General features: G+C 36.5%; 28 protein-coding genes, 2 long non-coding RNA genes, 1 other non-coding gene and 1 pseudogene across 51 annotated transcripts; 14 read left to right on the top strand and 18 right to left on the bottom strand.

The window, feature by feature from the left end:
- The first annotated feature begins 16,948 nt into the window (after positions 1–16,948).
- LOC113723255 (ACT domain-containing protein ACR8-like) lies at positions 16,949–20,584 on the top strand. Its single transcript, XM_027246427.2, has 7 exons — positions 16,949–17,367; positions 18,056–18,101; positions 18,220–18,334; positions 18,477–18,544; positions 18,681–19,247; positions 19,352–19,456; positions 19,588–20,584. Exons 1-7 carry the CDS (start codon positions 17,306–17,308, stop codon positions 19,948–19,950), a joined length of 1,326 nt encoding a protein of 441 aa, XP_027102228.1. The 5' UTR covers positions 16,949–17,305; the 3' UTR covers positions 19,951–20,584.
- Positions 20,585–34,475: 13,891 nt separating this feature from the next.
- Positions 34,476–38,558, top strand: LOC113723256 (AT-hook motif nuclear-localized protein 1). Of its 3 annotated transcripts, XM_027246428.2 has the most exons (6): positions 34,476–34,806; positions 34,968–35,437; positions 36,482–36,549; positions 36,929–37,060; positions 37,747–37,908; positions 38,056–38,558. In XM_027246428.2, exons 2-6 carry the CDS (start codon positions 35,038–35,040, stop codon positions 38,278–38,280), a joined length of 987 nt encoding a protein of 328 aa, XP_027102229.1. In that variant the 5' UTR covers positions 34,476–34,806; positions 34,968–35,037; the 3' UTR covers positions 38,281–38,558. The 3 variants fall into 3 exon arrangements, with proteins under 3 accessions (XP_027102229.1, XP_027102230.1, XP_071917845.1); XM_027246429.2 differs by having other exon boundaries at positions 34,476–35,431; XM_072061744.1 differs by having other exon boundaries at positions 34,476–35,437.
- Positions 38,559–42,066: 3,508 nt separating this feature from the next.
- On the bottom strand, positions 42,067–45,280 carry LOC113723253 (ATP-dependent Clp protease proteolytic subunit-related protein 2, chloroplastic). Of its 2 annotated transcripts, XM_027246425.2 has the most exons (9): positions 45,123–45,280; positions 44,951–44,994; positions 44,779–44,851; positions 43,709–43,829; positions 43,321–43,458; positions 43,096–43,212; positions 42,724–42,792; positions 42,538–42,633; positions 42,067–42,373 (listed from the first exon to the last, which is right to left on the bottom strand). In XM_027246425.2, the coding sequence occupies exons 1-9, from the start codon at positions 45,197–45,199 to the stop codon at positions 42,239–42,241; spliced, it is 870 nt and encodes a 289-aa protein (XP_027102226.1). In that variant the 5' UTR covers positions 45,200–45,280; the 3' UTR covers positions 42,067–42,238. The 2 variants fall into 2 exon arrangements, with proteins under 2 accessions (XP_027102226.1, XP_071917726.1); XM_072061625.1 differs by lacking the exons at positions 44,779–44,851; positions 44,951–44,994 and having other exon boundaries at positions 45,123–45,268.
- A 680-nt stretch (positions 45,281–45,960) lies between these two features.
- On the bottom strand, positions 45,961–47,974 carry LOC140012947 (general transcription and DNA repair factor IIH subunit TFB5-like). The gene is made up of 3 exons (XM_072061626.1): positions 47,839–47,974; positions 46,517–46,569; positions 45,961–46,363 (listed from the first exon to the last, which is right to left on the bottom strand). The coding sequence occupies exons 2-3, from the start codon at positions 46,549–46,551 to the stop codon at positions 46,186–46,188; spliced, it is 213 nt and encodes a 70-aa protein (XP_071917727.1). The 5' UTR covers positions 46,552–46,569; positions 47,839–47,974; the 3' UTR covers positions 45,961–46,185.
- A 1,488-nt stretch (positions 47,975–49,462) lies between these two features.
- LOC113702754 (protein cornichon homolog 4-like) lies at positions 49,463–52,968 on the bottom strand. The gene is made up of 4 exons (XM_027223884.2): positions 52,561–52,968; positions 51,696–51,877; positions 49,854–49,976; positions 49,463–49,748 (listed from the first exon to the last, which is right to left on the bottom strand). Exons 1-4 carry the CDS (start codon positions 52,630–52,632, stop codon positions 49,706–49,708), a joined length of 420 nt encoding a protein of 139 aa, XP_027079685.2. The 5' UTR covers positions 52,633–52,968; the 3' UTR covers positions 49,463–49,705.
- A 2,792-nt stretch (positions 52,969–55,760) lies between these two features.
- Positions 55,761–57,794, bottom strand: LOC140013035 (uncharacterized). Its single transcript, XR_011820099.1, has 2 exons — positions 56,648–57,794; positions 55,761–56,119 (listed from the first exon to the last, which is right to left on the bottom strand). It is a non-coding gene; the product is annotated as an uncharacterized lncRNA (long non-coding RNA).
- A 152-nt stretch (positions 57,795–57,946) lies between these two features.
- Positions 57,947–60,702, bottom strand: LOC140013034 (uncharacterized protein At4g22758-like). The gene is made up of 3 exons (XM_072061987.1): positions 60,103–60,702; positions 59,181–59,394; positions 57,947–58,674 (listed from the first exon to the last, which is right to left on the bottom strand). The coding sequence occupies exons 1-3, from the start codon at positions 60,469–60,471 to the stop codon at positions 58,430–58,432; spliced, it is 828 nt and encodes a 275-aa protein (XP_071918088.1). The 5' UTR covers positions 60,472–60,702; the 3' UTR covers positions 57,947–58,429.
- Positions 60,703–72,888: 12,186 nt separating this feature from the next.
- On the top strand, positions 72,889–77,310 carry LOC140004139 (methylsterol monooxygenase 1-1-like). Of its 2 annotated transcripts, none has more exons than XM_072061962.1 (5): positions 72,889–73,399; positions 73,727–74,049; positions 76,171–76,318; positions 76,418–76,450; positions 76,875–77,310. In XM_072061962.1, exons 1-5 carry the CDS (start codon positions 73,070–73,072, stop codon positions 76,953–76,955), a joined length of 915 nt encoding a protein of 304 aa, XP_071918063.1. In that variant the 5' UTR covers positions 72,889–73,069; the 3' UTR covers positions 76,956–77,310. The 2 variants fall into 2 exon arrangements, with proteins under 2 accessions (XP_071918063.1, XP_071918064.1); XM_072061963.1 differs by having other exon boundaries at positions 72,927–73,399; positions 76,844–77,122.
- Positions 77,311–77,736: 426 nt separating this feature from the next.
- TRNAK-CUU (transfer RNA lysine (anticodon CUU)) lies at positions 77,737–77,809 on the top strand. The gene has a single exon. It is a non-coding gene; the product is annotated as a tRNA-Lys (tRNA).
- An 8,145-nt stretch (positions 77,810–85,954) lies between these two features.
- On the top strand, positions 85,955–91,729 carry LOC140004136 (uncharacterized). 2 transcript variants are annotated; one of them, XM_072061742.1, is made up of 2 exons: positions 85,955–88,982; positions 90,445–91,729. In XM_072061742.1, the coding sequence occupies exons 1-2, from the start codon at positions 86,555–86,557 to the stop codon at positions 90,486–90,488; spliced, it is 2,472 nt and encodes an 823-aa protein (XP_071917843.1). In that variant the 5' UTR covers positions 85,955–86,554; the 3' UTR covers positions 90,489–91,729. The 2 variants fall into 2 exon arrangements, with proteins under 2 accessions (XP_071917843.1, XP_071917842.1); XM_072061741.1 differs by lacking the exon at positions 90,445–91,729 and having other exon boundaries at positions 85,957–89,309.
- A 9,651-nt stretch (positions 91,730–101,380) lies between these two features.
- LOC113702932 (deoxyribodipyrimidine photo-lyase-like) lies at positions 101,381–105,031 on the top strand. Of its 2 annotated transcripts, XM_027224114.2 has the most exons (9): positions 101,383–101,851; positions 102,688–103,028; positions 103,115–103,355; positions 103,675–103,832; positions 103,945–103,981; positions 104,115–104,173; positions 104,296–104,377; positions 104,457–104,528; positions 104,698–105,031. In XM_027224114.2, exons 1-9 carry the CDS (start codon positions 101,528–101,530, stop codon positions 104,836–104,838), a joined length of 1,455 nt encoding a protein of 484 aa, XP_027079915.2. In that variant the 5' UTR covers positions 101,383–101,527; the 3' UTR covers positions 104,839–105,031. The 2 variants fall into 2 exon arrangements, with proteins under 2 accessions (XP_027079917.1, XP_027079915.2); XM_027224116.2 differs by lacking the exon at positions 104,296–104,377 and having other exon boundaries at positions 101,381–101,851; positions 104,698–104,855.
- Positions 105,032–107,324: 2,293 nt separating this feature from the next.
- Positions 107,325–120,047, bottom strand: LOC113704983 (SNARE-interacting protein KEULE). Of its 2 annotated transcripts, XM_072061477.1 has the most exons (21): positions 119,837–120,047; positions 117,552–117,610; positions 117,088–117,169; positions 115,812–115,890; positions 115,311–115,361; positions 115,068–115,164; positions 114,932–114,964; positions 114,453–114,578; positions 114,180–114,371; positions 113,994–114,077; positions 113,821–113,916; positions 113,668–113,744; positions 112,426–112,522; positions 110,734–110,859; positions 110,559–110,654; positions 109,844–109,963; positions 109,677–109,754; positions 109,218–109,414; positions 108,789–108,879; positions 108,558–108,647; positions 107,325–107,792 (listed from the first exon to the last, which is right to left on the bottom strand). In XM_072061477.1, the coding sequence occupies exons 1-21, from the start codon at positions 119,907–119,909 to the stop codon at positions 107,718–107,720; spliced, it is 2,019 nt and encodes a 672-aa protein (XP_071917578.1). In that variant the 5' UTR covers positions 119,910–120,047; the 3' UTR covers positions 107,325–107,717. The 2 variants fall into 2 exon arrangements, with proteins under 2 accessions (XP_071917578.1, XP_071917579.1); XM_072061478.1 differs by lacking the exon at positions 117,552–117,610 and having other exon boundaries at positions 119,837–119,975.
- Positions 120,048–123,584: 3,537 nt separating this feature from the next.
- On the bottom strand, positions 123,585–125,430 carry LOC113704283 (IRK-interacting protein-like). Its single transcript, XM_072062069.1, has 2 exons — positions 125,237–125,430; positions 123,585–125,132 (listed from the first exon to the last, which is right to left on the bottom strand). The coding sequence occupies exons 1-2, from the start codon at positions 125,321–125,323 to the stop codon at positions 123,717–123,719; spliced, it is 1,503 nt and encodes a 500-aa protein (XP_071918170.1). The 5' UTR covers positions 125,324–125,430; the 3' UTR covers positions 123,585–123,716.
- A 6,326-nt stretch (positions 125,431–131,756) lies between these two features.
- Positions 131,757–135,960, top strand: LOC113704059 (uncharacterized). Its single transcript, XM_027225697.2, has 7 exons — positions 131,757–132,002; positions 133,417–133,860; positions 133,949–134,118; positions 134,198–134,278; positions 134,370–134,445; positions 134,566–134,655; positions 135,504–135,960. The coding sequence occupies exons 2-7, from the start codon at positions 133,428–133,430 to the stop codon at positions 135,740–135,742; spliced, it is 1,089 nt and encodes a 362-aa protein (XP_027081498.1). The 5' UTR covers positions 131,757–132,002; positions 133,417–133,427; the 3' UTR covers positions 135,743–135,960.
- A 1,190-nt stretch (positions 135,961–137,150) lies between these two features.
- On the top strand, positions 137,151–140,992 carry LOC113703036 (uncharacterized). Of its 6 annotated transcripts, none has more exons than XR_011820049.1 (7): positions 137,151–137,617; positions 138,843–138,902; positions 139,020–139,102; positions 139,684–139,748; positions 139,834–139,897; positions 140,036–140,205; positions 140,481–140,693. XR_011820049.1 is itself a non-coding variant. In XM_027224249.2 (7 exons), the coding sequence occupies exons 1-7, from the start codon at positions 137,302–137,304 to the stop codon at positions 140,569–140,571; spliced, it is 720 nt and encodes a 239-aa protein (XP_027080050.1). In that variant the 5' UTR covers positions 137,151–137,301; the 3' UTR covers positions 140,572–140,992. The 6 variants fall into 6 exon arrangements, 5 of the variants coding, with proteins under 5 accessions (XP_027080050.1, XP_027080048.1, XP_071917897.1 ...); XM_027224249.2 differs by having other exon boundaries at positions 139,834–139,867; positions 140,036–140,106; positions 140,481–140,992; XM_027224247.2 differs by having other exon boundaries at positions 140,036–140,106; positions 140,481–140,992.
- Positions 140,993–141,731: 739 nt separating this feature from the next.
- Positions 141,732–142,964, bottom strand: LOC113704328 (uncharacterized). The gene is made up of 2 exons (XM_027226153.2): positions 142,694–142,964; positions 141,732–142,580 (listed from the first exon to the last, which is right to left on the bottom strand). The coding sequence occupies exons 1-2, from the start codon at positions 142,751–142,753 to the stop codon at positions 141,990–141,992; spliced, it is 651 nt and encodes a 216-aa protein (XP_027081954.1). The 5' UTR covers positions 142,754–142,964; the 3' UTR covers positions 141,732–141,989.
- A 5,559-nt stretch (positions 142,965–148,523) lies between these two features.
- On the top strand, positions 148,524–151,966 carry LOC113703644 (putative transferase At4g12130, mitochondrial). The gene is made up of 5 exons (XM_027225079.2): positions 148,524–149,143; positions 150,263–150,516; positions 150,745–150,843; positions 151,102–151,260; positions 151,342–151,966. The coding sequence occupies exons 1-5, from the start codon at positions 148,641–148,643 to the stop codon at positions 151,581–151,583; spliced, it is 1,257 nt and encodes a 418-aa protein (XP_027080880.1). The 5' UTR covers positions 148,524–148,640; the 3' UTR covers positions 151,584–151,966.
- Positions 151,967–151,991: 25 nt separating this feature from the next.
- LOC113703643 (cold-responsive protein kinase 1-like) lies at positions 151,992–156,539 on the bottom strand. Of its 3 annotated transcripts, none has more exons than XM_027225075.2 (4): positions 155,784–156,539; positions 155,057–155,317; positions 153,998–154,867; positions 151,992–152,956 (listed from the first exon to the last, which is right to left on the bottom strand). In XM_027225075.2, exons 1-4 carry the CDS (start codon positions 156,211–156,213, stop codon positions 152,478–152,480), a joined length of 2,040 nt encoding a protein of 679 aa, XP_027080876.1. In that variant the 5' UTR covers positions 156,214–156,539; the 3' UTR covers positions 151,992–152,477. The 3 variants fall into 3 exon arrangements, with proteins under 3 accessions (XP_027080876.1, XP_027080879.1, XP_027080877.1); XM_027225078.2 differs by having other exon boundaries at positions 152,338–152,956; positions 155,057–155,309; positions 155,784–155,920; XM_027225076.2 differs by lacking the exon at positions 151,992–152,956 and having other exon boundaries at positions 153,993–154,867; positions 155,784–156,483.
- Positions 156,540–165,135: 8,596 nt separating this feature from the next.
- On the bottom strand, positions 165,136–176,643 carry LOC113704225 (uncharacterized). Of its 2 annotated transcripts, XM_072061749.1 has the most exons (9): positions 176,521–176,643; positions 175,816–176,286; positions 174,531–174,656; positions 168,864–168,962; positions 168,369–168,511; positions 167,533–167,641; positions 166,875–166,982; positions 165,706–165,846; positions 165,136–165,588 (listed from the first exon to the last, which is right to left on the bottom strand). In XM_072061749.1, the coding sequence occupies exons 2-9, from the start codon at positions 175,885–175,887 to the stop codon at positions 165,232–165,234; spliced, it is 1,155 nt and encodes a 384-aa protein (XP_071917850.1). In that variant the 5' UTR covers positions 175,888–176,286; positions 176,521–176,643; the 3' UTR covers positions 165,136–165,231. The 2 variants fall into 2 exon arrangements, with proteins under 2 accessions (XP_071917850.1, XP_027081784.1); XM_027225983.2 differs by lacking the exon at positions 176,521–176,643 and having other exon boundaries at positions 175,816–176,435.
- LOC140012983 (uncharacterized) lies at positions 169,756–171,198 on the top strand. Its single transcript, XM_072061809.1, has 2 exons — positions 169,756–170,749; positions 171,079–171,198. The coding sequence occupies exons 1-2, from the start codon at positions 169,756–169,758 to the stop codon at positions 171,111–171,113; spliced, it is 1,029 nt and encodes a 342-aa protein (XP_071917910.1). The 3' UTR covers positions 171,114–171,198.
- Positions 176,644–176,950: 307 nt separating the features above from the next.
- Positions 176,951–180,244, top strand: LOC140012972 (uncharacterized). The gene is made up of 2 exons (XM_072061747.1): positions 176,951–177,456; positions 177,612–180,244. Exon 2 carries the CDS (start codon positions 177,797–177,799, stop codon positions 178,958–178,960), a length of 1,164 nt encoding a protein of 387 aa, XP_071917848.1. The 5' UTR covers positions 176,951–177,456; positions 177,612–177,796; the 3' UTR covers positions 178,961–180,244.
- A 2,145-nt stretch (positions 180,245–182,389) lies between these two features.
- LOC113703679 (UDP-glucuronate 4-epimerase 3) lies at positions 182,390–184,393 on the bottom strand. The gene has a single exon (XM_027225124.2). The coding sequence runs from the start codon at positions 184,098–184,100 to the stop codon at positions 182,736–182,738; it is 1,365 nt and encodes a 454-aa protein (XP_027080925.1). The 5' UTR covers positions 184,101–184,393; the 3' UTR covers positions 182,390–182,735.
- A 3,621-nt stretch (positions 184,394–188,014) lies between these two features.
- LOC140012885 (amine oxidase [copper-containing] gamma 2-like) lies at positions 188,015–192,944 on the top strand (annotated as a pseudogene).
- A 95-nt stretch (positions 192,945–193,039) lies between these two features.
- LOC113704980 (uncharacterized) lies at positions 193,040–194,306 on the bottom strand. The gene is made up of 2 exons (XM_027226844.1): positions 193,782–194,306; positions 193,040–193,699 (listed from the first exon to the last, which is right to left on the bottom strand). The coding sequence occupies exons 1-2, from the start codon at positions 194,304–194,306 to the stop codon at positions 193,040–193,042; spliced, it is 1,185 nt and encodes a 394-aa protein (XP_027082645.1).
- A 5-nt stretch (positions 194,307–194,311) lies between these two features.
- Positions 194,312–198,307, bottom strand: LOC140012838 (uncharacterized). Its single transcript, XM_072061167.1, has 8 exons — positions 197,613–198,307; positions 197,303–197,430; positions 196,564–197,199; positions 196,194–196,447; positions 195,883–196,056; positions 195,367–195,682; positions 194,987–195,252; positions 194,312–194,899 (listed from the first exon to the last, which is right to left on the bottom strand). The coding sequence occupies exons 1-8, from the start codon at positions 198,305–198,307 to the stop codon at positions 194,312–194,314; spliced, it is 3,057 nt and encodes a 1,018-aa protein (XP_071917268.1).
- Positions 198,308–204,091: 5,784 nt separating this feature from the next.
- LOC113704119 (amine oxidase [copper-containing] gamma 2) lies at positions 204,092–209,029 on the top strand. The gene is made up of 5 exons (XM_027225788.2): positions 204,092–204,854; positions 205,830–206,500; positions 207,126–207,239; positions 207,573–208,120; positions 208,629–209,029. The coding sequence occupies exons 1-5, from the start codon at positions 204,218–204,220 to the stop codon at positions 208,837–208,839; spliced, it is 2,181 nt and encodes a 726-aa protein (XP_027081589.1). The 5' UTR covers positions 204,092–204,217; the 3' UTR covers positions 208,840–209,029.
- A 130-nt stretch (positions 209,030–209,159) lies between these two features.
- On the bottom strand, positions 209,160–211,210 carry LOC113704121 (labd-13Z-ene-9,15,16-triol synthase, chloroplastic). Its single transcript, XM_027225789.2, has 2 exons — positions 210,094–211,210; positions 209,160–209,917 (listed from the first exon to the last, which is right to left on the bottom strand). The coding sequence occupies exons 1-2, from the start codon at positions 211,063–211,065 to the stop codon at positions 209,291–209,293; spliced, it is 1,599 nt and encodes a 532-aa protein (XP_027081590.2). The 5' UTR covers positions 211,066–211,210; the 3' UTR covers positions 209,160–209,290.
- A 990-nt stretch (positions 211,211–212,200) lies between these two features.
- Positions 212,201–214,156, bottom strand: LOC140004533 (flavonoid 3'-monooxygenase CYP75B137-like). Its single transcript, XM_072061714.1, has 2 exons — positions 213,194–214,156; positions 212,201–212,968 (listed from the first exon to the last, which is right to left on the bottom strand). The coding sequence occupies exons 1-2, from the start codon at positions 214,154–214,156 to the stop codon at positions 212,348–212,350; spliced, it is 1,584 nt and encodes a 527-aa protein (XP_071917815.1). The 3' UTR covers positions 212,201–212,347.
- Positions 212,669–214,799, top strand: LOC140012966 (uncharacterized). Its single transcript, XR_011820002.1, has 2 exons — positions 212,669–212,803; positions 212,896–214,799. It is a non-coding gene; the product is annotated as an uncharacterized lncRNA (long non-coding RNA).
- Positions 214,800–215,348: 549 nt separating this feature from the next.
- On the bottom strand, positions 215,349–219,124 carry LOC113703705 (flavonoid 3'-monooxygenase CYP75B137). Its single transcript, XM_027225157.2, has 2 exons — positions 217,951–219,124; positions 215,349–216,070 (listed from the first exon to the last, which is right to left on the bottom strand). The coding sequence occupies exons 1-2, from the start codon at positions 218,893–218,895 to the stop codon at positions 215,450–215,452; spliced, it is 1,566 nt and encodes a 521-aa protein (XP_027080958.1). The 5' UTR covers positions 218,896–219,124; the 3' UTR covers positions 215,349–215,449.
- A 2,171-nt stretch (positions 219,125–221,295) lies between these two features.
- LOC113702789 (uncharacterized) lies at positions 221,296–225,230 on the bottom strand. 6 transcript variants are annotated; one of them, XM_072061712.1, is made up of 4 exons: positions 225,048–225,227; positions 222,714–224,597; positions 221,895–222,239; positions 221,296–221,807 (listed from the first exon to the last, which is right to left on the bottom strand). In XM_072061712.1, exons 2-4 carry the CDS (start codon positions 224,377–224,379, stop codon positions 221,782–221,784), a joined length of 2,037 nt encoding a protein of 678 aa, XP_071917813.1. In that variant the 5' UTR covers positions 224,380–224,597; positions 225,048–225,227; the 3' UTR covers positions 221,296–221,781. The 6 variants fall into 6 exon arrangements, 5 of the variants coding, with proteins under 5 accessions (XP_071917813.1, XP_071917814.1, XP_071917811.1 ...); XM_072061713.1 differs by having other exon boundaries at positions 221,296–221,781; XM_072061710.1 differs by adding an exon at positions 224,708–224,790 and having other exon boundaries at positions 221,296–222,239; positions 225,048–225,226.
- Positions 225,231–225,934: 704 nt separating this feature from the next.
- On the bottom strand, positions 225,935–229,833 carry LOC140012965 (uncharacterized). The gene is made up of 2 exons (XM_072061715.1): positions 229,603–229,833; positions 225,935–226,896 (listed from the first exon to the last, which is right to left on the bottom strand). Exon 2 carries the CDS (start codon positions 226,871–226,873, stop codon positions 226,325–226,327), a length of 549 nt encoding a protein of 182 aa, XP_071917816.1. The 5' UTR covers positions 226,874–226,896; positions 229,603–229,833; the 3' UTR covers positions 225,935–226,324.
- Positions 229,834–230,610: the final 777 nt, after the last annotated feature.

Raw genomic sequence — 230,610 nt, 5'->3', positions numbered from 1 at the left:
TACATTAAATTACCATGTCTACTTCTATAATATGTAGAAGTTCATGAATAGGAAAAATTCAATAGAGTGGTTCTAAAAAAAATTTTCCTTTAAAAAAGAATCTTAATTTTGTTGCACATATGAAAGATAAAAAATTTAGTCTCTTATATTAGAGTAAATCTTATATATACTGTCAGTATATGCACTATCATAGTTGGATGGATGACACATGAGCAAAATTTTAATTTCAAATTCAAATTTTACACATGTATTATATATCTAGCGGTGATTGTGTATACACAGACAGTGTATATAAGATTAATCATATATACTATCATGTGAGTTATGGTTTAATATCATGTCATTTTTTTCCCGTTATCTGTGAATTATTTTAACTTTATTGCAAGTTTATCACATTTATCACCTGTTTTAACTCTTTCGTTACTACTACGAAGAAGAACATATAACCCATTTCCAAAATCTATTTTACTACTGTAAAAGAAAGAAAACACATATCCCCAAAACTCAACTTAGTTGGTAAGGATTAATTAGTTTAGTTTGTTAATTTGTAGTTGAAATTCGCAATTTTTTATGAGAAATCAGGATGAATTTTCTAATTTTGTGTCTCTAAACAAACTCCTGCGACTAGAAAGTTTATTTGAAGCTTCATATGTCAAAGGACCAAGGTGGCAAATCTGTGAAACTTCAAGAAGTAAATTATCTCATTTTAAACCTACGATCAAAACAAAATTTCTGAATGTTCTTTTGGGGCTAGTGAAACATACCTGGGCTAATTTTTTGTGCGATAAAAATGCTGCACTGAAGAAACAGCACAATACCGGGCTAGTGAAACAGAGATGGACTCTTAGACCAACAGTGTTCGAATTAGGATCTTTGGAGTTTTTGTTTTTACAAAGCCCGATAGATCATTGAGTGATTTGACACAGAGTTCTACGTGTCATAATGCAGCGGCCTTTGCTTAGGGCTATCCTATAATAAGTCAAAAAAGGAACCACACAATTGGGCCTATTTTCCATGTGACAGCCCGAGCCTTTTTACCAATTTACTGGGCAAATTAGTTTCGATCTACCATGACAACGATAATTTTCATCCTTTTTTATTATGACCTCCTAGGAATTGAACAAGATGGCTTTATAAGGTTAGAAATTTCAATTACTTTTACCAATTGCAGAACTACCAACGTAATAGTTTACGAGTCCAGTGGTCACTACCGGGGAGCTTTTTCATCTAAGTTTGACAAATTCTTTGAAATCAAAACAGAAAACGAAAAAAGAAAAAATGATCATGCAACTTCTAGTCCTCAACATGTTTCTGTAAAAATCAGTTTCTTCAAAATTATTTTACTTCATGTTCATTGAAAACACACCTAATTTAATGAAACTAACATCACGTAGAAAGCACGGATAAAGATAGTGCTATGTATAATCTTAACAAGCACTACTACATTTGCAAAATGCAGAACGTAAGCTTCAGTCACCTTCTGAGCCCGTTTGGATTGCTACTTTCTGGAAATTTTGTAGAAACATATATTATAGTGATTTAATGTATGTGATGTGAAAATATGATTAGAAAATATACTTACGAAAAGCGTAAAAATTTTTGAGGAAAAAATGGCAATCCAAACAAATATGATCATGACTCGAGAAGAAAAAAAAAGGGGGATCAATTGTAGTAAAATTAAATTTTGAACCACCATTATCCACAACAATAACAACTCAAGGGATAAAGAAAGGGGTCTGGAATGGATCTGTTCAATGTAACAATAAGGTGATAGTTTTAGTCGGGGTGAAGTGACATCTGAAAATAACTATCAACTTTGGCAGTTGGCAAAGAAAACTGCACAGTTACTTAGTTCATATTCCTATTGTCACATCCCATTTTGGAGAGCCAGGCTTTGAATTCCATTTTTTTAACTAAGTTTATGAATTATAGCAGTGATCAAAGAGTCAAAATACGCAAATTCATTTCATTCACCTAATTCTGTTGCATCACCTTTGAGGCTTTAAAGGCCCTGAAATGATATATGGTGGCGCGTAGTGCTACATCAGAGACGCAAGTTCAGCTCCGGAGAGCTTTTCTTTTGATTTTTATTCTTTATTTTCTGAGATCATATCTCTCTTTTTTTTTTTGGGGGTCCTCCAATCCAGGTGGGTGCCGCTGCCAATTAATTGTAAATCAGGCCCCAATCACCGGCGTTATTATTATGCTTGCTGTGCCCTTGTACTCGGGAAATTTTGTGGGCAAATCTCACTCCTCTGTAAGATCATGTGTTAACTCAAGACTTTGCAATTGGGGTCTGAACTTAGTTGTACACCACTAAAGTTGATGAGAATTTCGTACCCCACTTAGATTTAAACATCTAATCTCATAGATTTTTCCGTACGAGTAATTACAAGGAGAAAGGTTTTCAAGATCCTCCCTCACCAAAGGGCCTTGTTGGAACTCGTTTTAGGGAGAAATAGAGGGAAAAGCTTTTTTTTTTTCCCCTTTTAAATTTTATTTTGGGTTCCTCCTTCAGAAATGCCCAAAAAATAAAATGAATTCGCATAAGAATTAGAAAGTAAAGGACTTAATAGATTTATATATCAATTGAACTCTTGACTGCTTTAGTTTACAAATACAACTGAGAAACCTCTAATTGACTAAAATTTACTTATTAGCGTGAAATCCAAGGAGATCATTTTCTTTCTCAAACTTCACTTTCTTTTCTTGATCAATGAAAAAAGCTAAACATCAAAAAAGGACCTATAGTTTTTTCCTATCTTTTTCTAGTTCACCGTCACTCCAAATGTTTACCGGGGGAGGGAGAAAGAGGATGGCTAGAGAGTCGAATTAATTAGTTAGGGATCTTTGGAACATTCGTGATTCGGCTAATGTTCCTATCAGCTAATTGAGCTAGGTCTTAGGAGTTCTTTTTTTTTTTTTGCCCCACATCACCATAGATTTTAGTAAGAGGAACGACCAGTGAAAACCGAATGTTGATGCTTCGGATCGATAGCATCAATCTAAGATGTTGTGTTTGGATTGTATTTTTCGTCATTTTTCATGGAAAAATTACTGTAGCGATTTGATATATGTGATAGAAAAATGTGATCACGGAAAACGATAATATTTTCCGACGGAAACAAGCAATCCAAACAAGGTTAACTAATTGAGCTAACTCTTGCAAAGGTTTAGCAGACAAAATGTCCTGAATCAAGAGTCATTCTGGGCACTGTCATGTGGAAGCAGACGCATGTGCATAACTGGTAACACCATACATCCCCTTCCCATCCCTTTGAAAACAATTGGATTTCAAGGACAGAGACTGTCGGTAAAGAAGTGTTTGGTGATGTACTGCAATTTCACTGCTTGATTGTTTTGCAGTCAAGCATAAATAAATTTGTTGTATTTGTTGGACATCATTTACTGCAGTTACCGTTTCCGTGTAAACAAATGAGTACGAAAGAAAGCATTTGGGGTAAGGCAAACTGGTCACGAAATAGCAGTAAAAGGAGATTGTTTGTAAATTTAAGATATAGTATTTTGTTTGAGGCAGGGGTGGGGCGATTCAATAGTCTTGACTCACTTGCCCATAGTATATGTCCGGTAACTAATTCTCCTTGTACACTATTGGCATTAACTGCAGGTATGTTTGCAGTTGTACCTTAAACTTTGCCCCCTATACTTTAAGGGCAGTCATGCTTTGTGACCCCCAACTTGAAAGTTGAAATACATACACTTTGGCCCCCAAGATAGCATTATTGTTAGTACTTTTTTTTTTGGGTTGACAAATCGTACGAATATTTGTATACCGAAATTTAGCCAAGCAGTCAACTGTGATTTCCTTAAAGTTCAAAGGGCAAAGTGTATATTTTCAGTATTTATGGCGATAAAGTATCTAAAGAACTAGGAGTTTGGTAACGTAAATACCTAATTTTTTTCTTTTGGTCGTAACAGTTTAGAAGTTAATTTAAATATATGTAATGGTCATAAGATTAACATATAATTTATAATGCTCAAAAACCAAATTAATATGGTTTATTCATTACTATTTTTAATGAAAATCCCGCATATACAGTTCTTGAAAAAAATAAGTTTCATATAGGTTTACAATAAATCTAAAACTCTCTAATTTTTTTTGTTTATAATGTATGTTTTCAAGATGGAATTAGCAGCGTCTATTGTTAATTTTCTATGACAATGCATCGTGGATAACCTTATGTTTAAGTATCTTTTTAAAATTATGAGCATTAATCTTAAGGTTTTTGGTCTCAAAGAAGAGAAAGGAAATGAGGCATGTAAAAAAAATTATAAATTTGATTTCAAAAAACCATTTTGTAAAGATTTCTAATACAAAGCGTGATGGTAAACGAGATAGAAAATTGATGATTATATTAACTTGGTCATATCAAAACGGCATGTATATGTTTTATTATACTTAAATAGTTGCTCCATAGCAAGAAAAACAATTTTTTTCTGTTAGAATAACATATAATTTATACCAATAAGAAAGAAAGCATTCAAACCATTAGCAACACCTAAATTTCCATTTTCAACAATAATAGAACGGAAATAATGTGATTGTAATCAAAATTTGGATGGAATTAGCTTTTCTAATGTTTGACTCATTTTCATGGAGGCATAAGGTGTCTAATTTCAAGGTTTAGAGTGGCAAAGTGTGACTATCCCCAAAGTTCAGGGGGCAAAGTGTAATTAATTCTATTAGATATTTGTCATAACATCAATGTAGTTTCATGAATTACTTTAACAAATTGCGAAGAGGATGAGGGAACCAATCAATTTCTTGAGTATTCAATCTTTTATAAAGCCAATTGACTAGGCTTTCTAAAAGCAGGCTTAGGTCGGCTCGTGTTGAATCAGACTAAATTTTGTTCTAGCTAATTGGTTGATACGGGACTGAAAGTTGTATCGGATGAGCCAGTTTTCCATCTTTATCATCTTCTTTTGGTTGTGGAATACCCTACCTTTTTTGTAGTCAATCATTAGAGTTTCTTTTTTTTTTCTTTTTTGGGGAAGAGGGGTGGAATATCCTACATACATCTCATGTCTTCTTCTAATTTGAAAGAAAATTAGTCAGTAAATAGATCCTGTTGTTCACAGACACAACTGAACGAGTAATGACCTTTCAAGAAAAAAAGTTTAAGTAATGCTATGTCATTACATCTTTTGCGGATATCATTCACTCGGTAGTACTGCATTGCATATTTTACTGGAAGAATTACCATCGCAAGGACCACTTTAGACACAATTATCGCGAATATTGACTTTCCATCCTTGGCTTGGAGAATGAAAAATCATGAAAATAATCAACCCTAGGACTTAGGAGAGACAAATTGTAAACGTTAAGAGGAGACATTTAATCATTTTTGTCTCCTTAACGAGGGTGTCCAATTAGCCTCGGCAATGCGAGTTGATCCGTAGAAAGCAGAAAAAAACCATCAAGAAATTGCACGCTTCACTAGAACGTACCTGGTAAAGCTAATTTCTTGCTTGCATTTTTATAAGTAGCATGCAAGAAAAGAAGAGTTTTTAGCTCTCTGTTTAGTCAGTAACTCTCTAATCAAACCACAATTAGCATGCAAGAAGAGTTGCTCGACAAAAAATGAGTTCAGGAAATCATGTGATAAAAAGGGCCCCAAAATAAAAAGCTCAAAATAAAGAAAAATAAAGAAAATGAATCACGAGCAAGCTGGAAGTTCAGTCTAATGGATTGGCAAGATGAAGTGTTGCCAGAGGCTATAGTGTAATTACTACATTTGCACGAGTTTCGCATGCATGCATTAGGACTTAGGGGAGAAGTCGATTAAATGAGGCATCAGTTGCCACATTGCTGTCAAGCCTAGTCCGTGAGTACTTGCTACTGTGCACCTCAATCTCCGAGCTTGCATTAATGGATTTATTGATGTGAAACTTCCCCCACCTAGCACATTGCTCATTTCTTCTTTTTCTTTTTTCTTTTTTTAACAAACTAAATGGAGGACTAGTTTTTTTTTTTTGCCGAAATCACGTGTGGTCTCCTGAAATTACTAGACTATTTCACACATGTCTCACACCAACCTGTCCAAACTGTGTGGATTGTTTCACGGAGAATTCGATCCTTGACGGTAGTACTTACCTAACTAGGCTACTACCACCAGATCAAAGCTCCGGGGGCATATGGAGGACTAGTAATTGATTTGCCAACAAACTGGCCAATTATTTTCCTAATTTACTTCTTTTTTTTTTAATCAAGAAAAACGAGGAAAAGAATTGCAATAAGATTAGTAGATAGAATGTGGAATTAGGAGGTAGTAAGAGATACCGATACACATGTACAAACATCTGTTTATTTACGTGGGATTGAACCACTATTCCAATGTAAAGTTACAAAAAAAAAATTTTAAAAAAAACAGCAATCCAAACGGGCATAGTTCACAATTTACATATAGTAGTGGTATCTTTTTAATAAGAAAGGAGATCCACATGCAAAAACATAAATGGAAACGCGCCATTTTGTGGAATTAATGTAGACGAGCATCACATGCAATTTTCACCAAAGCTTAAAGACAGACTGCGGAGGCGCTGGATTTTTATTGCCGCAAATGCAATTGGGTATGCCTATTGATTCCATAATGAATTATGGCAGAGCGAGCCTGAGTTCATGGCCTTCCTGTCCAGGTCATGTGAATTAATTCGTCCTGTCTGGGGAACAAAGGTTACTGGCTTCACTTGTTGCCTGTGACATAAAATCCTGTTCCTGATAAACCAAGCTGACCCCCGATTTTGACAATTGCATCCCAAAATAGTCTCTGTTGATTTCCTTTCTTTCTTTCTTTTTTTTTGTTTTTTCAACATGTCAACAGAATTATAAGCTCTGACAGAGAAAACCAACCAATGGTAGAGTGCTGCAGTTGTCTCTGCTTTTTCTTCAGTTACTTGAGAATTCTTCTTCAGTTCACCAGAAATTAATTACCTCTGTCCTTTACCAGCTCAAGGAACGAGTCGCAAGTAAACGAGTGAAGCACAGGCAAACACGGCTTATATGATTATTATAGGCGCAATTCCTCGAGTTGGTCTCTCATTCAATCGTACTCAACATTTCACTTTCTTGCTTTTGTTTCCAAATTTTAGGTGGTGCATTGAAATCAGGCGATTTCATGTAATCATACAATAAAAACGATTACTAGAATCACAAGCCATGTAACCTTTCGCCAGGTATAAAACTAAGATCAAATGCACATTATTGTTATTGCTCCATTTATTTATTTATTTTTTTGGGCAAATCTAGATTCTTGTACAAATCAGCCGCAAAAATGAAGATTATTTTTTTCATCCAAAATTGAATTGACTCTGAGCAAGCATATGTCATGCAACAAACATGGGTCTTGCAAGGGACCCAACCCGATTCGAACAGGATTAATCGTACACCATAAAACGGATGTGAATACTGGTGAATTATACCTAAAAAAAAAAATCGGTTGGTTTTTTTTTTTCAAAAAAACATTTATAGTCAATTTACAGGAGGTGGATTTAAAGTCTTGGAAAGGTTGCAGCACGCTGAAATGGCTGGGCAAATAATCGCTGCGTTTCCTGCTTTCCTCCACCCACTGCTTTCAACACTCCAGCTGTCAACCCAGCTACCTTTCAGTAATTGTCTTTAACGTTTGGAACTGTTCTGTGGAAATAGCAGTGGAATGTAGGCATCAGTTTTGATAAGGCTGCTTAAGTTTTTGACTAACTAAAGTTCACAGAATTGATGTGCTATCGCAGTGATTGTTACTCATATACATTACTACACTATTGTACAGAATTTGTTTGACAGCCAAACAAAAATAATATTGCTCCTCACCTGCACAATATGTTTCTAGTAGTTAGTATTCAATCTCAAAGAGTAGCATTTTCACGAGAAATAGCAGTTTCCAATGGTAATTTTTACGTTATCAAATTTTACTTTTTTTCCAATAACTTCTCCTCCAGTTCGTTTGTATCACAAAGAGTAGTATCATTTTCACGAGAAATAGCTATTTTACTTAGATGGCTCATTGAATGACAACGATAGGCATTACCAAAACGAGAAAGAAAAAATTCATTGGGCTTCTTTTTACAAATTTGATCTAAATGTAAAAGTTAAAGCGTAATAGAAATGATTAAAATTGAGAAACCCCCCCCCCCTTTTTCTTTTTTTACAGAAAATAGATCAATATTACGATCTAATAATGTTAAATTAGAATACCGGTTCATATTTTGTTTAAGTCAAGTCTGACCTTTTCGTTTTTCATTTTCCCAAAACAAGAAGGTTGGGTCTGATTTGGAGAATAAATAATACTCCCTAAAAGAATGGACGAAGTCAAGTCTATTGCTGCCGTGTTCTGCGTTAAAGGACTCGGTGCATGGAGAATGAATTAAACTTGCAAGACAAGCCAAGGCAGATACGGTCTCAATCAGATTATTGGTCAGCCCCCCTCCGGATATAATGGATTTGATTAAGAAATAATTCCAAGTAAAGATGCTTTCTTTTTTTGAAAACTAACAAAGAAACTCATTTTTATTGGGTTTCCTTTTTTTCATTTTTACTGTTTGTATGAAAGGAAAAACAGAAAAAAAAACAAAGGAGGAGTTCCCTCTCACATACTTCCATTTTTCTTTCATGTTGGAGATTACTTAGTTGGATCAAATCGCTTAATTTTTTCCTTTTTCACTTTTAGACTTGCTACATTAAAAATATTGTGATCTTTATACGCATGCAATGATATTCCTTTCTTTCCCAGCAAAAAGAGGTCACCAAAAAAATTTATTTTTTTCATACACCAAACAAGTATACAATATCAACACTTGATGCATGATAGCTAATCTGTATATCAAATTAAAATTAAAATTTCACATATGTGTTATACATTCAATTATGACTGTGTTAGTGCATATACTCTTGTTTGGATTGTTATTTTCTGAATTTTTTATATATATAAAAAATTATACCGTAGCGATCTAATATATATAATGTAAAAAGGTGATAGAAAAATGTATTTACAAAAAATATAAAAAAAAAACTTTTTGGTAGAAAACTGCAATCCAAGCACCATTGAACTCACATTCAATTTTCAAAGCTCATAGTTTGAACTTTGAAGGGTATAAAATTACTCAAACATTTACAGGGTCATTTTATTTCGATCAAGCAGCGTCCGCACAAGATGAATTGCTACAGATTGAAAGGTACAAAATTACTAAAACATCGAGCTACCCTTTTTTTTTTTAAACCAATCAGGCAGTTTCCACTCTACAAAATCGACTGCCTCATACACAAATGCCTAAATGCTAATTGACTGTCATTAAGACAAGAATCTTTCTAAGAACAAAGAATATTCCCTCAGTATTCAATTAACGTGTGACAGCCAACAATCCAGCCTAATGACTCCACGGGATTCTACTTTGACCTTCTATTCTATAAATTTTCCAGTGTTTTGATTAACGCTCGTTTGACTAACCTACTCGTTCAAATTGGTTAATCTACGTTCAATATCAAATTAACAAAAGATTGTATCAAAATCTCAATGCCTCGAAATTTTAGATTATAGGATCCTAGTTTTCCCTATCCAATCATGATTCATGCAATACATAATTAGCATAATTAAATTCGAATCAAGTGCGAATTGGAAGAGATCTGTTTCCTAAACATCATGTTTCAATCAGAATACAAGAAAACATGCTGCCAGTATCTTGCGGAGAGTTAAAAGGTGCTGCCTTATAAAATATAGAAAAATGCTCCAGCCACCATCAAAGTCAATTTCTTTTGGTACTAGATTAGAAATTACCTTTATTCTGCAAATTGCAATCTCCAAATAGAAACGCTCGGGTGTTACTTTAACAGCGGAAAATTGGAATGCCAAAAAAAAATAAATAAATTACAGTAACCTTTATCTTTTTTCTTGCATGCCTTGTAAAAGTTATGTAACTTCATTGAATACTCCTATAGTCCTTCCTTTTGGACTCTTGGGTCGTGCATTTTAGATCCTGTTTCGATTGCAATTTTTTGAAATTTTTGTAAAAAAAAAAAAGTATTCTCATAATTTAATATATATGAATTAAAAAGATAATTAAAAAATATGTTCGCGAAAAATATAGAAATTCTTTTACGATATCTACTATCTATACAATAATGTGAAAGTTTGTAGGAATTTACTGTCCTTCCTTAACCTCGATCTAGGACTTTATGCCTTTCAATTTGAACATTAAACCCAAGGAGAACGAATACTCCAACGCTAGATCACTAGCATGTGGTGTGCCATGTTCAAGTGATGCTTTCATGATGAATCTCAAATGGGCAGTAAATATTCAAAGCTATAGTAATTAAGATATCAAGATTATAAATTTTATTCACCCCACTAATACGAAAAGTGTTTTATTCACTCCATTTGTGCGTGTTACTTTTTTTTAATCTAGTAGCAACAATCTACGCTACTCTTTTCAATTGGACTTCTACGTTTATTTATTCACCTCATGCTCTACGTTTCCTGGTTACCATTTTTGGGCGTGACAAGGTACCACCAACCTTAAAAAGCTTTCGAATTTTAGCGCCTGAATTTGAACGGTCAAAAAGCCAGAAAATGGCGGGTTTTCCAATTAAAGCTAAAAATATCCCCAGGGAAGAAAAAGTGACAGCTGACAAATGACCAATACCCAAGATAGAGCTGTCATCTACGTGTCGAGTTCCCTTCCACTTTTGTAAGATCCTTCCCCGCCCAATCCTCCTCGTACATTGCCTCTTGGCGTCTGCAAAAGCCGCCCGCCCCGACCCGGTCTTTCTTTTGATCTTTTTCCCCGCCATCTGGAATCAGTCGCCTTATTACCTACGTAGTATCCACGTCAACTACTCGTGGGACCCTCACTCGACATTGTGGATGTTGATAACTTCGCCCCCACCGTCGGATCTGGCGGGAGCATCATCCCATATTCACCTCACTTTCCCGCCAATTAATACTACAACGTAGCAACCGCCATAACTGCCGTCTTAACGGCCGTTACCAACGGTACTTACCTTACCGCACGTCTTGAAGTAACACTTGATTTGTCTGACACGTGGCTGAAACCTGAATAGATCACGGGAAAGATCGTGCGGCGCAGCATTGATGATTAAAGTATTAGATCTTTGTCGGGGAAAAATTAGTCGACCGACGGTTTTAATAGTGCCACGTCTGGGGAACTACGCAGAGGCAACGGCCAGTAAAGGAACGTGTTTTCTGCTGGTTGTGCACGTGATTGTCAGGACAGAAGGATCACTTAATTGGGACCCATGTTTGGGCCGTTGCTCGTGCCTTCATTTCACCACGTCCGCTGTTACAACTTACTACAGCTTAGTACTTAAAAAAATAAAAAAGGAGTTCTCAAATGGAGTAGTATTAAAAAAAATTTTGAAAGAGTTCTATAGCACTTTTGGCTACCCTACTCATAAATATAAATATTAATTTATGGTTGAATGTATAAAAAGATATATAAATTTTTAAATAATTTTAAGAGTTTAAATTATGAAATGATGCAGCAAGAATTTGTTGGATTATAATGATGAGCGTGGTATTCAATGAAAAAAAAAAGAATACTAGTATAATATCCAAAAGAAATGATAGAATTTCTTTATGTTTTGATTAAAATTTTTAACATGCATCACCACTCATATTGCATAATTATACTACTATTTAAAATGTACAAGGGAGACAAACCTCGTGTACTTATAAGACCACCATGAATCCATAAAGCCATTTTGTGATATTGACATGGATGATAAAGAAAGGGTTAAAATGGCATTGATATTTTTCCTCTTTTTGTATTTTGTGTTTGGGTTTTACGTTTGAAAAGAAATTGTGTTTGGGTTTTTATGTCACGTGGAGTGTTTAGTGGCATGTACTTTAGATGAAACCAACATTATGAAGCTTCGCGTTGGTAAAGTTAGAGGAAAAACCTTATAATGATCGCTCTACTTAAACTTGATCACCTTGATGCAACAATCTTGTTTTGCTCTAGTTTTGTCAAGTGAATTGAAACAATTTTCGTGCGGGGAGGAGAAAGTGCATTTTGTCCCATACAATTCTTAAGTTTGGTTCAACTGCAAATATATGTCCATTTGCATCTTGTGCACATTTTGAACAAAAGGGTCCAGCAAGAAAAAAAAAAATTTTTTTTGAAAAATGGAAATGTAGGCAAAGAAATCAAGTATTAACCTGGCATGCATGTACGATACAATTGAAGTTAATATCATCAGTCTTTTGTTAACTACTCTGCAAGATTACTATACCCTCCGTCACACTTTGATAGGGTAAGAATATTTTACTAATTAGTCATGCTCCATTAGCGTAATGGTATTTTAGGAAGATGGTAAGTTATATTTATTCTTCTAACAAAAAATTAACTAACTTTTTTTAAAATGTGTAAAAAATCAAATCTATCAGAGTGAGTGCATCGGAGTGTGTATTACCGTACATCTTTTGTAGAGTTAACTCGATTATTCAATAATAATTACATTTTTCCTTCAGAATTTCCATCCAAAGACATCATTAATTAGTAACTAACGACCTCTAGCTGGTAAAGTAGCTGATTAATCATAGCTGAGCAAGCAAGCGACTTTTTTTTTTTTTTTTTTTTGATATGACAAACATGGGCAAGAGAAGGAAGAAAGCAAGTTCGTTATGTTATAAGCAGCAGGAATGATCAAAGGGGGACGGAGGATCACAAGAAAACCGGCCAGTACTGTGACAGGAGAAAAGCCGAGTGGAACTGAACACTGAGGCGGTGTTGTCACGTGTGGACGTCATAATATTGGTCGGCACTCGGCAGATCCCAACTTAACGTACAATCCATCTTAATTGATAATTCCTCCTCATCCATCACTGCCCCAATTTCTTCTGTTATATATACGCACAAAGAACTTTACTGATTTTATCTTGGAATTTACACAATGCTGATGAATATTCCCATTAAATTAAGAATCCAAATCCATAAACATATGAATTAAAGGTAATCAATTTGATTCTCAAGCTACCATGCAAGAAGAAAAAAACAAGAAGCACAAAAGAATTTTTCTGGAAGCTGCTTTTTCTTATAAAAATACACAACAGTAAGTGATTGGAGTTTTTAATTGCAAACGCTTAGAATATCTGGAGCTTAACAATGTACTTAGGGTTTATTACAAGCTTACATGTTACTAGAATTCATTTTTCATTTACCCTTTATCCATTATAACTACAAATACATTATACTCGTATAAATATTTTAGATTGTTATTTTCTAAAGAGAAATTTTAATATTTTTAAATATTTTTTATCACACATATATCAAATTATTACAATACATTTTTCTATAAAAACTTCAGAAAATAGCAATTCAAAAGAAAACAATACAGCCTAGACGGGTTTTTGTGTTATGTGACTTTATTACAATCATTAATGTTTTTGCCACCGGGATGAGTGATAAGATAGAAGAGCTAGCAGACTTAAATTAAAGTACTAAAAAAAATTAATGTATTATAAGACTTTCTTGCCATTATTAATGTCCTTATCTTTGAAATGTAAGTGGATGTAAGTTTAAAAAGTGCCTAAATTAATTGATACTTCTATTTTTGCCTTATACTTCATGCCTAAAGTTTGCACACAAACGAGAAAGAGTACTACTATAAGAGGATTATTATGGTTACAAAAGATAAAAGATTACTACTAATCTATATAAATTTGAGAAGGGATTTTTAGCAACAAACCTTCACAATCCTTCCCACTCTCAACTCTATTTTTATAGCATTTTACATTTAATTTATTTCGTAAAAAACATCATGGGCACATTACATCCCCACGTTTTCCTCAAACAAGAAGTTAACTCCAACTAAACACTCCCACGTTCCCTCAAACAGGAAGTTAATTCCAATTAACTCTCCTCACACATCTTCCCACTACAATTAAACCTCTTCCAATCCAATTCCATGATAAGATTGAGAAGTTTAACCTAATAGCTGATGATTATTAATCAAAAGAAACTAATAATGTTTCGGTTCCCTTTTCTATTTTTGTTCTGTCCTTCCTCTATCAAGTTAACATGATTCTGTTTGTCTTCCCAAACAAACCTCAGAAAAATATCATACCTACTACAAAGTCTAATCTGGATGTAATTGCGAACACCTTTTTCTATCTATCCTAATTGACACAATATTCGGACAAATAACTTTAGTATTTTCCTTTGCAGGGCGTAGCTTGCTTATTAGTATTACTGTGCCACTACTGATTCCCATAAAGGTAATTCAATTTATTTTCACTTTATTTTATTTAATTTTATAGTTTATCAATAAATATAGCACATTGTACAGGACCGTCACTTTATACTATTCGAGCAAGCAAATTGTATGTCAATTACTACTTGGATTTTGCTCAATACCTACACAGTTGGTAAGTTTTACAAATACCAAAATATTAAATTATTAATAATATTTCATATTCTTGCGAATATATATTTGAAAAATTTGCAGGTTTGAGAATGATAAATGTGCACAGAAATTAGTGACGTGGTTGCGGTCATGCAGTTTTATAATGTCCCAAGCATTATTGATATCAAATGCTAAGAGAATATGGATATCCGAATATGCAGTTATACCTACGGTACAATTCCTCTCAATTAATTAAGTAATGAACAAGTATCTACATGTAGTTTCGAATTAATAATTGTAATCTATACATTCTTTGGATTGTTTTAGATTAAATATTTTCGGATACTTGCTTACATTCAAAGTATCAACATAGACAATATGTTCCATGAGTTATGCAAAAATTGTGGACAACCATGTCAATCTCATTTTGCAAAAATGGTGTGTATCCATTGTAATGACGTAGTCGACACTATTGTCAGGTAATTATTTTCATATATTTTGAATTTTAATATAATTTTTTACATCATACATCACAATTTCTTCTTAACAGATACAATGTTAACATAGAAGTTAGAGATTTCAGTGGTAACCTATACCTCACTCTTCAAGACAGGCATGCACGATTCATGTATTGTTGTGATGCTTTTTATCTTAGAGATTTAAAAACAAAGGTATACATTATTTATATGTATATATTTTTATACAATATTATTTAAAACTGTCTAAAACAAAAGATAATTTTGAATTATGTATGCTTTTAATTGTCAGGAAAATGGAGGTGCATTGTTCGACCAACACATTAATTCATGCAAAAATCGTGCATTCTCATTTATAGTTGGAACTCCACAAAAATCAACAGAATTAATTAAACCCCTAATACTGGCGTTCGTACTCAGAGTTGATTGGTGTGAAGAATGTTCACGCCTTTGTAGAAGATTATCAAATCGAAGGCAAAATGTTTGTAAATATTTCATTTATTTATCAAATTAAATATTCAATTATATTTAATTGGACCCTTATGTCGCTCAATTTATGAAATAGATTTCTATTTTTTTTCAGGATCCAATCTTCATCAAAGTGATAGTTTATAAATAATGGAGATGTTTTTATCATATATTGAATTATTGTTACAAAGTTTCATTTTTTTAAATATACTTTCATGTGCCCGTGATTATAACATTTTACTATTTTTAAATTCCTCTATAGATTGTAATTTTTTTCAAAAATGTAATTTACTGTGCGTAGCACGGGTATTTATACTAGTTACTACTAATAAAAGAGGGTAGGGGGTTTGATGAGGGGGTGGTGGTAACTGGTAATGGATTCCCCAAATTCATTCCTCCCACTAGGCCACGTGCAACAAACCCTAGACGTCGATGTAGAATGAATATGTACTGTCCCTTCATTACTTCCAACCTCCATTTCCTCTATGCTTATGCCCTTCCACCCAACCCGCCAACTCCAATTGTAATCTCTATTGAGTCGAACGCACGCAAAGCACAATTGATAGAATAGCCAACGTGGCATCCTCGCTGGACCTCAAAACAACCCCCGGAGCTTGGGATCAAAGGACGCCTGTCACTTTATTATTCTTCGCTTAAGCAAAAAAAAAAAAAAAAAAAAAAAGAAGAACCAGGTAGCTCTCGCATCAAGATTCAAGACTTAATATGCCCATCCCATCTATTGTGTTCCTCATTTCCTTCTTTAAGTTCTAACTGTATTTGAAATTTAGCAATTGCATCTAAAATTCCACTAATTTGAAATTTGAAACGTGAAAACATAAATTTGAAATCTAAATATATTAAATTTAATATATTTGAATACATATCACATTAAATTATAAATAAATAATTTATCACTTATTTTTCAGAACAAATTTTGATTAAAAAAATTAATACAACTTAATTAATTCAAACTTCTTTTTTGTTATCAAACATGTCTGAATATATTAAAATTTAAATGACAAATTAAATCGTGGAGTTTATATGTATGAGTGTGGTGTCCATGTTTTGGCACTAGTCGTTCTAAATTTTTTTTTTCTCTTATAGTTATGGCAGAAGGTAAATTCAAATAAATAGGTGTCTACTATCATGTATACGAAAACGTCACGTTCATGTTACGTCATTTTGCGTATGAGAATTCAAATTAAATGTTACATCATAGGGAATTCTAACATTACGGTCATGTTACACTACTTTGTATATGAAATTTCAGGTTAAAGATTTTATATCCCATTTAAAACATAGGAGATTTTTGTATGAATATTTGGGTTCGAAGTATACCAATGATTTTACATACCAACAAATATCATAAATGGCTCTTTGAAAGGGAAGAAAATAAAAGAGAAAAAGTGAAAAATCAAATGTAGGTCAAGTCGGGCAGGCACTTGGGGCAGCACGAGTCACGCATGTGACGCTACCACCCTTTGCGTAGAGGCGTGGTCTCAAAATTCATCAATAAAATATGATAAATCAACCAAAAATAAAAAGAAAACAATTATTAGTAAATAAACTAAAGAATATATAAATAGGCGAGTCAGTGAGACAGGGTAAAGCACATAACCACAAAGCGTGCTTTGCGCTGCTAGAGAGAGAGAGAGAGAGAGAGAGAGAGAGAGAGAGAGAGTAGATTTTGTAGAGAGACAACACCAGAGCTTACATTACAGAGCTACACATGGTAGTATTCTCTTACCAAAGAAAGTAAGGCTCGTTTTGGTGTGTGTTTTCACCCAAGAAGAAGAAGAAGAACAGCTATCTATTGTTTGTTGTTAATGGCGATTGGGACTATGTGAAACGAAGAATATATTAAGTTCTGAGTTTCTTTGTGAAGTTCGTCAATTAGAGCCGTGTGTTTTTTTGTTGGGTTTTTATAGCTGAAGAAGAATCAAGAAACAGGAGAAATCTTTGAAGGGTTACTGAGAAAGAAATTATGGAGTGGCCTTCTTATTTAGATGAATATCAAAAGCTTGTGATTCGTATGAATACTCCTAGGTATGCTACTAACTTTGCTCTCCTCTGTTTCTTCTTCACTTGTTTGTTGGTTTTTGGGTCTACTTTTCCGGATTTTGCTTCGATTCTTCATCCGAGTTTTGCTTGAATAGTCCATTTTTGAGTAAAACAATGAAGCCTTATTCATCAATTTCTTGAAGATTTTGGTGAATTTTTCGTCGGTTCATTCCTCTGTTTTCTGGGTTTCCCTGCTACTGCGGAAAGAATTTTTTGGAGAAGAAAAAACAAAAAACGGAAACTTCTGCAAATATTTTCCTTTCCATTTTTCCGAATATTCACTCCAAACTTCTTGTGATTTCTAACCTCAAAAATATTCAGATCTTCCTATGGAAGTTTCCTTAATCCAGCTCTTGTACAACATATTCACAAAATCAAATCATACATCTCCACGAATTTTTAGAACTTCCTTATTGTTGACTAATTTCATCACTATAGTTTCTTTTTCTTTTTCTTTTTTTAATTTGGCACTTGTGCTCACATTCCTTACCTTTTAAGTCACTCCATTCCCACGCTTGACTCCTCTTCGAGGACGTGGAAAAACTGGCTGGAAAAATCCCTATTTGAAATGTTCAAGAATTCGAAAGTTTGAAATTTCAATTTAAAGTCTCTTACGTCTTCACCAATTCTGACTTGTTTTCCCCACCAATTCTGTTTTTTTTTTTTCCCACAGGGCCATGATTGACAATGCCGGCTGTTCTAATGCAACACGCGTTACGGTAAAGTCGGCTTATACTCTTCTGGGCTTCTAATGATTTGACTCAAGTTTTCCTTAATATTCATCTAAATATTAGTAATTTTGATTGATTTGTTTCTCCTTTTTTGCTTTCTTCCTAGATTGACAGCGCTCGAAGACACGGCATTCTTCTGGAAGCAGTACAAGTTTTGACCGATCTGAATCTTTCAATTAAGAAAGCCTACATTTCTTCCGATGGTCAGTGGTTCATGGACGGTAAGCACTTTTTTTGTCTTTTTTTTTTTAAAGGTTTCTGTTAAAACGCGCCGGCCTTTTAGCTTACGTTACCGTTCTTTGGGGACGGTAGTTTCGTTATTAGCCCTTTTGCTGATTGTGGCGTTTCGTTTCTGTTTTGCAGTTTTTCATGTGACTGATTTAAACGGCAACAAATTAACCGACGAAAGCGTCATCAATTACATTGAACAGGTACATAAAATTAGCTATTCTCATCTTCAATTCATCCTAATTGCATTTATTACCATTTAGTTGCTTTTTTTTTGTTTCTTTGGTAATATTCGTAAGCCAATTCGTGGGATTTACTGATTTGGTATGTTTGGTATAGTCACTCGGGACAATTCATTATACGAGTTCAAGATCCATTGAGGGCTTAACTGCACTGGAATTAACCGGAACTGACCGAGTTGGGCTATTATCTGAGGTTTTCGCGGTGCTAGCTGATTTGCAGTGCAATGTGGTGGAATCTAAGGTGTGGACGCATAATGGACGAATTGCGTCACTAATTCACGTTAAAGACTGTGATTCGGGGTCCCAAATTGAGGATTGTCGGAAAATCAATCGGATAGAAGCCCGGTTAAGGAATGTTTTGAAGGGTGATAATGATATCAAGAGTGCCAAAACATCGATTTCCATGTCTGTTACTCATACAGAGAGGAGGCTTCATCAAATGATGTTTGCTGATCGTGATTACGAGAGGAAGCCGATAATTAGCAAAAGCAATGATTCTCTGGTGGTTTTAGTTCAGAATTGTTTGGAGAGGGGATACTCTGTTGTAAATGTTCAGTGCAAGGATCGGATGAAGCTTCTGTTCGACGTTGTTTGCACCTTGACAGACATGCAATATGTTGTGTTTCATGCCACCATTAACACTGCTGCAGACAGGGCGTGCATGGTATATATATATATATATATTCTTCACTAAGCTTTTGAGACTCTCTCCAAGCTGTTTGTTAGTATTAGTTTTGCTTAATCTTGATAAAAAATGGATGGTTGTAGGAATTCTTTATTAAGCACACTGATGGAACCCCCATTAGTTCAGAAGCTGAAAAGCAACGAGTGATTCTCTGTTTACAAGCGTCAATTGAAAGAAGGGCGTCTCAGGTATTTGTCCTCCTTTTTTTTTTGGGTGTGAAAGGAATAAAAAACTGGAGTGAGTAGGTATTATTTTGGTCTCTTTCTTTGGAAGAAGAAGTCCTAACAGTTACTATGTGCCAATTTTTCTTTGATGACAGGGTGTAAGGTTAGAGCTGTGTACAAGCGACAGGGCAGGCCTATTGGCCGATGTAACACGAACCTTCCGAGAAAACGGTCTTAACGTGACAAGAGCTGAGATCTCCACAACAGGGGACACTGCCCTGAACGTATTCTACGTAACAGATGCAGCTGGGAATGCTGCCGATTCCAAGATTATCGAGGGGGTTCGACAAAAAATCGGATTGAATGACTTGAAAGTGAAGGAACTGCCGCTGATCTATCATCAGAAGGCCGAGGAAAAGGATGAGCCCACCGTTGGTGTAGGTGGGGCCATGTTATCACTGGGGAGCTTAGTTATGAGGAATCTATACAATTTGGGGTTGATCAGATCATATTCTTGAAAACTTGAGAAAGGACGAGAGCCTTCTACGAAAGGCAACAATTTGGCAGGGGGATGTCCCCAGTCCCCCTGTTGGCATATATACTTATATACTTTGCTTGGGAAATCAAGAATTGCCCAGAGGATAATAGCCCCCAAGGGGGATATTATGGGGGCTTGTGTACATATGGAAAAAGAAGGAAATGGGTACTCTACTTATTTGGTAATTGGATATCAGTAGGTGTTATAGTTGGTGGTGGTTTGGTTGGTTGAACAGGTAGACAGCCGCATATACGCATATGGTTGGATGGATGATGAAACAGTGGGGGCCATCTCCTCCACTGTTTCAATTTGTTCATACTTCATAGTCCATAGCTTGGATTTGAAGATGGGGTTAGAATTTGAATTTTAAATAGGGGTGATGGATGGGAAAAAACAGCGGAAGACAAAAGTAAAAGTTGTTGGTGGGTGGGTTGATTGCCGGCGGTAAAGGGTTGATAGAGAAGAAAGATTAGGTGGTGTCACTGCTGGTAGAGATAGAGAGAGAGAGAGATTTGATTAGAGCTCACATTTGTACATAACCGCTACTTATCTTCTTTGTTTAAAGAAAAACTACTACTGTAGTAGAAGTATTAATTATCAGCTCTAATTGTTGACTTCGTTTTTTCTACACATCTGTTTCTTTTCGTAGCGCGACCAATTCAGTTGGTTTCGAGGGAAACATCTTTGTTTTTGTCATTAATTTGTGTGAAGAAAATCTGGTCCAGGTCCAACGCCGCAGATTCTTAATCCCAAACGCCGCAGATTCAATGCATCAAAAGTTTGTCAAATGGTCCATCGCACGATGTGCTTTCTGATGATGATTTTGATTGGGATTAATTTCACTTTATATCCTTTTACCATACCTAAATTTTACTTTAGTCCTTAAACTTCACAGCTTTTGTCTCTAAATTATAAAATTTGTCAAACTCAAATAACATCATTGAGGAAGTGAGACAGATTTTATGTCTAAATGGGGTTGCTTTAGGTACTAATTTGGAATAGATGTTATAATTTAGGAACTAAAATGGATAAATTCTATATTTTACAGACTTAAGGATATACTAACAGTGTAGTAAATTTTTTACATTAACAGTTATATATCTATGTTACATATTTAAATTTTAAATTCAAATTCATATTATATGGTAATGATTTAAACTTGTTAATATATAAAAAAAAAAAAGTGTACATTGACAATAATGTATAAAAAAAACTGAAAGAATGGAAGAAACTTGCCCCACATTGTGACAATTACAGTCGCAGACTTCCATGATACTAGGCTGTTGAAAGTGGTGAAAATGAAAGAAAGCTATCATGGAGGTGATATTCAAATATTTCTGCCGTATAATTGTCATTGGGAGCTGCACTTTTGAATCTGAGTGTAGTATCCATTGTAGATTTTGAGCGTAGTTCTTTGATTTTATGCATGGTTAGTTTTTGACCCCTAAATTCCCACTGCAAACTTATTCGTATGGTTGGGTCTTGTAGGTGCATTGCGTTGCAAAAGGGGAACATACTACTTTGTTTTCCCATTTTCAAAGGTTAGGCGTGGGCGGCTGTCGTTTGAAGTTTCCAGAAAAATAGTACTAGTAGTGTACTCTTTCTGCCTTCCAAGTTGATTACGCGCTTTGTTTTAGTTTAGACTTCTTCTTTTGGATAAAAAATTATCATGGAGTTAAGGTCTATTTTCATCAAAATGGTTTTTTTATTTGATTTCCACTAAATGCTAGTATATAAAAGGTGAAAGTACATGTATCATCTCATATATATGGCGTAATAGAAAATGTAATACTACTAAAAGTAAAATAAAGTCTTCAAAGCCACTAACTAACATGTTAATTGAAACAATTTGCGGTAATAGTTTCAATTTCAAAATTGATATATAAATACCCGCTTGCAAGTGCAAGTCAAATCGAAAGAGTAGTGATGTTTCTTAGATTTTTGTTGACACAATAAATTAGGTGAGACCGAAAGATAAATCAAACTATCCAATATTTCAATTAAATTCAGATTTGCAAGATCTGACTCGAGTTTAGATCGTAGACTAATTAAATTTGAATAGCATTTTATGTTCGATAATATTTAAATATAATTAAAAAAACTTGTCCAAATTTGATTCGATAAATAAATAAATTAAATTTAAACAAAATTTTAAATTCATTAAAATAATCAAATAAATTTGAACACTAAAGTGTTCGATTTGTTTATACCCCTAAAATTGGGGTATCACCATTTCTCTCCACCACCTCTTAGCCTTTTTGTCCTCTCACATTTTACATCTTTCTATATATTATTTTTGACGGAATGAAATTACGAAGCACAAATCCACGTACACCTTGAGATTAGAAGAATGCCACCACACTAACAAAATCGTACAGTGTGTTATTGGACTAACACCTAAGGACACACAAACTACTAGAAAATTTTCAACCGGAGAGTAAAAAAATTTGGGATAATTTCCTTAAATCGGTTGATGAAATCATGATCCAACTTGTCTAAAGCGGCAATCAACTAGCTCAATAAGTAAGCTCCCATTGGACCGGGTTGGACTCCTAGCCCCCAGGAACGGGTATTCTTGTCTTGGAAATCAGAAAATGATTCTCAAAGGCTGATTTGAGCTCGTGATTTGTCTTCTTGTATCTATTGATTAGTTGACCAGCTCTAATCACCTCAGAATTTTCCAAATGCAAAACTGATTCACAAAACGATTAAAAAAGATTTGGTATGAAATGAATGAAGGGTTGGTGGTCAAAGGGAGGCATAAGACTGAAGACAGACTGCCAGTTGTCTTTGTTTCCTTTGTTTGAAAAGTAAATAAGAAATTTGTTGACAAAACCACACGCCAGAGAAACGCCATGACTCCCGACAGTCAGTTGTCCATTCCATGAAAGGAGCATTAGTTTATTGATCTTTCAGTTTCTACATGCATCCTCCTGCTAATTGGATTTAATTTCTGCCTCATTTAAGCTGAAACTTAGGCTGTTAGTACATAAATAAATCCCTGTAATTTGACCGACACAAATTAATGGTCTTCTTTTCTTTTCTTTTCTTAGCCGTGTTAGGCCTGCGAAAGCTAAACCAGGGGCCGCAATTAATATCTTTCTTTTCTACCATTTTTTTTAAAAAAATTTCTGCAGTCTTTGTCCTGCAAATATAAATCATGTCTCGCTTACCGAATGACAAGGTTCATGAAAACCGAAAAAAAAACCCAAGCACGCCGTGCTGGTGATTTTCAATTCGAACACAAAAAAAAAAAAAAACTGAAGGATTAATCATAAATCACCATACAGTGGCTAATCTTGATCAAAAGAATTGTATAATTAAATTATTCATTCGTTTTATATTGAAAATAGGGGTAGGAATAGATTCCATTATGCCTAGACGTGCATGAAGCATGCAAGAGAAGAAGAAGATCAACGAAAAAAGACATGCATTTGATTTGGCTACCGCCTACTACATGATACATGAGCCGCGTCCGCGTGGGGAAGGAGTATTCCATTGACTAGCAACTCCTGCAGGGAAAGTCGTGCTGCTGCATGCGGCTGAGTTGGCATGGCTCTGCTTTTCAAAGCCCTTTGCAGCAGATAGTTTGAGATTGATGATGTCCAATGCAAAAGTACTGGTGATCATATGTTAGAACTAGAAGGGCTTTAGAGGGACTGCCGGTTTGCTCATCCATTTACCCAACAGTAAAAAAAATTTACTTTGCCTATTGATTTAGAGTTCATTATATATATATATATATATATATATATATATATATAAATGGTTAGAGTAGTTAACGATACTTACCAAGTTTTTTTGTTTGAATGTTAACTTGTTAATATCCTTCCAAATTAAACATGATACTACTGTATATTTTAATATTAGCTTTCGCACAATTGAACCATAAGTACTTTGTTAACTAAAGAGAGATGACACTGAAGAATGGCAGAGCGAATAAATGCCATAAAAGATTCGAGGCACAATAAGCGATCCTTAAAAATTGGAGGAATAATTTGAGAACCCAATAAAAGTTCCACAGTTTGTACTCGTGGAAAGGAAAGGAACGTATTAGGAACAAAATGAGAACCCAATATTCCATTTGATTTGTTTCATCATAAAATTCAATTGCCGCCCAACATATGAGATGATTAATGAGTGCCCTACTTGTCAACCCCCTCTTTAGGGTCATTTTAATGGAGGACCGTCATTGGCATGCATCACCAAGCTACTAGCTAGAAGCCTTTTATGGTGACATAACTATTGTTCAAACAATGTCGAAATCAATCAAATTACTTATTTGTAACTTAGCTTCTTCTTTGCCACTACTCTTCTTCGTGGAAATTGCACAAGTCAACTATATATAATGAAATTTGTAGTGTATACAATTCGGCCCTTTTTATACATATATGATATATATATATATATATATATATATCACTACCAAACCCCACCAACTGCTTTGGATATCATATACATACTATCTAATATTGCAAATGGCTTTAAATTATGTTCTTCTTCTAGAGATCTAGACCCCATTCTCCTTATTCCCTACTTGGCTACCGTTTAAAAATTTCCTTTCCAGTGTTGTTCTCAACTTGCTTTAAACAAAATGTATTTTCAGAATTGCAATTATTTTACACTTAAATCATAATCAAAGAGATACATGTATACATATATATGTGTGTGTGTGTGTTTCAAACTAGGGGCTTACTGGAGGTTCCTGACTCGGGCTTCTTCAAAGCAAAGAAAGCGTATATTACCACATTGCATACGCAACGGGGATCAAGGGCAGGCACCAGCAGGAGAAAAATAAATAGAAGAAAACAAGAGCATTCTCGGAGATTAATTGGATATAATTTGATAGTTTGTCATTATTCTTGTGTCGTTTCGTAAATCCTGTCATTTTTTGAGAATCACATGAGACCATATACTGGTTAAACCACTTGATTTCAATATCTACTTTACTTGCTTAATTATGATTTTTAACCAAAAAGAGTCCAAGCTGAATTAATCTGCCTCTACTCCTTAGGTCCTTATCATCATATCTTGCAAGTGGAATCTTGAAAATGCTAGTTTCTGTCAACTTCTACTTACTTGTCTCGTCCCAATTAGTTTTATACCTGTGGACTTATTACGAGCCTTGCATACTTTTCAAGAATCTTGCAATGGTTTACATTATCCTCAACAGCTACTCCATCAATTAAAAAACAGCAGGCAAAAGGTCGTTAAATAATATGAACGTGGTATCCTTCAAAACCTTTGTCCCCTGCGTTGTTGCTATCTGCTAATTAAAAATGCGTTTTCTTCAAAATGGTCTTAGCCTTTCAAACTATGCCCCATATGCAACTGATCAAGGCTCCTACGATCTGAAAGAGCTGGAGCTCTGACCTTAGGTCACATTATTTTAGCTTAACTTCTCGCCACAAACTCAATCAGCAAGCCACACATATGTCACGAAAAATGCCGTACTCATAGTTTATGGTAGTAGTTTATACCCAGTATTAGAATTTGACCATAATACATAAGTTCAGAATTTATATCGATGATGGTCAAAGCAATAATTGCTTGAGTTCGGCTAAAATAATTAGTGGTTGAAAGTTAAAGTACTACTACCGGGCAAATTATTTGCTGCCTCTGATTAGATGAATCAAACCCAACTAATATCAAAGGTTTGGATTGCAATTTTCTAAAGTTTTTTTTTTTTTTTATATAAAATGTACTGTAATGATTTGATATATGTGAAATAAAAAGGTGATTGAAAAATATATTTACGAAAAACGTAGAAATTTTTTAGTAGAAAATCCTTTTCCAAACAAGGCTAAAGGCTAGGATGGGGGTTTTCAATATGCACCTTCAACATGAATTATGTGATGTTGCAAACGAGAGAAGTACCAAATAGGCAAAAGAAGAAGTAGATATGCCTGAATTGGCGGTTTGATTCTTATTCTTATATGTGCTTCCATCATCTATATCACAGCTAATTTCATCCTTAATTCCCATAGAAAAAAAATGACTAAAGAATCAAGTTCTCTTTCCTCGATTGATTTACTGGCATGGCTGGAACCGTTCTTTTGAGCCCAAACACGTACATAGTAATCGACAAAGACATTCTGTTCTTGAACCTTATTCCTTTTCGCATTTATGTAGAAGATACTTCTTCTCATATCAGTGCTAGGCTTTCGGTGTTGACATGCCTCCTTTATTCATATGAGAAAGACGCTATTCCTTCTGAAATTAGTAGTTAATCAAGAACTTTAAGGCATACCAGAAAAGGGAAGACAAAGTTCAATTGTAAGATTCGCTTCATAACCTCCAGCTCACAAAGTTCATTCGAATGATCCGCCTGTGTAGTACCTACCGTGTTTCAGTTTGTATTGTACCCGATAGCGCTGCATCTCAGCATTTCATCTGTACGAATTAATATTGGCCATGTACATATATATATATATATCTACCAATTGCGTAATGTCAACTATAATTAGCATCTGTCTTTCTATCTTTTTTTTTTTCTTTCTTTTTTTTAACCTTCTTCGTCCACTTTCAGTCACCAACGTGCGATCCCATGTCCTTTACCATCAACTCGATCAGCTTGGGGTCGTGTTTTGGTAAAGCTTAAAGAAAAATTTCACATGCATTTGGCAAGAAACAAAACCATCGACACAAGAGGACAGATGATCTAAGACAATACATGAAAATCAACCCCTCTACTAATTAAAGCCAAAAGGAATAATTAAAAAACAAAAAAAAAGGCGAGATTTATAGTGCTAATCACCTGTATTTGGAGCACAACGATAAAAACCAACTTATTCCTCTTTTAGTACTTTGCTTGAAAAGTAGATTAATTAACCGACAAAGTGTATGCACATTGATGCGGCTTGTTTGCTTAGTGGAGGTCTCAGAATTATCTTTATGCTCCTTGCCAACTTTGTCTACTAATACAGCTTGCTTCAAAGTCGCTAGATTTGCTAATCCCATCTTAGAGAACACGTTATTATTATAGAATGAATTAAGATTAAGGTTGATTCTTTCCACTTTAGCCTTTAACCAAGATCTGCATGCACTATGAATTAAACACACAAATGACGAATAAGCGTTAAAGTCTAGGTTTGGCTTTAGTAAGCTTCACTACTGTTTTATACAAAATATCACCTAAATGGTTAAGAATATTCTAACCAGTTTCCCATCAATGATATTCTTATGATGCCCGTACATGCAATGAACTAGAAAGGTGATTCCATTAGGGTTCTAATTATTATTATTTTTTTTTTTTTATCTTTCTCTGTTCTCTTCTTTACTAATTGCAATTGTGATCCCATTTCAATTCTTAAACTTAAACATTAGAAGTTGATTGTTAATTATTGACATAGGGTTAAAGACACCTTGGAAGATCAATATTTCTCAGTACAATCATCTCAACAGTTCAAAACTTTTACAATATTGTATTTCAAGTTTGGCTTATGCCCCCGTTGGGTTTGGTCGGACGGGCACTTTGACCAGTTGTTGATTGGACCAGGAAGGTCAGATTCGAGGTTAACAACATTTGATTCAAAAAAGTGATCTAGCTTAACTCGTTTTTGCCGGCGCAGCACCTTCAATGTGCTGAAGCCTGAATGCTGACTCCCATTTGCGCCTGCATAAATCGTAATCCCCTTAATTAATTGCATACACTTCCTGATAGAATTTTTATTACAATTAATGGTCCAATTAGCTGCTTCGGCCGGCTGGGGGTTGGCTCTATTGGCTATGTACTGAAAAATGTTAAGAAAGAAAGATATAAATTATACTGGCACATGAGGTGATAAGGTCCAATTACAACAATGGTAGTGGCTGCTTACGCATCATGGAACCAAGAAATGAAAAAAAAAATACACTAATTAAGGTAGAACAAAAGGAGAATCCCTTCTTTGAGCTTTAATGCTGAGGATTTACATTTAATTTAAGTCACCAAGTGATTTTAATTGGCCATTGAAACTCCCAAGCAAGCTTGGAGGCGTACGCAACTAAACATTGTCGTTGCAGCTACAACAGGGAACAAAAATGGCGGCTGTCTGGCTTAGAAAAATAGGTCACTTTCTTTTTCTTTCCTTTCTTTTGTGATGTACTTTTTTTTTTTTTTTTTTTTATATTGTGACCATTTAGATCTACTCCTATTCTAATCTATATTAGGGGTGACCCAATAGGATTACGGAGAATCGATGAGGACTGAACAACTATCGGACCATACGGGTGCAAGAGATACACATATCAATCTAAAAGAAGCCAAATTAAGTGGCAACTTTTGATGAGAGTTAAAGTTTGAACTCTTGACCTCCCATCTCACAAAGACATGTGGTGGCCAACTACTCTAAAGATAGTTGATTTCTTTTGTGACGTACTCAGTCAAGAGGATTTTTGTGTTACCTTTTTATGGTCATGCCATAGCTTTCAACTCAAGTATTGAAGGCACTTTATTTCAAGAAATTTTTTTTTATACATTGTCAGTATATATACATATATATATATAGTGATAATATTTGATATATGTTACATGAATTTTATCGATCAAATATACGAGTCAGAAGATATATAATAGAGAGTAGTAAGCGATTTAGTGGACAAAATTGGTAGATGCACGTTATAGTTTTTCTTCAAATGGAGGAAAATAATATATTAATTTGCGTACAAAATCGAACTTCGTTTGCTTGGTTCATTAAGCAAAATGTGTCAATCTTTTTGAATCTCTACGGAATTTCTTTTCTAATTTTGTTAATAAAATCATGTTAGACAATTTTCAACAGTCTTATTTATGTTAGTCGTTTGTTCTATTTTTTTTTTAAAAAAGAACAGAGTGTAATTTTTCGCAGATCAAGACAATTAAGTGGAAATCGGGTAATTAAGTTTGGTTCACCCCGCAATTGTTATAGTGCTCGATTATGTCGATACGCAGCCAAGTGTTTGACTCGGTAACAAACAGAAGGACGCATCAATCTTTGCTGTCGTTATTATTTGTCGATCTTCTTCGTCGTTTAATCTAATTGATCATTTTTATCGGTTGTAATAACGTTTTGCTAATGGAATCTTTGTGCTTAAGTTTGTCATTTAGCAATCGCGTACAAACGCATTAATGGCCGACGGAGCTCCCCAGTAAAGGGAATCTTGATTTCGAAATATTCCAGATAAAGGCCAGAGTAAACTGAAATTTGTATTGCATCCGTAATTTTACCATTTACTGTGTACAGCAGAAATCAGAAGTGTTCCTGATCTGATACTACCAAAATGTCAATTTAATGGTTGGCGACATAAACAAATGTCAAATTTAAACTTGAACCAATAAGATTGCAGCACGCGATCTATTCAGATTTGAAATTCGTTAGAGCTTCCTAGTCCAATTTTTATTATTTTCGATAAATCTGTTAGATCTGGTGATTTTTCAAATCTTTATTGCATCTGTGAAATGTTGGATGTACTTTCTATCATTAATGCATATTTTATATGATATAATAAAATTATATCGTTTTTTGGTTGTATTCTGATTTTGCAATAATAATATTTCCATTTCCCGATGGTTAGCATTCGCACAGATCCAACTTCTAAACCACATAAAACCAGTATCCAAACTAGGCCTTCCCAATTGCCATAGATTTGGGCTTCTTAGATGATGACAAGATCCACAGATGAAGGAGTTCCAAAGTCTAATGCAGGTCAGGTCTAAAGACGAGAATTCAACTCCTTCCATTTGCCAAGCGCGGGCTCCGTGGTCCATGTCGAGGTTTGCTTTAGCAGCAATTAATGAGCATGAATTCGGTCTTGGGCCAATAAAATCTTATCTACTAAGATTTCAATTAACTATATATGTTTTTTGGTACCAACAAATTCCTACTGTATCGCTTCAATAAGGGCCTCGAGAATATGTGCCAGGCCACTTTTTTTTTTTTTTTTTTTTTTTGAGGATGATACACTTAAAAGCCAAAAATTGAAATGGTTATACCTTCTGTATTGCGCCAGTTCAATTGTCAGGCGAATTATGAAGTATCAAACCAGTAGCCCGTTTGAATTGTTATTTTTTGAAGTTTTTATATAAAAAAAAAAAATGTGCTGTAGCGATTTGATGTATCAAAAATAAAAAGATAATTAAAAAATATATTTAAAAAAATCATAAAAATTTTTAGAGAAAAAATTGACGATCCAAACAATACCAATACAGTGGCATATATATATCCAATAAGATATGGGTGAGGAAGGTTTTAAGACTCTGGTAAAAGAGTACGAGTTTGACGGTCCACAAGATTTGCAAAAGGTAGCAGCTTGACTGTGTGTTGGACTTGCATCAGATTGGTTAAGGTTTGCCTCAGCTCAGAAGTACTTATGTAATGCCTTTGTATTAGAATACAATTAATTACATGGTACCCTCAGAACTGGAAGGGAAGACTCACACTTCAGGCAACTCTGCTGCACCATGTGGCAACCCGCAACATCACACGCAAAGTTCAAATCTGTTTCCCGCCAAAGCTCCATCTATAGCACAATTCATTGGGGAATTTCAGAAAATAGCACAATTCATTGGGGAATTTATCATATATATATATTGACTCAGTTCACTTTTTAGGGATTGTATTTCAGAAAATAGCACAATTCAGTGGGGAATTTATCATATATATATATTGACTCAGTTCACTTTTTATGGATTGTATTTCAGAAAATAGCACAATTCATTGGGGAATTTATCATATATATATATTGACTCAGTTCACTTTTTAATCCAGCCGCAACCTTGTTTGGATTGTAGTTTTCTGCAGAAAAATTTTTACGTTTCGATGAATATATTTTTAAATCATTTTTTGAACTCGCATACATTAAATCGCTATAATACATTTTTTTATAAATAAATAACTCTTAAAAATAGCAATCTGAGCAGTGCATTTTTCTATTAAAAAAAAAAACTCTTAAAAATAGCAATCCGAACGAGCTGGATTTAAAAAACTTTGAGATCAGAACATCATTAATATTAAGATAGTAAGTTTAGGTTGAGATATTTGATTTAAGAATAGGAGTTACATGTAGTGTATTACTTTTTGGAGTTGAGCTTACCTTTTTCACTATCAAAATAAAATTAACTCAACATAGTTGACTGAGTTAAGCATTAGTCTTACACAAGCTATTAGATTAGGCAATTTAATTAATCATTTCGGCACCCACAAGGAAAAAAAAAAAATTGAACTGAAAAAAGTAACTCAACCTTTCAAATGAAGCATTGAAGTGGGCAAGTGGCAGTCTAGTGTGAAAATGATGATTTGAATTGAAAATTAAAGCTCTAATAGAAGAATTTATTTATTTCTATTGCTGCCCACTTGGAGTTGGAGGGATGATGCTGAAAACATATATGAACAGGTTAATTGCATAAACTTCAATAATGCATTAAATAAGACATGGCTTATATTAAAATAACATATACCCAGCAGAAGTATCGTAGAATGGAAAGAGAGAGGTGGCCATATAAAATTGGATTTCCGGACACAATCATCGCCTAATTGATATTATTATGTTGACATATTATTATTTTAAACAAAGCAGATTGTTCTTATCTAAAAACCTACTTTGCTTTTATTTATATTACTGGGATTTTTGTTTTTTCTCCAAACTAATTGCAATTTTTAAGTTTACACGTAAATATATAAATGTATAGTTAATAAAATTAGCTTTATATATTTGGTCTTGCATCTTGTTGCGGTCCCATGCACTGGTCAAATGCTGGTGGTCCAACTGATGCCTAATAAATATTTTAACCTGTCTTCTAATAAGACTGAGTAAAATAAAATTATTGTTCTTCATTATTACCAAAAAACAAAAATAAAATTGTTGTTCATATATAGGTATGTCAAAAGACATGAGAGACCTAACAAAACTAACAGATTACATAAACAATTTATGATGACCCAGTCGATGATATTCATGCATGAACATTGAGCACAAGAAATTTGAAAGAAATGGACAAGCTCTTTTTGTGTGTTTTGACTCAGTGAAATGAGTGATTGGCTGCAGACTTCAATGGCAAAAAAAAGTTCCATTGTTGCTAAAAAGGAGATGTTTTACTTATTTGATTTTTTTTTTTAAGATATATATTAGTATGAATTTTTACTTCTCTAACATTGCATTTTACTTCCTTATTAATTTTCAAATTATTTTTTTTCCAATAGATTAAGAGGAAAAAGCCAAAAACCCAAGCACCCTAAACTCTAGCGCTCTTGGAAACAAATTCATTGTAGTCAACCGACAACTTTCCAGCTTATCTTTTTGTGCTTCTGTATTTGATCTTTGCTGGAAAATTACCCAACTCTGCCCAATCTCACTAGTTACCCAATCTCACTAATTTTTATAATAGCATTCCGGCTTCTTTTTTTTTTAAAAAAAAAAAAAATTGTAGAGTCTAATAAATAAACACCATATGATAAAAATGATGGTGAGAGTGCCATTATATATATATAAAAAAAAAATAGAGTGCGATTAACATTTGCCCATTTGTTTTTTTTTTTCTTGAATTAAAGAATTCTGAAAACTTTTTTTTTTTTTTTAAAAAAAATAGGAATGACTAATTTTGACACAACGTTAATAACACACTGGTAATAATATGTTACTGCTTAACAACGCAAGTATTGATTTTCAACACGACATGATTAGAAGACATAATAAAATAGGTTCTAAGCTATCTTTAATTGACCGTATCAATAATGTAAACAGCACATATCAAGACCCTCGAATATTTAATAAGTTCGGATAACATATATATGTAGTAGTGTAGGCTTGCTTTATATTTTCAAACTTATTCTCAAAAGTAGGTCTGCCTTCAATATAAAATGTTTCATTATTTTGTGCATACTTAAAAATGCTTTTTAATTTTTATTCGATTAATATGTGTCAGGAAAACATCATTAGTCTTAACAAACAAGTGTGACTAAAGTGAAAAAAACGCAAAAGGGTCCTAAACAGAAGTACATACTCATACAAAAAACTGTGAGTTATGAAAGGGGAAGTACATACTATAGAATGGCCCGTGAGGCACCTAGAAAAAAGAAAAAAAAAAAACAGTTATTTTCTTGAGGAGGATCTATAGTGGACTTTTTTTTATTTAGGTGCTAAAAACACGGTTATTATTCGAGTGGTACTTTACTGTTTATTTGCTTTTTCCTATGAGTGAAAAATGATGCCTTGTACTCTTTTTTTTTTCTTGGATAGGAACCCAAAGGGGTGCCTTGTATTGTTAGATTAGATACCAATGGGGTGCAGGGTAAGAAATCTGTCTTGAGCCTCACTTTAGAGTTCTAATAATAACTGAAATAGTAATCCTCCAAAGCAAAGTAGTAGTAAATGGTACAAAATGCAAGATTGATCTTTCAAAAATTTTTTTTTTTCTTCTTCTCTCTTTTTTGCTAGATCCTTCAGCTACCAAACGGATAAAAAGCACTTCATTCAAGTTACTGACGCTAGCCTGTACAGGAGGAGCATTAGACATCTCTAAATTTGGTTAATTTTGCACTCAATTGTTGGGCATTCTGCTATTTTGTCCTCTAATTTTTTTTTTCTTGGACAAAATTACACATCATCATTTCTTGTTCATTTTGTTTTTGCCTACGGTTATCTTTTCTCAGAACCCATCTTTGCTTGCTTGGTCTTATCACTTATGTAGTAGTATAATGTAAACCATCCATCTACCTTTGATGTTTTCTCCAGCCAAAGAAGAGGAGACACGAGTAAAACTCAATGGTGACTGCAATTTGACTACAATTTTCAACACAAGAAAGAAAACAGAGAACCATAATTATTACTGCGGTTTATTGGTGACCAATTTGTCTACATTTTTCTTTTCTTTTGGGGATTTTGCTGACCAACTATGTGCCTGCAATGAAAAGCGAAAACACACACATTATTATTTTTATTATTATTTCTGGGATGTCTGTTAGAGCTTGTGGAGAATGAAAAAGAGCAAAGGAAAGTGGGGCAAGACAAATGAAGCAGTAAAAACTCCCGCCCGAGTCAGTGAAATGGGGTGAGATCTATTTCATTTTTTTGACACAATATAATATGGTAGTGGTACTACTAAACGGTCTAAAGGCTCAAATTCTTGAGCAAAGAAGAAAAAGGGAGAAGGAAAAAAAGGACCAGAAGTGGAAAAAGGGGAGATGACATTTTCCTCATATTTTCCTTTCCTCTTCTCATCATTATTCCTTCCTTTGTCTGTACTTGATGGATGCTTCAATCAGCCCTTTTAATAAATGAGAAAAATATTATTATATATTACTAAACAAATGTATTGTGGTATATGTGCATGTATCAGTGAGCATGTTCTCAAATATTTTTTTCCCTTTTTTTTTAAAAAAAGAGAGTGATGGTTGTCTTCATGCCTTGGCAACCTAATTTCACTTTTCCCAACTACAATTATTTTTTAATTTTTCTTTTTCTACCGGACTCCAACCATTTTCTTAACTAAAATACATAATTTCTCTGCTTTCACTAATTACTAATAATTAATGACCTACCAAATTTTAAATTCCGTTTTCTTTTTCTTTATTCTAAATTTTCTTTAATCTGAATTTGGACAAAACTGAGGAGAGTTAGCAACACAAATTAGCATTTTAACTCTCCCATTTTCCATTTTCCCATCGCTCGCCATGCCCAAAAATTCTGCCTTTCAATTCTTAACATCTCCGTTTTATCCCGGAAAATTCAAATTAATTTTTCCCAAAATTTTTCATCCTCCCCGTTAAATCTCGCTGCCTTTTTTTCTTTTTATTCTTTACCCGGTCAGCCTTTTTCTCATCAAAAAAATTTGAACTGAAAAAATGAACAGTCTGAGCAGCTTGCTTCTAGTTTGATCCAGGTTTACATTTTTGAGCTTTATTAAGAATTTCTGTAGCTGCTTGAACCATAAAGTCAAGTCCTTTTTAATTTTCGTTTTCTGGGTTTGGTTTTGTGCTCTTGCCCATTTTCTCTTGATTTTCTGGGTTTATGTCTTGGAATTTTATGGTGTTTTGTTCTCAGGGAAATGATGGGTTTTTGAAAAGAAGTTGACAGCGATTTTTTTTTAGTGTGGGGGAGTTTCTTTTTAAGTATGGAAGGGAGGGAAGGAATGAGTAGCACTGGAGTTACAGTGGTGGGATCAGATGCTCCATCAGACTACCATGTGGCTCCTAGGACCACTGAAAATCCATCTCAAGTGAGTGGATCAACACCAGCTATAGGACCCCAAGTGGGTGTCACTCCGCCGCCGGCGACGGCGCCGGCCGGAATGGTGGCTGCCACCACCACAGCGAAGAAGAAGAGGGGCAGGCCTCGAAAATACGGCCCAGATGGGTCAGTAACTAGTATGGCACTCTCCCCTAAGCCAATTTCGTCGTCGGTACCGCCTCCGGTGATTGACTTCTCGTCGGAGAAACGTGGGAAAGTCCGACCAGCTGGGTCATCTGGCAAGCACCACCAGCCTAGGGTGGAGATGGAAGGCCTAGGTAATGGTAAAGTACTAAAGTTCACCTTTCCTGGCTTAATTCTGTAGCTGAGTTTTTGTTAAAGCTCGTATCTTGCATGCATGTTAACGGGTTTTGGTAGTGGGATTAATGTATATTTTGTTTGGATACGAGAGCATAGTTTGTGAAGGGGTTTTAGGAGATGATGTTAGGTTGTAGTTGTGGGACCTGTGAATAGATGCCCCAACTAAGATCTTGATGTTAATACGTGGTTTCTGAAAGTCAGGTTTGTTTTTTCGGTTGGTGTGGAAGAATGAGGGAATTAGACTTAAATGTTTGTTTGGTGCTTCTCACTTTTCCGGGGGAAGAGGGATGTGATCGTGGAAGCTGTTTTCTTGTGTACTTTGTATTGTCTGGTAAATACTTTTCCAGTAAATGGTAAAGCTGTATTCGATTATGGACCTTCTTGATCTAATGCATAAAATGACAGGAGTGGTTGCTTACTAATTTTAGGGCATACTAACTTGTTATGGATTGTTGCTTTTTGCAAATTGCTAAAGCGCCTGGAAGTTCATCAGCATGACACATTGCATTTATTCTGATTCTGTTAGAAAGCTGGTCTTTTTGAAGTTATGGCATTCAGTCTGCTGTCCATGTGCTACGCTCTTAGCCAAACTTAAACTTTTTATGTTTTTTGGCTCTAGCGGTTTTGATTGCCACTGCCCTATTTGTTTGTTGAAGCACTATCCCTAGTATCTACCAAGTTAGTATCTCAGCTGCTTTGTGCCAGTAGATTTTGGATGAGGATATTTGGTCCTTTGCAAAACACATATAGTACAGAGCATCTTTTTGAGAATGCATCTTTTGCGTACTGCTTAACATCATCGTTTTAACTTGCTGTTCTAGCTGAAGGAAAACTAACGGCATTGCTTTCATTTTTTTAAAAATTTTTTTGTACGTTTTTATGCATTGCTTCCCTTTGTGAATGTTGTTTTTCAGTTCAAGCTCTTAGCAAATTGAAAAAATTCAATGCAGAATGTGAAGATATTTTTTGGCGCATAATTAGAACCTTTTTTTTCCTGTTGTCTGCAGGTGAATGGGTTTCATGCTCGGTTGGAGCTAATTTTACACCCCATATTATTACTGTTAATGCGGGAGAGGTATGATAGTCTAATCAATTAGTTGTCAGTTTTTGCAAAATTTTGCTTTCTGCTCTTAATGAGACTTAAAATTTTTTTTAATTCCTTTTTGAGTGAAACTTTAATATCTTGAGCTAGAGATGTAACCTATTACTGGAAAATAAGAGTCAAAGTACAACATCAAGTTTAAATAGATGTCTCTACTGTTTGAAAATTTCTAACTACTGGAGGTCTGTGAAAAGTTTTCTACTTAATAATTAGTGCTGGTTTGGACATTTTAGGGGACATAATTGGCTTTCTAAGGAAGAACTCTGTAGTTTCAAATTTTCATCTTGAAATTTTCATGAAAATGAAGCTATTGGTTGAAGTTCACGATACTGATTATTGTTTGGTTTTCCAGGATGTCACCATGAAGGTAATATCATTCTCTCAGCAGGGGCCTAGAGCCATATGTATTCTGTCTGCTAATGGTGTAATTTCAAGTGTCACTCTTCGTCAGCCTGATTCTTCTGGTGGTACATTGACATATGAGGTGCTGTGACTTGTCAATTATTTTCTTTATATGGTTAACAGTGTGGATATATTAACCACTACTTTGTCGCCTCCTTTTAGTCATTAAGGCGATTTACGAAATTTGTCTGAATTTGGGTTCTCTATGTCTAGTGCTTTGATTAACTGTTAACTTATATGTGTAGTATCTGTAATCGGGATATACTCTTTGAACTTTTGGCCACTATGGACTTTGCTATCTTCTTCGCTAATCTAGTTTGCCAGGATGGATGCTTCTCTGAAGCTGAAGTTGAACTGTGTACAGAGCTTTGAAAATGGATTTTTTTGCATGTTTGGAAGAGTTATAATATTTTAGATGGATTGTTGGGAATCCTACTACAGTCCCTTAATTCACAACTGAATTATTATGTTTCTTGAGATTCTTATTGGTCTCTTATTCCACTTGAGTGAAAAATACCGTCAGATTCTACGTTCTGGCAAGTTTTGTGCAAAATATAGGGTGGACTTTTTTCTCACCCTATATTTCTTTCTGGAAAAGGATCTATCGCTCTGTTGAGTTGCAGTTGAACCAGCATGACCATGTTGAATTGTTTGGATTGCGTATGTAAAAGCTTCAGATGTTACTTGTTGAGTGCCAATTGGTCGATTAAATTTTTGTTGCTTTAGCGTTGACACATTTGTTATGGTTAACCATTTTTGTTCTGGCAGGGTCGTTTTGAGATACTCTCGTTAACTGGATCATTCATGCCATCTGAGACTGGAGGGATAAGGAACAGATCTGGTGGTATGAGCGTCTCTTTAGCAAGCCCTGACGGACGTGTTGTTGGTGGCGGAGTTGCTGGTCTACTAGTTGCTGCTAGTCCTGTCCAGGTACTAACTTTATGTTTCTGCCTTACCTATTCCTCTTCTGCTTCATTTAAGGAGGAGCTTTTTGGATTCTTCTAATGATTAGAATCGTCTTCCAAATTGACGTCCGACCATAGGTTCTGATGATTTCACTTTTTTGGCATGAACCAGATCGTTGTAGGCAGCTTCCTGGCTGGAAACCAACACGAGCCGAAGACCAAGAAGCAAAAGGCTGACCACATAACAGTGAACCCATCTGTTGCTTATCCTATCTCGAGTGCAGAAGTCGAGGACCCATATCGCACTTCCTCTTCCTTCCGTGGAGAAAATTGGTCATCGATGCCGCCTGATTCAAGGAATAAGCCAGCTGACATCAACGTAACTCTGCATGGTTAATAAAATTTCGGCCCCCCCGTCTACGCAGAAGTTCGTGACTGACCAACCGCATTGGTATTTGTCCAGAATTATGAATCTCACCCCTCCTGTTGTTTGTTTGTAATCCTAGTACCGGCATGTTGATTTCCAGTGAGGTTTGTTGGAGTAAATTTAACTAGTTTAGTGCATTAAGCCGGACCGGCTTCTTCGCCTGTTTCCTGTTGTAGAATGTTTTTTAGATGTAAAATTATTGACTTCTGAAGTTCAATTCTTATCTGAGCATATGCGTTGTGATTTCAGTCCCTGTTGACATTCTTGCCTTTTGCGGTCCATGACTTTACACGCTGCCTGTCTGGATTCAATTACTCTCTTCTATGTAGTAGAAAAATATTTCAGAATTTGGCCGATATATCAATCTTTTCAAAGCTGTAATTTCCTCGAAGGTTCCAATTCCTTTTTTGGTGTTGAGGAAGAGACGTTAAGTCAAGAGTAAAGAGTAAATGCGCAAAATGTTACTAATGTTGACAACTGATTGCCCGAATTGGAGATTATCGTCAAATCCACACTTTTTTTTTTTTTTTTTGTTTTTTAACTTCATCTGTTTACGCTAGCTACCGTAAAGCCGGAAATTGCACATAGACGTGGAAAATGATTTATTAAGTACTGGTACGGTACATAAATTTCTTGGTTTCACACTTTTTCGGTCTTTGTATTTTTCTGTGAAAGTTCTTGCAAAAGTTTTATGCTTTCTTTCTCCATCACACCAAGAATCATAAATCAACGTCAACCTGAAAGTTCCCTTGGTGTCGTCCTGCTGTCGAGGCTCCTCCCGGGGAAAAAAAAATTAAAACGTACACAGAAAGCCTTTTCAAAGTAACCTGAAGCCCTTGTCCTCAACCAAAAAGGAAAAAGGGGAAGAGAGAGAGGGAGAGAAGATAAAGGACCAAGAAGAATCCAATAAACTTGATATTGAGGAAATTGATCAATTGGTAACAGACCATATCTGGCGCTGTATTTGGGTTAAAAAATTATCTGACGTAAAGGAGAATGAAGAGAAGACAAAGGTAACTAACATTTATTAATCTAACTAATTATAGAGCATTGTGCTCCCATAGCAATCGAACCTTAAATCAGACAATGATAAATAACTTCACTACCAAATGCGCAGTTTTCAGTTTTCCACAATTTATTTAGTATGAATATTTGTTTGGCCTGTGGTTAAATTTATTTTGAGGTACAATATATTATGCCGAAATTTTTTTTTCAGAATACGCAAATTGTATTTTGATTTGACCACACTATCTATGTAGTAATATTTCTCCTTATCCCTAGATTTTGAGCATATCCGCCGCCACCTCTTTTAACATGGGAAGGATGTCGGATCAGACTGAAGCCAACCCAAAAAAGAAAAAAAAAAAAGGAAAGAGAAAAGAAAGTTGATGGAGCCAAACATGAAATTTCAGTTCATTGGAAATTAGGCATAGAATTGTTGACAATTTTAATCTGGGAAAGAAGGATGAATGTGTTTATTTCGCTGGTTCTTCCTTGAACAGGAGGGTTTCTTGTTCTTTCTTGGAAGATACTCAAACGCAAACTGCGCCCAGTAAATGCACCATTCAATAAAAAAGAAAAAAAAAAGCAAGTCAATGGCAATACAATAATATGTTTAGATTAGTTACAAAGCAGCATTCTGTCATGAATATTGTAAAATTGCACAAATTAATGTTGTCCAAGGCAGCACTCAGTTTTTGAAGATAGAGACCAACGAGAGTTCTATCAATGGCTAATTTATAGTACATGCGGATGAGAAAACTTCCACGGCAACACCTCAACTCACCCTGTTTAAAGTTCAAAACCGAACTGATCAGTTGTGTTATTGCATTTCTTATTAGAACAATAGAAGAGAAATAACATATTTTACCATTTCAGGGAATTTCGTGGTACACGCAGAAAAGCTTTAAGCAGCTTATGTGGACTAACTCATTTCTCATGATGCAATTTTGCTTGGATCAACCTCCCAGCGTTAATTTTCTGAGAAGAAACCCTTGCAGTATTTTGCTAACAAAAGATCACTATAAAAAGATGGAGCCAACGTCTTCCCAACACAGATAGCACCACCTTTTCTTTTTTCTTTTTTTTTTTTTGTATATTGCAATTTACAGGGCATGAAATTTGGGTTGGAGCTCATTTTTCTGCTCATAATCTTGGTTGGGGCGGCAACTCATCTGGTGCTACTAAGTTGCTCATTGTCATCATATGGCGGCCTCGTTGAGCGTTCCACCAGCCGAGCTTTTGTGTTTATTTTGTCTAATACCATTATAAGCTCCATTCTTGTCAAAAGTTATAGGCCATCTGCAGAATACTACACCGAATTCTTGCCTTGTGGAGACTTTTATGACCAAGCAGAAGAAAAACAAAGTGAAGAGATGATCCGTGATGATATCGAAAGCAGCTCTGCTAGCAGCAGCGATGGTGATGATGATGAAGAAGAAAAAGAAGAAGATGATGATGACGATGATAGCGACAGTAATGATGAAATTGGTTGGGGTAATGATGATGAAGAATATGATGAAACTTTAGAGACTAGAATTGAGGCTTTCATAGCCAAAGTCATCAGTGGTTGGAAAGAAGAGCTATTAGCAGACAAGCTCGACTGCATACAAGTGGACTAGATTTTAAGAGATCCCTTGTTCAAGTTTCAGAAGCTCTGGTGGACTATGATAGTTGGGTTTTATGATTCCTTTTTTCTTGTTTTTCCCTCAGTTTGAAGATTACATGCCTCTCCTTTTTATGGGGCTGTCATCTTCATTGTGCAAGTACAGTTTGTACAGTCAAAGCTTGGTGTAGGTGCATGCATTCGTGCATGTGCTTGTGCGTGTTTTTTTTTTTTTTTGTTAAAAATAAAAACTAGCTAAATATATTACCAGTAAATCAATCATACCTTATGTACTTGCGAGAAAGTATGATTTGGTCATTTATTTCGTGTTTGAAGCAAGTTTGGATTGAAATGTTTTGAAATAAAATAATTTACTTTACAAATTTCAATCACCCTTTTATCTTTCCAATCGTCTTTTTATTTCACATACATCACATCACAAAAAGTATTACAGTAATTATATCAAATAAATCATCCAAATAAACTCCTATCCAAACAAAGCCAAAAAGTATTACAGTAATTATATCAAATAAATCATCCAAATAAACTCCTATCCAAACAAAGCCAGTGTAAGTTCTCAATGGTTTCTGTAAGTGCTCATTTAAACTTGAAAAAGTCCACTCATATTATTCAGTTGACCACAACTTTGTGGCGATAATGATTTGTTAAATGAAACAAAGGTTATCCTCAACACCAGTGATGATATATTTCTCTGCTTTGCCATTTACTGGAAAAGCTCATCTCCAGATTAAATATCCCTTTCTCCCAAGAATGTGCTTATGATCATGTGGTCAACCGCATTCGGCAAAGCCAATATATCATAATCTATGTGAAGGGCCGATGTTAAGCAACTCCTATCTACGGTAGAAACTTAAGGTCATGATTTTGCAAGCAGATTCCACTTCTAAAATAAGAAACTGCAGGGTCTGCTCCACAAACACCAACATACTTATTGCGCGTAGACATGGCAGCATATTCTGCTATATCTGCTACTCAAGCAAGAGAAGAGCCCTGCTAGAATAATGGCAGCCTATAGTTGTCCCACCATGCCCTAGCAGCAACCCCACTACATTATCTAAAAATGAAAATTTAATATTCCCCATGATATCTTCTGCTTAGAGTGAGATCTAGCAAAAGAAAACTTCAAGAGATTCAGGAAAAATATGAAAATAATTCAGTATGTAAGCCAGTAGATGACGAAAGGCAAGCATCAATTACACAGTCGCCAATTCATTCGATTCATCACCTCAAAACTCAGGAATATCTTCTCTGGTATAAATAGTCAACAACCTTTTCATTTGTCTGTGACAAGCAATGAATAAGCTAACCAAGACCTGTAGACTCCTTCTTTGGAGCATCAGCCTTAATACGTGGAGGCCTTACTATGCGATCAATAAGACCATATTCAAGGGCTTCTTGAGCATTGAACCGCTTCATTCGACTTAAATCCTTGTGAATCTGCACAACAACATTCAGCTATTACGCTGATAAGCCAGACAAAATAAAATACGCAAATTGACAAGAAGGAAGATGAGACAGAGAAGTTTGCCACTTCCACGTTCTTTAAAACTTTAAAAAACAATTTTATCAGTCAATCTGAGAGCGGATATGGCAAGCCATACCTTTTCAACTGGTTGGCCAGTTTTCTGTGCCAACTCCTTGAAGAGGTAATCCCTAATTCTGATAAGTTCGTCTGCTTCATTACGAATGTCATCAGCCTGCCCAACAAAAAAGGGTAATCATCATTACGTTTAAAAGAAACTATTGGAGTCAAACTCATAGAATAATAAAGAGGGCTATAATTGCACCTGGCCCCGAGCAGCCCCAGCAGGAGATTGTAATGCAATTCTTGAAAGTGGCATTGCAAATCGATTGCCCTTTAGATCATAAGATGTCAAAAGGCTCAATGGTCAGAGAGAACCGAAAGTCGGTCATGTTATTAAAAGAGATCACTTGTAGTGAAACAACAGCATAAGAAAGCAAAATGCAAATAATTCTACCCTATACATACACTCTTACAGAACACTATCAAACATAAACCAACTGAAAGTCCTTTTAAGTAGATAAAATTGTGATCTATAACTACTAATAGATCTGTGATAGTTTAGTTAACTGATCAAAATGACGTATATCAGACAGCAATAAGCCTGATATTTGACTTTTTCAGAAGAAATCATTACCTTTTCACCTGCAGCAAGAAGAAAGCCAGCCAGATTATAGGCATAGCCCACACAGTGGGTGGCAACAGGGCTTTTCAAGCTCTGCATCGTGTCATATATAGCCATGCTTGGAGTAAGCTGCAAAAGGAGGAAATTTCAGAAAAAATGAGAGCTACACCAGAAGCAAGAAGATGTGAAAACAAAACCAAAAATTAATTTGTACAGAAGTTTAAATAACCAACTCACATCCCCACCAGGGCCATTGATATACATGTACAGCTTCTTGGAGTCTTCAATGCTGTCAAGGTACAGCATGGTTGCCAGTATCTGATTGCTGAATTCTTCATCTATATTTTGCCCAATAAATATAACACGTTCACGATACTGCATCAGAAAACTTGGTGAACTACTTTTTTATGCAAGAAAAGGAACAAGCAAAGATCACACAGAAAAATTAGGCAAGAATTTTGTAAGGATGAGAATCCACCCATTAACTTAGGCTCAAAAAAGGAACAGTTGAAACACAAATGATCTAGGTCAATTGTTTGGTTGTATATTCCAATATGTATGAACTCCAGACAACTAGAATTGCATGAGTTACATCTAAGTTGTAGAAAGCAGCCAATTGACTTACAAGAGCATTCCACAAATCTACCCACTGCCAAGTCCCTTCAGTCACATTTCTGTAAGGCACTCTTGGTGTCCCTATCGGCATCATTGTAATACGTGCACGAGTTGCCTTAGTGTCACATGATCTGGAAATGAAGAAATGAATAGATTCAATACATTCTACTAAAAATGTTTTATGTGGCATGATGCAGTATAGCAGATGTGGACCTTGTACACAGACAATGGTGACATAAAATTGAAACATTCTTGTGCTTATACACACAGTTTTGTATCTTCATAGGCATATATGCCGATATTAACCAGAAACTTATGCTTTGCCACCAGGAACGACACATCAGAAATTTTCAAATCTTCTAAAGAAATGCTTGTAGGCAAATCAAAAGCATGCACTAAAATATACACATTGCATAGCAAGAAAAGCAACTAAGGAAACCAGCCTGGCACAATAATCTCGCATCTACTAATATAAAATTTGCACAAGGAGTAAAAAGCTGGAAGCAAGGGGAGAAGTAGTTTGGGAGCTGCCCTGCCACAACCTCAATCTCTCCGCCGACCTGATGCTTGTAATTTCATCAAATGTAAGACAAGAATTCAGGATGAACATTCAAACTCTTTCATCAAACTTAATATTACACCAATTGGCCCAATAGCCAAAAAAAAAAAAAAGAGTTGTAAGAACTCTGAACTTTCGCCTTAACCCTTCCTAGCCCAACAAAATTCAACGTGGCCCACAAAAGAAGGGGACTTGGTAGCAAGGGTGGTGCATTTCCTGTATTTTTACCTGATAATTCAGTGAATCATCAGAATATAAATACGTCAATGCAATATCACCCAGCTAAAAGGTTGCAAAATCAAGTAGACAAATTAGCCTGCCAAATAAGTGACTCACTCCTTTAAAAATTTTCCAGAAAATTTTCACAAATTCTAGCTCACCGAACAAAATTCACCAACTAATATTACCCAATTAACTTGAAAGACCTAATTAATCCATAAATATGATCAATGAACATTTGAAGCCAAAAAAGAGAAAAGAAAAGAAAACTGAAAACCCATAAAATGGAGCCCAAAGACTACCTGGATTCGATGCTTTGGTAAACTCTATTATAGAATTCGACATTCAGGTTGTTTTTTGAAATCCCATAAGAATCTGTAAAAAATAATAATAATAATAATAATAAAGCTGAAGTTCACCAAACCTCCAAAACCCATAAAAGATAAAGCAATTAACTTAATGAATTTCACATACTTGGGCATTGAACCCTTAAACCCACATAGACTTTGCTTGCACAACTGCAAAACACACAGAAAAGGATTCCAGAGTTATGAAGGGAAAAAGATGCTTTTTTTTCATTTTTTTCTTAATTCTGTATCGAGAAAGCATATAGAAAATAAATTTCTAAGTGGAAGAGAAAGGGTACCTGAGAGAAGGCTGAGGGGTTCTAGTGCTGGAGCGGAGACATGAAGAAGTGGCGGGATGGAGAGAGACTACTGCCATCGTTGCTGGATAGAGTGACCGAGGAAGAGGCAAGAGAAAGGCTGTTTATGACATCTGATGGAAACGCGCGAGGGCAAAAGTGCGTTTTCCAGTTACGAACTTGAAGTCGCGCTACTTGGTACGAGTTTATTTAGCCTAGTTGCCCTGTAGTAATGAAGTTCGGTCCGAACCAGGGAAGCCCGTGCAAGCTTTGGATCTAGAGGCTTGGAAGAGTAGAAAACTGCACTAATTATTTTAGCAATGTACGCTACCAATGATCATAAAAATTTAGTGTTGACAGTGCTCCCTTTTTTTTTTTTTTTTTTTTTGTGAAGTCTAAGGCTAAACATTTTACAACTCCAGAATTAATATAATTTTCATTCTTGGATTAGAATCAGCTTGGATAGAGTGAGTTCATTTGGATCATTTTGTCTAACAAGCAACAATTTACATGAACTGCTAGTAATTCCTTTGATGCCGAAATATTAAGTCTTTGCATGCCAAAAATTAATCGAGTATTGGACAAGCTTTCCCAGTGGGAAAATGATCAATGTAGTAAAGAAATGGATTGTGATTGAAGACTGGCACTCTGTGAAAATATCAGTCACCTTCAAAGAAATCTGTCTCGTAAATCCAGTAGTTAACAAACAAGTAGCATTGGCAATGCAACAAAAACAGTTAATAAAGGAAAGCTAAATTTACTCGAACCCTGAAAAAACTGAAGATAAAAAAAAAAAATCCAGAGTTTAACTGATAAGCTCTTCAAGTTCTCACTTTCAATCTCTAAGAATGCAACCGCAACCAAATTTATATAGTAGTCATAACAAAATTGTATGCCATGCATGCTTAGCATTAGGTTGACTAACAGCCGAAAGAACTAGTAACATCAAGTGAAGCTCAGAAATCTCATTTTCTTCTTCCTTCAACCCATCAAGAATAAAGCAACTGCCTGCTTTGATATACCAAAAGACTGTTGCAGAGGCATCATTAAACTTCACTTGAAAGCATTAAGAAGGCTTCTCATAAGTATTCTGCTCCCTGAATTCTGCAATGGCTGATCTTATCATTCCAGCAACATCAGATCGTACAAAGAGATGAGTGTTATCTAAAACATGTATAATAAACTTCTGTGATTGAGGTAGTGCTGCATTCATGTTGATGATGAATTGAGCCATGGGTACGTCACTGCATGGACAGAAGATACGGTGTTGGTTAAAAGAAAGCTAGAACAAGATGCAGAAACATGACGTGCAATGCGTCACAGTTAGTCAATGAAAGCAAAAAATTAACAAACAGAAAATAACATTCCCTTAACAAATGGAGAAAAAGGTGATTTACCATGAAATCATCAGTCCCTTGATGGCATTCACCATGTTGTCCAGATTTATAATCTGGAGTCAAAATAAAGGTGTGTAAGAGGATAATAACCATCCACAGAATATAAATGACGCATGGAATGTTACAACTTAAATCTAGGATAGAGGAACATCTAGTTAACAAGCAAGTAGCAGACGATATAGAAAGCGATCTATTCAAACAATCTTCCTCAATTATAATTTACAAGGGCACAGTTTCGTTAACTCATCAATAGATTCTGCTAGCAATAAGAGTGACACAATAGTTTTCCAAGATCTCTTCCAGAAAATGCAATGCAAACAAAGTTGTTTCTCATGTTACTCCAATGAGTTGTCCACTATTACCCCAGCATTTTATCAAAAAATTATGTAGATGTCATTGCCTGAGTACTGTAGTTGAGTTGTAACCAGGAAAATGCCATACATATTGCTTTGGTTTAACAACTTAGGATTATTATCATGAAAAACAGAGATACTTGTGTAACCTGATGCACATATAGTTGAACTCTGTGCACCAGAAAATATGAGAGTTAGCAACCCCCATGTCGTCTTTGGTGATACCACCATGATTCTGATACGTGAGAATTCATATCAGTTTGGTAGTGGTATCATCAAATGATGAAGCAAGACAACAAGCATGAATGATAGTTTATAACACATAAATAACAATCAAATTATATGAAACTGAGCTATCAGATATCGACTTGATCTTGCAAAAGCAGTTTACAGGAAATGGTTGATCAGATACATGTGCGGGACTTAAGGTGCCAGATAACACCAATTATGGAGGTTAAACAACTGAGATTTTCAAACATGCACCAAATACAGGAATTTAATTCATAAAACCAATACTTTCTTTGACAAAAAACAGCTACAGGCTTAAACATAGTAGGATACCATAATTTCACAACCACAGGGTAGAGAACAAAAAGAAACTACTCAAATTAGTAATTTGAAAGCTTATCTCCTAATTGGTTGTATACGACAACTCTCCAACATATCATTCATCCGAGCCAAAATTCAAGGGTTCTTACAATTCCCATTTAATAAACCGAATTTGCCTCAACAACCAAGGTTCTTGGTATCGATAGAAAAATTCATCGCACAGGTTTGAGCCCTTAGCCCATTAGAAAAAGCTACACGTGGACTTCTAAGTCTTCACCAAACTAACCAACCACGAAGAACTACATATATCTGATTACCACGAACCTAGGATCAGCTGAAGTAAGCTCTATTCAAGCAACTCGTGCATTTTGGTTAAATAATTACTCAAATGAAGCAGATAATCAAGAAATCAGAACAAACCTCGTCGAGTCAGAGAGAGAGAGAGAGGGGAGGTACTGAAAAGACTGTGACCGAGAAACAGAGCAGATTGCGGTTGGATGCCAAAGCTGACGGAGAAGGGTTTTTAGCCGTGCTAAACATTTTGCACAATTATTGGAAAATTGCAGGGTGAGTCCCCTAAGTTTTGGAGTTTGAACGAGTCTCATTTTTGCTTCTTTGCCTTCTTGTGTTTCATCTTTAACATTTTATTCTTTTATACTAAATTTCAATTTACTCCCTTAGGTTTTAACATTACATTGAGGAAAAGAGTTAGTACAGCTTTTGTGAGTTCGATGAATAAATTTATCCACTCTAATGTTCCAAAAAAAAAAATGAGATCCGACGGAAAGAGTAATTCTCAGTTGTTGAAATGGTTTTAAATTATGAGATACACACCACTTAATGATCTTCCAAATTTAAGTTGTCCATTTAATTTATAAAGAATAAATTTCCTTAGTGGAATGGACAAAACAAAAATCAGAAAACTACTCAAGATTTTGCACCCATGGTACAAAATTATAATGAGGTTTTGTATTACTTTAGTCCAATATTTTCTGGCCGTCGTACCATCCAACGATTAGCATTTTGCATCAAGACAATTTAATTAGGACTAACTTTACTTTACACTTCCAAATTTGTATCATTTTATTAGTACTTTAAATTCAATTATAAACTCCTTGCACCCTAAGCTCTTCATTTTAGACACTTTATACTTTAAACTCTCAAGTTTGTCCTATTCAAATCCAATCAATGACAAAATTAGCAAAATTAACGGTATAAAAAACCTATAAATTAATGACAGTGCGCTGAAAATGAGCAAAAGAAGTCAAGGTATTGCAGTTAGAACAGAATGACACATTATCATTAATTTACACTGTCTTTTTTGTCGTTAATTTGTGTTGATGATATTAGTGATTGGAACTACATAAATCAATAACAATGTGCTTAAAGTGGTAAAAAAAAAAAAGCTAATGGATCGAAAATAGGACAAAATAATATATTATCATTAATTTACACTATTCTTTATCTCATTAATTTAGCTTGGAACTATACAAATCAATAACAATGTGCTTAAAGTGGTAAAAAAAAAAAAGCTAATGGATCGAAAATAGGACAAAATAATATATTATCATTAATTTACACTATCCTTTATCTCATTAATTTAGCTAACATTGTCATTGATTGACTTAACTTAGATAAACTTAAAAATTTAGGGTGCCAAATGTCTAAAATTGAGAGTATAATTTGCAAAGTATTTAAAATCAAAATTTAGAATGCAAAATGAAAATGTGGAACAAGTTTGAAGGTGCAAAGTGGAGTTAGTCTATTCATTTATGGTATTTACTATACATCCCACAAGTGTAGAAATTCTAGCCCAAAAAAAATGATAATACCAGAATTAAAATCGCCACTGCTTAACTTCCTGCTTTGTCTAGAGCACTCATTTTTCGGGTAATCTGCTAGATAATATCTACATGAGCATTGAGCATTAAGAGTGAATACATGACGAGGAGGAAATGCAAGTTAAGAAAACAACAGCAACAACGCAAGCTGATCATGCAAAAATCTGTTCAAAGTACCGGGCAAAACCTTCAGCAACAGTACATGGTTCCAGAGCGGCATTAGAGGCGGATAATATTGCAAGAAATCAAGGGGCAAGTGATGAAGACTTGTGCAGTCAAAACATATCCGAAACTAAAAATCTTGCAATGTTACAATGAATCTAGGATTCACTATCACAATCTGACCCAAAGCTCAGGGACCTACTTCTGAACCCTGATCTTTCTGATTAGTGTTTACAAGAAAAAATCATACTCAAGTGCCCAGAATCTTCCAATCACTGAAAGTCTTAGGCGAAGTGGTCATCATCTTCCAATGCACTGTATATCAACCTACAAAAAGCATGAAAATGTTGTTAAAAACCATATCATCACAGCCTTAACCTTCATGTAGGCAACGTAGATGCTTGATGTTAAGCTGATTGGTCCATGACTTACCAGAATAGGGACATGAACAGGAAAAGCATGAGGTAGCCAAGTTTGAAAAGCCGTTTTTTCTTTTCTCGATTGAGCATATTAAAAACCTCAGTTACATCTATGAGGTGTTCTCGTCGATTATACCTGATGCAAACAAAACATGACTCAGGAGAGTAAGTATAATCTACCATTATATAGCAGGCACATAGTGCGTTTATATAACACCAAATCCATTAAATTGCTAAATTTCTAATCGATTTAGGGATTTGAAATCCTCACAAGCCCCTCTAGGTTGTTTGGATTACTTGGGAGGTATTTGGGTCTGTAATCCACCAATTTTTCAGCTGCTTTTAAATGTAATTACATAATTGGTGGATTACAAACCCAAATACCTCCAAAGTAATCCAAAAAACCTAGGAATTTGAGAGGATTTCAAATTATTCGTCATATCCCTTGTCAAATCCCTCAGTCCAAATGTAGTAAGGATTTCTAATCCTTAACTTTTCAAAACATAAATTTGTATCTAACTTTATAAATGAGGAAGCAGCGCAATCAAATATTTAGGAACAAAATCACTAGGCAGAACCAGCAAACCATAACAAGCTTCATAGGAATAAATCTAAAAGCAAATCTTGATTAACTCACAGTTCATAAATTTAGAAGCACAGGAACATAAATTGATACTGTCAATGAGCAGTCTAAGTGTCCAAATGCAAGTCAAATTAGACAGCTCAGAAGAAACATAAAAATTACAGGAAAAAAATGTTTCAAAGGAAGCTGGACAAGAGACATTGACAAAAGCACATGAAGTGATAGCTTCCAAAATAAGTTCGAATTGTGTGCAGTTGTGACAAATTGTTAAGTTACAAGACACTAAATGTACTTGAATAGCTTTATTTCAATTCTTTGTCTACAAGCTAAGCATAAGACTCTAAACAACTATGCACAAAGTTTTTACCCACCCCGCAATTGTTACAAAATCTGCTTTCTGAGAAAACATGTCATGCAATGCTACAGGAGGTTCCCCAAAACCTAAATGTCAAATTTCATGGGGTATTCATTAGAAATATTGGTAAAACTAAAGGTAAAATTATCTTGAATGGATTAACAAACAGACTAGTGGAATAAGCAATCACTACATACAAAAACTTTTCACTAAACACTTTATTGTCTTTGTCTTATGATGTGTCAATAAAGTACATTTCCCAGACAGCAAATACATAAGGTTCGTTTAAAGGAAAAGGAAATGTACATGGCACAAAATGGGATGGCAACTTTATAGTCATCTTTAGAACTATGATTGATATATAACCTTGAAGACCTAATTTATTTAATATCAAGTCTTTTTGTAATTCCCAACAATGATGTAATTTTCAAGAACAATTTTTGTCCATAAAGCTATAATGGCTAATATTTGTAGTAATCAATAATCAGAAACTTTTTTGGTGAAAGAACTTTATGACAATTATTTTTATAAGTGAATCTCCTTTGTATCTCCTAAGGATCATTGCTGTTATAGGCCATATATTTTTGGAGTGTTATCGACCTAAAAGATTCTATTGGTTCGGAAGATAAGCACAATATTTCACATTGGTACTATTTGAAAACATTTACAACTTCTCTATCTCCAAAAAACACAATAGTATGGATCTTATATACACAAACAAAGAAGTGAGAGAAGTAACAAAGTGTATCACAACCACATAGAAAACTAGTAAGCACACAAGAGAAATGTGAATAACGAAATTATAACAAGACTCAGTACTTCAGATAAGCGATAAATTTTATTTCTTCCGGTTATAAGTAAAAACTAAGATCAATTTGCTATAATTTAAAGTAGAAAACAAGTTTGTAAAGACTTACAATGTGAAATTGTAGTACAAATATGGAATACTGAGCAGTGCCATGATCCAATGCCCCGTCAAAAGGAAGAGCAAGGATAGAACACCTTGTGTAATGAACTCAGGTAAAATCACTTTGTTTATCCTAGAAGCTGAATCATAGGGGTTGATATAATCAAACTCTAGATCCGCCAAGCACATGAGCTGCAAAAAAATAAATAGGTCGTCATACTTTGGAATTGTGTTATTGAACAAGCAAATGACTTCTAGTTCTATCTCCATCCTTACTTAACAATATTCCATTTTACATAATTTTCAAGTAAGATACATTAAACATAAAATTCTCAAGCAATGTTGCATTCGCGAAGGTTTATGAATTTACTCCCCGTAGAAAAGATACAAACACAGAAATTTTAACTAGAAATACTGGACTTGTGCATTCTGAATTGAGGGTAGATTTAAGCAAGTCTATGCAACTTTCAATTGGTAGAATACAGATGTCTACACAGAGTACCATAAAGAAGGAAAGTTGAAGTCACTATGGCAAGGTATTCTGATTTTCACCACTGCAAATGAATTTAGGATGCTTTAGAAACATCTCTAATAACCAAAAAAAAAAAAAAAAAAATTCTAACAAATCAATTGGAAATAAATTCCTGATCAAACTGGAAGATAAAAGAATGCAAATAAGTATAACCTCAAATAATTTGGGACAAAAACAACAACTAAAACTGCAAAGAAAATCGTACACTAATTCATAAACCAGCAGAATCTACACAACTCCATCTCCATTAATACAATAATTTAAAAAAAAGGGGTGAGAATTCAAAACATTAGTAGTACATGTAAAGAATATTAGCATAGTTGAAGGGCTAAAGCTGGTTGACCTGGAAAACGACCATGACGATCACTCCTATAATTATGAAGAAGAATAGTAGCCACGCCCACACATCTCCCATGGTAGATTTCTAAATTGCAAAGTGCTCTTCTGTTCTTGTATTTATTGAACTAGAATTTATGCAATAGAAAAAAGAAAAGCACAAGGTAACAGGTACAGAGGAGCAGGTGGAGATGCGAAGTGGGCTACACTTAGATGTTGGCTCTGTACCAGAATAGTTTGGCTTTGCCGAGGTTGAAAGTTAAGGATCGGAAAAGAAGAGGTGGGACGGTGGGAGTTCTGCCGTCTAGACGACGCAGTTTCAAGCCGCAGCGGAGCGGTCTTTTAACTTTTTGAGTTGACCCAACATTATTGTAAGTGGAGTGCTACTTAGAAGTCTTAAACTGGGACTGGGACTGGGACTCCTTCCCAATCGGGAGAATGAATTGTATGGAAATTATAATTGTAGCGTTCTTTTTCCATTTTATTTGAGATTGTTAATTTGTTATAATGTTTAGGTATACTTAAATTACATCAATCAAATTCAACTAACTCACAATATGAATCCACACACTTTATTATTTTCTCTTGTATTTATACACTCTTGTGATTTAGCTTGTCGGAAAAATTAATAGTAAATAAACTCCATCTTAAGTGGTTCCCAATTAGTTCAAGTAAATTATAAAGGTCATCTCATCTAGGATTACATTATCCCAAGATTATGAGATAGGTTCAATTCAAATGTTTTGAAAACCGGATGCCTCCGATCCGATTCAGTTAAAAAATCAAATAATTAATTGAACCGGTCAAGAACGGGTTGAATAAAAGGGTGACTATTTTTGTGTTTTAGAAACCAATCAGATAAAGAATAAAATCATATCAGTAACCCTGTCACACTTCCATCCCTTCAACAAAATAATGTTACTATGCTATCTTACTAATAGTTCTATTTTCTTCAAATACATAGGGCATGTTCTTGATTAATTATTTTAACTAATTATAAATTTTGATTTTGGATAATCAGTTTTTGTGATGTTCTACGTTGCTTTTGTAGTCTGATTATAGATTTTTTTAATGACCAAAAAAATTAAAATCTATAATTATCCTAAGAGTAGCTTTTGCTAATTCTGATTATTCTCTATAATCAAATTTTATAAAATTTAAAACAACTGAGGACAAAGCCATAATTACTTGCAAATGATTGCCTTTTTTTCTCTAAGTGCTCCTAATAAAAGGTACAGAATGAGTGGATAAGCGTTACAAATGGTAGCTATGAAATTTGGACCCTAATTAATCCTTTATAATCCAAGAAAATGGTAGTTATGATACTTGAACCCCAATGAAACACCACATGATATAGGAGTCATGACTCGTGAACAATCCATATCGCTCACGAAAGGAAACTTGACTTCTCACTCGTATGGGAATTTTAGTGTGGTAGAAAAGGAAGTAAAAGACCCGATTTAGAAGGATGAAAATGAAGCTACATTTTATAAAAAGTTTACAAAATAATTTTAAGTGAGAATTTTATGAAGCTACAGTTTTAGAAGGTGAGAAACTTGCAAGAAGCCTATTACAATTTTTCTAAATACCCATCTTATCTTTATAGAGCTGCTGAACAAATTTTTATTACCCTATCCCTTAGTTTTTGATACGTAAGAATGGTCTGAAAAAGAGGTGCTTTTTAAATTTGTCCGTTTCATTCCACTATTTGGTATAAATCATTTAAGTGGGTAAACCCTTTCTCTCTAAAATGCTCATTCCAAAAAAATTTTTTGGAATCCTATTAGGCTATTCTTCAAAATTAAAAAAATATATATAGAGAAAACTCTTTCGACCTCCATTCTAGAATGTCAAAATAGTAAAATGTCAAGTTTATCTTTATATTGCCATATCTTAATCTATTTGTAAGCTAATTAATGTTTGAATGTAATTTTTCATAACAAAGAATTTTTCTTGTATTTAAAATATCTTTGTCTAGTAAACCTTGGATTTTTGAACAATTGTGTAAGAATTTTTTTATTAAAAATAAATTATAATTGTTATTTTACATTGCTAGTTATATTTGGTAGTAGATGCAAAACTTTAACATAAAAAATCTAAACGTTAGAATGAATCAAAGATTACAATTGAAGAATGAATATCATTATAGAATAAATAACACAAAAAGTATTAAAATATGTTATGTCCTATAAACTAATTCAGGGTAAATGAGTCAAATTTGCATTTATTGTATTTCATTTTGACATAGAAGGACATCAAAATATTGGTTATACGAATATTAAAAACTGAATGGACATTCCATTATGGCTTGTGCACTGGATTCTGGAGTGATAAAAATTTTTCCATACTATTCTCAAATCTCGATGGAAATCTATTCTAGACATTTTCGCATACCACATGAGGGTTATATGTCTAAAATCATTCAAGACTCAACTTTTAGGTTTACTTCTCTTCTTCTGAGTAATTAGTGATAATGCTCTTCAGTTTTCCAATGCATTGAAGTTCGAACCAATTACTATCGAGTGCGTGCCTCTTGTCATTCCCAAAAAGCTTGGGGTATCTAAACAGACCATGCTAGCTCTTATATTATCCCGACTGACACTCTACTGATATCATCTGTCTCTTTACTTTTTCTTGGCAATTGATTGAAAGTGAAAAGTGATGGAGGTTAAAACGTATAAAAACTCTGTTATCATTAGGATTAAGAGGGTGGATGAGCACGAAGTTTACTTCAGGATCAAGCGGGATCGTCCACTTCGTGATGTGATGCTTGAGTATTGCAATTATCTGAAACTGGACTACGATGCCATAAGGTTCACTTTCAATGGGATTAAGGTAAAATGCTCCGCCACAGCGGATGATCTTGGCCTCAAGGATAATGACACAATCGATGCCTGGTCTGATCAAACTGGTGGTGGTCCGGCTGTCTAGCATTTTCAATCTTTTAGCGATCTTATTACTTAATTTGTGGCTACAAAGATTGAGTCTTTGTGGAAGATAGAATTAAGCACTGAAATTTGTGTACTTGAATCCATTAAATGGTAGATGTTAAGGGTGTTTTTTATGTCACTAATTGATTTCCCCACATTGTTTATATCACACTCTCCGGAATATGCATAGAAGAATGGATAGGAATGCTTGGTTATGTTGTATATGCTTCATGTTTCATATGAGGTTAATAAAAGATATGTAGCTAGACAGCAACTATTTACATCTAGCAAATTTTATTCGCTTGATAGAGATTGAAATTTTCAAGTTCTTCGTTCTTGTTTTGTAGACAATTTAACGCTGGGAAATACTAAGAACTATAGTAAGAAATCCATGAGCTTTGTCAATGGAAATGGAGTCCCTCCCTTAGCCTGGTTCTTGTTTTGTAGACAATTTAACGCTGGGAAATACTAAGAACTATAGTAAGAAATCCATGAGCTTTGTCAATGGAAATGGAGTCCCTCCCTTAGCCTGGTTCGAACAAGAGGAACTGATGCTGATCACAGCATGGCTAGGTCTTTGACAGAGAAAGAAATTTCGCGATCCCAAATTCTTCAGCTTCTCCTCTGGTTTCAATCCTGCAATTCACAGGAATTGCGTTCACTAATTGTGATCCTTTTTGAAAGAAAAGGGGAAAAGAAACGCTAAAGAAACAGAAATGAATCTAATATGGTTGAATTGGTTGATGGCTAAAACGAAAACAACATCGATCATGAGCTTAAGTCGACTTTCTACATACTAGCTATGCTTCTGTCTGCCAAAAAGCATTAATTTCGTAAAATTGGCATAGTTCAAAATGTTCTTTGATACCCACAATCCAAACAGAGACGACTTGGTAATGGATAAGCATTTTTCCCCCCTGTTTTAACTTTTCACTTCCAAACAAACCCCTACAGAGAGCACCACACACTGTCTCTCTCTCTCTATTTTTTTTTCTCACAACATTTCTTGGTTTTTAGGACGTCTAATTAATGTTTAAAATATTCACACACCATAATCTGAACCATACTCTAAATAATGCAGCAAAAACAAGGCATTCATGCAAATAAACAAAAATAATGCATGGCAGTGACATAATTTCAAGCTAGCCCAATTATAAACCTCACCTTCCAGACAAAACTGCGAGTAATGAAGCTCATAAATCCGATGATCACTACTTGTCAACAAGGGCCGCCTCTTCTCTCTCGTATATATATCCACAACCGCCTTTATCAAATCCCCAACGCTGTCTTCCTGCGACATCACCACCTGCACTGGCCCCAAACTACTCTGCAGGTTCACATTCATTAACAACTTGGTCGGCTTCCTCCCATTACTCAACCATGCAGCTGACGCCAGCTTTCCAGTAGCATCCGGAATACCACCTGGGGTTTTGGATTTTGCACGTGGGTTCGGGAATTCCAGCAGTGCTCTTCCCTTGCCGCCTTCCGCAGCAGAGTTGCTATTCACCACCTTGGGATTCCGATGTTTTGGTGGAGATAGAAAAGCCATTTTGGTTGAAAAGAAGAAATTTATGAAATAAAACATCGTGCTGGTGAGGCGCTGGATGAATGGACTGGATGTATACATGTATCACAAGGCAGACAGATTGATTCTATTTGAGTGACAAGTCTTGGTGTGTAAAACTAAATGGTGCTTTAGTACATGGGATGGGAGGTGTTAGGCTGTTGAGGTTCAAGAAGGTTATAGCGATCCATGGAGCATACGGCAAAGTGAAATCATTTGGCTTGATGTTTATGACTTCTGTGTTTGTATATGAAGGGAGATTGGCTGAGAAGCTTCTTGGAAAGTGGTATTCTTGTTTTTTTCCCGTTTTGTTATTAACTATCGTTGCATCCTTTCCTACTAAGTACCTGTAGTATTTGGGTAACACAGAACTAGAAGATATTAGCCAATTGGAACAGATACACCATTTGAGGTTAAGTTAACGAGTGGCTTTGATTTTTTTCATGGTCTGCCAATTGGGACAGAAACCCTAATTGAAGCGAAGGCAGCTAGTGATACAGTACAATTAATCAGAGTTGGCACTGGGAGCTACCAAGAGACGTGGTCGTGTGCAGGAAAAATGCAAACACTTCTATTTGGTTGATAAAGCACTCGTGGCAATTAAGAATCCTCACCCTCACGTGCAAAATTAGTGTCCAGCAGGTCAGGCCGTGACTTCCAAAATTAGTCCAATAGGTAGTGACTCCCAATAGGACTTTTTTTTTTTTTTTAGTCCAATAAGTGTTGCTTATTTTTCTGAAAAACAAAGCAATAGATTTTACAAGTTCAATGACAAAATTAATGCAGGATGATCAACTAAGTGAAAGGGGGTTTTTTTTTTTTCATTCGAAGTTGTCATACTTAATGCTTGCAATAGAGACAAAACACTTTTTTCTTGATGAACAATTACTGTCATCGGATATCGAAGTAAGCAATTTAATAAACATAAACAGATCGGAGTTACTGTTTTGAATTCACATTTTAACAAGAAAAATGAACTCGATTGTGCTAAGCTTACGCTCACTTCCACTTGCAGCACTTCCTCTGTTCCTTGGATCTCATCCTTTGACATTGTACACTATGTACAGCAGCTATTGCTATGGTTGCAGTTACTAATATCACACCATGTTATTATTCACATCTTTGGGCGGCTCGTTTACCAACAACCTCACCGCAAAAGTTACAGCAGCTCTGAAAAATCAGCCCCTGTAGTCCACTTGAGTGAACCATTATTAGCTATTCTTCAACACAACGCAACTTTGATCTTCCAGCTCTATCTTGTAGATAAAGCCACACCCCAAGCAGAAATGAGAAAATACAGAAAATGAAAAGGCACGCCTTCCCCGGTTCAGAGAGCAACATATCTAAAACAACGTTGCTCTGACAAGGGGAACTGTATGTAGTTATCTGTTACCGTTCATGCAGCCCAAGAGCTTCCAAAGCTTATTCATTCTTCTCATGAATTTGTTAATCTTCCTACAAATAAAACTCTGAAGGCAGATTGAGGAAGAACCGGGCAGGTGAGAGCCCGCATTACGGGACAGACCATATGGAGTTAATGAGGCATTACTACTTCGACCGCTGCTATTCTTTCTAAGGTAGAAGCTTCTTCTACCAGAATCCCCAATTGCATCAAGTTTATTCAAGCCTATACAAGATAAAAACGATTGTATCGGAATCAGATAGCTGGAGAAAGAAATTAAAGATTTTATAATAGACACAACAATCGGTTCTAAGACTCAGAAACATGCGAGCTTGCAAAAGGAAACTGTTGCCTTTGGTATATACTATATTCAGACCCTTGTCGCAACAGTAAAGGCTTACAATGCCACCTGAAGGGACAAATTAGCCTACAGATTTCAAAATTTTGCCCGCTTGTATAAAGATGAAATAAATTCTATCACTTATTTTATGACTTCCATGTAAATCCCAATCCCTGACAATCAAAATTTGCATTGTGGAAGATACTCTTGTTTGTCATTGCATACAACATACAAAAACATCTTTGGTTGAATTAATCTCTCAATAACTTTCAAACATGCTTGTATCCTAGTTTGTTTTTCCCTTTCTGTGACGTCACCCTATTTGGAACAAGTCAAGTACCAAGAAATTAGTGTAGAGAAAAGAAGCATGGGGTCAATATGTTGAACTTACTCTGAAGGCTGAAGTAGGAGTGGTGCAACTCAAAGGTTGTAGTCGCATCTTTATCAAGACGAGGAGTGCGACCTTCTTCACCATATTTGTCGATAACAAGCTTAATTGTCTCCTCCACGCTTGAACCCAATTTGACCATAGCTCGAATTGGTCCAGGGCTTCCCTCAACTGTCACATTAACCACCACCTTGGCATCCTTGCTGTATCCCATTCCCTGCAAACCCAAATTTCTTACTCAATTTAGACATCAAGGTGGTACCCTGGCAACAGTTAAGGCACAGTCCTGCATATTTTCACAGAATTGCATAAAAATTTGACGTGAGCACTAGCCAATTCACATGATTCTACAAATTTCAAGCATCTGAAACAAATCTCATTCTTGCAATCATCAATTAAAGTCATATGGGCTACACGTTGGGATTTCAAAACTGCTCAACCGCCAGAGCATTCGTCAAGAGTCAAAACATATCACCTAATCTTCAAGAATTTGTTCACTGCTTATGATAGATTCACTGTTCAACATATTCTATTTATCGAACGATAGACAGAAATTAAGAAATAATTTTCATTTCACTAATTCGTCCCAATCGAATATCAGAACCCAACTCTGATCGAGGTGAGCCATACCTCACCTTTTGATCTTCTTCTTCATCCCTTTTTTTCTTTGGTCATTTTTGGATATGTAAGTGATGATAGTGCTTATTTCAGTACAAGATGTATTTAACATCCGCATAAGCAATTAAAATATCAACCGCATTAAATGAGTATCATATATTTCATCCAAATCTCAAAAGAAAAAAGGAAGTAAAAATATTCATTCAATAAGCAGAACTATCGGCATAAAATAATGATAAAACACAAACAGCAACGGAAACCAAATTAGCAAACTATTTCTTATATCCAGTGAAATTGATCTTGATACCTCCAAAGATATTCGCGGAGACTGAGGCAACAATATATTGTCCGAAGATGCCGAGAAGATGTCAGCACAAGTCTGAGGTCGGTAAAATACTCCCTCAGCCTCCGGCGAAGCCAAACTCCGTTGACCAAAATGTTCTCCTCCTCCTCCTCCAGCTCTGAATAGAGCCGGCTCCGAATTGCATCTCTTAAAATTCTCAAGCCGCCTCGAAAGCTTGGAAGATCGAGGACGGTGAACTTCAAGACTACTTCTCCTCCGGCGAGTCGCCGGTGCCGGGGATGGGGACGGAGAAGGTGACAGTGAGGGATGCGGTGGTCTGGTTTTAACTCTCCGGTTCACCGGAACTCCTCTCCTGAAATCTCTCTCTGACATAAATCGGATTCACCGCAAGTGTGTGTTGGTAGGTGAAATCTAAGTGCCGTGTAGAAGAGCAAGGACAAAGCAAGCAAGGGAAAGGATGCGAAGAATGGAGAAGAAGGAAAGTTGAAAGTTGGTTAGTGGTTGGTTGTGTGAGCCGGTTACACTCGCTTTCTTGTTACTTCAAGATACGCGGGAGTATTTATGTCTTCCGGCCGGCCAACAAAGCACAAGATTCATGCATGCATTAATGGTAATATGTTCTCATTTCCTATCCTGCCTTGGCCGTATATATATATATATATATATATATATATATATATATATATATATTCTTGCAAAAACAACCTTCCATTTTTTTGGGAAAAAAAGGTATAGGAAGATTGAAAATTTATAAGCAAGATGTAAGCCTTTACAAATTTGTAAGTGGAGTATATGTGTACTGCTCATAAAATTTAACTTACAAATTTATTACTAAATGATTATATTATCTTCATAACAATGTGTACCGTATTGAATATAAATATGCATTTTAATGAATACAAAATATATATCTGAATTACATTTTGAAATAGACACATGCGCATCTACAGATTTCTTAAAACTTATTTATTACTTATGAATTTTCATTCTTCGTATTCTCTTTTCTATAAAATGCCCTTTCTAAAAAGTTTGACAAAATCTAGTCACTAAAAATATACTCTTTCTTTTATAATTGTGAGGCACGATTATAATTGATATGCTACCTTTAAGTTTACTTTAATTGTAATTTTATGTCCTGCCTAATCCAACTTACATAACATTGATCATTTTGGAGAATTTTCATTGATAGGATAAATGTTTCTTATACTATCAATGCAAAATATTTTTCATTGGCAACCTAAATGCATGTCACATGTGTGAAAAAAAGAGATTCAATTAAAATAAAAATTACGTTTCATATGCTTAAACTTGTTGATATAAAGAAAAGTTTAAATTTACGATGCTAGAAAAATTAATCCATGTAAAATTTATTTGCAAATTTCAAATATGATGATATATTGTGTGTAATCCTATTTTGAGAAAAAAGTAAAAAAAAAAAAAAGAGAGAGAGAAGAAGAAGAACATTTGTTTCGGAATTTAAAGCGGATGATATACTACTGTATGTATAACTAGTTTGACAGAAAAGGAAAATGAAAAGTAGAGTGTCCTTTTTTTTTGGGGGTATGTGTGTGTGAATTGTTGGATTATTCTTTTGTTTATGCGCGTTGTCAGAAGTTGGTGCGTGAGCTTCCAACGTGTTGAATGAGAGTTGGGGGGTTTGTGTTTGTCGGTGGTCGGTTCATCTGGCGTCAGAGTACTTTGGGGTCTGGACAGTATATTCGTCAGCGAGCGGCCAGTACAATGAATTGACTTTGGTAGTTCTTTCAAGTGACATAACGTCATGCCGACATTCACATTTGATATTTGATTGATAGGAGTAATTTTTTGAGAAAACAATTGGATAGAATATTATTTGAAATATTATTTAGAATAATTAATATAATATTTTTTGTGATTTGATGTATATGAGATAAAAAAATAAATAAAAATATGAATTAAAACATATATTTATGATACAAGCGAAATATTATTTAAAAAAATTTGTTATCCAAACACTCTTGTATCATGGGCCTGTTTGGAACCGAATTTTTTGGCCAAGTTTTTTAGCTATTAGTTTTTTAACAACTTTAACTACAGGAATCCAAAAAAACTTATTAAATTTTATAACCTACACAGTTCAAAATATCTAATACACAAAAAACTTCATCTTTTCTTCTTCTTTCTCCCCCACCCCTATCCACCACACCTTCATCGCCAACCACCCCTCCACCGCCGACCACCACCACCTCCGCCGCTGTTTCCGGCGCCGGCCTACCCCTTTTTTTTTTCCCTTCTCCCTCTCCCCCTCCCCCTCCCTCTCCCCCTCTCCTTCCCTCCCCTCCCTGGCCACCCTCCCGCTTCCTTAGCTGCGACCTGGTCGCACGGTACCAGATCGAAGGGGAGGGGAGTAGGAAAGGGGAGGAGAATGGGAGAGGGAGAGGGAGATGGAGAAGAGGGGAGAGAAAAAGCAAAAAAAAAAAAAAATTGTAGGTGCCATGGCTACTGGTTCTCTGCTTTGGGAGGGAAAGGGGGATGGTGAAAGGGAGTAGAGGGGGAGAGGGGAGCAGAGAGGGAGAAGAGGGGAAGAGAAAAAGGAAAAAAAATTTGGGGAGAGGGGCTGCTGGTTCATCTGGTACCGCGAGGGAAGAGGGAGGGGAAAGGAAGGAAGAAGAAGAAGAAGAAGAAGAGAGGAAAGAAAATAAAAAGGAAAGAAAGAAAGAAAAAGAAAGAGAAAAAGAAAAAGAAAAAACATGGTAGGGCCATGGCTGCTGGGAATTGGGAAGGCAGAGGTAATGGGGGAGGGAAGGGGAGGGAGAAGGAAGACGAAGAAGAAGAAGAAGAGAGAAAAGGAAAGAAAGAAAAAAAAAGAGAAAGAGAAAAAGAAAGAAAAAAAAAGGAAAAAAAAGTTTTTCACCTTACAAAAAACTTCTACAGTGCACTACAGTAAAATTTTAGACAAACTCTCAAAAAATTTAGGTTTCAAATAAGCCCCATATTTGACACTCTATAAAAAACAGTCAAAAACTACTCCAATAATATTTTGGAAAGTAAATACGAACAAAATGTATTATAAGTATACTCGGGTAAAAATAACTCGTATTCTTTGTCAAGTTTAGGAAGATATCATGCAGCTCTTTAAAAGCTACATTGCCCTAAATAAGATGCACCTTTTCACCATCTTGATTTTTTTGCAATATGTTTTTTCATTTTCTATGTAGTTTCAAAATTATAGCTGCACACTATAACTATAAGAGGATAGGCCTTGGTTAAAGTTGGGTTGATGAAACTTGGGCCACATCATGAAACTCGGGTTAAAGTTTTTGGATATGTCGTACAACTGTGTGTTTCTGATTTGGTAACCGAATTATAAGGCCCTTCATATTTGGGCCTAGCAAAACTCCGCTCGTTCGGGGTCCATAAGAATAGTGAATAGGTACAGCACTGCAGTTGATACGGTGGATATAATCTGGCCCATGAAGAAAAGGAGGGTTCACGAAACACCAATTAAAAATTAAAAAGGATAGGCCTTGGTCTCTTCTGTTTTAAGCATAGGCCTCGTTCTCATTTGTTTTATATTATACACAATCTGATTATAAAAAGATAATTAAAATTAATTTTGATAGATTATAGATTATAATTTTTTTTTTTTTACTTTTAAAAAATCATCAGATGTACTTTACATTTCGGATCATACCCATAATTAAAACTACTGTGATTTTGCGCCCGAGGTATACCTTGGAATCTAAAATCATTTGATTATTGAGCTAGACCAAATAGGTAAGGCCTAATCGATGTTCCCCAAAACAATCGGTTCCAGTCAAGTCCAAGATCTCAGCATTATAATTTGATCCAGTCCCTAAGCCCATAAAAAATTAAATACTACTCCCTCTGTCCATAGATTTAGTCATGTTTGGGGATACGTGCTTTTTTTATGTATAGTACACTCCATAAAAAAAAAAATTCTTTTGTTCCACTTTTGCCCTTAATCATGTGCTGATCAATGTAAAAAGTAAAAAACAATTCCATCACATTTGTCTTTCTGCATCGTTAATGAAGGGTATAAGGAAAATTTTCAGAGTATAACGTAGTTAGAAATGTCAAATATGATAAATATTTTGAGACAGTCAAAAAAAGAAAGTATGACACTTTCAATGAGACGGAAGACCTACAAGTTAGCATTAGGTGTCAATAATGGACTTGATTGCAATGAGATAATTTGACCGTAATAAGCCTTTGGGCCGGGAATCAAGAGCGGGGGAAAGTAAGGGCCTTACAGCGGCAAAGAAGAAAAAACTTCTGCCGAAACAAACAGCTTGAAAGAGGCTTGTAATTACGCACTCGTGTAATCGAAAATATTCAAATTATTAAAGTTCCTGCAGCGGATTACATCAATGAAAATGAAGCTCTTATTTGTATTCCACGCTGAAAAGTAAAAGTTCCAGTACCACACCACAATTGGTGAGCCTGTTGAAGCAATCCACTTAGTACATTGTTTTTTTTGGTTAAATTTCAGAGGCTCGTAAATCAAATGCTGAAACGCAATCGGCCGCAACACTTGCAACCTTGGAAATAATATCCAACGCCACCGCCACCACGGCCACCGCTGGTTCCACCATGGCCTCCTCCATCAGGGTACACCACTGCGTATCCACCTTCAGCTTCAAGGTTCTTGGCTTCTTCTTCTACAGCAGCCGCACCTCGGGTGACCATTATAATTGCAGCCAAGGACAAGCAGAAGAAAACTAGTGTTTTTGAAATGGAGCCCATCTTCTTCTTTTACTTCTTTTTTTTCCTTTTTCCAGAGAATTTTATGTGATGAAAAAGCTGAAATTTAGAAGGATGAGGATGAGGCAGATATAAATGTACGCGTGCTTATAAATTCAAATTGTGGAGGTCCTGGTCCAGCCCCCACAGTGTTGAAAATTCTACGGCCTTAGCAGAGAGGGTTTACGTAGCAAAAACAAATTTCTCATCTTCACCAATGTGATGAGGACATTTCCAAGATTTTGCGTGGAGATATTTGATCATAGCACGTAGCTGGACCTCTTTTTTTGCTTTCTTTTCCCAACCGAGGAAGCAGCCTACTACTGTTTCCTACGGAAATGGTGCCAGGGATAATTGGCAACAGGACAGGAGTAGCTATATTCGGGAGTGAGTGAAGCAATTAAATCAACAAGACCATTAATTACATCATCTAAAACTCAAGTTTCTCGCATGGCAGGCACGATCAGCCATTTCTTCAATTATGTTAAAAGTACTCCCCAAAGCTCTAATCAGGAAACAAGCCTCTTCAAAAAGTATTAGGGAGGAAACCTATAATGGCCGCCCAAAGAGATCTAATAATATGTGTGTAGAAAATTAATCTTGACCTAAAACTTTAAATTAGTATGTCTCGAGTTTTTACCTATATATTAAATAATTTTTTTGGTTCTTGTTTTAGACTGGAGTGGGATGAGTAATGTATCTAAAAATCTAATAAAGGTAAACTATTTCGAAAATTTTAAACTATTTTAATTATCAATTTAGGACTCGATATCTATTTCAAATCTCATATTGGTACCTCAACCAGAAAAAAAAATCAAAATTTGATCCTTCCGTCTATTTCTATTAAAGCTAGCGAATCTAATAGTAAAGATGGATCAATTGATCAAAAATCTGATTTTTTTTTTTTTAATTGAGAGGCCAAATTAAAACTTTAAATAGATAAAGTGTCGAAAGTTGATGATTGACCTCTCTCATGAATAGACCTCTCTCATGAATAGACTCTCCTATCCTATGGAATCCAAGTCCCTCCGTGAAACGCAAAGTGATACCTTTGTCAATTACCGCATGGATCCCTCTTCGTCAATTCCAACCGTTTTCATGGCCTAACGCCGCAAAAAGAAAAAAACCGATTGTGTTGTCTTAAGTCTTAACCTCGTAGCCAATTGTTTGGAAATCACTGGGTAGGGTGAATGCCCCCTATAGAAGCCCAATCCTTCCAATCCAAGCTTGGTTCTCTTTGCCTTTAGTTTCAGAGATCCCACTATATTTCTGTCTTCCTTTCTTTCTGGCTCATCAAATATTTGCATACCTTTCTGATGTTATTAACCCAGTTATGATGAAATAACAGATCAGCATACCAGATTGAATTAAACCTGATAAGATAGCAACATTTGTAAAGAATCAATTATTTGAGTTGATTGCTTCATTGATTTGATGAGATCAAGTCCTCTGTAAGTTGCATAGAGTAAAAGGAGAACTGCAACATGAGCGAGTGTGATTATTCAAACTTTTGGGGAAGGAAAGATTTAGGTGCAATTGCATGCAAATAGCAACTACAACCGCACCATACAGTCAGTAGACTGCCATGAATCAGATATATATATATAGTAGTCCAATTGAATTTGGATGTTGATCTCAAATTTGATATCAGCGACCCAAATTATGCCGAGCTGCTCTAGTTCATTTTCGAACAATCAAGATATGAGATTATCAGTCAAGTTTGAGTCGGGTTCTTTTAGCTGCACGGTTGGTTGCACTTGCACCTGCAGCTGCGAAGTTGCCCTCAATCCTAGCTCTCGGAATCAGGAACAGGAGAAGTAGACTACAAGGAGGGGAAACTGGAAAGAGAAAAGGTTAAAAGAAATACTAGAAAATTTCGAGGAGCCAGAGCAGGAAGGAGAGAGGACAAAAAATATAAAGGGCAAAAGGTTCTCTCATCTCAGCTCATCTCATCAAGGGGTCAACATTCTACATGATTAGACTTCAGCAAGAATCACATCACCATTGCCCACAAACAAAAACTCGATCATGTGACGGGACCCTCGACTTCTTCATAGATTACTAGGATTTTGGTCCACAACCATGATTTTACAGATCTTTGATCGTATCTGCACATTCTCCTTTTGGTCGTCATCGCCACCCAATTGGGTTCTGCGCAATCTCTCTGTGCAATGTGTACTCCATAGTGCAAACTGCAGAAATGTTTTCCTGATCAAAGTCTTTCTTCTTAGCCTAAAGAGGCTTTTCCACTGCTACTTTATATCATTGGATCGCAGTTCACTTTGCCGTGCCAAAAGGTCTCCCCTGCAAGGTGCCCTTCTTTCGTCATGTCTCCATCACAAAATGCCATCCAGACAACTCAGGAGAAAGTATTTTGTTACACCGTCACCAGATGAACAAGCATGAGGGTCTGGCATTATGTCAAGCAATATCGAACATAATGCACCTTTTTTTTAATAAATTGGTGGTACCTCTAAATATGGAAACCAAAACAACATCGTGAAAGGCAATCAATGAAGAAAATCTCAACTAGGCAGAGCAATTCGAGAAAATTTAAGTAAGCTAATTGATTTTTAACATTTGAAGCTTCACTCTTTTCTCTTTTTTTTTTTCATTAATTGGTTTGTTTGACTAAGAGGGGTCCAACGGGTATTGTTTAAAAGGGTTTCATGTGTCTTTTTTTTTCTTTCTTTTGAAAAAATGTCTAAATGCTGGGACGCCATAATTGTAATTACGTAGCATAATTTTGACGTGCACCCTTTTCAAAAAAATCCTCTACTAGTTAAGAAACACTTGGATTGATAGCTTGAATGTACGGTAATTCCATTAGAAATTCTTTAGTTTTGTCAAACCATTTGGAAATTCAAACAAAGTATTATAAATGAAGAATTTGTTATCTTCTTAATTAAACCTGAAGAAAAATCATTTATTTAAAGTACTTCTTGTAGGTTGTTAAGCAAAACAAGATTGGTTGTTCACTTGAAAGAGAGCACTTCGAACTAAAAATCAAATGGTGCATCTTACTTTTGGGGAGGATCTATAAGCTGTATAATTGATAGAAAAACAAAACCAACTTTGTGGAATGTGGATAACCACAAATGACTTGTGAATTGCCATATATGATCACATTTTGTATCCATGGCAGCAGGCATTAGCAATGATCAGAAGTCGATGTGTGGGACTCCTCTTGCACATATTTCCGTTTAAAAGCTGATTATTGATCATTCTTCGCAGTAGAGTCAATAAAAGCTGCTTTGGTAATTAGTAGTAGTGACACATCTTTTGTTCACTTTTTACAATTTTTCTTTCAGGCCTTTGAGGAGCCTGGCCAAACGATATATGAGGGTTTGATAGAATTATGATGGTTCTTCTTGTATCCGAAAGTTTAAACCCATATGGAAATTTCAGTTTAGGTTTTGAACTTTACTTATGTGACTTTTCTTAATTGCAAGCATGAATTAGAATTGATAAGTATAACTGGATAAGCCATAATTAATGGGTGTTCAACATGGCATAATGGTTATCCATAAAGAGAACTAAGCGTGGTAAAATGAGCACGAGTTTCACTTAGTTCATCAATTCTTTATGCCTAATGATTCTACCACAACTGCTTTCTATCGTATCGTATGACAGAAATTTAACCTGTACAGGCTCCAAATCCCATTATCTAATCAAGAGCCTGTTTGGAGTTGCGATGATAGTTTATTGAAAAATACTTCATCAATAGAGATTTTAATAAAAACACTACTTATTAAGTGTTTAATAAGTGACTTTTAGTATATTGTTTAGATATATAGTTCAATAAGTAATTATTGTATTGAGTAATGTATAATTTAAAATTTTTTAAATATATTTATCTCTTTATTTAGTTCATAATATAGAATAAAATAATCAAATTTAATATTTTATTTTTTAAAACACCAAAGCTATTATAAAAGCACCATATTTGAACTTTTGCTAAAAACCTTTTTAAAACCAAAAACTCTATTCATAATTTTATGGAATGACGCCTCAAATGTACTTTTAACACCCAAAATTGTTTTTTTTTTTTATTTTATCAAAAGCACTACAATTTCAAAACGGGGCCTAAGTTTCCAACGTCTGTGACTAGAGCATCATCTCACTTGTCAAGTTCTTGTAGTGTTCTATTAAGTGAAAATTGATATGCACTAACATTAAGCAATATTTACAAGGCATTTCCATGAGGATCTAAAGAAAATTAGTCAATATCATAATTTTTTTAAAATCTCATTTAAGTAAACTGACCTCAAAAAGTAGGTCTGTTCTTGATGCTCAATATTTCTCATTTCAACCTTAAGATCCAAAAACTGATCATGGCACAGTAGCTCGCTGATAGGAAAAGTAAAAGCCAAATCCAATATACGTACGTGCAGTTGGAGGCCAAAAGTTAAACCTGCACTACGATTAAGTCAAAAGAGATTTAAGACGAAGACAATTAGACAAATGATGAGATTGATGTGAGTGAATTAGCATGTGATTATGATTAAAAAAGTACAAATAGCCCATGAAACCACAAAAAAAAAAAAAGAAAAAGAAGCAAATTGTAACCGGTTCAATTGTGGGGACTTGATGATTCTAAAAGATTGTAGTAAGTTGGAGCATGCCTGGTCTGAAAAGGTGGAAATTTTCCTTTGATTTATCTTAAGATCCTTTTCTTGCATTTGGCACAAAAATGCCAATATTGTAATATTTTTATACCTGACGTGGACCAAAAAAAAAATATATGTCTATCAAAAGGGAAGCTGTAGGTCACAAATGAATCACATGTTGATGTTCATCATTACTCATTCCCATTCTTGGAGATACATTTTGTGAATAATTCAAAAAAATTAAAAAAACAAAGAAAGAATTTTTTTTGACAGAAATTATGAAGGAAGCACATAGATTTATGGTCATGATTGAAGGCTCCAGGAATGTGGTCCAATTGGAAACCGTATATTTCGCGGATGTTTGCAAATAATTGGTTTAATATCCAAAATCATGTGATGATAATTCTTAAATACTCTATTCTAACTCAAATATTACATGTCAACCTAACCTCTACGCAAGAATATCAAAAGGGGAGTTCATTTGGAGAATAGCTCTAATCCATATTAGCCAATTTGGCTTCCCTACGTTTTGTTACGAATTGGTGATCAAACCAGAAAATGAACAGCAAATGGTTGAAATAGAAAACCACAAAATATGTCTACGTAGAGCTTCAAAGCATCATATTGGGACCTTCTCAAATATGATGAGGTTGTGGTCCTCAAAACATTCCAGAAAATTCAACACCAAGAAGGTTTAGGTGAAGAGCCGCCTGTTGTGCAAATCCGCTGTAATTCTTCTCACTTTGCCATTCATGAAACATAATCCTCAATCCTCATTGAACTCGACAGTTGGTGGATCATCAAACTTATGATGAACATCAACTTTCGTGCAAAAACCAACACATGATTAGCCAAGCACTTGGCTAGTTGGCTGCCTGCACATTTGAGTCTGGGGCAATGAACACACGAAAAGAAATTTTTTTTCATTTTTTAGTAAACACATTTTTTAATTATCTTTTTATTTCACATACATCAAATCGCTGCAATGTATTTTTCTAAAAAAAACTCTTAAAAATGGCAATTCTAACAGTAAAGTCACTCCAAAAGTCGAAAGGCATAACCCAATTCTTGAACCTTGTGTCGGTCACAAGATCCAAATATATCATATCTATCGTTTCCGACGGACTCAAATTTTGTAGATATGTCTAAGGTACAACCGTCAGGTTTAACATTTTGTCATTTTCTCTGTAACAAGATTCTATGAACTTTAGACATGCGTGTAGAAGTTGTTGGTAATAGTTTGTAATGAGTATGTTGAAATCCATTGTCCCACATTGAAAGAGGATAAAGTGCATGTTGCCTATATATGAGTCATTGTCCTATTCCTTTACAAACTTGTTCCAAGATAATAGTTTGGAGGGAAAGTTTGGTGGGAAACTTATTTCAAGATATATAAAATCTTGACAAGGGCACTTGGGCACTTGGGGCTTTCTGAAAGGGTGTCAATCAGAGGTAGTTAATGGCGGTTGGCGGTTGGCAGACATATCTGTTAATTGGCTAACTACCCAAACGCCTATTCAATAAAGATTGCATCCTCTGATAGTGCCTTGAATAGGTGATTCAATCCTTTTAAATAGTAGGATTTCGACAGAATTAAATTACTTTTACTTTTCATTTTATAGTTCTTAGACTTTGTTGTATCCTAGAGGTAATTTGTCTAATAGAGGCAAATAACACCTTAAGGAAAGTGCTTTCACGCCTCAAAGTCTCTGTATTTGTCTAGTATAGTTTTGTTCTTTACTACAGTTTAATAACAGAAGTATCATCATTCACAAATACTGTAGTTAGTTCTCACGTTAACATTTTTATGTTACGTGTAAATGAAAAGTTTAGAATTTGAAACCTTTTAATTACACTCCCTCTCCTTGTTGTATTCAATCCATCCTTCCCCGTCCTCACGTTAACATCAGACAGGAGTTTCAAGTAACATCTTGTTATTATATATCAATATCTACTAATGGACGTTTTATAAATCTTAAAAAATTCTGAGCCTAGAAATTGAATAAACAGAAAATTCAGTGTATAATTGCCTCAGATCTATGGTACTAGATATGGACAAAGACTTTGTGTAGGATGTTCATATATATTTACCTTGCATATATTGTGACATGTATAACGAAATGTTCAGATATAATTACCTTGCATATATTGAGGCATTTCTAACGAAATATTTTAAAAATCTTCACTTTTTACTGAAATTTAACAAGCATGATCCTTATGAGAATATATATAAATTTTCTAAAGTTTTTGTAGAAAATGTATTGTAGCGATTTGATATATGAGAGGTAAAAAGATGATTGAAAAATGTGTTCACGAGAAATATAGAATTTTTTTTTAATAGAAAAACCCTTTCCAAACAAGGTTAGTAGTTTCATAGGACTCTTGTCTTGGAACATGATTGTAGCGGTAAACTCTAAAGAGATGACAATCAGTCCACACATTACTTAAAAGATGACAATAATGTCAATTCAAAACTACAGAATTTCTTAGTTTGTAGCACAAGAACCCACCACGCAAAGCAGTCAATCCGATAATGGTCATATGGGGGGAAAAAAAATCCCAACCTAACACCATAATTGCTGCAAAATTTTGTTTTCTACTATATTCTACTTCTGGTGCACTGATATTTACCTGCGGGTTTAAGCTTTGTCCTATTGTTTTCATAAAGTGAGTTGGTGCCCACCCCCTTGATTTATAGGCATCTTTTTGCTTCTATTGTTCTCCACGTACTCACAATTTCACAATCCTCACTTCATGCTCCAACAAAATATTTGCTTGAATTGAAACTTCCACAGGAAATGAAAGCCCAAAACTTATGTTCCAGAGAACCTTCATTACAGTAACCTACTTATAATCATGCACCTGTCCTTGTGTTGAAATTTAAGAAATCACTTCCCACCTTTGATTGGACAAAGGACAGAGAATTTTACATGCGTTGAAAGTTTTTGAGGGACAGAAAACAATAGAAACCAAATAATTTGGACTGATGTACAATTCGAAACGTTTTTTGACCGGACGTGGGTGGAAAAAAAAGAAAAATTTAGAAAAACCCTATGAAGTTTTTTATGCTCATTTTGTCCTTACATATCTATTAGACAGATATTTACTGGTATATATACCCAAAATCACTCTAGTTTTTTTGCAACTTTAACTCTCAAACCACATTTGCTTTTTTTTTTTTTGCTCTTTTCTACCCCAAACTAGGCATCAGTTTCCCAGCCATCCTTTCGCCTAGAAGGGAAAACCGAATATTCCCTTCTCCGGTTTCACAGTATTGCAGCAGTTCAGTCATCGGTGTTGAGCGTTCTCTCTCTTACACGCACAACACACAGTCGATCACTGACTCAGCCACCATCTTCACCACTCCACACCGTTTGAATATTCTCCCTAAGCTGCTTTTCCCGCATATTTTAACCAACACCCCCCCGACACTACAAACAAACCAACGAAACAAAAAACAAAACACTTCCCAGTTCCTCCCTATCCCCCCAATCCCAGACTGCACAGCTCACCCCCGCTATTTAATAGTAGTAGTGTTCGCCCCACCTCAGCACCGAGACATTTACCCCTCTTGGTCAACCCATTTCCTCACTCTCCCCGCCACCCTACATCGAATAATGTTGCCATACACTTCCATCCACGAGGCGGAAGCCGCCTTAGGCCGAGGCCTAACGGCAGCGGAGACCCTCTGGTTCAACTATTCCGCCAACAAATCCGATTACTTTCTATATTGCCACAACATCATTTTCCTCTTCCTTATTTTCTCACTTGTCCCCCTTTACTATCTGATTCTTGAATTCTTCTTCAGAAATTCTGTCCAGCCTTACAAAATTCAGCCCAAATTCAAGCTCTCCCTCTCTGATTACTTCAACTGCTACAAATCTGTCATGCGCATGTTCGTCATTGTTGTCGGCCCTCTTCAACTTCTCTCCTATCCCTCTATTAAGGTGCTTTTCCCTCTACCCTTTTCATCTTTTTCTTAGTTTTTTTGCAATGAGTTTCACAATGCAGGGAATCTGTGATTGCTCTCTGGGTTCAAGAATCCAATTGGTATGATGATTATTTGCTCTCTGATGGAGGGATTCTTGTGAATTTGGGAATGGGGATGGTGAAGATCGAGTTTCTTTTGTTGCTAAGACGACAAACACTGAACCCTTAACTACCATTAGACTATGTCTGATTCATTGGATGATCCTTCGATGTTTTCTATGCTTGGTTGTTCTCGATGTATGCAGACTTTGAACTGAACTTATTCTTTTTTTGTGTCTCAATAGATGATTGGGATAAGGACTAGCTTGCCGTTGCCATCGGTTTGGGAAATATTAGCTCAATTGACGATGTATTTTATGATAGAAGACTATACCAACTATTGGATCCACAGATTCTTGCATTGCAAGTGGGGTTATGAGAAAATTCACAAGGTTCACCACGAGTACACTGCGCCGATTGGATTTGCGGCGCCGTATGCTCATTGGGCGGAGGTTTTGATCCTCGGGATCCCAGCTTTCCTAGGGCCGTCCCTGGTCCCAGGGCATATGATTACATTTTGGTTGTGGATCGCGTTGAGGCAGATTGAGGCCATTGAGACTCACAGTGGGTAATGCACGCATGCTCTCTTCTTACTTACCTTTGCTACTGTGCTAGAAAGTTAATTTCTTTTTCACTTTTGAGCTTTGGTTGATTAAGGGTCATTATCGTTGTTGATTTTATTGGCTAATTTGACCATAATGATGTGTTAACAGCGTGCTATGGTCACTTTCTTTTTAACTGTTTGCTTTTGAGGATTAGAACTTATCCGTGTAAAGTAAATGTGAATTGGTGGGATCATTGACAATGAACTGAACTTTTTGCCTAGAGGAGAAGGATTCTGATTTTTTAAGGTGTCTTCTTTTTGTTCTCTATTTTATGAACCCTAGCTGCAACATCTTTCCCTTTTTTTCTGATTTTTCTTTTCACTTCCCTTTTCAAGGATCTCTTTAGCCTTTTCTTTTCTCTGGATTGATTGTTCAGTGAAATCGTGAATTAAATCTAAACATCAAAATAAATTAGTTGCATCATGGACTCACCCACTCGAGGATTGCACTGTCTGGTTTCAAGTTGCATCATGGGCTTGTCCACTTGAGCAGTGCAGTGTTGCAAAATCTATAAAAATTATTTCTCTTAGACAAATTTATGCGTGTAATAGAGCATTAACTTTTTAGTGTTCTATTTGGCAAAACTTGAGTGCAAATAGGAATTCAAGATGTCATGCATACACTTCTTGGTGTTTTTGTATATCCTCCACAATTCTCTATGATAATTTATGACTGATCTTGGTGCAGAAGTTCTTCATTCTTTTTATTTGATGCCTTAGTATGCAGTTTTTCTTAAGTGGAAAAATGTTGCAATCACCTTAATGTAGGATATGTTGTGACTGCATATTAAAGTGCTCTTACTATTACTCTGGCCCACATTTTTGCCTTGTGCTCGTCAATGGTAGATCAATCTTGGTTTTTGAATCTATACAATTGAATGCTTTAGCATGTATAAGATCAATGGACCACCTTTGGCATCAATAGACATGAGGATGCAATGTGGAATAGGTGCCAAAAAAGACCCTAGTTTTCTGAAACAAACATTTAAGAAACGGGACAATCTTTTTTTTTTTTTTTTTTGAAACTGGGCAATCATATATACAGATGATGCTTTGAATTCTTTTTCATATGTACAGGCTAATCTTCATACGGTTTTCTCTACTTGGACTTAATCAACTTGTTTTGAATCTAAAAGCTACAGATGAATTTCTTAGAAGTTAGGCGGTGGTGCTTCAAGTTACTCACCTGGAATAAATTAAAAGATGTACTAAGGTAGTGTTAAGATCTATGTTAAGAAGAACAGCATGTAATAATTTGAACCCAGTTGAGCCAGAGAAGAGGTTAAACAACAGCAAAATGTGCTTCTAATAACTTATGAACTGCATATTAGCCTTTGAAGGAACCATGATGCTTAAAGGTTTTTCAGTGCAGTAAATTTTCATTCGCTTAATTTGCATAGAATGACTGTTTCCTTATCACAGTTTTGATTAATAACATATGTTTTGATTTGGTGAAATGAGAATCTAAGTAGATGAATTTTGTATCTAATGTATGCCTTTGAAGACCTATACTAAAGTTATAATTGGATTGACATAACTTTTGATGTCAGGATTTGCTACTGTAAGGAGTCTATTATCACTTCAAGAAAAAGAAATTGAGATGAATACATGCTTTCAGTCATTTTTTTAATACTTGTTCTCCATCTTCCTGGTGAGGGAGACGAGCATGATTTATGTGATCACATGGACTACAATGCTCTAAAATTTACATGGATTACACCAAGCATTGAACTGTTATACTCGATTAACTTACTTGTCTTGGAGTGGCTACACATAATGTATCTTCAAGCCTTCATGACTGGAAGAGTCCTCAGGGCATGACTACATTGCATATGTTATATATGTTTAATTAGTGCAAGACAATATCTTGGATGATTTATCAGTTTTGACAAGTTATTCCGTTTCCGACTACAGTTATGGGCTTTTTCTTGTATAATTAGTACTTTGGGATGTGCATCCTATTCTGCAAATGCTGCTTTACATATCCTGTTGCGTATGCTTAGATTAATTTTACCTAGAAAAGGCTCCTGGGTATCACCCACGGCATGTCTTATAACTTATTTTCATCACAAAATTTTTATGCAGGTTTGACCTCCCCTGGACTCCTACGAAGTATATACCCTTCTATGGTGGTTCAGACTACCATGACTACCATCACTATGTCGGTGGCCTAAGCCAAAGCAATTTTGCTTCAGTTTTCACCTACTGTGATTACATTTATGGGACAGACAAGGTGATTCTAGAATTCAATTGACCTCATTAGGATTAATTTTCATTGATCCAGATTTGTTGTATTTTAACACCATAATACTCCTTTGCTTTTCTTCAATAGGGATACCGGTATCAGAAGAAAGTCCTCCAGCAGGTAATTGGTCAATTTTCTTTCTTGGCCTATTCCATCTAGCATGTATTGAAATGGTCTTTGGGTCCATACTCAAAAAAATTGCCTAGAGATTTGGTGTAGCTATCTTTCTACATTATCCTGTGATCCTTGGGCAAAAAGTCTAGAAGTGCTGATATCATTGTGGAGAGTAGGTTTTCCGTATTAGCTTGAAGATGAGTCAGCGAATTGCTACTTATATTAATCTTTTAAAGTGACAATATGTGTTAATTTGTTTTTCCAGCACTTATTGCCTCTGTGTCTAAGTTATTCTCATCATGGTTCTTAATAAGCATTGGTGCATTTTCTTTTGGTTACACTCTAAGAATCACCCTGGTTTATATTCATCTGGTTAATTGCTATTGGTCGGATGTCTAGTTTGACAGGATTCTTTGTTCATGTTGTTCAGCTACGAGATGGATTGGGAAATGATGGTGACCAATATGGAGTCCCCTTCGACACCTCTTCAGAAAGTCTGAAAGTTGACTGACTAGTTATGGGATATCAGAGTAGCAGAAAAGCCCTTCGAGCAATGTTTTCCTTTTCCAGTATGCATTCTGTTAGTCCCTAGTATTTAAAGCCGAAGCTTTTGAGGTGACCTCATCCATTGTTTTCGCAGTACTGAATCTACTGAAAGACTAGATGGTTCACTGTTTCTGAAGGGCGGATTGAGTAACCTTCCGAATTGTGATCTTTGTATAGCCTAGTTTGTCCCTTTCTTTCTGTTTCTGCTTTCCCTCAACATGATTCTAGTGGCGCATTAGTTTTAGTTCTCTGGTGCATGAACTTTGTTATGGTGCAGTAACTTCTTATCTAAATCTATGCTGGCCAAGCAACATTGCATTCGTTTAGGGTGTTTGCTCATGTAATGTACAAAATATGCCATTCTGGTCTTAGAATGTGCTAGCTCCTCCTTCTCAAAGGATGTTTTAACATCCTTCATCGCTGCGAAATTTCCCCTATTTTGCCTCTGAAGGCATTCTTGATCCGGTGTGAAGAGAAATATGACACATAAAGGAAACGAAGAGTGTACTGATATCAAAATCAAATTTAAACAAATGCCAAGAGAGATCTGGCATTATGCACTGCGCGTTGCAGAAGTAGTAAAAGTCTGAATCTGTTACCATATGTTACCTCGTCAATAGTTGTAGAAAGGACAAAGGCCCCTGCTAAGGGTGGTAGTTTTCTTTTCCATTTGAGGCCAACTGATCTGGACGAACTCTTATTCCTCTTGCTAAAGGATATGCTGGATGAAGGGCACAACGCAAGAAGCCCGTCTAGCTCAGTCGGTAGAGCGCAAGGCTCTTAACCTTGTGGTCGTGGGTTCGAGCCCCACGGTGGGCGTCTCTGTTTTTTGTTACGGAGAACCGCTGAAGGTGTTGGTAATAAAACCGACTAGTCCTAACTCCTATCATCCTATGTATGTAGTTGAACAGAAGATGCGCCATTCGATCTTGAGAATTGCGTGCAATTGCTCCACTTCTCCTTTTTCAGTGCCAAAAGTAAAATTACTGTTGTACTAGTAGCAGTAATCTACTCTTTAACATCCAGCCCCTCCCTCCCCTTGAAAACAGTGGCGACTACTTGAATTTAATACATACAGGACAGCAATATAAATGGATGTTTCTCGGAAATAGGGCAAGCCATTTTTCCCATATGCTAATTGTTAGTACGAAGACCCTTCAAACTATTGTGCAAGCAATAAAAGAGTAAAACAACAGAGGGGGGGGGGGGGGGTAGTATCAAGGTACAACATGGGCTTGCATTATTATTCAATGGGTCCTTTGCTTGAACTTAATAGAGGAGTATTTTTGCCCAATTTGTTGATGCATGTAAATCTACAGATGCCCCCTTAACTTCATTTGGCTTGAAAGCTCTCACATTTTCCACTTTGAATTTTCCCTTGTTGCTTTCATTTTACCCTACTTTTACGGCACTGGTGATCCTCGCCCTTATTATTGTTTTTCTTTTTAAAAAAATAAAAATGTATAGCGTCATGTATTATGGATATCCATTGGGCCTTCAATAAACTTGAAGTGCTTCACGGGTTCAAAATTTTTAAAGTTCCATGCAGACCCTGTTTGTGAACTGCGTATTGGTTTTACACTTTCCAGCTTGACCCCAGTCATGTCGCCCAAACAGTATGAAGTGCATGTGTGGAGTTGGTTAAAGGAGAAAACTTTTTCAGTTTTTCTTCTTGAATTAAGAAACACCGATGGAACATATTATTGATTCTTATATTATCTCAAGGATGTGTCATTCTTCAATTTTACAAAAAAAAAAAAAAAAAATTCTAAAAATTTACCATGTTTTGAGAGTTTTTCAAATAGGCCGATGAATATTTTACATTGCTCTTTTGCCTTCTCTTACTCTACTTTCCATTTTGATAGCTCAGAAAAAGGCAAAATACAAAAAAATATTGAATTTTCTAACAATTTAACGGGGATACAAGGAAGCTCCTTGTATTCTTTTGAGCTAATGTAGAACTGAAAAGGGACAAAAGTCCCTCCTTGGGTAGATAAGGGGTTCGAAACCCCTTACCTGCACTTCCCATCGAGAATTTCTTGAAATATTTTCGAAGATAATTTAGTTCCTTCCGAATTTTTAATAACTTAGTTGGGTCCATCTCCATCTCCCTCCCCTAGTACAGGATCAATCGTAAAAGTATTGTACTAAAAAAAAAAAAAGGGGATTGCAAAAAGCTAAAAGGAGAGTAAGAAAATTATTAACCCTCAGACGTTTGTGTTACTACTATTTATTGACTTTAGTGTACATTTGTACTCCTCTTCTGTCAGCCACGACCCAAACAGACTTTAATAAGATTCTCGGCAGAAAATATATATGCTGCAACTTTAAAAAGTGTATGTTGACATGCTGATGTTTCTCAGCCCAAATGCGTGAATCAAATCAAAAGTAATATGGTCAATTTTGGAGGTCAGAGGTTGGAGCTCAGAGAATTTAAGTAGCAAAAATATTTGTAAGTAATAGATCTGCAGTTAACATTTAATAATTCATGAATCAAGTGACATCAAAGTGATGCCCAGGTGGAATTTTAAACGTCAATGCTACTTCTTAGCTGACAAGTTAAAATGCAATAATAATATGTTAGCATGGAGCAGTAAAATCACGAACTTTGATCAAGCCAACCGGTCATAATCCTACAACAAACTTCAGCTTTCCGTGTTTTTGCTCATTCACCGGTCCATTCTGATTGTCCTTTGTTTGTAACTTTTCTAAAAGGCTAGAACTAAAGATTAGGCTCTTTTTTGGTTGTTTCCTGGACTGAATTGCCTTCTTTTCCCCGAGCATCTTAGGGGGAATGTTGCCATCTCAGTCTTTACCATACACATACGTACGCCAGATATCTGTAATAGCTGATCCTTATTGTTGACCTAGAATCATACCCCATGAATGATGGAGGGTAAACGGTAGTGTTTTTCATTTGCACATCTTATGAACTTTCTTTTTTGGGTAGAAATGATTAACTGCGAGGCTGAGTCGATGATTTGTTCGAGTGAAAACAGATGCAATGGATTCTAAGATGAAAGACAAAGATGGTTAACCTTTTTTATACTCGGGTTAGATTTGATAATCTTCCTTCCCATTCTCTATTCTTGATTTGTCCTTCATCATATATATTCTTTTCTTAGAAAAACAAGAAAGTTGAGGTTCAGACTTCTTTAAAGGGGTTAGTGACATGCAAGTCAGCAATACTTTTGACTTCATATTAATTATAGATCTTCTGTTTTACTGGTTTAGTGCGGACTGGTCCATATTTCGTAGCTGAATTGCCCACATCACATGAGGATGATTCAATTCGAATCAATAATATGTCGTTTTCTCTTCGTTTTGGCCCATTGAGGAGTTTAGAATTATTTGACTTAGGATTGCAGGTATTTTTGGATAGAGGGTGGAGAATAAAATCTATTGGGCACTTTTTCTAAACTTTCTTCCCACCTAGAATTTGACTACAAAAAATAAAGTTTTGCCAGCCATTTAACAATGAATTAGTGGCTAAGTTGAAAAAATATATATATATATATAGGCAGCATCTCTAGTAATGGAGTAATTGAGGAACCACCACTAAAATAGGTGCCAAATTCCTTCTTAATGCATGCAACAATACATAGCTTATGAACTGTCCACAATAAATGTTAGAAAAAAAAATAAAAAACCATATATAATGAGGATGGATAAGTGCTTCAATTCCATAGTTATACATATGTGGTTGCACGAGGAGGGTAATGTTTGCTCAATTGCAGAGAGAAAAATGGTAGGGCAAAAACAAAGTTCTGCAAAGGAATTCCAAAACTAAAAAATTTCTTGTAAGCACTAAAATCTGACAATGACAAGTGTGTGAAAGTTCATTTTATCTAAATTGTCAAACCCTTTGACATCAATCACCCTTCTCATCTTTCATGGCAGGAAATAATAATGTACTTCAATTACAATTTGCCAAAAGTTTGGAGGTTTTAATTAATTTATTGTTCTGTTCTGAGGCAGATATGTTCTCGTATAATACAGCTATAAATTCAGTCAATACAGAATTAATAGCGATGGTAAGTAGTAACGAACTAATTACTCTTTTAATTTAGATGTACGAATTTTGGTTAAAGAACCTATCTTAAATTTTTTTTTTTTTTTGGCTGGAGAAAAGGGACCACTTGAATAAAGAAGAATTTGAAACTAAGCACAACAAGATCAATACAATCTTTGTCTAATTTTCTCTTCTCCATAGCAACAATTAAAACGTAACTCGTATTTTTATTGGCTCAAGTGATTGTCACCCTCTTTAATCTAGGATCTTTTGATTCCGCCATTGATATAATATAATAGTAGTATATTGCTACTCACCAAAAAGTAAAAACCCACAACGAGAGAAAAGTGAGGCGTTGTGAAATGATAAAAAAAAGTTTAATGCGCTGATGGAAGAGGAAGCCTGTGCAGTGATATCCCCAATTCCAATTTCGATTCCAATTCCAATTCCATTGCTTTATAAAAACAGATGAATATTTTGATTGCACTATGATTTTGATGATACAGACAAACCCATTAAAAATTTTTGCACAATAATAAATCAAATGCTGTTTAATCATGTGGAGCCTTAGGTGTTGGGAGAAAGAATAATCTTTAATTATTTGCCAGAATACCATATGATGGTTTCCCGTGCGTTGATATCAAACTCAAAAAAAATGGGAAAAAAGAACTGTAGAAAGCATCACTCTCTCATGTGTGGGTGTGCATGTAATAAGGCAAAAGTCCAAAGTAGTCTGGCTGTAATTATTAATGTATGTCACCAACTCTGCTACTTGTAACATTTGAAAATTCTAAAGCTTGATTGCTAATAGATATGCAGATCCTTTTGAAGAAAAGGGGAGGGGGGGCCTTTCTTTTAAATATGTACTCATCATTTTACATTTTGACGAATTTTGAACGTGTTCTAAATTAGTCAGTCGTGTATGAAAGATTAATTTTAAAAAAATATATATATGATGATGAAGATACAATGACGATGAAAAAATATATTTGTGATGCAAGAAAATAATTATTTTTAATTAATGGTCAATACAGGCACACTAATCTATATCATGCAAACAAAAAAAAATTTCCAAATAATCGCCAAACCAAATTTACATAAATTAACCGAGTAAGAGAACCAACAAATTATCAATAAAGAAATGTACAATTCTATTACATTACTAAAAGTTTCTTTATACACTAATGGACTAATATTTTGTTTTTCTTAATAAACTATATTTTTTTTTTTTTTGTTACTATGTCGGGATTTGATGAACATATTATTGTATTATTGTCCAAGAAAAATCACAATGGTGGATTTTAATCAAAGTTCCTTTGTTTTTCCTTGATGTGTGCCTCTTTGTCTCTTAAGGCCACATGAAGAACAAGGCAAATAAACAAAAAAGAAAGCTCAAACAAAGCTTAGAACAGACAACTTCCCCTAAGATATAAAATTATGCAAAAACGCATTATTTTATGATATATAGCACGAAGAAGAAAATCTGTGAAGTAGGAAAGAGAGAGAGAAACGGACAAACAGCAAAAGGACTTACAGAGACCCACCAGACCTTCATCGTCAAGGCCCACAACAAGACTCCAACAACATAAAAAGAAAAAGGAAAAGTCGAAAGAATTGTTAAAGAGACACCATCAACAATTCAACATCCATCTTCCTCAATCGCGTGAACTTCCACCAACACAGCCTCGTCCATTCCATCCTACGACCATGCATCACTTTATTTTTTTTTCCTTGAGGAAATTGCCCGAATAGTCACCGAACTTTTTGAATCACACAGTTATGGTCACTTAACTTTCAAGAATAATGTATTTACTCGCGCTAAATTATTAGGAGTGTAAATTTTGAACCATTTTATTTGTTTTTAGGATTAAGGATCGCACGAATCACAAGACACAACCAAATCTGGATGAAAATAGATTGAATGGTCACACTTTTAATAGTTTAGTAGAAAAATACATGCTCCTAAAAGTTGAGTGGGCAAAACTATATATACAATCATTTAAAAAGTTCAATGGCTACCTGTCTAATTTACTCTTTTCCTTTTTCCAAGTCTGGTACTGTCATTAATTCAGACGAAAGTGAAAGGGGTATTTCAATTTTAGCATAAAGCCACCAATATAAAGACACGCAAGAATTAATTTGTTCGAGCCATTGTAAGTTAATCTTTTGGGGGTGAAATAACTATAAGCTGATCTGTTCTTTTTTTCTTTTTTTTTTTTGACTTCTCAATCTGTGCCTTAAGTGTATACATGATAAAGCACACCGAAAAAGAGGAAAAGGGTTCATTATAAGATTCTGTCACCATTCCTACCTCCCTAGAATACACTTTTGGAAAATGTAAATTTTAAGCTTTTACAAACAAAAAATAATAATAATTGACAACTAGAAGATCCCATGTTTCTTACCATATTATAAGCCCTTTTTTATTAGTTTCTAAAATTATGGAGAAATACAGATATTGGGTTTGTGGGAGGTTGAAGAAAATAGCATTAAACAAATGTTTTGTAAGCAGCTGATGAACAAAGGGTACGTCGCTAATTACTCCCCATTTGCCTGCAGAGCATAAGAAGAAGAGTAAAATCAAGCATAAGCGGTGGGTCTCTAACTGTCAAGTGATCTGATAATTAAGAAGTTTAAATTTCTATAACACAAGAAGTTGGACTTAATTCAGAAAGAGAAGAACGTAGAGAACACACAGTTAATTGAAATAAATACGTAACATCTTTCAGTAGTGTATCAGACAACCTCCTGGAATTAAACATGTATGGCTAACATTAGGAAATAATACTAAGTCAATTACTTCTTCACCGACAAGGTATACTCCTTCTATGGCAAGTTAAAATCTCAATTCATTATTATTATTCAACTCATAAAAACGTCAACTTTCTAACCAATACGCCATGTTTTGTCAAATACTAAATATTACTGTGCTTAAAAGCTCATACAATTATCTGAAAACTGGAATTTAACCGCTTTCTCTTTACGTTAAATTGCACTTGCACCCTCCGAGCCTCGTTGTAATTACAGAATCCTACCTTCAAGTTTTAAGAATGTGATGACACCCTTCAAAGACCTGGTATGATATCAAGTTTTAACCACTCTCCCATCTAGTTGTTGATTTCAGCATTAAATGTGCATTGAATTTCAAAATTACCATTATGAATACCATTAAGAGGAGAGTCATTGATGACTTAACATGCAGGTGTCAAGATGAGTGACTTTGGCGAAGAATTATAATTGGGCAGTGATGGGTAAAATTGGGTTAATTCATTTATATCCATTTGATAAATAGATCAAAATGAGTCAATCCATTAAAAAAATGGGTATTCATTTATGACTCATTCGAAATTTTACTTTTTTTAAAAAAATTTTCTCACATGTTATTTGATAAGAAGTAATAACATTTTTTTATTATTAGATTGGTAGAGAGTTCAAATTTATCTGCTTAACACCCACTAAAAATTGAGTTTAAATGTATAATTATTTTTACATTGATATAAATATGTGTGCCTAGTCAACTTGCTATCTATCAATTAAATGGGTTTAATTGGATACCCATTTAGATTCATTCAAAATTTCTTGCATATCTAGGTCCACTTATTAGTGAATGAGTTTGGAAGAGTCAATATAATTGAATTGTGATTGATACCTCTACTCACGTGAACAAAATAATTCAACTAGTTGACTTGGAAAGTAACTTATGTCACTTCTAAAATTTAGAAGAAAGGACTAAGAAATGATATTAAACCCTAAGAGAAACTAATTTTACTCTCTATTTGTGATTTAATTCTCAGAATTCTCATTTGATGTCTTGGTCTTTTTTTGGTCCTCAAGCCAATATTATTTATATATATATATGAATAACAAGCTTCATTTATGATGCGTTACTGTTGTGTTTGGGTATGTGTATATATATATATATATTTTAATTATTCAAGAGGGAAGAACTCGAGAGAGCTGAATCAAGAACTTCAATGTCATCTAAACAATGCACCTACAAGTTAAACTAAATCTTGGGACATTGTTTCCCTTTTTCTTTTTGTACTAAAAACAATGGTAATGATCCGACAAGTTCCTTTACCATTATTTCCAAAGCTTCATTCAATCAAATGTAAAAACATCATAGTTCCAAATTACAGAAAATATAAAAGCTCTTTTACCTAGCTTTTCTAACCAAATTTGCTCTTAGATTAAATTTTCAAAATGTATATCAATTCGACCTCTTTAACTGAAAATTTTCAATTGTATGAATTGCAATTTTTATGATTTTTTTTTGTTGAGTTTCTGAATAAAAATCGACTAAGACATGATCCAGTTTATATTTTTATATCACATGCATCACAGGCCAAAAAATAGAGTTATACTATTATTTTTCTATAAAAACTTTTCAAAAATGCAATTCAAACAGGCTATATACATGGTGACTTGATCACGTAAAATTCTAAATTATAGCACAAGTCTCTAAAACATTTGTTTGGATAGCAAATTATTTCAAATAATATTTCGTTTACATTATAAAAACATTTCTTAACCCACATTTTTATATTTTCAACCACCTTTTTATCTCACATACATCACATCACAAAAAGTGCTATAGTAATTATTTCAAATTATATTTTTTTAATTAAGTAAAATTTAGATATTAAAATTTCGACGTTAAGAAGTCCAAGTAATATAAATTATCTTTTTCTTTTGCTAATAATAAAAAAAAAAGGAGGACTAGGGTGATGTCAATTACTCCATAGATTTTGTCCACGGGCAGCAACTGAGGAGGAGGAGGCGGTGGAGGAAGGGTTTGGAAGCTTCTATTCATCTTAGACATCTACGGTAAAAAGGCGCGTGCCCTTCTGTTACTTCACTCGTGGAGTAGTAGTGGCAGTACTACTCCTCTACGCTCCTATTACTACTGCTACTACAAAACTAGAAGCTTAGAGTACTATTTTCTTTCTTCGTTTCTCACCATTGTATTGTAGTCCTCAGCTCAGCTCAGCTAACCCTTTCACCACTCTCTCCCTCTCTCTCTCTCTCTCCTCTCTCTCCCGCAGATTCTTTGACAGTTTCACTAAACCCCACCTCCACCCCCAGCTTCCCCCCCTTTCCTTCCTCTCCACACCCCCATTGCTACCATCCCACTTTCTCTCGTCCCTTCATTGGTTCCTCCCACCTCGGAAACTAAATAAGAAAACAAAAAAAACAAGAAAGAAAGCCAGCATCACCACCGGATCACTGCCGGAGTCCTCCATGGACCACCGGCAACAGCCACCCTCTTCTCCTCCACCTCCAGCCACCTTCCCCGGCTGAATGCAAACCCCCCCCCCCCATGTCAAAGCTACATCATCCCTGAGTTAACAACCCTTCATCAGCAATTCGTACCGATTTCTCTTCTTCTTTAGCACTTTCAAAAACCTTTGCACCACTTAATTTACTCGGAAAAACAAAACCTTTAAAAAAAAAAAAAAACTACTACCATTTTTCCCACATAGTAATACACGTTCAAAACACACACACACACAGAGTTGGGAGTGGAAGCTGGAAAGCGAGAAATAATATTAATGGCTGCAGCAACCAACACTAACACGCAGGCAGCTCTGGAATCAACAACAACAGCAACAGCAACGGCCACCTCGGCATCCCTATCAGCTGATGAACTGACAGCCAAGGCAGTTCACAAGAGATATGAAGGTTTGGTGATGGTACGGACGAAAGCTGTAAAGGGCAAAGGGGCTTGGTACTGGGCTCATCTCGAACCTATTTTGGTTCACAATTCTGATACTGGTTTGCCTAAGGCTGTCAAGCTCAGGTGTTCCCTCTGTGAAGCTGTTTTTTCCGCATCCAACCCTTCAAGAACTGCCTCTGAGCATCTCAAGAGGGGTACTTGTCCCAATTTTAGTACTGCTGTCAAGTCCATTTCTTCTATGCCCTCCTCATCCACTCCTACTGTCAATTTCATGTCCTCATCGCCTCCTTCTTCCTCCCAAGTACAACAGCCACACCACAACCACCGCAAGCGTAGCGCTGGTGGAGGCCGTGGTGGTGCTGTAAATATTGGCTTGTCGCCGTCGAGCGCTACTCCTACCTCGAGCGCTTATCAAGTTCCACCATTGGCTATTGTTGATCCTTCGAGATTTGCAGTCGAGTTGGCATACCCGCCTATAACTAGTACTGTTGTCGTCACTGCTGCTGCTGCTGCTGCTAGTAGTAGCGGCGGTGGTGGAGGTGCCATGTTTGCTGCTGCTTCTCAACAACAACATCAACATCAGCAGCATTTGATGTTATCAGGTGGGAAAGAGGATTTGGGAGCATTGGCCAGGTTGAAGGATGATGTGAAGAGGCTGAAGAGTCCTAAAACATCGCATGGTCCGGCATTGAGCAAGAACCAAATTGATTCTGCACTTGACTATCTTGCTGATTGGGTGTATGAGTGTTGTGGGACAGTGTCATTTTCAAGTCTTGAGCATCCTAAATTTAAGGCATTTCTTAACCAGGTTGGTCTGCCTGCAATTTCAGGGAGGGACTTTTCCGGGTCCAGATTGGATAACAAGTATGAGGAAGCTAGGGCCGAGTCTGAGGCCAAAATTAGGGATGCCATGTTTTTCCAGATTGCTTCTGATGGTTGGAAGTCGAGGAATTATGGGTATGTGGGAGAGGAGAATTTAGTGAATTTGGCTGTCAATCTTCCCAATGGGACCAGTGTGTTTAGGAGGGCAGTGTTTACCAGTGGTTTTGTGCCCTCAAAGTATGCAGAGGAAGTGTTATGGGACACTGTCACAGAAATTTGTGGGAATAACGTGCAACAATGTGCGGGCATTGTCGCTGACAAGTTTAAGGCCAAGGCATTGAGAAATTTAGAAAACCAAAATCATTGGATGGTTAATCTTTCTTGTCAGTATCAAGGGTTCTGTAGTTTGATTAAGGACTTGAGCAAAGAGCTTCCGTTGTTCAAGAATGTGACTGAGAATTGTTTAAAACTTGCAAATTTCGTCAATAGTAAGTCTCAGATAAGGAACAGCTTTCATAAGTATCAGTTGCAAGAGTATGGACATGCTGGATTACTGAGAGTACCTTTGCGTGGCTTTGAGGGTTCGGATTTTGGGCCTGTTTACACTATGGTGGAGGATATTTTGAGTTATGCACGGGCACTTCAGTTGGTAATACATGATGAGTCGTATAAGATTGTTTCGATGGAGGAACCAATTGCTAGTGATATTGAAGAGATGATGAGGAATCCGCACTTTTGGAATGAATTGGAAGCTGTACATTCATTAGTAAAACTGATCAAGGTCATGGCGCAGGATATTGAGACAGAGAAGCCAAGGGTTGGACAATGCCTTCCTCTTTGGGAGGAACTTAAGTTGAAGGTCAAAGAATGGTGTTCTAAGTTTCATATTGCTGAAGGGCTTGTGGAGAAAATAATTGAAAGGAGATTTAAAAAGAACTATCATCCGGCCTGGGCTGCTGCATTCATTTTGGATCCTCTGTATTTGATCAGGGACACTAGTGGGAAGTACTTGCCACCTTTCAAATGCTTGACACCAGAGCAAGAGAAGGATGTTGATAAACTCATTACCAGGCTTGTATCTAGGGAGGAAGCTCACATTGCATTGATGGAGCTCATGAAATGGAGAACAGAAGGACTTGATTCTGTTTATGCCCAAGCTGTACAGTTGAGACAGAAGGATCCTAACACGGGGAAGATGAAAATTGCCAATCCGCAAAGTAGTAGGCTTGTATGGGAAACTTATCTTACAGAGTTCAAGTCCTTGGGGAAAGTTGCAGTCAGACTGATTTTCCTTCATGCGACGTCCTGTGGGTTCAGATGCAATTGGTCTTTATTGAAATGGATGAGTGCTCATTCCCATTCAAGGGTAGGCATGGACAGGGCTCAGAAGTTGATCTTCATTGCAGCTCATTCAAAGCTTGAGAGGCGGGATTTTTCCAGTGAAGAAGATAGGGATGCAGAGCTCTTTGCTTTGGCTAACGGTGAGGACGATGTGCTCAATGATGTTTTTGTTGATACTTCCTCTGTGTAACATTCATTGTTTCTTCTCTTTTCTATCATTCTAAATTTTCTAGAATTTTTAATTAATTCTTTCTACAACTCGGTAGTCCTACTTTTGTTTCTTTAAGAAGATTTCGGCGCAGTTGGTTGAAAGAGAGGAGGATATTATTTGATGTTATCAGCAATTCCTTATGGAGGGTAACTTCTTGTTTGTAAAGATAAGTCATGAATAGAGCTTGCAGGATAGAAAGGATGATGTAACATTTTTGTTCCTTCATTAATTTGGAATGAAAACCATTTATAGCGAATTTCTTTCTTTTTGCCATGTGTTTTAGATCAAACCTTACTGTCTTCATAAAATTTATTACTTGTTCATTTTGTGCTGTTTATGTTTCTCTTCGGAACTCTCTCTCCTTGATTTGGCTTCTTGTCAAAAATTTCTGATCTGCTTTCCTACCTCTTTTGTGCTTTGCACTTCAGCTGCAGCTGAACCCTATTTACACTCTTATGAGCTTTAGACTGGACAGAGTACTTTTTTTGGAATGAGTAGCTTCATAAAACTTGATATTTACCCAGCCATATTTTGCTGTCTTTTAAGTTTGTGCCAGAAATGTTTCTGTCAGAAAAATTGCAAGATCACCGAGTTCTTAACCCCTCAATCCTTCCTTATTTTGAAAGGTGTTGGGACCTCTTCTGCTAAGTAATCTTGTATTCAATACAACACCTTTTCAAGTTCATCTCTGTTTCTGGTAGTTCAAGATCACAATTCCTGCTATTTTGAGAAAGTCTCAGAATCCCTCAATCCAACGGGTTAATTTTCCTATTTAATGATGACACTCTTAAGCGAACTTGCGTCAAATCTCTTGATGTCCATCCTAAAAGGGTCATCCAGATTGAAGGTAAGTATTAGCTATAGTCTTTCTTCCCATTCCAGTTTCCCGTGCCATCATGGAATAGGGAACCAGTTTCCTGCAAATCTAACACCACTCCGAGCAAGTGATGGTTTTCTGGACAAAGGAGGCAGGCAAGGAACTGTAATACAACTGTAATATTGGGTGAGTTTTCATAACTAGGAGTGGTTTTTGTCCTTGTCAATAGCTTGATCTTCCTTTTTGAATGATATGCCTTTCAATTGCCTGCTAAAGTTGTTTGCCCTTTGTTACCAAAATGATATATTTACACAGATCATATGCATAGTGTACAGAAATCCTTCAGTCTGACTTCCATCCCATACAAACAAGATTCTTAATTTACTTGCTGTGTTATTTCCTGTCTTTTGAACAAGTATTCATTTTTGCAAGAATGGTAAGAGAGATGACATTTGTCTGCCTCTTGACAGCTCTAGTTCGGTTTAATTGTCTTGTCTAGATAAATTTATCTTGCAATTATCTGAAAAAAGATGCTAGTTTTATGCTAATGGAATATTTTCACCTCTGATGGCAGAAGCATTTGCTGGGGACAATTTCAGACTAGAGAGACCGCCATAGGATGCTTGGTTGGTAGTGAAACGGTGAGATCATGATTTAAAAGGAGAATTTCACGTAGAGGATCCAAGAAAGGGTATGATTTGAGTTTCACGGTGTTCTTGTAAAAAGGCCAGAGTGCACTGGATCCATATGGTGGCAAAACAAAAATTTGCAACTAGGGTCAACCTATGAGACTTGCTATTTCATGATTTCCTACGAACTTCCAGCTTTGACAAGGCTGGAGCCCCACAGGAAAAGCAGTGCAGTGGAGGTCGATTTCCAATTTTTGGTGGTTATGGTCCTTATGGGGAGAGAGAGAAAAAGGGCTCTTAAGTTAAATCATCTTTGGTTAACTTCTCTTTTAAACATTTCAAAGCTTGTGATGTTCATGCAGAGTCATCGGATGATGCTCCCCATGATTGCTGAAAAGGTTGCGAGAGGACCCAAAGCAGAAGAAGCTGTCGGCATGAAGCAATACGAAAGATGCTTGACAGTGATTTGGCAACAAAGGGTAACTAATTTTGCTGGTTCCAGATAGCTTTGAGAAACAAAGAATCATCATTATTTGGTAATGGTATTATAATTTTTATCCACATATTTTCCTATGCCAGTTCCCATGATATGATCATCATACATCATGATGTTGTTAAATTTCAATCTTATAGATGACTAGCGTTTCATCGTTCGTATCATCGTGATGCCTTCTGTTTTGTTGTTGCAATTTTAATCTTATATAGATGACCTGACTGGTGTTTCATTTCATTGTTGTTACAGAGGCCTGCTTTTGATTAGTTTTAAACGATGAGTTTGCAGGGAGAAACAAAAAAAAAAAAAAAAAAAAAAAGTTTGTTGCTGTTGTCACCTTTCCAAGGAGTCGGGTTCATTTAATATTGAAATTTATTGGTTGAAAGATCTTCGTATTTCATGGCCAATGCTAGAAGTAGGGATGTGAGGAACTGCACAGACGTATGCTGTTGTTATGTTTTTGGTATGGCTGGCTAGAATGTTTTACGCCAAGAAAATTGCTGATGCTATTTCATACTCTTCTATAATCCCCCCGTCTCTTCTACACCATGGAACATTTTGGTTCATTAATTAAGGTTGTGAGAACCATAACTTCACAAAATCATTCACAATTGTGAAGGTATGTATATATATATGCCATAATATGGCTCTCTCTGTAAACATGTGGTTTTTCTTCTGATCTTTTCTGGAAAGCCAATTATATTTGTTCGAGCTTTCTTGGTTTTTATGCATTGCAAGTTTTGTGGCCTGTTGCAGAACTCGGTACTTTCACTCGAATTGTCATCAACTGGTATGATTGATTTTTTTTTTATTTTTTTTTTGGAGTGGAGAAGGTGGTGTAGTTGTCAACAAACGATGCTTCCATCATAACACATGAAGCATTATTATTAGATTCTTCAAGTCTTCTCTAACCCCTGCCTCTGCTGCAGTGCTGATGGTATCATCAGTTAAAGCAAAGCATTTTCCCAATAATGGAAAGCTGACTCTGACAATTTTACGTCTCTTCTTCGTAGTAGTAGTAAATAGTGAACTACTTACGATATCAATTAGTATCCTTTTGTTTTTTTAATGGACGACTAGGTAGTTATTTTCAAAAGAAAATTATGCTGTATCATATGATATGATATGATATCCCTCACTTTACGAACCCCACTCCCCACTGAGCTTTTTGAATGTCACGCACTCACTCGCATTATCGTACTGGATTAGGTCATTCCCAAATTATTTACGTTTTGTCTAATGTATACATTCATGTCCGATAGTGTAAAGAAGAAATTACTATTATTTACTGTCAGTGTATAATTTATTGAAATAATTTATTTACCTCTTAATTAGTGTCGCTGCAATTTTACACCTAAACTAACAAATGAAAAAAAAAGAACAATAAACGCATGTAACTAATACCTATCTATATATATCAGTCATCCAAAAGAAAAGAAACTTGCTTTGTAAACGTATATATGCATCGGGTCCGAAATTACCAAGAAACATGTCTGGAATTAACCTTGTGCTATTTCCCATCAAAATCAGTAATGGTCCTTATACCTAGCAGCGACGCTCTGAAAAATACCACCATTAAGAAATGACGTACGTATTCGACACCGAACAAGATTAAATACGCCGGACCGGACGGCCAAATACATACGATAATTTCAGTTCCAAAAAAAAAAAAAAGAAGCCCATCAAATAGGTAGAAATTAATTGAAATGATGAATTAGTAGTATTAATTTTTTTGAAAGGTTATTTATGGTGAGCTAGGAAGAGTAGGGCGGTTGAAATGGGAAATTAGTAGTACAGTAGTATTGTAGATTCATTTGATGGTGGTACCAACTTGGTTTGGTTGTGTCATGTAATTGCTTGTTTAGTGGAAGGACAAAAATTCTTGTCGGCAGAGATTAGTTACAGGGTCTAAACGTAAAAAGGTTAATTAACAATGACCACTCACCAACTAAATTAAAGACAGACCACTGTACAATTCTCGCTTTTTTGGAGACTGATCATATTTTTAACCCAGTATGCTATCCAATATGCATCACTCCACTCACCCGCCAAGATAAAGGAGGGAGGTATAATCATTGATGTAGGACGACATTTTTCTCTTTCTACAAGAATCTTTTCCCATCCAATGCTCCTTCCTTGTAATTAATTTTTTTCTTCTCAATCTCATCTTCAATTACCTAACCTCTCACTCATTCTCCTTATAATTAGGTGATGGTATTGTTCGTCTTCCTTGAAAGTTTTGGAAGCAAGACATTTAATTAAATAAATATATAGGACATTTTCCCCTCCCCTAATAAGTTATCAAATTTTGGTTCGTCCAACAAGAAGGACATTTTATTACTTGGCAGGACAGGATGAGTAAGGTCCACGTAACCAAGGAGACGAGCTTCTTTTTTTGTTTTTTTCTTTCTTTTAACTATATAAAAAAGTACATGTATGTATGTATGTATCACATTAAATTTTGCAAACCAACTGCCTTCTTGTTACCAGTGGTCCTAAACAGTCTGGTACCAATGCAATTCGTCCAAGGGAGATATGTCAGCAAATTAGGGGTCTCTATCACGTTTATTCAAAAAAAAAAAAAAAGAAAAAAGAAAGAATATATATAGTAGCAGATGATGCTTTCTTTAGAAAAAGCAAAGCAAGATACGGAGGTGTCTACTTTAATTTTGTACTGTTGTTTCACATGGTACGCTACATATGATATTTTGCATGTTTTCTTGTGTGGGCTGTGACCAAATATTAAGGAGCAGTTAGTTACTCTTTGAACTTGCAGCCACAAAGTCCTCTCTCTTTTATGTTTGTCCACCAAACCCCAACCCCACCTGCTTCTCATTTACCAAAACCTTTAATTATTTCTTGTTCCTTCCTCCCACACGTACTAACTGGACTTACCTTCTTTGCCTTCTCATTGGTTCTTCTTCTTCTTCTGGCCTCATTCCAATATCAAATTTCAATTCAAAGTCCAACCGACGCTCCCCGCCCAGCCGAAAAACTACGCTTTCGTACATATGCGTATTTATGAATTTGTGTCCTGGTGCTAATTTTCAAGTTTGACATTTGATGACCATTAAATATTATTGAATTCATTTGTGTAGTTGGGTGCCATTGTGTGCGCATCTATGTATGTGTTTGTGTGTGTGTGAAAGTGAGCACCTCCATGGCCATGAATGATGATGGATCCACGTAAAATCTATATCTATATGTCATGTCAGCCCAAGGATGTGGCATGAAATACTACTACTGTACACATCCCCGATTTACTTCTTTCCCATAAATCATGCTGCTACCAATACTACTATATACTATTAAAGAAAAGAAGATTGGAGATTGGTTGTTACTAATAGAGACGAATGTTGACCGGACCGTGGATAGCAGGAAAATGAGGGTCGACAGAGATGGACCAGTCAAGGCAATATCCCTCGTGAAGTAGTAGTGCTCCATATCACTACAACTCTTTTGGGTGGTACAGATTGTGGACCATCATCCCTCCCACGAACAAGAATAATGCAGAACTTTGATGTATATTTGGAATCATGGTAAAGTTGTAACTCTCTGCTGCCTTGGCCACCGAATCTCTTGGTGTATATCTGGTTTTTCACGACGTGCATTGTACTACTTCAAACTGGTTATAGTTTTTTTTTTTTTTTTACGGTCTAGAGGGGTATCTCAGAATCACTCGGACTAATCCCCCAGGGGGCAGAGTTCGCCCCAAAAATGCCCAGCAAAGGTAGCAAGTGAATGTCGAGCCTGGAACTTTACTGTAAAGACAAACGATCGGAATCAGCCGAGTGGGTCGGAACCAGCCGAGCTACCCACTGGGGTCTAGTATATTGCATGCTATATTTGCTATTATTAGCAATTGTTTTTTCGTATTTTTGGGTTGGAAATTAAAAAGACCATAATATAATTAAACCAAATCAGTTACAGTCATTCGGGGGAAACATATAGTTCTAAAGGTTTGGTTATCAAAATATCAAATTTTGAGAGGTAAATGTAATTCTTGAAACTTCAGGAGGGCTCAGTAAAATTAATAGAAACCTAATGAAGGTTTATGAAATTTTCCCGTTATAAATTGAGGGGCATAGTCAAACAAACAAAGTTCCTGTCCCTCTCCTGTCCTGCTTGGTTCCCTCCTTGGCCAATAAGTCTGCAACGCTGTTCGCCTCCAAGTGGCCAACTACTCCTAGAGAAGTAAAGTAGTTGACCACCAATAGAATCTTACGATTCTACTTGGATGTAGATTAAGGGATCGAACCTCTTGACACACATTTTAGTATCCAAGATTTTATGAAATGTTTTGCAAATGGGTGCGTAGGCACTCGTTCAAGCTGGTGGTGATTCAGTCCCTACTGTATTACCTCTTGATCCCTTTGAGTCCTCCTTTCCCTTAATATAGAATAGGAATAAGTGTTGTATAAAATATATCGTGTGTCTGGAAAAAAAAATTGCAATTTGCCTCCCAGTATACATGATCAGTATTAGTTTGGGCACGTGCCAATTAGTAATTGTTGATGTCAATAATTTTTTATGACTATATCAAGATCACAGGACTACATAGTGGCCAAAGAAATAAAGAACACTTATATTCACTCTTTTATTCTAAAAGTATGTGATGCATCTGTGTATAACCTTCAACATAAAAACCCAAAAACGAAGAAACGTGAATAGCAAGAGCTTATAGTTATTGTTATTTATATTTCTGTTACGACTGGAACATGTGTTAGAATATTGTAATTTATTTTCTAGTATTCCAGAGTTTATCTTGGCTCGTTTTATTAATTCAAAGGTTAGTTCATAACTTTCTTGTGAAATTTGTATAGCATATGGAGGCTAATTTAGTCAATTCATAAGACCACGTGCATTGTCATAACAAATTCGGCCCAAATTTGGATTGTCTCACCCTCCTCTCATAACTGATTGGGAAACTTGTAATCGTGCATGGGGTAGATTGATTCAATTTAACATCCAATGGAGCAGTGTGAGAAAGAGGCCAAAAAAAATTTTTTTTTTTTTTGGAAGGAGTTTATTTTATTTTAATTAACCCTTCTCATATTTTTGGGTAAAAGATTGTACGGAATACTCCAATTAATATAGGCCTACAATTGTATCAAGTGGTCATGGGAACTGTGGCCCAAGGGATCACTTTCAGTTCAGGCCTCGCGAGTCACGTGCCGGCTTAATGTAGTACAGTACATTCACGGGACAAGTCACTGTTGAATAACTAAATTCAATACAATATGTAAATTTAAATTTAATGAATTCAATTTTTTTAAATGTTGAAATACGTTTTATAATTAAAAATTAAAATCAAATATCTGAATTAATTAAATGATACATAATTTTTTGGACAAAATTTGTTTCTAAAAACAAATAATAAGATATTTATTTATCACTTAATATAATATACACTCAAATATATTAGATTTAAAACTTAATAATTAAACATTTTAATAGATTTATAATTTAGATATCAAATTTTAAATGTGAACTTTCAGACTTCGATTTTAACGCTAACCTATAATTAAAATTCACATTTTAATTGAAAAGAACAAAAAGAAATCCACGTGGTCAAAGTGTTGTGTCCGTACAGACGACGTCATGAGCTTCTGTTGTTGTGTGATGATGTCACTTGAATGTCCGAATAAATATCACCAATATTGCTGAACCCCAAAAAAAGTGGGGGAAAGAAATGACAAAGCTAATTCTCATAAGTTTTTACTCTAGATTATCTATGAAAAAAAGTTATATTTACTTTACTCGTAAACTACTTTGACAAGAAAATCGACTAATCTAACGAGATTTAGAAATCTTCTACATATACACATGCAGAGTCATGTGGTTAGCAGATTTATGCTTAGCTTACTCTAAAAGTTAATTAAAATTTGGTTCCGTTTGATTACAAGATATAAAAATTTGCTAAGAACATGTATTATATCCCGGTTGTAGAATTTTAAAACTGACAGTAATTTCTTTTTGGAAAAAAAAACCCAGAAATGTAGGAATATTTGTTGTATTAACCCTGATTTCAGCTTACACTTTGAAAGTATATAATTCAATTAAATCTTGTTAAACTTAATTTCCGATATGTTAATTATAAGGGAAAATCTTTCAAAACGTTACTCACATTTTGTGAAATAAAAATTTACACTATTCACTTTTAAAATGGTAATTTTATATCCTTTACAAAATCAAGTCAGTAAAATTTAGTATCAACCTATATTTTTAATCACTTCTAATCTAAATTCATCTCATGACCCACAACATAATCATTTTTTAGGGGAATAAGTTTACATTCCAATTATAGTTAAACAAATGACCCTCTCAATATTTATTTTTGCCTCTAAAAAAAAAGGATGTAACTCGAACCATAATCATTTTTTATCTAAAAAAAATGAGATCTTATCCAATTAATATTCATTTTTTGTTACTAAAAAAGTGGGATCTGACTCTTTTTTTTATTACATAAAAAAATGGCTAATTTCAAGCTAAAAAGCGAGCCATGTGGTAATTTCAAACTAAAAAGCAATTGAAAACTTATATCGAGATCAGATTTTTACTAATTTGAATTTCATTTTAAAAGTGAAGGTCGAAAAACACATCATTTGATAAAATGTGATCATGAACGACATTCCCATCTTATAAAAACTAGTGAACAAATTCCCGGTATCAAAAAAGTCTTTCATCTCCTAATTTTGCACACACGCTCTCAATCGTGCAAACGGATAGTTTCATGACTGACTTTTTATCACCTCTCTACTTTTGGGGTCACATTATGATGATGGCAATTAGAAAATTGTTGGTATATTTTCTAGTACTGGAATGCTGTTTGCAGAATATTAAAAAAATGTCACAGGTATGGAGTAGCTTACGTTCCTACTAGCACGTGAGGACGTTGGGCACAACCCAGGATCTCCTGCAACAATGCTCAATGGACCGAAAAACGTGGGCTCCCCCCCGCCCCCCGCCCCCGGCGGCGCGGCAACCACCACAATCCTCCCTCAACTTGAGTAGGAGTAGGATACTTTTAATTTTTAGTTTGAACTTAGCTTTCATAACAACGAACGAAATGATTGCTGCCATTCCTTTTTTCCCTCGTCTCATCTAATTCGCTATCACTGCTGTAATTAGTGATACTAATCTCTTCTTTCTCTGGTCCTATAATTGCACATACTTCAAACACTTTTTCCCTAGATTTAATAAAATTCAAAAATACCAAAAAAAAAAAAAAAGACTTGACATGTTTGGCTTAGTTGGTCCACACTAAACCAAAGATGCCAAAGCTATTCAAATGAATAATAGTCTAGTAGGTGTAATATGTGCAGGTATATGATTTGTTTGATAATGTAGGTTGACAAAGGAGGATTTGCTTTTTGCTCACCTTTTTTGGGATTAGATGAGATCTCCAATTAATTTTACATGGGCAGCATTATTTAGCCTTCATCTTTTCCCCCCACTTTTTCTGGGGTCAATCATACTTTTGGTTTGATTATTCCTTCACATAATAATACCATCAGTGCTAGGTGTATAATTGTACACGTAATAGAGCAATATCAAACCAATAATAATTTTGGACCCCCTTCCCCAGTCCCCCACATAAACTTTTTCTTTTCTCAGCCATCACGTGAAAACCCGTGATTACCCTCCCCTGGACCGCGATGCAGCGTCATGATGAGAGGACAAAATTGTCCTCCTGCGTGGTTTAAAAATAATAATAAGATTAGGTGGGCATGTAAGTAGATGTTTATTGGGTTGCTTACTACAAAAGAAATGTGGCTGTACCAGGAGGGGTTATGGCCCACAAATGTTTAGATTAAGCTGGTTGGTTCATCTAATGTTTCACATGTGAGCACATACAGTACAAAAGCAAGCAAAAATACGCCAAAAATAAAGGAAGATACACGCCCTTTACTTTCATTGATGATGAGGACAGCGTCTCTCAATCAATTGCCAACAATTGTAGGAGAAACCGCACATGGTTTTTGGTTCTAAACACGAGATAATTTGCTTCGTAGGAGGCTGAATGAAAAAATTTAAAATTTGAATCTATTAAGTTACTGGAGTGTTACGTGTTAGAATGTTATCATTTGAGTATATTTTGTGTTAAGTGACAAATGTATAGTTTATCACTTAATACCACTTAATTTATTAAGCTAGATATTCTATTTTTTTGTTATCAAACACATTTCGACTTATTAAAATCTGAATCCACTAAATTGAAATGCTAAATTGGGTAATTAAACAGAGCCACACTTTAAAGAATTGGGCCAAAAGTAATGGGCATGTACATAGATATTCAGTCACCTAGTGGGTTCCCGCCTCGAATCAAGGGCCGCCGGATAGGTATCTTCCGTTATCCAATTCACAACTAAAGATGCGCGATCAAATTAGCTCATCTAGCTAGCCTGTTTGATATTATTACCCATTGGGCTTTTCAATGTTAAAGGGAAAGGGCTTTTGACAACTAGCTATACTTGGATTTAAAAAAAAAAAAAAATTTAGTACTATAACATTTTTTTTTTTTTTAACACGATAGAATCTATTATGGACGGGGAATTCGGAGGGGACTGAATCACCATCGGTCCAGACGGGTGCATGGCAAACTTTTTCAGAAAAGTCTAGATTTTTTAGAATGCAGACCAAGGGATTTGCTCCCAAGTAAAATTTTAAAACTCTTTTGATGGTCAACTACACTTGTTACTATAATATTTTTTATTACATGATTATGTAAAGTAAAAATGTGTCAGAAAAAAAAAAGATTAAAAACGTATAGGAGAATTAACAAAAAATATATTTTGAAATGTTCAATTGTAATGGCCTATGCAGTTATGAACGATATGGTAGGTGTAATTAGTGTTTGAGCTGCATAATATAGTAGGATTTAACCTCAATCTTTACCTTAGAAAAAAAGAGACGGCCGTTTCCCACGTTATTTTGCATACTCAAACATAGAATCATGAAGTCGACTGAGGACGTAATTTACGAAAAAATTAACAATATATTCTACCATCGAGCATCTCTACAAAATTGTCCAGTTTAAATTGAAGGGAGCAAGAAAAAAAAGGTAATTCACTCAGAAGATAAAAATGTTTGAATAGAGACTAGAAATGGTCTTTTAAAATGGGGAGGAAGGAGAAAAGAGAGGAACTTGGACCTAAATGTACAATTGTAATATTGTGGATATAAATATTTGACTATGGAGAACGGACACAATAGCTAAACCTTAAACTTTCTCCTTTTTCGCCCTTAGTGTCATCACTTCAATAAATTAATAAATAAGTAAAATAACATACAATGCAAGTAAGGTCTGTTTGGATTGATTGTTTTTTAAATATTTTACTATAGTGTATGAAAAACTTTTTATTGTAGATGTTTTTTCATGAAGTTTTTTCATGTCTTTTTGGGATATATTTTGGGATATTTTTAAAGTTTAAAAATTTTTGTATTATTTTTAGCCCACCATCGTCGCCACCTCTCTCTTTCTTCCTCCTCCTTCTCTTTTCCCCTTTCCCTCCCTTTCCCCGCCATGCCTCACCTTTCCCTTTTCCCTCTTTCCCGATTTGGCTGAGACTAGATCAAAACCTTTGGTCACGACATTATGGCTAGATCATAGGAAGGGGAAAGAAGGGGTGGGATATGGCAGGAAAGGGGAAGGGAAGGTGAATGGAGAGAAAACAGGAGAAGGAAGAGAGAGGGCGAGGAAAGAGGAAAAAGAAGAGGATGGTGGCTGTGGTGGATAAGGGTGGTGGTGGTGGGTGATGGTGATAGATGGAAGAAAAAATGGTATAGATTTTATTTTTTATTTTATTTTTGTATATTTGAAGTTGTTTTTGATATATTGTATGGATGTGATATTTTTAAAATTTTTTTTATTTGTGTGTTACTGTAACATTGTATATAAAAAACTTGTTTTTCAAAAAATGAGGAATCCAAACGGAGTAAGTTGTTTTACCAACAATCAAAAAAAGACACAAATTAACTAAGTAAAGACATTTATACACTCTAACTCTTATATATATATATATATATATATATATATATAACTATCATCAAAATATTTTCTATGTTAAATGTAATTTAAGTGTAAGAACTAAGAACAGTATTGAGAATTTTATTAGTTAGCATTTCAAATAATTCTTGAGAAACTTATGTTACTTCATCCCTACTTCCCAACAACTAATTTATTCCCTTTTTCGTTTAAGTTCGAAGTCAAAATTAGCTTAAAACAACATACCCAAAATCCTGTTTCTTTTAAAAATTTACTAGTAAAGTAGTAGTACTAGTTTGTTGTGCATAGACGGAAAAATGAAAAAAAATATTAGCGGGAAATTCTTTTGTTAAATTCTTAAAAGTTATTTCGCACTAAATAGATCTTGGATGAAAAGCCGTTACGTGCCCGATTTTAAACCACAACCGTCAACCGTTTATTTTCCCTCCATTTCTGCTACCTGCCCGAACCAATTCCCCGTTTCTTCCTCCTCGGCCACGCTAAGCCATTTCCGGTTAACCTCCGCCGCCATTAACCACCACCATCAATGGCCAATTCAATGGCATCAATTCAGCAGGGTCGAATCCGAGTTCTGAAACAGGCATCAGGGCCATCCATTGACCGGGAGAAACTTAAGGGTCCAGTAGTCTACTGGATGTTCAGAGATCAACGGCTGCGAGATAACTGGGCTTTGATCCACGCAGTTGATCAAGCAAATAAGGCCGACGTACCCGTTGCCATAGCTTTCAATCTATTTGATTCCTTCTTGGGTGCCAAAGCCAGACAGCTGGGTTTTATGCTTAGAGGCCTTCAAAAGCTTCATCAAAATCTTCAAGGAATGTCTCTCAATATCCCCTTTTTTCTGTTTCAGGTATGACCAGTTTACCCGTTGAAGATTTTAAGCCTCACCCGTTTGAGATCGTTGATATAGCACTTGTGTAGTGTACCCTGATCTGATTTTAATAAGTTCCATATGCAGTTTGTCGGTTTGGTGACCCAAGTAGTTTTTGACCCAATTATGATTATCAAAGAGAATATAGTTATTCATCATCCTGCATTTTTTCTGTAAGCTGCAATTTAACTTTGTCGGTATGGTGGCTTTGTGTAGCACTGGTCATAGCTCAGAGTTGGCTTTTGGCATGGGTGTAAGAATGTTGCTATGGAATTTCATAGATTTTGGTTTAAAAAGTTGGTGCTATGGAATTTCATAAATTTACTGATTTTCCCACATGGATGAATGGTTGGAGTAAGTGAGCGAGAAAATCAGTAGGGATTTCAGTTAATGGGCTCTGTTGCTTTATTTGGTTGCTGATATAGTGATTGAGAAATGAAAATCTGGAGGGTTCAAAGTTCAAACTAGTTCTTGGACGATTAGAGATTGAAAAGACTTAAACTTTATGCTGAAGTAGTAAAAATTTTACATTTTGTTTAACTGGGGCAGGACACGTGAAGAATAGCTGATTGTCATTGTAAAGAGTAGCCCTACTGAGATAGAGGGGATATAAGGATCATATATTTCAGTGTCTCACTTGTTAAGTTTGTCTTCTAAAAAACAAAACCGTATTTATTCAATGGTCGTTACTAGTTGGATGGTGAATTTCGTGTGAGGATTGGCAGACAGTATTGAATTATACATCTGTACATAAGCAGACAAATTAATGGGTTCAAGAATTTCAGACTGATCCTTTTGTGGTTTGGTTTAACTAGGGGGAAGCACTGGACACAATTCCCAATTTTTTGAAAGAATGCGGGGCTTCACTTTTGGTGACAGACTTTTCACCCTTAAGGGAGGTCAGGAATTGGAAAGAAACAATTACTGAGAGGTTGGAAGATTCAGTATCAGTTCATGAAGTTGACGCACACAATGTAGTGCCTATTTGGGTGGCATCTGATAAATTGGAATATGGTGCTAAGACCATAAGGGGTAAAATCAATAAATTGCTTCCTGAGTACCTCATTGATTTTCCAACACTAGGGCCTTCAAAAAGAAAGTGGCCTATTCTGCATCATTTTATAGACTGGGATAGACTAATTGCAGATGTTGTAAGGTAAGATGCTCTTAAAAATTTTAATGAATTGTTGATTTTGCTCTAGTTTGAGGTAGGAGTTTCTGCACTTCTGACTATATGACCAGGAAAGGAGCAGAAGTTCCTGAAATTGCATGGTGTGAACCAGGTGAGGATGCTGCTATGGAAGTATTGATGGGGAGTAAAAATGGGTTCTTGACTGCCAGATTGAAGAATTATTCCATGGATCGGAATAATCCGCTAAAGCCCAAAGCACTCTCTGGTCTCTCCCCTTATCTGCATTTTGGGCAGATAGCAGCACAGCGGTGTGCCTTAGAGGCACGCAAAGTTCGGACACTATCTCCACAGGTTTTCAATGGATTTAATTGATATTGTGTTTACACCTAAGATGTTTTACATCAAATTTATTTAATGTTCTTCTCCTCACTGGCATAGTTGATCACTCAATTTTATCATCCAACTGGATAATTCATGTATGTTCATTGATTGTGAAATTTAGTGGTGCTGCTTGCCTGGATTTGTTTTAACTGTGTGTGTCTAGCTGCCTCGTTATGCTGCAGTTTATTTTTGTATATGTCTCTGGTTGAATTTTCTCTTCTCCTTTTCATTTCCTCTGTTGTCTTATACTTGACACGAAGCTCATTTGGTACAACCTGCTGCTTTGAAGGGAGTTGACACATTCTTAGAGGAGTTGATTGTACGCAGAGAACTAGCTGATAACTTCTGCTTCTATCAGCCCCATTATGATTCACTACAGGGGGCATGGGAATGGGCACGCAAGACCTTGATGGATCATGCTTCTGATAAACGTGAACATACATACACGTATGTGAGACTGCTATTTATGTGTTATACACACTACAGGTTTCTAATACTATTGATCAATGACTGCCATCTGCTGTATAAGATGATAGTTTTGAGACCATTGCTTTTGCAGGATGCAACAATTGGAGAAGGCACAAACTGCAGACCCTGTAAGCTATAAGATATCAATTTGGATATAGTAACTCAGAATAGCAATACACCTTTACGGTGCTTTTATACACAGCCATAATGTTCTCTGATTATTGACTCAATTTTGTGCTGACTCACTTTACTGACCTGCAGCTCTGGAATGCTTCTCAATTGGAGATGGTTCACTATGGGAAGATGCACGGTTTTATGAGGCAGGTTTTTCTGATGTTGCTTGCTCTGGACTGTTACCGTTGTGATTTCTCTCATCCTTTGTATCTCGTTTTGTTTTATCCTCTCTTTTTTTTTTTTTTTTTTGTTTCAAAATAATTTGCAGAATGTACTGGGCAAAAAAGATTCTCGAATGGACAAGTGGTCCTACAGAAGCTCTTGCAATTGCTATAACTTTAAATGACAAGGCAAAATTCTGACAAAAAATACTTTGTTAAAATTCTGATCATAGTACAAGATCTGAACCTCATCGACTTTTATCTGCAGTACGAAATTGACGGGAGGGATCCAAATGGTTATGTAGGCTGCATGTGGTCAATTTGCGGTGTACATGACCAGGTTGGTAATCTGAACCTTCTTCTGGCATTTTACTTTGGTAATCCTGAATTGCATGCCAATGCCCCTTAGTTAAGATATGCTCTGTGTGCTGAGTGTTACCAGAGATCCTGTTCTGTGTTCGCTGCATTCTCAACGATATGTGCTTGTGTTGTCTACACACTACACACAGGGTTGGCGGGAGCGTCCAGTTTTTGGGAAAATAAGGTATATGAACTACGCCGGCTGCAAGAGGAAATTTGATGTTGATGGGTACATTGCATACGTGAAAAGGTTAGCAGGTGAGAGTAAGAAAAGAAAGGCAGAAATCTAGCTGAACCATCAGGCAAAGGAATTCTGCCAGTAGCATTTAGATTGATTGTGTGTTTGCTCGAGGGCATTCGTGTTAGTGAGCTGGTGGAAACTGTTTTTGAGTCTCGTTACCTGGAACAATTTACAACCCTTTGGTGGTTTCTTTCGTTTGTAGATTTATCTCTCGAGCTCTTTCAAATATCTGTTCATGTGTAGCTTTGATTTTCTTGTTGAAATCGAATTCTTCGACTCCCTAGTGGGAGAGGAGGATTTCATTGACTCAAATATTGTGCTTCTCTAACCAAAATGTAAAGCAAAACAAAATCCCTCGTCTTCAAGTAAGGACCAGAAAACGAAAAAAAAAAGGGTAAACAACAAAAAAGCCCCCTGTGATTAAGCAATCATACATAAAAACCCCCTGTGGTTTCATATCATACCAGTCGATACCCCGTGGTTTGAATTAACCTGAAAAGTGGACGGAAATCGTCAAATATTCGGCGTGTGTCTTAAACGAACTGCAAAGGCGCGTGCATATGCGAAAAACAGATTTCCACCACAAACTTTCACCTGATATGCCTATTTTAGCCTTCACTCTTTAATAATAAGAGACTAGCTTCCGTTTCTTCTGAGTCTTCATGTTCGGCCAAAATTGAAAATTGAAGGCAGCATTCGAAGCCTGTGCAAGTAATCAATCAAGCAGAGCTTGCTGGCTAGCAAAAGAATTGCAGGAAACAAAGCCTTAAGGTTAAAATTTGTATATATTCGGTCTGCAAATTCTGAAGGAAAAGTGGAGAAAGTACCCCAAGATGTTTTCCTCAAGCTCTCGACCAACAAGCGGGGGAAATGGAGGCAGAGGTCTTCGATACCAGTACAAGGTATGTAATTGTCGAAGGAAGGCAAAGCTAAAAATTGTTGAGTCGAAAAAGCCATCGAAAGGATTGTTATATTTTGTGTGTGAAAAAGATGAATGTGGGTTCTTTTCATGGTGTAACCCAATTTACAGAGACGAGCCAAATCGAGATGCACCTGTTCCCGTAGTGAGCCAACCTGTTGAAGAAAATGCGTATTTGGGTGGCGTGCTCTCGAAACTGGAAAATTTGGACAATGAAATGAAGAATTTGAAATTGCTAGTTGGAGGGTTTGAGAGTATGTGTTTGATATAAATAGAACAGAAACGCAGCTTTTAGTCATTTTACATAAGGGGGAAACCCGCAAGCGGGTTTCAGGCAGGCTATTTAACAAATTACTTAAAAAAAAAAAAAAATTTACATGCAAGCTGCGTTGAGTTGCACATGCCCATCGGAGGGCCCTAGGATGCCCAGCAAACCTCCCCTCTCATCCTCACCCTTCAGGTGAGGGTTTGAGAGTATGTGTTTAATATAAATAGAACAGAAACGCAGCTTTTAGTCATTTTACATAAGGGGGAAACCCGCAAGCGGGTTTCAGGTTATTTAACAAATTACTTAAAAAAAAAAAAAAATTTTACATGCAAGCTGCATTGAGTTGCACATGCCCATCGGAGGGCCCTAGGATGCCCAGCAAACCTCCCCTCTCATCCTCACCCTTCAGGTGAGGGTTTGAGAGTATGTGTTTGATATAAATAGAACAGAAACGCAGCTTTTAGGGGAGAGGTTTTTGACGGCTAAGGTTAGAGAGTAAGGGGGAGCGAGAGAGAGGTTCTGGGACGGCAAAAGAAAAACCAGGAGGAGAGTAACAGAGAGGGGGGCGCGACAACTACAAAATTTGGTTGCCATTTCAGGGAACCAAAATCTGGTACCCAAGAACTTCATTCAGTCACCACAAAATTAGTAAATACATAAGCCAAGTGTATGCAGAACATAGATTCAAAAAATGGCCTCCCAATTTAATCTGAAATCAGTAAATAACAATTTTTCTTGTACAACATACCCCAAAACCCGAATCGAAATAGATGAGAGATGATATACTAACCCATTTTTCTTCGATTTTTTACCGCAAATCTTCACTTCCTCGTATTCTCCGTCGATCTTGATATTTGATTGAAATAACAATCGAAATTTTTGCTGAAAATTGGCTAGAAAAGGGGCTGCTCTATCTCTCTCTCTTCGTTGGTTTCGATAGAATGAAAGTGCAAAATTACTTCTGCAATTTTCGCTTATATCAAAAGGGTATTTTCGTCTATTCACTCAGCTCCGTCTGTTTTGCCGATTTCCGTCCACTTTTCAAGTTAATTCAAACCACGGGGTATCGACTGGTATGATATGAAACCACAGAGGACTTTTATGTATGATTGCTTAACCACAGGGGGCTTTTTTGTTGTTTACCCAAAAAAAAAACAGAAGGCCAGCCGGAGCGTCAATCTGCAATTGCATGAATTTCGGCGGACCAAATAGCGTCACTGTGTTTGGGGCTCTACAATGCGAAGGAAGTTGTTCAATACGGAAAGATAGAGATGTTTGCCGATTTAGTAATCACTATATCCAAAGTGATGTGTTGCCAACGGAATGTCACGAAAATTAAAGACAAGAATTTGGCAAGAACAGAACCATCACCCTTAAAAAGAGAGCAAGGAGAGACTTCTCAATAGCTAATACACTCGACAACACAAAAAATGGGACCTTGCATGAAATGAATGATATTTATACACACGGACTGATTGCTTCCTAGAAAGTCAAAAGTGGTCTTTTCCATGGAAAGAGAGTGATTTTATACATGCCGATTGCTTCATGGCTTCAAATCATCACTTACAAGTTACAACACAAGCCAAAAAGCAATTCAAAGGGAAGGAGGACGACACAGCCCAAATAATACACGACACATTTGCAATAGCAAACTTAAGACGACCAAGGGATGACCTATTTGTAGCAAGCGAAGAGCAGGCATGGGAAAAATCGTTTGACCACCTTGTACCCCTCATGCTGACTATATCTGAAGATCATCTAACGATATCTGAAGATCATCTAACGATAAGTCTTGTGCGGTCAACAGCTTCAATTTCTGCCCATAACAAATAAGCATAGTTGTTGAGTTTATATGGATTCTAGTAGGCAGTCAGCATACTAAAAGTAAGACTAGAAAAAAGACTCGAGGCTATGTCTGTTTAATTTGTGAAATCTCATTCTCCATTTTCCACTTTCCAATAAAAAATATCGAATATAATCTCTCAGTTTCAAACTCTTTTTGCCAAATGTCTTATTACAGTTTAAGGTCTGTAAAGGTCTCCAAAGTAGAAGCTAAAACTTCAATAAGACCACAAATTGCTTGTGCTTAATTTATACGAGTCCCATGGCCACATATGAACAGCAGTAATTAGACGATACATCACCAACTAGTGAATCAGTTTAGAATAAAACAAAATCTCAAAAACACCAAGACAGCAAGAAACGTTATCAAGTTTAAACATATTTTAGTCATCAAATAATGATGAAACATGGGAGGTGGTAGATGTTTTCATCCTTTAACAAGCTGCCCACACCACCAAGAAATACTTCAATCATGATCACATTTCAGAAGCAGTCACATTTTCAATCTTCGTCCAGACCACCAACAATTCCCTCCCTCATACAGACGCAAAAAAAAAAAAAGGTCGGGATAATGGAAGATGTCAAGAAGAAGTAAATAATTCCCTCAGTATTTCCAAGTCCTAAGGACCTAATGCAATATCTTACGATATGCACATTTACGTTGAAATTCCAACAGACACCAAAGGGGAGAAGCACAAACAAATAGAGGTAGAATAGCAAGGATGGATAATTCACATACCGTAATAAATTGTGGAGGGTCATCGAGACTAGATGAACCAAGAATAATTTCCCTCTTTAGCTTTGTGGTTAATTTATGACAAACTCGCAGCTGGAAAAAGAATAGCCATTGCAATAAATATAAGAACGAATGTAACAAGAATAACATCATATAATAGTAGTTTGCATAATGGCATAAAATGAGCCTGAGGATTAGGAAAGCCTTATGAAACAAAAAGAAACAGAGGCTTACCTCTGATCTAGTTGCCCCACCAACTATAAACACGAAAATCCGTTGACCCATGCTCTTGAAATCGCTAGATGCATGCTTCAAAATTGAATCACTACAAGAAAGGAGGAATAAGCTACTTTTTCTAAAATTAAAACCAATATTTGCAACGGAAGGTATCAATAAATGTATAAAAGCAACACTCTAAAGGTGGAAAGTCATCAAATGTTTTTAATCCATTATCTTATATCAGCAGGGTGAAGAAGTAATGCCAACTAAAAATGCATTCAAGAAGAAATAGTAAAATATGTTACTTGTGTTGAAGTAGGAAGATAGACTGGTCTTTAAAAAGTAAGCAGGTATTTCAAGCCTATGATCAGTATTATTAGCCATTTGGTGCCAATGTGTATGGAAACAGTACAAAAACAAAAAACAACTTGAGCTTAAGAATACCTTGAATAGCCATCATCAGAGTTTCGAGGGCGGGCCCATGTTGCTGTCCGTCTTGATCTCACTGAATGTGCAGCTGGAATTTCCCCTGTTCTTACTGATGCAGAATTAGAGTTCCCGTGGAATGTTGCACTTGGGTCATTCATACATGGGTAGTCATTCTTTGCGAGTTCACCTTTGCTCAATTTTTCAATGAGTACCTGAAAGGTGATAATAGCATCAGCAAGGCGTTGTGTTCTTTCCAAGTAGTGTAGTACCAGCTATTTCTTATTTGAGTTTGTAATCAACTATACAGCTTTCTCTAACTCATCAAATGAAGCATTAAAAGGTCAAAAGATAAATTCCATTTACTGATATCAAGGTCTCAAACTAGTACCCAAGATCAATAAAGACCATAGCATGGACAAAGCTTTACCAGACCGTATAGGTTGATCTTGGTTGAACAACTAAAATTAGAGGTACCTCTATCATAGGGTAGAAACGTGATAGTTGCCAAGCCACTTCTTCACCAGGACGGTCTTTTCTGGCAGCGTGTTTTTTCTGAAACAAATTTGCAAAAGAAATAGTAGTTATTGTTAGGCAGTCTGATTTAATTCTGCGTCAGAATTCGGGAACCAATTTCACTATACCTTGTGTACATCCAACTTCAAGGAGAAAGGCACAATAGAGCTTTTTTTGCTGTCTGCTGCGCCCTCAAGCAATCTCATGTTATACACAGCATTCATATCTTCTTGCGGCAACCTAGCGAGCTACAAGCATATAGGGTCAGTAAAAGCAGCTAAAATTAGATGACGTTTTGATGCATGTAACACAAAATTTTGACCAAGTCATAACAAAGATGACATTTTCAACATGTGAAATAGATTAAAATGCGAATGTGCTGAGCAGTCCACATTGACATCTGAAGTGATGTTTGATCAGTATGAGTTGCAAACATGCACAAATACCCGTGGATAACAAGCTCCTTTTTTCCCTTTCTTTTTTGCCCAGGGATTCTTAAAGGGAGAAGAAGTCTTCATTTCAGTTAATACTTCTGTTTGTAAAGAAATAGGCAGTGGTGCAATCTGCTTACCAGTTAACGCAACAATTGTGGAGAACTCAAATAAACTAAAAGTTACGTGCAAAATACATATACATATACATGCATACATATAAATACAAGTATATATATACATACATATATATATATATATGTGAAAGCACAAGCGTGCGTGCACACACACATATATGACATATGTATATGTATGTGTGTATGTGGTAGCTAGGTCTTGAATGATTTACTATTTTTGAGAAGCTCATAAAGAATGAGAAATGGGTTCTCTAAAAGTAATCAAGAAAACTAACCTCCATTAGTTTTGCAATTTTGTCTCCCTCAAACTTCTCAGGATGAACAGCTGCATAAATCATCAGCAAGCGCAACTTATTCTCACGTGTAACGTCCTGCAGGAGGAGGAAGGTAGGAAACTTAAAAGACATACATATCACAGTGAGAAGAATTCACAATTCAAATAGTTCTAACCTGGTTTGTTCTCAGGAAATCAATGACATCCTTGGTTCCAGCATCTCCAAAAACAAGATCCTGCTCTAATTTCCCAACTTCTTTTAGCCCCAATTCCCTTATAATTCTGTTAATTTTTCCAGCAATCTGAAAAAAATGGCTAGTGTCAAACCATATTTCTTAGAGTACCTTATAATTGAAAAATGCAGATCAATACATGAATCATACTCCATAATTTTGTATATCATCAACTGTTTGTAAAGATGCAAGGCTCTCACTTGGTCTCTCCACTTGTTAATGCAGATACAAGGAGCATAAATTATTCCTAAGGACAGCAATCAGGCAGATATAGAAGGCATTCAACTTGCAGTAGTGCTTTCACACGATTGGAACTCATATGCATCAGGACAGAATGAATGCAGCAACAGAAATTATTAATTCTTATTACCCACGGAAGTATGATAGCATGGCCTTGCAAAAGGAATATGTTCGCAACAAGCACAGACGATTCTAAAATTTTCAAACTTTTCAGAATTGAGTTCATTGAGATGCAAGATTTTCTCCTACCAATTTCTACTGCTATTTTCATTTCCATTCTTGCAGCAATTCATTATCATTCAACAAAATTCAGCATATGCATGTAAGAGAAGTAAATATCAACACTGTGACTCAAATTGTTGGCCCTGTTCCATATTGCTGGACCTTATCAGAAGCTGCATACGAAAAATTTATCTGTCAAAAAGCTATGCATAGAATTGAAGCAATATTTACCATAATAGTTGTGAAGTGTCAGCTCTTATGAAAATAAGCATTCAAGATGGTGGCTGATAAGTAAACTGCTTTCAAACATTACTCCGTAAACTTAGAACGAGTCAAAAGGCAATGGTACAGAGCAAAAGACACTTTGATAGAATACAGGTATAAAGCATATGGATGCACTACTACAGCAATCTTGAAGGCATTCAGATAATCAATGAACACATTTCACATAAGAACTGCCATGATGTCATTTGAAGAAGCCCAAGATTGAAGACCTAGAAGCTGTCCCATAAACAACTTTAAAAGTTCTTTTGCTTCAAGGTTTACAACAAAGTAGTAGAAAACAACTGGTTCACAAGAGAAGCAGAACCTAGAGGAAATACTAGTCTTAGATGTCTAAGCAATAGGTAGCTCACATTCAATAAGTGTTGTACTTCTTAAAATAGAAGGGTAACAGACTCAGGGGCCCGTTTGGGGTTATGCGAGCTTATTAAAAAGCATTTAAATTAGTAGAGCTTTTGGTCAAAGTACTTGTAAAGTGCTTAATCACATTGTTTGGGTGCATACTTGCATGTGCCATTTTGAATTTCTAAAACATATTTACTTCTTCATTTAGTTCAAAATTTATAATCAGATTGCTAAAGTTATTTTTTTTTAATTTTTTGAAATACAAAAGTTGCTCTAGAAGCATCAATTTTGAGCTCCTGCTGAAAGCACTTTAATAGCCAAAAGCTCTACTCCTAAATGAAAGGAATTATGCTCACCACACACATTAAAAGTGCTTTTATCCTCCAAAAGCACTTTTTTAGCAAAAGCACCACAACCCCAAATAGGCCCTAAAACTGTATGGAACATTTATAAATTGTCCTGAGTACAAAAATGACAAATAGAATTTTCCAAAACCCAAAAGTATAAATAAAATTGCAACATAACGATCAGGTATGTGACACTCACATCCACATGAAGGGAAAGCTTTTCAATCTGTTCACTGTATTGAGGCAAAGCTTGAACCATCTTCTGCAACTCACGAGTAGACAATTCACCACCATCTCTATATACGAAATAAGTGTCAGTGATCACAAGGAAATAGAAACCAGAAGCCAAACATAAAGTCAGACACAAAATGATCAACTTCCCAAACTTCATGTGACTAATATCCTCATGATTTCTATGGAGAACAACTGAACATTACACTTCTATGCTTCTCACTATCCAACGGTTATTATATATCATTGAATGGTTTATTAGAATACATTAAACAAATACCCTTGTTGGACCATTGAAAACACTTGCACACAATTCAATATAGATTGACGTTAACCTGGGCTTCCATCAACAACAAGAAGGTAAAAGTTTATCAAAAGAAGATAACAGAAACACGCTGGATTTGATGCTAACAAATTACCTAAAAAGGATTAGCAATCTTGCCTTACTGCTAATTACTCAATCACAAGAAGTCCACTTAACTAAAATTGCTAACAAAGAGCATCCAGGAAACATACTTCCAAAGAAGTCATGTGCTTCTTCATTAAGTAAAGAAAACAGAAGTTAATCATGGATGGACAAAATGAAATTACGATTAAGTTCCAACACGAGTTTTGAAGGAACTATACAGGTGGTTCAAGAAAAGGGTAGTATAATCACACATCCCAATGGATAGACACTAGTCACCGAACACTTGACACTCTTAAGGTCTAGTCAATCAGAAAAACAAATAAATGAAATATTCATGGGTTATCATGACTTAAACACCTAAATGTTCGATATTCCAACTTGATTTGAGGAAGAAAATGTTGAGCCTTATAAGGATAAAGATAATGACCCAAACTCACACTATAGAGGAGGCTGATTAATTAAATCACATGCAGAAGTCTTCCAGATCTACATAACACAAGCCTCAATGAACAAAAGTAAACCAGTGTATCTTATTTTAATGGAAACACAAAAATGACCTTAATCTGAAGTCAAAACATTAAAAATCCTCTCTCAGAACAATAGTTGACCACTTTAAAGATAAAAATCATGTGCAATTTGACTTTTAGCTTGTTTGCACAGGAAATATAAATGTTGTCTAGATACAAGGATGATGGATAAATAGGATAAGTGCAAAGAAGAAACCAAAATCGAGACTTCCCACACAATCAGTCTAGTGGATAATCAACAGAACGCCATTAATGATAAAAAAGAAAAACAAACCTTGAACCTTGATGCATTTGTGCAGCTTTGTTCTTTGTTACAAAGTTTGTCATCTTCTCATGCAACCGTTCATTAGCCTGACAATAAAGTTCATGATCAGAGAGAATCCCAACTAAAACAGTTCTCAATCAAATTATTAAGCACCACGCATACATCTGCTATGTGCGAATGACGAAGCTCCAGCCAGATAGGATCATGATCCTCCAATAGGACCTCTTTTTTCTCAGGAACACCAGTTTTGCTTGGAACCTAGTCAGAGTAATTATTACGTGGGCAGCTGAGTCATCCAAGTATTTAAAGCAACAGGGATGTGACTTTAAACTTACCTCATGGACATATTTATTACCCTCCATATTTAATAGATCATGGCACATGGCATCATATGTCCATTCATGTATAATAGGAGCAATCTATCCAATCATTTGAAAAACAATAAAAAGGGTATGTCAAAATTGTATAAATATATCTATGCACTGAACCACAAGATTAACCAATTGGTGCAACTAAAATACCTGGTCCACTGATCTATCAAGAATAAGCAATTCACATGTTTCTGTTTGTGGGTAATTTGGGAGGTTAGCTTTGTATTTCATAAGACAATTCCAAACGGCAGCAGCAAGCTTTGTAGGAATTAGATCACGGAATGTTGTCATTGTAGTAGGATCAAGAGATTTGGCTGCACGGTAGCGCACAAAAGGAAACTCCTGTAGAAAATCAATATCAAGAATGCTTCATGATTGTTGTATGCAGTACTAATCATGATTGAAGAATTTTCATTTACTTACCCGCAGAGAAGCAAAAACGGTAGCAATGCTGGTGCCCATTGCGTTCAAACATGCATCAACTTTGCGTGAACTTTCTTCGTCACCAAAAAGTTCCTCCAAAGCCCTCTCGTTATCTGTGATGAAACCCTAGATATTGACAGCAATTATACAATCACAAAAGTTTAAACTATATAAAAGCAGAGTAGCCAAGGGTAAAACATTACATTTTAGTCCTAGAGGTTTCATTCATTTGCTATTTTATTTGTATATAATAATTCTGAAGAGTTAATAAAATAGGTTTTCATAATTTATCATCTTAATCTTAGGGAGTTAAGCCACTTCTATTCATATCATCCAAAAAAATTCTTAAACTTTAATTTTTTTCCAGCCATTAAAATCCGATTTGAAACTATAGAGATTTCAAATGAAGTTTAAGATTTAAAAAGAAATAATTCATTTAAAACCAACTATAAATGATTAAGTAATGCAACATCACATACCTGGCTATCTATGGTGAAGTATTCCAAGTTCATCTGCAGGTTCCATGCCCAAAATGACAATTTTAACAGACTATATAAATATTTAGAAACAACAAACAGAATCTCACAATAGATTTCGTGACTAGAATTGTGTAACCTCTCTCAGAGCACCAATGCGAGATAAAACACTTGTATCCCTCTTTATCTGGTTAACCAACTCTCTGGGCACAGGTGAACTAAAGAATACAAATGCCCTGACAAGGAAATAAGGGTAGGGAGAGAGAGAGAGAAGCAAGTTACAATCTGATTATCAGAAACTCCTCTTTCATTTTTCTTCCTAGAAGGTGGAAGAGAACTAAAATAAGTAGGCAAAAAATGAACTATAAAGTTCTCTACGTACTTTTTATACAAAGGCGATCTTCCGGCCATGTCAGACAAGAAGATGACAACACTGCACATCAAAAGAAAAGGAGAAATGAGTCAGCAGGAATAGCTGTTATGCCCTGAATACCAAAATCAAAAGTTACAAATATCATATGTTCGATAAACAGAATCTGATGTATGAAACACTGCAGCGGATTAAATCAGAATTAAAGGACCCTAAATCATCAATTGGCGTGAGTTTTCAAAGTAAACACCAAAGGCAGAATCAAACAACCATAAAACTCAAGAATCCAGGTAAAAATTGGAATCTTTAAAAGCAATTCTTGTTTAAGCAAGCAATTCAATGGAAAAGAAAGGGGCATATCTACCTAATCTTTCACATAAACGGTAAGTATAGTTAGATCACTTTCCAGCTTATAAAGTATTCGCTATGACATCACACACCATCAAGAGGATTAGACAAGTTAGGTTGTTTAAAAATATCGAACTAAAAGTTTGAGAAGTTAATGGAAATTACTTTTCTTTGGTTGGCTGAATAAAATATATAGCATCCATCGTAGGTAAAGGCTGCCGTCGCCTGTGTATGTCCTCCACCACTGAAGCCAAAATGGACATTATAAGTTCACAAAATCAGCTTAAGCATGTTAACATATGAAACAGCACAAATATGCATAATCATAATTAGCCCTTCAAAGCTTTCAAGCTATTTGATAAACTTGAGCACAGCAAAATTTTTGCACCAGGTAATCTGAATAACATGAAAAAGTAAGCCAGCCCCACCAAACAACAAGAAAAGAAAGCAAAAAAAAAAAAGGAAAGCACAACACAATTGTACTAGGTGTTTGACAATTTAACAACAGGTTATAGCTTTGAAATAAACTTTTGGCTTACCACTTTGGCTGTGAAATAAGTGGACTCTTCTCCATACAAATAAAAGGGATTTCAACTATATTTTGCTGTCTTACTGCAGAAACAGATATAGCAACTTCTTGCGTACACATTAACATTATTTCAATCCCAGCAAGTCAAGGAAACTTAATTATTTTGTCATGATTCTCCTAGAAAACACCAATTTTGGAGAAATATACAGTCGCAAAAGCTATTCAACTCAAGTCACCTGAAAGTGGGCCTCAAAATGCTTTATACAGAGAGAAGTCTGAGGCCATGCATACAAAATTGGGTGGAACCTTATATTACATACATGCCATGTAGACAACAAGGGTCCCAATACTAAAGCCAGAATTACAGAAGAAAAGTCATTGACCAAAGTTAAGCCATAATAGGTCAAGCAAATCTGACAAGCCACTGTGGTCCAAAAAATATGTATAAACCAGAATTTGTGCTTAAATTGACACATTCTTTGGCCAACTCAATATTTATGTCAACAATACATCTAACCCCACATATTACAAAGCCAATTATTATTCTCAATATATCTTTAATTTTGTAATGAATAAGCATAACTGTCCCTTAACCCTTTTCTCTTCATATATTCTCACTGGTCACAATTTCATGCTTATGATCTCTGATATAAAACCATCATCTAAATGATACAGGAAGTAAGAGCAATGAGTAGTCACCGCTGCAAAATACTGAGTACCAGATATGGAAAGCTGTAGTTTTGACATTTAATGGAATCTAATAAGAAAAATATATTAAACAAGCTCATCTGATAGAAAAAAATACACGCATTAAGGGCACAATGTTGCATATAAATCCTGCCATGTCACACATCAGAATAAGAAAATGGCGAGCAAAATAAACATTCTGGAAGACCAGCCTTCTAAACTTACATGAAACTCCTTCCTCCGTAATGTCCGCCATCTTGCATGCGCATGACATTATTTTGACAGTCACTTTGTCCATGACAAGCACCTATACATATGGCAGTAAAAAAGAGACAGTAATTAAACAGAACGAAGACAGACACAGAAACAGAATAAGAACCAAAAGAGGAAAACCAAAGGATGACAAGAAAAGGTCAAGAAACTAAATTTGAGCTATAGAAACATATTAAGCTTCACATTAATAAAAAAAAAAACAATAACACTGGTATTATACTTTAAGCAAAATAGTTTGGCAGCAAAATCATTCTTATCACCCAAAAAAAAAAATAATGGTGGAAAGTTTAACCCAAGGAATTAAGTAAAAACAACAAATTCTATTATGTAAGAACTCATTACCAAATTGAGAAAGCTAATAATGTAGCAACAGTAGCACCAAATGGTGACTAAACATAAATTCAAGTTGTTCACACCTTCCAGGTTGATTTAGAATCTCCTGTTTTTGTAGATCGAAGCATTTCATATAACAATCCTGCAAAAGGTACAAAGGACTATATGAAAAAGATCAAAGAACTACTTCCCTTGCTATGTGTATAAGGATGCAATACCACAATCAGTAAACAGTTGTGATTGCACAAAGACTAAACAAAGACTAACTTTATCACAAAAAAGATATAACTATTATGTGTTATATACATGACAAACATGAGGAAAGTAACACGTTCAGGTAGCTCAATCTGCAAAAGATAATAGAAAGGATTATTAATCATATTTCTTCATCATAAACAGCACAGAGTACCAAGAATTAGGGTATCAGAAGGAATTTGTACAGCCATGCGGAATTTTTTTAACCAAGGGACAAGAATAGACAACAAATAAGCCATCCATTTGAGGAGCAACGTCTAGTGAAAAACTTGGACCACAGAACTGAAGACTATAGCACATCAATTTTGTTCCATAACTTCCATATATCTATCAGCGTTAGGATTTGTTCCCATGCTTCAAGTCCTATGCTGTTGCATCCCTAACCAACAAATGGGGGTCATAGGCTTTTAGACATGTATGTTTGGAATTATTCTTTGTACTAAAAACCATACACTGAGGGTCATATTAAACCCATATTCCCATCCACCCTACAGCAGGGGCCAAACCAGCCTAAGTCACTGAAAATGCACCTTGTGCATAAAATATTTTAAGAAAAACTAGTGGGAATCTAGTACAAGATGAACCTGTAGAGCAAATACATGGACCAGAACTAGTTTATCATGTCAAAATGGATGCTCATGACAAATATGACTCTTCTCAAACATACTCCAGTAATTTTAGCTACAGTGAAACTCTAACCAACAGCATAAGGAGTAAATTACTATGAATTTTAAAGTACATTAAAGTGCAGATGCAAATTCTAGTTAATGTACAGTGAATTTCACTTTAAATTAATACAAGGGATGGTCTTCATCCTGACCCTAGGCATTCTTTTTTAGTGATAATTTTTGTTACTGTCTATACAAATTTGACTTGGCTTCAGTTATGCATGACGAGAAGATGACTAGAAACATGGACTAGGCGATGATGCAAAACCAATTGGCAAGAGAAGAGTATGAAATAAAATTAAACATAAAGCTGAAGTTATAGATAATGTCATAATACATATCGACGACATCTAAGCATTTCAATAATTGCAAGTCAAGAATATCTAACAAAAAAACTTTAGAATATCTAACAAACGTCTTGGCTACCCACAAATGAAGCCTAAATTCAAGATAATCAAAAGCTTTATCTACATGAAATGATTCCTTATCCAACTTTTCACCATAAATTGAAATTCAATTTGAAATAACCGAACACATCATAGACATGCTATTGAGGTTAGTGAGTTAATATAAACATACGCTGACAAAACATTTTTCCCTTTTCTCAAATTGAATGAACTGGACCAACCAATTTATCTGCTAGGAAAATCAAGAATTATATTTTGACAATTCACTTCATGATTATACGTCTACAGATCCAAATTTTAGTAAATACTATGCATCTCCAAAAAATCAGCTCATCTCAAAGTGAAGCAAACCACAAGCTACGAGGCGTCTCTCAGAATTGAATACACGTCCACAATACAATAGGGCATGAATCTTCTTGAAAAAGTGACATCAGAAGTCTTCTCAATTACTACATGACAAATCTACTAGTAACAAATACAAGTTCCCACCTTTCAACAGATAATCAAACTTTTCGGCATGCGCCCTCCTGCTGTTCTCTATCATGAGTGAAAACATTTTTTATGGGCTGTACTCAATTGTCCAGGGTAGCAAGATAACTCAATGATCGACCCTCCCTATCAGCGATCCAATTCTCAGGTTAGGAAATTTATCCCGTAGACTAGTCTATTGCCCAAAACACTTCTAGCGTACTGGACTTAACAGTGAGCACTCATAAAGGCATCAATTTCTATTCTCAGCTACAATTCATTCAAGGTAATTAACCATTAGCTTCATTACTCACAACAAATATTGTTACTTAATTAACATTTCCTTTTTTCTCCACTACAAATTAAATAAGCATATACTGAGAGAATGAGAAAGAACAAAAAGAAAGCGAACAAAATCACATTTCACATTGCTCAGTAAAATTAACCGTTGCTGAATAAGTAAATCCGTCAAAATTCGATCACCAACTTTATACAGATAAAACATCATCCTCAAACCTCGAATCAACCATACTTCAACTAAATTAAACACCATTAAGTTAAGAAACTTACTTTCCCGGCTAATTTGTCGTAAATTTTTGTACTCGCCGCCCTGCGACGACGTATCGGAATCAGACATCGACATGATGAATTCAGCTCTCCAGTTTTCTTTTATCAAACCGACAAAAAACGATCGATCGGAGATCGGTTTGATCGAAATCCGGAGTGGTTTAGCGACAGAACGGCAGCGTTGGGGAAGAAATGGAGGGGTCCCGAAAGGTAATTATATGGGGGGCTTTACGGGTTGACTATTCACGCCCGACAGTTGAATATTTCGTGACCCGAACGCTACGGATAATTTCTTGCCTCTTGCTTGCTGGGTGACTAATTCAATATCCGGCAGTCGGAACCGGGTCGGACCGCAGAGCCGCGGACGGATGGTCACAAGTTGAAATCACTGTCATGCCCTTATCGGGGCTTTGGACTTTGGATTGTTTGACTAACCTTTCCGTGATAAGTAACTTATTTGAAATTATACATCTCAATCCCATCTTTTCCGGCAGATTTGATTTTCTAATTTTGGTTTGAGAGTTCTAAATTGCTCTATTTGGCAACTTTTTTTTTTTCTCAAAGTAGGATAAGATCCTATTTAAGAAGCGAAGAGGAAAATAAGAAAAATTGAATTTATGATCTCTAATTTTTTTAAAGATTCAATTTTAACTACAAAATCAAGACTTTTTCGATATTTGGCAGCTGATTTGAAATAATGTGTTCATTCTGCCTAATTGCGATTGTTTTACAAAAATAAAAATAAAAATAAAACGCTGACCCTTTAACTTCTACAAAATATGATTCTTATGTGTCAAATTGTTACACCAAGCTTTGGCTATTTTAGTATTTTTAACATGGTTTGTGTGGAGGAACTTTCAAGGAAGTATAACTATATATATTTGGAAAAAGAAAAAAAAAACCGTGTATATTCGTCAGTTGTTTGGTTTTGGAAGAAAGGTTTTGTGGAGGGTTGTAAATGCGTTTAATTTGAGGAAGGTGTGAAGGGTTAGATGACACGGTTAGGTTTTGTTGAGTTTAAGATAATTCAAATAATGCATACAAGTTAAGGATGGAAACCGTAAAAGGGCTTTTGTTTCTGGAAGCTTGGTCTGCTATACGATGTCAGAGGCCTATTTGCTTCTTCTGATCTTTTTGTTGGCATGTTCCGTGAACGGACGACGAAAAAACATAAGAAAGAAAAATCTTTGCATGGGAAGAAAATAGCGTCATAAAAATGTGAAATGGCGTGATGATTATACATACAACGTTTATTATAATACGATTAATTCAAGGTAAGATAGGATGAGTAGGAATCATAAACTTCTAAGATTACAGAGATAAGCCCGCGAAAGAGATATTTGTGTTTCATAGTTCCAAGGCGGCAATTTTTGTTGTATCACACACATGCTTTCATATGAAACACTAAAAACGTACTGCCTTTGCATTTCAATATAACATTATATGTTTTTACCTCAACTGATATTTTGTGTTTGAAGGGATAGTCTCGAGATTTGTAACGATTGCAGTCACTTTTCTTGAGTTTTGGAAAACTGCATAAACGCTCTCCTAGAAAGTATGTTTTGATAACAAATAGAGTGATGTAAGCATAAAAAGTCTAATGAATATCCTATATTGCCCCTATTTGATTTATAAAATAAATTAAATGACAAAAGAAATCAAATATTAGTGTTACTTGTCAATTCAAAAAATTTTATAGGAAAAATTTAGTCCATGTTTCAAGACATTATTTTTTTAATGTTTGGACTTTTTTTCTTTACTAAGTTGTGAAGAAATTATTTTTAACAAATGCATCCCTAGTAGTCAGTTATATATAAAACGAAGCAAGAAATCCATTTTAATGACTTAGGAATTGAATGTAATGTTTTAGGTGAGATGATGTTAGAGTTTTTGGATAAAGAAATATTTGCAAAATGCTGTTTATTTTTCCCTTACACTCACTTTTCACTTGGAATATATAGAGCTATCATAAACACTAGGGGATATAAGTGTAATTTTTTAAATTTCAAGGGAGGTGGCTGCAATCATCAGAAACCTCGGGGGAGCTTTATGAAATTATCGTCTTGTTTGAAACAACATTTGCAAAAGGTGCGATCTCTCCAAGATCATTTACAATTTCATCAACCTTGACCTTGTTTAAATGCTCAAAATTCGAAGCCTATTTCGGTGACAAATTGGTCGATTGCCATGAGAGTTGTAAACTTTATAAGAATGAATTAGCCGTTCAATAAATTAAGGTCAAAACCACAAATCAAGAAGAAGAGAGATTTTAAAAGCGCAACTAGGCCTCCAATGCATTGCTGTATTGTTATTCTCCATTTGGCAGACCTTTCAAGGACCAAATATTGTGCTTGCATCGATTTAATGAGTAGTACTTTGTAAAAGAGGATAGGATATACAGCAGAGGACCGCTTCAAATCCCGTCCCTGTTTTGGCAGAAAAACAGGATTGAGCATTTTTTTTTTCCTTTATTAAGTTCAGTGATTGCAAATGAATTTGAAACTCTTCCTAATACTAAATTGAAAAGCATCTTTATTCTTTTACACTTGTTACTTAGCGTGTGTGTTTTGCAATGCATATGTTGGAACTCTACAATTACCACGAATGATTTTACAGCCCCTTCCCAGTCGAAACTTCCTAGTTCCCAATTGATTAACCGGACACCAATCTGCTAGTTCAAACATTTTGATTAAGTATCCATCTTTCTTATAATTAATCGGAAATAGGTGCTGAAGAGGCTTTGATTTGGTAGTTAAAGGTTAAAATGCCAAAATATAGAGATTCTAAGTTCTAATTCCCCTATCTCCTCATCGTTCTTAAATCCCACCCCTCGCCTTCTTTTATCGGACTCATCAGAGCATCACATTTCATTTATTTGATTCTATTTTGTAATAACAATTCACTTATAGTTAGTTTTTTATACAATGCCAATATATACAGCATACGCTATCATGTTTGAATGTATGTCACATAATTTGAATTTGACTTTATGATATACATCTAGATGAAACATCAATTCTTCGTTTATTAAGTTATTTTGTGATCCAATCCGAGTATCTGGTGAATTTCTGCACCACATTCCACGATAACAGATTACAGAAGTCAGAAAATCTACACTGGCTAAACAAGTCCGTTCTTGTGGGAGGTCGCACCATGCAAGCTTTGGTCGGTTCATTATAACCGCAGCCTGCCATGGCAAAACCACAACCATTCCCTCAGAAAGAATCCTCACAACTTGCACGAGTAGGCTATTTTCAGTGCGACTCCCACGGGGCAATCTGCTAATTGCTGGGCCCTAAATGTGCGTTGCTGGTGCTGCCCGCAGAGAACAGCCTCAGCCCTGGATTTTCCACTACGGCAAACAATAACAGCTAATGAAACAAACAAAAACGATCATTTTGACTTGTCTTGACATGATAGCACAACGTGAACTAAAGGAAGCTGCAAAAGTAAAGAAATTTCGTTTTCTTGTTTACGTACAAAAGACCATGATGTTGAGAAAGGAAAAAAAAAAAGAAAGAAAGAAAGAAAGAAAAGAAAAGCTTTGACAAAATTCGAAAGAATTGCATCTCATCCAGGGCAGCATGCACTTGACAGGAGAGGAAACTGAAGAAATTTGTGTCTAAAGTGACTAAACAGATGAAAATCCAAATTGACTTGGACCAACACACGAGAAACTCAATACCAAGATAACAACGAGAAAATGCCAAATTTTGTTGGTTTGACCCTTAGATTCTCAAAATCTAAGTAATTTGCATACAAAATCGTGCCCGTCAACACCCATATATTTCTTTTCTTTAATTTAATTAACAGAAGCAACAAAATGAGACAAATTAACAATTGACTAGTACTACAACTTGATCAAGTGATCGTACACGTTCTGCTATGACGGGGATGGGACCAAAACCTTTCCGCTGCTGTCAATGTTGTACCCGTTGTTGCTGTTGTAGTACCTGCAAAGAACCTTGCACTTGACGACATTGTCGTAGACATAGAACCCGGGTGTAACCATGATCCTAACTATAGTTGGCACCAGTTTTTGGGCCTTTTCTCCCCCCATGTCCTCCATGTAGATCGAATCGAAGGTCGCACCTTTGTCCACTCTGAAAATTGGTAGGCTTGGATGAACCGAATGAGCCAAAAGGTGCACCAACCACACAGCTTTAGACGCACCGAAAAAGGATTGCAGAAGCTGTTCGGGCCACGCACGATTCCACCCCAGCATAGCCACAATCTCGCTCATTTTCCTATCGCAAAACCTGCTAAAATCTTCGCTAAAATGCTTGGTCCCTCTATTCAGAACTTCATCCCAGGTCAGCCCTTGTAGCCGGTTGAAGGACGCGAAATTTGATTCACAAGAGTCAATGGGATTCAAAATCAAGTTTGGAGCACTCTTTTGGAACCCAATCGATTCAAAATCTTCGAAGAAGGCTCTGTTCAATAGCGCTTCAAGATACAGAAGCAAACCTCTCGGATTTCTTGATATGGAAATCTTGACTTCATAATGTTGAAGAAGCGATGATATTCGATCATAAACCTTGTTTCCCATTTGTCTGAGCTGAAGAGTCAAAGATCGAGATAAAAGCCTGATTGAAGACCGAGCCTCAGAAACTGAAACCAAGAAATGCTCAATCACTTTTCCTTGATCGTGACCAACTTTTACCAGCTGATAATTCACTTGAGGTTTAGAATTAGAACACTTGTTGGCTTGTAACTGCTGGTGGGCATTAGCATTATTATTACCAGCACAAACCTCGAGCCCGGACTTCAAATTGTGACAGTATATCTCAAGCTTGTTCAGCTTCTTTTCCAACTCAGCCATGGAATACTTCAACCGGGATGCCTCCAGAATCGCCTCATCTCTTTTTCTGGTAGCTTGAATGAGTTTATGAGAAAGCTCAGCCGCAGCAACCTTCCATTGCTCCTCCCCAGGAACTGCTAATCCCTGATCATCTGATGATCTGGGGCTTTTCTTTATCAAATTAGAGAAAATAGACCTGAAAATACCATTTGGGCTGGTTAAAGATTGTCTATTAACTCCATTGTTGTCCACAGGGACGACGGATATCTTCTCCCGGGTACCCGGCCTACACTTATTGCATGAGATCCCACGGTCGTCTTCCCCGGCAACTTCACCATTCTCCAACTTTTTTCTGGTGCTCTTTTCTTTGCTTCTCTTTTCTGAAGAATTTTGATGCAATGGCGTCGGGTTGTGGTGTCTCGGGTCAGTTGAATCACTAGGGGTCGTCGCTCTGAAACTGCTTCGCGACAACTCCTCATCTTCGTTCCCTTCTTCAATCTTCAGCAAGAAAAAACAAAACAAAGAAAACAAAAAAGTGCAAATTTTGTCAAGAAAACAAAACCCAACACGAAGAAAAGAATATATTAGAGAGAAAAACTTACAGGAGTGAACTGAGGAGGGTGGTGAGGAGAAATAGATGGTCTCGAGGAGGAAGAAGTGGCCATAGGATTATTCATGGTTTCTTTCATATGCTTGGCTTTTCACCAGCTAGAGAAGATAAATCATAAATGTAGCAGTAGTAGCACGAGAAAAGTTTTGTGGGATGGACGGACCGGTGGATGGATTTATTTTTCATTTTTTGGGATGATTCATTCATTATCTTATCGTTGTCTATCATTTTCTTTATGGATGAATTTTCGTCGGTTTGTAATCATGGTTCTGTATGAAATTTTCACAGATTTTGCAGTCACTGACCCAATAAGTATTTCATAATTATGAGCTCCATGCCACTAATCGAATTGTGTAGGAACAGAGTTACTGCAGTTCCCACGCGCTGCCTCTGGACTAATGGTCAACTACCACACGCCTTAACGAACCAAGGTTCAACATCAATCCGGCATCTGATTTCTCATTGGTTCGTGAGATCCACTCTCTTACCTTGGCTCGAGAATGTTTGCATAATCCAAAAACCAGGGAAAATGAAAAATGAGAGAATAAATACGATAGCCAGGAGAAAACAAATTGCAAACAGTAAAAGAGCTGCACTGGGATTTAATTCTAAAAAGCTTTTGTAAATGGTATAATATCTTGAATTTTTGTAACTGATGAGTATCATTAATGTAGTAGTAATAAAATATCTTTTTAATAAAAAAAATGTGGTAGTAATTAAAACATAGTATCTAAATATTGTAAAGATGTGATAACTGTTATGTTTTCTTATCTTATACTGGATCTGTTTCGGAATGTTCAGTAAATTTTTGTCTCTTTTGGACAGCAGTCAACTTAACATGTTTCTATTAGTTTGGAATAGTGACCTTTTAAACCTTCATAATTTCGGCCTTATTTCAACAAGCAACGGCCATAAGGATATTTATGAAACAATATGTGCATTTGGAAAATGCTAATTTCCAATACTTTATTCTAAAACGATGAATTTTGCATTGTGACTTTCTGCATTGTGAACAATGTTACACCAACACAAAAGTAACAATGAAGCACTTTTCTATATAAGAAAATTTTATTTGGAGTATTAGAGTATTATTTGAAATATTATTTAGAATAATTACTGTAGTACTTTTGTGATGTGACGTATGTGAGATAAAAAAGTAATTAAAAATATAAAAAAATTGATTGAAAAATATATTTATGATGTAAGCGAAATATTATTTGAGATAATTTAATAATCCAAACACACTTAATATTATAACATTTCTTGTTATTTTATGTATGTAGAATAAAAAAATTTAATGAAAGACGCGCTTATGATATAAGTAGAAATTTTTTTTCGAAAAAAAAAAGATGTATGGCTATGATAAATGGTGCAATGCTCAATAAGCAAGTATCTTCTCTCCTCTTTTTTTTTTTTTTTTTTTTTTGTAACGATAACATTTATATAATTTACTCTACCATAGTATAAGGAGGAGGGAGAGCCGACAGAGGAATCCACAATTAAGTGACAAAGGTGGAAGGTAAGCGTTGGCCTCCCACCAAAACTCCTACCAAAACTTAAATGTATGTCAGTCCAAATTCAAATATTTCTTTATCTAACCAAATAATCGCAAGCGTACGCTTAATTTTCCTAATCAAAGACTAAAATTAGATCCTGTGACCGCTAAGTTGAGTAGAGTTTCCTTAGTTTTGACGAAAGCAATCATCAAACTCCTACCAAGGGGGTGAAAAACGGAAAAGATGAAAAAAAGAAAGCATTCATTGTAGGACACAAAAATGTTGATAAGTTAATTAAAGAATCTAGTTGGCTTCTGATTTCTGAAAGTTATAGCAATTGCAAGAAAAACCTTGCTTCAACAGAGCTATGATCATTGATCTGTGGTGGAATTGCTTCAAACTTCTTTACATTACACCAGTCACTAACAAGTATACATCTAACATGGGGGCAAGTCAATTCGACATAATAATGTCTTCAATTTACGATGATAAAAAAATTGACTTTTGATAACTCACTCTTGATCAAAATGAAATGATTAATCTACCTTTTTGGCTTATCCTAAAGATATTTTGTTTCTTTTACAAGTATTTGTATCATAGTTGTTTGATGTATTTTTTATTATAGTACAAATTTATGAAATGAATGATCATCTCTATCAAAAAGGAGTGAAAAAAAGAAAAAAAATTGATGTCCAACAGCTCCCCGAATCACTCCACCAAACTGATCCTAAATTAGTAGTAGTATTTGGTTTCTTAGGTTTCGTCTAATTGAAATAATAATGTGATTGCATGACCTCTAGAAATTGATTTGGCAACAAACTTCTGTATTTTTTTAACTCTTAAAATAAATTTTCAGCTAAACAAATCCAACTTACCTTACCAAATACTAAATATAATTGTCAGTCTACATTTTTAAAAGCCTCGACAAAAATAAATTTCCCAAAAAAGTTTCACCTCTCTCGTGAATTATTTTGAGCAAAGGTCGAAGCCTCTTTCGTACACAATTTTTTTTTATTTTCCGATATAAACAATCCAAGCATTCTTCACATTTGCCTGTCGGTCCATCCTAATCCTTTCCTCAATGAATACAAAGGTGTTTTCTTTCCCCAAGAAACACGCAGTGGATCGAAGGAATTGATAGATTTTGGAATTTTTTGCCGTTGAACAACACCGAGCTAGCGGTCTCTCTTGTATTCTTCTTCACCATTACGTACTTTCCTGATTCTTGGCTCTGATGGGTCAACTATAAGATAGTAGTTAACTCAAAAATCAAAATTATGAAATTTGTTTCAAACCCACATGATTCCCTTTTTTCTTGCGCCCATTAGTAGTTATCTTCTTGTGATCTTATTGTAGAAAAATGTATCTTTAATTACGTTGCGTGCAGTAAGTGGCAGTTGAAATTTTTACTGAAAATACTCGTGAGAGAAAAATCGTGAAACTCGTTGATCCTAACAGAAATCAAATTCAGAAGAGCCCGGTAATGTTTTTCGCGAGATAAATGCACTCCAGAGTGATTAGTGGGCGTAATTGTGCTAAAGAACAAAAAGTCATTTTAGTACGCTACGAATAATTAAGATTGCCCTGAAAAGTCTTAATGGCTGCACGCAACACATAGGTCCCAGCGATGGACACATAAGATCCATCAAATTCAGAAAACCCTCAAATTAAAGAGCTTCTTCAATATCCTCAACAACGTTGAATTTCAAACACCAAAAGAATTCTTCTAGGAGGCAAATTCTTGGGTCAGAACCCAAATCCACAGTAAACGTAAATGCAAAGAAAAGAAAACCACTCTGAGAACGACAACCAATTGCTTATCAGATATACTAGTAATTAATAATGACTGATGAGTGACGGAGAAAAACATATCAGGAAACGCGTGGAACTACTATGACATTACTCACGGCCGTAATAGAAATACTCACTGGCGCGGTAAAGTGTTAAAAGTTGGGTCAATTAAATGAAGTAGCAGCAGCCTGGCTAGATAGCTAGGTGGTAGCTAGAGGTATTGTTGAAGCATTTATGAGCTCATCTTAAATATCCCATCCCTCAATTCTGATCAAAGCTTCATTATACTCAACTACCCCATTTATTTCACGGAGAAAAAGATGGCGTGTTGATCCGCGGAGGATGTGCAAAAGAGCGAGGCCAAGAAAGAGAGAAGATGTGTACACACGCATAATGCACTTGAATTGGAATTGCATGTGAGGATAATAAATGAGACAATAGGGCTGGGTGGTGAAAAGTCCTTTGTGAAGGCGGTCCCAGACGCCTATTAGACAGCCGGCTCTCAGAGGAGGGGCTGCTGCTGACCGGTGTCGTCGTGGTCTCTCACCCTATCCGTCTCCGTCTTCTCCTCTCTCTCGTGGGTGGGTCACGTGAGTCGTGCGTTCCCAACCCTACTGACCGTAACCCTACCAAGCAAGAAGTCAGGAGCGTCACTCGAGTTGAATCGAGCTCTTTTAACTATCTTGTTTTAGAGCTTGAGCTAGATTCAAGTAGTATTCAAGTTCGATTTCGAGTTCCATTGACTAAGTTTTAAAACAAATCTAATCACAAATTTTTCAATAATCAATCGGTCATTGTAAAAGCCAAAATGCTTAAAAATTAAAAATTATTAAATTTCGAATATACTCATGCAACCACACGAGCATTTTGAAATTTGAAACTCGATTTGATTTATTATTCAAGCAGCTTGAGCAAGATGAAACTGATTCAAACCGAGTTTTTCTTGAGCTGAGCATTGAGCTAATTATGAGTGGCTTTGTTCACTCGCGCCACTAATTTGTACAACTATCAGTCTCAATTACACCATATAATTCATGCGCTAAAACAATACACGTAGATATTAAAATAACGAATATAGACATTAAAATAATAGTATACGGAAATACAAACTTTTTTGTCACTCATTCATTAAAAGTTGAGTCACATAACCAATCAATCTTGTCCATTTAGATTCAAATTAATACTTTTATACCATGAATTGCCCCATGGAATTGGTCTAACAATTTGCATAGTTACTCAACCCGACTAGACCGCTCAAATGACGCTAACTGAATTGATATAAGCACGCGGATGAGAATGAGAAGTTGAGACTTAAATATCAATGAGCAGTTAAGACTTAGATATCTTTGACCTCCCATTAAAATGGGAAGAATTATATCTTTTGTATAGTAATATCATCTTGGTGACAATTTCGTCATTATGTGCAAAAATTATAGTTGAATATACTTGATTTCGTCATTTGCAAAAATAGATGGAGGTTCCCCCTCCCCAGATACCAGCTCAACTGAAATACCCTCATGCCTTTGGGCATGTTTCACTAGCTGAGAAGTGGGGAATTCCAATTTGCATGGAAATTGAACCCAGACACCACCTTATCAACAAAAGGAGAGTTCAATATAACCCACCACCGCACCAAAAAAAAAAGAAGGCTTTTCTGATTCCAATCGAACGAGGGGAAAAAGGGAAAAATGAGGGAAAACACCGATCAATTCAAGTTTGGGGAAAAAAAAAGAAAAGCAAGAGCCAACATACTCCGGTCAACTGGCATAACTGTGAAAACTCAAAAGAATTCAATAGATAGCCGACTGCCGAGTATTTTGACTGTTTGGAATTTGGATTGCTATGGCATATGCCACTTGGTATTTAATGAGAGCTGTTGCCGCCTCAGTTTTGCATGTTTTGCGCACCAACGAGTCAAGGGCTCCAGTCACCTTTCTTCTTCCTCGGAATCTACAAGATGGAAAGCATTCCCATTTCTTTGTCAAAATTTCGTATTCCAGTTAGAGAAGTTAATACGACAATTCATGATTAGACAAGTGTAAAGAATAGTTACCCTTCCGTAGGTATAAAAAAGTTTTATTTGTACTTTATCGTTGTCATCTTACAAGTCATGCCAACAAAATTTAAAATAATTGTAAACCACTGAGCATTGGCCTAGGAGCCACCAAAAGAGGTATCACCCGCAACGAAAAAAATTAAAAGAAAATAGCAGAGCACTGAGATTTGATCGGTTAGATCTGTATACCTGCTAGTTCTTTTCACATTTTCTTTAGACTCTCCTCCATGTGCAATATGATAGATTAAGCTATACAAATATTATCATTGTTATTTTTTTTTAAAATAATTGTGCAACGTCAACCATAATTCATTTGGATTTTCTCAATCAACAAATAGTTTAACTCCTGATTGTGCGTCACTAGGCTGCGAACGATTGTTTAAGAATATAAATGAAATGGGCTTGGGCTGCTTTTCATAATTCATATTTGCTGCAGCATGAAATTTGCACTCACATAAGCTAGCTCACATATCTATGTTCAGAAAACAAGTATAAACCATTGAGTAACTAATAGGTTATTGTATTTGATTGAAACAAATATCTACTTTTTGATAGTAGTGTGTTTGTTTGCAAGGAAAAGTATGGAAAAATAAAGGAAAGTTAGTTATTTTTTCTTTCATGTATATTGGATTAGCGGGAAAGTTGAAAATTTTTCATACACTTTCTTTCAATTTCCCGCATTTTGTGTCCTGCAAATTTGCAGGATTTTGAAGGAAATGTGTCAGTTAGACCCACTAGCTATAAACAACTTCCCATTTCCACTCAGAATTTTTCTTGCTAACCGAACGTAAAGCGGAATATAATTTTCATTTTCCTTCATCTCACTTTCTTGCATTTTACTTTCCCACACAACTTTCCTTCCATTCAAATAGATTTTGAGTCTGCAAAACAATATGCATACCTTTTATTCGTTAAAAAAAGAAAGAAATAAAAAAGATAAAACGAGAAAAGACTAAGCTTCTCTCACAAACCTAATGCCCATAGTCCACATTGGTAATATGGCTTGCTATGGGGCGGGAAAAATATCCAATGCATACAGGCCCATTTGGTCTATTGGCTTTCTTGGGCCAGTCTGTAACTGGATTACCCTGAAAAGGTCCCAAGAATCTGCAAAGCCCGCATGCTTTGGACTTAACTTAGTAAAAACTAGAAGTTTCCAAAATTCACCTAGAGCTTAAGTTTTAAATTATTTACTTTTTTTTTAATTTTAAAAATAAACTCTCTTCTGCTCACCGCCTAAGTCCGTGAAACATATTCTTCATTACCGTCCTTTTGTTTAAAAAAAAAAAATTGCACGTAAATAATCCATATAAATACTTGAAGTCGAGAATTATTTTCACCAAAACATAAACTTCTTCTACCTGACTTTATCTGTTTTTTTTTTCCTTCATTTCCTCAATTCTCGTCTTCTTCAGGTATTTTCTCTCTCTGGTTTCTTTGGTAGCGATAGTTTGATGAAATGAACTCCTTTGCTTCTGGATTTCTGTTCGATCAATACTTTTTTCCCCATAATTATTATTGTTTTTAAAACAAAATGAAATGAAAAAAAGTAGGGAGATGAAGACTGATTCTTCAGTTTGGGTATGTCTTTCTTTTGCGTTTTAGGTCTTCTTTCTGCAAAATAAATTTTTTCGGTAATGATGATTGAAGGATTTGGGAACCGGGGTGGTGGGGCAGGATGATAACTTTACTTTTAATTTTTGGTCAATTATCGTTATTGATGAATTTGAAACCCTGGAGATTCTTTGGAACTTAATTTTTTCTTAAATAGTCATAATTTTTTTCCTGTATTTTTCGAACGACTTCTCAAATTTAATTTTGGGAAATTGTCTATGCGCAGTAAGATTTGAGTTTTTTTTTTTTGAAATGGAGTGTATTGTCGAGTTTTCGGTAGGCGTGTTCGTTTGTGGATCGTTCTTTTTATATTTACGAATTTGTGGTAATCTATACATTCATTTCTGATGTTTAACATCGAGTGTGTTTGGATCGTAAATTATTTGAGATATTTTTATTGTAGCATTTTTTTGATACGATGTATATGAGATAAAAAGGTGATTGAAAAATGTGTTGACGATGCAAGCAAATCAGAGTGTGTAAATAAGGTGTAAATAAAGTGAAATAATCTTCAATCATTTTTTTAGTGCCAATGAAATAAAATATAAACCTGCAAGCTTTTGCAATCTTCGCTGCACTTGATCAGTTAGTTAGTTTAATATGTAGGATGTGTATTTTGATTGTTGTTATGCGTAGTATATTATGCATATGGATGATTTGCCTGGTTAATTACGTATATTCAGGAGTAGTAAGATGAAGTCACTTATTACCTTTTAGATTGAGTTTACAGATCATATCATTGTGATTGAGTTTTACTACACTTATTTGGGCTCACAAAACGTGTGTCTAGATTCTCAGGTGAATTAATTGTCAAATCACCTTTTTAGCTACATATCTTAGTATGCCTATTCGTGCCAAAGGTTTAGTGATCCTTGTTACCTTATTAGAATTGCATCATTTGATGTACATTGGTTGTGCCTAATCTAGGTTAATGGTTTAATCTTGATTTAAAGTTAATTTCAATTCACCATAGATGTTTTCTTGTGCAAATTATTAATATGTCAGCATTTTCTAATTCTGTTTAAGGTAAATATATTTGGTCAGAGCCAAGTTTTAAAAATCCTGTTTGCTTTCTCTGATAAATGCATTGACTGGAAGTGTTTAATTTTTATCTGGAAATGTTGTTTTCTCACAAATGTGATAGTATTATCTCCTGAAGGGTTTCTAAGTCTGCATTTTTTCCATTGTTCTGTGGTGTTAAATTGACGGTGATAGAGCAACTAGAAATGCAAGGAGGAAGGGACCCCTTCTTTGGTTTTGGCGACCCATTTGCCAGTGGTGGTTTTGATGGGCATAGAGATTTAATATCTAGCTTTTTTGGAGGGAGAGACCCATTTGATGACCCCTTCTTCACTCGCCCATTTGGGGGTATGCTTGAGTCAAGCTTCTTTGGCCCCAGTAGAGGTCCATTCATGCATTCTCAAGCGCCTAGCCTGTTTGGTCCCAGTGGAGTTCCATTTATGGATGCACAAGCAACTGGGTTTCTGGGTCATCAGTCCTCTCATCCCCCTAGGTCTAGGGGCCCTATTATTGAGGAATTGAACTCTGATGATGAACAAGATGAAAATGAAGATCAGAAGGAAAAGAGGGATAACCCTAGAAAGCATGGTAGGTCAATCAATGAGCCTTTGGTTGAGGATCCAGATGGCGACGCTGAAGGTTTTTTCTTTTCCTTAATTCCAAGTGAATTTTGTTGCTTTTTATGTTTCTTTTATACATGATAGAGACTAATCGGTTTATGGTACAGAGAGGAGGAGGAAACAAGTGCAGTTCAGGAATGATTACCACCGGGGGAGTATCCCACAGTCACAACCCCGAGCTCAAAGCTTCAGCTTCCAGAGCTCCACTGTAACTTATGGTGGTGGAAATGGTGCATATTACACTTCATCTAGTACAAGGAGGACTGGCAGTGATGGAGTAAGTTATCTGCTAGCTTGAATAAGGTGGAGTTCTGGTTTTTTATTTCATTTCACAAGAAGTTAATCATAATTTGCAGATGACATTTGAGGAAAGCAAAGAAGCTAATTCAGCTACTCGTGAAGCAGCCCATAGAGTATCAAGGGGAATCCATGACAAGGTATGTGTTTGTTTACTAGACAGATGGTGTTAGTTACATTTATTTTTGTTGTAGACGGAAGGCATAAGGAAATAACGATGACTTTCTGTAGGGTCATTCTGTCACTCGGAAGCTGAAATCTGATGGTAGGGTGGACTCCATGCAGACTTTGCACAATCTGGAAGAAGGTACACTGAAATTTGTTTTCGAGTGAAGATGAAACTTCAGTCAAGATGGTGTCTTTGATGTTTCATTTTTTCTCCTGTGTGCCCTGCCAATAATTTAACCTGTTGTTGGTTTTTTTGAAGATCAACTTGCTGGTTTTGAAGAGGCATGGAAAGGGAAGGCTAGGAAACATCTGCCTGGCTGGACTGATGGTCTGAACACAGAAGTTATTGGTAAGTGTTTCTGGATTGTCTGAAGAATTTTTGTTTGTCTCAGTTTCCTGCCGAACAATTGTTTTGTCAGGTTTCATTGATATCTTGTCCATTTTCCTTTATTTATTTTTTTTAAAAAAAGAAAAGTTGAGTGTCTTGGAACTGGCGGTTAACTGCAGGTTGGGTTGAATTTAACAAATGAGAAAATTTGGAATGTTTAGAAGTATCCTATTCGCTTTTAGTTGGGTATGGTGTTGGAATCTGTAGCGGTTGTAACGTTTTTAAATTGTGTTGATTCTAAGGGTTTGTTTATTGATTATATTTCTTAGCTGTCATGCGGAACAAGGAACAATAAGCTGCATGACCTTGCTTGCATGTGGTCCTTCATGAGTTATGGTTATCAGAACTATGGTTTTCCAAATTGCTCATTATGGTTTTATACACTATGCTTAAAAAATGTATTTTTGAGAACTACGTCACATGTAAGATTGAGTTTGGACTTCAATCTGGTGGTTTCGAGGCATTTGGTCTCTGGATCAGTGCGGTACCAAGGACCAATAAATTAATAGCTGCGTTTGGAGCCCACTTAGTTATGGGGCTTGAGATTGGTGGTTTGAAGAGGATGTTGCTTTTCCTCTTTTGGAAATCTTTTTAGTGGATATAGAAGATGAGCTAATTGGGATAGTAGGTCGAAGTATTGGTCATTCTTGGCCTTGCGCTGCAGACAAGTCTTTGCTGCTTAACTTCCATTATTTGATTATGGTTTTGTTCTTTGGGGATTTGTTTTCTTTTTTCTTTTTCTGTTTTCTGAAGTATTTAAAGCATGCCTATATTATTATTATTTTTTTTGTTGGCAACCAATGCTCTAGGATCTGGAAGAAGTGCTGTGAATGGAGCAAATCAGGGAGGGCGGGCACTTCCTTATGTAGGAAGGTCCAATCAACTTGAGAGTGGTGCGGTGCCAGAAATGGGACATGCAGCAGGCCCTTCGCGTCCTCACCATGCTGGAAGGGGAAGATCAGCTGTTGGTGGCATGTCGGGTTCTTCATCCCGCGTTAAATCAAGGGCAGCTGACACGGCTAACTTGAATCAAGCCGGGAAGCATTAGGGATCCAAGCTCTCTGTATTAGTGCTGCTATGCTTTAGGTAGTTACTAGCTATATATGTCTTAGGCTTATCCTCCAGATATCTCGAAACAAGATCTGTTGTAAGTTGTAACTCTCTGCGCGAGTATGGTGGTGGTTATTGATCCGATTCTCGGATCAGTCTGTCTGAATCGAATCTGATATACGACAGATGATATAAGATCTGCATTAGCGTTTGGCATGCTTTTTCTTTTTATATTGTTCAACTTATCAAGCGGCCTCATGGTGGTGAAATCGTACTTCGAGATTTTCTGTCGCTGGTGTTTTGGTGGTTTGGATTACAAGTCTTGTTCCACCTCAAAATCGAGAAATTTGTGCTCGGCTAGTTCTCTCATCGTGAGCTTGTCTGGTAATTTTATGGCGTACGAAGTCTTGGTTTCTGGAACAGCAGTGAAGCCTTGAATTACGTGGCCGATTTTGCATGAATTATATGACAGATAGATTTCCAGATTTGTCAAGTTGAAATTGTACTTTTTCTATTAGGCATCACATTGGCGTCGACTCATGACGATGGTTAGGCTTAAGGTTGAGGATGCTTAGGATGATGATGTGCTTTAGATTATCGAAGGTTGAAAAATTATGGCGGTGCCGGAATCTTCGTCTTATTTCCGGTTTAGTTTTGGGAATGGAGAAAGCGTATATGTAACTAGCGCTCAACATCATTCATTTTCATAGTGTGTAATTTTTGGAGTTACTTTCGTTTTTGTTACTTGTTACTATTCCACAATATCAGGTTCTTAATTTCACATCGTGTATGTTTCCTGCCCAGAAGATGGGGATAATATTTTTTTTAAAAATTTTTTTCCGAAGTCATGAAGTAATAAATGAGGATTTTTCTACCATAAAGAGGGAAAATTAACGTATTAAAAATGGTGTGACATTCACTCTGTCTAATGAAAATATTATGCATGTTGCTTGTATTATCGATATTTCAATGCCATCAAGTTGCAAATCATCCAACACAAAGTCGAATGAGATTTTTTTGAATAAAATATATTACTACTTGTTTGTGGAAGATTCTATAGTTCATTTTGAAAATTATACCTGTAAGTAAAATTCACTGTTAAATGATGAAAGAATTGTTATTAATTTTTAGATTAAATACTATTAAATATTTAAAATTTAAACTATTTATTTTTAGTGAAGATTTAAATTATTTATCTTTAGTAAAAATTTAAAATAAGTTGAGGGAATGATATCAAAAAAGAAATGTGTAATTTTCTGGTGCGCGGTTGTTGGTATCCAAAAGGAAATGGAAAGCAAAATTCTTCTAAGAAAAGAAAAATAATACAAGAGAAAAAAAAACGAAAAAGAAAAAGAGTAAGATGGTGAAAACGTGATTTAGTACTCGATAGTTGGAGCATTAGTAAGTGGCAGAATTTCGAGACTAAAAATTTCAATAGACCACAAAAAATACAAAGAAAACTTTAAAAATTGGTGCTCACTTCAATTCAATCCTAAGTTCTCCCTCTGAATCCTCTCCTAGGGTTAAGGCGGTTAAGCTAACAGAATAGTTATTGAAATGGCCGTTCTTAGAGTTACGGCAAGCATGATAACTAGAGAAATCTTCCGTTCGGTATCGCTGTTTCCACAAACGTGGAGGAGCTTATCTCACTTACCGTCGGCGCCGGCTGGTTCCCAGTTCAGCGGGGTCCATCTTCCAGTCGTCTCACGCAGCATCAGTTATTGCCCGGTCCGGTGCTCTGCGGCGTCTAATGAAAATGCCACCGGAGAGAAAAAGGCGCCGGCTAGGTTGGCTCAGGTTCAGGAGTTTTTGGTTGCTGCTAACGAGCGTGCTCAATCCGCTGGAAATGAACCTATTCCCAAAATCACTCTTGGTAACTCAATCATCCAAGTATTTTACTCGTTCTTAATGTTTAATGTCATGCATTATTAGCTGAAACTCTGTTTAATTTCTAAAATATTCGTGAATGTTTATGGATGTGTAGCTTGATGCCATTACTGTGTATGGGTGTATTCAAATTATTAATGGAGAATTTGGCTAAAGAATGAAGGAAGAACCAAATTTAAGTCTAACTTTTCGATAATCATATTCTGTGGCAGAAGTATTTAGAAGAAGACTGTATGTACTTTCGTAGGTTAACTAGGTAAACCTTAAACGTTCACATGTTATAATTGAAAGCAGCTTGCGCATGCCATGGAAAAATTGATTTCAAACAGTTCTTTAAAATTCTCATGCCTCTGAAAGTAATTAACAAAAGTTTGGTCCTACTTATGAAGTTTGCTTCTTCCACCTTGACAGAAATTTAGCTAGAATGCTAAATAATAGATAGATATTACTAGGGAGGTGGAATAGAGATGGCGGCTTGTCGTATCTTCTCAAATAGATGTGGGAAATAGCGGGTATCATGAAACTACGTTGAGTGAATGCAGTGATAAAAGCTAGAAAACACATAACGATTCCTCCATATTACAAGGTTAAATCATGGTCTTCCAATTTTAATGCATATGCTATAGGTATCCATTTGCTAATGCAGATAAAAGTTTTAATCTTCTAGATAAGGTTGTAGTTAAAATGGTGGTTGAACTTTATGTTCTCAGTCAATTTAAGTTATGGAGTCAGTGATATCCAACTTGTGAATTGTGATTACTTGTCAAGTGGTACTTGTAATCAGAACCTGATTTTGCAGCATTGGAGGTGCTGGCAATTTTTCCTTTCCTACCACTTGGTTTGCTGAGTGAGAGTTTCCTGGATTTTAAGGAAAAGTTGTTTTGATACATTTATTTTTCTATGGATGTAATTCGGCAGGCTCTTAATCCAACAGGAAGCTTTGGTAGGACATCCGCTTTAAATACAATTTATGTTTTTGACCTGTGTAAATTTTGATGAGAAATTTTTGCTCATGCAACTTGTTTTCTTTAATTGCAGCTGCTTTGTCAATAACTCTTCTTTACTTGTTTACCCATCAATGGCTTTGTTCAATCCATAGATTCTACTTGTGATATTGGAGAAAGTTGCTTGTTCAAGCTGCTTGTTTTTGCTTTGGGATCAAAGAGTACTAAGATGAAATTCTTCCAATGTATCGTCTTTTTTGTTTTCAGATCATGTTACAGTGAACTTTGCAAGAAGTGGTGGCCCTGGAGGTCAAAATGTTAATAAAGGTCAGCTACCAGCTTGCTTGGGATCAATAAATGCAATTTGTGACCTCCTTTTCTTCTGTAATCCATACTACTTTTATGTTGTATGTTTTCTTCTTAGGCTCATTTTTCTTTTTACAGTAAATACCAAGGTGGATATGCGGTTCAATGTTAGAAATGCGGATTGGCTCAGTGAAAGGGTCAAGGAGAGGATCATGCAAATGGTTACCTACTACTGCTATTTTTGGAGTTATCCATTTTTTAGATTTTCAATTTTGGTACAGGGCCACGTTTTACAAGAGGAAAATTGGAACAGGAGTGCCTGAGAGTCAAATTGGTCACCTCATATTTTTGAGATCCCATAGTCTTGTTAGGTCTAGATGCTCAGTTTCCAGTTTTCTAGATCATGACCCTAGATAGATACCTTAGCCAAATTTAATATATACTTATCGTCTGGAGCAGTGTCTAATTTATTTGGACATGTTGGTATGTCCTTCTGGTCTTTGATTTCAAATATAGAGACTGAACTATTTCTGGTCTATTTGCCTCGCCCCTTTTTTTACAACTGCTAACTGGTATTATTTATGCAACTGAGGACACACTGATGCGATTCTTCCACACCACTTTTGCTCTGTTGTGCAAGTTGGTGAACTTTATATTTCAAAAAATGACAGAATAAAAAATAACCTAGGGTTTCTGTCATTTTTTAGAATTTTTAATTTTGTAGTCCATGCACAGCAAGATAATGTATTACTATATGCTGTCGTTCTGTCATTACAAATCTAACTTCTTATGTTGTCAACAGGAAAAGAATCGGATCAACAAGGATGGGGAACTTGTAATTTCATCAACGAGAACTCGTACTCAAAAGTTAACTTCTTCTTTAGTCTTGTCATTTTCCTGAATTGTTGCACAAGTCATAGACTCACAGTAACATAGTACACATGTATTACAGGGGCAACATTGAAGATGCTTTGGCGAAATTACAGGTATTCATGAGACTAATAAAGAATTTTCAGGTACCATCATGTTTGTCGTTGTGTCACTAATATCCATGAGCTTCTTCATCTCATCAACACAGTAAAAGCGATCTTCAGTTGGTATATTTAGATGTCAGATGTAACACAATTTCTTAATTTCTTAAATGGATGATGCAGGCTATTATTGATGAGGCATCCTATGTCCCACCACCTCCGTCAGAAGAGACGGTGAAGAAGATTACTAAGTTGTACGATCTTGTCTAAATTAGATCTTCTTAGTTACTCGTGAACATGCAACAAGTGCCTATTTTTTGCCCTACCTGTCCAAGAATCATTTTCCATTCAAGGCAATACGTACTATTTTTCTGTATTCTCTTCAACTAATTTACCTGCCATTGCTTCTTCATTCTTGTATGTTGTATGCATACACACACACACACACACACACTCTCTCTCTCTCTCTCTCTCTCTCTTTCTCTCTCTGGGTTCGTCTAACAATTCAGGGCTCGACAAATTCTGTAGTTTTAAGCGAATACATGTCTTTTAGCTCTCAATATGCTTTAAATTTTAGGTTCTTTTGGACTGACCACCCTCTTTTTCTCTCCTAAACACGCACATTCAGGGCAGCTATTGGGGAGCAAAAGCGTCTTGACAAGAAGAAAGCACAGTCACAGAAGAAGGCTTTTAGAAGAAGCCGAGACAGTTGGGACTGAGTTATTAGCGCATGAGCTGTGTGCTGCTATTTTTGCAGTGAATCGGTGATTAAGCTGAATGTATAGATGCAGATGTTCAGCACCATTTCTGTGTTTCCTGGGTTATCATCGTGAAAACAAAATCTTCTATGTATCTAGAGTTTCTTGATATGACTATTACACAAGACAGTGGAAGTGATCTAAATTCCTGCCATCAACCAGTTAGGGAAGTAGGATGCTGCAGGAAGTAGGATTACACCTCGTTCATTTTTACTAGTTGCAGTACGTACTGCATCCAGATATAGATATTACAGAGCCCAATTAATTTCTGCTTGTACTATTATTTTGTTCGGGAGCCTTCATATGGATGTAAATTTGGCAGTCGGACAGATTTTCTGTTTGTCCAAAAAAAGAAAAATATGCATTTTACTTGGGACTGTCACCTAGCAATTGTCTGCAGCATTTGTGCTTCTGAAACTGTGAAATGACCTATATTTTTGTTGATTCATTAGTTTACAAAGGCGTCCTTTCTGTACAGTGAAACTCGAACTTCTGGGCCTGTCACCAATATCCAAATCCAAACAAAGCTATTACCGCGTTTATGTTGCTTTGAAATTGAAGTTGATGCTTCGGTGGTCAAAAAATAGGGAAGCAGTTGGGAAATGAAGGAAATCCCCGGTTGTACGTATCCGACGGTGCTTTGCTCATGTTTAGACCTTGGCCCCCGGGAAGTTGGTGAAATTTAGGCTCCTTTTTTTTTTTTTTTCAAAGCAAGCAATTTTTATTGAATGAACTCCATTTTTACGCGCGTCAACACCGTGTGTACGTGCAGATGAAGTTTGGATTCACTATCAACCCAATTACCTAGTTTTTTCGCATATACTCGAGTTCTATTCATTAATACAGAAAAGGTTAAAATTGAGGTGATGCCCTTTTTTCTTTTAGGGTTAAAAAACATACCCAAAAACCGGAGTTCAACAACGGGTACCTGAAAGGCACCCTTCTGCTGAATCATGAATGTTTAAGCTTCAACTTCTTAGAGCAGCAGTTTCAAGCTGGGTTTTCAATTTTGGTTTATCTAGCTATCAGACCTGAAATCATACTGAAAGGTTCTTGAGTTGTCTAAATGGGAAGAAGCCAAACAGATGACACATTTTTCAGTCTAATTAACGGCGATAGAATACCAAAAACTTCATCAGACTTAGACTGCAAAATTGATCAAAGCTTTTATATACAACTGGTTGATTGGAAATGGGAAATGCACTAATTTCATTTACATAATGCAAAAAGGGGGTTGGTTTTTTTTTTGGGGTTGGGGGAGGGGGGGGGGGGAATACAAAAGTTTTGGTATATAATTCTATTGATTGATTGAGAATCCTAAGGTGCGTGCCCTTCCATGACTGATGACTGATGACTGATGATCTAATTCAATTGAGAAATCACTTCCGGATGATGAACTCCTCTCCTGTTTGTCGATCAATGTATTTAATCCATCTTCTCTCGCCCTTTCTTGGGCCTGTGTTCCCACCTCTTGCTCCAACATGTGCAACATCCAATCCTTTCCCCACAGGCAAAAGAACTGCGCGGACAATCCTTGCTTTAGCATCAAGAACCGTACGCCATCTGAAATCTGATTCAGCCTTGGCCAAAGCATTCTTGCGTATCAAAACCGCACCCTTTTCACCTAGCTTAGCCACCTTGAAAATTCTAGCAAAATCGTTGCACCTGCAATCCACAACCATGAAATCAATACCTTCTAATCCGTTCATAGCCTCCTCCGGCTCACCAACGATGACTTCAGGCGATTTTCCGGCTTTCTCCATTGCTTGAATGTACTTTGACCTTGAGGCTTCATCAGCAACTATGCAAACATGCCTTCCACCAGAGTGATGGCTCGCAATTGCCAGGCCAATACTTGTTGCCATCATCCCACCTTGTGACCAAGCTTCCACAATCAATTTTGCATTCCATCCAGCTGCCATGGCTGATACCATCTCTGCTACACTGGATTCATTGTAAACAACTTTACACTGCAAATTAAAAAGAAAGCAGTCAAAGCCAACATTACAGATGACTTCTTTTTTTTTTTTTTACAAAAAAAAAAATGTACGAGTAAGAATTTTCAGAAATGGAAGGGACTTACTGTTTGCACAGTATCAAGAAAAGCCTTGGTGGCTGTTTCCGGACACCAATCGAGCTTCATATCTTTTGTTGATGGTATTCTTTTCTGGGGTGGTTTTTGTTGCTCCTCCTATCCTTCTACTTTTCTTGATCTTCAAGGCTTGGGAGGAGTTGTGCTATTCTTTGCTGGAAAGGTAAAATGGTGGATGATGTAAGGGAAGAGGTGTGAAGGTGGGGTTTTTAAAATGAGAGAGACAGCGACCTAGAAAGGGTCATTTCACACCGTTGACAATTGCAACTTTGCAGCCCCAACCAAATCCAATGTGTCGATTGGGATTAGACTGGATTACTTATTTACATGTGCTTTTGTTGTTTTCTTATTTTTTTACTCACAAATTTTTTGTTGCTTTCTGTGTTTGGTTTTAATTCGTATATTTCCTGCTTGGTTAGACAACAGGCTGCTAATATTTATATGTGCTTTTCTTGTATCAGTTAGGCTTTGCCCAAGTCAATTTGTCATGCAAGGACATAGGCAAATTAATTTTGTATGACTTAAAAAGCATGAAAACTTTGCCAAAACTTCTCTTCACATTTATTATTCCTCTTCAGCCCAATTGACGGGGGGATATGTCAGATTCGGTGCATAAAGAGAAAGGAAGATTTTCACAGAATTTCAATCCCTGATCCTCTGCTGTGAGCCTTTTAGGCTGGGGACAACTCAAAAAGGTTCCCAAGTATACGGAAAAATGGAGCTCAATTTCTGTTATAGATTCCTGCATCCATATCAGGTGTAACATCGTATGATCACCTGTAAGAACCCTGTTTTTTTTTTTTTTTTAAACCTTCAGTTGGTCTGGTTTTGGGACCCCCTAGCCGGAGAGGCAAAACCACAAAAGAGGGAAGAAAAATCGGTAAGGGCTTCCGTATGATTCCGTGGACCGTACGAGACCTTACAAACCTCTCTAAAACCTCTGGCAACGGTTTTTGATTCTCTGTTGCCTGCCGCAAAACTTGTACAATTGACTCCAGGCTGCCAACTCCGTTGACTTCATCCCATTGCAGCTTTTTACTCCTTGCTCCCAATCATTGCCACGTATGCATCCTCGTTTTAATGACCTTTTCTATTTTTCCATGTCACGTAGCTTTTTTTTTTTTGTCAAATATCAACTTCAATATATAGGTTTCCATGTCACGTAGCTGATCTTTACTTTAATCTGTTGTATGTATGTACTGGTTGTACACCGTACAGCCAGTTGAGGCCCCCATGGCTTGAGGGTTGACGATTGGAGTTCAAAGTCCTTCGCTATCTAAAAAAATGAGGAAAAACAGAGACAAGGAAAACGTCAAAAGACCTCAAGTGGTAAATTGTCTAATTTAAATTAAGCAGATAATCCTTTGACCTAGGCTCCTCCTTGATAGTTTAACATCAAGTTATCGTAGCTTTCTGAAAACTATAAGGTGCATGCGTGGTTTGAGGTACATTTACGGACAAAATGTTTGGAGTGGCATTCAAACTATTACAAAATTTAATTTTCAACTCTTCAACTATTAACGAATAAGTTTTAATCCTCCAACTAATTAGAATATATAATTCTAATCCTTCCTTTAATTTGGATCATTATGTGTAACAGAAATAGCACGACATGGGTTCTAGTAGTTTTCAAACTATTATAAAATTCAACTTTTGACCATCCATTATTAATTGATAAGTTTTAACCCTTCAACTAATTAAAACATATAATTCTAATCCTTTATCAACTTGAGTCATTATGTCCAACAAAAACATCATCGCACGTGAGGGAGGGGGCATACTGGAATGTCCCCATTTTTGGGTCTAAATTTAAAAAATATACAGCACATTAGCGTCATAATCAAGATACAAGCAATAGCTATGAAGCAATGTATCACTGTTTTAATCTTTCCAGACATGCCTAAAATTGATGAACATGTCTTGTGAAAATAAAAACTCCGCTCGGTTATGCCCCCTACTGTGTACGTGGAGATGTTTATGTTCGACATAATGACTCAAGTTAACGGAAGGGTTATGATTATATCTTCTAATTAGTTATAAGTCTAAAACTTATCAATTAATAGTTGGAGGGACAAAAGTTGAACTTTGTAACAGTTTGAGAGCCACCGAAAAATCATGAATCCTGTAACTCAAGTTGACATAATGACTCAAGTTGATGGAATGACTATAATTATACGCTTTAATTAGTTGGACGGCTAAAACTTATCTATTAATAATTGGAGGCTAAAAGTTAAATTTTGTAATAATTTCAGGGCCACTAAAATATTTTGCCCCTAATATAATTAAAAGGCGTGTCTGTCTTAATGTAGGTCTTTCCTTCTTGGGTCTCTACGTTTTAGATGGAAAAGAATTAATGTTTATCCCACGCCTTGATATGATTCACGAATGACAATGATAGAGAACATGATTTACTTGCGAGGAAAGAAAGGAAAGAGATGTTTATTAGGTATAGACGAGGAACATTCAAGCAAAGGCATTTTAAATTTGTCAACTTGAGAATTATAATCTGAAATTCCTAAGCTCCTAACCCTCCAATTGTATATCTAAATACAGCAAACGAGTTAAGTGCAAATTAAGTAATCGGGTGGAAGAGAAGACGACGATGTTATAGCTGTCCTATATAGTTGCTAGTTTCTTGGCCGCTTCATGCTTAACCAAGTTGTATCATACATAATCTTGAAATTAATTTCACTTGCAAATGATGACGTTAAGTGTGGAGTTGGCCTTTAGTTTGGCCAAAACAAGATAAGTTTGATCTTAGTTAACGAGAGCCGACCGTGCCATCAAAAACAGGATTGACACTGTTGACAATTCGCAAACATTTTTTCCTTTTTGAAAAGTAGCCATCTAAATAGATATGACTAATGATTATGACCATAAACGTTAAATATAAGTACGGGTGACGTTTTGAGCTACATATATACCATCATGTTTCTTAGTTGCATCACTTCTTCGCCCTTTTTTTATGACCAAATAGAATTTGACTAGATTACTTAATTTCCATGCCTCGTATTATTCTATTGCTTAGCCACGGAAACACTCGTGATCATCATCAAGAGAAGAAAGGTAATACTAATATATATATATGTACGTTGTATCATTATCTTATTATGGTGGCTAGTTGTCTTTTTTTGAAGGAAATTATGGTGGCTAGTTTAATGACATACTCCAATTGAGAAAAGTGATTAATTACAGCTAAGTACCAAGAGCTGACCTGAGTTTGTAGAAAAACAAAGAAACGAAGGCTGAAAAATAAGCCACTCCTCATATATGTACGAAGAAACGATGGATGGATGCACTTATCACTTATTGCAGTCGTGATCATGGTTCAAAGTCGTGGTCGCGGTCACGGTCGCGGCCCGGATCGTTCCACATCGGTTTCGGCATATCGGTCGCGGTCTCGGTGAGACGCAAATTTTAAAGTATTTAATATTCTAAAAATTATTAATAATATAAAAAAAGTATGCTAAACAAAAATAATAAAAAATAGCAAAAGAAATGGCCAAGTCAATCCGTCACGGTGTAACTCGACCGATTTCTCGTCTTGATTCGGGATAACTCGGAGTGACTCGGTGTGACTCGCCGAGTCAATCCGTCGCGGTGACGTCTCGGCCAATTTTTCGGCGAGTCAAGTATCTCGGTATCGTTTCGTCACGGTATCGTATCGGTAGGGGCCGAGACAGTGACGACTCGGCCGAGACTTCGAACCATACCGTGACGACTCGGCCGAGACTTCGAACCATACTCGTGATTCAATGCACAACAATAATATTATACTACCATATAAATCTCGGTCATATATTTTAATAAGCACCTGGTCTTCATTAATAGCGGAAGGCCAAGATCTTCATAATATAGTAAAATCTTTCCTAATTATAGCGGATTATGTAGGATAGCAGCACCCTGCCCGTTGAACAGAAACAAAAGTCGTGGGACAAAAGCAATGAGCTGTGCTGCTGCTGCCTGCTGATGTGGAAAATAATCGTCTAATGTCTTGAGAGATTGTGGAAACTTGCAGGAATGTTCTTCTTCTGGTTACTACCTCCTCTCTGTCTTCCTTCCACTGCTTAACCTCGTTCAAGTCAATTGATGGTTAACTTCACAACTACACCATTCAAGAATAATAACGAGTGGGGTAACAGGCCTGTACCTCGTTGAGATCAGACACCTTGTTGGGTTACTAAACTTCTGAATGATTAAAATGATGTTTGTGTTAATATCTTGTTGGTAGATATTAAAAACACAAAAAAAAGGATTAAATCTGGATTGAGGCAATCCTTGACCAAAACTAGTTGCTTTTGCACATAGCCTTCATTCCACGGTTCTAGGGAGAACCAAGTGGTGCTTTAGAAATGGCCCAAGTGACAGTTTTGGAGTTCCATCACTGTATTTGATTTTTATTATGAGACTAAAAAGTCATGTGAAATGACATTTTATTAAGTGATTGTACTGAATTTTGTGATATTTGCTCATCCATGATATGTATGTTCTTGGGCGATTCTTTTTTCCGAGCTCTCGTGGACCAGCCATTGATGGGTTTCTGAGCATTAAAGCCCATAAATAGGTTGATAGTAGTAAGTCTCGAGCCCCCGTAAATCAAGTCCAACAAGTGGCAAACAATGTCCATTTAAGGAGGGCCAATTTAGAGCTTAAACTATTCTAATATGTGGGATGATAAACCTTTGACCTTTTTTCTACTACTATCATAAACCAATTTTACTCCTACCCCGCGTGGCATTTTTTGGATGGACATGTTGTCATATTTGTCACAAATATGTCTTTTATAACTTTTAAAAAAGAAATACTCCCTCCCTTTTTTTATAACTGACGTTTAAGGTTTTGCACACCAATTAAGAAAAGTTTTTCATTGCTTAAATCTGTACACTACTTTCTTTTTGTACCCTCATTAATTGTCCAATTCACCCATGTTTTCTCTCACTAGAGTACTAAATGGTGCTGTTTTATTAGGCCAAAAGTAGTAATTAAGAACCCTGTATTGGAAAAGAGAGATAAAAGGGTAAAATTGTGAAAAAATAATTAATACTGTATGAGGATAATAAAATGATAGATAAAAGTACACTAGAGCAAATTTCTTAAACGTCAGTTTAAAAAAAAAGGAGGGAGTATATTGTTGAAATATATTACAATTTGATATCTCTGTACCCAACCGCTGTTAAAATTGTTGACTAGGAATTTGATGTCTCGTCGAGCATATCAGAGCTCAAATTTGATTGTCAAGTTTGTGGATAAGAAGCAATTAGGGGAGGGGAAGGTAAAAAAGAAAAAAAATTGATATTCGTATAATCTTACTTTCTTTCGAAACCCAAAGAGCTTACGTCAATTTTTACAAACCTAAATCCCGAGGGAACCCCAAAAGCCGGTATCCTTTGAGGTCCCACAGGAGACTTATAACTACCAACCCAAACCCTCCCAACCCCGATGTGGGATACATCTCAGGGAATGACACCCCAAACCTCCACAACGGAGGAGCCTACTGCTAAGCCCACGAGAACCCAACCCCCCCCCCCCCAAGGCGATGTTTCTTTCTTTCGTATAATCTTACTTACCATCTTAATTTTCATTTGGACAGCAGTCTTTAAAGAATGAATGTCAGTTAAATAGGTCAATTAAATAGGTGTGTGAATGTCAGTCATGTCTAACTCGAAACACATTTATCAACCGCTCTTCCTACGTCAAAAACACATTTATCCATAAAAGGTTTTAGAGTTAGACTTTGCCCAAGAAAACACCCCTAAAAGCATATAACTTTCTTTAGGGTCCTGTTCAATATTATCAAACGCCATATTCCACATTTTCCCATGGACGCTAGCTCCACAAGCCACGCGTCACACTCTCAAAGAGTAAAACACTCTTCCGTGTCCAGGTGTCACAAAGTACCCCTTCCCTTTTGCCGGGCGACCCATATAAATGCTTCGCAATGCCCGAATCTCCACTACGCCTCCCCGAAACATACCAAACAAAAATGCATCGGGTCAAATTCTCCCTCCGATTCCTGAAACCCAATTCACACAATTACCTAAAACCCAGACCCTTTTCAACCCATTTAGAAAGTGCCGGGTCCATGGCTTGCCACCTGAAGGCCCGGTCCGTAATCCGGTTCAAAGGGCCCGACACTGTCAAGTTCTTGCAAGGCTTAGTCACCAACGATGTGCGCAGGCTTTGCGAACCTTCAACTGATAATCGGAGCTTCGGCGCCGTTGGAACGCCGAACTTCCCGGCTGTGGCAGTGCCACCGGTATACGCAGCTTTATTGACTGCACAAGGGAGGTTTATGCACGACATGTTTCTTTACAGGCCGCCCCAACCCGATGAGAAGCTCAACAGTACCGGGTCAGGTCCCGGCCCTATCCCGGAAGAGTTCGAGCTCTTTGCTGACGTCGATGCTTCTTCTTTGGATGAACTGTTGGAAGTATTAAAAAAGTGAGCTTTTTTTTTTTTGTAGTGGATATATGGATTCTGTTAGACTTTGATGATTTAGTTTGATTGCCTAAATGAACTTTTAGATTGCATTAACGGCATTTAATTTAAATGTGATATCTGCTATTATTTAGCGAAGTCTTTTAGTTTATCTCCTAGTAAAATATACTTGTTTGTACTGCTGGGTTTTTTTTTTCTCTAAGAAAAAACGAGGGTTAGAATATATGGCAATGATTGGCTGGCGCTTTGTTGAGTATTTAGCATAAATCTCTGCTTTTTATAAGTTGTTTGTTGTTTGTGTTGATTTTTGGTGGATAAGATTATGTAGTCTATTCCTTTATTGCTGCAATGCTCTGACTCACTTGAGGACAAGCCAAGGCAGGGGAAATGATCTTGGTTTCAGATGCAATTGCTCCTCCTTGTCTAATCGAGCCATTGGAAAGAAGTCGGATAAGTGATGTTGTTGCTTTTTAGATAAGCCAGTATATCTAAGAATGTAGAGTGAGTCAATTTCAATTTATTTTTTAACTAGCCAGAAGGGGCAGAAGTGGTGGCATCATATGTCTTTGTAGGTAAATAAGAAACTTATTATCTTAAGCATCGGTCTTGTGAGTAGCCAAAGAGTCGGAAACATGACACGATGAGGAGTAGGAAGAGATTGTTTTTGGAGACAGTCTTCTGTTTATTCATGTGCGTGATGCCTACTATAGACTTTTCATGACGAGAGAAAATCTTCCTTTCCCGTATTGTTCTGATCACTCTTCAGCTTACTTTGACTTCGTTTACTAGTAAAGGAAATACCCTCTGTTCGTGATTAATACTATCTTCTATGGTAGTTTCATATTCTCAAGTATTGCAATAATAAAATGCTAATATTACATTTGGACGTGAAAATTAAGTGTATTCTTAAGGACCATAATGGGTCTGACCAAATCACTAAGTGTAGTGCAAAAGCTTTTGGATATAGGTCATTTATTATTTAGTGAAATGCTGTATAAGCTCTGAGTCCCAGGTTTTTGTACCAAAATGGGCTCTTACACTCTTTTGGCATTATCAGTTCATTGATAGAGCCATTTAGAGGATTTTTTTGGTTTTAAATTATTTTTCATCTGAGTGCTGCAGATATCGATTGCGGTCCAAAGTTGATATCGACAGTGTTGCAGAAGATTTCTCCTGCTGGCAAAGATTTGGTTGGAACCTTAGTGAGAAGTCCTCATCTGCTGAAGAACCAGAAGCTGCATCAGTTGGGTGGGGTGGTTCTGTTGATCACGCAGGAGTGGCATCTTCAGGGGGGAATAAATGTGGATGGGAATGGTATAAGGATCCAAGATTAGATTGCCTTGGATTTAGGGGAATTTTTCCTTCCAATGAAACAGGTAAGTTTGTTGGTGGCCTACCTGTATTCTATTTCCCTTCTTTTTCCATGTATTTATTTCAGACGTGTGAGTGTGTGTGTGTGTGTTGGCATACGATAAGGCAAGAAAGTCAATTTGATGTGGGAAAAGATTTGATTGCTGGAAGCTGGCATTTTGGTTAGTTAAATCATAAACTTGTTGGGTACATCTTTTGGTTGATCAAGAATGTACGTGTGAACTTTGGTGCAGCACCTCTAGTTGAAGCAGATAAAGAAGCTGATGAAAAGCACTATCTTCTGTGGAGATTAGAGAAGGGAGTTGCAGAAGGACCCTCAGAGATTCCAAAAGGTGCATCTTAAAAGTGTCTTGCTTTTACAACCTTTTTTTTTTTTTAATGGGTGACTGCAACTTGCTCTTCTTCACTTACAGAAATGTTTTTGCATGGTTCTATATGTATGAATTCACATCCTCTTATTCCAATTGAGAGCACGTTTTTGAGAAAAATCCAGTATCTTTTAACTCGAGTTTCCCTTTGCTTTTCTTTTGGTCAGTGGGGTAACAGAATATTTTACACCTTATTCTATATGATTGTATCATAATTTTCAGGCGAGGCGATTCCCCTTGAATACAACCTGGCTGGTTTAAATGGTATTAGCTTTGACAAAGGGTGTTACGTAGGGCAAGAATTGATTGCCCGTACACATCACCGTGGTGTCATTCGAAAGAGACTGCTTCCTTTACGATTTCTGGATGATCAAGGAAGGGGTAAGTTTATCTTGATTTCAGGTTCTATGGTCTGCTTATTTTCTGCGCGTATCTGAACTATTTTCTTTTGTGCTCCTAAAGAGGTGGGAGAAAAAGTAGTTCCACAGTCGGAAGTAATTGATGTAGCATCTCGAAAGAAGGTCGGGACCGTCACAACTGCACTTGGCTCCCGTGGTCTTGGCCTTCTACGCTTGGAGGAAGCCTTTAAAGGGGCAGGCTTTCTGGCCATACAAGGACAAGATGGTGTCAGGGTCAAGTCTAACAGACCAGAATGGTGGCCAGCTGAGTGGTATTTAGATCATCAACAGAGTGCAGCAGCTTAGGAATTTAATTTCAGAAGCTGAATATCCTTCTTCCTTCGTGGTTCTTTAGCTTACCTTTAGCTTCTTCTGTAGTAAGTGAAGATTAGTGACTTTCTGCCGAAAGGAAAATAAGAGGAGCTGCTTGCCAATTTCGCAGCTAGTATGCGATATCAATTTTGTACGTCGTATTAACTGAACCAAGGGAACCAACCTTTGGATCGGTGGCTGGATATTGGACAGGTTTGTCGATGTTAGTAATAATTGTTCAAGTACTCGAATGATAGTTAGAAAGTCGAGTTTCTGAGAAGGAAATTATGAAGGTGAATTAGAACTTGGATAGCAACCACTGGGTTCACAGTTGTATGCCTTCAAACAAAGGAATTTGAGTGATCTGTTTTTGCCCACGTTTGTTACCGTCCAAAATAGAACTTCAAAAATGCAAAATTTTGATTTAAAAACCAAGTAGCTTCATAGGTCTCAGTCACATCCTCTTCCACCCTATAATTACACAAACAGTTCATCCTACAGTGGGGACAGCTAAAGGTTGGGGTTAGTGTTCACCTTGGCAATTTAACATGGACGGGGAGTGGACCTGAAAGTTCTATCATCAGTCAATTCAGCAAAATACGATACATGCTCTGTTGGCTCACCTACTCTCATTCTACAATCTACCCCACCAATTATTTCTCTCCTCCAAAACGCTCCTCCCGACTTTTTCTTCTACCTGTACAGCTCGGTCTGTGAAGAACAGGACTGATTATGACACTTGGATATCTTTCCCACACGAGCAGGCATAATAGATGATGATGATTGAGGGGCTTGTTCATCACTCAATGAGCAGCTAGCTACTCTAGCATCAGTAGTGTGTTTTTTGTCATCATCCGTGATTCTCTGATTTTGATAGATGTCCAGCAGCTAACCATCTGAAGACCTGTTCAGTTCTTGAATTACTGAAGCAATAGTTGGCCTGCCGTCTGGACTTTCATTCGTGCAATCCAGTGCAATTTTAGTGAGCCTGCTTGCTTCATATTTGGAATAGATGCCTTTGAGATTAGGGTCGATAAAGTCCTCGAACTTGCAAGATTCAGCTTCCAGCAGTATAGAATTGGTAAGCTTTCGTCTACCAGAGAGTATTTGAAGTATAATCACTCCGAAGGCATACACATCACTCCTCTCCGTAAAGCGGCCGGTGGTAATGTACTCAGGGGCCATATAACCCAATGCTGCACTGACCTTGAGGGCAGAGTAAACAACGTCGTCGGCCAGGAGTTTCAGAAGGCCGCAGTCGGATATCAATGGGGTATACTGTTCATCAACAAGGACTTTCTCAACAGATATGTTCTGGTGGACCATGGGAGGCTTGTTTTGTTCGCTGCTGTGTAGATATCCTATACCTGTTTCAATGAAAAAATAAAATTATATTCCAACAATAAGGCAGAGGAAAAAATCCGCAACAGGAAATACAGAACTGACTTTTAATATTCGTGATCTTAGCATTTCAAACCTACAGTAAGTGGTCAAAGAAAGGAGGGAGAAAACATAACATAAGTGTTCAAAATTTCAGGGGAAGGGACCAGACTAGTAAAAGAACCAACGTCAAGAAGAGTGAGCCATCACTTCAAAATGCTGAAGCATTAAAGTCCCAAGTTTATTGGAATTTAGCACAAGGACATTACCAGATATTCTGCCTCGCGCATTACTCTGAGTTTCAGAAAATAACTACAGAGAGAGAAGAGTTCCTTTTTAATCTGTAGATAGATCTAGGGGAATCACAAGACCAACTATGCTACGTCCCATTAGAGATTTCTCATTTACATCCCTTGAAAATACTGAAACGTGTGAAGAACAGAAATGACACAAGTGATTGATTGAAAGAAGCATGCAACTGAAACACATTCTCGACATGTCTTGACATTCGGATTCTACAATCTCTTATTATAGATCGCAAGACAAACTGAGGCTTCTATTCAAAAACTTGTCAACAAAATGCAATTAAAAGTCTGTTTTTCAAAAAATGGCAAATGCAACAGGGAAACACTCGTGAACAAATTGAAGTAAAGAGGACTTTGATCTTGGTGTATTTAACTCCAACAACCAAGCAAAGAATCTATTACAGCAGAAGAAATAGGAACCTGTCGGAAAAAAAAAAAGATTGACAACAAAGCATACATAGACAAATGTGACAAACATGCAGCTGTAAAGTTTAGCAGCCAGCAGCATATAAAGATGAGCATAGGCTCATAGCAAGAGAAGAAAGACCATACCACTTGTGCCTATATGGGCATATATGAAACTAAATTCTTTAGCATGCTAGCAGAGTACCAGCACAGTGCCAAACTGAGGCTGGAGAATGAAGACATAAAACTCTAAGCAAAGAAAGAAAAAGGAACACAATTTGAAGCAATAAACTTGTGATTAGATTTCGGCAAACTAACCTTTTGCAATCCCATTAATGACAGAAACCCTAGTGGCCCAGTCAAGAATACTGCTCCTATCATCTTCCACATCAAGATACTGTGACAGATTACCCCTGGAAGCAAAATCATAGATGAGGAAACACTCACCCCTACCCTTTGAACAACAGAATCCCCTTAGTCTAACAAGATTTTCATGTTTAAGAGAGGTCAATAAGTTCAATCCCTTCATGAATTCTGCTTCTTCTGACTTGCAGCTAGTCACGTTGATGCTCTTTATAGCAACTACGGAACCATCTTTTAAAATTCCTTTGTAGACGAATGAAACTTTGCTTTTTCCCAACAGGTTCATCTCTGAGAAGTGCTGAGTTGCTGATTCAATCTCATCTAAATTAAACTTAAGGCCCTTTGGGAGCTCTGTAGGACACAAGCCATGACAGTTCTGCTCTGCAATCATTTGGTCCCATCCTTTGGAATACTCGAGACAAACCAGGGGCGAGGGACTTCTGCAAGATTCCTTTATCTGTCCTATGCTGCAACGGTCATCAGAGATGTCGGAAGTGTTTCCAATTCTTTGCTTTTGTCGGCGATGCCGAAAAATGCTCAGAAATGCAGCAATCATCAATGAAACTGTGAGAGCAGTTACCCCAGAAACAATTGCTATTCTTGGAAGTTTGGATGAACTTGAGCAACGTGTTTGGTTGCAATGCACATGAACATAAGCAAACTGAGGTAGCGGGGAAGCATTATTGTTGGATATAGGCGCCAATGGTGCCACTTGATTGATGTTTAGATTATCCCAAGCAGTGCAATTTCTCAAAGAAGTAAAGCCAACACCACATAAATCAGGATTATTTTCAAAATGAAACCCTTCATTCAACTTTTGCAAAGCTTCATTTGGATAGAGCGTCCCAAGATGATAGAAATTAGCAAGAAAGAAGAAAACAAAAAAAAATTAGCCTCAAAATGCAGAGTGCATCATTTCTTTTAAGCTACTCTTTTTTGTATGGAGGAGGAAAAATACGTTCGATAAAGTATCAACTCCTCAGACTAAAAGAACCGAAAGTCTGATGAACTCACCAGGAGGTACAACACCAGATATGGTGTTATTTTGAACATCTAGAACCTCCAAATTAGGAGCACCAGCTAACGCAACAGGAATTGAACCAGAAAGTTGATTAAAGCTTAAATAAAGCCTTCTCAGCATACCCAGATTCCCTAAATTTGCAGGAATTGATCCAGTTAACCGATTGTATTCCAATGCAAGCACATTGAGCTTCCTCAAAAACCCCATCTCTGTAGGTATATTGCCCGTCAACTGGTTACCAGATAGCTGCAAAACTGACAAATACAAAATCAACAGATTTAGGAAGAGTAGAAAAACCCCTGAACCTTCAAGAGCCTCAAATAATTATGACCAGAAAACAAATTAAACCTTAGCATCGTCACGTAGATTTAAAAAAAAAAAAAAAAGGAAATCTTGAGGAATTTCTTATGAAAGCAGTTATTTATGCACCAGGAACACAAAGTTCAAATAAAAGCCAGATTCATATAGTTATCAAATCAAACTGGAAGTTCAGCAATTCATCTACCTAGCTGGTATCCAGCATCTCAAGCAAAATCCAACCTTTTTCACCCTTTTGTCACTTGACTAAATCGAGTAGCAACTATTCAAGTGATTAAGGATTACTGTTCTAAATGATCTTGGAATTTCAGAAAAACAAGTCTTTCAAAACAACAACTTCGAAATTTCAGAAAGATGGTAACCAGGCTGTCATTGAAGATCGCATACTTCTATATCACTAACCTTGGAGACTAGCCATGCTTCCAAGCTCAGGAGGAATCGTCCCAGAAAGATTATTTACATTCAGATAAAGATCATTCAGCTCGTTGAGATTAGCAATCTCTTTCGGAATCTGTCCAGTCAAAGAATTATAATGCAAGTACAATCCAGACAAGCACTCGAGTCTGGCCAGCGCCGGCGGCACTTTTCCGGTGAGCCCTTTACTCTGCAATGATATATTAGCAACTTTCCGGTGCTCATTACAAGCCACACCCAGAAACGTGCCTGCACACGGATCACCATCACTAGTCCACGAAGAAAGATACTTATTTTCCGGGTCCAAAGAAGTTTTTATGTCCATCAAAGCTCTCAGCTCGGCATTCCCATGAACAGGTCTGGAACAAGAAAATGCGAAGAAAATAAGGAGAACTAAGAGGAATTCGGAACTGCCCATCTCAGGGCCTGGTCTGAAAGTTGTAAAGAAACTATCTTTTTCACTGGGAGATCATTAACGTGAAGACTCAAGATTCAAGTTTCAACAGACCCATGTGATGCTCTGTAATGGGATTTGGATTCTGGTGTTTTCTTTTCTGAATAGGTTTGTTGTTCGTTTTTGGAATCAAATTCCTGGTTGTTTTGTGGCAAAGAAATGAGACTTTGTTAGAGTGAGAGAAGAGAGTTGGAAGTCGGGCTAGTGTGTGTTGTGTGTGAGAGAGATAATGGGAGGGAGAACGAGCGGTATGCATATGTATACTGTTTTGTTTGGTTTGGTTTGTTTGTCAGAGGAAAAAGGTTGTAAGAAGTACGACTTTTTTTGGAGCGGGGAGAAACATCCAACAACTTCGGTTGGATTTCTTCTGTTTTTCAAAAATAAAATTTTCAAAAATATATAATATACAAATAAAAATAATTTAAAAAATTTTTAAAAGAATTTTCATATATATTACTATAATAAGTTTTTCAAAAATACATACAAAAATGTATATTACTTAATACATTTTGCAAATTATTTAAGTACGTATGGTATCTGCATGTTGCGACACAGCTACACCAATCAAACTACGGGGGCTGTTTTGGCCGAGAGTTTGAAGGGACTAATCCCAATGTAGCATGCTGCAGCCTTCGACACATGTTCCAAAGTAAGTTATAACCTAAACAAACTTTGAATTGATTCCACTTTGATTTGGATTATCTGCAGTATGCAATCATAATGGTGGTTGAGGAATAAAATTTATGGTCAGCATGGGTCGATTTTAAATTAGAAGAATGAGATAAGTTTGGAACACACATTAAAATGACAAGATTTTGTTATTTTTTTGCACATAATTATTTTAACGTCTACATTTAAGGTGTTAGTACGTACACATTAGATCTTAATTTAAGGGAGTAAGGGACGTGTTGGGTGGTACCAGAAAAAAGTATAAATGAGAAATTTCAAAGTTGAAATTTTTTATTTACATTAAATTTTTTTAAAAAAAAAAATATCAGAAGATTTAAGCTAATAACTAGGGACCTCATATCTTTAAAAAAAAATATGCAACGAGTGTCAATTTTGGGGAAAGAAGTGTCTTTTGTGCTCGATAATTACGGATTAATGTACATTTCGAGAGTTGAATCTTGTTTGTATAACTGTTTTGGATTGTTTTAAAAGAATTCTATGGTATTATTGGTAAATAGTACTACTATGTCTTGGAGATTGGAAGCTCGTAGTTGAAAAATGTGATGTGTGTAGTTTTTCTTTTTCAGTTGCCAGGTCCAAACGATTAAGTTCTTCTTGGTTGATACGGTATGAACGTCGTTAAGGGTTTACGGCTGCATATACACGGTATGGAGTCATCAGATTAATTGCAGTAATATTGCAGTTGTGTCTGTTTCATATTTAATAGATGTGAAAATTATTTAATGGACGGAAAGGTCCGTAAAGCTACTACTGATCATATAGATTTTGAAGATCATGATGCATGATATCAAAATTTAAATTAAAAAAAGAAAATAGAAAAAAGAACCTCCACTACCCCAGAGGTTGTGAGCTTAATGGGACCAAGCCATCCAGGTGTCTGTGAGATATTTATTAATTGTGGAATCTCATTTAATTTCCACGCATCCCAATTTTCAGACCCTTTTTCAGTCTATCGAGATCCAGCTTGCAAGAACTCATGCTCGTATTTTTATCATAGAGGTATTTTTTTTTTTGACAAAAAAAAAAATCACATAGGTATTCCTTTCTTCTTCTTTTTCATTCTTTCTTATGCTTCACTCCTTTTTTTATCCTTTACTATTTTTTGGGTTGGTGGGTAGCTGAGGTTTGACTAGTCAGGTAGGGTTTTGGACATTCAAATTCCAATTGGATGGTCTCAAATTCAAATATTTTTTAATACTAATCCATAATCCATAAGCATTACAGGCTGTCCGTCGAGTTTCTTAATACTAGTATACGACAGCGTCTACATGTGGGAGAGGAGAATGTAAACAGTTTGAAAACTTGCAATTTTAGGACGGTCATTTGACAAAATCGCTTGGGGATAGCCATTCACCGTTGCGATGGTAATTCATTTTCAATAGAAAGTAAATATAAAACAAATTTTTACGAATCTCACACGTGACGGGATGATAAAAATAATATACATGCAGTGATCTGAACCTTATATATATAATATTTTTTTAGACAATTTTTGACTAGTTCCTTCTTGTGCAGTTTGTCTGCAGCTTCACTCCTTTTGACATTAAAATTTGATTGCTTTGGCATTTAACTCAACAACTCTTAACACTCCTATCTAGAGAATAATACACGATAAAAGGAAAAGTTTTGAAGAAAAACATATTGGATCCCCATATAAAAATTTATCAAACCGCAAAAGAGTGATTCCATTCATTTTCCCTTTATTCCCATCTACAATTCAGCCTCCTTTCAATCTCTCTCCTTTTTCATCCTTTTTCCCCTCCATCTTATAGCTCTTTTGCTTTTCCTGAAAGTACGAAGAGTGCCTTATGTAAATGTTGTAAATCATTCCAAACTCCTGCTCCATGTTTCCCCTCAAAAAAGCTCCTAATTTTTTTTGGTTCATATGGAATTTTCTTTTTTCAAATTTCCCCTTTAGATGATAATCAAACCAGTGGTAAGCGGTAACGTGCTCCTTATTACTAATATTCTCCCCGGATGGGACGAGGCATCCGTTCTTGCGTCGTAGTCAACCACAACCTTTTGACACTTGCAGCTACATAGGTTTCAGTTTCAACGAATTTCTAGACTCCCCAGCTTTGAATTCTATATGCTTAACAAACACCTACCACTGGTATCTATCAATGGAAATTTTCCTGGGACCGGTTGAATGATTGACTGACCAAAATGCTTTTATATTTATATATATATATATGTCACACAGTCTCACGACTGTGTAAAATTTTATACCCTACTGCTTTGTTTCCATGCAGTGCAGAATCTATACATATATAAACAAAATTACAAGTAACGAAAGAATCTGGTTTCATGTACTTTCTTATTTCTTAATTCGAGACATCGACCTTGGATTCTTTGTAATTAATACTTTATGATGATCTTATGGACAAATTTTCGTCAGGTATTGATCATGCTTACCCTATTCATTGCTGTCTGCAAACAAAAGATAGAAACTTTTACAGGTTTGTTGGTGATTTGGTAAAAGGGTTTGTTTTGTGAAGAAATGTAGCCCAGTGAGAGAGAGAGAGAGCCCCACGGGTTTAGCCACATGGTAGCAGCGTTCCCTTGGAATCTTCAGGTCCTGGGTTTGAAACTGCGCTATGGAAACGCCTGTGCACTTATCGTGCCTTGATCGGGTTGGGGTGCCAGGCTCGGCCGCAGGGGATTAGTCGAACCCCGTAAGAATTGATCCGAACACCCCTGTGTCGATAAGAGAGAGAGAGAGAGAGAAGAACATCCTGAGTGGCATTTTGGGACTTGAGATCTACTGCTTAGAACATCTGACATCACCTGTGGACTAAGGCTTTCTTTTCTTTTCTTTTTTTGGTTTAGAAAAGAGAAAGATCGTATTTGAAAGAGTTGATAGAATCTAGAAAGCCAAGATTCACTAAAGGGCCTAAATCTATACCAAACCTTACTCTCGAGACCTTCAAGAAAGTAGATTGGCAACATTATTTTATTAGAAGAGACAAAGTTAGATCAATTTCACTATCAATGGTCCAAGCACCATCAAAACAACTAAGAACTAACCACTCAACAGTTGAATAGGTCCATTTTTTTTTTTTTTTTTTTTTGAAAAGGATAAAGTCGAAAGCGAGATGTTTACAATTTGCATCCATCAGAGAGAAAAGTTAGGCCCTAATGAGATTCAAGCAGTTTATGATGTTTGTTACTTTGGTTGTCCTCCCACCATTCACGACATGATTTGAGTTCAAAGGAGAGCAGTCAAGTCGTAGAATGTACGCTTGTGATTTAATTATTTGATGAGAGTGGAAAGCCTTTCCTGCTGTTTCAACTACATTGCAAAATTAGCAGGATGTCGTAGACAGGTTGCAATATGATGTGAAAAAGTCCAAGTGCCTCAAGGAAATTGACTCTGTCAATTTTCCACATTTCAAAGGATGTAAATTTAAAACCTTTTCTATTGTAAATGATCTATTTGTTTCCTAATTTCAGACATTAGATTACTTATGCTTGTATTGCATGAACTTTTCGTGTTCCTTTTAGTGTGAAATTAACTTGCCTTGTCCTTCCTAATACCCTGAATTTGCACCACGTCCTTCATTTAATATTCAATAGCTGAATTAACATTTTTTTTTAAAAAAAAAAGAAAGAAAAAAGAAGAAGAAAGACTTGAGATTGGTGGATAACACTCAAAGTATGGCAAAAAAATTTAGTGGAGATAAATGAATTTATTAAGAGTCTCAGGAGAAGTTAAATAATTTACTCGTTAACAGCTAGTTCTAAGGTACACGTCTGTTTTGTAGTTGTTAGTAGTTACTGATGGTTCACAAATTATTGGATGAAATGAGCAAGGTTTCACCGTTGGATGTATAATTCTTTTTAGCCTCCAAGGGTTGGCTTGGATGGTCGCAAGCTAATAGTTACAAACCCGATGATCTTATGTTCGAACTCTCGTTCTACTGGTTGTGTATCCTTGGGAACGCGATGCCCAGTCGCAGGGGAATTAGTTCAACGTAAGTTAGGATACCCTTGTGTTGACAATAAATAAATAAATAAAATGTATAATTCATTTTTGTTGTAGCTGCTAATTTCATTTTTCAAATCCCTCCAACCAGAATTGCCTCTTTAATTTCGAATTAATTAAATCAAAAGTCTGTAGTATCAATGCAATAAATCAAAATTAATTACAAGCTGAAGTTATTTTTCCAGAATCTGCATAAAAAAAAGAAAAGAAAAAGAGCCTACCTCTTATTGGAACGACTGAACTATACATAATTGGTCAATAGAGGGGAAGTACTGGGCTGCTAATTTTTGGTCTTCTATTTCTTTACACTTTTTCCGTTCTATTCTTCCACAAAATGTCTAAGCTTCAGCGCCATTTATGGACCAGAGGCCGATCTACTTCACTGGTTCTATGATTCAGCGTTAGGCTTTCATCCATTCTAGAAGTGCAAATGAGTTTCCTAGCATTTAAATTCGTCACACTTACACAGTACCTATTTTAGTTTAGTCCACTTATTTTTTTTTTCTGCAAGTTGGAGATAGTTATTAATTCATGATCTGGCATGTACAGCCTGAATTTTGATTGTATCATAATTTTTATGAAAGCCTCTTATTTGCTTCTCTTTGATGGAAGTTCAGAAATAGAGTGAATAGAAGCAAGAAAGGAGAAAAATAAAAAGAGTGAAAGAAGAATATCAAAAGCTTATAAGGAAATAGTTTATTTCAAAAGTTATTGCAAGATTTTTTTATATTTATTTTTTTAACGTAAGCGAGGGATCTCGAACTCAAAACCTCTCACTTATACTCTCCTTCCCTCCTCTAGTACCATCCAACCAATCCCTTCTCTCAATTATTGAAAGTTTGGATCTCAGTTCATTTGCAGCGAAACAACTACTATATCAGTAGAAGACCAAGAACTTGGGTGTCCGTATTTTGTCAGTGGAATCATTACATATAGGTAACATACACCTTTTCATTCTCCTGGTAATTTAATTACGAGTTTGGAACTCTGAAGATTTTTTGAAGGGATTGAACTTATATCTGAAGATTCTCCAATGACAAGATTTTCATGTTTGGACCTCTCTTAATCATATAACAAGATTTACAATAAGATTTTTTGCCCTTAGCTTTGGAAAGTACTTTTATAGGGTGGAAGTAAATCCGAAGGCTGGTTGGAAGTACTAAATTACTACACAGAACGAGCAAAAAGTCTAACAAATTTAATCTTTGGCATTTTATTATATCTCCATCTTTTAGCAAAGGAACGGGAATTGGTTAGGAAATGTTTAAGTATGTGAAGTGAATTTCTCTCTATGGCCCAATTTTAAACTTGTGTCACCATCGAAGTAAGTAAATAAGCTGGTAGTCGTTTGGTCATAAGGGTGACATTTTTCTTAAGTCAAGGCGGCCAAATCAGGCTTTAGCCAAGATTCATCTTACAATTTATTTATGTTACGTATCATTAAAAACTAGAATATTAGGGTAGGTCTCATTCCTCAATCAAATGTCAAATCACCAAACAAAAAGGTAGGAATTGGGCACCGATCAGGTCTAGATCGATGGTCGAAAATCTTAGAGCCCATTTTTTTTGAAAGTTTTTATAAAAAATTTTATCATAGCACTTTTTTGAAATATGATGCATGGGAGATGAAAAAGTGATTGACAGATATTATAAAGAATATTCTCATGAAAGCTCAGAAAAAATTTCACACAAAATGCAATCGAAACAGGGCCTAAGTTTTTTTTAATAATTAGTCCAATTGCATTCTTTATTTCAGGAAAAAGAATAATAACGGAAGATTGGCAAAAATAAAAAGGCATGTTTTCCATCGATTGGAGGTCTGATAAAGAATGAGAAGGGGCAAAGTTGAATTAAATCATCAATTTCTGGGACCTGAAAATAATACGAGTAGCTTCTATAGTAACTAGATTAGAAATTAAATGAAATTAATTTGTGTGACTAATGAATGATAACCCAAGATTAAAGTAGTAAGTAAATGGAAGTAATTCCACGTTTTGAGGACATTTACTTGTCTAATTTCTAACAAATGTTTTAATCAGACAATGAGCAGGATTACGAATTTGTTCTATACATACATATAACAACAAAGACACAAAAAAGTGAGCTTGATTTTAATATCAAGACGTCTTTTATACCTCATATTATTATTATTATTTCATTTATGAGCGAAAAGACAGGCCAACAAACCTATCCATTTGGACGCCAGGGAAAACGATACCAGGATCCTTGATAGAAGATTTTTAGAGATTTTAAATAAGGATACCAAGGTTTTGTGGACATTTTAATGTGAGACATAAATGTTTTTCTAGGCCTAGTTTAAGAGTTGAAAGGTGGAGAAAAAAAATTAAGAAGAGGAAAATAATATATGTTTTTGCCAACATCCTGCTGAAGTTGAAAAATGGATGGTGCGAATTTCATAATTAGCAGACAAAGTTAATACAAATTGAGAAAAAAAATTTTACGTCTTTTTTCTCGAATGGTTTTCAAACTAGAGTAGTATTTCTCTCCCCTAACTTTCCCCGTCCTCTTTTCTTCTTGACTAACTTGCCAAAGGTAAGGCCTTGTTTGGATTGCAGGTTTCCGTCGAAAAATTACGTCGTTTTTCGTGATCGCATTTCCCTATTACCTTTTTTCCTCACATACATCAAATTGCTACAGTAATTTTTCCATGAAAAATCACAGAAAATGCAATCCAAACACAACCTAAGTAAGTGGAGCATTTCTTCTCAAACTTCTTATATTGTTTTTCACCTTTTCTTTCCCTTCAGATGAGCTGTTAATGAATGAATAGTTGACTTATGGTCTTTCTCCCACTTGATTTAATGAGTTGCAAGTCAAGTGAGACAATTGATGCAACAAGAAATTTTGGCATCCTCAGTAAAAATTACTATTCAAAGGGAAAATTCTCTTTTGTTTGTATGGAAAAAAAAAGTTCGGATGATTTTAACTCTATTCATCATCATCATCATCATCGTGAATCAAGACATGTCAGTGGATAATAATAGCTTACAAGATTTTAACAACTTGTTCATCAACACACTCTTATTGGCTGCGAGATTTGAACCCACTTGAAGATTGAAGGGCACAATTGGTTTCAATCCCAAATTTTATCACATCAGCTCAAGCCGTCGGTGATGGGAGAATGGTAGGACAGACAGAGCTCGACTTTTCAAAATTCAAATGGTTTTTTGGATCATCTCAGCATTTCCCGTTATCCACCATCACTGAAATTTACGTACGTGTACCATACCAATTCTTCCCCCGCTTCCATTCTGTACGAATCTTCCACACTTCCTGTTTACCAATACCAGGTGAATTTAACTTGACTGAATGAAATTCTAACACTACCATTTTTTTTTTTAACTGCCTTGTAACCGAGGAAACACTACCAGTTCATCCGTTCTGTTTTGAACCTAAAACTTGAGATTCCTTCAAAACAGCCTTTTTATGCAGGACAGAGAAAATCATCCTAGGGATCCCTTGAATTCATATATCTGCAAAACTTTGTCTTTGTTTAGAGGGGCCATGGCCATGTGAAAATGCAGAAATGCCAATGTCCGGACGAAAAGCTGGATGTCACATCAGCGTTTCTACCATGAGTAAACATCAGTCTGCTTTCCCCTTTTCACTTTTTGCGAGTGGGAAAGAAAGCATCTTCCTTGGATTAACCTTTTGCAGCCAAGTACATCGATCATCTTTTCTGGAACCCATTTTTTGGCTACTGTTGCTGCATCAACTGGAATCAAATATATAGATTGTGTCCCAATGCATTGAGCCCGAAGGTGCTAAAAGGTCAAAGATGTTCCACTTAAAATGATATGATGATTCTCAATAAGCAATACTACAGCAGTAAAGCACCAAGCTGCAGCTTTCAAGACAGTGGAAGGCAGCAAAGAAATTATATGATGATACATAAAGGCACTTACCTCCCTCTTCCAGCCCAACAGAGAGAGATTAGAACATTGCCTGAGATGTTGCTCATCAGAATTTGTAACTTTTATAATGATCTCTAACAACTGCTTTGTGGTGATGTTAAGACGAACAAGGAACAGACAATATGTTGTCTGTGCAACGGAAGTAGGCATTACTTCGCATTGAAAAGCAGCAACGCTGTACGGGCACCTGACTGCTAACTATAAACTCAATAAACATTTTGTCTTGGTACTCAATAAACATCATAAACTACCAAGTAGCTGGTAAGGCGCCAAAGATTTAAGCAAAGAATATGAATTTCTAAAAATGGCAGCACATTTGTCTTCTTCACTTGACAGTTTACAAACCATAATGTACACACACACAAAAAAAAATCATGTCCAATACGCGCTTAAATATCCAGTATTAATTCCTGTTAACGTACAATGTCTGAGAAAGGAAATAAGAAAGGCCAGCAACAGAATAGATGCCTGGAATTCGCCACTGGCGCCAAGAACTTTTGCATTGCTTAAAAGTTGGTTATCTAAATCATGTGACTCTGTGCTCTCAGGAAGCAGTGGCGGTCCACTTTCAGTTGAAGCGCCAGCAGAATCCGTCCTGTCAGCTTTAGCTATGTCATCTGCATCTCTGCTCTCATCATCTTGCTCCCCAGAACTCTCTCCCCCGCCACCCTTTGGGAGACCCTGGACTAAGTCTGGCCTGGCTTCAACACCAACTCTACGCAGGTGCAGCTGTTGCATAAAGCAGAAAAACAGCAGTTGTAAGTTTAGATAGACTACAAAAGCTAACTCCGTTTCATCATTTCTGGACTGTCAAACCTTCATTCAGAAGAAGAAATGCTACCATACCTGAAGATGAAGATTTACTTCATCTGGTCGTGAAAGAAATGGGAAATCGCCACCTGACTTCAAGTAAGCTCTTCTGGCACCAGGGTACCTTTCACTCACTTGGTCTTTGAGCTGCTGAGGGATTGCGCAGTAGTCACTTGTCTTCAAGCAGCATGATTTGACCAACAATGGAAGATACAACATCAGAAATCTCTATAGTTTCATTTCTTACGATAAAATCTATGTGATATGAGAAAATCTAGAAATATTAGGTTTGTTTGGATACTGGATTATTTGAAGTTCATGATATGTTGTATCAAAAAATATTTGACACCTAAGATTCTCCACAAGCAAAACGTGATAATGAACACTTTTTACCACATTATTACCTCCACATGGCACATCTCTTTTGGGCCTAAACTGAGGATAAAATATCCTTACAAACAGTTCTTAGGTCATTGACCTGACCGCCCACCAGCTTTCCAACATTGAAACAGACTTCCCTCTACCTTAAAATAATATTGCCTTCAGGTCCATGATAAATGTAGCAGAAAAAACATACACATGGAGAAATTCATAGGGGTCACTCGAGGTGTACAACATGGGTCATAAATAGTTGTCTTAGATGGCAAATTTTATTTTAGCAAATGTGCAACTTTTTCACAACTCGATATAGTATAATCAAAAAAGGAACAGCATAAAATATAGAATCTAACCATAAGAAGCAAGGTTCAATTATGGACCACTTCATCAATTATTATTTTCTTTATATTTTCTTTTCATCCTAATACATGCCTATCAGCTTAATTCTCTAAAATTGTCTTTTAGTCCCAAACTAACTGCATACCAAGTAACAGCAGAAAGGCATTGGATATGCACCAGGAAAATTATATTGCAAACAACCAAATAAATTGATGATGGAGGAGATCTTGTGTTTTATTAACTCGAGTCTCAGAAAAAAAAATGAAGTAATATTACGAACTTAGAAATTGTTTTTGGGGCCTCATTATTTCCCATAAATAATACTCGGTTTCATCAAATTACAGAAGGTCCCATGAAACTGCCTTTTCACTCAAAACAACTATTATCACGCAGTCCCCATCCTCAACCATAGAAATTCAAGAGATGCTGGATGGAAATTAAATTAAATTTGTAACAAGCAAATTTATTATTACGCAGTGAAAACTTACATCCATTACAGTAATTAATGAATCTGAAAGCACAAGACCTCCCACTGAGGCTGCATCGACTGTCAAAGTCAACCTGGATGCTAAGTCATCTTTTGAGAGTGTTTCAACCTGCATGACATGTAAATTCCTGCTCAGGATTTCAGAACTGAAATAAAAAAGGGAAGAAGCATTGAAGATGCTGGAAGAAATTTAAAAAATGCAACAAATACATGTAGCTCAGCATCTCTTTCTTCTTTTAACATCTCTTTTGAACTATTTCTTCCTGTTTTATCTCTTTTCCAGCCCCCGCCCAATGAGGGGATGGTTTGTGGAATTCACAGGCAGCAGATGAGTAACATGTGATGGAATTTGCAAACAAGTTATCGTGTAACTTTTTACAAAATTTTCCACAGTATCTTGATCAACAATCCATGAAGCCTACAATAGAACAAAAGACCTATATCCATGAAAAAGCTGCTGACTTGAACCCTTACTACAATCTACAGGCATCAATTTAGCAGAATTTAAACAATGCATTTTTCACCCTTGCATAGGAAAGAGTTGTAGCAAGCAAATCTTATGCATCTAAACAAGTCAAATTGTTTAGCAACCTCGGACAGATATTATGATGTCACATTTACCACTCATAAGATTCACACTAGTCCATGACTGCTTTTACCTGAGAGACAACAAAGTCCACAGAATCTGCAATAAACGGTTCATGCGGACCACCACGAATCCCCGTTAGAACATAACGTTTCAACAGAAAAGAAGGCGCCCAAGAAACACTACCACAGGAAAAGCCAACATGGAAAGTTAATCAAAATGAAACTCTGGAATGCCGATAAGGAAACAATATGTGTGTGTGTTAGTGTGTACACATGTATGTGTATGTGTGTGTGTGTGTAAGGATGCTTGAGATTTATGGCCTACGAAAAAACTCTGATACATTATACTACATGAGTATAAACAAGAAAAAAAGGGCACCACCATCCTGTTGCCATGAGTGACATCTGAGCATGTGTGGAACTCTCCATGAAGACCATATTGTTGTGGAATCAAAATCCACTCAAGATTGTGATAAGACTTACACATTAGCTTTTAAAATGTGCAGAGAGAGAGAGTAGGAAAGGAATGTCATGAGAATTTCTTTTGTAAATAAACACGGTAATTAAACCTATACCTAATTGATCCCAATTAAAACTATCTCATTCATGTCTAGCTTGGAGTGAGATGGAGAGCTTCTAGAATGCTTGCATTTTGAAGGTAGAGTTGGAACTATCATCGAAAAAATCCTATTGAAGATAGCACATTCCTAAGTTTAAGAGCAGAATTAGAGCTGGAATAAAATGCCATCTAACTTTCCCAGCATGGACCATCGAATTAAGAGAGATTAAGAAGTTACATCAACATCCACTCTGGAATAAAACTAGTACAATTACAAATTGTTACTTCTAGTAACGAAGGAACCCTTACTAGATTTATTCAAGAACATTAACTTCATATGAAACATACATGGGAGCCCATGGCATGGCAGCTTTGAAACTACTGGTCTCTGTATATGTATTTGAGAGCACTAATGATCGAACTCGCCGTGGACGATGCTGAGCAAAAAGTTGAGCTAAGAAGCCACCAAGTGAAGTTCCATACAGATGAACCTGTTCATCACAAATGCATAAGCAGGTGAGTGTCTCTGTGAGCTTAAAAATCAAGAACTGCAAGTTTGCAACATATGCACTCTCAGTAAACAGATTACACTGCAGAGCTTCCCAGTGTAATCGGCTAAAAGACATAAAAAATGAGCTAATCAGATCAGACTACAGAGCGAAGAAGCCACAACAATAGCCTTTTCACAAATCATGAAACAAACAAGGAGGTTATCTTTTAGACTTTAAAGCACTAGCGTGTAGATAGAATCAGGGGAAAGTTAAGTCTCTTTTAGTCATGCCAATAAGGGTAAGATCAGAAGATAATATAAAAAAAGGTATAAAAGCTTAATAGAAATCTTACATGGTGCACATCAATGGCATCTAGAAACTTTTCAAATGCTTGTATCCACTCCTGATGGTTCCAGACACGAGGTATATCAACTGAAATCACTCGATAACCCTGGAAAAATATCAGACTCATCTTTGATGTCTTGATTTCATTAAGAAGCACGACCCCAGAAAGGGTAAAAGAGTAAAAAATGGAATGAATAAACCATAAAAGAAACACATCATTCATGATATTCTTATATACATAGACATCCTGAATCCTGTACAATAGTCTCCTATGGAAGTGTTTAGCAGGGCCCAAAGTTCCTTCCAAAATTTGGACCTCATTTGGTCAGTAGCACTGTGCAAGAAGACCAATTATTCAATTTCACAAAGGGTATTTGTATGATCCTCCGAATTTAAAAGTCACTCCCTCTTCCTTTCCTTTCTACAGAATACCTTTTTAACACAAAACCTGATTTCCTCAGCAGCCCAAAAGGAACAAACAGCACTAATCAAATTGTCTAGCCTTATTATTGTTGAGATCTAGAATATCTTTTTCTATGTATATCCCATGATTTCTGCTCTATTTTAGGATAGAATAATTTACTCCTAATGTATTTTAGGATAGAATAAATTAGCTCCTAATTTTTAGGAAATTACAGATTTCATGGAATTGACAAAAGTCAAATTCCACTTGTATAAATGTTGTACAGAGTCTGGAACAAAAGATATGACAGAACAATTCAGTTCTTCTTTTTGTTCATGGTATCAGAGCTTTTGCTCTTGGGACCTCTTCTTGTCAGCCTTCATTGCTGAGAACTTTCCTTTTTTTTCAAGTCTTATTGCCAAGTGCAATTTCCAGCCTTCATTGCTGATTTTTTCCATTAGGCCTTCATTGCCAATTTTTCTTTGAAACCTCCACCATGTCTGAAACTGAAACATCAGAAATTCACTCCAATACCAAATCAGAGGAGACCTCAAATATTCCACAAACAGGGGATTTGCAGAGTATCCAGGCAGCCTACAGGCTCAACGGGAAAAACTATTTGAAGTGGTCACAATTTGTTCAAACATTTCTCAAAGGAAAGGGCAAAATCAGCCACTTGCTTGGAACTGGACCGAAAAAGGGAGATCCTAAATTCGCTGCTTGGGATGAAGAGGATTCTATGGTCATGTCATGGCTGTGGAATTCCATGTTACCTGAAATAAGCGATACTTGCATGTTCCTACCAACAGCTCAAGATATATGGACTACTATTCGACAGACCTATTCAAAGGCAGGAGATGCTGCCCTAATCTATGAGATCAAAACAAAGATCTCAGCCACTAAACAGGGCAACCTTTCTGTTACTCAATATGCCAACCTTCTGCAAAATCTATGGCAGGAACTGGACCAATATCGGTGTGTTCAGATGGTGTGTAGTGAAGATGCAGCCACCTTGAAAAGCTTTATCGAAAAGGATAGAGTTTATGACTTCCTTGCAGGTCTGAATGTGGAATTTGATCAGGTCAGAATCCAGATATTGGGGAAGGAAAGATTATCATCTCTGAATGAGACAATATCATTGATTCGAGCTGAAGAGAACAGGCGAGAAGTCATGTTAGAGCCTAAAACATTAGAAGGCTCTGCAATGATTTCTACAAAGTCAAATAAAGACACAATTTGGTGCACGTACTGCAAAAAATCAAGCCATACGCGAGATGATTGCTTCAAACTCCATGGGAAGGAACAAGTCCTTAGTCGTAAAGGAGGATTCAAAGGGCGAAAAGCCCACTTAACTGCTGGAGAAGACCAAACACAAGAAAAATCCAACCAGGCTGGTATGGGAGAATTCAAGAAAGAAGAAATCGAAAAGCTAAGAAACCTCCTAAATTCCCTTGAAAAGTCCTCTAGTACGTGTTCATTGGCTCAATCAGGTAAGTACCTTAACTCTTATGCTTTAAGTGCCTCAAGCATGTCTTCTCTAGGCTCTTGGGTCATCGACTCAGGAGCTACTGATCATATGACTCACAGCCCAATCAGATTTAGAACATACAACCCATGTCCTGGAAATAGAAAAATTACTGTTGCGGATGGATCTCCTATAACTGTGGCAGGCCAAGGGACAATAAATCTATCAAATTCTTTGTCCCTAAATAATGTGTTGCATGTCCCAAAATTGTCCTCCAATCTCATATCCATCCATCAAATTACCAAAGATCTGAACTGTAGAGTAATTTTCTATACTACTCACTGTGTTTTTCAGGATTTGGTTACGGGGAGGACGATTGGACTTGCTAAGGTGAATGATGGGCTTTATTACCTTGAGGAGATGAGTGGCAACAAGAAGAACAAAAATCAGTTATCCCTCACCTGCTCCTCAAATAATAATCTGAAATTTGGCTTCATCATTTCCGTCTTGGTCATCCATCTTTTATTCTACTTAAAAGCATGTTTCCTTCACTTTTCAAGAATGAAGATGTTAGTAGTTTTCATTGTGATACATGTGAAATTGCTAAACATCATAGACTATCATTTCCATTGAGTAATACAAGATCTACGAGACCTTTCTCTTTGATACATACTGATATTTGGGGGCCTTGTAGAATTTCTAGTATTTCTGGAGCAAAATGGTTTGTCACATTCATTGATGATTGTACTAGAACTACTTGGTTATTTCTTATGAAAGAAAAATCAGAAGTAAGCAGTATTTTTCCAATGTTTCATAAAATGATTTGTACACAATTTGGAAGTCTGATTAAAAGAGTAAGATCTGATAATGCAAGAGACTATTTTAATCAAATTCTCTCATCTTTTTTCCAAAAAGAGGGTATAATACATGAGTCATCTTGTGTAGATACACCCCAACAAAATGGGATTGCTGAACGAAAAAATAGACATTTACTCAATGTGACTCGAGCAATTTTGTTTCAACATAAAGTTCCAAAAACTTTTTGGGGGGAGGCTGTTTTAACTGCTGCACATTTGATAAATAGAGTACCTTCAAAAGTACTAAATAATCAAAGTCCCATTGCTGCTCTTTCTGTTTTTTACCCTGATTTTAATGTCTCTTGCACATTGTCACCAAAAGTGTTTGGTTGTATTGCTTTTGTACATGTTCATGCACACCAAAGAGGGAAACTTGATCCAAGAGCTTTAAAATGTATTTTTGTGGGATACTCAAACACAAAGAAAGGATATAAGTGTTATCATCCTCCTTCAAAAAAATTTTTTACCTCCATGGATGTCACATTTGTTGAAAATGAACCTTATTCTCAAAGTAACAATCCTCATCCCCAGGGGGAGAGTTCTTGGGAAGATAAGGAATTTCTCCTTGATCTTCAAAGTCCTACACTAAACTTAAAGTCTTTCAAGCCTGACCATACACCAAATTCTAAAGGAGAACATACTAGCAGTGAACCTGAACCTGAATTTGAAGTTGAACATGCCAGTAAAGAAATTGAACCTGATCTTGCAGCTGAGGGAAAATCTGGTTTAAATCCAACTACACCACTCAAGGTCTACTCAAGGAAGAAAGTTCATATTTCTGAACCTGTGCAAATCCAAGAATCTGAACCACAATCAGGTACTGAAAATTCTGTTCCTTTGTGTGTTCAATCTGACTCTGCTCCTTGTGAATTTATTGATTTAGACCTGCCTATTGCTGTTCGAAAAGGAACACGAGAATGCACTAAGCACCCAATCTCAAATTTCGTGTCTTTCCATAGACTCTCTCCACAACATAAATCTTTCCTTACCACCATCAACTCCATTTCAATCCCACAAACACTACAAGAGGCACTTAGAAATAAGAACTGGTTACATGCTATGAAAGAGGAAATGAATGCCCTAGAGAGAAATAAGACTTGGGAAATTGTAAACCTGCCCAAAGGAAAGAAAACAGTGGGGTGTAAATGGGTGTTTACTTTGAAATATAGAGCTGATGGTTCATTAGAAAGGCATAAAGCTCGGTTGGTTGCAAAAGGATATACACAGACATATGGGATAGATTACCAAGAGACCTTTGCACCCGTTGCAAAAATGAATACTGTGCGTGTTCTTTTGTCTTTAGCCGCTAACTTTGGTTGGTGTTTACAGCAATTTGATGTTAAGAATGCATTCTTACATGGGGATTTAGAAGAAGAGGTGTACATGGAACCCCCACCGGGTTTCAATGAAATGTTTTTTAAAAAGAAAGTGTGCAGGTTAAAGAAAGCATTATATGGATTAAAACAATCGCCAAGGGCTTGGTTCGGAAGATTTACTAAAGTGATGCTAGCAATGCAATACAAACAAAGTCAAGGAGATCATACTTTGTTCATAAAATATTCAAAAGGAGGTGTTACAGCTCTACTTGTATATGTAGATGACATCATCATTACCGGGGATGATCCAATTGAAAGAGAAACACTCAAAAAGTGCTTAGCAAAGGAGTTTGAAATTAAAGAACTAGGGAGGCTGAAGTATTTTTTAGGCATTGAGGTGGCATACTCAAGTAAAGGCATCTTTGTTTCCCAACAAAAGTATGTCTTAGACTTGCTTAAAGAAACAGGCAATCTTGGATGCAAGGCAGCAAGTACACCCATTGAGCCTAACTTGAGATTGAATGAAGAGAAGGATGATAGCACAGTAGATAAGGGAAGATATCAGCGGTTGGTTGGGAAACTGATATACTTGTCCCATACAAGGCCGGACATAGCATTTGCTGTAAGTGTAGTAAGCCAATTTATGCATGATCCAAGAGAGAAACACTTGCAGGCTGTCAATAGAATTCTATCCTACCTCAAAGGGACACCAGGTAGAGGAATTTTGTTCAAGAAAAATGAAGGATTGCTCATAGAGGCATATACTGATGCTGATTATGCAGGTTCTGTTGTAGATCGTAGATCAACTTCAGGATATTGTACATTTCTTGGTGGGAACCTAGTGACATGGCGGAGTAAGAAGCAATCGGTTGTTGCAAGATCAAGTGCGGAAGCAGAGTTTAGAGCTATGGCTCATGGAGTTTGTGAATTGCTATGGCTCAAAATAATACTTGATGATCTTAAAATCAAGTGGGAAGGACCTATGAAACTCTATTGCGACAACAAGTCTGCCATCAACATTGCACACAATCCAGTGCAACATGATCACACAAAGCACATCGAAGTTGATAGACATTTTATTAAAGAAAAGCTGGACAGTGGCATGATTTGCACTCCATATGTAGCATCAAATAATCAATTGGCAGATGTCTTAACTAAGGGAATGCCAACTTCCAACTTTGAAGACATTACATGCAAGATGGGAATGGAAAATATCTATTCACCATCTTGAGGGGGAGTGTTGAGATCTAGAATATCTTTTTCTATGTATATCCCATGATTTCTGCTATATCCCATGATTTCTGCTCTATTTTAGGATAGAATAATTTACTCCTAATGTATTTTAGGATAGAATAAATTAGCTCCTAATTTTTAGGAAATTACAGATTTCATGGAATTGACAAAAGTCAAATTCCACTTGTATAAATGTTGTACAGAGTCTGGAACAAAAGATATGACAGAACAATTCAGTTCTTCTTTTTGTTCAATTATATATCAATGTTTCCTTTTTGTTAACTTTCCATCCATAACATCTTCAATTTTGACATCAATAGCCATTATCTGTGTCAAGCGTGAGGAAGGACATGAACATTGCTGCAGCAATTTAGTAATAGTTCAACTATCAAAATAGTACCTTCATAGACAATGACATGATCTGTTTGTAGTGTACATCTGCAGTTCCAGTTATTCCAGGAAGACAAATAAGAGGGGGCACCGCTTTTGGACCAAAGTCATAATATCGCCAATGCTTTGAACCAATCTACAACAGACACAAAAAATTTTCATTAAATTTGCACTAGAGGTCTAACCGTGTGCAACTAGCTTTCACCGTTCAATAAAGTGGTCCATAAAATTATTAAAAGCTCTTCATTTACCAAGTTCATACATAAGGATCCTAGTATCATCAATTTTCTTGAGAAATTTTTTATTTTTCAGATCAAGAAACAATCCTTCTATCTTCCAATGAAATCAACAATGATAACAATGATGACGAAAGCAAGTGTAATTGGATCATACATCATATTGGAATGGGGAAGGGAAGAAAAATCTGCCCAAAGGCACTCCATTATGCTTGCGTTAACATGACCACAACCTGGATATGTTTGGTTAATAGAGAAAATTTTCTGATGGGAAGATACACCATAGGCTAGTGCATTGATTACTGAAACAGTATGCACAAGCATTATTGTGTTCATACTTGCATACACACTTACCCTACATCTTAATCACGATGACTAGCTTGAAGAATCATATCTGTAGCTGCTGAAAAAATTCTGTATTATTAGACTTTCTTTTTTTTTTTCCAAGAAATACTAAAGCGTTCTCACAGTTGAGATTAGTTTGCAAGTAGCAACTTTGCAGTTTTCCAGAAAAGCCTTTACCGATGCCCTTGGCTCTCCATTGTTTGTATAAAGCCAGGTAAGTATCAATCAAAGGTACTGATTCAATTTGAGGCCAGAACCAAAGAAGATTAACAATAAGAATTCGGTCACAGCATTATTCAGTCTGATTGAAAATGCTTCTTCATGACTTATTCAAGAGACTGAAACGAACTTGGTTCATCATATACCCAGAGATATGCAATCATAATCATTGAAACCAAGTAAACAAAACAAAACTATGATTAGTTTAAAAAAAAAAACAGATATTGTAGAACTAAAGATTCTAATCAAAGACAAAAAAATTAAACAAAATTCAGTCTTTAATCCAACAAACACTGGGAAGAAAAAAAAGAGAAGAACGATCATCCAATTATCACATAAGCTCAACAAAATTACTGTAGAAATCTCTAAAAGTTCACTTCAATCACAGAAAAAAGGTCAACACCAAACCCATGTTCATGAATATTAAATTGGATTCGAAAGAGGCTAAAGTTCGAAGCTTTAAGAGAAAAAATGAGGGATAAAAAGAGAACTTACAGGGATCTTGTGAAGAGGGACCTGAGACTTGAAGTAGATATAATCACCGGGAGCTGAAAACACGCCTTTCATTGCTGATTCTGAATCCGAGGCTATCCGTTATTGCAACGCAAGCCCATCATCGCCATGGTACATCTGCATCTTTTACGATTGATTGGTAAGAACAGAACAGACTGGTCGAAGGTTAGCAATATTCTCTGTTTTCCCTGTTTCTACGATTTGGGTTTGGAGAATTCACGGAGGTATAGGAATCAGATGAGCTGTGAATGTGATTTTTAGTTTTTTTTTTAATGGGATTTTAACGAGGTGATGAACAAGAGCTAACTCAAGAGGGACCACGTGGGATTGGGCCCTGGCTCATGTTCTTGTACCACTATTAAATCAGTTGATCAAGGATGGACTTCATCTGACCAAAGCATCTTCAACTAGAGGTCAATGCGATTTTTGATCCAAAAAGATCTGTAAGAAAACCTGATGAAAAAAGGTGCAAGGAAATTAGTCTTGAGCATATTATTGTAATATTATATTGTAATAATGGTCCCTCAACTGTGTTTATTAGGCTAATTCCTTCAATTATTGCTAAAAAAGTAAAAATCGGAGAGAATAGTTTCATCGTCTTCACATACATCCATGTATTACTAGTATTTAGTTTCATGAGCTAGAGAGGCGGGTTAGTTAGACATGTGAGCTGATTGAAACATTTACCTTACTAACAAAACAAACAAAAAGAACAATTTGAACGGAGGGGATATGGATTAGCAAGTCGAGCGCTCCGCGATCCAAAATCCAAAAACCAACTTAGTTGACAGTAACATTATTAATTTGAGGTCATATTAAAGAAAAAAAAAAGTTTTCCCTTCTCCCTTCTCCCTTCTATAAGATATGAAGTTTTTTCATTGAACAAAAAAAATGGAAAAAAAGAAGTGCTCCAAAGTTGGTTGTCGTGGAAAACATATCGAAGTTCTGCTTTTACATACTTAGGACAAACTCATGTCAAGTGATCTGTGTTGATTTTGATAAGAATTGAAACATCAGTGTCAAAAGACTAACAAGACTAAAGTCGTATTACACCTTGGCACTTTGATCCTAATAAATACAGTTGGGGGACATTATTACAATATGATATTACAATAATATGCTCAAGACTAATTTCGCTGCACCTTTTTTTCACCAGGTTATCTTACCGATCTTTTTGATAAAAAATGGCATTGACCTCTAGTTGAAGATGCTTTGGTCGGATGAAGTCCATCAACTGTTTTAATAGTTGTACAGGAACATGAGCCGGGGCACAATCCCTCTTGCTCCATCTTGATTTCGCTCTTGTTCATCACCTCGTTAAAATCCCATTAAAAAAAAAAAAAAACTAAAATCACATTCACAGCTCATCGAATTCCTGTACCCCCTTAAATTCTCCAAACACAAATCGTAGAAACAGGGAAAACGGAGAATCTTGCTAACCTTCGACCAGTTTGTTCTGTTTTTACCAATCAATCGTAAAAGATGCAGATGTACCATGGCGATGATGGGCTTGCGTTGCAATAACAGAAAGCCTCGGATTCGGAATCAGCAATGAAAGGCGTGTTTTCAGCTCCCGGTGATTATATCTACTTCAAGTCTCAGGTCCCTCTTCACAAGATCCCTGTAAGTTCTCTTTTTATCCCTCTTTTTTTCTCTTAAAGCTTCGAACTTTAGCCTCTTTCGAATCCAATTTATGGACCACTTAATTGAACGGTGAAAACTAGTTGCACATGGTTAGACTTCATGCAAATTTAATGAAAATTTTGTGTCTGTTGTAGAATTGGCTTAAAGCATTGGCGATATTATGACTTTGGCCCAAAAGTGGTGCCCCCTCTTATTTGTCTTCCTGGAATAACTGGAACTGCAGATGTACACTACAAACAGATCATGTCGTTGTCTATGAAGGTACTACTTTGATAGTTGAAACATTACAAAATTGCTAAAACAGATCACCGAACTGCTAATGTTTTCGCTGAAATTAATCGAAGTTCGCAACTTGTACACTGCAATAGAGTCCAGCAGAGGGCTTAAAAACCTAAGCCCATGTCTAGTATTGTATAGAAATTGTCATTTTTATGCAAATTCCAGTGCGGGTTCTGATTTTTCTGGTGAATCATTCGGGTTAGTGAAAAGGGTTGCTCAGAAGAATGTTGGGATTTTCTGGGATTTGGATAATAAGCCACCAAAATCATGTCCCCCTTATGATGCTGCTATTAGGCTTAGAAAAGCAATGCTTGAATTTGGATTTGTTAGGTATTTGATAGCTTATGCTAATAGGCATGCTTTTAGCTACGTGCCACCAGAGATGCTGGCACAGAGGAAAGAGAGGAAAGCTCTGAATCAGTTGGAAAGAAAAGGGGTTGCTAAGCCAAATGTGCCTTATCTTTGTAGAGTATGTGGCAGGAAATTTTATACTAATGAGAAGCTTATTAATCATTTTAGGCAAATTCATGAGAGCGAACAGAGGAAACGCTTGAATCAGATAGAGTCTGCTAGGGGAAAGAGGAGGGTGAATTTGGTTGCTAAGTATTCTATGAAGATGGATAAGTATAGGAATGCAGCTAGGGAAATTTTGACTCCGAAGGTTGGTTATGGTCTGGCAGATGAGTTGAAAAGGGCGGGATTTTGGGTCAGGGCTGTTTTGGATAAACCACAAGCGGCAGATGTTGCATTGAGGAATCATATAGTGGACATGATGGATAAGAGATTGATTGATTGTGTGGTTCTTGTATCGGATGATTCAGACTTTGTGAGGATTTTGAAGGAGGCAAGGGAGAGGTGTTTGAGGACTGTTGTTGTGGGTGACGTAAATGATGGGGCTCTTAAAAGGACTGCTGATGCTTCATTTTCTTGGCAGGAGATATTGATGGGAAAAGCTAAGAAAGAAGCTGTATCAGTTGTTGAGCGGTGGAAGGACCGAGATGTTTTGAAAGGATTAGAATGGACATATGACCCTGAAACAGAGAGAGAATTGTGTTATTCAGATGTTCTGAGTGAGGGTTCTGATGTGGAAGATGTTTTTTCAGGGAATGAAGATGGTAATGTGCAGCAAGAAGATGCTGCTCCATGGTGGAAGCTGGAACCTGATACTGTAACTATGAACAGCTTCTCGCACTCAAGGAAGTAATGATTTGTCGATCATAAGTTGCTCTGTGGTAGACCATAATGAGTACTCTTAGCTTCTCAATTTCCTTCGAGAAAAAGAAGAAGAAGAAAATTGTTAAACATTGTCTGTTTCCCATCATCTGAAAGGAATAGGTGCCCTGACTTACAGGAAAATTTGACGGCGGTTGCTTTCTGCTTCATCTACTGCAAGGAGGATGAACATTTTAAGACGTTGAGATCCTGCCGCAGGACTTGATGACTTGGACACACATGGCTCTCATTATTCATTTTAAGACTACAAAATGCAGAACTCTACACCATGAATCACATTAAGGTTACTGAACTCTTATATTCCCCAATTTTGAGACCTAAGCAAGTCCATTGAAGTTCTTGTGATCCATAGTGGAATGGAAAGATGATTGGGTTAATTTACAGACTCTTGAGGACTTCTCAATCTGATAGTATGACTGGATGATACTTGTTTGCCATGTCAGATCGCTGGATATCATTGGATATTTTAGAGGTAGGAATTATGACAATGTTGTGGAAGATGGCTGTATTGCAAATGAGAGTTGCTCCATATGAAGTATGAGTGGTGGGCTGGTAGTCCACCAATCAATGATGTGATTGCTTTGCCTCTTAAATGTACTTCCTACTAAGGTGGTTCAGGTGTAGTAATCCTGATCTTTTCTCGTGGGAGCAGAAAGGAAGAATTGCCATGGAAGCATGGTCCATTATTTTCTAGTCCACAATGAGCTGGGACATTTGATTAGTGGAAGAGCAGCTGGAGCTAATGCTTAAAAGTTTGTCCGACTGAAGCAGTAGCCCAGCATGGTAGTTTGTGGAACTTTGATGAGCATGATTAGTTTAGCAACTAATTTGGTAGGTGTGGCATACTGATACTGCAGAAGCATTTGGTTGCTGTCTAATTAACTTCTAATATAGCTGGTTCAGAAAAGCAAGGAGCAAATGCTTGAAGTTAGTTGCAGTGACAGGCGTTCTGGCCTCGTTGGTATCATCTGTGCTTCTGCACTTATATTAGCCAGTTGTTTTGAGGACTTGCTTTTTTTTTTTTTTTTCATTCTTTCTGGGTCTTGCTTGTTTGCTAACCTAAAACTTTCCTGTTCGGCCCGGCAGCCTGCATTTTAGAATGAATTGATTTAGCCCAGCAGCCAGCCCAGTGCCATGTTTATGTGGCACGGCAGCCATAGTTCAAGAAAACAACTATGTTAGAGCAATAATTGTGCGATTTTTTTTTCCCAGCAATAAACAAAGGAATTAGCCCCAATATTCCTTGTGAGGGAAAGACGTGCCTTTTCTGCTAAACCAATGAGATTTTAAATTTGACTCAGCTGGGGAAAGAGCTTGCTACAAAATGGGAAATGAAAAGATTGCTTAGGCAAGATACGAACGTTGAAACTTGAAAGGTAGCCTAATTTTTCGCAGAAAAAAATAAATGACTTTCTTTTCTGTTTCCAAATTTTAGCGCGTAATAGAGGGCGCTAATGAATTTCATGCTTGCTTTTAATGAGAAGATTCTGTGAGAGCCGAATAAACTCATAAGGGTCATTCTTAGCCGAAGCCTTTGTTGTTAAGATTCTTGAGCTTCAAAAATTGGTACCCCGATAACAAAGGTGTTGTTGGAAAAAATGCGACAATTTGCTCAAAAGCATAAAAAAGGAACAATAAAGAAAAGAAAAAGAAAGTACACTAGGACGTGACAGAAAAATGTTCCACTTCCATAGTGGTCCTGTTTTTTTTTCTTGAGAGGACCTTGATTGTTTCAAACTGGGATGTTATTTGGTCGTGATAAAATGTGAGCACCTGATTGTTTCAAAACTGGGAAGTGATCTTTGCAAGAAACAAGCAATCATCTTCCTATTCTTTTCAACATTTTAGGTGACAAATTCCGTTTTTACATGTCCTCTCACTTTAGACATTTGGCCTTTCACATCTTACGTAATAATTAATACTCCACCAATAGAGAGTTTTTCTTGAAGAGGGCAATGCAGAATGCCAGTCTGAGCGTCAATCGTGACAAAACAAAACTCCTGTGGGACAAATTAATAATGAGGACTCCTAGTTAGTTATTCACGGCAATGAATTGATTTAAGCCCCTAAGAAGATTCAAGGTTGCAAATCCTCTACATTATTATTGATCGACTCAAGATGGGATGGGACCTAAGGTTCACTTAATAGACAAAAAGAGGCAAGGCCATTCCTACCATCCAACATCATCTGATCAGGGGGCGAAAAGAAGAGGAACCTCCTCCAAGGAAAATGACAACGCCTGGTTTCATTACGTGTGCAATTGACAAATTTGACCAGCGAAAAAGAAGATAACTCAATTCCTATACTCGAAATAGACTGCTGGCCTGTTAGGCTGTGAAACACAGACACCTGGACATCCATACCAGGCAGAAAGAGTATCTAGCAAGTCCTCGATGAGGAAGAGGTCATCAGCCATCTAAACAAGTGCTCTGTCTTGTGCCAAATTGCATCTAGAAAGAAAACGAAAATCAGTATACGACTTCACCTGCGATTAGCCAGAATTGGTGAGATGAGAATGGCTAAAGCATTAATAGGGAAGAAATTTATGCATGTGCACAGGATGATCTTTCATTTGACAATTCTGGTATGCCACGCCAACATAAAGTCAAAATCGGGGCTACGCTTTGAGAGTTCAAGACTGGCTGCTTATCATCAGACAGCTGTTAAAAGAAGCTTCATATTTGGTCCCAATGAGGTTAACAGACGAAATACCTGCAGACAAATTTTAGGTGGCGGAAATGGATATGAATAGAACAGCAGCAATGCTACAATCAGTCCCTTCACTCAAATGTCGACACCCAAAGTATACAGCATCTCAAAAGTTTCCCAAATTACAACCTTTGAGCATCATGCCAAAATAGCAGGCTGTTAAGTGTTTCTAATCAAGCAAACTTGCTAGTTATCAAGAACAGCTTCATAGTCTATCTCCATCAATCCAGTTTCAACAACTGTTTGTCAGAGATACGCAAGTACAAAGGATGCACGGTTAACCCTGAACAAGATTAATGGTCATACAAGGGAAGCACACATAAAATATCACTGTGAGAATCCCAAAGTTCATGAGCAACAAATAAAGGTATCCTCTAGAATTATACTAGAGTATTTGAAAATGATGATAAAATGAAAAAGCTGATATATAGAAAAACCAGTGCAACTGTATATCACCAATTCGAAAAGTGAAGAAATCCATGTACCAATCTGGCCAATTAAACAAGTTGACTGCCCAACAACTGAAGCTTCATCCAGACAATCAAATAAAGGAGTGAAAAAGCATTTTTTGCTAAAAATTTTCCATTCAAATGGTTTAGTAGAACATTCGATTGTTTTCTAATAAAGTTTAATAAATATCAATTAACTGTCTAATTAAGAAAATATTTTTCTTATTGAAACCACATCGAGATAGTGAAAAGAGTGCTCAGCACAAATAAAATCCTCATATATCATCAGTCAAGAACTGTACATATCTACCCACAAATCGAATAACCAAAAAACATAAATATGGTAAAACAATAAGAAGGCCAATGCTGCTCTACGGATACAGATCAAGAATGCCTTGCCATCAAATGCAGGACAATCAACAGCTCCATCCATTTAGCAACTTCACAATCGAACACGATGCAGTTACTGAATAAGATCTTCCGAAGGGCAACGATTCTTATTCCAAAGGGCCACGATCATCCAAGTTCTAGTGAGCTAAACTTGAAGAAAACACGTCTCTCATATGACCTGAACTGGTTTCTGAGAGATCACCAAGCACTTTTTTTCTTCGATCCATAATAACCAACATACCACTTCACAAACTTCTTCAACCCGGCCTCCAAATCCGTAGTGGGCTTATAACCAAGCTCCTTGTGAGCCAAACTAATGTTGGCATGAGTAAAAGGCACATCTCCATTCCTTGGCATTTGAATCACCTTCTTCTTGGCCTTCACCCTCAACAACTTCTCCAATATACTCACAAGCCTCCCAATTGGCACCGGGGTCGTATTCCCCAAATTATATATCCTAAACTGTGCAGCTCCTCTTTTCTTCCCCCCACTCCCGGTACTCTTTTTTGCCGTATCCAACGCAGCCAAACAACCCTTCACCACATCATCAATGTAAGTAAAATCCCTTGCTACAGTCCCATGATCAACCCCCTCATAGATTTTAATCTCTTTTCCTCTCAATATATCCTTGGTAAAGAAATAATACGCCATATCAGGCCTACCCCACGGTCCATAAACCGTAAAAAACCTTAACCCGGTTAACGAAAGTCCATAAATATGATTATATGTATGTGCTATTTCTTCACCAGCCTTTTTTGTGGCTGCATACAAACTTGCTGGCTGGTCAGTTCGATCTTTTTCCGAAAAGGGTACCTTAGAATTTAATCCATAAACAGAACTAGACGAAGCCCAAACAACAGCAGGCTGTGGATTTGCAGCTTTACATATTTCTAGTAAATTCACAAAACCATCCACGTTACTATGAATATAGGACATGGGATTTTTCATAGCATACCGTACCCCGGCTTGAGCGGCCAAATGCATCACGTGCGTAAATTTCACCGTCTCGAAGAGTTTCCGAAGCAATGCGGCGTCGTTTATGTCACCTTCAACAACAAAAATTCCCGACTTTTCTAGGAGGGAATTTCGGGCCTTCTTAAGCCCGGTTTCATAGTAAGAGTTGAAGTTGTCCAACCCAACGATGCCGTCTCCACGCTTTTTGAGGGCAAGGGAGACATGGGCTCCAACGAAACCAACCGCACCGGTGACTAGAACGGAGAGGCCCGACTTGGAAGCCGGACGGGCCGAGGCCCATGCCCGATTCTCCCAGTTCGGGCCGAGACTGGGTCCAACCACTGCAGCAGTATGGAGACTCCGGCGCTTGCCTCCATTGACAGAGGCGTTCGAGGCGCTGCTAGTGGCAGACGGCGGAGACAAGAAAAGGAACAGCAGAATAAGGAAGAGGAAAATAAATGACCAAAGAGTGCGCCTTGGGAGAAGTGCAGAATGAAGCCTTAAACGATGAAAAGTGGAGTGATACGGCGACGTTTTGTCCAGTTTGCACTTCCCCGGCGTAGAGGGTATGGCATCAAGGTGGGACAGAATCGGCTTCAATTGGGTCATCTGTATTTCTTCACTTAAACCACTTCCCAAAAAAAAACACAAATAAAAATTTTTTTTTGGGCTAAACTGATGAAAAAGCTAGTTTTTTTAACAGATATTTGGGGTAAATTTTGGGATTGCAGATGATTCAATGCATCATCTTCTGGTGAAGGCCTGGAGGGGGGAAGAAGAGATACAGGAGGATAGTGGGGGGCTGCGATGACTGGGTTGGAGTTGGAGAGGCTGGTGGAAAAGCAACAAAGCGAGGCTACTTTAATCTTTTCCAAACTTCAAGAAAAGGCAAGACATCTCGTCCAATTTTATGTACAAGTATACATCCATTTTTTTCTTTTTTTTTTAAGGCACAAGTTACGAGTATACCAAGTATACATCTCTAACATAAAATGTACATCCAATATAGTAAAAAGGTAATTGTACAATGAATGACATCTAATATAGTAAAAAGGTAATCGTACAATGAATTACGAATCCTAATTTTTGTGGACTTTTCGGTCTTCACCTCAAGTAACCAAAAATAGATGGATTTGACTCTTTCTTTTCTAACCAAAAATACATGGATTGTCTTTTTTTTTTTCCTTTCCTTTGTGATGAAAAAAGAAATTTTATTAGATGGATTGGGCTCTTATCCGTCCGTATTGTAGTGTGAATAATTATGAACACCAACAAGTTTAAGATTTTGTAATATTAATTACAAGCTCGAAGATAATTTTACATGCAACAAAAGTCACTGAGTTATGATTATAATGTAAAGAATTTTTTACACTGAATATGTAACAAAAAAAAATTAGTAACCAATATGAAATTGAGCTAATTATTTATAATTCACTTGAATTGTATTTTTAAGAAATTTTATTAAAAAAAATATATTATAATGATTTGATATATATAAAAAAATTGATTAAAAAATATGTTTAAAAAAAGGTAAAATTTTCGTACATAAAATCACATTCCCAGCAAGGTCAGCTGCATTAGTTGTGTTTGGGAGCAATTGCATTCCAATTCAATGTAATGTACGGAGTTTTTGTGAGTGTGATGATGGGATACTTTGGATAGGGCTGTCCATAGTGTCATAAATCAATCAATACTGGCAGTCGTGCTGTCATTGGTATGCATATTTTTGTCGCGTTTACTGCAATCGACGAAGTGTATAATTTGGTCATTATCATAACAACCAATGCAATGCATTAAATTAGCCACCACGCAGTCGTTGACAAGTCCCGCAGTGCAATGCATCTGCATTACTTCGTAATCCTGTACCTCCTCCAATTATACACACAATCAAATTTTTGAACCAAAACTGCTTTTCCATAATCTAAAAAGGAAAATAACCAATATGAAAGTTTCTGGGGTAGATTTTCTTTTTCTTTTTGGAACATTTCATTTCGTAAAAGAGACTTGCTTGCTAACGATTAAAACCAAGTGGAATGGATGATTTTCATCGAAAATCCTATCGAGAAGGCTCACTCTTCATTTTCTATTTATCGGCAATTTTTGCAATTTACACTAGTACTACTACTTTTGGTTTTCTTGAGAGAATTGACAAGCGATGTTACACTTACGCATGTATATATCACTCTTCATTTCTCTTGCCGATTAAGGGCAAAGCTGCATAAGGCTGTAATAATGCAGGATTTTAAAGAAGATTGGCTCCATAAACTTCGTTTCTGCTTTTATTGCTTTCTATAAATTTTCCCATGAGCCGTAAATCTTACTTTGCATATGATATTCTTTTCTTTTTTGAACAGATCAAATCAGTGAAACAATTATTGGACATGGGTGGAACTTTCATTGGCACTATACAAGTTTCCGAGCCATAAAATCAACCGAATCAAGATGCAAAGTGATAGGTACATGAAGAGAAGAAACACCGGAGTGAATCATTATTAAAACTTGCTAGCGATTGCCTTGAGCAAGTACTAGTTGGTCATCACTGAGAGCTTTAAGGCTCTTATTAAGTGTAGATCAAGGGGTCGAATCCCTTGACTTACATTCTAATTCAGAATTTTCTGAAAATTTTACAGGAGATACAAAGAAATCCGTTTGATTCGGTGAAGGTTCGTATATCCATCCAGTCCAGTGGATGTTCAATCCCTTCTGATTCCCCATTGATTTCCTTGGCTCCATCCCTTCCTCTTCTCTCAGTGTAGAGTATGAGTAGATGTATATAGCATTTATCGTGTAAAAAAAAAAAAAAGATTGCCTTGAGCAAGTACTGATATGTTCGTGAAATAATAATGGTACATGTCCTCAAGAATGTGTAAATGTTTCTCGTAAAAGAAACTATTTTGTTAATTGATGTTTATGGTACGAGTGCATTTTTTCTTAAAGGAAGAAGAAAAGGGGAAAAAAATAGTATGATTGCATTTGTGGGCTTTACAAATACATAAATACTACATTAATACATTATACATGCACCCATGCTCGGGAGCTTGGTGCATGTGCCACTGTCAAATACTCATACAACAAAACCTAGGAACCTGAAAGGAAAACAAAAGAATTATATGTCGTAATTAAAATTTTTACTAAATTTATGAAATGATGCTTAGAAATACTTAAAGTTGATTATGTCACCTAAAATTTCTTTTTTTTTTAGCAAAAAATACCGTAAATCATAAATGGGTTTTAATTATCTATTATGCTCCATTGTAGACAAACACACACCATCTTGCTAATCAAAATACATTCCTTTGGCTAGGTCCACCTCCATCGATAATGATGTAATGTTTGATTTTGTCAGCCACATTTGCGATCTTTGCTGAGGTAATTTTTTGTGTCGTCAGTTTTGTTTCGAATTTATGATGTTATACTTTGATGTTGTCAAGAAAATTTGACATAGTCCATCTATCACTTGTATACAAGTTCAAACATAAGAGATAGTCAAAGATATTTAGGATGGTCATATATATATCTTGCCTCAGGCTTGAGGAAATTCTGCTCATTTCATGGATCCGTTTCAAGAAGAAAGAAAAAATAGACAGCTTCCACCGCTATCCAGAATTTGAGATGAATTTTTTGTTGATAATAATTTGAGAAGATGCATTTCTTCAAATAAAAAGCAGAAGAAACGTTCTGAAGTTTTCTTTCCGGTGGGCAGTGATTGTGCATAATTTAGAGCTTTTCTCTTCTTTTTTTTTTTTCATTTTATTAGTAAATTCGTGCATTTAATGCTTAATATACCATCTTTGACACGTTTAGTAACCTGACTAAGAAAAGTTGTTGAAATATTCAAGGGAATAAAAGGTTCATTATATCTAACTAAAACTACAGGTTTTAGTACTTGTGAAATGATTCGACACAAACAAATTGTAAAAAAAAAAAAAAGCCACAAACAATTGATTTTTGCTCCTTGAAATTCGAAAAATCAATTACTTTCTAATTGACAGATGCCTTGTCATGCTTGCGCAAAGGAGTTTCAAATGCAGAAATAAAGTATGTCGTCTCCTTAATTATTACTACAAGTTTTTTGCTACGACGAAGCCAAGAAAGAATTATGCTGCGAGCAAACAAGTGGAATAAAAATATCCATTTTTTGTGAATGATTACAAGATGCTTGAAGAAAGCTAGTTGGCAATATTCTAGACTCTAGGAGGTATGAACAATAATACACTAGTGATCTTATCATCAAGATATCTGAACTAATTCTTCAATAAAATTCTTAGCCATCACCCTCCTATTTGCACAAACTTGCTGAGTTTTTATACTCAGGAGAGTAATTGAGGAGCCACAAGCTATTTGAAATTTGGCAAAACTGAAGCTTAAGTTGTTGTAGACCTCGTCCAACTAAATCCTTTAAACAGCCTTGGTTATGAAGCAGAAGGCATTGGTCCACTTGACCTGTTATAATACCCTATTTGTCGCTCTCTCTTGCTCCATATTCTTTTTAGGAATTACGTAATAGGATGTTATCTGTTTATATTATTTTTATTACCTGTTACAAACAGTCCATTTCATCTCCTCCGTTGGGTGAGATGTTATTGCTGCGGACATTTTGTGTAATAAGCATCGTCTGTTTGTTGTTCGTTCCAAAACAGAATAAAGGGCCATTTTCATTTATGGAAGGATTGACTTCTCATATAAACTCATTAGACTCTCTTCTTTAACCAGAGAAAGAAAGACAGAAATGGAACCTCCATCCTGTTTCCGTTTCTCCATTATCCTCATCGTTCTCTCCTTCATATCTGCAACTTCATGGTACAAAACAATCAGTTCAGGATTCCTAGGATGCTCCAAGGTCACATATTGGTGCAATTCTAGTAATAGGAAAGCAAAGTTGAGCTCAGTCCTGGAGACTCCAATTCCCAAACCCAACCACTTGGCTGCTGACACTCCTTCACACCCACTCAACGGGGTCCGAGACATCCTCTCATCCTATGAACCATTTACATCATTCTTTCCATCGGTTCATTCTCTATCCCTTGACGAACCTGAAAAGCCCAAGTCTTGGAATGGAGATAAGGCGATTCCCTCCCACCAAGGAAAGCTTCTGCAACTGCAATATTGAATGGTGAAGTTCATTTACTCATTGTGGACTTAAACTTGGGCCAAATCACAAGTCATGTAAAAAATCCAGGATCAGGGTATGCAATGCTATCCATGGACGACATAAAGGCAAATTACATCAACTAGTGAAGAGTTCAACAAGTCCATCATGGCTCGAGGATTGAAGTTTCCGGATCTTACTTGCGTCCCACCTTCCCCTGGATGGTTTGGCCCTGAAGAAGAAGGGAGGCGTATCGCGAAGGTTGAATGCTTTGTTAACCAGGGCACGCCCAATTTCTACATGAGGCCAGTTGAAGGGTTGGTCGTAATTGTGGACATTGACAACCGAAAAATTTTTAAAGTCTTGGATTCAGGCCGGGGAATTCCAGTGCCTAAAGCTGAGAACACTGATTATCGGCATCAGGCACAAAACAAGCCTTAAAAAATGCAGCCAGTCAATCCAATTTCAATAGAACAGCCTCAAGGGCCAAGCTTTACCGTTGAGGATGGACACATTGTCAGATGGGCCAATTGGATTTTCCACCTTAAGGCAGACCCGCGAGCTGGGATGGTGATCTCTAAAGCCATGGTTCCAGATTCTGAGACTGGTGAATTCAGGAGTGATGTACAAGGGATTTGCTTCAGAACTATTTGTGCCATATATGGACTACTGTCAAAATTGGTACTTCAAGTCGTTCATGGATGCTGGGGAATTTGGTCTAGGTGCGATGGCCTTAGCACTTGTGCCACTCAACGATTGTCCTAGGTACTCATACTATATGGATGGCGTATTTGTTTATGCTGATGGTAGACCGTATATTCAGCCCAACATGATTTGCATTTTCGAGTGATATCGGTTGGCGGCATTCAGAGCTCCCGGTCAACGGTTTTGAGTTATATTGTGACAAATTTGTGGGAGGCAGGGATTGAACCCCTGACCTCCAGCATCACCTTTAATAGTGATGACCACTGGACCAAATGGCCAGTGGCTAACGGTTTTGAGGTATGAGTTACCATAATTGTTATCCTATGGTACATGGTTATTCTTGTTACTGTCTTTTACCTCATGAATGCACACACTTTTTTTTTTTTAGGAAAAAGATCAATACTTCATTCATTTAAATCAGCAGATACAGCGTTAACCGAAAAGGACAGAAAATTGTCCGGAGTTTATTTCTGAAGTAACCTTCTTTGGAAAAAATTTTTCCAGTAGGTTTAATCTTTTTTTTATGCCATGTAAGCTCCCATTTAAATGGAGGAAGACCACACTTAAATGAATTGTAGTAATCTTACTCAGTTCATACTCAAAGTTCAAACACCAAAATACCAAATCCAAAGCAAAAATAGGTAACAAACATAAGATTCCACATTTGATTAATGATAAGATATTATAGTTAACAAATATTTTATATTTTAAGCTTTTCAATCATCCAAGTTCCTTTATATCAAAACCAATAGGATTCGATATTGGGTTTTCAGAAATAATATTATCATGTTACTCCAAAGACTTTGGGATCCTAAATTTTGATCTCCCTGTCCCCTCTTAACTTTTTAAATCATACCATTCCCCCCCCCCCCACTAATTTTTTTTTAAGAAAAAGTGTTACTAATAAAAAATGAAAAAGAAGTACTATAATCATTTTATAATATTTTAGTAATAATCAAATATAGAGTCTTTTCCTATGTTTATTGCCTTGGTTTTTTTTTATTTTTCATCCTCAAATTTTGCTTTTTGCATTTGCATTTCGAATGCGAATGTTAAAACCAATAATCACGAGGTAGAAAAAGGTGAATAGTATTACAACAAAGTATAATTACGAAACCCCTTCCAAGATTTCTGATAATTTCATGTTGCACACCTTTACATTCAAATATTATACTTACCACGCTTTATTAAGATATAATAATCTTCCCAAACTTTATAAAATATTCTAGTGACAATTTTTTGAAAAAGGGAAAAAGTAATGAAATGCTTGTCAAACTTGAAAAATGTATCACTAAGAATCTGCCCATCACCCAATACTGTATCACCCCATGCTATTTCTTTCCTACAGCTTCAATCCACCTTTTTTCCCCTATTCAAGTTTTCTTATCCTTTCCATAATCCAAATCTCCATGTCTCAAAAATTTCAGTGTTAATCGTGCTTTTTAATTGATTCATCTCTCATTCTTTCGGTTTGTCCTCATTTTTTCTCTGACCAAAGTTTAATAAACAGTTGCAAACACAAATATACAGTTGTAACTTTGGCCAAAGGAATATAGAGAAAATGATTTAGGCCTAAGGTGAAACTATTTAAGACTAGGAGAAAAACAAGAATGTATTCATTGAATAATTTGATTTAAATACTATAAAAACTCCTTAAGCAAAATTCGAGTTATTAGTATGATTTTTTCCCTTACATCAGCCAAATAAAACTCACAACTACTATTCAGGAAAGGTATGCATAATTTTTTAGAGGTGAAGGGAGCTAAATGTAAATGTCATAAATCTTAGAGGAGGTTTGTGAAATTATCCCTCAAAACAAGGAGGAGGTTGTAGCTCTCAGGACATTTAAGATAGAAGTTTACCTGGCATAAGAGATATTAAAAGGTAATAATTTGTGAAAGAGCAACTGTAAATATTTCTTCTAAAGAAGGTTACTTTGGAAATAAACTCAAACTATCCTACCATACAAATCTCTGATCTAAGTTAGCTGCTAGTTTGGCTAACATATCAGCAGGTTTGTTCCCATGAATACACACACCATAACTAGTAACGCTGGAAGACAAATATCCAAAGAATAGGCAAAAAGGTGGGTAGATGACATTAGTAAACTATAAATTTACTACTGTGTGAAAAATTTCCCATGTGAATAGACTAAATTTTGACCATGAGTAAAAACTACATGTAATTAACTATAATATTCCCGAGTGTCAATTTTAGGAATATTCGAAACCTGTATTCTCATTCAGCCCCTTGACTTGGATAATTTGTACATGAAGGCGTCAATATTGTATAACTGCAAAATGTTGATATCGGTAGCTGTGAAGTAGATGAAGTAATTTGATTCTAACTTTCGAGCAGATAAGAGAAGCAAGGCCGAAGATAACTCTTGTAGCTAGAATGGCAGCATCAGTTGGAAACTATGATTACATATTCGACTGGGAGTTTCAAATGGATGGTTTAATCCGAGTCCAGGTGAGCTTGTCAGGAATGCTAATGGTGAAAGGAACTCCATACGAAAATCTCAATCAAGTGCCATCAAATGTAGAAATGTCCACTCCTCTAGTATCAGAAAACGTACTTGGTGTTGTGCATGATCATTTCATTACTTTTCATTTGGACATGGACATTGATGGCTCAAACAATTCTTTCGTCAACATTAATCTTGTCAAGGAAGAGAATCTGGGGGGACAATCTCCTAGAAAGAGTATCTTGAAGGCCAAAAGACAAGTAGCCAAAAATGAGGAAGATGCAAGAATAAAGCTTAAGCTCTACGATCCTTCCGAGTTTCATTTCATTAACCCTTCCCGGTTTTCTAGATTAGGTAATCCCAACAGGGTACAAACTGGTTCCTCGTGCCACTGCAGCCAGTTTTCTAGATCTTGATGATCCCCCACAATTGCGAGCTGCTTTCACCAACAATCAGGTACCAGTAATTGGATTGTGTCGCCAATTAATAATCATATATATTTGATCACGAGTATTAAAATCTTTCTGGAAATATTAGGTCATCGCGAGTTTCGATTCAAATGTTATTTTGTAATGATAGATTTGGGTGACTCCCTATAACCGATCAGAACAATGGGCTGGTGGGTTTCTAGTGTATCAAAGCAAGGGGGAAGATACACTTGCTGTCTGGTCTGACAGGTAAATACTTTACCTGGGATCTGCTTCGGTTCAATTTTTCTTCAAAGGAATAAAAAACAATCGAATTTTGAACTCCAAATATACGGTGATAGCACTGTAAACTCCAACAAGAATTTCTGGGCATCCATTCATTGACTTCTTTAATATGTTGGTACTTACTTTTTCTTGATCCTCTTTTAAATGTCAAACAGGAATCGTCCAATTGAGAACAAGGATATTGTGCTGTGGTACACACTGGGATTTCATCACGTACCATGCCAGGAGGACTTTCCTGTGATGCCTACAGTGTCTTCTAGCTTTGATCTAAAGCCTGTCAATTTTTTCAAAAGCAATCCTATTCTTGGAGTAATGCCCAATTTCGAGAAGGACCTGCCAATTTGTTGGGCCTCAACTTCTCAGTGACCATCAACTCAACAACTCAATCCTCCTTTTTGTATTGAGTATGCATATCATGATTTTGTAACTTTGACAGTATTGCCTGTGAAAAGCCACGCTAAATGGGCAATTCCTCGCTACTCAACATTTGCTAGCAAATTGCTAACATAATTTCCGGGGGAATCAATTAGTTTTTTTTTTCAAACGATAACACTCTCATTAAAACAATTCAAAGTTACAAAGCTGGAGTACGTGCTCCTGCATCTTTACTAGCTAAACTACTTAGCCAATCAGGAAATGATTCCTGCCACACATTCTCATCTACCAAGTGTAAGGCAAATTTAGCCAAATGGTGAGCTACAGAGTTCTCTCCCCTTCTGATAAAGGAGAAGGAACATTCAACGAAGTCCATCCTGAGCTTTAAAATATCAAACAGAATGACTCCCACACTTAGATGTTCTGCACTCTTTGCGTTGAGTTTGTCAACTATTGTTTTGCAATCCAACTGTAGCACAATCTTTCCCCAACCATTCTGCTTTGCAACGATCAAGGCTTTCCTGATTGCCGTAGCTTCTTCCACAACCGGATCCCCAAGTCTATTTTCACTCACTGCCCAGGCTCCAACCAAGACACAATCATCGTTTCTTGCCACTATCCCCCATCCAACTTTTCTCTCTTGCATGTTCAAACTAACATCAGTATTCATGCTAATAAATCCTTTGGGAGGAGGAGTCCATTTGCCACCTACCATAGCTGTACCATCCCCAGTTCCTTTGCTCCTATCAGCTTCAGAATTTATATTCCTGTATTCAAACCATTCCTGCACTGCTTTATTTATAGTTTGACCAGGGCACCTTTTCTCCCTATTGAATTGAACTCCATTCCTTGCCTTCCACTGTTCCACACCTGCCACAGGATGTTTATAGTAAGAGCAATATGTTCTCTCCCCTTCACCCTTTTTTGAGCCTCCATAAGACCATTCCACCAATGCCAGAAATTGTGTCTGAAATCCTGCAAACCATCCCACCTAATAGGAGTAGCTTTCCATATGAATTCAGCATTCTTGCAAAAAAAAACAGCATGTGTTCCAACGTTTCTGTCTGCTCTCCACATCCAACACATTTGTCATCTGCTTTTCCAGTTCTCCTTTTCAGCACCTCATTGACTGGCAGTATTCCCCTTAAGCACTTCCATATGAAGTGTTTCAGTTTATGTTTTATGTTCAAACCCCATAAAAATTTCCAAACTCCAGAGTTTGCCTTATTTCTGCTGCTATTTCCCCCTCCCACCTGTGTATCTCCCTTCCTGCTTGACATCTCCTTAGCCAGCACATAACCAGATTTGATAGTGTATTTCCCCGAGTTGGACCTAGGCCAAACAAATCTATCCTTACTATCACATGTACTCAGAGGGATGCTCCCTATTCTAGCACAGTCTTCCTTATTGAAAATGTTCTGCAACAAGTCCATCTTCCACTTACCATTGCTAATCAGCTCCTGCATCTTTACTATCTGACACCTTTCTGCTTCTTGGATTGCACCATTCCACCCTCACTGTTAACTATCCATTTATCCTTCCATATATTAATAGAGCTTCCATCACCAACTCTTTTATGAACACCTGCATTTAGCAAATCCCTGGCACTCAAAATACTCTTCCAAATCCAGAAATTACCTCCTCTTTCCTTCACTCTCCAAATTGATGAACCTTTAAAATATCTGCCCTTAATCACTCTACTAACCAGCAGTCCAGGATTAGTCAACACTCTCCAAAGCTGTTTAGCTAACATTGCTTTGTTAAAGCATTGGAGATCCCTGAACCCCAATCTCCCTTTCCCTTTGACATCAGACAGCTTCCCCCATTCAATCCAATGAATCTTCTTCTGCTCCTCACTATCCCCCCACCAGAACTTAGCCATTTCTCTACATATGTCCTTACACAAAGACTTTGGCAACTTACAGCAGCTCATTGCATAGGTAGGAAGGGCCAAAATTACTGACTTCAACATCACTTCTTTACCTGCCTGACTTATGAGTTTTTCCTTCCATCCTCCCAATCTGCTCACAACTTTATCCTTTATATAACTAAATAACACCTGTCTTTTTGGTCTTCCAATCACTATAGGGAGGCCCAAGTATTTGCTTTATTGTGCTACCTTCATTCCTCCCAACCCTCTCAGTACCTCCCCTTTCCTGCCTTCCCCTACATTCTTTCCAAAAAAAAAAACAGAAGATTTTTCAACATTTACAATCTGTCTTGAGGCTTCCCCATATAGCTTCAAAATCTGCATCACTTCATCAGCCTCCTCCTTATTAGCTTTACAAAAAATAAGAGTATCATCTGCAAAGAAAATGTGAGATAAAGCTGGGCAAGCATGAGCCACTTTGAACCTAGTCAACCTTTTCTCCTGCATTGCCTTTCTCAACAGGTTTGTGAATCCTTCAGTAACTAGTAAGAATAGTTAAGGAGACAGGGGATTCTCTTGCCTAATTCCTTTAGATGGTTTCACAAATCCTCTACTTTCACCATTTATATTGAAAGAATAAGTCACAGAAGGCATACACTTTAATATCCACTTAATCCAAGTTTGACAGAAGCCCATTTTTTCCATCATTTTCACCACAAACTGCCATTCTACTCTATCATATGCCTTTGACATATCTAGTTTTAGAGCCATAAAAGCCTTAGATTCACTCCTCATATTGTTCAAACAATGAATTGACTCATGTGTAACTATGACATTATCAAGGATCTGTCTCCCTGGTATAAAGGCAGATTGATTTTCACTGATGCAATACTTCAGCAAAGGTTTTAACCTATTAACTAGAATCTTAGAGATGATCCTATAAACCACATTACATAGGCTTATTGGTCTGAACTGAGACATACAAACAGGATTATCAACTTTTGGAATGAGAGTGATCATGGTACTATTATGGCACTTAACAAGTTTTCTGAGTGAAAAAAGCTAGAGACAGCATTTATAAGATCAATTTTAATGGTATTCCAAAACTATTGAAAGAAAATAGGTGTCATACCATTAGGTCCAGGTGTCTTATTTGGATGAAGGGAGAATACAGCTTTCCTGACTTCCTCTTCAGAAACAGGTCTCACTAGTCTTTGATTCATTTGCCTTGTAATTATCTGAGGAATTCCTTCCAAAATAGTTTCAAAATGCTGAGGATTAGAAGAAGTGAACAGGCCCCTAAAATACCCCTCTATCTCCTTCTCATTATCCTCCCCAGATTTACACTAATCCCCACCACTCTTCTACAAAGCTGAGATAGTATTCCTCTTTTTCCTACCCTCCACAATGGCATGAAAATACTTATAGTATTTTTATCCCCCTCTTTTAACCAACAACTCCTAGCCTTCTGTCTCTAGAACACCTCCTCTTTTCTATAAGCCTCAGCCAATTTCCCTCTCAGTTCTCTTCTCCTCTCTCCCTTATCATCTTTGCCACTCCTTTGTAGCTCCCTCAGTTCCTGCTTTATATTCTGGATTTGCCTCTTAGCATTACTATTGTGCTGCCTATTCCAGTCCAGAAGAGCCATTCTACACTCCTTTATTTTTAGCTGGAGTCTATAATCTCTTGAACCAATTTGTTGTTTGCTCCAAGCTTTACTAACTACCTCCCATACACCTGGATTTTTAAGCCAATTTCTATCAAAATAGAACCTCATCTTCCATTTCCTACCCCCTGGCTCAGTATCAAACAACAACATGCAATGATAGAGGCCTCATTTTGGATATGTATACACTTTGCCTTTTTGTAGTCCTTCATCCATCCTCTACTGACCATAATTCTGTCCAGTCTTTCTTTAATCTCCCCTTCATCCTCCCAGTTGTTACACCAAGTCCACAGAATACCCTCAAAACCTATATCTATCAGCTCATTCACTTTAATGAAACTCCTGAACTTCCTAAAACTATCCTCAGACCTCATGATTCCACCCCATTTTTCATCATTATTAACAATATCATTCGTATCCCTTGCAATCACCCAGTTTTTTTCCCATAAAACCTTTCTTTTAGTGATGATGTTCCATTGTTGCTCTCTAACTGTCTCTACACTACTGGCATATACACAGATGAGCCACCACTTAGACTCACCCTCAGTACCTTCAATCTGTAGTTCTATCGAAAAATCAGTAAACAGCACCTTACTAACAGCTAGTTCTTTCTTCCACATGACAGCCAGTCCTCCTGACCTACCAACAGGGTCCATTACAAACAGTTTATCATACCTCAGCTTCATCCTAACTTTATTCATGAAACATTTTCTATTCTTAGTTTCTGACAAGCATATCACCTCTGGGGAATAGAGATTTGCAATCTCTTTAGTTGGGGAACTGTCAAAGGGCTCCCAGCACCTCGACAGTTTCACACCAGAGCCTTCAGAAAGACTTTGAAGCACTATTTATGTTGGGCTCCACCACCTTCAGCATTGTGATCCCCTCAATATCTATTACCATTCTTCTACCCCTCTTTAGCCTACCATCCATCAACCCCTCATTTTCTTTCCCATCTAAGCCATCCTGCTTCCTTTTATTTGCCCATTTCTGAGATTCCAGTCCAGAGTTAAGCTCTCCAAGAGGCTTCCTCCTTCCCACCTCCTGAATCAATCTTTTCCACCCACTATTCCCCTTATATTTTTCTAACACCTGTTTCCTATTCCCCTTTGAGACCTTGGAACCTTCTGCCTCCAACTTACCCCCCTCCAACCCTCCCTACTCACCCATTCCTCCCTCACTCCCATCAATCCACATTAAGTCACAGTCCACTAGTCTACTCCCTTCCTCATTTACAGTAATATGTTCCACTTCCTCAAGGCTTCCCCCCTTAATTCTTCCCTTAACAGTTCATTTTTACCCCCCTTTGCCCCTTCCTTTAGTATATCCCCCATCCCATCTGATCCTCCCCCCTCTGAATCTATTGGTCCCACTGTTTTCTCCCCAACACTCATATCCAGGATCTCATGATCATTTCCCCTTGCATCCCCCCCATTAGCAACCTCATTTTGTATGCTTTTGCTTTTTTCATCAGCTTGCCAAGTCAGCAGCAATTGTTTAACACCCACCCTACTGTCCCTTGAACTACCCTGTTCCTCTCTATTGCTTGATTCAGAAGACTTAGCTTCATTAAATTTCTTAACTAGACTTCTGGAAGAGCTGGCTCTCAACCACGCTCCATATTGTGTTTCTTTCCTTATGTTCACACCATTGTCTTTACAATTTCTCTCATTATAGCCTATAATCCCACAACAATAACAGAAGTCAGGGCATTTCTCATACCTAAACTCGATCCACTTAGTTTCACCCCCCATCCTAACTGTAGAGCCCTTAAGAATAGGATGGTTTAGATCCAATTCCACCAAAACTTTCAGGTGCTTGCCTTCTTTCTTCCCTCCTGGCGAAATTGTTACCTCTCCAACCTTATTGAAAACTCCCCCAATCCTCTTCCCAATCTCCTTGGTAACCCAATGAAGTGGTAAATTCCACATTTCGACCCAAATCCATGTCTTAGAAAAAGCCTTTGTATCAAGTTCAATCCCTTTCCTCTAAGGTAGAAGCACCAAAGGAAGATTATCGAAAACCCAAGGTCTATCATTAAGGATCCTATCCATATCATACCTATTACTAAAGATGAACTGGAACATATTCACTCCAATCTCAATGACTCTCAGGTTTTTGGCAAACGACCACATATTGCTGGAAAAACTTTTAATTCCAGATATGTTCACATTTTTTCCCCCACCACTTTACCAATGATACTCATTTTACATTCCTTTATTCCTTGAAACACTTCTCCCCTTCGAGCTGAATACCATTAGCCTCCTTATCAGTTAGCTCAAAGCAATTACAAAGCGATGCTCAGACTGGAGACTTGTCTCTGAAGCTAAAGTAGCTAGCTGTTCAAAATACTCAACAGACACAGAGAAATATACAGAAAACACAAACAGAATGGAAAGCACTACAAACGGAACGAAGACGAAGCTGAAAGGAACAATTAGCAAGCTAAAAGAAGATTATTCAAGGAAAAACAACTAGATCTGACCGAGCTAAACCTACTGATTACCTACGAGAGACCAAGCTACCTGGACCAAAATGAAGCTGAGCGAGCCATTTGAAGAGGATCGTGAGTAAACAGATCAGTAATCATCATAAATGCATCACAGTTTCATCATTGTTTGTTGAATGCAAGGAGGATCAATGCTTTCAGTGGAAAAAGTTGAAATTATTGGGAAAGAATAAGTGCGGGTAATTTGAATTTTGGTAGTTTCAAACACCCACAAGGGGGAATTTACTCTCTACGTAGAGAGAGAAAATGCTCTCATTTCGAGAGACTCCTAATCATTTTACCTCATGTATTTTTGAGCTACACTCCCCGGGGGAATCAATTAGTTGTTTCCACGAAATGTTGCTAGGAAATGCAGAATAGGTGAGCTTTCGGCGAAGACAATTATGAGAAATTGTATCCCACCATCATCTACTTAAGGTTTGGCAGCTGTTAAGAGAATGTGATTGCCAAATATTAGAGGATGGTTGGATGGACAAATTTGTTACCATATTATATTTCTCTCATGAATGGACTCGAGCTAAAAGCCTAAAGGTATTCAAATTCAGACGGCCCTCGATGATATCAGCCAAAACAAATTGCAAATACAGAAATGGCATAATTGAACAAGAAGCAACTTTAGGAGAGAGTAGCTAAGAGACGAAGCTGAGGTTAAGTGACCTGGCAAAAAAACAATTATAGGGGCTAGTAGTGTGTGAGATTCATATTTTCGCGAAAATATAAGAGATGTTTTAAACGATTTTTCTGGTATGAAACCATCAATGAAAACTAAAGGTCTATTTGGATTTGTCTTTTTTTTGTTTTTGGAATCTACACTATCACATTTAAAAAACACTTCCAAAAATACTTAATCCATGCAATCAATACACAATATGCACTTAAACAAAGCAAATAAAATAAAATAAAATAATTCTTGCTGCCTCTTTTTTTTTCCACCCACCTTCTATACTCACCACCCACCATCACCAACCACTACTGCCGCCGCCCCTCTTCTCCTCCCTCCTCCCCTTTCCCACCACCCTTCCAACTCCCCTGAGATCTATTTACTTAATTTGAGTTTTTTTTTTTTTTAAGAATGTATTAGATCATAGTCCAAGTAAATCAAATAATCAAATAGAAACAATCCTAGACATACATGACAACAAATTGATTCTGATTGGAGTTGGAATCCAACATAAAAGATGTCACTAATTTTGTGAACATTCTTTTCAAAATATTTTTTTTTTGTGAACATCACGCCAGTAAATGATGGAGTCAAATCAAAGTTTTCAAAGGGGAAGCCCAAAAAGTATGACATGCCAAAGCTTTCAAGGTTTGTTTGGGCGGTGATTATTTGCCAAATTTTTTTTGTTTGCATCTTCAACAAATTTTCAACCACATTTTTTTTATCTTATATATATTATATTAAAAAAAATAATACTATTTTTTTTTTTTACAAAACTATCCCAACTAATCTAGTATTCAAATATTTGGAGCGCTTCGTCGCCAATGATGTCGGAGTCCCGACATGCATGTTGATATGGTCTTTGTTGTGGTCCATATGGAATCTAAACAAATGAAATAATTTCGGAAACCTCTCATAATGTTTCTTCCAATTGTGTTACTTCTTCTAAAGTTTGAAAAATTATACTTACCTCTCTTAATATTATGAAAAAATTATAACAACCTTCACAAACTCTACAAATCTTAAATAAAAAGTGAGTTTAAAAGAAAAAAGGGAACTCATTCTCACTAACGCTTCTTTATCGAAAAGTTCTAATATCATCTTATCTAATACATTATTTTACATTCTCAAATCCTTGGATGAATTTTTTGCTCTATTCTATAAAGAACTGATGAACTAATAGGAATGCAATTGTTAAACAGAGTATCTTAACAAATTATTTAACTAAAAAAAAATGTCCAAGCACAAAAATGATGCCTTCAAGACGTGGTTCAATTTTTCCTGCAAATAACTACTTGGAAAATTTTATCTATCAAGTAATGGTCATATTTGGCTTCTTTTACTATTTGGATTTGTTTTACAAATCTGATAGGTAAATATAGAGTATTCAGTGGACATTGTTTCGCTTACATCACAAATTGTTATTAAAACATACCTTTTAGTGGAGATTTTCATAACATTTTAAACTTTAAGGAAGATAGTTGCAATTGTCAGAAACCTCAGCCGAGATTTTTGAAATCACCCCAATGAAAATTAAACAGGTACCGGAATCTTGAGATCCATTCAGATGCTGATTCCAACAGTCTCAATCTGAGCCACAATATTTCAAGCAAAAAAGTACAATCAGTCAGGCATCAATCAATTATTAAATAGTTTATTCATCCATTTATTAGTAATTAGTCATGACTCACCTTCTCTGTCGTTTGGGCGTGAGATATTTCTTGGAGTTGCGTCTGATCTTGGGCACCCTAATTTCGAGATTCCCCCGACATAATATAAGAACAAAATTGCAGTCCACACTCACTGCAAGAGAAAAGGTACTAGTACTAGTCTTTCATGGATCAAACTTTAGCAAAAAGGGCAAAAATAAAATAAATGAAATAGCTGGTGATCCACCTCAGAACTCAACTTATACGCAAAAATTCCGAAGAGGATGACAACTTATCCAAATAGTTATGCAAAAATAAGCAGTGAATCTGGTATATAATCTCGTATCTTATCACCAAGGATTCCATACGTATACCAAAGGGTAGGGAAATAAATGGGATGGTGATGCTGGCATCTCTTTTGGTGCATTCAGCTTCGAAGACCAACAAGAACTTGCCAATCAAAATTGGCTGTCCGACACTTGCTTTTTAAGTGGGGTGGATTAGAGGCTCGTTATGAGTGATTTTATGGTATAAACTGTAATCTAATAACAGTCAAATGCGTGCTTCTACGATTCGCCATTGGGTAGCAATCGTGATGAAGAGCCTCACCCTGAAGCCAATTCAAGGTCGCCACTCCATGCATGAGTTGGATTTGGAAAAATAAGGGTGCATTAAATTCAAGATTTTGAAGAGGTGATTAATCTTGTAAGTGGAGTCCTTGGACGGTAATTATGATCAATGAATAAGTTCAGTTGGATACATCTCTTTTTTAAAAAAAAAAAAAAAAATTTTGAAATTTAATCAAATATTCTCGAAGTTACCAGTTTTAAGCAATGAACCATCAGTTTATTTACCCGGGGAAGCAGATTACCATTGTTCCCTGAGCTTCGTAATTCGTGAATTCTTGAATATCCATCCTACCCCATCATGCTTTTGTTGAATAAGTAAGGGATCTTAGTATCCTACATGACTACCTTAAGACGCTAAGATATCTTATTAGTAGCTGGAGAATTGAACTACAATTAATTAGAGCAACGGCAGCGCGGGTGTAATGGAGGGCCATTACACCGCCGTGTCATGGAGATTACACGTATCATGGATATGATGCATGTAATCTCTTAGAAGATGAGACCCATGATTAAATGTAAACTAATTCTAGTCACCAACCGTTACATTTAATTTTTGCTTCAACGGTAAATTTGCCAGCACACAATACATTTTAGCCTTCTATATAAACACACAATACTTTTTTTTAAAATATATCCCACTATTTTACTCTATTATTTCTTTTACTCTCTCACTCATTTAATTCATTTTTTGTGATTATGGATGAAAATTTTAGTAGTTTTACAAATATGTTAAATGCTCCAAATGTAGAAAATTCATCATCCTCACAAAATCAAAACCCCCAAAAATTTTCAAATTTCCCATTAGTACTTTATTTTTTAAAAATAACAAAATTATTTTTAAAAATTACTTTATCTATTCATGGGATATGAGTTATGCATTATTAAAATAAATATTTGATTTAATTGTGAACCCATGCTATTACATCCTATGGAGTGTAATCCATTATGAGTGAAAGTGTAATAAAAGAGGAGAAAGTGAAATGCTGATGTAACAACACTACACAAGATGTAATAACATTGTGGATGCTCTTAGTGTGACATACAACTCCAACTCTACAAAGAATGCACGTAATTAAATGAACGGTTCAACTCCAACTCCAACTCTATAAGTGCTTTGCTAGATAAGCCGCACGCTTGTGAAAAAGGAATAAGTGTAGCACCACGCGACAGATTTTACGTGCGTCAAGCTCAATTTAGTGTATCCAATAAAAGTCAAAATATCTGTTTAACTTTTTATTTGCTTTGTGCAAGATGCTTGGTAGGGGTATAAAGTAATCAAATTATTTGACTTGAACTTACGAGTAGTTCCATCAAATAGTTCCATCAAAGATTCAACTTTAATTCGTCAGTGACCAAATTCGAGTTAAGATCAATTATTTGATGAAGTAATCGAGTAGAAAAAATTAAAATTCGAGTACTAGTCTAACTTTATCAAGTAATGTTTTTATAATATAAATTTTAATTATTTATTATAAAATTATGAAATTTACAAAAAAAATGGAGTTGTAAAATTTGATTGAGCTCAATTAAACTCAATTGAAATCGATTTGACTGAACTTGAATTCGACCACAAACCATGAGAAATTTGACTAGTTCGAGTCGAAGTATTTTCATTTAAGTAGTGTACTGTTTCGAACTTAAATGGACTCGATAACAGTCCTAGCGGTGCTTGATTTGTTGGACTTTGTGCCAAATATATTATGATAGACTTGACTTATACGTCAATCTCGAAGTCATGTGATTGATTCCATTGTTAGAGCGATATGATGTCGCACAACGATATAGAAGTGACGGTGACTATCACACGATGAAGCAAGAAAAATTATGTGATTATCGCATACCATCACACGGTTTACAAGTGTAAATTTCTAAATTAAATGTCCTATCTAAATTTAGATGACTTATTAAAAAATATTTTATTTAATAAAAATGTTTAATAAAAAAACTTATTAAGTACTTAAATATGTTGTTTGGAGGCATGTTTCTCGTAAATGCTTATTTACCTCTTTATTTAGTTTATAGTTCATAATATAAAATCATATTTTACTTCCTAAAAATACAAAAAATATTTTAAAATCATCACATTAAAGTTTTTGCTGAAATTATTTTTAATACTGACAACTTAGCTCTTAAACTTATGAGATGATATTTAGCCAGCATCTCCACTCAAAACGCCATTATTTTTAGCAGTAGCACCGTTCTTCCAAACCGTCTAAGGCTGTACAAAATTTTAACACCATTCGTGTACCAAGAACAAGATTCAAAAATGATTTTTCTAACACAATAAGCCCACTATATATAATATATCCTACTCCCTGGCTGCTGGTCATGCTATCTCATTAGCCCCGGCCACCACTCAGTTCACTCCACTAGCTGCTACCCAAGTAAGCCTAATGGAAGGAAAAAAATTCCTTCGCAATCTATTCTTTCTCTGTGGCATCATAATCCTCTTGTTTTTCACCATATCCAACCTTCCTTATCCACCATCAAACTCGCTAGGCTGCACCACCAACTCTCCCTGGTGCACCTCCTCCAAGAACCGCTTCCAGTTCAAAAACCCACATGTCATTCAATTCCCCTCCGACTCTAAACTCCGCCGCCACTCCACCGCCGTCCCCCACCATCCCCTCGACCCTCTGACCATCCCGGAGCTGAACAAGGTCAAAAAAGTCATCCAATCCCATGACCTGTTCAGGAACTCAAACTATGCTCTGCATTCAGTCGTTCTGGACGAGCCCGACAAACAGCTTGTCCTGACGTGGCAGAAGGGAGACCCGCTTCCGCCTAGAAAAGCTTCGGTCGTCGCACGTGTGAGTAGGGTCTCACACGTGCTCACGGTTGAGCTCGAGACTAGCAAAGTGATCCTCCATGAAACAGGTCCTCATTCGGGTTACCCGACTATGACTGTTGAGGATATGACTTCGTCCACCTGGGCCCCTCTGGCCAACGCTGATTTTAACCGTACGATTATTGAGCGCGGAGTTGATTTAGCTGACCTCGCATGTTTGCCAATTTCCAGTGGATGGTTTGGTAAGCAATTGTTTTCTTGTTTGTGGAAAATTTTTCATTCAACACATTTCTGCTAAGACGTGTCACATGAGCTAATTTAAACGTTATTTTTCATGAATTTTAATATTTACAAAATATTTTAAAAAAATGGACGGATGGCACGACACAGTATTTTTTTTTTTTTTTTTTTTGAACAGATTCTATATCATTCGCACACTTTACACCAGAGTTACTAAAGCTGGTTTGGACATCGATCTGAGAAGACAATTGATTTAATGGTTAGCAGTTCAACCGTGTGTCTAATGGTTGAACCAACCAATTTTTTTGGACTTTTTAACAGTAGAATCGGCGAATTTTTGACTAGTCCATGGGTTACTGTCCTAAACGATGATTCCAATCTAATAAGAACCCGGACTGACTAGGTGGTCGGTCATGCTGGTTGAACCGTTGGATCAAGTCTGGTTTAGTAAGTATAATTTGCACCTTAAAATTTTATAATAAGGATTTGTTTGATAACTCAATTCAACACTTAAATCGAATAAGTTCAGATATTAATTTATTTAGACGGGTTTGATAATAAAAAATAAAATATTTAAATTAATTAATTGATATTAGATTTTCTAGACAAAACTTGCTTAAAAAAAATAAATGATAAGTTATTTACTTATCACTTAATATGATATACAATCAAATGTATCAAATTAATAATTAATAATTCAGTAATTTAACAAATTTAGAATTCAAATTTCAGATTTTAATCTTATCGCACACACCCTAAGGTCAATTGGTGGTAGATATCTATGCATGTGCGATGTGAACATCACGCCAATTTCTTGTAGTTAATAATTATAGGTGGTAAGTTATTTCAACCTTACTTTCAAAGTTTGTATAGTCTTTAATCATTTAAAAGCTAGTATTACAAAGTCGTGTTTAACATATATATATATATATATATATATATATATATATATATATATATATTTGCAATTTTGGTAGGCAAGAGTGAGGAGAAGAGAAGGTTGATTAAAGTGCAATGCTATTCTATGAAAGACACTGCAAACTTCTACATGAGGCCGATTGAGGGTCTAACAGTGCTTCTTGATTTGGACACTAAAGAAGTGGTGGAAATTACTGATAAGGGCAGGAACATACCAATACCAAAGGCTGCCAATACGGAGTACCGCTTTTCAGCCCAAAATTACCATCAAAGCCTAATAAACCCAATATCTATTGAGCAGCCAAAAGGTCCAAGTTACACTATAGAGGATGATCACTTAGTGAAATGGGCAAACTGGGAATTTCACCTCAAACCCGACCCAAGAGCTGGAGTGATCGTTTCTCGGGCCAAGGTCAGGGACCCGGGTACTGGGGTGATGAGGGATGTGATGTACAAAGGCTTTTCATCAGAACTGTTTGTGCCATACATGGACCCCACTGATGCATGGTACTTTAAAACGTATATGGATGCTGGTGAATACGGGTTTGGGCTCCAGGCCATGCCTCTTGACCCGCTTAATGATTGTCCGCGTAATGCCTATTATATGGATGGTGTGTTTCCAGCTGCTGATGGAACTCCATACGTCCGATCTAATATGGTTTGTGTATTCGAAAGCTATGGAGGTGATATTGGTTGGCGTCATTCCGAGAGTCCAATTACCGGAATGGGGGTAATCATTTCCTACGTATTTTTATTTTTATATGCATTAAAATTGCTTTCGCTATATGTGTGTGTGTGTTTTTTTTTTCTGTGCCAACATTGAAACATGTTATAACGCTAAAATAATGGACATCGATTGATTCTAAGTTACACGTAACAAATTTTTTTTACTATGATGAATACATATATATATATATATATATATATATGTTTATGACATGTGTCTACTTGTACCGTGGAGCAGCGCATCCAACCACTAGACTACCAACCTTTGTGTGATGGGTTGTGCCTAAGAGTATATAGAACCAATTTTTTTAACTTTTCTGCTAGTATGAAAATTAGCTGAAGAAATTAGGGGTACAATTTTTACATTTACAAAAGTAAACACCCACTAACAAGTCAGCATATCATTTCTTGAGATTGAAAACAAGTAGTCAATGGTAGCTCTGTATACTTTAGTTGATTATTTGAAAATATTGGAAGGAATGGACAAGGTGGGAAATTGGTTTGATGAAAAAATAATGGCTAGGATATTTGGTTGTGTGATGAGATATTGATCTCTCTTAGGCCATCGAGTTAGGAAATAATTATGCTCATTGATTATTATTATTATTATTATTATTATTTTTGGGCAGATCAGAGAGGCAAGACCGAAGGTGACCTTAGTGGTGAGAATGGCAGCATCAGTGGCAAACTATGACTACATTGTGGATTGGGAGTTTCAAATGGATGGACTTATCAGAGTCAAGGTAAGATTTTAATCGCTTTTACTCGTAAATTTATATGCCTATGAGCCTATGATGACAAGTTTGCACACCGCCGCCCAAGATGGCGTCCCCTAAACATGTATTAATAACCTCAATCATGCAAAGGATATTAGTTACTTACCTGCTATTGGAGACAAATTGGCCCAATAATTGAGGCCTGATCCATATACAGTTAGCTACTTGTGAGATATTCCTTTGAAAATGACTGACAAAAAAGTGGAATTAGACTGACAAATGGTGCCAGAAGGTTCTCCAATTTCAACATCCACCAAGTCTGATGAAGTTTTGGTTTTTTCTTTGGATAATTGATCACAGGTTGGACTGAGTGGTATATTGATGGTGAAGGGCACTTCCTATGTACACATGAATCAGGTGAACCAACAGGAAAATCTTTTTGGAACACTATTGTCCGAAAATGTTATTGGTGTCATTCATGATCACTACGTTGCATTCTACCTCGACATGGATGTGGATGGCTCCAATAATTCCTTTGTGAAAGTAAATATCGAGAGGTCGAACAATCCACCGAAAGTGTCACCAAGAAGGAGCTACTTGAAAGCTGTCAAGAATGTTGCTAAGACTGAGAAAGATGCACAAATAAAGCTCAAGCTCTATGATCCGGCGGAATTCCATGTTATCAATCCATCCAAGAAAACAAGAGTGGGAAACCCTGTTGGGTATAAGGTGGTTGCTTCTGGCACAGCAGCTAGTCTGCTTGACCTCGATGATCCTCCTCAAAAGAGGGGAGCATTTACGAATAACCAGATTTGGGTAACTCCATATAATCAGAAAGAGCAATGGGCTGGTGGCTCGTTCGTTTATCAGAGTCAGGGTGACGATACACTTGCGGTATGGTCTAACAGGTAAAATCCCAAGATAGTCCTATTATGAACAAGTTCTTATGCAGATATTATTGTCTTGAGGGAATTGGAAGAAGAAACGGCAAAGACTAAGATTAGAACGGATTTATTTTCTCCGATAATATCACAAAATTTGAAAACTAAAGTTTTTGCAAAGCTTTAGTTCTGTGACCTGTCGGATCGGGGAAAAAACATAGAAGCAAGGTCAAACTTAATGTTAATTCTCTGCGTCCACTCTAAACTTTTCTGTCACTAAACATAATGGCAAGGGAAAGGTCTTATTGCATCTCAATTTTTTCTTTTGACTGTAGCATTTTCTATAATTAGACCAAAAACTTGTTAGTATATTACATATAAAAAATAACTGAATTCTTAGCAATTATTTGCCTTTCACTTGGAACCCAAAAAGGAAGGTTCTCTAGTAGTGCCTCGAGAAAAAAGTGTTATTTACTGAAGATTTTTATTTTAACTCTCAAATTTCTGAGTTGCATTCTCTTTCTTTTGCTTGCAGAAATCGACCAATTGAGAACAAGGACATAGTGCTGTGGTATACATTAGGTTTCCATCATGTTCCATGTCAAGAGGACTTTCCCATCATGCCAACCGTGTCATCAAGCTTTGACCTAAAGCCAGTCAATTTTTTTGAGAGTAATCCTATTCTCAACATCCCTCCTAATGTTGAAAAGGATCTGCCAATTTGCAATGCTGCCGCTTCTGCTTAACAATGGACTGTTCTTTCCTTCTCAACTGTGTACATACATAAACATCTCGCGAGCTAAAGATTGTTATTTGTATCTGAAGTCAGATTTTGTCACTTGATGAGGATGCATTGACAATCTCTTCTGATGATTTGGCATTCAAGATAATAATAGCAGGTTTTTGTATCAATAAAACTGGATTCTCATTTGATAATCTTTGTATCAATAACTTGTGGTGGCTCTCTCTCTCTTAACTCATTTCCGCTTAATACTTCCTTTTGACAATAAAGAAATGTCGAGAAGTTTGAATCATTCAGCAATGTTATAACGGGATAATTGTGAGATGTAGAAAAATGGAATATATATCATTCAGCAATGTTATAACGAGATAATAAAAGCTTCAATGCAGTAAAAAGGAGAATTTATTTAACATCATATCCAACAGCAATTATGTTGAGGTGGCTGATCTGCTCTGTCATGCAGGCACACCAGATTTATCCACTTTCTTGGTAGGAATCGCTAATAATGGTGTGCTTTTCCTCATGACAATCCCGAATTTCTCTGAAAGGTCTGCCTCTTTGCTTTTGGTTGATTTCCAATCATATGAGTGCAAGAGTGAAGCCGCGATGTACATCAGCATTTTCTCTGCTAAAGGAATGCCTGCACATATCCTTCTCCCTGATCCAAATGGAATATACTGAAAATTGTTGCCACTGTAATCCCATTTGCTAGGTGTAGCCAGAATCCTTTCTGGCTTGAACTCTAATGGATTATCCCAGAGCTCAGGATCCCTATGTATTTGCCAGGCGTTTACAAAGACCCTAGTATCCTTCGGTATGGTGAAACCCCCAACCGTGCAAGATTGGCTTGGACGCTTTGGGACGAGGAGAGGTAATGCAGGGTGTAAGCGAAAAGTTTCCTTTACTACCGCATCCAAATACCGTAGCTTGGGGAGATGTATCTCTTCAACAGTGTTGTTGATCCCTATAACATCTTCCAATTCTTTCTGGACCTTTTCCATTATCTCTCTGTTGTGCAAAACCTCCGTCATCACCCACTCGGCCATGGTGGCTGTAGTGTCTGTACCACCAACCATAATATCCTGTTCACGAATTAGCTAGAATTAGATCCGGAACAATTTAGCTCTCATAAAATTTTTTAATTTATTCATTGCATTTGTTATGTAATTTCACGTGCCCCAATTCTAAAAGGAATGAAAATGTGAAACATGGAAACACAGATATATCGACGTCAAAATTGCATTAACAGAAGAATTACCATCACAATGGCTTTTACTTGTGTCAAAGTGATCTTTTCTCCCTCATTTTCCAGCTTCACCAGCTCAAGTAGGATCTGGATGAAGTCTTTTTCCGCCTCATTCCTGATTGGATCCTGCACGTTGTTAGGGACCATCTTGATCCTTTCATGTATGACAGCATCCACAATTTCATCAACTTTTTTTAGAAGAGCCTTCACTTGTTTCTCTATGCCCTGTATGTCAAACCTGGCAAGGATAGGGAAGAAATCAGATATATTTGGTTTTGAAAGCGTTCCCACAATTTGTTCAACCGCACCCTTGAACTCGGCTCCAACTTTGCTTTGCTTTTCCGCATCAAGTGTACCTCCCCAAAGCATGCTCATAATAACCTTTATCTCTGTTAGGAAAATCAATTCACCAATGTCTACCACTGTTCCAACCTTTGTGCTAACGTATTCGACTGCCTTCCTTACTTCAGATTTTCTAAGATCATAACAAGCATCAAGGTTGCGTCCACTCAGCATCTCTCGCACGAACATCTTTCTCATATTACGCCAGTAGGAGCCGTAGGGGGACCAAGCAATGTCAAGTCCGCCATAAGTTGCTGCCACTGCAGCAAGTGGAGGGTCACGATTAGCAAAAACAATGTCTTGGTCTCGCGTTATCTCCCTGATGAGAGGTGGTGAGCCAAGTACAACGCATAGTTTGTTTCCAAGCTGCAGCTTGAAGATTGGACCATATTGATGAGCCAACTCCGCAAACTCAGTGTGCAAGTTGGTGCCGAGAAATGGCAAGTACCCAACAACTGGCAAGCCGCGAGGCCCTGGTGGTAATAAGACCTTTCCCCTCCTGGACTTGATGAACGCCACCATACACCAGAAAAGGAATATTGTCGCAATTGAGACAGTAAGAGCTGCTTGAACAGGCATGTCTCTTTTGTTGCTGTTTTCAAGCCACCATGCACATTTTGCAAGAATTGTGTGCATAATCATATCGAGAATATCCAAGAGCTGAGTGAAGAAAACGGTGAGTATTCAAGAAGGACCTGATTCTTCTTGGCTATTGGTGTAAAGATATAGGAGGAAGTAGCTTATTACGTATCTGAATTTTATTAGCCCACCGCTATGTAGAAATGTGGATATCATTCCAAGACAAGTCAGGGATATATAGTATGAATGGGTATAGCTGATAATCGCTACAGGCTAGAGTTTGTGTGGATACCATTCCAGGATATTTCGAGGAATACTATGAATGTGTCTGAAATTATCGTTGATGTCAAATCGCCCACAATTTTGAACAACACGCATGACTAACTTAGTAGCTTACGTTGAGAGATTTGAGACCACAGGCAATTCAATTCAACAAGGACAAATACGAGAATCTTATTGCCTCTAATATCTTATCCATCGTTATTACGATTAAAGGTAGTAAACCAGATGCTTTACCAAATTAACTGGAATTGTGATGGGAATTGCTATAGGGATGGATCCCTTCCACATCACATTCAATAAATAGTGTGGTTACTTGAATTGACTGCTACCCAGTTACAATTAGTTCTGAACAACTTTTGCCTTCTTTTCACTCGGCTCTTGCAACACTCGTATTATGCAAGAAAACATCTACAACGCTCGTATTGTGCAAGAATATACTTAATCGATAGATATCCTTTAGAGCCATAACAAATTCGTTTCTAACTCAAAATAGAATTTGAGTATCAGTTCTCAGAAAAGCATTACAAATAGTCAACAATGGAGGCACCGCAGACAAGCCAACAATATGCCTTCAGACAAACTGCCCTTACCAGTGCCCAACCCGGCCATCAATGCCCCAAGCCCCCTGGTCATAAATTTTAGACTTTGCTAGATACGTAGCCTTGTACTTTTTAACTCCAAAAAAAAAAAAAAAAAAAGGAACTGATAAAGGCAATCTTATTCCCTCAAAGATCTTATCTGTAATCATCAGCGGATAAAGGTCCAATGTAAGTCCGGGCTTTTAGTCAATAATTAGGATTGAAAGCCACAGCTAGATATTGACCACTTTCAGAAATTTTGAATGTTAAAAGGTTAGCTCACTTTTTTCCTTTCGTAATTGGATGGGAGTCTCTACAAAAGCAGAGATACGATTGAATGAGATACAACTGTGCCTTGAAATTGTTGGAATTTTAATTGTCAAATTTAGAACATATCAAATTGCTTCTTGGAGAAATTCCACAATTTGTACTCTCAGCTATGGTTGTTGATACACAAACAAATGCACCATCCTATGCTTCTATGTCTACTCATAACACGCTGGATCAGTCAACCGTGGCGTAGGAATGGCGATCAAGGGTGTCTTCTTCTTCAAAACAATTCTGAACTTTTCAGAAATTTCAAGTTTCTCTCCTGCAGGCAATGTCCAGTTGAAGGAATGCAGAAGTGAAGCAAGGGAGAACAAAACCATCTTCTCTGCCATTGCCATTCCTGCGCAGATTCTTCTGCCGGAGCCAAATGGTAAATAGTTAAAATCATTTCCACTATAATCTCCCTTGCCATTCAAGAATCTTTCTGGTAGAAACTCCAATGGACTCTGCCAAATGGAGGGATCCCTATGAATTGCCCACACGTTAACAAAAACCTGAGCACCCTTTGGAATTCTGTAATTGGCAACAACACTTGATACACTGGGGCTGTGATTCACCATAAGGGGAAGAACCGGGTGCAGGCGCAGGACTTCTTTCATCACTGCATAGAGGTAAGGCAGTTTCTGAATGTGAAATTCTTCTACTATTGCATTTTTTCCAACTACATTCTCCAATTCTGTCTGTACTTTCTTCATGATTTCAGGTTTATTCATCATCTCTGCCATGGCAAACTCAACCGTACTCGAGGCTGTTTCGGTCCCCCCAACTACCATATCCTGTTAATAGTAAAATAGCAAATAAGCAATACAATTCAAACCATACAAGCATATATTGCTTAGTGGTGAAAATCATTTTTCCTCCTTTTAAGACCATGACACAAGGCTCTTAATCACCAGGCTACCTACTTTTCTCCAGTACAACATAACATAGTCCTTTGAAGCCAGGTTCGAGTATTACCACGACATTGTGAGGTCAAATGAAAAAGGGACAGTAAAACATACCATGAGTAATGCCTTGACATGGTCCATGGTTAGAGGTGTTTTGGCATCACCAGCATCTTTCAGCCGCAATAAAACCTGCAAAAAGTCTTTGCTCTCTGTGTTACCATTGCCGCTACCAATCCCTTCCTGTCCATCAATTTGTGTCCGCTGGTCAATTATCTTGTCAAATATGTTCTCAAGTTTGGAGGTGACTACTTTCATCTGTTTCTTTGCACCCTGCAAATCCAACCAGGCCAACCATGGAAAGAAATCTGATACATTAGGCTTCCCTAGAAGCTTAGTAACCTCTGCAACCACTTGCCTGAATTCGGCTCCAATGTTAGTCCTTTCTTTTCCCTGAATAGTACCGCCCCATAACATATTTGTAATTACGTTGAGAACATTCAAGAACATCACTTCACCCAGGTTAACAGGAGAGTCTTTTCGACTATAAAGGTACTTTATAGTGTTATGGATTTCTTGTCTTCGGTAAGAATAGACAGCATCAAGATTGGCATGGCCAAGCATGTCGCGAACACAAACCTTTCTCAGCATTCTCCACTCAGCGCCATATGGCGTAAAAACTATGTCCCGGCCACCATATTCCATTGCTGTCACTACCACAGGGACATCCCGGTTGGCAAAGGTTACATCCTGGTCTTTGAGCACCTCGCGTGCCATGCCTGGTGAAGCAATCACAACACTGACCTTCCCACCAAGCCTGAGTTTGAAGATAGGACCATAGGTTTTAGCCAGGTTAGAAAAGTATGAGTGGAGTTCAGGATCAAGAAATGGAAGGTTTCCTACCACAGGCAAACCCCATGGACCTGGTGGCAGTGGTTTTTGACCCCTTGCTATGTTGAAAAGTATCCAGGCGAGCCATGTTGCTATAAACATGAAGACTAGTGTTGGATATCCAAGAAAGTCTCCAACATTATTCAAGAAAGTGCTTAGTTTATGAGGGTACTGGAACATGGTAATCATGGTCTGTAATCAACTGAACTACTCCAAGCAACAAACCTGCTCAGTGTATGGCATATATTATAAGGAAAGACAAGGAATCAGACAAAAGGAAAGGAGAGATTATACGTGCAAGGCAAGAGTCAAGAATGAACAGTTCAGTAGATCATAGAAATGTACAAAGCAGATCTTCTTCTGGTTTACAGTTCAACGATTCTTGCTTCTGAATTCTGATTTGTTAGGACATAAAAAATTATAGCTGGGAAGGACGGGCGGCCGCTAACAGATTCCTTTTGGTAAGACATCTGACTTTAGGCGTGAAATTTGGCAGTAACTAGAAGTTGACAAATATATCAGATAGGAAATATCTTTGGACATATATGTGAACCCAATGCAGGAATAATTCTTGCAAGGATTTGGTGGAAAATGCGCTTCGTTGCTGTCTGATTCCTCACCTCTTGATCTTGATGCTCCTAGATTATACCAATTAAGAAATCTATAGAACAATGAAGGTTGATGTGCTTATTATTATTGTTGTTATTATTATTTTTAAGTTACTCAAAGCTTCAATCGCTCTACACCTGTTAGACTTGGTGATGATAAATGTAACCTTATCATTTCCGAAGACATTATTTATTTTTAATGTCCATCTCCCTTTTCAGTAGCTTCTCGAAGTGTGGACTATAAAGGTCGAGTTGCACTTACCTTGCACTAATACATATGGATAGAGAGCTATGGTATAATGCAAATGACATGGAATATACTTTCTAAACTGCAGAGCATGGCTTTACGATTGCAAGGTAGCATTAAATGGGAATTCAAGAGGGACGCATTGTCAGGAAAGTGTTCATTTAAAACGTCAATCGCAGAAAAATATTCTTCCTTAAAAAAATTTTACACCCAACCGAACAGATCCTTTAGTCCGGCCAGCTGATTAGGTACATTCAATTCACAACAATTCCATGGTACATTTCAATATTATGCTGTAAAGTTTGCTGAATTGTTTGAAGTTTTTTGGTATTACTTAGAGGCATACTGGTTAGTCCTCTCCCCTATGCCTCTTTAAGAATTCAGACCATGCATGTTCACTAACTTTACCTTCTTCCAATTAGAAAGATATATATATATATATATTTTTTGTTGAAAATGTAAGGTACAAAAAGGTGAAAGAAACTCAGAACTACTTGCCAGTATTTTTGTCCCTTTTACTTTGACGTCAAGCAAAATAGCAATCTTGTGGTAGATTTTCGCTGATTTCAATACCAGGCTTAACTAACCAGCAGAGTGAAATGATACACAGAGGCAGCAGTTTTCTTGTTACTCATATAGAAATGCATCAGATAATCGTGGAGTTGGTATTGCGACCAAAGGCATTCGCTTCTTCAACACAATTCCAAACTTCTCTTCCAGGTTTAAATGTTCTCCTTCAGGCACCTTCCAATCAAAGGAATGAACCAGCGAAGCAAGTGAAAACATGAACATCCTCTCAGCCATTGCAGTACCTGCACAAATTCTCCGCCCCGAGCCAAATGGGAAATAATTGAAGTCATTTCCACTGTAATCCCATTTACCATCCAGGAATCTTTCAGGGCGAAACTCCGAAGGGTTCTCCCAAATGGAAGGATCCCTGTGAACCGCCCAAACGTTGATAAAAACACGAGAACCTTTTGGAACTGTATATCCTCCAACAATGCAGGTCTCACTTGGGCAATGAGGGATCAGGAGTGGTAGAATTGGATGCAACCTCAAAACTTCTTTCATCACTGCATACAAGTATGGCAGTTTCTGAATGTCAGACTCTTCTACTATCTTACCTTTGCCCACAACCGTCTCCAGTTCTTGCTGAACATTTTTCAAAATTTCTGGTTTCCTCAGCATCTCAGCCAATGCGAATTCAGCCGTGTTAGAAGTTGTGTCAGTTCCACCCACAACCATATCCTGTCAAAATCATGAAACATCACACGCAAAATTATGGGGTATGGCTTCATGCTTTATGCTATTAGACATTTTGGCGTGGTATGTTGTCACCATTATTGAATATTGACATAAATAATACTATGGCATATTGTTCCAGTTTAGTCTTGTCTTTCATGTATGTGTGATTTTTTCGAGAGGTGTCACCATAATACTATGGCATACTATGGACAAGGGGCACGGACCTGCAACCGTCCCGGACGGTTTTGCCCATTTTCAACTGCGTGTAACTTTCTTTGTACATCGCGTAATTTTTTTTACACATCGCGTAACTTTAGAGCAAATTTTTGTGGATCCCACACATGACGTGGAAATCGAGTTACAACTTATGATCTCAGCCGCATAAATTTTTGAGACTAGATCATGGCCATTAACCGTTCAGGGACGGTCCCTACCCCATTTCCGGCATACTATGTATGTGTGATACGGATCAAGCTATGATCTTCTTCCAAAATAAAGTGTCGAGAAATGAATTATTGCTACCAGTTTTACTTCTGTAGCAATGAGAAAATCATAGTGGTACCCAACTAGAAAATAAGGGATAATTTCATAAACCTCTCCTAAGGTTTCTGACAGTTTCCACTGTCCTACTGTCCTCTTCTGAAATTCTAAAAATATCACTAACCTCCCTTGAAACCAATTTTATTGTAAAAATTTAGCCCAATTCATAAAAGGCAACCATACAAAATAATTTCAGGTGTGAAAAGATTTATTTATATCAAAAGTGCCCCTCAACTATTATTTTAGTTAGGTTAAGTATTTGATCTAACTTCTTAATCTACTTATAATGCCATTCCTACACATGGTCAATAAAAATTTTTCATCATCCACAACAAAAAATAAAAACTTCAAAATATAACAAAACAATTTTTTCCACACCTTAAGATTCTTGCTATCACCACAATTATAAGAAAAACTAGCTCAACTAAAATTTCTTTATATTTGATTCCTTTTATTTATCAAGTACACAAATTAGAAAAAGGGTGCCTAGTATTGGATCCCTTTTTAGATGTCAAATTATATTTTCTTTTTTACATTTCAAATTATGGTTAATTTAGTTGGTACACAGTTTAATTATTTCTCATGTCTAAATCCTTTAATTTATCAATTGCATTACGTCTGATTTCTTTTATTTGTCAAGTATATAAAAATTAAAAAAGATCCACCTAATATTGGCTCTATTTTTAGATGACAAATTAATTAACTTTTTTACTATCCAAATTTTGGTTAATGTAGTTAGCAATCATTTAACTCTTTTCCTTCACATATATGTGTAATTATTCTAAATTATAAGGGAAATAGAGTCATTTAGCCATTTGTAATGTTGGGTCTTAAATGACTGATGGGGAGGTAAGTGAAATTTTTAAAACTTTAGAGGAGGGGAGTGAAATTGTTAGAAACCTCAAGGGAGGTTATTGAAATTATCCCAGAAAATAAAGCGTCAACAAATGAATTATTGTTGCCGGTTTCAATCAACGAGTTGTGACCAGTCAAATTTGGCTGCCTTTTTGGAGGATTAAGTCGGCCGTCTTGGTTGGCCTAAGAAAATGACACCTGCCCAAAACTAGGTAACTGCGCTGTTCATACATCTGCAGAATTCAGTTTTTTTTTTTTTCTTTTTCCCTAAGAAAGTCTAAGCAATTAACTGAGGCTACAACAACAGATTAATATCAAAATTGAAGGATGAGTGTGAGAAATACGTAGCAATATCCCTTTTTGTGTTAGCAAATTGCAAGCAATTTCATCGGAACTAAGTTGGTGTTGTTGCTATTAACACACTAAATTAGCTAGGATATAATGGCATATTCTCATCCAGGCCAAAGAATGGGAAAAGATAAACATACCATGAGTAGGGCCTTCACATGACTCATGGTAAGAGGTGTCTTGGCATCTCCTTCATCTTTCAGTTGCAGAAGAAACTGTAGAAAATCCTTGCTCTCTTTACCATCATCACCAACTGCATTCACCCTTTGATCTATCATCCTCTCAAAGATTTTATCAAACCTTCCTGCTAAAATTCTGGTCTTCTTCTGGACGCCTTGTAGGTCATATCTTGCCAAAGCAGGGTAAAAATCTGATATATTCATCGCACCTAAGCAGCCAGTCATCTCATTGACAACTTGCCTGAATTCTGCTCCAAGGCTAGCCCTCTCGTCTCCCTTGACCGTACCACCCCATAACATGTTAGTTATCACATTAAGAACAGTCAAAAACATCTGCTCACCAACATTAACCGGCTTCCCCGCCTGTCTATACAAGAATTTAATCGTCTGTCGAAGCTCCCTGCGCCTGAGGTCATAAACAGAATCCAAAGTGGCGTTACTCAGCATTTCCATCACACAAACCTTCCTCAGCATCCGCCATTCGGGGCCGTATGGAGTCCACGCTATGTCTGAGCCACCATAGGCAGCTTCCCTGGCAGCTGCAGGAACGTCACGATTGGCAAACGTTGTATCTTGATCCTTGAGCACCTCCCGCACCAAGGCTGGGGAACTGATCACAATTCCAACCTTTTTACCGAGCCAGAGTGTCAAGATTGGGCCATAAGTCTTAGACAGGTCTGTGAAGTATGTATGAAGCTCAGGATCAAGAGACAGGAGGTTCCCCACGAGGGGCAAAGTTTTAGGACCTGGTGGCAATGGTGGTTGTCCCTTATTTGGTTTCCAGATAAACATCAAGATAAACCATAATAAGGCAAGCCCGCCAAGGGCGTAAGAGAGAAGCACAAGATTCTGATCATTAACAGAGCTGCTGCCATCAGAGGCGTTGAGAAAAATCTGAAACATCATGGTTTGGAGGTTGAGGACTCTTTCTTCAGGCGATGAGACAAGGGAGGGAGGCGTTTGCTGCTCAAATATGAAAAGCAGTTTCTGCCTTGCTCGTTGCTCTCACATATATTTGTCAACGGGTCGGGCACGGCGGTAATTGAACATTCCGAACCTGGACAGTTTCAGTGTAGATGTTTTGGATTCGACCCATGTACCCGACGGATCTTACACTTAATCTTCTGGATCCAGATTCAACAGTTCGGATCGAATATGGGTCAAATTTTATGATAAGTATATATATTATAATTATTAATTTATTGTATAATAAGTATATATATTCTTATAACAATAATGAGTATTATTGTATTAATAATTATATATATTTTATAACTATTAATTTATTTAAACAGATTCACATTTTGAGCTGTTGCTATTATTTATTTGTACATGTGAAGATTGTGGTAGCAAGTGACCACTAAGAATTCAGTAAGTAACCTGTGATAGGGAGATATATCCTAACTCATAGTAATGGTCGAAGCATCCAAACTTTTTTTCATACCGCAAAAAAAAAAAAAGGAGTAAAGGCAATACAAAAGTTGTTGATCAAAGCCAGGGTATTGCCGAAGGGATCTTTCTTGTGTGTGTGTTTGTTTTTGGTGAGGGACTCGTCATAGTCCAAACAAAAGAATTTGACGAGTTTGAGGACAAAGCATTGGCGCAAAGTCAGATTTTTTTTTTTCATAATTCTAAAAATCAAGTTTCTAAAATAGCATTATAATATGAAAAAGTTTACATCAATAGCAATAAGTCTCTTTCGAAATTTTATATTCTGGGCATGTGAATAATCACGCTCCAAATTATTGTTAGTTGTAATCCTGTACGTGGAAACGGATAATCAGACTAAAATACTACTCATTCACAAAATATAGCCCAAATAGATGAATCCATTTTTTTTTTTTTTTGACAAAAAAAATATCTTTATGTTTATACACCAAAAACAAAAAGCATTTTCCCACATACACATAAAAACACAAGGCTGCAACTCCCACAATTGGCCACGTGGCGGGGTTCTGGGCTGGAAGGAACTGTGCACAATGTTTTTGTCCCAATAATGAACATATCTTTATGTTTATATATATTTGCAGAGTTAAGCAGCACAAAATTCACGTAATCTTGAGTTGTCCGCATATAGCTAGATGGTTCAACGGATCATTATTATTGATTTAGATTCCACTCATCCACTCTGTTCTTTCAATAACAAATCATTGAATATTGGAATCGGCCGGTCTTTTTGCCAATAGGATATATAATTTGCTCCTGGGTGGGATAAGTGATTGAAAAAGCTTTTCCTGCTGATCCCGTATTGGAGATTCCATGACATGATCCCATGGAAAATTTTGTTGCTTAGCTCACAATAAAACTAGAAACTACATGTATTCATGTATATATTTCACAACTAATGGAACGTAGAAATAGAAATAAACGATAGTTTTGTAAAATGACTTTTTTTTGTCCCTCACTTTTAAAAGTGTAATTTTACGTTCCTTACAAATTCACATTAATCAAATTTGATCCCTACTTAGGTTTCCTACTAGTTTTTAGTTGGAATCTATCGTGTGCCTTGCACGTATTTTTTAAGAACAAATTTGTCAAATCAAATTTTACATAATTTTGATTTATAATTCCACACATTTCACAAAATGAATTTTTTCATCGTACACATTTTTCAAAATAAATTTTTTCATCCTTCATTGATCATGTGTGTGAATAATTTTTTTTTTTAAATCCATGTATATATTTATTTGATTTCAACTGAGCAATACGAATAACATGTGTGTGGCATGGGACGTTTTGAACGATTTTCCTTGTTTCAAATATAAATGTAAACTTTGTGACTTAAAAAACACAGAATTAGACATTGTTGAGACCATGAATAAGCAGAAACCAGACAAGCCAAACAGATTCAGAAATTGCACAAATGACAAAAAATAGTTTTCTAGTGTTTGTATACAGTAAAAGAATAAGAACATGTTGCTGGCATTAGCAGCGAATGAAACACCAAGAAACCAGAGTAATGCTATACCTTTATTTATTTTTTCTTTTTAATACTTTACCTGCCTAGGATATCAGATTGCATCATTATGCTATGGCTAGAATCTGACCATAATTACTGAAAGATCAGTCACAATTTAGATTCCCATGCCTGCTTAAAATATTGAAAGCGGTTTTTGAGGCACACCACTTTGTCAACTGTTTTTTAGCAAGTAGGGCTCTACTACAGTTCCATTTTTCGACAGCTACAGGAAGTTTCACCTAGTTTGGATCATTTTAAAGGCCTGCATGCTTCATTTCCACATCCAACAATCACCGTGTGAAGAAAATACTTTTTCAGTACAATACAAAGCTAGTGAAGCCAATATGAGATTAGTTAACTAAAACTTCCTTCAGAAAGAGCCAAACCTTTTCTTTTGTCAATGCTTTTACTCAATGGAACTTGACATCAACGACAACAGGTTGGCTTTGGCTTTGCACTTATCTAAGCGTGGTTTAGTACCAAGGACCTACTTTCCTCCAAAACTTTTAGAGGTAAGACCAATATTTAGCAGTCTAAGAAAGTAAATTTTCAAGAACAACTTCTTAAATATCAATCTGTCCTTTTGAGAAACTGTCTGTCATAAAACCTTGAAGAGATACATAAAGTTGTGACTTTCTTCAACATGCTCTAAAGTTATCTTACACTATCATATCGTCACAGCTCTTACCTAAAATATCATCACAGAAAACTAGAACATTCAATTTTAATCAGAAGATCAGTATAAAAATAAGCTACCAATACATTACCTGATACATCTCCACTTCTAGGGATAAACATTAGCTAGAAAACTCAATGGCAGACTCATCTTGAACCTACTCATCATCATTTGCAATATTAGCTACAAACATATTTTATCACTAGTATGAATAACAGGAAATATACAAAATTTTTCAATTTAAATTTTCATAATTGGCAAAAGAATTACCTCTACTCTCAGGGTGAAGATAATCCAACCATGCATCGTCAAAAAGAGGGGAGCAAGCTTCAGATTCTGTAGGCCACTCAGAACTGACATCTACCTCATCAAAATTGATTGGCCTATTCTTGCCGTCTCTGCTTCTAGAAATTGCCTGCAACCAGAGATTGCAGTGTACAAAAACTAAATCACTGGATTTGTCAAGCTCTGCTCTAAAACGTCTGTTATTATGCATGTTCTCAAAAGTACTCCAGTTCCATCTACACCAGTGGGAGCTACACGGTTGACTTAAAATTTGGATAGCAGCTCTCTGCAGTGTAGGAATTTCATAACCATATCCAGCCCACCAATCACCTAGAGATTCAAAAATGGATCAATTTGTGATGATTTCATCAAGGAACAAATAGGCTCAAAAGACATCTCAAGATAGAAAAATTACAAAGGAGATATGTAAGGAGCTTTCCAGCCAATAGCATAGGGGAACTTTAAAGGACATCTCTTTTGTCTCAGCATAATGTAGACAAGTTCAACTTAGTTTTGCTTTACTCTTTTTTCTAATTTTCCTTTCCTTTCCCCTTTAACCACCAAGTTCTCCATCTTAGAATAATATCTTATTTGACTTCTTTTTTCTCAGGTCTTTCCATGGTAGATCAACTTTTTGTGGACTTGACACCTCATGATTGTGGTGCATGCAAATTCTGTTCTCCTATTGTATTCAGGTTTTCTTCCTATCATCAAAGGATAAAATAGCACATGAGATAAGTCTGCTTGCAGAGTAGCTTCTGGAATATATCATTAGATAAATTCAGTGCACTTAGAAAATGATACCTGGAGCATTCAATGTCCGGCCCTTTAAAGCAAATTCAGTCCCCAAAGCACCTTGAGCATTTACATATATAGGGTGTTCTTTAGTGATTTCAATCTTGTCCCTTTCCTCTGTAGCCATCTTTATCATGGCTTCTTGAAAACCATTCCTCACCCTTGAGTCAATCCTAAAGGTAGGGCTGTAGAATACAGAAGGATTAAGGAATGCAGCTGCTGCATGAAGTGGGGAATGAAGTTGCATGTACCATCTTCTGTCGATTATTTCCCACATTGGCACGTATTTTTCCTCCAAACTTCTATAGTATGTCTTAATACTAATTTTAGCCCTCTCCATTGCTGCATATATGTAGCCCATGGCAGGCATGTCCCCATCTACAATTCTCAAGATCTTAACTAGTGGTTCAGATACTGCAACAGCTTCATGGGCAGCCTTCCAGAATCTCTCTAGGTGCAACAGTGAAATGACAGCTTGAGCTTCAGACTGCCTGCTGTCTAAGGATGATAACCACTCTGTATGAGAGAACATGTGCTTCAAATTATCCTCTTGAATCACAAGGGACCTCAAAGAGAGGAAATGAGCTACAACTCCTGAAAATTTTGGCCTAATTAGTTCCGCTCCAGAAGTAAACTTTTTTATCATAGCAAGAATCGAGTCATTACTGTATATGTATTTTGTGATGGTATTTGCTTCTTCCAAGACTCTGTTCACCCAATCTTGCTTACTAAAATCTTCCAACATCTTGTTTATACAATGTGAAGCACATGGAGACCAGAACAATGAAGGATATTTTTCCATGAGAAGCCTGCCTGCATAGATATAACTAACAGTGCTTTCTGTTATCACTTGAACAACATTCTCGACACCAACTTCCAGAACTACAGATTCAAGAAGATCAAACAAATAATGAGCATCATCTGCATGGCTAGATATATCAATGGACCTAAGAAATAATGTTCCTCTGGGACATGTAACAGAAAAAGCTACAAGCGTTTTGCTCCTACCATCGGACCAGCAATCGCACAAGAGTGTACAACCCATTTCTTTCCACTCATTTTTTAGTTTGTTGTAAGTCACGTTTATATCAGCCTTTACTTTATCCAAGAGGCTACACCTTAACCTATCATAACTTGGTGCTTTGTAGCCCACCCCACATTCCGCTATAGCATCCACCATTTCCTGGTAATATGTTGATTTGGCAGCACTAAAGGGAATGGAATTCTGAAAGAAAAAGGCAGCAATTTTTATATCAGCATAGTCATGCTTTTGGTTTTGAGCATTATCAATTGTTTGTTGTCCACTTGGAGAAGAGCGTGGGAATAACAAAGAAGGGCTAGTGCTATCATTGTGTCCACTTGATCCATGGTTGGGATGGACACCACCACTAGCTGAAGAGCTATGCTGCTGACCATTGGCAACTTGATCCACCTTCTGTTTCTTAGTAGTCTTCTGTTTCTTGGGTGTGCTGAGTATAGTTTGTATATGGTCCCGAACATGGTTTGGTACTTCACTGCATGGAACTATATCCTTGTTCTTTATCTGTGCCAAATGAAACTTCATCCGGTAAACTCCTCCGCTGAACTCCCTCTGACAGTAATTACACCTAACCTTTTGCCTAGTTGCATCAACTAGAACACAATGTTCCCAACAGGCATCTCTCCCACGAACCATTATGTTTAATTTAAGTAGTAAATTATGCAAGATTCTGTTGTTTTGCCCTGTCAACAAACCATCTTGATTCAGACGTCATTTGTAAGTCTAGCTACTCAATTTCGGATACAACTTGCCAATGCAACAAAACACTATTTGCTAGTAATAAGCATCACATTCCCGGGTATGCATCCTCAAAGCTGGAGCATCATCCCAATTGAGATTCAATAAAATGCATCCTGACAAAAAAAAAAAAAGCCAAAAACGCTATATATAACAGAGGGACTAGGTTGACTAATAATCACATTGTCCTACTCACAAAAGGACTCATGGCATTCAAACAATTTACCTTAACATGCAGGCAGGGTATAGGCAAGAAAAGAAGTATAGTCCAGCAGGATCACTTTTGCCCATAAATTTACCAATTGAACTCTAAGAAACCAGGCCAAATGCAGTAAATAAATAGGAAAAATAACACAATAATCAATTTAAGCAGGAATGCCATTAAAGAGAACAGTTGTGCTCTTTTTAATGTCCAAATAATTTATTGCAAGAAAGGATATTTGTCAAAGAACTTCGTATAGCTTAATTTGCATTTCAACAACGTTTTCAGGAGCTCAGTCTTAGATAAGTCTTTGAAGGGGAAAACAAACAAAAGTAAGATACAGAGAGAGGAACTAAGCACCTACTTGAAAAGGGTTGAGAAGAAAGTGCCGGGTGAACGTTGACGGTGGTCGGAGAGGAATTGACGTATGGTTAGCCGAGGAAATGAAAGACAACGGCGATGAGTATGTTATCCTCGCCAAGCCGATTAAATGAGGGGCGTCGCGAGGAGTTCTATTCCCGTGCAGATCGGCTATTTTCCTTATCACGTGCTGCATGCGTGCGCGGTGAATTTTATTCTTTTTTCTTGCTCTACAAAGATTTGCAGATGCTGGTGGAGGGTTTCTTTTTTTTTTTTTTCTTTTTTCTTGCCATACACCTCTATTATTTTTAATTTTTTTTCTTTTAGCATGATCCTTTCTCAATTTTCTAATTTATTTTAGTTTTAAATAAAAAGATATATTTTTCCTACTTTTTTTTTTTTACTGACACAGTGGGTATCCGGAATTCAACGGAGTAATAATCCGGCCCCGACTAATCCCAGTGCGCTTGTGCTCCCGCACCCAAGAGACACAAGACATTAACAGGAGTCGAACCGCGACCACTCGATGCCAGGACCTAAAGAGGCTTTCCCAGCACCAGCCAAGCCAACCCGAGGCGCAGATATATTTTTCCTACTTGCTTACGATTACTTGTCATTGCCTTTTTCGCTTGCCTTTTAAGTTTATCTTTGCCTTTGGAGTGCTAGGAGAAGAATTCATAGATTCCCTTTTTCCTCCGAGCATGAAGCAAAAGAATACATCATGATTTTACTCCGTACTAGTGCAAAGCTGTAAATTGTGACCATTGCAAGATTCAATCAAGTCGTGGTGCTTCATTCCCTGCTATTGTATACCCCATCTACTCCAACCTCTTCAAAGGCAAAGGCAAACGCATACAAAGGAGGATTGATAAACATTGGAAAAAGAAAACGTAATACAACAGCACATGCCACTGCCATGCACGAACTCAAAATAGAAATAAGCAGTCGAATGAGCTCTCAATCAAACAAATGTTGGTTCAGAGGGAGGAAATGCAGCTAGCCATTATGGCAAGCATTAGTTAGTACAACAAGATATTAGCTACAATCGTCTTCTCAATGTCAGTTGAGGCAGATCGCGAACTGAGTAGGGAGAAAAGTGCATCAAAGGCCTAAGGAGCAAAATGATATATCGAGAGAGCCCAGAGCAGCACGATGGCAGGCATTCCATCCCAAACATGGGGCAAGAGTAAGAGGTATGCTTTATTTGCACCACAAAATCTCAGATTCGAGAAAACTGAAATTAGTTTGTAATCAAGTGTATTAACTCTTCTTTCACATGGACTATTTATCCTCTGAGCTGACTAACCGCCTAATTTTACGCACACAATCAGCATAATCATTGACCAAAAATTGACATCTTAGAGAGTCCCGAGTGTTCTCCTCGTAACACTTCAGGCAGGCCTCATACTTCTCTAAACAGGGCACGGGCTTCTGCTGTGGAAGCTTGAACTCTTTAGCATGGAGATCCTTAGCTCTTTCAGTGACTTCCTGCAGCATGTCGGCCTCCTGCTTTTGCAGCTTCTCCACAACATTTTCACTCTCTTTCAGGACAGACTGAATTGCTTCTAACTCTGCATTAGCAGGTTGCACAGGAGGAGGTGGCAAGTATAGAGGAGGCTGAAGCGGCCATCCAGCTGCAGGTGGCACTTTAAGGATCTTAGAATCATCAGAGACCTGCTTTTGCTTAGAAAGGGATTGCTGAGGAGTTTTAGCATCCTGTGGCAGCTTTGGCTTTGCTTTCCTAGTTTTCCTTTTCAGCTTTCCACTATCATCAGCTAGCTGGTCAACTAAATTGGTACTAATCTGAATTGTAAAGGATGATTCCCCCATGATGCCAGAAGTTCAACGATTACCTGAAACATAGATTTAAGATCAAGCTAAGGTGTCAAATAAGCATCAACCACAAATTGACTCTTTAAAACCAAACAATATTCATCTTTAAAAAATTTCAGCAGGAATGCAGCCAAAAGGCTAATTAGCTATGACTGCAAAAAAAGGCCAAATACACCTAAGGATAATTGACTGATGACAGAGAATTTTATAAGCACACATGAGTCCCCATCATATATCAAACTCCCCCCTCCCCACAGCAAGAGGAAGAGGTGAAAGGCTTTTTCTTCATCAAGTCCAAAAGAAAACTTCTCAACTACAGTCAAGTCCAAAGAAAGAAAGTAATTAAAAATGAAACAAAAACAGAAACAGAAAATTTTAAAAGTTCCTAGCAGGCAGGTGTTTCAAGAAGGAATTACAAAAAAGAGGGAACATAAGCAAGGCCAGCAGATTAATCCAAACTAAATGCAATATAAAAGCAATAAATATTTGAAACACCAGAAAAAACTGCATATATGCATTAATCCTGCTAGAATGTAGTAGAAAGTAGAATCTGACAAGGCAAAATAGCATCCTACATGCACAAGACAATAGTCATTTCAGTGATATACAAACATTGGTGGACACAATGCCTTCTGTCATGATATACAAACTACAAAACTCGAAAAATTACCAGTACAAGTGCCGCAAAACTACATAACTTCACAAAAATATAGCTTGCAACAACTTATACAACATACTTGTGCTTAATGGTCCAGGATATTCTGAACTTATTCACATTCACAGAGTCAACATGTACAACATCATATACACCAAAATAGTAAAACACTATTTATATTTTCAATAGGATTCTTTTTTTTTTTTTTGAGTAATCAAGAATATTTGAGGAAATGGCCCATGAACAATCAGCAAGTCCAGTAGACATAACTATAGAAGGAGACCTACCAAGCAGCTGAAAAAGAAAAAAATCAAAGCCAAACATGGGCAATATTAGCCATCAAAGAATACAGTTGTCAGAGGTATATGCATATTTTTGCAATTCGCAAAAACAACAGTTCCCTATCAAAAGCATTGCAAAAAAGTAATAACAAACATGTTTTGGCAGTCCTGTTGCCAGGAATTTTAACATTTATACATGATATATATCAGCAATATATTAGCAAATTTGAGGCCCAATTATTTCCATTTGCAGCAGCTTCAAAAACTATTCATATGTTATCAAATAATGGCAGTTTTTCTTTGCAGCATGCAAACACTTATTGCAATTTCTTCCTTCTAAGGTTTTGTAGATTGTCCATTTTGACGACAAAGCTCTTCCCCCTCCCAATCTCAGACTCAGCTCTGTAAGATAATTACAGAATTGCTTTAATATATTAAACCACATCTGCCACCATCTAAAGCCATTCCTAAGCAGTTTTTCCTAATTCTTCCGCTATTTCAAAAGAAACATGATCCACTCTCCAGTAGTTAAGTTTACACTGTTACGTAGTGGAGAAAATCTGGCATATTGAATTTCGTGTAAATGTCACTTTAATTACATAAGCTACTTTGAAGAAGCCTCAAAGGAATGAAAGAGGACGATTAGGGTTATTACTACACTTTTAAATGTGTAGTATTATTACTACACTTTTAAGAGATTGGGGTTACAAATGAAAGTGATCACTATGATTAAATGTATCTCCCTAAGAAAATTGTTTAACAGCAAAAGAATTTCTCACCTAACAAATGCTATAAGCAATGCACTACCAGTCCACTTCTTTTAATAGTCTTTAACATTCTTATAAGACAGCACCACCCCCCAAAGGGAAACATTGGGGCATGTGAGGATTAACAATGAGTTGAAAACAATATACAGGAGTTTAAATCTCTTCACAATTTCACATAAACAGAGATGAGCACGAGATCAACAGAGAAGATTGTTCACATTCACAAGCTGGTCACAGTAGATTGATAACAATACCAGTCATTTACTAAGGACCTCATAAGCCCAAATGAAATTGACAAACGACATATATAACAATGCATCTAACTTTTATCTGTAACATCATTAGTTCCTTATCACATTCTCATTCAAAGAGCGAACTGAAGCTTTACTCAACAATTAATTCTAAAAGAAATAAATATTCGAGCCTAATCCCTTGCGATAAACTACTGCAAGTAACCAAACACACCACACTGACAGCTACTAAAAGTGATGATAGACACTCCAAACTCCAAAAGCCCGATAGCAAGAGTTCCCATAACGTCCCAGAAACATCTAAAGTATAGGCAAACTGATACATTCAGAACTTCAGTTATCCTTCTCTTTCATTCAGGAATTACGTTAATCCCAGGTCAAGTTCACTTAATTAATAGCAGTAGACAACATGTACAATAATTTGATTAAAACAAAAAAAAAGGTGCAACCTCAACCTTCCACCAAGGCAGCCTATTAAAAGGAAAAAAAATCAAATGATAAAAAAAAAAGTGAATGCAATTTCATTTTCGCCTTCCACCCATCCTGTTCCGATTGGAATCACAATTAATCGATAAAACAAAATGAACAATGCGAGGAGCAATTTAACAACCTCATAGACGGAAAATGGTTGTAAATTCTATGACAATCGCAGGATTCAACTTCTTTTCCTATACCGATTGAAACGTAATACAAGTGCAGCAAAACACGAATTCGATCATATACAGATAAATGGCGTACAAACAGCTAATTGCACGATCAATTAGAATTCTACCTCGGATTCCAACGCCCAAGTCCTTCGATTAGTACGACTCTAGAAACTTGATTTCGCTTCCCTGCCGAAGATCACGCCGACGTAGAGGGCGGTTGGATCGAGAGCTGAGCCTGTCGAGCGTGAAGTTTAGGGCTCAGGGGCGGAAAATGGTAGAAAGAAACCATCGGTCTCACGGGTCGGTTCAGTAATCGCTGACGGTAAAAAGAAAATGGTTAAAATGGATTATTACTATTGTCGTGGGCAAATTTTAGATTGTTCCTAATAAGGAGTATTTCTTTTGTGAAGCCGCCTAGTTCCGGACATTCTGGTCTGACAGTTTCGAAACTTTAAGATAGAATTATACTCCCTCCGTCCCACTTTGATAGTCCTGATTTTTTTTCACATAATTTAAGAAAAAGTAATTAACTTTGTTTGAACAATCAATTTAGGTAACTATTTTCCTAAAATAACCTCACATTAATTAGAGTACAACTTTATGGGAACTTAAATGAACGGTAATAAAAGAATCAACTCTCATTAAATGGGGTAAGTTTATAGTAACAACAACTTACATTGAATAAGGGTATTTTAGGAAAATTAAAATGCAACTGCATTCTTTAATTGGAAAGTGGACTACAATTTGGGACAAACGAAAAAGGAAAACAGGACTATCAAAATGGGAAGGAGGGATTAGCCTATAAAATTAGAAAATGTAACATCATGGAATTATTTCTAATTTTCTATGAGCAAATGCTTGAACTTTGATTTTGCATAGAATGAACATTAATTAGTTGGTTTCAATTTTACTTCTCTTAGTAAGCTAATTATATGATTTTATTTCATACATGTTGTTAAATTATTCATGTACAAAGAACTGGATCGATATACTTAGAAAACTTAAATGGCTAAATGTTGCTACTAGTTACGTTGTGGATGGTAATGGCACTTCACTTGTTTTACTGACATTGCAATTTTTATTTTTAGTTTTTTTGCAACTTTTACCACAGACTATGAAGCAATCGGACTGCA

The sequence above is a fragment of the Coffea arabica genome, chromosome 8e, assembly GCF_036785885.1.
Source record: "Coffea arabica cultivar ET-39 chromosome 8e, Coffea Arabica ET-39 HiFi, whole genome shotgun sequence".
Taxonomy (NCBI): domain Eukaryota; kingdom Viridiplantae; phylum Streptophyta; class Magnoliopsida; order Gentianales; family Rubiaceae; genus Coffea; species Coffea arabica.
The sequence above is the reverse complement of the archived record's forward strand: the minus strand, read 5'-3'. Positions and strand labels throughout refer to the sequence as shown.

Excerpts from the sequence above, each read along its gene's own strand:
- LOC113723255 (XM_027246427.2), top strand. The coding sequence starts at position 17,306 with ATGGAGTGGCCTTCTTATTTAGATGAATATCAAAAGCTTGTGATTCGT. Across the intron at positions 17,368-18,055 it reads ATTCGTATGAATACTCCTAG|GGCCATGATTGACAATGCCG; the intron begins GTATGCTACTAA and ends TTTTTCCCACAG. Across the intron at positions 18,545-18,680 it reads TCATCAATTACATTGAACAG|TCACTCGGGACAATTCATTA; the intron begins GTACATAAAATT and ends TGTTTGGTATAG.
- LOC113723256 (XM_027246428.2), top strand. The coding sequence starts at position 35,038 with ATGGAAGGGAGGGAAGGAATGAGTAGCACTGGAGTTACAGTGGTGGGA. Across the intron at positions 35,438-36,481 it reads GATGGAAGGCCTAGGTAATG|GTGAATGGGTTTCATGCTCG; the intron begins GTAAAGTACTAA and ends TGTTGTCTGCAG. Across the intron at positions 36,550-36,928 it reads TTACTGTTAATGCGGGAGAG|GATGTCACCATGAAGGTAAT; the intron begins GTATGATAGTCT and ends TTGGTTTTCCAG.
- LOC113723253 (XM_027246425.2), bottom strand. The coding sequence starts at position 45,199 with ATGGCAGTAGTCTCTCTCCATCCCGCCACTTCTTCATGTCTCCGCTCC. Across the intron at positions 44,852-44,950 it reads TTTAAGGGTTCAATGCCCAA|ATTCTTATGGGATTTCAAAA; the intron begins GTATGTGAAATT and ends TATTTTTTACAG. Across the intron at positions 43,213-43,320 it reads TCAATGGCCCTGGTGGGGAT|CTTACTCCAAGCATGGCTAT; the intron begins GTGAGTTGGTTA and ends CTCCTTTTGCAG.
- LOC140012947 (XM_072061626.1), bottom strand. The coding sequence starts at position 46,551 with ATGGTGAATGCCATCAAGGGACTGATGATTTCATG. Across the intron at positions 46,364-46,516 it reads AAGGGACTGATGATTTCATG|TGACGTACCCATGGCTCAAT; the intron begins GTAAATCACCTT and ends CTGTCCATGCAG.
- LOC113702754 (XM_027223884.2), bottom strand. The coding sequence starts at position 52,632 with ATGGGAGATGTGTGGGCGTGGCTACTATTCTTCTTCATAATTATAGGA. Across the intron at positions 49,977-51,695 it reads TTGTACTACAATTTCACATT|GTATAATCGACGAGAACACC; the intron begins GTAAGTCTTTAC and ends TGTTTGCATCAG. Across the intron at positions 49,749-49,853 it reads CTGTTCATGTCCCTATTCTG|GTTGATATACAGTGCATTGG; the intron begins GTAAGTCATGGA and ends TGCTTTTTGTAG.
- LOC140013034 (XM_072061987.1), bottom strand. The coding sequence starts at position 60,471 with ATGTCAGAGAGAGATTTCAGGAGAGGAGTTCCGGTGAACCGGAGAGTT. Across the intron at positions 59,395-60,102 it reads CTCCGCGAATATCTTTGGAG|GGAATGGGATACAGCAAGGA; the intron begins GTATCAAGATCA and ends TTGGGTTTGCAG. Across the intron at positions 58,675-59,180 it reads CTCCTACTTCAGCCTTCAGA|GCTTGAATAAACTTGATGCA; the intron begins GTAAGTTCAACA and ends TATCTTGTATAG.
- LOC140004139 (XM_072061962.1), top strand. The coding sequence starts at position 73,070 with ATGTTGCCATACACTTCCATCCACGAGGCGGAAGCCGCCTTAGGCCGA. Across the intron at positions 73,400-73,726 it reads TCTCCTATCCCTCTATTAAG|ATGATTGGGATAAGGACTAG; the intron begins GTGCTTTTCCCT and ends GTGTCTCAATAG. Across the intron at positions 76,451-76,874 it reads AGAAGAAAGTCCTCCAGCAG|CTACGAGATGGATTGGGAAA; the intron begins GTAATTGGTCAA and ends CATGTTGTTCAG.
- LOC140004136 (XM_072061741.1), top strand. The coding sequence starts at position 86,555 with ATGGCTGCAGCAACCAACACTAACACGCAGGCAGCTCTGGAATCAACA.
- LOC113702932 (XM_027224114.2), top strand. The coding sequence starts at position 101,528 with ATGGCCAATTCAATGGCATCAATTCAGCAGGGTCGAATCCGAGTTCTG. Across the intron at positions 101,852-102,687 it reads TCCCCTTTTTTCTGTTTCAG|GGGGAAGCACTGGACACAAT; the intron begins GTATGACCAGTT and ends TGGTTTAACTAG. Across the intron at positions 103,029-103,114 it reads CTAATTGCAGATGTTGTAAG|GAAAGGAGCAGAAGTTCCTG; the intron begins GTAAGATGCTCT and ends CTATATGACCAG.
- LOC113704983 (XM_072061477.1), bottom strand. The coding sequence starts at position 119,909 with ATGTCGATGTCTGATTCCGATACGTCGTCGCAGGGCGGCGAGTACAAA. Across the intron at positions 109,755-109,843 it reads TGAAGTTGGATGTACACAAG|AAAAAACACGCTGCCAGAAA; the intron begins GTATAGTGAAAT and ends AATTTGTTTCAG. Across the intron at positions 108,648-108,788 it reads GTGGGGCAACTAGATCAGAG|CTGCGAGTTTGTCATAAATT; the intron begins GTAAGCCTCTGT and ends TTCTTTTTCCAG.
- LOC113704283 (XM_072062069.1), bottom strand. The coding sequence starts at position 125,323 with ATGAAAGAAACCATGAATAATCCTATGGCCACTTCTTCCTCCTCGAGA. Across the intron at positions 125,133-125,236 it reads ACCCTCCTCAGTTCACTCCT|ATTGAAGAAGGGAACGAAGA; the intron begins GTAAGTTTTTCT and ends TTCTTGCTGAAG.
- LOC113704059 (XM_027225697.2), top strand. The coding sequence starts at position 133,428 with ATGCAAGGAGGAAGGGACCCCTTCTTTGGTTTTGGCGACCCATTTGCC. Across the intron at positions 134,119-134,197 it reads GGAGGACTGGCAGTGATGGA|ATGACATTTGAGGAAAGCAA; the intron begins GTAAGTTATCTG and ends CATAATTTGCAG. Across the intron at positions 134,279-134,369 it reads CAAGGGGAATCCATGACAAG|GGTCATTCTGTCACTCGGAA; the intron begins GTATGTGTTTGT and ends GACTTTCTGTAG.
- LOC113703036 (XM_027224247.2), top strand. The coding sequence starts at position 137,302 with ATGGCCGTTCTTAGAGTTACGGCAAGCATGATAACTAGAGAAATCTTC. Across the intron at positions 139,898-140,035 it reads GACTAATAAAGAATTTTCAG|GCTATTATTGATGAGGCATC; the intron begins GTACCATCATGT and ends TGGATGATGCAG. Across the intron at positions 140,107-140,480 it reads GTGAAGAAGATTACTAAGTT|GGCAGCTATTGGGGAGCAAA; the intron begins GTACGATCTTGT and ends ACGCACATTCAG.
- LOC113704328 (XM_027226153.2), bottom strand. The coding sequence starts at position 142,753 with ATGAAGCTCGATTGGTGTCCGGAAACAGCCACCAAGGCTTTTCTTGAT. Across the intron at positions 142,581-142,693 it reads TTCTTGATACTGTGCAAACA|TGTAAAGTTGTTTACAATGA; the intron begins GTAAGTCCCTTC and ends TTTAATTTGCAG.
- LOC113703644 (XM_027225079.2), top strand. The coding sequence starts at position 148,641 with ATGCCCGAATCTCCACTACGCCTCCCCGAAACATACCAAACAAAAATG. Across the intron at positions 149,144-150,262 it reads CTGTTGGAAGTATTAAAAAA|ATATCGATTGCGGTCCAAAG; the intron begins GTGAGCTTTTTT and ends TGAGTGCTGCAG. Across the intron at positions 150,844-151,101 it reads ACCCTCAGAGATTCCAAAAG|GCGAGGCGATTCCCCTTGAA; the intron begins GTGCATCTTAAA and ends CATAATTTTCAG.
- LOC113703643 (XM_027225075.2), bottom strand. The coding sequence starts at position 156,213 with ATGGGCAGTTCCGAATTCCTCTTAGTTCTCCTTATTTTCTTCGCATTT. Across the intron at positions 155,318-155,783 it reads AAGCATGGCTAGTCTCCAAG|TTTTGCAGCTATCTGGTAAC; the intron begins GTTAGTGATATA and ends TGTATTTGTCAG. Across the intron at positions 152,957-153,997 it reads CATTAATGGGATTGCAAAAG|GTATAGGATATCTACACAGC; the intron begins GTTAGTTTGCCG and ends TCATTGAAACAG.
- LOC140012983 (XM_072061809.1), top strand. The coding sequence starts at position 169,756 with ATGTCTGAAACTGAAACATCAGAAATTCACTCCAATACCAAATCAGAG. Across the intron at positions 170,750-171,078 it reads GTGTTCATTGGCTCAATCAG|GATTTGGTTACGGGGAGGAC; the intron begins GTAAGTACCTTA and ends TGTGTTTTTCAG.
- LOC113704225 (XM_072061749.1), bottom strand. The coding sequence starts at position 175,887 with ATGAAAGGCGTGTTTTCAGCTCCCGGTGATTATATCTACTTCAAGTCT. Across the intron at positions 166,983-167,532 it reads TGGACTTTGTTGTCTCTCAG|GTTGAAACACTCTCAAAAGA; the intron begins GTAAAAGCAGTC and ends CATGTCATGCAG. Across the intron at positions 165,589-165,705 it reads AAGTAAATCTTCATCTTCAG|CTGCACCTGCGTAGAGTTGG; the intron begins GTATGGTAGCAT and ends TTTATGCAACAG.
- LOC140012972 (XM_072061747.1), top strand. The coding sequence starts at position 177,797 with ATGTTTTCGCTGAAATTAATCGAAGTTCGCAACTTGTACACTGCAATA.
- LOC113703679 (XM_027225124.2), bottom strand. The coding sequence starts at position 184,100 with ATGACCCAATTGAAGCCGATTCTGTCCCACCTTGATGCCATACCCTCT.
- LOC113704980 (XM_027226844.1), bottom strand. The coding sequence starts at position 194,306 with ATGCAGGAGCTGATTAGCAATGGTAAGTGGAAGATGGACTTGTTGCAG. Across the intron at positions 193,700-193,781 it reads TTTCTGGCATTGGTGGAATG|TGGAAGGCAAGGAATGGAGT; the intron begins GTCTTATGGAGG and ends GGTGTGGAACAG.
- LOC140012838 (XM_072061167.1), bottom strand. The coding sequence starts at position 198,307 with ATGTGGAATTTACCACTTCATTGGGTTACCAAGGAGATTGGGAAGAGG. Across the intron at positions 196,448-196,563 it reads GGACTACAAAAAGGCAAAGT|GTGTATGGGAGGTAGTTAGT; the intron begins GTATACATATCC and ends TTAAAAATCCAG. Across the intron at positions 195,683-195,882 it reads AAGAGGAAGTCAGGAAAGCT|TTCAGACCAATAAGCCTATG; the intron begins GTATTCTCCCTT and ends TGTATGTCTCAG.
- LOC113704119 (XM_027225788.2), top strand. The coding sequence starts at position 204,218 with ATGGAAGGAAAAAAATTCCTTCGCAATCTATTCTTTCTCTGTGGCATC. Across the intron at positions 204,855-205,829 it reads AATTTCCAGTGGATGGTTTG|GCAAGAGTGAGGAGAAGAGA; the intron begins GTAAGCAATTGT and ends CAATTTTGGTAG. Across the intron at positions 207,240-207,572 it reads ATGGACTTATCAGAGTCAAG|GTTGGACTGAGTGGTATATT; the intron begins GTAAGATTTTAA and ends AATTGATCACAG.
- LOC113704121 (XM_027225789.2), bottom strand. The coding sequence starts at position 211,065 with ATGATTATGCACACAATTCTTGCAAAATGTGCATGGTGGCTTGAAAAC. Across the intron at positions 209,918-210,093 it reads AAGTAAAAGCCATTGTGATG|GATATTATGGTTGGTGGTAC; the intron begins GTAATTCTTCTG and ends ATTCGTGAACAG.
- LOC140004533 (XM_072061714.1), bottom strand. The coding sequence starts at position 214,156 with ATGATTACCATGTTCCAGTACCCTCATAAACTAAGCACTTTCTTGAAT. Across the intron at positions 212,969-213,193 it reads ATGTCAAGGCATTACTCATG|GATATGGTAGTTGGGGGGAC; the intron begins GTATGTTTTACT and ends TACTATTAACAG.
- LOC113703705 (XM_027225157.2), bottom strand. The coding sequence starts at position 218,895 with ATGATGTTTCAGATTTTTCTCAACGCCTCTGATGGCAGCAGCTCTGTT. Across the intron at positions 216,071-217,950 it reads ATGTGAAGGCCCTACTCATG|GATATGGTTGTGGGTGGAAC; the intron begins GTATGTTTATCT and ends TGATTTTGACAG.
- LOC113702789 (XM_072061711.1), bottom strand. The coding sequence starts at position 224,379 with ATGGTTCGTGGGAGAGATGCCTGTTGGGAACATTGTGTTCTAGTTGAT. Across the intron at positions 222,240-222,713 it reads CCGGACATTGAATGCTCCAG|GTGATTGGTGGGCTGGATAT; the intron begins GTATCATTTTCT and ends TTGAATCTCTAG.
- LOC140012965 (XM_072061715.1), bottom strand. The coding sequence starts at position 226,873 with ATGGGGGAATCATCCTTTACAATTCAGATTAGTACCAATTTAGTTGAC.